This window comes from Rosa rugosa, chromosome 6 (genome assembly GCF_958449725.1).
Source record: "Rosa rugosa chromosome 6, drRosRugo1.1, whole genome shotgun sequence".
Lineage (NCBI taxonomy): Eukaryota > Viridiplantae > Streptophyta > Magnoliopsida > Rosales > Rosaceae > Rosa > Rosa rugosa.
The window spans coordinates 32,048,296-32,311,061 of NC_084825.1; the positions used below are offsets into that span (position 1 = coordinate 32,048,296).

General features: G+C 39.2%; 14 protein-coding genes, 6 long non-coding RNA genes, 2 other non-coding genes and 1 pseudogene across 37 annotated transcripts; 16 read left to right on the forward strand and 7 right to left on the reverse strand.

The window, feature by feature from the left end:
• The first annotated feature begins 29,904 nt into the window (after window positions 1–29,904).
• On the forward strand, window positions 29,905–34,509 carry LOC133715461 (probable tRNA N6-adenosine threonylcarbamoyltransferase, mitochondrial). 2 transcript variants are annotated; one of them, XM_062141968.1, is made up of 13 exons: window positions 29,912–30,421; window positions 30,511–30,555; window positions 31,005–31,079; window positions 31,384–31,480; window positions 31,690–31,780; window positions 31,880–31,929; window positions 32,163–32,353; window positions 32,497–32,582; window positions 32,834–32,909; window positions 33,028–33,111; window positions 33,206–33,320; window positions 33,610–33,698; window positions 34,316–34,509. In XM_062141968.1, the coding sequence occupies exons 1-13, from the start codon at window positions 30,167–30,169 to the stop codon at window positions 34,448–34,450; spliced, it is 1,389 nt and encodes a 462-aa protein (XP_061997952.1). In that variant the 5' UTR covers window positions 29,912–30,166; the 3' UTR covers window positions 34,451–34,509. The 2 variants fall into 2 exon arrangements, with proteins under 2 accessions (XP_061997953.1, XP_061997952.1); XM_062141969.1 differs by lacking the exon at window positions 34,316–34,509 and having other exon boundaries at window positions 29,905–30,421; window positions 33,550–33,683.
• A 439-nt stretch (window positions 34,510–34,948) lies between these two features.
• LOC133715462 (DNA repair protein RAD51 homolog 3) lies at window positions 34,949–38,978 on the forward strand. 3 transcript variants are annotated; one of them, XM_062141971.1, is made up of 10 exons: window positions 34,949–35,355; window positions 36,027–36,125; window positions 36,499–36,621; window positions 36,777–36,810; window positions 36,891–36,961; window positions 37,052–37,278; window positions 37,561–37,692; window positions 38,108–38,174; window positions 38,262–38,463; window positions 38,553–38,978. In XM_062141971.1, the coding sequence occupies exons 1-9, from the start codon at window positions 35,244–35,246 to the stop codon at window positions 38,435–38,437; spliced, it is 1,041 nt and encodes a 346-aa protein (XP_061997955.1). In that variant the 5' UTR covers window positions 34,949–35,243; the 3' UTR covers window positions 38,438–38,463; window positions 38,553–38,978. The 3 variants fall into 3 exon arrangements, with proteins under 3 accessions (XP_061997955.1, XP_061997954.1, XP_061997956.1); XM_062141970.1 differs by having other exon boundaries at window positions 38,262–38,468; window positions 38,563–38,977; XM_062141972.1 differs by lacking the exon at window positions 38,553–38,978 and having other exon boundaries at window positions 37,629–37,692; window positions 38,262–38,401.
• Window positions 38,979–40,771: 1,793 nt separating this feature from the next.
• LOC133715460 (transketolase, chloroplastic) lies at window positions 40,772–44,528 on the forward strand. Its single transcript, XM_062141967.1, has 7 exons — window positions 40,772–41,391; window positions 41,571–41,661; window positions 41,775–41,880; window positions 41,981–42,263; window positions 42,615–42,763; window positions 42,866–43,019; window positions 43,302–44,528. Exons 1-7 carry the CDS (start codon window positions 40,885–40,887, stop codon window positions 44,259–44,261), a joined length of 2,250 nt encoding a protein of 749 aa, XP_061997951.1. The 5' UTR covers window positions 40,772–40,884; the 3' UTR covers window positions 44,262–44,528.
• A 1,309-nt stretch (window positions 44,529–45,837) lies between these two features.
• On the forward strand, window positions 45,838–45,911 carry TRNAV-CAC (transfer RNA valine (anticodon CAC)). Its single transcript has one exon. It is a non-coding gene; the product is annotated as a tRNA-Val (tRNA).
• A 1,203-nt stretch (window positions 45,912–47,114) lies between these two features.
• LOC133715076 (3-phosphoshikimate 1-carboxyvinyltransferase 2) lies at window positions 47,115–51,504 on the forward strand. Its single transcript, XM_062141395.1, has 8 exons — window positions 47,115–47,781; window positions 48,259–48,503; window positions 48,646–48,799; window positions 49,257–49,471; window positions 49,584–49,701; window positions 49,908–50,118; window positions 50,919–50,980; window positions 51,069–51,504. The coding sequence occupies exons 1-8, from the start codon at window positions 47,440–47,442 to the stop codon at window positions 51,285–51,287; spliced, it is 1,566 nt and encodes a 521-aa protein (XP_061997379.1). The 5' UTR covers window positions 47,115–47,439; the 3' UTR covers window positions 51,288–51,504.
• Window positions 51,505–55,180: 3,676 nt separating this feature from the next.
• LOC133714926 (UDP-glucuronate 4-epimerase 3-like) lies at window positions 55,181–57,437 on the forward strand. Its single transcript, XM_062141208.1, has one exon. It carries the CDS (start codon window positions 55,766–55,768, stop codon window positions 57,068–57,070), a length of 1,305 nt encoding a protein of 434 aa, XP_061997192.1. The 5' UTR covers window positions 55,181–55,765; the 3' UTR covers window positions 57,071–57,437.
• Window positions 57,438–61,189: 3,752 nt separating this feature from the next.
• Window positions 61,190–74,744, reverse strand: LOC133714859 (disease resistance-like protein DSC1). 2 transcript variants are annotated; one of them, XM_062141119.1, is made up of 8 exons: window positions 73,927–74,741; window positions 72,050–73,109; window positions 71,597–71,875; window positions 70,470–71,492; window positions 69,594–70,381; window positions 69,359–69,466; window positions 68,798–69,037; window positions 61,190–62,325 (listed from the first exon to the last, which is right to left on the reverse strand). In XM_062141119.1, exons 1-8 carry the CDS (start codon window positions 74,424–74,426, stop codon window positions 61,323–61,325), a joined length of 5,001 nt encoding a protein of 1,666 aa, XP_061997103.1. In that variant the 5' UTR covers window positions 74,427–74,741; the 3' UTR covers window positions 61,190–61,322. The 2 variants fall into 2 exon arrangements, with proteins under 2 accessions (XP_061997103.1, XP_061997104.1); XM_062141120.1 differs by lacking the exon at window positions 61,190–62,325 and adding an exon at window positions 62,766–63,190 and having other exon boundaries at window positions 73,927–74,744.
• LOC133714860 (uncharacterized) lies at window positions 63,242–68,639 on the forward strand. The gene is made up of 2 exons (XM_062141121.1): window positions 63,242–63,466; window positions 63,843–68,639. Exon 2 carries the CDS (start codon window positions 63,844–63,846, stop codon window positions 64,966–64,968), a length of 1,125 nt encoding a protein of 374 aa, XP_061997105.1. The 5' UTR covers window positions 63,242–63,466; window position 63,843; the 3' UTR covers window positions 64,969–68,639.
• An 11,697-nt stretch (window positions 74,745–86,441) lies between the features above and the next one.
• On the forward strand, window positions 86,442–89,633 carry LOC133716595 (uncharacterized). The gene has a single exon (XM_062143285.1). It carries the CDS (start codon window positions 86,442–86,444, stop codon window positions 89,631–89,633), a length of 3,192 nt encoding a protein of 1,063 aa, XP_061999269.1.
• Window positions 89,634–92,242: 2,609 nt separating this feature from the next.
• LOC133718554 (UDP-glucuronate 4-epimerase 3-like) lies at window positions 92,243–93,676 on the forward strand (annotated as a pseudogene).
• Window positions 93,677–97,612: 3,936 nt separating this feature from the next.
• Window positions 97,613–178,505, reverse strand: LOC133718673 (disease resistance-like protein DSC1). 2 transcript variants are annotated; one of them, XM_062145534.1, is made up of 9 exons: window positions 177,846–178,505; window positions 173,786–174,854; window positions 173,314–173,619; window positions 172,192–173,211; window positions 171,383–172,101; window positions 171,155–171,262; window positions 170,536–170,793; window positions 99,269–99,572; window positions 97,613–99,126 (listed from the first exon to the last, which is right to left on the reverse strand). In XM_062145534.1, exons 1-9 carry the CDS (start codon window positions 178,316–178,318, stop codon window positions 97,741–97,743), a joined length of 5,643 nt encoding a protein of 1,880 aa, XP_062001518.1. In that variant the 5' UTR covers window positions 178,319–178,505; the 3' UTR covers window positions 97,613–97,740. The 2 variants fall into 2 exon arrangements, with proteins under 2 accessions (XP_062001518.1, XP_062001517.1); XM_062145533.1 differs by lacking the exons at window positions 170,536–170,793; window positions 171,155–171,262; window positions 171,383–172,101; ... (2 more) ...; window positions 173,786–174,854; window positions 177,846–178,505 and adding exons at window positions 99,810–100,052; window positions 100,320–100,454; window positions 100,570–101,285; ... (2 more) ...; window positions 103,341–104,424; window positions 104,798–105,428.
• Window positions 112,723–114,329, forward strand: LOC133714087 (uncharacterized). Of its 3 annotated transcripts, none has more exons than XR_009848440.1 (6): window positions 112,723–112,848; window positions 113,176–113,262; window positions 113,420–113,493; window positions 113,568–113,798; window positions 113,927–114,006; window positions 114,276–114,329. It is a non-coding gene; the product is annotated as an uncharacterized LOC133714087 (long non-coding RNA). The 3 variants fall into 3 exon arrangements; XR_009848441.1 differs by lacking the exon at window positions 112,723–112,848 and adding an exon at window positions 113,046–113,085; XR_009848439.1 differs by lacking the exon at window positions 112,723–112,848 and having other exon boundaries at window positions 113,065–113,262.
• LOC133718676 (uncharacterized) lies at window positions 128,267–130,642 on the reverse strand. Of its 2 annotated transcripts, XR_009850492.1 has the most exons (4): window positions 130,337–130,641; window positions 130,031–130,118; window positions 129,327–129,381; window positions 128,267–129,184 (listed from the first exon to the last, which is right to left on the reverse strand). It is a non-coding gene; the product is annotated as an uncharacterized LOC133718676 (long non-coding RNA). The 2 variants fall into 2 exon arrangements; XR_009850493.1 differs by lacking the exon at window positions 129,327–129,381 and having other exon boundaries at window positions 130,337–130,642.
• LOC133718675 (uncharacterized) lies at window positions 167,795–170,006 on the reverse strand. Its single transcript, XR_009850491.1, has 3 exons — window positions 169,633–170,006; window positions 167,948–168,017; window positions 167,795–167,864 (listed from the first exon to the last, which is right to left on the reverse strand). It is a non-coding gene; the product is annotated as an uncharacterized LOC133718675 (long non-coding RNA).
• A 14,320-nt stretch (window positions 178,506–192,825) lies between the features above and the next one.
• Window positions 192,826–192,955, forward strand: LOC133719130 (small nucleolar RNA snoR83). The gene has a single exon (XR_009850858.1). It is a non-coding gene; the product is annotated as a small nucleolar RNA snoR83 (small nucleolar RNA).
• A 4,204-nt stretch (window positions 192,956–197,159) lies between these two features.
• On the reverse strand, window positions 197,160–200,118 carry LOC133718674 (uncharacterized). 3 transcript variants are annotated; one of them, XM_062145537.1, is made up of 8 exons: window positions 199,880–200,118; window positions 199,478–199,594; window positions 199,094–199,241; window positions 198,888–198,977; window positions 198,468–198,522; window positions 198,201–198,323; window positions 197,636–197,692; window positions 197,160–197,471 (listed from the first exon to the last, which is right to left on the reverse strand). In XM_062145537.1, exons 1-8 carry the CDS (start codon window positions 200,053–200,055, stop codon window positions 197,347–197,349), a joined length of 891 nt encoding a protein of 296 aa, XP_062001521.1. In that variant the 5' UTR covers window positions 200,056–200,118; the 3' UTR covers window positions 197,160–197,346. The 3 variants fall into 3 exon arrangements, with proteins under 3 accessions (XP_062001521.1, XP_062001519.1, XP_062001520.1); XM_062145535.1 differs by having other exon boundaries at window positions 197,165–197,471; window positions 198,201–198,329; window positions 199,478–199,606; window positions 199,880–200,116; XM_062145536.1 differs by having other exon boundaries at window positions 197,166–197,471; window positions 199,478–199,606; window positions 199,880–200,116.
• A 2,009-nt stretch (window positions 200,119–202,127) lies between these two features.
• On the reverse strand, window positions 202,128–204,317 carry LOC133715436 (small ribosomal subunit protein uS15). The gene is made up of 5 exons (XM_062141926.1): window positions 204,164–204,317; window positions 203,989–204,061; window positions 203,172–203,301; window positions 202,923–203,118; window positions 202,128–202,327 (listed from the first exon to the last, which is right to left on the reverse strand). The coding sequence occupies exons 1-5, from the start codon at window positions 204,184–204,186 to the stop codon at window positions 202,294–202,296; spliced, it is 456 nt and encodes a 151-aa protein (XP_061997910.1). The 5' UTR covers window positions 204,187–204,317; the 3' UTR covers window positions 202,128–202,293.
• A 4,775-nt stretch (window positions 204,318–209,092) lies between these two features.
• LOC133718354 (protein NSP-INTERACTING KINASE 2) lies at window positions 209,093–213,398 on the forward strand. Its single transcript, XM_062145183.1, has 4 exons — window positions 209,093–209,992; window positions 210,991–211,251; window positions 211,347–212,231; window positions 212,538–213,398. The coding sequence occupies exons 1-4, from the start codon at window positions 209,572–209,574 to the stop codon at window positions 213,014–213,016; spliced, it is 2,046 nt and encodes a 681-aa protein (XP_062001167.1). The 5' UTR covers window positions 209,093–209,571; the 3' UTR covers window positions 213,017–213,398.
• An 8,086-nt stretch (window positions 213,399–221,484) lies between these two features.
• On the forward strand, window positions 221,485–222,695 carry LOC133714345 (uncharacterized). The gene is made up of 3 exons (XR_009848616.1): window positions 221,485–221,730; window positions 222,188–222,316; window positions 222,424–222,695. It is a non-coding gene; the product is annotated as an uncharacterized LOC133714345 (long non-coding RNA).
• A 1,134-nt stretch (window positions 222,696–223,829) lies between these two features.
• On the forward strand, window positions 223,830–224,824 carry LOC133714053 (uncharacterized). Its single transcript, XR_009848410.1, has 2 exons — window positions 223,830–224,346; window positions 224,504–224,824. It is a non-coding gene; the product is annotated as an uncharacterized LOC133714053 (long non-coding RNA).
• Window positions 224,825–230,440: 5,616 nt separating this feature from the next.
• On the forward strand, window positions 230,441–231,522 carry LOC133717954 (uncharacterized). Its single transcript, XM_062144730.1, has 2 exons — window positions 230,441–230,673; window positions 230,789–231,522. The coding sequence occupies exons 1-2, from the start codon at window positions 230,614–230,616 to the stop codon at window positions 231,377–231,379; spliced, it is 651 nt and encodes a 216-aa protein (XP_062000714.1). The 5' UTR covers window positions 230,441–230,613; the 3' UTR covers window positions 231,380–231,522.
• A 3,316-nt stretch (window positions 231,523–234,838) lies between these two features.
• LOC133716596 (uncharacterized) lies at window positions 234,839–236,852 on the reverse strand. The gene is made up of 5 exons (XM_062143286.1): window positions 236,704–236,852; window positions 236,155–236,315; window positions 235,563–235,655; window positions 235,432–235,465; window positions 234,839–234,987 (listed from the first exon to the last, which is right to left on the reverse strand). The coding sequence occupies exons 1-5, from the start codon at window positions 236,850–236,852 to the stop codon at window positions 234,936–234,938; spliced, it is 489 nt and encodes a 162-aa protein (XP_061999270.1). The 3' UTR covers window positions 234,839–234,935.
• A 15,027-nt stretch (window positions 236,853–251,879) lies between these two features.
• Window positions 251,880–257,026, forward strand: LOC133717223 (uncharacterized). Of its 6 annotated transcripts, none has more exons than XR_009849470.1 (10): window positions 251,880–251,986; window positions 253,393–253,722; window positions 253,949–254,007; window positions 254,144–254,174; window positions 254,603–254,780; window positions 254,870–254,914; window positions 255,023–255,094; window positions 255,830–256,405; window positions 256,555–256,669; window positions 256,788–257,026. It is a non-coding gene; the product is annotated as an uncharacterized LOC133717223 (long non-coding RNA). The 6 variants fall into 6 exon arrangements; XR_009849471.1 differs by having other exon boundaries at window positions 255,830–255,901; window positions 256,310–256,405; window positions 256,555–257,026; XR_009849469.1 differs by having other exon boundaries at window positions 254,144–254,242; window positions 256,555–257,026.
• The last annotated feature ends 5,740 nt before the right edge of the window (window positions 257,027–262,766 follow it).

Here is a 262,766-nt window from a genome sequence, read left to right on the forward strand (position 1 = left end):
TGCACTTGATCAAGTAATTTTATACTTCCCATGATTCCATTTGAAAATGTTTTTGATAAAATCGAACTGTTTTTCCGAAAACAATTAGTGGAAGTATTTTATTATAGATTAAGTATAACGAACATGCATGTGATTGCATTAGGATCATAGCAAATGCAATGTGATTGTTATTAATGAGATTATAAAAGATGAGACCTTCAAATTCCCTCAAAGTGATATTAAGTTGAAAAGCGAAGAAGGTATTATGAATACTTCTTTGTGGTCTTTTATCATTGTAATCTCCTATTAGATGTTCTTGCATGTGAATATCATTCCGAACGGAGGTATTTCTTGCTAAGAGCTTTGAAGAGAGGTTATTCAACATTTGATGTTGTGAGGTAGGGGACAAATCTTGGTCAATATTCTATTATGATGAGATTTAACTTTTGATCCTTATACTTACATGAGATGATGGGTATTGCTTAACTAGAATGAGTTGTCAATAACCTATTATGGTGAGAGACTTACTTACTTTAGAGGCCAAAGTTATGGATATTCACATTTGATGTGATTGGATAGGAGTATCCTCTCATGAAAATTAAGTTGAATTATAGTTCTATTATGATGCGGTTGGCTTAATGGAAATGAGTCTTCCATACTCACTAAGAGTTTTAATTTAAACTCTCGAATTCCGTGAGGGATTTGGAATTTGACAAAATAGTGAGCGGGTACCATTTGATTCTTAAGACCCGAGTCACTTGGTTTAAAATCAATCGCACTTCTTTTATTTTATGTTATGTAGACTGCAATATGTCAGGACATCCTATCACCAAAATTCTTAACGAGAATCGTCTTGAGGGCCCAAACTTCAATGAGTGGCTCCGCAATTTGAAAATTGTATTGACATTCGATAAGATCGCTTATGTCTTACAAAATGCACCTCCTCACACTCCATTGGCTCAAGATGCAACCGATGAGCAACGTGTTGCTTATCAAAAGCATAAGGATGATGACACGCAAGCTAAATGTGTTATGCTTGCATCCATGAACTCACAACTTCAGAAGCAACATGAGAATATGGATAACACCATTTCTATTCATCTCACTGAATTGTTTGGTGAGAGAAATAGAAATGTGTGATTCACAACTGTCAATGAGCTTGTTAAGACAAAGCATCGGACCGTGATGTGTTGGTCGAATTGGATCTGATTTTGGTCCTTCGGGTTTGGTTGGAGCAATGGATATTGTTGGCTTGAAGGTGCTATCATGGGTGTGGTGGTATTGCAAGCTTCTTTCTTGGAAGTGAAGCTCCTAGATGGTGGCGGCGGTCCTAGGATCATACTATGTTCATGGCATTTCCTTGCTTGGCAAGATGGTGAGTTGGTTATAAGTGGAAGTAAGACGTGGTAGGCGGCTGGTTGGTCGGGACGTGGTAGGCGGCTGGTTGGTCAGGTCGTGGTCCAATAGAGGCAAGCATACAATCAAACCTCCCTTGATTTTGATGATGGGTAGGTGGGGCCTCTTTCTTGGAATAGTGACTGGGTTGATCGTGGGACTGGTTGTTTGGGCTAGGGAGAGTGTTGTACTAACGGTGGTGCAGCTGTGGTCATGGGACCCATTAGTCTTTCGGTTCTTGGTTCGCTATTTCGATTATGATGTGTCTTGGTATTCGATTATAATTTATTTGTGTTTTTTTAATTATTCTTAGTTTTTGGATATGTTCTCAGATCTTAAATAAGTCCATACTCTTTTGAGTTAGGGTAGATGTGTTGGATTCTGGTGGGTGTCTGAAGTTAGGTAGATGGTTCATTGTCCATAAGACCTAATCCCCTGCCAGCTTAAAATACACTGACTTATTATTAGTCTTTTGTCACGCCCCGAATTTCAAAAATAAATAATAATACAATTACATCAAATACAGAGCACCGGGCGTGATGGTTAGGACACCAATACAATTAGCTGAGAAAATTTTCCTTTAAACAAGGCAACCAACGATGTCCCGAACCCACAATGTAAATACAGACTCGATCTTTAGAGTCACATATTACATTAAGCAAAGTTTACAAATTAAACTGAAACATCAATTCAATAAGTAACTGCACACACTACGCTCATTACACAACGGAAGATTAAAAAGTGCATAGCACAATTAGGTAATAAACCTACCGGCCATTGTAACAGCAAGGAAAATCTACGGCTTCAGCCGCGCTCACCCTAACCTGCAGGATAAACCCCTACACAGTGGAATAGTGCACTGGGTTGCAAACACAAACCCGGTAAGCTTATGAAAGCTTGTATGAGTAACTCAAAGACCAACAACAGAAACACATGCTTAAGTTCTCTCAACCTAACAGTTGATAAGCATATATTATAGCATTATCTATCAATTCCACTTATTTCAATAGCATGCATCAACAAGGCTACTCATAAAGGAATCTATATGCTCATGTCTCAATTCAGCATTCAAAATCATGATCATTGTCTAAAACAAAACCCTTCAAGTAATGTTTGAAATCATATTTGACTCTCAAAGGCGGATTTCCAAACCACGATAACCAAAGCCATGGTAATGCAACCCAAGGAAGCAACTCACCCAAATGATAAGGAAAACAACTCACATTTTGATTCCTTAAAACACTAAATAAAGGAGAACAACTCACGCTTTGATTTCGTTTCAAATCGTAATAAAAGAAAGCAACTCACACCTCAATTTCTGTCAAATCACGAAACAAAGAAAGCAACTCACACCTTGATTTCTGTCAAATCACGAAACAAAGAAAGCAACTCACACCTTGATTTCTTTCAAATCACGAAATAAAGAAAGCAACTCACACCTTGATTAATTTCTTTCAAATCGTATATAAGGAAAGCAACTCACTCCTTGATTCCTTAAAACACAAACTCATAAGTTAGATATAACCTCGCTCAGTTACCCCATGAATTACACTGGCAGACAGACTAGAACTCTAACTGAATCATAACCACTCGTCCAACCAAAGACGTTACTCAATATACTGCCAAAAGTCAACTTGTGACATTAAATCCTCGGGCCTCTCGGTCCCTCGGAGTAAAACATTAAAGAAGTTTCACAGGACTCAAAATGTTACACAAATCTCAATGCTTTTCAAAACAATAGAAATCAACATTTCCACAATCATTTGTTTTTTGAAAAGCCACAACCAAAAACAATAAAAAGCACCATTCATGCATATTGTTTTCATCAATCAACAAAATCCACAATTACATATATATTTCACGTAAATATATATACGTAGTCATTCACTCAGGAATGCCTACTAATACCAACTATAGTTTGCAGTTAAATAAATAACTCTCAAAACAATAAAGGTAGTTCCATTCGTAAATGAACATTATGAGATTACTCACCTCTGAATCCCGCTGTGTCTTCACACACAAATCGAGAAAAGCACTAATCGCCGCAATCCACTCAACACACTTTCCACGTACCTAATCACATCAAAGTCACATCTTAATACCACTTGTGGTACGAAAGCATCTAATTTCAAAGCAAGCGATTAAAGTTCGAATCCCCAAATCGAACTACAACCCGAAAGTAACGCCAATTGAGGCGAAACCTCATCCGAGACCACCTAGAGTCTCTGGAATACATCTACGATCGATATGTCAAAACCACAAGTCGATCGGACGCTCGAATCCACACGGATCGAATAATCGAATGGTTCGAAACTGTAAAAATCAAAACATAATCATACGATCTCCAAAAATTATGTATTATATGTCGAAATGCTTGTATCGACGAGTACTAGATGATATATAAAACCAGAATTGTTCCTTACATGGCTGGAACGCCGCCACAGGCGGTGGTGCACCGCCACCGGCCAAACTCAAAATCACAAAAATCAAGCCATCTAGAAATGTTCATCATGAAGAGTATAGCAACTTTCATACCTGGAGCTAAGCCTAGATCGTCCTAGATCAAGCTTGCAAGATAGACCAATCACTGCCGTCTGATCAAGCTCCAGATTCGTTGTGCACCGCTGATCTTCAAACCTTGATCTTTCACTCCACACACAAAATTGTCCTTCAAGGCGGGTATGAGGATGATCAAGAGGAGGAGGAGATTCCAAAACCGAGAAGGATCGGCCGAGATGTCGCCGAAAAAGTGGATTTCCGACCGAGTCCCGATCGCTTCAACTGTTGGAGCTCTGATCTCCACCTTCCGGTGAACCACTGTGCAAACCACCACCACAGGGCGACGCGGAAGGCTGGTTTGAGTCGGTCTTCCCTTGTCCGGTCGCCGAAGGTGGCTGACGGTGAGAGAACCAGTCGGGTCGGGTCACCGGTTTTGCATGCGGGTCTGGGTTGCGCGGAGAAGAGAGAACAGAGAGATGGGGTTTCCAAAAATGGAAATTTGGGAATTATGACCCGATTTCCGGAAAAAAAAACCATATATATACCCAATTTCCGATGGCCATAACTTCTTCATACGAACTTCGATTTCCACATTCCACATGTCCACGAATTGGTATCAACGTGATCTACAACTTTCGTGAAGAAAGTTTTTAGAGAAACCCAACGTATAAAAAGTCAACCTTTGCACCCCCCCCCCTAAAACCATACTTTTCGAATAAAAATTCGTCCGAAACACTTCTGCTCCATCCACGAACCACATACTTGTACCAACAACCACTAAATTAATTCCAGAAAATCCTCGGAAAATAATAACAAATTTCTGGGGTACTACACATTTGTTGATGGTTTCGAGAGATCCTAGGACGACCCACCCAATAGTTCACTATTGTGGCCAACTGCTCTAGTTATTACTGTTATTGATCAATTTGGCTCGGTCAGTTACCCAAGTTTAGCTCTATCGTTGAATCAATTAACATGTCAGTCTCTCCTCTTTCGAGTGAGGGTAGATAGTTTTAGTCTTTTTAGTGTTGGTTTTATGGATGTAATCCCTTAATGAGAGTTGTGGTTGTGGTCGTTTGTAATTGTAGTTTATTAAATGAAAACTAGTTTAATTAAGTATTATAGAATTTTCCGACATTCATGATGGAGTTTACAAATATGCCTAACCAGATGCATAAGCTTAATTGATTTGCTAGGCGTCGTATTTATGAATTGTCTGGCTTCTGAAACAGAACATATACAAGTCAAGCAAATACATTTTGTCTAAAAATTGGGACTGCTATCCAATTATTCAAGTCATATTTCACACAGATTCATAGATCGATTACAATACTTTTGTTCTATCTAGTTTAATGTTTAAACAATTTATTGTATGACATGGATCACACGATGATCGTCATCAATAGGGCTAGATTTGCAATCAAAGAGATTAAACGATCTTTAGTCACCCCAACCGATGTCCCAATACCATCACCGTGTTGAAAAATGCAATGAGCAGTCCGTGCCATATTCAAGGACAGGTTTACAATGATTTTGGTGTAGTAGCTTTGGCACTCTCTTCATTCATTTTCCTCCATGAATAGCAAATTAAGCCCCTTATGTATTCCTCTGCTTCTTCTTCCGATATGCTTTTTTCTTCCATGCAGCACTGAACGGATTTTGCAGGATCTCATCTCTCGTTCTCAGCCTTTGAACAATTTAAAAGACTAAATTAGTACATATGGTCAAGTCTGATAAGACAGTCCAACATATTATGTTGTCAGATACCAACATTACATAAATTTTATTCATTGAATTTGTGAAGTTTGATTCAAGTTTGTGGTTTAGATTCCCAGTCTGACAACATAATATGTCGGATATCACATAATATAATATGTCAGATCCATAGTGCCCAAATCATCGCTGAGTCGAGTCATAAGAGATTCCCAATATATCAGTTGAGAGCCATGGTTATAGGACTCAAGTGAAGCTTTTGTTAGTTGGGATCCTTGTGTTAACAAATAAGCATGGAGCATTGCTCCAGGGCCACCCACTGAAGTCCATGCATTCTCCAAATACTCATCCATAGTAGGTGTGTATCGGCTATAAAACCACCGTGCTTCGACCATATACGACTTACAAAGATTTTCCCACTGCAATACATAAACAAAAGTTGTATTATTTGGATTTGTTTGGCTCCAAAACCAGCTTGGCGACAAACAGTCTCTTTTGAGTGCGCAGGCGTGCCAGCACCGTGGGGTGCAGTCGTCGGGGCATCCCTTGACCTAACTTCTGAATCAAACGCTGTGGACGAGGAGAGCACCAACCTCGTCACCAGGTTCTTTTCTATGCCTTTCGGAAAAGGACTTCTTGCCTTACAGATAAGGGCTTATGGTGTGATCTCTTGCGTCACCGAATCGATACTCAACGTTGTAGGTTGAGCAGAGCAATCACCGGGAAGTAGGAGAAAGCACGAGTTTGCTAAAGTGTGACTTTAGCTTCGCTGGGTTGCGAGGGCGTTACCCTTGCTTCGCTGGGTTTCAACTAGTTTGAAGGTAGGTTTGCTCCGGAGAGACTTTGATAATCGTTGAGATTGATTGGAGAGTTGTGTTCTTTTTGCCGTACTGAACCCCAGTATTTATACCTTAGGGTTTCGACTGTTCCTTGCCATAGAAGGATTATTGGTTGAAGATTCCTAATTGGTCTCCGCTACTTGATTCCTATAAGGTCTCGTTTTCCTTATGGATCACGGAATGGGCGAAGCTATAACCCAAACCCAAGTCGACTTAATTTTGGGCCGCAGGTATCGGCCCGCTACGCCGAATCCCCTTCAGGGATCTTGCCAAAAATACTTTTGGGCTCAAACATTGCCCCCCAAACCTCGAGATCAGGCCTGCGAAAATGTAACTGATCAAAGAAGACTAAAGCGACATGCCTTATGACAGAAACAAGGCCATAAATGAAGGTTTGTGTCTGCCCAACTGTTAAACGTCTTTTCGCCGCATCGTTTCCCTCACAAAATCCTCTATTTAAATCCCGTCACCAAGATCTGTCATATCAGAAACTCTTCCTGTCTCCTAAACCCAGAAAACGTTCTTGTTCCACATTACTTTCTTCAGAAAACCCAAAAATGGCTCCGCCCAAGAAAAGCATCATCAATCAGGAGGAAGTTCCGCCAAATTTTTGGTAGAATTTCTTCTAAAATGGGCCCCGCATGGCCACTTCGGATTTTGGGGTGAAATCCAAGGGCGGGTCCTGTCATGAATACTATCAGTCGAATAATATTATTTAATCATTTAGTCCACTTGATGGTCCAAATGCGCCCTTGTATCCTTAGCCATCAATTCTTTTAACTATGCCTTAGCTATAAATTAAAGCGGTTGAGAACAGATCGATAATTTCGAAACCGAACAGTTACCTCCTTGAAGACCGTTCTGTCCCCCCACGCGTCTTTAATATTCCTTCATTTCTGAGATCACAACATTTAATCTCATTGATGGTGTTGAATACCCTTCAACCACCCATCCAAGGGTCGAGGCCATTCAGGTTTGCCCTATATATACCTCTGTACTCCAGAGAGGAGAAAAATCGGAACATGGCTTACCCAGAGATGACCCTGCAAGCCATACTCCTCTTCCTTCTTTTCCAGAAATCCTCTCCCCACGACATCGCCTCCAGCCTCTCAATCTTAGGCTTTATGGCGAAATCTCAAGCCTGAGATAGGCCTTATGGCTTAATATCAGGCAGCCTCGTGTCTTTGGCTTCTGAAAGCCTGGATGGAACATCCAAGGCTTTGGATAGGTTGAAGAACACGAGGAGCTCCTAGCCTGGGATACCACCTTTTGAGGATTCATCTTCTCAAGGTTCCCTTGTGAGGAGCATGCCGAAGAAGGGTGGGAAACCACCTTCTGGCTCCTACTCTTCTTCGGCGCCCTACCTCCTAGGCTTAACGGACCGAACTTCCGTTTTGTCCTCGAGATGAATAGGGCAACTTGGCTGCGCTCACCTCTGATGTCCATCTTTAATGAGGCCTTCTCCCCGAAGGATGGACAACTGGAAGGGTTGGGATGAACTTCTGCGGCCAGGGTTCAAGAGAGAAGGGTGGAGACAAAGGCCCATCGCTGAGCCCCTCTTAAAAGAAGATCCAGAAGACTTGAAAGTTTGCATTTTTAGAACTTGTAATTCTGCAATTGTAATCTTGCAAATGTACTGTATTGCTTTTGGCCGCAAAGCCACTTTATGAATACCTTATTTTGACACTTTCAAACTTCTACTGTATATCATAAATCCTCTGGTATAGGCCTTGTTACACATATTTTTTAACACTCATTGTCAAAAAGAATAAAAATTAGAAAGAAACTAACATTGAAAAATCTGAAACTGAAATTTTTTTGCAAGTTTAAAGGTTAAAGGCCGCGAAAACAAAGGCCACATGTATATCGTATTGCCCCCCTAGTCTTGCTAGGTGAAGCGAGTACATTAAAGTGGGGCCTCTGAGTAGGCCCAGGCGAAGATGAGGACGCGAACAGAGAAAGACTATGGTTGCCCCCCAGTCGAGGCGGCCGGGGTGTCAGGTGGATCTTCAAATTCCCAAACACTTAGGTAATATTTCTTTAGAAACCGACCATTGATAGGATTTCGGTGAACATCGCCGTCCAAATCTTTGAGATGAAAGGCCAGTTTTTCCAAAATTTTGTGAATGACAAAGGGTCCTTCCCATCGCGGTGTCCATTTGCCACAGCCAATCAACCTTTCACCTAGTGGGAGAACTGCCTTTCAAACGAGTTCCCCCTCCTTGTAGTTGCGGCCGCGCGTCTTCTTATCATAGGCGCGAGCAACACGTTGTTTTTCCATCACCAAACTGTCCAGAGCCGCCAATCGCTTCTCGCTGAGATCTTCATCCTCCTGCCACATGGCCTGAACATAATCTTCGCCAATCATATGGTGTTGGTCCTGAACCCGTAGAGACTGAATGTTGATCTCCAAAGGTAAGACCGCAGCATGACCAAACATGAGAGCATAGGGCGTCGTGGCGGTAGGGCTACGCTTCGAAGTACGATAAGCCCAGAGAGTTTCATACAGCATCTCATGCCACTGGCGGGGGTTTTCTGCCAGCATCTTCTTCAACAAGGTAATGACAATCTTGTTACTGGCCTCTGCTTGGCCGTTAGATTGAGCATAATAGGGAGTGCTATGAATGAACTGTATGCCCAAGTCAGAAACGAGCTGTTCCACTTCACGGCCCATGAATGCTGCCCCCCTGTTTGACACCAACACCTCGGGGATGCCAAACCTGCAAATAATGTGATTAAAGATAAACTGCCGAATAGTGGCACCGGAAGCCTCTTTCAAAGGCTCAGCCTCTACCCACTGAGTAAAGAAGTCGGTGGCAATGAGAATGAACTTGTGCTGAAGAGAACAATGCGGATGAATCATTCCAATCAGGTCCAATGCCCAGCCTTGTGCAGGCCAGAGCTTAATAATATGCTGCATGGGTATATTCAGAATGTGCTGGACTGGCTCATGTGCCTGGCAATCTTGGCAACCTTTCACGAACGTGATGTAGTCCTTTAGTATGATGGGCCAATAATAACCATGTCTCCTTGTTGGTATGCACATACCTCCTAAGCACAAGTATCGGAAGCACAAGACTCGTATAGCCAATGTACCAGCGAGGTAAGCTCCCAGCCGATGGTTCCGATACCCCTCGGGGCGATATCCAGAACCCCGAGCATCCCACACCGAAAGAAATGGAACCAAGCTCCCACAAACCTTCTACATTAAGGTCATCTCCAACAACCTAAAGAGGTGTACATACCTCCAATAATATGGAGTATTTACTACATCACCAAGCATAAGTAACACCTACTTTGGGACATCCACAAGACATGGCAAGGCCCAACCAAGACATGCATCGTGTAGCCCTATGTTCAGGCTACGCGGCGGTATCCGGAAGTCGCAAATCCGCCACCGGGAAGCCACCTTCCCGCCCTTGCCAAGATGCCTCCATAACATAGCTTTCTGCATGTTAAATAGACTAGAAATATGTGGAAACTTGTCCCACATCGAAGAATAAGTAGAGGAAGGACATTCCTTCATCTATAAAAGGAATGCCTCCTCCCACAACTCAACACATTCCACATTCATTACATCTCTTGTAATCTTGTTAGGCCGCAAGGCTCGACACACTAGTATAGCTTTCAAGTGGACGTAGTCTCCCGCTCATGCGAAGGCGAACCACTATACATCTTGTGTCACTCTCTCTCTCTCTCTAAAGCTAACTAGAGATCCCACGGATCACTAACGTTAACATTGGCGCCGTCTGTGGGAAGCCAACACAATGGCTTCGTCACCTACCGTGAGCTAAGTCTGCTTAGCGGAACTCAAAGAAAATTTTCCCTCCTTCTTTGAGCTATTTCAAATTCATTGGTCACCCACTTCTCTTTGGTCATTCATGAATTTTCATTGGTTCCCAGTGAGTTCATGTTTGAAGTTGTGTTTCTTGGCGGCAACTTTTGCCAAGGCATGATCAAACATCACTCCAGCGGTACAACTACTCAACTAGAGCAGAAATGTGCAGAAATTTGCACTTTGAGGGCCGGTCAACACTGGTCAACGCCGGTCAACACGTGGTCAACGCCCAAGGAGTGGTCAAAACTTGCAGAAACTGCTCAAAACACCAACATATGGGGCGGTCAATGCTTGGTCAACGCCCATCGAGGGTCGGTCAACGCCCATTAGGGCAAGTCAACGCTGACCATGGTTGGTCAACGCCAGCCACCAAAAAAAAAAAAATCTCGGTGCCAATTTTCTCTGGACACCCAGAGAATTCCTTTGGCCACCCTCCTTCTTCGCTGCATCAAACCGCCAGCAGCAGCTCGCACAACACCATCACCTCCGCTGAACTGGTCCTCCGCCGACTTGGTCCTCCGCCGGACTCGAGTCTCCGCCAGACTTGAGCATCAGCGGCAAAACCTCCGCTTAGTAAGTAGCGCAGCAACTCCACCTTGAGCATATCCAGTCAAACGAACCGCCGAGCACCGAGCTCCGCTCCGCCGGAATCCATCACTGAGATTCTCCGCCGGACTTCAACACCGGGGCATCACCGCTGAGCAAGTGGGCAGCCTCCGCTGAACTTCTCCGCTAGGCACCGCCAAGGCTTCGCTGCCACCGCCAGCAGGCCTACCGCCGAGCACGCTCCGCTAGACAAGGCTTCACCGCTGGGCACCTTCTTTGGCCAGCCTCCGCTACCGCCGGCCAAGACTCAGCTGGCCAGGGATCAGTTGCTCAACCTCCGCAGCGATGGGCGCCGCTAGCAGTCATCCGCCCAACTCTCAACCCTCCTCCATCAACGAGCTCCGCCGGCGAGCAAAGCTCAGTGCGCTCCGCTCCGCCAGCAACAACCCGGTTCACCAAGAGCTTCCGCTAGCCTCTCCCTCTGACCATTACCGCCAGATTACTTCTCCCCCGCTGGGTTCCTGGACCGCCGCTAGCCACCTCCGCCGGCAGGCCTCCGCTAGACTCCGTCCGCTGAAGACCTCCGCCAACACAAACCGCCGGCCAAAACTCCGATCGGACCCACCGCTGAGTATCACTTCACTGACCCAATGCTCCGCTAGCGCCATCTTCGCAGCTCCCCCCACCACCGGCGGTCACCAGCTCCGCTCACTCCATGCCCCGAGCTTTGATGGCTGTCAAAATCTGCAAAATAAGCTAAGCCTCTCTCCTCTCAATTTGCCTCTGCTACCGAGTTATATTATTAAGTTGTAATAAAGGGTGCACGTGCTATGCTATGCTATGGTCTGTGCAAATATGAGATTGCTTATTTATATGTTCCATGTGCATGACCTGCAGCCACCTGCAGCACACACTTACTTGATAAGTTATTACTTGATAGGATTGGCCGATGGTAGTCATGGTACAAGCTAGTTTTTAACTTATTTGCTTGTTTCCAAATATTCAATTATGGCTGCACATGCATATGTGCTACGTATCCAAGCCTTTAGTTTATAAATTGCAAAGGAATCTAAACATATCTAAACTCTTCCGGCAAGAATAAGTCGAAATTGCTTTCAATTATCTACGACCTCATGCTTGAGTAATTGTGTCATGTTCATCTACTACATTCTAAAATGTACACATGTAATCACTTCGTGCCGTGCATATATGTCACCTAATATATTTACTCACTTTTATTCCTCGGTCGGTTCGTTGATATGGATACAATTGCTAAAACATTTACTTTATCTTATGTTAAGGAGACATAGGTACTTTGCCGGAGCAATGGAGCGTCATGCTCGGATAACTCCGCTAGCCTCCAAATCGGCCCAGGATAAGTCACTGTCTTATCTCTCACGCTCTCGCAATTAGAGCTAATGCCATGTCTATACATGTTTCCATGACCCTTACGCATGCCTACGGCGTGTTATTAATACCTTTACTACATCGTACATGCTTGCTCTGTGTGTTTTGTCATTTTTTCGTGCACATACAAACTTTACGAGTCCACGGTCTACGACCAAAACCGCCAAGCGGTCAGGCAACGCCTCATAATAGTCATTGATCTGGCAGCAAGGGACTAGTTAACACAGCCTACGGCAGCCATTGATCCGGCAGTTAACCCCGACGCTTGGGTACCAAAGATTGGGATCGCTTCCCAACAACCTCTGCTCCGTGCAGCTCCCCCTCAACAAACATGGCTGGGGAGTCGGGGACTCTCTAGCGGGCCTAGCAGGGGCCCAACCCTTGAGCTTCCGCTCACGAGCTTCCCGCTCATGCCTTCCCGGCATCCCCCTTGAGCTTCCCGCTCATGCCTTCCCGGCAACCCTTGAGCTTCCGCTCACGAGCTTCCCGCTCATGCCTTCCCGGCACCCCCTGAGCTTCCGCTCACGAGCTTCCCGCTCATGCCTTCCCGGCACCCCCTGAGCTTCCGCTCACGAGCTTCCCGCTCATGCCTTCCCGGCACCCCCTGAGCTTCAGCTCACGAGCTTCCCGCTCATGCCTTCCCGGCAACCCTTGAGCTTCCGCTCACGAGCTTCCCGCTCATGCCTTCCCGGCATCCCATTGAGCTTCCGCTCATCCCCCTTGAGCTTCCCGCTCACGCCTTCCCGGCATTCTACTCGACACACCACACGTTAATGGAACATTGAATTCTTCTACCATTTGTCGTCCGCGACAAATCAAATTCTTTTCGCGTTCCATTAATACAAGCGACAACCAAACAAACGCTTACCTTCGCAGCGCTCATACAACTTACATTTATCATATGCAATCCATATGCTAACACGGCCATACGCGCTCTCGAGTTTGTACGTTATAAATCGATCGTACTCGACGCCATTCGCGTGTATACATCAACATGTCTCACGCACCTCATACGTTTCTATATGCCAACGCATATCAATGCAACTCACATTTTTTGCCCAATGCAACGAGCATTCTACGTATGCCTGCTTTTTGTTTTTGTTGTGCAGGTTAACGAGTCCCTTCTTGCTTACGGAGTTCGGGGACTTGTGGGCTCCGTACCGCCCGGTTACTTATGCTTGATGACTTCATGATTTGAACTCCCCAACCAAGAAGCTCCTCTTACTTGGGGACTTCGGGGACTTGTACATACCTCCAATAATATGGAGTATTTACTGCATCACCAAGCATAAGTAACACCTACTTTGGGACATCCACAAGACATGGCAAGGCCCAACCAAGACATGCATCGTGTAGCCCTATGTTCAGGCTACGCGGCGGTATCCGGAAGTCGCAAATCCGCCACCGGGAAGCCACCTTCCCGCCCTTGCCAAGATGCCTCCATAACATAGCTTTCTGCATGTTAAATAGACTAGAAATATGTGGAAACTTGTCCCACATCGAAGAATAAGTAGAGGAAGGACATTCCTTCATCTATAAAAGGAATGCCTCCTCCCACAACTCAACACATTCCACATTCATTACATCTCTTGTAATCTTGTTAGGCCGCAAGGCTCGACACACTAGTATAGCTTTCAAGTGGACGTAGTCTCCCGCTCATGCGGAGGCGAACCACTATACATCTTGTGTCACTCTCTCTCTCTCTCTCTCTAAAGCTAACTAGAGATCCCACGGATCACTAACGTTAACAAGAGGTAATTGTTTACTATCACTTTCCATTATCATTATCTTACTTGATACTGACTTAGGCATCAGAGCTTTGAAGGCCGGCACACCCGGTCTTCCTTCTGTCCTTTGTCTGTTTTGCAGATAAGTGAGACTGATAGCGATAGTAACAGACCGATACAACCCGTGTTCAGCTGGACCAGACTCCTTTTGAGACCACTGAAACATTTGGCGCTAGAAGGACTCCCCTCGCTCCTTGCTGGCAGAACAACACATCGATGGCTACCAGCAATCCCGATACAAGCAACAACGACCCGCCTCGCGAGGTCCAACGCACTCTCGAGTTTCAGAGCCCAAACACCGAGGCTCGATCAGTCATGACCACCAACCCATCCACCACGCTAGAGATAGCGATGCGCGACCTCATGGAGATGCGTGCACATGTCGAGGCTGAGCGGGCAGTGGCCATGGCGACCCGCCAGAAGGTCGAAAATATGACCAACCAGAATTGCACCCTACGAGAGGCACTCCAACAGCGAGTTGCGGGTGACGACGCCTTAGACAGGGCCCACCAGTAGGAGACCCCGATACTAACTTTGGCGGTGTCCCCACACCGAGACCAGTCCTCACTGCGGATCCCGCCACAGGACTCGCTGGCACTTTCATGCCCCCGAACCCAACGTCAGGAAGTCCCGCTAGCCCCACGCAGGGCACCACCAGCACAGACCCTCAGGTGGTCTACCTGAACTCCCCCCTCTTTCCAGGCCAACTTGGCGCTGCACCGGCTCCCCAACTGAGTGCCGGCGAGGCGGGAACCTCGGCCGCAAACACAGCCACGACTGCCAACGTACCCCCACCTGACCGCAATGCTCGGCTATTACTTCAAATGAGCGAAGCAATCGCCTCCCTGCAAGCACAGGTTGAAAGCGCCGAGAGCAGAGCCGGCTGGCAGCCAATTAATCACGGCTGGTTTCCAGGGAAAGACGGGACCATTCACCGCCCTCATACATGCCGAGAAGTGCCCACCAGAGGCCAAGCCCTTCAAGATTGAAAAGTATAATGGGACCCGAGACCCATACCACCACCTAGAAGTCTTCCAATCCATACTCCACGGAACCCAATACACAGACGCCATGGCCTGCCACGCGTTCGAGGAGACTTTGACGGACGAGGCCTTGCGCTGGTTCCTCAACCTACCCACCAACTCCATTAATAGTTTCCAGGAGCTCGGGGACAAGTTCCTGCGGCGATTCATCCTGTGCGGCAGTGGATATCGCACAACACCTGACCTCTTTCAGCTCAAGCAATGGCCAAACGAACGATTGTGAGACTTTGTTGGTAGATGGCAAAAGCAGGCCACTCAGTGCCGCTCCCTCGACCCGGTCCTAGCGGTATCGAAATTTAAGCAAGCACTCCAGCCTGGATACTTCTTGTTGCAGATCAACACCAATCCCCCTGCAACATATGACGACCTCCTCGATGCCACTACCGCCTTTTCCCAGGCCGAGTACGATACCTTTGGCCGCGATACCAACGCCAATGCGCACCCAGTCACCATACCTCAAGTGAACAACCCCGATACCAGGAACAAGGACACCAACCGAGACAAACTTGCCCAGCCGAACGACAGGGCCCCACGACAGCGACATGGCTATAGCAATAGGAGGGACAAGCAATACGGCAAGAGCCCCGAGAAGCCAAATTACAATTCCTCAAGCAGTCGACATCGCGATGCACCAAACAGCGACACTCGACACAAGGATGACTAGCGTTTCGCGGCACCTAGATACGAGATTTACACCACACTCACCGCCTCTTATGAGGATATCTGGAATAACCACAAGGACATCATCCCACACCCACCACGGCGCAAACCTGGCCAGGCAAAACCGCGAGATAATGGTAAGTACTGCACATATCATGAGGAGTCCGGCCACCCCACCAATATCTGCTGGGCACTGAAAAATACCATCGAGCACCTCATTCAGAGTGGCCAGCTCTCCCAATATCGCACTCCCGCCACTAGCGCTAATGCCATCGAAGTCTACGGCCAGATCCTAACGATACATTGAAGTGCCCCACGGACACCTGAGACCCACCATGCACAAAAGCGACAATGCCCTTGGGGCCAGGAGATATTGGGACTCAGCCATGGCTATCGCACCCCACAAGTAGAATGGAACTCGATAGCCTTTAATCGTAGCGAGGACACCATACAAAAGCACCACAATGACCCGTTCTTAATCACCGTGATCATCGACCACTATCGATGCCACAGGGTCTTGGTCGATAGCGGCGCGGCAGTAAGTGTCATGTTCGGCAGCTGCTACGAGGGCCTTAATCGAGATAAGAAGAAACTCACCCAAGACCATGAACCCCTAATCAGCTTCGCAGGAGAAATCACACAGCCCTTGGGATCCGATGATTTGCGGATCACACTGGGCGGCGGCAGCACTATCGCCGCCATGACAGCACACTTCATCGACGTCGATTGCCCTTCCTCCTACAATGTCATCCTGGGACGCGACGCCATCTGGGGACTCCAATGCTTTGTGGCAGGGCACATGCTAATGATAAAGATACCCACCCCGGGAGGCATCCTCACCGCCAGAGGCGACCAAGAGCTCGTGAGACAATGCAACTCCTTGACTGTCGCGAGGGGACACGGTAGACAAGAGGTACTTCTAACTTCAGACCTACCCTCCCCATCCGACAAGCCCGATGATTCAAGGGAAGATCCCGAGACCCCAGACGACCGCGATACACGCAGCAAAAAGAAGGACGATAAGCTCAAACTCAAGCATCCGCGACCAGATGCTTTGGAAGACCTGATATCGGTCTCCATTTCCGATACATATCCAGAAAGAAAAGTTAAGATTGGATCCAAAATAGATCCACAGTTCCAAGCGGAGCTAATTGCCTTCCTCAAGACCCGCTAGGAAGTGTTCGCTTGGTCGTACGCCGATATGCCAGGGATATCGCCAGACCTGCTCACCCACAAACTCACCATCTTACCAGACGTTCCGCCAATCCGACAGAAAAGAAGAGCATTCACATAAGAAAAATACAAGGCCATCCAGGCCGAAGTCAAGAAACTCCAAGACATCGGGTTTGTCAGGGAAATCTCTTACCCGACATGGCTCTCCAATGTTGTCATGGTAAAGAAGCCCATGCCAGCGGCAAATGGCGCATATGTGTCGATTACACCAACTTGAACAAGGCTTGCCCAAAGGACAGTTTTCCCCTACCACGAATCGATCAGCTAGTCGACTCCACTGCAGGCCACAAGCTCCTCAGTTTTATGGACGCCTTCTCGGGCTACAACCAAATCGCCATGGAACCCTCAGATCAGGAGCACACATCTTTCACCACCGATAAGGGTTTGTACTGTTACAAGGTAATGCCATTTGGTCTAAAGAACACCGGGGCCACGTACCAGAGACTGGTTAACGCCATGTTCGCAGATCATATCGGTAAGATCATGGAGGTATATGTGGACGACATGCTCGTCAAAAGCGTCACCATTGAAGATCACATCAAGAACCTGGGCATCGTCTTCGAGACTCTGACAAGCACATACTGTGGAGTCTGCCATAAAATGCTCAAAGAACTAGTCTTTTCAGTTCTGCTAGCATGTTTAAGCCTTAGCCTCTTGACAAAGCCAGTAATCACTGATGCTAAAACCGCAATTGCAAGGCCTTAGCCTCTCAACAAAGCCAGTAATCATCAATGCTAAAACCACAATTGCAAGGCCGCAATCAGCAACTCTTTTTGTTATCTTAATGTAAAAAGGAACAATGAGTTTGTCATAGAATCCAATGAAGAGGGTAGTGCTCACGATGTCAGATGCAGTCATGCTGGCTGGAGGGGAATATGAAGACCCTCCGGTCCATTGCAGCTCCTTGCTCAACAAAAAGAGAGCAATATTCGAACACCACGTACAGAGGAGAAGATGGTGCAAAGCCATATAGGCAATATCCTCAGTACGCATTTCACTTCTTCAACCTGTGGGACAGTGCAAAGATACCAGTGGATTTGGAGTTTGGCCTTGTAACATAGTTTTAACTTTTAACATAGTCTCATATCACCCGCCTACCTTTAGAGTATGGTATATGAGAAAATTGGTCTGTCCACCTATTACCAATTGGTTTTGGGTTTGGATTCAATCTAATTTTTGCGTGAAGGTCTTACGTACACTTTTCAACAAATACTCATTTTCAAGTCAAACTGAAAATATACCTACTAGAGGCCACTTGTGTGGAGTATCCTTCTCACACTATTCATCTCAGCCTCGCTCCCAGCAGTCTCATGAAGCCCCTCTCCATTCGAGGGCAGCTCCCTCATCGAAGCCACAATCACTTGGGAGAACCTAGAGATGGGATTTCCAGTAGCCTTGAAATGTCTGTACCGAAACCATCCACCTGAAAACAATACAAAGGCAGCAATACCAGAGGCAGAACATGTACAAAAGGCCAATACCCAATGCCCCATGCTCTCTATGCATACTAATATGGTAATTATTGTAAAGAAAAAAAAAATAGCACTGAAGTGATCAATAGTGTGATAGTAATTTATCTGTAATTTTTGTTTATCAGACGTTTATACCCATTTAAACTTCATTTTTCTGTTCGAACTATAAGTTTGCCAAAAGCCACAGGTAGAGCTTTCGGATTTATTTAGCTAAATAAAACATACCATACATTAATCGGCTTATTTATACAGCTAGCTAGACATGCAACTCCTTATAAATGGTAAACCTGTCATGATGTTGTAGATCACGCCTGGATCGGTTTACTGCATGGAGTTAATCTACTACACGAAAGATTTTTTGAAAAACCTGCATGATATCTATTCATTGGCTAATGATTATTGACTAAATATCCTGCTGGCAAATCCATTATAGTCAACGGGAGAGGATATCTCCTTCTCCAGAATGTACGTCCAACTTGGTTGCGCTGCCACAGTTTCTGAACCAAGCTGCCCCACAAAAGGAAGATGCACACAAGGTACTTCATAGGCTTCCAGTCCGGGGAGGAGTAGTGTGGAAACTAAAGAAGCGAGACAAGAGAAGCAACTAAAACTGAACCGAAGACCACCAAGCCCACGCTGCAGCATTTACGAACATATCCATGATTAGGGTTTACAAACCTGAAGCCGATCAAGGCCAGCGTATATGCAAGTAAGCTGGAGAGGATGAGGACGATGGTGATAGGGTGTCTTTGGAACAATTGATACTCTGCTGGATATCTGAATTGGACGAAGGTGAAGAATATCGGAACAATGAATGCAACAATGTCATGGTCATGATCGTTTTGGAATACGTCGGAGCTCTGTTTGTGATGTGCAGATTATTGTTGTTGATGCAGTAAATGTTAACGTGACTGTAATATAGATTCATCATCCGAAAGTAAAAAAGCCAAAAAAAAAAAAAAACTTATAATAAAATAATAGGTCCTATATATGATTCTAGCCTTCCACACTCGAGACCTATCTCTTGATTCTCTTCCTTTGGTTTTACCTTTTAAATAGAGAGATCGTTCGCTTCCCCCTGAAAGACGAGGCAGTCTCTCCCCCTGAATCTTGCCTCAGTTGTCTCTTTACTCTCTATTGTTTTGTTCGTGGATATTATAATAAAATGAACAATTATTAGGTTAGGTTCACCCCTTGGGTGAATGAGTATATTCACTATCTCTTGCGATTAAGGCATAATAACTTTATAATTTTCTAATTAGATCATTCATGTTATATAACGTAATACAAAGATTAGCTCTGTAAAAAACCAATCAAATTGAAGACCTTTTAGTTATTTATTTCCATGATGAAATACATGGACGGTTCATCATAATAATAGTAAGTGTTGTTAGAACTATTTATTTGTTTGATTCAATTAGATAATTAAACGAATTTTGATTCAATTGATTTTTTACATAGATGATCTTTAAAGGCTTATTTAAGATATGAAACCGTTGAATTATGAATTTATTAAGTAAAAGTATGTTAATCGACAATAGGGGTGAATATGCTCGTTCACTCTAGGAGTGAACTTAAGAATTGTTCTAATGTTAATGCTGACCATGAAATAATGTTAATTAAACTTGGACGTAGTAGCCTAGGACGATACTGTTTCAGGTAACATTACCTTTGCCCCATGCTGTTGCTGAAAACTAAAAGGGTACAGGCTGAAAAACCAACTTTAATGCACGAAGGCTGATAGTTGGGCACCAAAGCTATACTCCACCAAAGCTGCAACGAGTTGAGTATTGGTGGCTTGGATCCGCCCAATGTCATGTACTTTCTTGTTGCTTCTGCAATAACTAGTTGCTCAACTCTTCCATTGGAAGGAGGAATACGGTGAAGTGTTTGGATAGAAGAAGAGATTTTCAAAAGAAATGGAGATATAGAATGAGAATTGTGTGAGTAGATGATGTGAGATATATTTTAATTAACATTAGCCTTCGCGCATTAAAGTTGGTTTTTAAATATAAAATCTATTTTGATAAGAATTTAAATTATTTTTGAATATCACATGTCATTATATATTCAATTAAAAATATATATTATATTTTAAATGAATTGTTGACCTATAACGCATGATACGTGTCAATATTTCAAATCATTATTATTGACAAAATATCTCAAATTTCTAATAAGATCATTCACCAATCTCAATTTGACACATGTGAATTTGATGTGGCATTATCTTTATAACAAAATATCTTTGATTTCGGATAAGATTTCCGGCCAATTTACATCTCTCACATGTTGTTATCTTAACTTTACATGTACCATGATTGACAATAAATATATCTCACATCATCTACTCACACAATTCTCATTCTATATCTCCATTTCTTTTGAAATCTCTTCTTCTACCCAAACACTTCACCGCATTCCTCCTTCCAATGGAAGAGTTGAGCAACTGGTTATTGCAGAAGCAACAAGAAAGTACATGACATTGGGCGGATCCAAGCCACCAATACTCAACTCGTTGCAGCTTTGGTGGAGTATAGATTCTTCTGATCCACAAAAAAAATGTGGTTCACATCGTGCTCCAAGTATCTAAATACATAAGGAATCGCGTGGCTAGTGTCTTATGGAGGATTACTTCATCGAACGTCCAAGTTTTGATGAAGTAGAATTCGGGAGGCGGTACAGAATGCAAAGATTTGTCTTCAATTGCATCATGCTGAGCCTTTGCAACACTACTATTTCTGACAATAAAAACCATATTGCTCTAACAAAATCGGATTCCTAACAAAAAATAATGGGTTCCTTACGAATGCTTGCATATATACGGTGCAACTGCCAATCAATATACAAAAATAACCAGGATGAGAGAATCTACAACGTTGGAATGTTTGAAGAAGTTCTACCAACAAGTCAAAGTTCTTTACTCTGAGTTGTACCTTTGTACTTTGACAAAGTAGACCTCCATAGGCTTCTCTAAAGAGCAGATAAGCATGGTTTTTCAAGCATGATTGAGAGTATTTATTGTATGCACCGGCAGTGAAAAAAATTGTCCAATTGGCTGGGTTGGAGCTTATAATGGTAGTAAAGGTCGCCCAAGTTATCAATAAAGGTATTTTCTAGTATTTTTGGGATTACTTTTAGGCCTTGTTTGGTTTGCGTAATTTGAGTATTAGAAAATGAAGCTCTATTCTTTCTTGTATTTGGGATGCAAGAGTAAATGAAACATTTTTTTGAATGAAGGGAAAATACAGGGGTAAGTGGTTCATTCTATATCCTCAAGGAATTCCCTCATTTTTTTTTTTTGCATTTATTACTCATTTTCCATTATTTTAATCAATTATTCTAAAATTTTAACAATTTTTACGATAACTTTTGTTATATTATCAAGCACCGGATTGAAAATTTAATTTCCAATCTCATGAAAAACATTAAAAAATTATTTTCCTTTTCGCAAACGAAACGAAGTCTTATTGCTACTGATAGTTACAGAAAAAAGGGATGTGATGGCTATGTATGAAATTAATGTACGAATGCATATATCATAACTTCAAGAAAGAAAAAAAAAGAAGTACTTGGGTAGGTAAAACCATATGCTCGAAGTACCATGAAGGCACTACAACTAGGGCTGTCAATGGGTCGTGTCGGGTTGGGTTCGTGTCGGGTCAAGGTATTTGTCGTGTCACAAGAGACAAACCCAAACCCAACTCATTTAATAATCGTGTCGAAAATTTAAACTCAAACCCAACCTATTTATTAAACGGGTTACCCGTTTCCAACCCGCTTAACCCATTTAATAAATAGGGCGTGTCATGTTGGATCAAATGACTCATTTAAGGATACATTGCGACCCATAAACTAAAAAAAAATTGCATAAATTCATTAAATTCACTAAAAAATCCACAAGACGAAAAATATAAATAATTATATATAATTCATAAATAATTAAATCAAATAATGATGAAGTAAAATATTTCAAATTGTCCAATCGTATGATCAAATACTCCCAACGTCCAAAATTTCAAGAAGAAGTATAACATAATCGGGTTATATGGGTTCACTTCGTGTTGGCGGGTTGACCCGTGGCCAACCCGTTTATTAAATGGGTCATGGCGGGTTGACCCGCGGCCGACCCGCTTTTTAATCGTGCGGGTTCAACCCGCTTTATTTAGTGCGGGTTTTGAGTTGTGTTATCGGGTCGTGTCGGAATTGACAGCCCTAACTACAACAAATATTCTTGATGTTTTAAATGTTGATATTATTTTGCGATATAACAAGAGCAAGTGTGTAATTGTAGAATACTAAAAGTTGACTAAATTTATTTGAAAGAGTATATACCACAAACAGTCTCTGAAGTTTGGGTTATTCGCCACTTTGATTCCAAACATTCAAAAACTATCACATCGGTACCTCAAAATTAATTCCCGACATACTTTTAGTACCATCCGTTAATAACACCGTTAACTCCTCTTTTTTGCCAAGGATATGTTCGTCTTGCCCTTTCTCTCTTTCCCCACCACAAAACCCATCACCGTTTTGATCGAGATAATTAGTCAATAATGATTACTACCTAAAATAAGAAAAAAGCAAATCATAAATAGTACTACTATAAGTAAAATAAGAAGTAATTAGGATAACTACTAATTAACTAACCTGAGAGAAGGAAAGATGAAAATGCCCTTGACAAAAAGAAGAAGTTAATGGTGTTATTAATGGAGGGTACTAAAAGTATGTCGGAGATTAATTTTGAGGTACCAATATGATAATTTTAGAATGTTGGGAACCAAAGTGGCGAATTGCGCAAATTTTGGTGACTGTTTGTGATAAAAACTCTATTTAAAATAAAAACAGTTGCGTTGCATGTGACCTAAAATTAAATGCGCATCCAGGTTGATCTCATTGGTCTGAGACTACATTGATTTTGACAAGTGAAACTAAAAAGGGGCCTTGGTGGCACACTAGCACGTATTGGTGTCAATTCCCTCCCAAAAATTTTGACATGCTTTGAGGGATCTTTTTTTTTTTTTAGCTAATTTCATTTTACCTCCCTAATCTTTGCAAGTTAAATCAGTTGTAGCCCTGCACTTTTAATTTCTTCACATATACCAGTATAATACTGTGCTCTCTAATTTAATCAATCATGTCTAATCATTATTGTATAATGAAAGTATGGATCTAATGGGCTTCCATGTATGATGATGATTCACTAATATGACATGCAAAATTATATTATATGTGACTATAATTTCAAAATACATCACACAATAGTTGGCAAGAAAGCCAAGGTTTAGACAACATTGATTGAAATTGGTAAGTACAAGGGCATCCTTGATGAATTAAAAGTGCAAAGGCTCAAATGATTTAGGGTGTAAATATCATGGAGGTAAAATGAAATTTGCTCCCCTATTTTAATGAAAAGACTAACAACTAGATACAAAAGTTTCTAAGGCATTCTGACCCAAAATTATCAATATTAAAATCACTCAAAGCATTAGTATGGAGTCTTCCTTCACAAAAACACATTTATTGGATTGAATGTCCCAAATTCGCAAGAGCATCAGTGAGAAAATTCACCTATCTGAATATGTGGTTGAAATTGATGGAAGAGAAAGTATTTGCAATGCCTCTTCCGATATCTTGAATGTCTGATCTCAATCTTCACAGTATAGTGTGTTGTCTGGTGATGCACTTAATTATCATTGATCGAGTCACCTTCTACCAAAATGTTACAAAAGCTTTTTCTTTTAACTTCAATCAGAGCGTCTTGGAAAGCAGTAAAACTTTTTGAAGGGAGAGTCACGTTCTACTAGAATGTTTTAAGGAATCGAACAATATAATAGTATTAATAGATCAAGCTCTTTAAATCTTTTAGCTATCAAATAAACAATTGGAAGCGTGGAATACGTCTTATTATTGGTTGTAGAATGAGAGCGAGTGGGAAAAAGTTATTACATGATAGCAACAAAACTATATGTAACTGCGCTACACACCTACCCTATAAAGTTTTTACATTTTTTTTTTCTTGATCAGATAAACAACTAAAATACTATAACTAATCTTTCGTGAATTAAACTCACAACCTCTTACTTACAAAGGAGAGACTATGCCACTAGACCAAATGGTACTGGGCTAAAGTGTTTACATTTGAATATGAGAAGAAGATTTTTTTTTTTTTAAGAAAATATCAATTCGAGTCCAAGAAGATGAGAACGGGCCTAAGGCCTTCTCCAACCCATGGAGACTAAGGGCCAAAGGGGTATAATTTAGCCCAAATCATCTCCAACCCATGAGACTAAGGGCTAAAGGTGAGGTTGTAGTGCTAAATATAGCACTTTGGGTAGCCTTTTGCCTCTTTAAAAAAATGGATCAGCTTGGTGGTGGCCCACGGGCTGCAGGTGATGCGGACGGGAGCATGACGTCAGCAACGGCTAGTTGCTGACGTCAGCTAGCCGTTGGGTTTTTTTTGTTTTTTCTTTATAGCCGTTGGTTTGAATTTAAAAAAAAAAAAAAAAAAAACTTTTACATTATAAATACATATGACTTCAACATTCTTTTTCACATCTTCCTTCTACTTCCTCATATATATCTTTCTATTCTAAATCTTTTATTTTCTCCCTATTCTTAATCTCTCATTTATTTTACTTTATTGAAAATGACTAGTTTGTTGAAAAGAAGTGTGAATTGGTCACCGTTGGAAGATGAAGCACTCACCGTTGCTTTCGTGAAAGTATCCCAAAATTCCGTCAATGGTACAAGTCAAACTGAAGATGGTCTTTGGGTCCAAGTCCAACATGTTAGGGTTGCATGGTTGCATGGACGCATTAATGCTGCTAGGGTTTCAATTAAGTTGTTAAAAGTTTGTTTTGTTTGTTGCTGTTAATAAGCCCTAATTATAGGGACGTTAGGTAGGTTTTGACTCATTCCTGTTATCATATACCACCAACGAGAGTTGTGCGTTGAGTGGGCTGTTAGTTTGCTTCAATCTCTTGTAAGGCTATATAAGCCGCAGCTTGGTCAATAATGAATATAGAAGATATTCTCCCATTCTTGGTGTTCAGTTCTTATTGTCTTCATACATAACATTTTGGTATCAGAGCCCCATCAAGGGGCCTGGTTGGGAAACACAAGAAACCGCAGTTTCTTATAAGAGAGGGAGAGTGATCAAGAAAAGGGGGGTGAGAGAAAAGAGAGGGAACAAACATGGCGGAGACAAACTTCGTTCAGCCAGCAATACCCAAGTTCGATGGTCATTACGATCATTGGGCTATGCTCATGGAGAATTTCCTCCGATCGAAGGAGTACTGGCAATTGGTGGAGACTGGCCTTCCTGTAGCTGCAGCAGAAGGTGTTGAGGTGACTGAGGCTCAACGTAGGGCAAGTGACGATGCTAAGCTGAAGGATTTGAAGGTCAAAAACTATTTGTTTCAGGCCATTGACAGAACGATTGTGGAGACCATCCTGAACAAGGAGACTGCAAAAGGCATTTGGGATTCTATGAAGCAAAAATACCAAGGCTCAACAAAGGTGAAGAGGGCTCAACTGCAAGCGTTGAGAAGGGAGTTTGAGATTCTTGGGATGAAAGAAGGCGAGAAGGTTGATGAGTACTTTGCTCGTACACTTACCATAGCCAATAAAATGAAGGCTCATGGGGAGAGAATGGAAGAGCTGGTGATTGTGGAAAAGATCTTGAGGTCAATGACTCCAAGGTTTGACTATGTGGTGTGCTCGATAGAGGAATCCAACAATCTGACAACAATGACCATTGATGAGCTTCAAAGCAGCCTGCTGGTGCATGAACAACGCATGCTTGGACATAGTGGAGAAGAACAGGTCCTGAAAGCTACTCTTGATGAAAACTTGGGAGCAAGAGGAAGAGGTCGTGGAGGTTTCAGAGGAAGGGGAAGAGGTCGTGGAAGACAAGGGTTTAATAAGGCAGTGGTAGAATGCTACAAGTGCCATAAACTAGGGCACTTCCAATATGAGTGCCCTAGTTGGGGTAAAACAGTGAACTATGCGGAGCTTGGAGAAGAGGAGGAGTTGCTGTTGATGTCATATGTGGAGGAAAACAGGTCGAAGCGTGAAGATGTGTGGTTTCTGGATAGTGGTTGCAGCAATCACATGTCTGGCAACAAGAAGTGGTTTTCGGTCCTTGATGAAGAATTCAGACACTCCGTAAAGCTTGGGAACAATGCTAGGATGGCTGTGATGGGGAAAGGTAGCATCAAGCTGAAGGTACATGGCATGACTCAGGTAATCAGTGATGTTTACTATGTTCCTGAGTTGAAAAACAATTTGCTAAGTCTAGGGCAATTGCAAGAGAGAGATTTGACAATTCTAATACAACATGGAGCATGCAAGATATATCATGCAAGAAAGGGGCTGATCATGCAGACTCCAATGTCTGCAAACCGGATGTTTGTGATTCTTGCTAGTGTTGTGCTTACTGATCCTTCAACATGCTTGCAAACAGCCACACAAGATCTATCACACCTATGGCATCGCAGGTATGGTCACTTGAGTTACAAGGGCTTAAGAACTTTGCATTTCAAGAAAATGGTGAGAGGGTTACCTCAGGTCAAGGCTCCTGCAGAAGTATGTTCTGATTGCTTGGTGGGAAAGCAAAGACGAGATTCATTCCCAAAGAAGAGTACGTGGAGAGCTTCGCAAAGGTTACAACTAATTCATGCAGATATTTGCGGACCAATCTCCCCCGAATCCAATAGCCACAAGAGGTATCTTCTCAGTTTCATTGATGATTACAGTAGGAAAATGTGGATATATTTCCTAATAGAAAAGTCTGAGGCCTTCACCATGTTCAAAGCTTACAAGAATCTTGTAGAGAAAGAAACAGGTCTTTTCATTCAATGTCTAAGGACTGACAGGGGAGGAGAGTTTACATCTCATGAATTTAACGAGTTTTGCAAGTCCAATGGCATTAAGAGACAGCTCACTGCTGCCTACACTCCCCAACAGAATGGGGTTGCTGAACGAAGAAATAGAACAATCATGAACTTGGTACGAAGCATTCTATCTGAGAAGAAAGTCCCAAAGAATTATTGGCCGGAAGCGGTGAACTGGATTGCTCATGTTCTCAACAGGAGTCCAACACTGGTGGTGCAAGATGTAACCCCTGAAGAAGCCTGGAGTGGAGCCAAACCAAGTGTTGATTATTTCAGAGTATTTGGCTGTGTGGCATACGTGCATGTTCCTGATGCCAAGAGAATCAAACTTGATGACAAAAGCAGTAAGTGTGTGTTATTAGGTGTGAGTGAAGAGTCCAAGGGCTATCGATTGTACAATCCCACTTCAAGGAAGATTATTGTAAGTCGAGATGTTGTATTTGATGAGGATGCAAGCTGGGATTGGGGGAGGAGTAGTGAGGAAGCAAAACAGGATGTGTTAATTTGGGGTGACAATGAAGGAAATCAAGGTGAACAGGTTCAAAGTGATGAAGAAGGTGAGGCTAGTGAACAGGAACAAAATGAGTCAGGCTCAAGTTCAAGTAGCTCTCGACAAGATGGTTCAGATGGTTTACCAGCCTTGCAAGAAGGAAGGAATAGAAGACAGCCTTTATGGATGCAAGATTATTCTAGTGGGGAGGGTTTGTCAGAGGAAGAGCTTGAGTTCCATAATTTGGCTGTGTTTACTGCAAGTGATGATCCAGTTAGTTTTGAGGAGGCTGTCAAATATTCAAAGTGGAGAGATGCCATGAGGTCTGAGATTGATGCCATTAAGAAAAATGACACCTGGGAACTAACAACCTTACCTAAGGGCATGAAGAAGATCGGAGTAAAGTGGATCTTCAAAACAAAGTACAATGAACATGGCAAGGTAGACAAGTGCAAGGCTCGGTTAGTGGCGAAGGGATATGCACAACAATTTGGTATAGACTACACTGAGGTCTATGCACCTGTGGCTAGATGGGATACCATTCGGATGATTGTAGCATTGGCAGCACAGAAGGATTGGAGCATTTACCAACTCGACGTCAAAAGTGCCTTTCTGCATGGAGAGTTAAGTGAAGATGTTTACGTCGAGCAGCCTCAAGGGTTCGAACAAAAGGGAGATGAAGGGAAAGTGTACAAGCTCAGGAAAGCATTATATGGACTGAAACAGGCACCAAGGGCATGGTACAGCAGGATCGAAAGTTACTTTGCCAAAAGGGGATTTGAAAAATGTGATTTTGAGCACACTTTGTTCGTCAAAGCTGGAGATGGAGGTAAGATCTTAATCGTAAGCTTGTATGTGGATGATTTGATTTATACTGGTAATTGTGAGAGTATGATTGTTGAGTTCAAGGAATCCATGAAGCAAGAATTTGATATGTCTGACCTTGGCAAAATGAGATATTTTCTTGGGGTAGAGGTGCTGCAGTGCTCTGAGGGTATTTATATAAGCCAGAAGAAATTTGCTAAGGAGGTTTTGGAGAGGTTTGGGATGGAAGGCAGCAATAGTGCGTACAATCCCATAGTTCCAGGTGTGAAGTTGTCAAGAGATGAAGGGGGTGTCAGAGTGGATGCTACTAGGTTTAAACAAATGGTGGGAAGCTTGATGTACTTGACGGTGACAAGACCGGACCTGATGTATGTAGTGAGTCTTGTTAGTAGATTCATGGCCAGTCCGACTGAAATGCATTCACAAGTTCTGAAAAGGGTGCTTCGATATGTAAAAGGCACAGTTAACCTGGGAATCTTCTACAAAAGAAGAGGTGATGAAATGCTGCTAGCCTACACCGACAGTGACTACGCGGGTGATGTGAATGATAGGAAGAGTACCTCTGGTTACATTTTCTCACTGAGTGGAGGAGCGGTGTCCTGGACTTCCAAGAAGCAGCCTGTGGTTACCTTATCAACCACGGAAGCAGAATACATAGCAGCAGTCACCTGTGCTACACAAGGAATATGGATGAGGAGGGTGTTGGACAAGCTTGGCCACTTTCAGAACTGTTGCATCACTATCTTGTGTGACAACAGCTCAACTATCAAGCTTTCAAGGAATCCAGTGTTGCACGGTCGTAGTAAACACATCGATGTTCGATTTCATTATCTACGTGACCTTACAAGGGAAGGAAAAGTAAAACTGGTGCACTGTGGTTCTCAAGATCAAATTGCTGATATCATGACCAAACCGCTCAAGCTAGATACGTTTGTGAAGCTGCGTGAGCTGCTTGGGGTTTGTGAGGTTCCAAGTTAAACTGATTGTTCACTACAATTCAGTTTAGGGGAGGAAATGTTAGGGTTGCATGGTTGCATGGACGCATTAATGCTGCTAGGGTTTCAATTAAGTTGTTAAAAGTTTGTTTTGTTTGTTGCTGTTAATAAGCCCTAATTATAGGGACGTTAGGTAGGTTTTGACTCATTCCTGTTATCATATACCACCAACGAGAGTTGTGCGTTGAGTGGGCTGTTAGTTTGCTTCAATCTCTTGTAAGGCTATATAAGCCGCAGCTTGGTCAATAATGAATATAGAAGATATTCTCCCATTCTTGGTGTTCAGTTCTTATTGTCTTCATACATAACACAACAAAAATTCATGAAGATCCAAAATATTATTTTGGTACAAAGGACGTGGGAGAGTTGCAAATCTCGGTGGCAAAAACACATTTTTCCTCAAATGAACAAATGACACTCTTGCATCAAACCCTGACCCGACCTTGTTGGGCTCCCGATAGAACCGTTTCTTTCTTGTCCTAAAGAACCGTTTCGAGGAATAAATAACTGACTCACTCTCTGCGCCATATTGAAGATCTCTGTTCAGAATGGCCCTCTCTTCCGTATTTTGGCGCCTAAATCTCCTCTCAAAACCCTCAGTTTCTCTCAGAGCTCTAAAACCCTTCAAGCCCAAACCAAGGCCCATGTCCTCGCTTCCCATTTCTTCTAAATCAAATTCCTCCAACTTCTCCGCATCAAAGAATCCAACTTTTCTAGACCCAAAACCTCGTACTCCGTATCCCCAACATGATCTTATTGTTCTGGGCATCGAAACCAGCTGCGACGACACCGCCGCCGCCGTCGTATGTTATTGCTTAACTTTGGTTCTGGGTACTTGTCAAATTTGAGTTTTTTTACTGAACTGGGTTTTGGGTTTTTTTTGTGAATGCAGGTGAAAAGCAACGGTGAAATTCTCAGCCAAGTTATTTCTTCTCAGGTATGTATCACAATTAAGGAAGTTCAAGAATTTGGCTATGATTTTTATTTTTTATTTTTTAATCTAGTTGAGGCATATGGTTTTACTTATGTGAAGTGCATTATATATTTTTATTTGGTTTCTGGCCATTTAGAGTATATGTTTGTGCTTCAAAATGTTAGGTAGTAAAGTTTGAGAGGGCGATTAGGCTATCTGGTATTTCGAGAAAATCTGCTATAAAGAAGTTTCTGTGATGCATAAGATATGTTTAAGGATTCTCATTTTCTGAAACTAATTTGGGACTATATGGCGTATACTGTGATAAAATCGTCCTGATATATGATGAACAGGAAAAAGTAATAGACTTTGTGTGTGTTGCTTTCTGGAGAACTACTCGTTAGAATCAAGTGTATAACTTTATGTTTCTACGTGGTTACTTTTATCTAATTTCGAGCCTTCACCATGTCAAGGCAGATTTGCTTGCTCAATATGGAGGTGTTGCTCCCAAAATGGCAGAAGAAGCGCACTTGCAAGTGATTGATCGGGTATTGTTTCTTCATTACAGTCATCTTTCAACTTAGCATGATCATCCGTTACATGATTTGACATCTGTTACTTAAGACATAATTTGATACGTATGTTAGTGTTGGTAGACACCATCCTTATATTTAATTTGTTTTTGCTACGCTTGCTTTGCCAGTCATCATTTATTATTGACGTCAGTTTTGGATGACTTAGTTATTTCATATTATCGCTTGTAATCCAAATGATTCATTACTATATTGTTTTGGTTTTTGGTGAATTGAAAATGTTTAAAGCTCGGCCTGAATTTGTCATTGTTGATTGCAGGTTGTGCAAGAAGCGCTCGACAAAGCTAATTTAACCGAGAGAGATTTGTCTGCAGTTGCTGTTACCATTGGTCCTGGTTTAAGCCTTTGTCTTCGTGGTAAATTAAGTAGTATCACTTCTTTTTTAAAATTTCAGTGGTGTATGTTTGTCTCGAGATTTTATTACCAGTTATGCCATTTGGTTGGGTTTGGTACCCTCCTAATCTGGCCCCTGTTTAACAACCACTGGAAGATTGTGAGGAAGGAGTTGAGTTGTTTGTTATTTCTAAGGACTTTAGGACTAATTTTTCATTCAATTGTTATGCAGTTGGTGTGCGGAAAGCTCGTAAAATTGCTGGTACTTTTAGCTTACCAATTATTGGTGTACATCACATGGAGGCTCATGCTCTTGTAGCCAGGTGCCTTAATGCTAACTCTCTGTCTCTCTCATATATCTGCACTTCGTCATTGTTTTGAGTACTCTTGTACATATGACAATTGTCTATTTCTTGTCCTAGGTTAACTGAACAAGAACTACAATTTCCTTTCATGGCTCTGCTTATTTCAGGTAAGATAATCTACACCATTCCTGCATAAGGTCGTTTTACAGATTTCAATCAACTTCCATGAGTTCCATCCACATTTTTGTACCACATGACAATATTTAATGTTCTAAAAAGAAACGAATGACAATACTCAAGTGAGTCAAGTCCATGGGTAACTTGTCTGATGCATATTTGAACGATTTGTTAGTTACTTTAATACACTAAATGATGTGTCTAAAGCAATGTTTGTCTTCAGGAGGACACAATGTACTCATCCTTGCTCGTGATCTTGGTCATTATGTACAACTTGGGACCACAATAGATGATGCTATTGGTGAGGCATATGATAAGATAGCAAAATGGCTTGGTCTTGACTTGAGGAGAAGTGGTGGGCCAGCTATTGAAGAGCTTGCCCAAGAGGGTGATGCAAAATCAATCAAATTCTCGGTAATCTTTCTTCTTAAAACAGTTTTTGCCAGAAAGTTACCTTAGGCTTCATGTTTGGTTCTACATAAAGTATAACATATGACCAAGATTTCTGCAACATGAAGTTGAATCCTAAATCTGGTACTCATTTTGTTTTTCTCTAGACTCCAATGAAACAACATAAAGATTGCAACTTCTCGTACGCTGGTCTGAAGACTCAAGTGAGGCTGGCAATTGAATCTAAAAATATGTATGTATAACTGTAGATATAGACAATCATATTGGAAATTGAGTTATGCGTCTTTTCCAGTTTGCACCTTCCCAAAGATAATCTAGCTATTTGATCACACACTCACACAGATTGTGTAACTGATAGAGTTCAGTTAAAGCACAACAACTGATTCTCGATTGATGTTACTGCAAACCATGTCTTTTGTCTAGTGATTTATGTCAGTTAGCGTAGTTATCTTCTTATGGCTCCATGTTTCTAATGTTGTGCAGTAATGCTACAATTCCTGTTTCTTCAGCAACTAGCGAAGATAGAAGGTCCCGAGCTGATATTGCTGCCTCTTTTCAGGTTACTAGTGTTTATCTGTGTCTTTCTTCTTGTCAGTTTGATCAAATGTTTGCCTTGTTTAGGCTCCAACTTTATCTATTCTATAACTTCTGTGACTTTGAGGTTGTCCCTTGTGCAGAGAGTTGCAGTATTACATCTGGAAGAAAGGTGTGAACGAGCAATTGAATGGGCTTTGAAGATTGAACCTTCTGTAAAACATATGGTGTGTAAACTGCAATTTTTGATTCTGTATGCTCCAACCCACCTTTACTTCATATAGCTGAGCATGGATGCCTATTTGTATTCTTTGTGTGCAGGTTGTGTCTGGTGGTGTTGCATCAAATCAATATGTTCGGGCTCGACTTGATCAGGTTGTCAAGAAAAACAACTTACAACTTGTATGCCCTCCTCCCAGCCTTTGTACAGACAACGGTAATTCATTGTATCTCGTTTTGGCTCAACTTGTGGTGTTGGTGATGTGAATTCTAAATTGATAAAGAAGGGCCTGAGCATATTAATCATTTGTAGCTGAAATGACTGGATTCTTTGGATTAAAAGAAAATGTTAACCCGTAGTTGGCCATCACCAAAAATATGTGGAAAAATACCTATTGGTGAAGACTAATTCCTACATGTTAACCTGGTTCCCTTTATATACACAGATCCCCATATTTATTGCTTGTCTACAGTGAAGACTAATCCTTAGATTTTAAACTGACTAGGCGTAATGGTGGCATGGACTGGCATTGAGAACTTTTGTATGGGAAGATTTGATCCACCACCACCTGCAGATGAACCTGAAGATATTGAGGTTTGTTAAAAAACTTTGACCCCTATGATTGCTTTTCATCAAGTTTCTATTCAGTTGTTTATCTACTATATCCGGATCTCTTTTTATTTAATTTTTACCTGTGCAACTCTCACTGGTTGAGACTTCCTACTTTCATTTGCTGTAGTGTGGCTTGGTATTTTCAACTTCTTACTTTTGCCACCAAAAAGAAAAAGCCATTGATAGGAAGAAAAGAACTTAATATTTCCTAGTTCCTTGTTATTACCATAAGCCATCACTCCAGTGATATTTTGAAAAATGCGTTAATGCTTCATGTATCAGAAGAAGATATTGGATTCCCTGGTCATAATAATGTAGGTCAGCTGATGTGTGAAATTTAGTGTCGTCGATCCTAAGATTGGAAATAATGGGATGGGTATATATTCGATTTTTGGCCCTCATTAGCACGCATCTGTATGTCCATTATGTCCATTTATATAGCTATGCCAATAAACTCACATACCCAGTGAAGCTCCTTATTTTTGTGTTGGGATAAGATTTTGCCTAAAGCCGCTCGCTGCTTGGTTAGATAGGCATTGTGCATGTACTCTTATATTATTTCACCCGGAGCCTTTATCAGTTTGTTTATTATGCATCAGTTTGATCTGCGGCCAAGGTGGCCATTGGGGGAAGAATACGCTGAGGGAAGGAGTGAAGCTCGGTCAATGAGAACGGCCCGCATTCATCCGTCTCTGACATCTCTCGTCCAAGCATCTTTGCAACAGCAACTATAGTCTCCATCTCCTAAATCTCCAGCCAATTGATGAAGTTTCATTCTCAGTGTAAAGTCAAGTTTTAGATTTGGGAAAATCGTTGGCTTAGATTGGAACTTTCTGGTGATTGATCACCACCAGTATGGCACTGGCTAAACAACACGATTGGGATCAAGCAAATGTTGTAGGAATGTTGTGAGCACTGTAATGCTGCCCTTGATACCTTACAATCTGGTGCTTAAAACCTTGCGAGAACGTACGTAACTTTCTTACTTTCCCATGTAATATATGGAAGATTGTGTCAAATTAATTCTTATTCATTCTGTACATGTAATAAAAAGGGTGTTCGATAATCCTTTCTGTTAATAGAATGGATTGAAGGTCTGTTTAGCAGATGGCTGTCAAACCTATAGGTCCAATACTTTCTTCTTCTTGTTTTTTTTTTTTTTTTTGAATAATAACTTTCATCTTAAATACACAATGATTAGTACAAGCTGCTGATCATGAGCTCTTACGAGCTGAGAATGAAGCCTATACTCCCCCACTAAAAATTGCCGACAGATGATAAATCTGCAAAAATTAAGAAAAATATGGTGAAGTTCATTAAAATTTGAAAAGTCGGGGGTAAATTGAAAAACATGAAACAAAACCAGGAGCAATGAGACTATATTAAAGATATCTGCCTTCGTTATAGAAAATAGTGATGAGTAATTTTTTCCCTCCACTTTTCGGTTACCCTATTGGCATCCATATCTGCACTCAAAATTGAATAGGCAGCAAAGCCACTCTCATCTTGTGTCTCTAGAACACAACAATGGAAGTGGGAAGGTTACCGCTCTCAGCATCACAAAGAGGCAAGCTCATATCAGCGGGATACACTACTCTAGCTTCGCTCTCATCCATCTCTCCCTCCGACCTCGCTCGAGGTAATCATCGCTCTTCTCTCTCATTTTCGATTCTCACTTTTCTCAGCTGGGTTTCCCTCAAATTCATAACTTATGTATCAATCGCCAAATTTCCGATGTAATTACTCTCAGTGCTTTCAAGTTTGCATAGCTTTGTTTTGCTAATTTTTTTTTTTTTATATTTGATTTTGGTTTACGGTTGTATATCATTCTTAGAAAGCTTGCAAGAGTAGTGATGAAATAGAACTGGATTCGTGAGAAATTAAAGGACTTGGTTTGTGGGTAATTGAAGGATTCTTCACATGACTGTCCTAATTGTAACAAATGATAGTTTACCCAATTGGAAAAGATAGGAAATTGGGAGGTATTTTCGATGTTGTTGGAACTCTGATATGATGGCTCGTGTGACCCGAGTTTGCATTTTGCAACATGAAGTATTGTGTTCGAGTCGGCTGTTTCTAGATACCTTTCAATGACAAGATTTTTGAGTGTTACTGCAGCACATGAAATAAATATGTGTTTGTGTAGATTTTGATGTTTCTACAATGGTTTTTATCTCACTGTTGTTACCTTCGTTATGGATCTCGTGTTAAAGTTCTTTTCTCCGTTTTCTCAACTAAATCTGTATTGATTCTGATGAAATTTTGGGATGTGATGATTGAAGTTTTGTAGCATTCTTTATTGTTTAACAGATTTAAAAGTTCCAGAGAGTGAAGCTTTTGAAATGCTCAAGGTTGCAAAACTTGGTTGTGGGTTGGAACAGCCAGATAAACATACGGCCATTGTCAATGGTAATGACATTCTTTGTTTAACCAATATGCATACATATAATATGAATTTTGGTAAATCAAAATCTTTTTGTTCAGAATAATGTAAAATGTGAAATTCTAGTGTCCTCTTTATTGGCCTTGCATGACTTCAGTAGGAAGCTCACTAGAGCGAAAATACATACACTTAAAATGCATAATCAAAAACCCAGCTAAGTAGCTGGCCACACTATTTCTTTCTTTGTACAATGTGTTTGTAAACACAATGCTATGGGCGCAAAAAGAAGATGCGACATTTTTCTACTACTAACCTCACTCTCTGAGGAAGACTTACATAGTAGTTACATTTGAGTTAAAGAGTATCAGAAGTAAGTAACCTTGATCCTGTCTCCTGCAGGTGCACAAACTGCTTGGGATATCCTCAATGAGGAGAAGTTGTTACCACGCATTACTACATCTTGTGCCGATCTAGACAAAATTCTCGGTGGGGGAATTAATTGTAAAGAAGTTACTGAAATTGGTTAGTCTAGCTATTCCTAATCATTTATTGGAGTATGCTGTATGTTAGGGCAATACATTTATGTACATTTTCTTCATTTTTATGAGCACAAAACTGTGGCAAGCTTTTAATTGGTCAGGAGATGATTTTCTTTGTTTTTTCCCCCTGATTTTTAGGTGGAGTTCCAGGCATTGGTAAAACACAGCTTGGGTATGGGTTTTTTTTTCCAATCTATGTGCATACTCCTTTCATTGTTCTCCAGGGCATTGAATACATACTTTGATTTGCAGGATTCAACTTGCAGTGAATGTGCAAATTCCTGTTGATTGTGGTGGACTAGGTGGAAAAGCAGTATATATTGGTCAGTGAGTTAAAACTTTTTACTGTATCATTCTCTGTTCACAAATATTTCCTGTTGCATCCGGTCTTTAACTTTAAATGGTACTTGCAGATACTGAGGGCAGCTTTATGGTGGAGCGGACTCTTCAAATTGCTGAAGCTTCTGTAGTAAACTGGTCATCTTATAGTGAACTTTTGTGGAAGGAATCCCAAGCTTGCCGAGTTGAAATACAGCCTACTGATATCCTGGAAAAGATATATTATTTTCGGATTTGCACTTCCACAGAGCAAATTGCCCTGATAAATTACTTGGACCAATTCATCTCGGAGCATAAAGATGTAGGTAGAGTATTTTGATCTGGAATGTGCCTTAAGCATCTTCAAGAATTCTTTATGCATGATAATTACCAGTTTCATATGAGCATGTGTGTCTGTTCTTTTTGGTGATAAATTGGTCAGACTTCTGGGTACACTTTTTCATGCCTCGCCTTGTTTCTTTGTTTGTCCACTTCCGCTGATTAATTGTCCATTTGTGAACTGGAACTGGATTTCCAATTAGTTTATCGTTGAATGCACTATATGTGATATTCATCCTGGAAGTACTAATGTAACTCATTGCAGGTTAAGATTGTTATCATTGATAGTGTTACTTTTCACTTTCGCCAAGATTTTGAGGACTTTGCTCTCAGGAATCGATTACTTGGTGGAATGGCCTTAAAGTTGATGAACCTTGGAAAAAAGTACAATCTGGCGGTAAGCAATAGTTTCCATTTCTTGAATTGAGTTCTGTAGTGAAGTCATCATATACTTCCAAATACCAGAAAAGTTGTGTGATTTGAATGCAAAAGGAACAGTCAGCAACAAGACAATTTTTTGTCCTTCTGTCATTAATGGCCCTTTGCAACATGCCAATATCAGTTACAATTCTGTTTGCAAGCTCTTGGCCAGATCCGGGCATGTTTAGTATGAGCAACCAGAGCATGGTTGAGATTTTCAAATTAGTTTGGCTTGCATTAGTCCCTTATTTGTCAACACTGTGCACAACAGGCTTCCCCTTAAGCTCATTATTTTCTAAAAGTTTCTTCGTAATGGACCCTTGGTGTTCTTTGTTGTGTCTTATCTTATCTTTCTTTGGTTCCAATATTTTGCCTCTTGTTGTCTTTGGCAGGTTGTCATATTCAATCAAGTAACGACTAAGTGTACAGAAGGTTCATTCCAATTGAGTCTAGCATTGGGTAAGTTTAGTTCTCGATTATTCAAATCTCAATATCTTACTTTATCACTTGGCATCCTTGAGAGTTTTGCTTCATTTTATTTCCTAGGTGATAGCTGGTCACATTGTTGTACAAATCGAGTCATATTGTATTGGAATGGTGATGAACGGAATGCATACATAGACAAGTCACCTTCTTTACGATCCGCATCAGCCTCATTTTCTGTGACCAGTGGAGGGATTAGGAATTCTGCTTCAAAACACAAACGAATCAGAGTGATGTGAGGTCCCCATTATGATAAGCTACAAGATTGAGGTACGAGGTTTGTTTTTACTTTCTTCTCCTGTAGAAGGTATTTACTTCATTTTCTTCCAACACTATCTTTCTATGTACCCACTTTTGTGTACAGATAAAATCATTGAGAATAGAACCTGCAAAGAAAATGGTAGCCAGAATTGCAAATGATTGAGGAACCAATATGTCCTTTCATGGAACATTGAAATGCAGGTTGTATTGTGCATCAGATTGATTGTTATTCCAACTTTAACTGCTATTTAATTAGATACCTAATAGGTTGCAGTGCCTTGACTATTTGGTGCCACATATGTTTTGTAGATCAATGTTTCTTAATCCGCAGCCAACAATCCTTCATTAACAGAAATGAACCACTTAGTACTGGAATTCGGAACTAATTTATTTTTTATTGACAATCTTTTATTTTAGATACAATCGATGTGGCAGGATGCTATAGAATGTTGAGAGAGGAACGCATGTTTGAGAGAACATATAATATTGCTGGAGTGCTGTTCCCCTGCTCCCTGAAATCATTTGGTCACTTGGTCACTCACCGTCCGATTTCAATCGGACGATTGACAGTTAAGTACTGAGATATATGCTGCCTTCTGTCAACCGTCCGATTTCAATCGGACGGTGAGTGACCAAATGACCAAATGAATCTAGTGACCAGGTGATCAGGGCTGATATTGCTGAATGTTATAAAATATCTGATGATCTAAATATCTTTTAGTTCTAGCAATTGGTCTTTGAAATTTGAAACTTGGGTGTGAGTGGTATTATTTTTCTGATGCATGGGGATCTATGTCTATGTATATTGTATCTAACTACTAGTTGGATGATTTGACTTTGTTACTAAGGTTTGCAACATGCCTTTTATTTTCCAAGGGGTAGCTTTTATTACAAGGTATATGCAGAAACATTGCTTAGACCAGGTTGATGCTCCCATCTGGTTATCCTTCTGTATATGTGATCAAGTTTTATATGATATTTTTCTGTTTTTTTTTTTTTTTTTTTTTTTGGGTTTTACTAGAATCACATGAGAAGAGTAGCAGCCAAGTGCTAAAATATTTTGGATTATTCTTTTCTTTTGGATGATATATGCATGTGGAGAGCTTATATAATAATAACAATATGTCAGCAGAAAGAAAAAAAAGCAAGATAATATAGAAAGAGTGCACTTGTCAAACATATGGTGGTGAAAGTAGCAGCAAATTTTGAAGTATGGATGGAGTAGGAGTTTCAAAGTTTTGAAAGACCAGGGGTTAAATCTATAGCTTCCTAACCAACCTTATTTATTGAACAGATCTTCAACTCTAAGGAATCTTATTAATATATTGTTACCTATATGCTCATCAGATCCTCCACCAAACTCTTTCCACCTTTCTCACAATTCAACAACCCACCAAGATTGGTGCATCCTTGGATTCAGACCATGGTTAGATGGCTGCTTATCAAGTTATTTTATTCTTCATCATCAGTTTTTGTTTTTCAAAAAGAAGAAAAGTTTTATTAGGACTGTGTATGTCCTACAGATATCGTAATGGAACTGTCTGTTTTTCAAATGTTCGCTCTATATAAACAAATAAACCAACTTCATTTATTTTACCGTTTTGGTACAACTACACAATTAGCAATTTAATTATTTTCTAATCTATCTATACTATTACTAAGAGAAGAGAAACAGAAAAATTTTACCAAAATATCCCTCAAATATTAAAAAACATTTGAACTGAAATATTTGAGAAAAACAAAATGGTCAATTAGCAAATAAAATAAAAACAAAAGAAATTTAACAAAAAAAATAATAAATCAAAAACAAAATATATGCAGCAAGTTTCTCCACAATCTGTGGAATAACTTCTCACGTAATTAGAGTCTAGTTTGCATTAACGTATCGATGCATAGTAGAGCGATTCATATTTTATAACTTGTGCCGCCCAAAATAGCAAAAAATGTCACTAACACTCCGGCGCCGGCGGACAAACCAAAGGTTACATTCGATGTTTGGAAGCAATCACCAAGAAATTAAAAAACCACTCAGATAAAATCAAAAAGTCAAAAAGAGGAAAACAATAAAAATAAAAACATACCAAAATAATTGGGTTTTTGACACCCCACCGAAATCTTAGAAAAACATTAAAAAAAAAACTCTCTATTTTCGGTCAAGAAAAATATAAGGCAGAGCATTTCCTAACCTCCCTACCCTCAGTCAACGGCCTAGATCGGTTACAACCGCAATCTAACGGTCAGCTCCAAACTCTACCTGTCCTTTTGTGTAGACGAGAAGCTCAATGCCCCCTCCTCTTCTATCCGATAAAATCAAAGAAACACACCCCCTCACAACTCCCAAACGGTCTCTCCTTCACTCTCCTTCTTCTTCTTCTTCTTCTCTGAGAGTCTTGAGACCCAGAGCCACAGTCTCACAAGCCCCATTATGACTTCCTCTTCCTCCGTCACTCTCTCCCAGGCCCTCCTGGCCCGGGCCATTTCCCACCACGGCTCCAACTCCACCTCCGACCGCGTCTCCCTCTCCTCCGCTCTCTCCCTCCCCACCTTCTCCGGCCTCAAATCCACCTCATCGTCGGCGAGTTCTGCATCATCCAAGGTGTCCCGGCTCCCCAGGCGCCGGTTGGGAGCCGCCAGGCCGGTCCGGGCTGCTGCCGTGGAGACTCTCGACAAGACTACCGAGACCTCGCTGGTGGAGAAGTCTGTGAACACGATCCGGTTCTTGGCGATTGATGCTGTCGAGAAGGCTAACTCGGGTCACCCCGGTCTGCCCATGGGTTGTGCTCCGATGGGTCATATTTTGTATGACGAGATCATGAGGTATAACCCCAAGAATCCTTACTGGTTCAACCGTGACAGGTTCGTGTTGTCTGCTGGACACGGGTGTATGTTGCAGTACGCTCTGCTTCACCTTGCGGGTTACGACAGTGTCAAGGTTGGGTTTTCGATGCTACCTTTTATGTGTTGGAGTTCGAAATGAATTTTGGGTTCGTTTTCGCACAAAGTTACTAGATTTGATTCCCTTTTAGTCTGCATTTGGATGAGTATGTTTTGGTTTGGCGGTGATCTAATTGGTTTGTGAACTAATCCTTTGGTTTTTGGATCGATTAACAGGAAGAGGACTTGAAGGGCTTCAGGCAATGGGGAAGCAAGACCCCAGGACACCCTGAGAACTTTGAGACACCTGGTGTTGAAGTCACCACCGGTTAGATTCGCTCCTCGAAACTTTGTAGTTGATTAAGTAGTTACATGCTTGAAGGTTGACTGACTAGTCTTTTTAGAGATTTGTATTTTTAAGATTATTGTTGTTTCATGCAGGTCCTTTGGGGCAAGGTATTGCAAATGCTGTTGGTCTGGCCCTTGCTGAGAAGCACTTGGCTGCACGTTACAACAAGCCAGACAGTGAGATTGTTGACCACTACACGTAAGATAATATCTTAATGCGTGAGCTCGTTTGTTTTCCTTCCTCTGTTTTTGGTGTAATATTTGTAGCCATTGTACTTAGAAGTGTTATTTCTCTGCAGATATTGTATATTGGGTGATGGTTGTCAGATGGAGGGTATTTCTAATGAAGTTGCTTCCCTTGCTGGGCATTGGGGACTTGGAAAGCTGATAGCCTTCTACGACGACAACCACATTTCCATTGATGGAGACACTGAGATTGCATTCACCGAGAGTGTTGATACCCGTTTTGAGGGTCTCGGGTGGCACGTTATCTGGGTGAAGAATGGAAATACCGGGTATGATGAGATTAGAGCTGCCATTAAGGAAGCAAAGGCTGTGACAGACAAGCCCACTTTGATAAAGGTGACATATTCTGCATTATTCGAAGATTTTCTTTGAAAATTTTGAAAATAGTATACTCCGATGTATTGTCATGACAAATCTATTGCCTTGGTCACTTGTTTGTTAGGGAAAACAAAAGGTCAATTATTTTTGTAGTTTTTTAAGTGTTCAACCAACATTGTCATTGACTTTTTAGTATGAGGATATGCTGCATGTTTTGAAGCAATTTTAAAAGCCCAATATAGAGGTCAAAGAGAACTTGATTCACACAGACAGGCATCCCTGCATTGTCTGGTGAAAGCATTTCTCAAACATGGTTCATTTTGATCGGATATCAGCTAATGTCATGTTGAATGTTTGCATCTTCACCAGGTGACAACAACTATTGGTTTTGGATCTCCAAACAAGGCAAACTCATACAGTGTCCATGGTGCTGCACTGGGTGCTAAGGAAGTTGATGCTACCAGACAGAACCTTGGATGGCCATATGAGCCTTTCCACGTGCCAGAGGATGTTAAAAGGTAAGCCTATCTTATTGCATAAAATAAGATAAATTGCTGATCTATCAGTTTAATCAGTCTGATAAAATAAATTACTAATCATCTTGATTGGTTCTATTTTAGTCACTGGAGTCGCCATACTGCAGAAGGTTCAGCTCTCGAAGCTGAATGGAATGCCAAGTTTGCTGAATATGAGAAGAAGTACGCAGAGGAAGCTGCAGAGCTGAAGTCCATCATCACTGGTGAGCTACCGGCTGGTTGGGAAAAGGCACTCCCGGTAAGTGTAGTTCTGTCTTTAATTGGTTCTTCTTCTTACATTTAAGAATCTCTTTGGTTATTTTAACATGATCTTGATTAAGCAAAAGCATATTTGGGCAACCATTTTGAATGGCACTGATAACACGTTAAGCTTCTTTCACTCTCCAAAATTGGTCTAGTGTCTAGTACAGAGTCTCTGACCTCTTTATTGATTCTAGATAAACCATGTTGTAGAATAATGTACTATGTTATGATTGGATATGAAAACAAATTCATAATGTCTCCTGATTTCACTTTGCAGACTTACACTCCAGAAGTCCCAGCTGATGCTACCAGGAATTTATCTCAGGCAAACCTCAATGCCCTTGCAAAAGTTCTTCCTGGTCTTGTTGGTGGCAGTGCAGACCTTGCTTCTTCCAACATGACTTTGATGAAAATGTTTGGAGATTTCCAGAAGGGTACCCCAGAAGAACGCAATATTAGGTTTGGTGTTAGGGAGCATGGGATGGGAGCCATCTGCAATGGAATCGCTCTTCACAGCCCTGGACTTATTCCGTATTGTGCCACTTTCTTTGTTTTCACTGACTACATGAGAGCTGCCATAAGGATCTCTGCATTGGCAGAAGCTCGAGTTATCTATGTTATGACCCACGATTCAATTGGACTTGGAGAAGATGGACCGACCCATCAACCGATTGAACACTTGGCAAGTTTCCGGGCAATGCCTAACATTTTGATGCTCCGACCAGCTGATGGGAATGAGACTGCCGGGTCATACAAGGTTGCAGTTGATAACAAGAAGAGACCATCTATCCTTGCCCTCTCTAGGCAAAAGCTGCCAAACCTTGCTGGAACTTCCATCGAGGGAGTCGAGAAGGGTGGCTACATTGTATCAGACAACTCTACAGGTAACAAGCCCGATGTTATTTTGATTGGTACTGGTTCTGAGTTGGAAATTGCCTACAAAGCTGGTGAGGAACTCAGAAAGGAAGGAAAGGCTGTTAGAGTGGTCTCCTTCGTTTCTTGGGAACTCTTTGACGAACAATCAGATGCCTACAAGGAAAGTGTTTTGCCCGCGGCAGTAACTGCCAGGGTTAGCATTGAGGCTGGATCCACATTTGGGTGGGAGAAGATTATTGGAAGCAAAGGAAAGGCAATTGGAATCGACCGTTTTGGAGCAAGTGCACCAGCCCCAATAATATACAAGGAGTATGGCCTTACTGTCGAGGCCGTTGTTGCAGCAGCAAAAGAAGTTAGCTAGGTAACTTGTATTTAGCCATTTGGTTTTGCTTGGGGATCAGAGAATAGGCCATATGCAAGTGATTTGGTTCATAGTATGGCCTATGGTCTCATTCACCTTAATAAAAATATTATTTTTCGGTTGTTGCTTATAATTCTTCTGTGTAGTAACATAGATCACAAGAGGGAGTAGGGCTTGAGAATGCTCATTGTATTTTGTAACAACTCTTGGACCTTGCTTGAGTTTTGTAATGTTCTGTGGTTAATTAAAGAGTTTCACTTTCCTCCATTTAACATTTGGGAATACTGCTACTGTTATTGTTCTAGTATACAAAGCTCTATCCGTTTCTCATTGCAATCACAGAAGGTTGGCCCGGATCTGTAGAGCCTAGATCTTTGCAGTCTTTGATATTAGTTATTACGTTTTTTATGAGTGCTATCCTACCCTCCAGGAAAAGTTGGTTAGTTATATTGAATGGTGGCTCTCACTTATTGGCGCAAAACAATGATATGGATGACTGAAAAAAATTGATGGGTGGTTGGAAAGAGAAGTTTTGTTCCCCATCAGAAAAGTGGCTTTGTGTGTATTCTGAACTTGGGATTGGATTGGATATTGGTTTCAAGCCATTCAAAGATAACAGAGTAATCCATGTTCTGTTGAGTCATGATTTGAGCAGTTGCCTATAAAACTTTGCATCCCATAGTGTCCACATGAGGTAGATGATGAGAAAAAATGTTTGACATGTAAGTTTGTGGTTGTTGAAGCTCACCTCAGACTTATCCATACAGTTATTGTCTTCTACCATTCTACCACCAAAACTTCATTGTATTCAAGAATGGGTACTTCAACAGAGTTTAGTCCTTTGGTGTTTCCTTCACTCTAAATAATATCTTTCACTGGAATTGACAGTTGAGTTATGTGCTGGCATTGGGACCCTGAATTATGATACAAGAAGTTGTTTATAGAACAATAGCATATTCTGTAGCTTACAGACCCAATTCATGGCATTTATGCCTTATATTCCTATGGAATCAAGCATCTCCTAAGATATTGACTAACGAAAACTACTCTACTTGAGTAATGTAGACAGGCATAAGATTTGTCACCTAATTCTCTTTTATCAATAAAGAAACTTAACTTGATCTCAATTTAATGTCGGTACGAGTTTTAGATATAAACTTGTAGGGAAAAAACCTCCACTTCTATCATTTTAGGTGAGGGACCAGAGAATAGATCCGCATCCATATTTGCTTATGATGGTGGCAAGCATAAATTCATGAAATAAGAATTAAGATCATTCATATAGAATCTATAATATTTACAGAACATATATGAAATGGATTTGATGTTAAAAGCTAAATAGTGAAAAATAAAAGTACTCGCTTTTCTAGTCAAGACTTATGGTGGCAAATATTAGAGCAGAAGTTTGACGAAAGAAGTATACAGACTAACAAGTGATAGTTCGTGTCTTACATTATAGCCCATATCTTCTTCATCGATCCTGAAGGCCCACTCGACTTGTTTCTTTCATTCTCTTCCATCTTTTATTCTTTTTCTTCTGGTTTTGTATCACCATTTAAGGTTGGTAGCAAAAATTGTCTGGGTGGCGTAGTCGGTTATCACGCTAGTCTCACACACTAGAGGTCCCCGGTTCAAACCCGGGCTCAGACAATGTTATATTTAAATTATAGAGTCTTTTTAATGAGAACCACTAAAATGAGGATTAGTTGAGAAATTTTTGTGAGACTCATTTTTCAATCACATTTTCGCAAATCAACCGTTAGACACTTAGACTCACATTTTCGCAATATTTTTGTGTCACCCACGCCACCACCACGGAGATCACCAGTGAAGCACGGAGTATTCATTTATATTTTATTTTTATAGTGTAAGGTTTTTTGGATGAAGTATTTATCGGCAAAATTGTGTTTCTTTTTATTTTATTTTTTATGAGAGATTTTCAGTGACGAATATTTCTACAGCAAATGTATCTCTTCTTATTTTATTGTTTTACGAGAGACTTCGTCTGATGCATCGATTAACAGAGATACATCCTTTTCATGTATTTTTTTTATGGGAGGCCTTTAGACATAAGGTTTTAATTAAATTAATTTTAATTTTGGTTCATGAATTAGAAACCAATACCGATCAGACCTCCCTATTCCAATTCCATATGGTTAGTATTTTCTTAGTTTTTTTTTTCCCTATATAATTTGTCTTAAAATTCATAATTCTCTCATTCTAGATATGTAAACATGCTATTGAAAATATCAATTTCTTTTTCTATAATTCATAAATTCATAATTTTGTTTTTTGGAACACTACAAAAAGAATTATTTCAACTGAAATAATTAGGCCGAGTTGACTTGAGGTTTTGAATTCTTTAAACATAAACCTATAGAGTCATGAACTTGTGCAATAATACACCTTGCAGAGTTCACTTATGATATAAGAATTTCAAACAAACTTCGTATATGTGCAATCATTAAGAGATTAATCATTAACGTTTCATAACAGCTTTTAACTCTTTACACAAGAAAGTAAAATAATATTATTAACACGTGACCCATTCGAGAAATGAATCACAACTCTTTTATTTAAAATTTCTAACCCACACTCGTGACACAAAATATTAACAATGTCGTCTGAATTTTCCTGTTTGTATATGATTGCTCTACTGAACAGCTTCTTCTGTGTTAGCCTTTGTAAGTTATCTCACTAGTCACTAGGGCCAACGGGGGTTGGTGCAAGAGGTTGACACTGCCACAATACCTATTTCTTTCTTTTTTGGCCAGTTTTGCCTTCTGTAGCAAAACGTGTGCAACTCTTACCAACCCACTCGAGCACAAATTCTCCAAACACCCCTACACATCTTGTTCTTCCCAGAAAAGGCAAGAGTACAACCCTTCAAACCACAAAGACAAAACACCTACTCCATTTTCACAATTCAAACAAACCCCCCAAATCTTTTGTATAATTATAAATACCTCCCCCCACTTCATTCCTTTTCTCTGCGCTGTTCAAATTTCTGGTGTCCCCGTTGGTTGGTGACCAAGTGTAAAGAAGCAATCCCCACCTACGACGACCATTGCCACCAAAACCCCAAGTCCCCAGCTTTCCATTCCCCCAACTCCAACCACCATTTATTAAAAGGACCCAAGTGAGCAATCTGTCAGAATTGAGAACCAGAAACACCAAAATGGCCCAAGTGAGCAAAATCTGTGGCAATGGAGCTCAAAGCATCAATCTTTTGCCCAATGTCTCCAAACCCCAGATACCCAAATCGTTAAATTCAATCTCTTTGAAGTCACAGTTTTTGGGTTCTTCGAATTCTGTGAGTTTGAAGATGAAAAATGGGTTTGTGGGTGGTAAAGCCAGGGCTGGTAGGCTTAGAGTTTCGGCTTCAGTTGTTACAGCAGAGAAGCCGTCGACGGTGCCGGAGATTGTGTTGCAACCCATCAAAGAAATTTCGGGTACCATAACTTTGCCGGGTTCCAAGTCCTTGTCCAATCGGATTCTGCTTATTGCTGCTCTTTCTGAGGTACTTAAAGATTGTGGCTTTGCTGTTTATTTGATATGTGAACTTTAGTGTTGTGAAAATGTGATAATTATTGAGTGTTTTGCATTGGTTGGCTTTTGTGTGATTGTTGAAAGGATGTGGGATAGAAATTTAGGAAGATTTTCTAGATTTTGGTTATTGGGTTTTTTTTTTTCTGTGTCTTTCAATGAGGGTTTAGGTTTGAATTGAATTACAGGGTTTAGAGAAGTCTGTCTTGGGGATAAGAAGATTGGCTAGATTGATGGAATGTAGAAGTTCTATTTGTTTCTGTTTGATTGATCATAGATTCTAGGCAGCAAATTGAGTTGTTGGAATGCTATGCATTGTGTGCTTTTAGAGAGAATAGGGTGATTGATGGTACTTCCTTAGACTACAGACAAGTTTTTTCCATATTTCTGTATAAAATAAAGCATTGTGGTACAGTCGTAGAGATAACTGTTTTTTTATGTTATTGTTCAGGGAACAACTGTTGTAGACAATTTACTAGATAGTGATGATATCAATTATATGCTTGGTGCGTTGAAAACGCTTGGGCTAAATGTGGAAGATGACAAGGCAAACAAAAGAGCTGTTGTGGAGGGTTGTGGTGGTCAGTTTCCTATGGGGAATAAATCCGGAGAGGAAGTTCAACTTTTCCTTGGAAATGCTGGAACAGCAATGAGGCCGTTGACTGCGGCAGTAACTGCTGCTGGTGGACATTCTAGGTATGTCTTACTGCTATGAACTAAGATTGTGTTTTCTGCCTTTAAACAGAAACTTATATATACTTGTATATATTTTCATTTATCCAAATACAAACCTATATAATATCCAAATGACCTTCATATACTGTTCAATATGTTTCAGGTATGTACTTGATGGGGTGCCCCGAATGAGGGAGAGACCAATTGGAGATTTGGTCACTGGTCTTAAGCAGCTTGGTGCAGATGTTGACTGTTTTCTTGGAACAGACTGTCCTCCTGTTCGTGTAATTGGAAAGGGAGGCCTTCCAGGAGGCAAGGTGCGGTTTGCCTTATCTCTTACATTTATGGTTGCATGGTTTGATCAATTGCATCTGTGAACTGTAAGAAGCCATGTTAGTCTAATTTTTTTGGGTATTTGAACTTTATTGTGCTATCTAAGAATAGAATATTACTCTTATATGTGTCAAGACATGATTTCTTCTTCCAGCTTAAAAGCAAACTATTGCAAATATGCAGTTTTCCCTTTATCTAGTGGAATTTTTCTATGGGGAAAGATCCATTTTCATTCTTAGAGTTGTTGGTTATCAAAGGGGAGTGATTTTTTACTCTGTTTCATTCTTATTGTTCTTTTATACGTTTCTTTTTGGTTCTTTTTTCAATACATTGCCTCACACCACATTTTTGTTCCCATTTAAAAATGTAAGGATGTAAGGGGAGTGGTAATGTCTGCAGTATTGATTAACTAGATCATTTTACTCCACAATTTGTTTGCAGGTGAAGCTCTCTGGATCAATCAGTAGTCAATATTTGACTTCTTTGCTTATGGCGGCTCCTTTGGCTCTGGGAGATGTTGAAGTTGAGATTATTGATAAGCTGATTTCCATTCCATATGTTGAAATGACTTTGAAATTGATGGAACGCTTTGGGGTCACAGTGGAACATAGTGATAGCTGGGATCGATTTTTGGTCCGAGGAGGTCAAAAATACAAGTATGTTTTGTTTAATATATTACTGCAGCACTTTTCATTGGTAAAGAATTATATATCTGCTGAATTTTGTGAGCATGGCTGCATTGTGTATAACAATGTGAAATAATGTCAGGTCTCCTGGAAAAGCCTTTGTCGAAGGTGATGCTTCAAGTGCTAGTTACTTTCTAGCTGGTGCTGCAGTAACGGGTGGGACTGTAACTGTTGAAGGCTGTGGCACAAGCAGTTTACAGGTATTTTGCACAGACCAACATATGTTTAATTCTGCCCACTTTCCAGTCTATTCCTGTAAACTTTTTAGTTGAATGACAAGTCTATTGTACGTGAAAAAACTATTTTCCAATTAGCAATTGCAATACCTCTTAGATACTTTTAAAAATATGTTGAATTATGTTGAAGTTCAAATAATCTGACATCTGTTGGTGTTTTATCAATCAAGGGAGATGTAAAATTTGCTGAAGTTCTTGAAAAGATGGGCGCTGAAGTTACCTGGACAGAGAATAGTGTCACCGTCACAGGACCTCCACGACATTCTTCTGGAAGAAAGCACTTGAAAGCTGTTGATGTCAACATGAACAAGATGCCAGATGTTGCCATGACTCTTGCTGTAGTTGCTCTTTTTGCTGATGGTCCAACTGCCATAAGAGATGGTAAGTTGCAGTCTTTTATTTGTTGAATGGTTTGTGCTTGATATTTTTGTTTTATGTAGACAGGAAAAGGGAAAGGATAGGTGCATAGATCTGAATGTTTCGAGGCAAATAAGCAATTAAATTTTCAAAAAGAAAGAACATAAAGAAGAATAAATGAATTCAAAGCAAAAACAAAATTATAAGAATTATGCGGCAATACTGGAAGCTTAATTGGAATATAAGGTTCCATCGGCACTGTACTTCAATTGTCATTTGCCATGAAATACAGTGAACTTATGGAGATTCCCATTTGGTGAGTCCTATCAATTGTAAGGCTTAGGATCTTACTGTGTGGAGTAAGACGGGATGGGGTATGACTTGTATGACATTTTGTTGCTGAAAGTGCAAGTGAAATGCAACTGGAGTTTTTGAACCATGCAATTCCTATTTTCTCAGTCCTCCACTTAACAGCTAGTACAAGCACTTAAACTGAAACTATGAGTGGTCACTATTATAGTGGTTTCACATCTTTCTCTCCTTAATTTACAAATCAACCTCTGAGGTTAACAGAAGGCCTGTTGAAAGATTATGGCCCCCTAGAGAGAAGAGTTGAGACAAAGCTTATTTACATAGTTTTCAGAAGATTAAGAAAATTCTTTCAGGTTGAAGCCTTTGTTGATTATGTGTAATTCGAGTACCAATCTTTCTGCTTATCCGAAGGAAGTGCTTATGATCTTAAATTCTGCATGTTTTGAAGAAGTCACTTGGGAAACTATTTCCCCTAAACACGGGCCTTAACTGCTTGAGTTTTTATTCTTCAGTGGCAAGCTGGAGAGTGAAGGAGACAGAAAGGATGATTGCCATTTGCACCGAACTCAGGAAGGTTAGTTTCTAGGGCTTTTCTTCCACCTTGAATGTTCCTACACCCTTTTCTTATTCCTTCTTTAACATGTCTGGACATAATATTTCAGTTGGGAGCAACTGTTGAAGAAGGGCCTGATTACTGTGTAATCACACCACCGGAAAAACTAAATGTAACAGCCATAGACACATACGATGACCACAGAATGGCCATGGCATTCTCCCTTGCTGCCTGTGGAGACGTTCCCGTTACCATCAAGGATCCTGGTTGCACCAGAAAAACATTCCCCAACTACTTCGATGTCCTGGAGAAGTTTACAAAACATTAAACAGCTATTACAAGACACTTATCTGTAGAGCAAGAAAGGGAACAAAGGAGGGATCATTCTTCTGCCTCTACAACCAATGCAGTGCAGATCAAAGCGAGCCTTTTCTATTCTCTTTATGGCATTGTAATATTAGATTGTCATATTTTTAAGCTTTGCTCATTATGTTTCTGAGATTGTGATCTTGTTCTACACAATAATAGTGCTTAATTTTCTTGGATCTGCAGACCCTTTTTCTTTGTACTTTTCCATGGGACCAATTCCTTCACATAATTCTATGAAGCTCTATGAGTCTACCTTAAAGGCTAAAACCACTTCTCTGCACAAGACTTGCAGCAGCACCGCCCTTAATGTACTATATTGCAAGAATAGATGATTGAAACTTACTTTATTTAGCAAACTCCGAACTTTGTGTGGATATAATCACATGTCATTGTCCAGCTTACATTAAATTGCAGGGCATGTTACATGATGCCAGGTGTTTTAATAAAGGACTACCAATGCGTGTTCCCCCGTCTTTTTTTCTATCAGATTCACATGGAGACTGGTGGTACGTACCTAAATTTTAAGTTTAATTTTCCATTTTCCAATATATATTGCAAATTGGGAGTCGATCAATCTTAAGGATCTAGTTTACTTAACTATGTAGTATTCTTGGTATCTGTTTTTGCTACAATTTATAATCACAATCACCTTGACTAAATGATATTTGAGTAGATTGAGATGGGAATGAATTTATGGTTGTATAGGTTTTACTTGACTTTTCCTCCGAACCCAGTCTTACAAATCTTAAGGTTTTATTTGTGGTTGAAGATTGATCCATACAATTCAATAATAAAAGACTTTCATTGAATTAGGGAACTTAATAATGCTTCAATGAATGTAGTACTCTAGATTTTTCAATTGTTAGATCTACTTGTTTATCGGATGCTGTAGACATGACATCAACCTTAGGGATGAACTCCCATTACTGGGGCATGGTTCATGGGCACAATATGCCACTCATTAATGACATAAGCTGCCATATGAACCATCTTGCAAATATCGAATGCCTAAAATTCTCAGACTTTCTCAAGTTGTCTTAATTGTCGATACGATGTCTTTCAACCAAGTTAATGTTAAACAGTGACAAGTGTGGTCCATGGCCCACAATTATACTGATATTGTCCCAACTTAACCACCTATTAGGTGTTGAGTTTTAATCACAAAATGTTTCGGTGCAATTATGTGTGTTCCACCCATTTATAAGTTATATTTTATTTGTTACTTTTCTAATATGAGATCTTTTCTCTCTAACAGTTAATTCTTTATTTTCTTGCACGGATCGCTAGTAAACAATATAATTACTAAAATGTGATCCGAACAGTAATTTTTAACAAGTCATTTGAATGATATTGAAGGTGTTATTTGGATTGTAAATTGCATTGAAGGTAACTCAAAAGATCATATCTCATTTTCTTGAGAATGGAATGTCCTCTTCAAAAGGACTTCCTAACCAAGTCAAATGAAAACAAGTAAACAGAACCCAAATGTACTAATGTAGTATAAAGAAGGATTCTAAACTTCTAAGCTTACTTTGTATTGGTGGTAAAAAAAAAAAAAAAAACTTCTGAGCTTACTTATGAAAAGGGGTAAGGGTTAGAAAGCCAAATGAATGTGGTTTTCATCTTTTTGGTCAATTTGTCTAATGTATGGGCACTATATAAATGGGGTGCACCAGTTGATGCCAGTATCATAAATGATGAACATGTTGTAGGGAACGTGGGGCACAGGTTTAGGTGTTATTTCTTCACCATCACTCTTCCTCTGCTTCTTCTTCTTCTTCTTCTTTCATATATATATTGAGTTTGTATGGCATTGAGCTTTTGGATCAAGTAATGCATGTTTGGCCTTGTGACGCTGCAATAATCTCTACATACACAACCAACCCACATGATATGCTATCCTACCATAAATTGCACTATAAGCTATTAACCACTAAAGAAAAGATGCTTATTTTGCCTTCATTTTAAGCTATATATTTGCACTACAAGTTCTAGTGTACTCTCTCTCTCTCTCTCTCTCTCTCTCTCATAAACAACATTGCCAAGGAAAGAGAGGAAATTTTGATCAAACAAAAAGGTTTTTTCTCAAGGCCATTTTCCCTCAGACCAAAAACAAAACAAAAAAAGGTCACTTTCTCCCCATTGCATGTCCATTTAAGTGCAATGACCAACTTAACAGATCAAGATGGCACAAAAATGTGAAAGATCAAACCCTATGGAAAAGGGTTTCTTGCCAGATCAATGCCATTAAATTTTATGAAATAAAGTGGGACAATCACACATGACCAACACAAATATGCTTGTGATTGAAATGTAAGTTCACCTACCACATAATAAAGAATTTTTTTTTTGAAGAAAATGTAAACAAATACTTTGACATACAAATTACAATCATTATCTAAAATATTGCCCAACATAATTATGATAAACTAATTCAGCTAAAGTAAAAAAGCATTATCCACGATCTTGGACAATTTTGGAGACAAAGTGGTATGTAGAGTTGTCAATTTGATGATGACTTTCACTAATAAAGGTAAAATAAAGATGATACTTGGTAGCACAATTGTAAGCAACATATGACTAATACATAAGATGTGAACTAATCACACAAAGACATGTAATTTTCCGCAAGTAATTAAAAACCAAATAAAATACAGTACTTGAGTTTTACATTTGTAATTGTCACTACATTTTTTTTTTCTGAGTAAAATGTCAACTCATTTTATTGATCAGCGGAATTACACATAACTATCACTACATTGAACGAACGTATCGTTGAATTAAACTATAGTCCAATTGTCTCTCATTTTCGTTTGTTAGGACTTGAGAGATGTCAAAAGTGGTCTTGTGAAATATTTTTTTTTTATATTTTAATTAGTCAATAACAATCTCAAGTATAAATGATAATAAGAATTATAAGTTATAAATTTTCACTTTCTACCATTTCTTTAAAAAAAAATTAAACAGTGAAGTTTATTGTTAAGTAGTTGCTATTCGAACCTCTATGCTTCCACTTGCTTAACGTCAACAGAATCTAGAAGCACCATCAATGCAAGTCATTGACCAAGTAAGCCATCATTAACAATTGATGTGAAACTCTAAGGGCTTCATATGAAAAAATTTGATTCATAGGGGAGAAAATGAAATGATAAAAATCAATGATCTATAAATAGCCAGAAATCAAGGGGCACCACTGCTGGCACTGCATGATCTGTAGTGATTAATGGAAGTAATGTAGTTTATGAAATTAATAGATATTTTAGTGTAATAATTTATACTCTAATCATTACCATCAATACATCATGGATCTCAATTAATAAGAGAAATGCAATTCCCAATCCCCCACCTCTCACATCCTTCAATGGTGAAAAAACTAAAATCCAGTTGCAACAAAAAATTGACCCAAAAAATAGTTATAACAAAGCAAAACGAAAAAGCTGTTATTGACTTATTTCTTTGGTGAATAGAAATGAATTCTAGTTTCTCTCAGAAAAAAGAAGAAGATAGTTATAATTTATAATTGCTTTAGTTTTTAACAAAATATCAGTTATTAATTAGCCTCAAATAGTCAAAATACAATAAAAAGAGTCCAAATCTCAGGTATATGACCCAAAAAAAAAAAAAAACAAAATGAGAAGCAGAAGCAAAGAGTCAAAATCTCATCCACACCATCTCCAACAAACCACATCCCCAAACTCTTAAAATCTCAAACTTAAATAATAACTCCAACCCAAATTTAGAGAACTCCCACACAAAAATATCCAAAAATACATATCCCAAAAATAAATGGTGGCAAAAATTTAGACGTTGCTGCAAACCAATCAAGTTTTAGTCCTTGGCTTAAATTGGATAAGCAAGTTTTACTCTTTTAAATTTTTTTTTTCTTTTCTTTTTTCTTTTTCTTTTTCTGCTTTGTGATTTTTTCTGCTTTCTGATGGCACACTGTCATTGAAATTTTTGTTCATGTTGAACCCCAAATGTGACCAAAAGTTTGCAGAAAATCTCCCCCATTTTCAATTAAACTTAATTAACCTGCCTTGTCTTCTTCATCTCCATGAGTCACTCTCACATTTCCTCCATTATACTAAAAGATTACTCCTTTGTCTTCTTGATCCTCCATTATTCCCCAAAACGGTGATTACTCCGAAAAATCAAAAGCTTTGAACTTTCTCGTTTACTCTTTCCTTCTCCGTGTACCCTATAAACCCAAAACAAGAACACACAAAAGGACCTACAGCTACCCATCTCTCCAAGAAACCCCAAAGATTCCCCATTCCCCATATCTCAGACCTCAAAAAACAACAACACCCACCACTCAAGTCCTCACCTTTCCTCATCTCCACCGCCGCCCACAACAAATCCCACCCCACCCAGTTGCTCAAACCCTAAATCCGACCCGAATTTGACCTGGGTTCTCGCCCACATTCCCACACAAAGATGACCCAGCTCAAGCAAATGTCTCATCTTGACAATGGCCCCCCAACTCCAGGCAAGTTCAAGCCCTACATTCACAGAGTCCGATGGCACAGCTCCCTCGCCAAGCTCACATTGTGGTCCTTCGTCTTCTTGGCCCTGATCTTGCTCTTCTTTTTCCGGTCGCCGTCGTCCAATTCCCTCCCCTCCGATCCATCCCGCCGCTCCCTCAGAACCTACAACTGGGGCGGACCCGCCTGGGAGAAACGGGTCCGGTCCTCCGCCCGGGTCCGGTCAAGAAACGGCATGTCGGTGCTAGTCACCGGCGCCGCCGGGTTCGTCGGCACCCACGTCTCCGCCGCCCTCAAGCGCCGAGGCGACGGCGTTTTGGGGCTGGACAGCTTTAACGACTACTACGACCCGTCGTTGAAGAGAGCGAGGCAGGCGCTTTTGGAGCGCAGTGGGGTGTTCATTGTGGAAGGGGACATAAACGACTCGGCGTTGCTGAGCAAGCTTTTTGAGGTGGTGGCGTTTACTCATGTCATGCATTTGGCTGCTCAAGCTGGTGTGAGGTATGCCATGGAGAACCCTGGTTCATATGTTCATAGTAATATAGCTGGTCTTGTTAACCTGCTTGAAGTTTGTAAGAATGCAAATCCACAACCTGCGATTGTTTGGGCTAGCTCTAGTTCTGTCTATGGACTTAATACTAAGGTACCCTTTTCGGAGAGAGACCGCACTGATCAGCCTGCTAGTTTGTATGCTGCTACTAAGAAAGCCGGTGAAGAGATTGCGCATACTTATAATCATATCTATGGTCTTTCGCTTACCGGGTTGAGGTTCTTTACAGTTTATGGTCCTTGGGGGAGGCCTGACATGGCTTACTTCTTTTTCACGAGGGATATATTGAAGGGGAAGACTATTCCGATTTTTGAAGCCGCTAATCATGGCACGGTTGCTAGGGATTTTACCTACATTGATGATATTGTGAAGGGATGCTTGGCGTCGTTGGACACTGCAGAGAAGAGTACCGGGAGTGGGGGGAAGAAGAAGGGTCCTGCCCAGTTGAGGGTTTTCAATTTGGGGAATACGTCTCCTGTGCCAGTTTCGGATCTTGTTACCATTTTGGAGAGGCTTTTGAAGGTGAAGGCCAAGAGGAACATATTGAAGTTGCCGCGTAATGGGGATGTTCAGTTTACTCACGCAAACATCAGCTCCGCGCAGAGGGAACTTGGGTATAAGCCCACAACCGATCTGCAGACAGGGTTGAAGAAATTCGTTAGGTGGTACCTGACTTACTATTCTGGTGGGAAGAAGGCCGCAGGCTGAAAAATTCTTTTGATTGTGTGGTAGATCCTTTGAATTCTTGTTCATTATAATTCTTATGATTGTTTTAACATTTCTGTCATTGCCCCAAGTATCGTTTTTCCATATATCTTAATGAGTAATGCCATATTGGGAGGAAACCTTGTGAACTACATTGAAGAAGTTTTGTGGTTGGGGGATTGTTTTCTGAGCCCTCCCGTTCTGTATTAAGAGAAAACGAGGATCGTCTCTTTCTTTTCTTGGAATGTAATTGTTGTATCTTCGGCATTGTAGAATTCATGACTGATAGAGCTTATGCTAATTGGTGGACATTTATCATTGCTATGCAATTCAATAAAATAGCACACGATAGTATGGTTATTCGTATTTACTACTATATGATATAAATCCAGCTGATTATGTGTAGTGTGTTATTGATTTTTCATAAATTGCATGTTGTATATATAGTTTATGTCTCAGGAATTAATTGTAGTTTTTTAAGGAAATCTTGCAGCTGACTTTGTTACCCTGCTTGCCAAACCTTTTAAGATCAGCTTGAGGTTGTCATGTTACCATCCTGCATGCCTTTTGTTTTGGTTATGGCTTACAGTTGAGGACAGATAATTCTTCAATGTTAGTTATGCTCGATTCTCTTTAACTTTCTGGTGTATATTGACGTTATTGTGTATATATTCTGTCAGGGTTTGTAATCTATATTTGAATCTCAAGGAATAGCAGAGAATTAATCACAAGAACTTGGTAAGTTTTTGTTGGATAAACCCCTCATTACTGTGGTTCTTCTGGTTACTAAACAGAGTGATATTTTACTGTATTACCCTAAATGACATAGAAAGGCAATGCACTTCTAAAGTTTTACTGTGGTGAATATCTCTCTAGCATTTTGTTTTCTCCCCATTTTGCCTTTATTCAATTTATGCAAGGCAATGACACTGGAAGTAGTTGAAAAGTAAAAACTTTCCAATTAGAGTACCCACAATTCACCACTATTGTAGCAACGTCCAATTCCGAATATAGTTTGTTGTGTGCACTTCCGACACCAAATGATAAGTTTAACAATCCAAACATTTTTTGTATAACTTCCTTTCTATCTCCAATTTCCTTTGTTAAAGTGCAGACTTTACCTTTCTATTTTTGCTCCTTCCTGTGCCTTTGAAAAACCTTTTTGGCAATTATGCATGTTATTACTGCCTCTAGTAATTCTCTTATTCCTTTCTGAGCCACATTTCCTTTTTTGTGTATGGGACAGTTTTGGAAAACTATACGGTGTCTTTGTTTAGTAACTGAAGACTCATAGGCTGCTTAAGTAGTATGTTTAATAGTACCCCCTGCACAGAAACACTTGCTTTGCTTTTAATTGTGATTTTTTATTTATTTCTTATATTCAAATTCGTGCTGCAAGTTAATTCCAGAAGGGAACAATGCACTTTATAATAATTACTAGTTTGTATCTTGATGGAGGGTTAAGTTGCAGGGCAATTGAATCATCGTGATTATTTTAGACAGAACATGATGCCTCAGGAAGTTTAGGCAGAAAATTATGCCAGAGTATACACCATGGCAAGCCTGCTGATTTGTAAAGGCTGTCTTCCTCTCTGTCTCTGGTCTTTTGACAGTGACATGGAGCTGGGAAATTTAAGTGGTAGTTTTCTGCTTGTCTTTTTAGTCTTTAACATGTTTTATGTATGTGGAGTTGCTTCAATTTTTCTATTCGACTTTTATTGCCTGTCATTTTGTTATGTGGAAATGCCACCCGGTTCACCCTTTTGATTATTTGAAGGCCTCAATTTTGGCTTCCCATTTGGATACTTATGAGGTGAGTTAGGTATATGCCTGCTTTAACTTGTGAGCAAGACAGGTTTTCTTAAGAATCAAGTAATTTGGTTCCATATGGATTGCTTGAACTGACCTCCTGGGATTCTACTAAATACATATGAGTGCAGGCAGTTCCTTTTTTACTCTAATGGCAATTGTTAATAACTGATTGATTTGCATCAAAGTCACTCAGCAGTTCACGACAATCGACTGTATTATGAACGACTGATACTAACATTTCTTTTAACATGATATGCATTTCGCCTTTTAGCATGATGCCTCACAGGTTTCCACTTAACCTGGTAGTTATATAGTAACGAATCTAGGAATTTGGCTCGAAGAATTAACATGGGTAAATATATCATTATGAACTGCGAACGTGGCATACATTCTCTATAAGATCCACATCAATCAAGAACCTTTGCAACGTATGTTGTATTGTTGTGTTCTTAAGCATATGAGGAGCATTTACAGGTTGCCCTTTGAGCTAGTTGTATCAGTTTGAAATTCTTTTGCACCCTGTACCAATTTGGTTTATTACCAACTCGCAATCGACGGGCCATTTTCTTTGTTTTTTCGCAACGACTTGTTCATTGTTTCCCCAGCCTTTTTATTCAGTCACAATTAGACGAGTTGATCATTCAGTTGGATTAGCAATAATGTTAAACCTTCAGGAAGATAAGTGAAGGAGAAACTCAGCCTTCTCAAACTGGTAATGTTTTGAAGCGGAACTCTATACAAAAGAAATGCAGATATTTCCAATTTATGGACTACCACCTCTTTAACGCCCCCATTGGGCCTATGCTGTTTCCACCGATCAATAGGCTTGAGATATCTTGAGCTATCCTTTGGTCTCGAGATATGACTATGGCTGCTTCTGCTCTTCACATCAATCAAACGGTATCCAGAGAAGTCTAAATGCTCAACTTTGATAGATCAGTGTGCCAGGATGCAGCTGCTGCGACATGATCTATCATTCGAGATCACAACGATAATCCAGTCTTTGCGGGTGTTAACAAGATCGGAAAAGCTTATGTTCTCACCCATGAGGCTTAGCCCCAGAGATGGGGAATTAAGTCAAGTAACAGGATGTTAAAGTGACATTGTGTGAGAGGGTGATTGATAGTGTCTTTTATACATGCTCTATTATAAATATCGATGTCGTTGTTTCAAACACATTTTCAATAACTTCAGGCATATATAATTCATATGGAATCCCTGTATGGTATGTCTATCTTCATCCCTCTGAGATCACATTTGATCAATTTCGTGTTGTTAATAGATTTGCAGGTTGTATGATATATATATCGGATGAGCATTCTTTGCTTGTATAGTTAAACCTCAGTTAATATAGTGGATAATTAATCATGCATATATAGCTCTAACAGATTCCGAGGATTTGTAGACAATAGGAGAAAAAGTTAAAAGGGGAGTGGAGTCGAAAAATGTAATTCATTTCAGCAATACCAATATCCACATTGGAAAAAAGATGCGGAGTTTGCGCAAGGATTTCTATATATAAGGAAGGATGAGGCTTGCCAAAAACACAGTTGCAAATGTTGTTTGCCTGGTGCTTGGCACAAGCTTTTCTTTGCTTCCTTTTCTTGATGGCTGGAATCTAGGTTGAAAAAGCTATAGACTTTCGATCCCTCTGAAATGTGAAACAAAAAGAAATTAAAAGACAGAATTAACTTCAATGTTGAACTGATTTTATCATGCCCATCCAACAATATGACACTTAAAGGAGAGTGTTTTGTTTTTGTTTATGCGTATAATCCTCTTTCCACTATTTGCCGCTTTATGGAAATGTTCCTGTTGGATATGCAGGAGAAAGGCAAGAGCCTCTGTTAGTCTAGAACTCTAGATTAAAGAATCAAAATGTTGAATAAACCATTAGGATTAATTATTCTTAAACACCAGTTAAGTCGAAGCCCTGGGCACACAAACATAGTTATCAAAAATTCAAAATATAGCTTTGACTGATCCCTTATCAGTAGCTCCAGTATCTTAAATACAACACAAGTCTGGCTCTCCCGAGCACAACCACCGGCATTCCTGGTGAGGATCTTCATGAATTATTGTTCGGAATGGAGTTGGATTCATTTGGTTGATTTCATCAGCTTCCATCATTTCTCGGGTCCTTTTCCTTGATGTTATTGAAGTCCAGAGCCTCTTCCCAAAGAAGCGCTCTTCTGGTCCACAACATCACTTATTCCCTCCCTCACCACACCATCATAATCGGCACAAGCAACCATGCCATAGTAAAAGTTTTTTTTTTTTTTTGTATTGAAAAAGCTAACTCACTACATAAACTAGTTCTGCAGAAAATTGATAAAGAAATTACATATACGAGATATGAAAATCCATAAGTTAGATGGAAAGTTCTCATTAGATGAAAGAAAAGAGAGGCATACACTAAAGACACTACTACTAAACCTTTCATCTATACTTCGTCAGCGTCCGATTTATCCTTTTTCCTCTTCTTCTTCTCACTCTTATCAGCCTCACCATCACCCTTGCCATTATCAGTGGCAGCATCAGCACCATGATCCTCAGGCTCTTTGTTTATCTTCTTTTTCCTCTTTTCAGACTTTTCAGTTTGAGGTGAACCAGCTTCTTCTTTATCTTTGTGCTTCTTCAACTTCACAGTTTTCTCCCCATCTGAAGAATTCAAAACACCATTGTCTTTATTCTTTTTCTTCTTCTTCTTCTTCTTCTTCTTCTGCTTTTCTGTCTTCTCAACTTCAAGCTCAGCCACTTCTTCCGATTTATCCTTTTTCTTCTTCTTCTTCTTTTTCTCACTCTTATCAGCCTCTCCATGACCCTTGCCATTATCAGTGGCAGCATCAGCACCATGATCCTCAGCCTCTTTGTTTTTCTTCTTTTTCTTCTTTTCAGACTTTTCAGTTTGAGGTGAACCAGCTTCTTCTTTATCTTTGTGCTTCTTCACCTTCACAGATTTCTCCCCATCTAAAGAATCCAAAACACCATTTTCTTTATTCTTCTTCTTCCTCTTCTTCTTTTCTGTCTTCTCAACTTCAAGCTCAGCCACTTCTTCACCTTTGCTTTTCTTTGCGGGAACTAGAACAGGACTGTCAGTTATTTCCTCTTGTTTGCGCTTCTTCTTCTCCTTCTTCTCCGAAACATAAGTCTCAGTGGCAACAGCAGGTGCAGCAGCAAGCCCAGCAGCAATTGCAATTACATTTCCTCCATGACCATTGGCTCCTGGTGAGCTTGGTGATTGGACAACTTGGTCATGAATACTCGATGCACCACTGCCCACGAAGGTCTTGCTATCACCCCTTCTTCCATTGTTGGTGGAGGCTAGTGTACATGTGTGCCTTCCTCTGTAAGTAATTTTAAGGATTTTTTTATCATTGGAGCTTTGGACTTCCTTTACGGCCATGCAGCCTCCGATATTTTGAGGAGTGCATACGTAATAGACTCTGCTAAATACAAAGAATCTAATGTTATGAAGTGAAATGCATCAAGCTTCTAAATGTGTGACTTTAGTTCAGATGAGAGCCTAAGCAACATCGAAAAGTAAAAAATCAAGAAGTGTTGAAGGATATCGACATAATGTGTGCCTCTACAAACTAGGGTTTGTTGTAGAGTTGTAATAGGAGTAGTTATAGATTCCCTAATTATGTTTGGACTCTATTACCTTTACGGTACTTTGTAATTCCCTATATATAGGGCTCCTATTATCAATAATACACACAACTATTTCTACACAATTCTATTATCCTACAACACGTTATCAGCACGAGTTCTAACCCTAGCTTCAGAAAAGAAAAGAAAAAAACCTAGAACTTCCTCTGTGCCGCCAACCCAAAACAAAACAAAAAAAAAAAAAAATCTCCATTCCGGCCTGCCTCAGCCTCACCTCATCTCATCTCACCTCACCGGCCGAACCTGCAAACCCAGCAGCCCAGCCCGGCCGGCCTCCTCCCCAGCGCCCCCGCGCCCAGACGCCTGCGGCTCAGCACACCAGCCTCACCCCAGCAGCCCACTGCAGCCCCTGCTGCCTGCACTGCTTCCTGCGCGCTGCTGCCTCCCTGCCAGCACACCACAGCCTCCCTGCCACTGCGCTGCTCCTGCTGCACGTCCCTGCCAGCCTACCGCGACCCCGCAGCCCGCTCAGCAGCCCTGCAGTACGCTGCGACCCCGAGCACCGCTAAGCAGCCCCGCAACCCCGAGCACCAGTACGCTGCTTCCCTGCACCCATACCACCAGCGAACTGCAGCAGCGACCCACTAGCAGCACCGCCTCCGATTTGCACCACCAGCAGCAGCCCAGTCCGCCTGCAGCCTAGGAGGAAGAAGAACGAACGAAAGAAAGAAGAAGAAGACCGAAAAAAAAAAATAATAAAAAAAAGAGAAGGGCTGGGCCCGAAAAAAAAAAAAGAAAAAAAGGGAAAGGGTTGGGCCCGGAAAGAAAAAAAAAGGAGAAAGAAGAAAAAAAAAAAAAAAAGGGGAAGGGAGAAGGGCAGCCCACCAACTGCCATTTCCGACCAGATTCCAGCGATCTTATTTTAGCTACACGCCTGCATCAACACGCGCGTGTCTTCAAGCCAAGAACAATCACGTAAGTTTTTATAATTAAGGTTGCTGCTTTCTTGTATTTAAATTCCTTTTATTTTCTGCAAATATTGGAATATATGTTGCCAAATGAGTTTGATATTTAACAAAGCGGAATTGTGGGGATTCACGCTTAACGAACTAAGAGTGTTCATAATTAAACGAACTAAGAGTGTTCGTGTGAACTAAGAGCGTTCACAATGCTTGGACTAAGAGCGTCCGTAAGCATCAAATTGTGACCATATTAAAACATCATTGTTTGGTCTAATCCAAAAGAGATTCTTGGAAATTGATTTCTTGGTAGCATAGCTCGGAAATCTTATTATTTAGTTTTCGTGGAAGTTTAGCTCCGAAACTAATATATTTTCTCTTCTTATTTTCAGGATGTCGAATGAACCTAGACTCGACTTTCCCATGCTTGACTCAACAGGCTCAGATTACCACAGTTGGGTAACCGATGTTGAGAACCATCTCACTTCAAAGGGAATATTACCCATAATCCAGGCACCTAACCCGGATCTTGTGTTCATCAGAACATCTGCAAAGAATGCTCAAGCAGTTATCTTGATGCGACGTCATATGGACAAAGCACTCAGATTGGAGTATATGTCGATCAAGGATGCAAGAGAGCTATGGGTAGCGCTAGAAGAGCGTTTTGGCAATGTCCAAGATTCCCTCCTCCCTGACTTGAAAGTTCAATGGAACAATCTGCGCTTTGCTGACTTCAAGTCTGTTGCTGAATATAATTCAGAGGCTCTTCGCTTACAATCCATGTTGCGATTCTGTGGACAACCTGTCACAGAGCAAGAGCTAATTGAGAAAACTCTCTCCACCTTCCCCGTCTCAGCCATTGTGGTATCAAAGCAATACCGTACTGAGGTTAATGCTGGACGGATCACGAGGTTTCATCAGCTTATCAATATCATATCTGTAGCTGAGAAACATGATAACATACTCGTGAGAAATTATAATTCAAGGCCCATTGGAACTAAGAGCGTTCATGAGGCGAATTATAATGCACCCAAAAGAGGGCGCAAGGAGCGAAACCCTAATGAGGGACATGAAGGACGTATGGGTCCATATAACCGCCCTAATAAGGAAGGAAACCGCAAGTTTGGTGCGGATACACGTGGTGGCAATGTCACACGTGGGGGAGATGGTCGTGGTCGTGGTCATGGTGGTTGCGCCATGGCTCGTGGTGGAGGTACCATGGGTCGTGGTGGTGGCACCAACCCTCCTAGGGAACGCCCACAACGTGCACAACGTGCACCTCAATTAAAGGGAGGCAACCGCAATGATGAGTGTCATCGATGTGGATCAATTGAGCATTGGTTCAAGCAATGCAAGGCAAGTGAGGAACTAGCTGCAAGATACAGGGCATATAGGGACCTGAGAGAGCAAGAAGTGTACCTTGCAGAAGAAGAAGAAGATGGTGGAGATGTCAATCTCACCATAGAGGACTTCAAAGCTGAAGATGAAGTGCACATGGATGCAACAGACTTTGATTAGATTAGTCCTTTTTATTTTTCCAAGAACTTTTGTAATGGCAATTTGCCTTAGTCAATAAATGACAATTGTATTAACTCTTTCTTATGTGGCGGACCCAATAAAATGTGATGTCTAGGAAAGTCATTGAGATTATTGGTACTTAAGAGAGCCTCGCTCCACCAACATCTCTCTCTACTTCCCTGGTCATATTTGATTGGAGTTACCAAACGGATAGAGTGACTACAATGTGTCTTACTTTGATTTTATTTTGGATTAGACTTTGGAAACTTTGATGTAATCATTGGCTATTAATAAAGTGTCAATTCTTTTACTTAATGTCTTGGACATACATTAATTCGAACTTTATTATATAAGAGCCAATGTTTTTCATGTGGAAACACATTATGAGAATGGACAGAGTTCCTTTGCATCACCTCTAATGACTACGAACGTAAACGAGTATTAGAGAAACTTATGTGTCGCTCTAGTGGGTTGTATGCAACCACTATTTGAGTTATTGAATCCAACTATGTCATGAGAGACGACTTATGGGATTTTGGCACATATAGGCTTTGACATGATGATCCGTGTATTAAAGACTTTACACAGACATCCATTTTCAGAACGAAGAAAAGTAAGAACCAAGAATTGGTTCGAGGAGCTGCACATGCGCCTCATGGCGTCATGATTGTGCAAAGACAGGCCATACATGGCCAGTGCCGCCTACCCCCTGCGGCAAATACATGGCATTGACGCCATAAACTCCTCTCTCTACTTCTCAAGTCTATTGTGACATTATGGCTTAACCAAAACCTTCATTGGTTGATTATAAAGCCCATGTTTCGTTCTGTAAAGCCTGTTATTTAGGATTGAGACCATCCTATGCAAAGGAGATTGAGGAAATAATTCCATTCTTACAAAGAATCCAAGGGAATTCTATGGATTTGATCAACCAACTTGCGGACCATATAGATGTTTTATGGTGTTGGTTGATACGCAAACACGCTGGTCACGTGTTGTGCCATTATCCACTCGTAATGCTGCTTATACTACACTCCTAGCACATAACATATGGCTACGGGCTCACTACCCAGATCATCCCATTCAGTCAATTTGACCTGATAATGTTAGAGAGTTTACATCGACAGTTTTCGATGACTATTGCATATCATTGGGTATTGATATCAAGTATCATATTCCCATGTACACACCCAATTGATCTCGCGGAAAAGCCACCATTAAACGACTACAATGGTAGCCCGGACATTGGTAATGCGCACCAATATTTCCGCTTGGGTTATGCAATATCGCATGCAGCTATGCTAATTCGTCTACGACTCATAGCAGCCACTCAACTTTTATTTGCGTTACAGCTAGTGACTAGGTTCGAGTCTAATATCTCGTATTTATGCATATTTGAGTGTGCGATTCATGTGCCAATTGCGCCGCCACAGCGCATCAACATGAGTCATTGCAACGAATGCATATATATATATATATATATTTGTTGGACATGAGTCTCCAACTGTAAGTCCGCTATGTAGAACCCTTGACAGGCGATCTCTATTTCGCTGGATTTGCGAATTGTCACTTTGATGAGACAGTCTTCCCGTCGTTAGGGGGAGATTAGAACGTCAATGTTCAACAGGAACGACAGGAATTGTCGTGGTCTGTCCCCACTATGTCTCATCTTGATCCCCTAAAAGTGACGAGATCACATATACTTGCTGCAAACATGCCTGCAAGGATTGATGTCCCCACAAGAGGACATGGTGCCACCCAGAGAAGATGGGTACTGCACCACTACCATGGATGGTAATATGGTGACGCCACAAGGTGGCATAATGGCGTCATAGGCCATGGGTTCCGCTAGAGAGCGTAGGAGACCCATAGGTTCGATGGATTCTCTTCCTAAGAAGAGAGCGAGTTTGGCACAACTTGATCCATTGATCATTGATACTCAAAATCCATCTCATGAGAATATTTTGGATTGTGGTTATGTCCAAGAGACATCGTTGGGGGACGCCTCAATGTTAGAACCAATTCCTGAGAATATAGAGATCTCTACGAACTACACTAGTGTACATGAGGACGTGGAATTATTGAGACCAATGACATCGAACCTTACTCCGTTGAAGAATGCCAACGTAGAGAAAATTGGCCTAAATGGAAAGATGCGATCCAGGTTGAATTGGATTCACTAACGAAGAGGAAGGATTTCGGGCCTGAGATGCCAACACCTCCTAACATAAAACCTGTTGACATTAATAGGTCTTCGTTAGATAGCGTGATGAGAGAAAGAGATGGCAATCTCGCCTTATGGCGCAAGGTTTCTCACAACGCCCTGGAATCGACTACGAGAAGACATATTCTCTCGTAATGGATGTCATTGCACTCCACTACCTTGTCAGTTTGGTAGTTTCCAAATAACTGAACATGCAGCTTACGAATGTGGTCACTACGTATTTCTATGGGGATCTAGATACGGAATATAATGAAGGTTCTTGTGGACTTTGTTTACCCAAGTCAAGTGGCTCTAGACCACGGAGCGCATTTGCAACGAGGTTGAAATGCTCACTAAAATGACTACTTGATTGGGAAGGGATATGATGAACTATGCCCACGCGTTTCCATGACAAGTTCCGGATTTGCAATTGTCGCGGTTTATGTTGATAAACATAATTGGAACCCTTGTGAGTTAAGGAAAACCGCTGAACACCTGAAATCCGAGTTTGAGGGGAAGGACCTTGGGAGAACACGGTTTTGTATACCGTGTCAATAGATGCTTAGACATTTTTGATAAAGTCAAAGATGCACCATGGTCGTCCGTAGTCTTGGCCCTAAAATGGATCCGTTTCGTCCCAGGGATGATGACGAAGACGTGTTAATAGCAGGAATGCTTACTCATGTACAATAGGCGCATTATTGTACTTAGCACAATACAAGACCGGACACCTCAATTGTTATGAACTTGTTGGCTAGATGTAGCCATGCGCCAACGCAACGCCATTGGACTGGTATAAAAACAATCTTTCAATACTTGAGATGTACGATTGATATGGGCTTGTTCTATCCCTACAGAGAAAAGAGATGACGGAAGTGTGGGATCGGACCCCACAAGGCAAAATGCCACCTTCCGTGCTCCTCATCCCCTCCATCAAAATGACAACAAGCACTTCTAAATATTGAAGTGAACCATATCCAATCAGAGGATAATGTAGCGGACTTATTTACTAAGTCGTTACCAAAATCCACCTTCGAGAAACATGTGAAGAGCATCGGATTGAGAAAGTTATCCGAACTCCCATGATTGTAGCAATCAGGGGGAGATATTGACATCAGGGGGAGGCATGATGTCTACATGTTCGATCTCGAAGAGTGAAGGACGTGTTGTGCTCTTTTTGTCCTTCGACCAGGGTTATTTTTGTCCCACAGGGTTTTTGTTACCTGGCAAGGTTTTTAACGAGGCAACAATCAAAGCGTCATCACCAAGTTTGAGCGGCACAAGGGGGAGTGTTGAAGGATATCGACATAATGTGTGCCTCTACAAACTAGGGTTTGTTGTAGAGTTGTAATAGGAGTAGTTATAGATTCCCTAATTATGTTTGGACTCTATTACCTTTACGGTACTTTGTAATTCCCTATATATAGGGCTCCTATTATCAATAATACACACAACTATTTCTACACAATTCTATTATCCTACAACAAGAAGGAATTATATTGTTTGTACATTACTACATTAATGAGAAACCGTTACAATAATACCGAATAAGTATTTTAAGTATTTATATCGTAGTTTCAAGGAATGTAACCAGATTTTACAGGATGAAATCTCCGAAATACGTACCTTGGGTATCTAGCTCCTGGCATGTCCTTTTGGTCATACTTCCTCCATGTAAAGCCATCAAAAGGACCTTCAATCTTCATAGCCGGTGTAACTCTTACCTGGTGTGTCAACATTGGTTGAAATTTCCAACAAGTGTGCCTCCCAACGAAAGTAACTTTAAGGATTGTTGGGTCAGTGTGAGCTGGCACTATAGCTTTGGCCCAACAGACACGTCCACGATGTGTACATATATACTCGTGTCTGCCAACATAATAATTTAATGTTATAGGAGAAAAGCAACAGACCTGGTTTGTAAGTGCTCGCCTTTTGTAACATTATTTTTAACGTGGGACATTAAGCTAAATGAAGAATTGTCAAGTCATAAAGCGTTACGAGCTCAATGTTGAGAAGAGACATTCATCCAAATGAGAAAAACCAGTAAGTTACGAGTTCAAGTGGGTCATGTTATGATGTTTGATAAAAAAATAAAAAAATCAAAGAGTTCATTTTCTGATTCAGTATTTAATTTGTGGACTAACAAATCAAATAGATTTAATTGATATGGTGAAAAAGTCCTAATACCCGTCAATCCCAAAGCTGCAGCAGAACCAGACAAAACCATCATCCAGAGGCCCTTGGCTCAGACCCGATGTAACTCTGACTTCTTGCGTCCAACTTTCCAGGGTTTTCCTGCAATTAACGTCAAAATTCTTATAAATAGCTACTCAATTCATACAAATGAAGCAGTACTAAACCAAAAGTTATCATGAAATAAGTAGTCAATCTTATAATCTGCTTATAGACATAGAGATTTAACCTCTTCCCAGATGAATCATTGTCCTGAATTTTGAAGTAACTCGGTGCTCTGTTTGCGCCTTTAAAAGCTTGTGATGATTTAAGGTATTGCTCATCCTCATCGGAGGTGTCACCTGTGATGTCACTACCCTCAGATGAATCACTGTCCTCAATTTTGATGTAACTCGGTGGTCTGTTTGCGCCTTTAAAAACTTTTGATAATAATTTAAGGTATTGCTCATCGTCATCGGAAGTGTCACTTGTGATGCCACTACCACTGGGTTCAACCGAGCACCCCTCAAGGCGCCTCTCAGAATTATCAACTTCTACCATTGGTTCCCCAAAATCTTCCTCCTTGTTGGCAAAAACGAATCGAACTCCGCACCTTTTGATGAATGGGTCACTCGACTCGTATTTGTAGAGTTCAAAACCCGCTTTATAGTGCCATTGTATCTCAAATTTGGCCTCTGTGTAACGGCGTTCATTGACTTCCTCTCTCTTAATCATGCCAGATTCAGACCATGGCATATATCCCACTAACATGTGATTTGATTCACGGCAGTTGGCAGCCAAATAGAAACTGAAACGGTACTTGCAATGATCTCCTTTGAAGGTACAGATACATCGAACAATCCGTCCCTTATCCTGGGGCTTTTTAGTAACCGCGCATATAGTAAAGCCCAAAAGCTTGTTGTCAAACCAATTTGGTGGTAGCTTGGCAGTTACGGAAGACCCCCTACACCGATGGGTGAACCACTTTGGAATTTTCCTTCCAGGAAAAGAGACATAAAAGGGTCGGAAACAATTACGCTACAACAACAAAGAAAAAACAGATTAACTTCTTTCGCAGAGGCGGAAATAACAAAAGAAAAGAAAGTTGTAAGCTTTATGTTTATACCTGAGGAGGGAGATGAGTTTCCACAATATCTCTGAAAACATCTTTCTGTACCAGCTGACTGCAATTAGAAAATATGAAGCACCGACTGATATCGTAGGGAGACTGTGGTGTCGAAACAGATTCCAAAGCTGTGCAATCATGTGCATTTATGTATCTTATTGTTGGTGAAAGCTCTGGTATTGATCTCAGTCTCTTGCAACCGTCCAATTTAAGCTCTTCTAAGAAATCAAGTCGTTTCATGCTTGCAGGCAAGCTCTCCAAATTTTCGTTTCCGGACAAGCATAATACTTTTAATGAAGAAAAATAAGCAATAGCATCTGATAATTCCAGCAGATTGCAACCTCTGAAATCAAGATGTACCACAGCAGTACAACAATCTTCAATTGATGATGGCCATGATGAAAGGGGAGCCGCCATTTTTTGGCAATAAGAAAACAATAATCTAGCGAGCTTCAAACGTAAGATAGAGACTGGCAGTTGTTCTAAACCAGTTCCGTATACTCGAAGTTCCATCAAAGATTCTAAATTGCCAATGTTCTCAGGCAACTTACAAAGTTTTGAGCAGTCTCTCAAGCTGAGATCTCTAAGTTCTGCTAAATTACAGATACTGTCTGGAAGACGGATAAGGCTTCCACAGAATGTCATGTCTAATGATTTAAGCCCCCGAAGCCGTTCAATTGACGATGGTAACTCCTTAATTGGAGTGTGAGTTAATTTAAGCGTTGATAGTGCCTCCATACCTTCCAAAATCTCTGGAAACATCTCAAACTTTAAGCAGTAACCAAGATGAAGAGTTTTGAGAGACTTCATATGACCAATGCTCGGAAGACTCCTAAGTTCCTCGCAATTAAGGAAATTAAGAAAAACAAGGTTTTTAAGAGCTGAAATGGATGGGTCAACCTCCGTTAAACTTGAACAACCTTGAAAGTCGAGTTCCTTAAGATTTGTCGCAAGAGTCAAGTTAGGGATTCTTTTAAGATATGGAGAGCCACTCAAATTGATGCTAATCAAGTTTTCCGCCGGCTGCGTGCATGCGAGAAAAACCAGAAAACATGCATTAAATATATAATATATTAGACATCTGATACAAAAATACATGAATTAGTATATAAACGTGATTCTCTTACCTTGGTTCCTTCCCAAAGTTGTTCAAAGTTACTGTAACGCACGTCAAGCAGAACAAGATTCTTGGGGTCAAAGTTGGATGGCAAACACTTTTGGGGATATCCATGCCAGACGAGAACCTTCAACTCACGAGAAAGAAACTTGAAGTCCCCAGTCAAGTGATTTTGACCGTCATCTCCAGCATAGCTTTGCCCGTAAGTGAATATGCGCATTGAAGTATTGAAGGATCCGCCTTCCTTTTTCGGCAAGTCAATCATCAAGCGTCCAGCATTTTCCGTAGCCTAAGTAACCAAAAGTGGAATTGAGTGAGTGTCTAGGAGCCTTATTTAAGAATATTATAAGCTGAATACATGTTTCCCATGAATTTGATTTTGGTCAAAATTGAAAATCTTTGTAAAGCATTATGTATCTATGACATAAAAAATTGAGAAATCATGCATGATTCATGGTCATACCGTATTTTCAGTAAGCACATGCTCAGCTTCTTCACCCCAAAATCTACTCCGCTTCCTGCCTTTTTCAATTTTTCTACCCATTTCTCGTAGTAAATCGTGCATCTCAAGCGTTTTGCAGTATGAGATAGTTACAAGAGCTCTTTCAACTAGAACATCTAAGTCCAAGCCGGGACTGATGCAGTCACAATTGTCAAGAACTTTTGTTACATAGTCTTTCTTCATTCCTTTAAAGAAACATGCAATATCTAGAAATATGACCTTCTGACAAGGCTCTAGTCCATCATAGCTTATTTTAAGCACGTTCTCAATATCTGCGTGCGGACATTCCTTCAATTTCTTGAGCTGACCTTCCCAGTGATCTACACTTCTCTTACGAAGAAACTTTCCCAATACTATAAGTGCTAAGGGCAAACCGCGTGCATATTCTACTATGAGCTTTGAGCGATGTTCATACTCTCCAGGGGGTTTGCATGTGTCGAAGGCCTTCTGGCTGAAGAGGTTCAGAGCATCTTCATCACTTAATGGCTCGGGCTTGTATATCTCAAATCCACGCACCACATGTTCATCTCTAGTTGTTACAATAATTATACTTCCACCACCAAATGAACGTCTCTCTCCGAGCAAGGTATCAATCTGGCTTGAATCGAGTACATCGTCAAGAACAACTAGGATTTTTTTGTCACCTAGCCTTTTCAGCATCTTCATGTACCCTCCATCAAAATTGCTGACTTTTTCGTTCAAGATTCCAGATAGAAATTTAAGTTGCATTTTCACTTCACCTTTCCTCGTGAAGCCTTCCCTCACATTTTGAAGAAAGCAATGGTGGTCAAATTTATGACAAATTCTGTCATAAACAGCCCTGGCAATGGTGGTTTTACCCAAGCCGCCCATTCCCCAGATTCCGACACAGACAACATCATCCGGCGCATCATTTAATAGTCGTCCCACTTGATGCAGATGGGAATCCATTGCAACCAAGCCATCCTCTATGTGTGGCGAGATCCGATTCACTTTATCAAAGACTTCCTTTACAATATCATCAATAAGACGAGCATCATCCCTTCAAAAATAAAAAAACAAATGCAGTCAAGTCTCAAGAGAAGGACGCCCTTGATGTCATATGGTTGCTAAGAAAATATACACAATATCACCGACACCATACCAAAAGAAGGTATTCATTTAATATGTTAGATCAGACCAATAAAATTAAGGATGTTATAAATGTTGCAGATACTATTGAGTTCAGTGTGTGCACTTTGTTATGATTTGCACGATTCATATGCAAGCCACCAACCAAAAAAAAAGTCCAACAGCAGCAAAAATAAGAATACTCGATTTAAGACCATTTACTCCTAATTAATTTTTTTATTGCAAAATTATTCCTAATTAATTAAGAGGAGGAAGAGTAAGTTACTCAAAATCTTTGGAATCCCAGGGGCGAGATCCAATTCACTTTATCAAAGACATCATTTACAATATCATCAATGAGCTTGGCATCATCCCTTCAAAAATTAAAAAACAAATGCAGTCAAGTCTCAGAGAAGGACATCCATGATGCCATACGGTTGCTAAGAAAATATACACAATATCACCGACACCATACCACAAGAGGGGTATTCATCATAATTAAAATTAAGGATGTTATAGATGTTACAGATACTATTGACCTGAGTGTGTGCACTTTGTTATGATTCGCAGGATTCATGCAACCCACAAAAAGCAACTGAATTTTAGTTTATTAAAAAAAAAAAATCTAACAACAACAACAATAATAATATAAGCAACTCAAGAGTCAAGACCATTTACTCCTAGTTAATTTCTTTGTTTGGCAAAAAAAAAAAACTCATAATTAATCAAGAGGAGGAAGAGTAAGTTACTCATAATTTTTGGAATCCCAGCCACTTAAGTCGGCGGCTTTCCTTAAAGCGGATCTCCATGTCTGCACTTCTTGCAGCAACTCCTCGTCCCTTTCGCGGTCGCGTTCATGCTTGGCAAAAGCTTCACCAAAACTTCCCGTCTGTTTACGAATGTGGGAAGGATCTACTTTGTAGAAAACGGGCATCACAATCTGGTTCTGCTTCTCCTTGCATTTCATAATCTGCACCAGTTCTTTCAAGCACCATGTGGAATTCCCGTAGTTCTCAGAGAAAACTACAATCAAAAGCTTTGATTCGGCAATGGCTTCCAGTAGATCCGAAAGGCGGTCGCCTTTTTTAAGATCTTCTTTATCAATGTAGACTTTGAGTGCCTTCAGTTCCAGAGCTTTGTGAAGATGGCAGACAAAGCTCTGTCGGGTGTCTTCGCCTCTAAAACTGAGGAAGCCATCATAGGTCAATGAAGATGAAGAAGAAGAAGCAGAGGAGGAAGGATCGTCCATTAGATTAACAAGCACAAGATTGATTCAAGCTTGGAAGAAATCGACTGGATCTAGAGTAGTGAGAAAATGATAAAAAGGCAGCTGGGTAGACATGAGTAAAGTAAGAGGATATTATTCCTTGACCTCAGTGGCTCAGTCTATATAAGATGAGGCCGCTTCCAAGATATTACTAGGCAAATTAACCAAAGCATTGATTTATGAGTGACAATTTCCACGAAGATGCCTCACAATGCACCGAAAGCTGAAGCCTGAAGGGATGTTCCCCATGAAAATTCCATGAAACACCAGCCCGTAAGAAAAAGAAAAAGAAATAGTACGAAACTACAGTGAAATAAATACTCCTCCTGGCCTACCAAAGTGATCATATTCATAATTCATTGTAAACAAAGCTTTATCTATGGTATTAGCACTTCCAAAGGATGCATTTAGGAATAATAATATCACTAAAACTAGTGAAGATCTAAGGTTAGACATATATATTGACACTCGAATGATTTCATCAGTATGTAAACATCACTCAATTAACTCCAAATTCCCTCAATAATTTTTTTTTTTTGAAATTGTAATAGAATAATATATCACTATCTTGAAACCAAATTCAACTATGGAATTTTGATAGAACACAGTGTGTTAGTGCTGAGTTTAATTAGGCAGAATGTCACAGTAACTTAGGCCTTGGAAAGTGTTGATCTTAATTAACGCATCTTCCATAATACACCAAAAGCTTCAAAAATATTCCACGAAAGAGCAGCACGTGAACTTAAGGGTCAAAAAGAAGAGAAAACGTGAAACATGAAATGATGATTGCTAGGGTGATGTCCCCATCTCCCATGTGCTGTGCTTCCCTGAACTTTTTTTCTTTTGGAATTGCCTTCAGTAAAAACAAATCTCACCAGGTTTTCTTACTTGGTTATAATTTATTTTTGGTGGTAAAACTTATGTCCCTTTTTTCACCTTTTCTGAAACGATCAATTGAAAAGCAGTAGACCAAAAGGAACCCCTGAGCCCGGCAGCTAGATACAGTTAATTCCCAACACATTATGTTTTCACTTACAGTAACTCTAACAGTTTCTTCATATTTTATTTATTTTTTATTTTTTAAAAAAATAAGCCTCCTTTGCTCTAACAGATTCCCTATGACCATCTTGTCTTTATAGGTACAAGTTTTCTGTCTATGGTCACACTTATATTACTTGACTCATGCATTTGTCAGTGCATTAAAGATGTAATGACAAACTCGAATAAACCTGCCTAGCTTTATTACCGGCCTCGTTTGGTTTACGGAAAGGAAATGAATTCCTTTGTCTTTCATATGGGAAGGGAAATGAAATTTCCCAACAACTTTCCGTTCCAATGTTTGGTAACGTAAGGAAAATTATCAGGAAAGTTGTTAAAAAGTTTGTAAATAATGTAATAAAATAATATGTTATGAGTAATAAATGCAAGGAAATAAGGGAAGAAAGTGATTCCTTTGAGATTTGGAAGGAACCACTTTCCCCCTTATTTTCTCTTCCTTCAGGAAACGATTTCCTTTCCTTTTGCATCCCAAACGCAGGAAAGGAGCAAGTTTTATTTCCTTATGCTTACTTTTCGCGAACCAAACGTGGCCTTAAATGGTAAAGCGGGAAATTTTTGTTGAGTGTAAATGTTGTAGCGAGCAGCCAACTTGACCAGCATCCATGCGTCAATTTTACGGACTTCCAAAACAAATCAATGGGTGTCAAAATACTTCTCAATTTATTTGAAAACCTTACTTTCCTCAAACAATTAGGAATCAAAAATTGCACCAAATTGTTGGTTTTGTCTCAAGCGATGCATCGAGCAAAAGATAGCACATTTTATTGAGTGTCCTGAATTGAGCAAACGGTTTAGTAACGAGAAAGATGAGGGATCAGGGATGACCCGAAATAGCACATGTTACAGAGGCTAAATTTTTTGAACGTATTGCTTTTACTAATACAATGTGGTATTTTTGTTTTTGGTATAAACTGCAGAGTTCAAGAGCTTCACCAAAAAGAGTGCGACAATTGGAGGTGCTATTTTGGAATGAAATAAACCAGATGTTATGCGCTAGTAGAACTCAAAAGTGATATTGTATACGAATGTGATTGTAGAAGTGACTTTTGTATTTTCTTCTTTATCGATATTGATTTTCTTGTATTTAGCACGCTTCAATAACTTCATCAAACATGTATTATTCAATAGTATGCTCCTTAGTAACAAAGTTAATCACATTGATCAATTTTCCATAGTTAAAAGAATGAGAGTCGTTTATGATATCTGACGAGCATTTAGTCCCTGTATGTATAGTTAATGTAATGGACAATCAAGAATGACTCTAATAAAATTTCCAAATCGAGAATGGGGGTGTAGATATTAGATAATGAGAGAGAGAAAGTTAAAAAGGAGAGTGGAGCTGAAGAATCTGAGTTATTTCAGCGAAACAAATATTCACATCTAAAAATGACACAAAGTCAGTAGATTCTAAAGGTCATCACCCATTTTAAGATCTTGATCATCAATGTAGACTTTGAGTGCCTTCCATTCCAGAGCTTTGTGAAGAATATGAAAAAAGGCAACTGATAGATATGAGTAAAGCAAGAGAGAGTATTAAGTGCACTAACATGCACTTGTGCCCACATGAATGGACGGTTGACTAACATCATGTACATTTTTTTGTTATAAAAAAAAATTATCTATAAATATCAACGACTGAGATTTATTGAATATGTAGAAAGGAAAAAGGGCGGAAGATCGCTGCAAAATGTGCAAATATCTCATCATCTCAAGGACCCCAGCAATTTATTAACACTTGCAGAAATTATCTATAAATATCAACGACCGAGATTTATTGAATATGTAGAATGAAAAGAGGGCGGAAGATCGCTGCAGAAGGTGCAAATATCTCATCATCTCAAGGACCCCAACAATTTATTAACACTTGCTTCCACCAGTTCTCATAGAAAACGGATATTATTACTTACCTCAGGTCCTCAGTCTATAAGATGAGGCCCCTTCCAAAAAATTTCAAGGCAAATCACCAACCAAAGCCTCTATATATGAGTTATGATTTCCATGAAGATACCTTGCAATGCACCGAAAGCTTATGGGATGTTTCGTCAATGTCCCCATGAAATTTCCATGAAAGACCAGCCGGTTGTTTGGACCCAAAATAAGCATTTTGGCCTGACAAGACACGTCTTGGAGAAATTGAGCCAATGTCAGTGGCTCAAGCTATATATTGTCGACAAGTTCGAAATATATATTTAGAGGCTAAATAAAGCCTACTATGGAAGCATGGAAGCATGGAAAGTCAACTTTAGCACATTTTCCTACTTCGGCTAGGAGAAACCGAGCTAAACAAGGAAGGAGGGGCGGCAGACTAACCAAATGAAATTGAAATGAGCTAAAACTGTCCAGATCAAATCAGAGATATTTTTGAGTGGAAGGCCTTCAAACAATCAGCCCAATCTTTTGCAGAAGCAAAACTGGAAAACTGGACCTGTAAGAGGTCCAGCAGCGTTTCCGGCCCAACCACTATATGAAAAATTCTGAAATTTTACCAGGGTGATCTACACTCATAATGGAACATTTGTTATGAAGAGGTCACGGTCAAAATAGGAATGCTTGATGGAGATAAAATTCAAGGAATAAAGGAGCCGAAAGTGCTTCCTTATCTTCAAAATTCATCATTCCTTATCTTCAATTATGTCTCCTTATCTCCGAAATTCATCATTCTTTATCTTCAATTATGCTTCCTTATCTCCAAAATTCATCATTTCTATCTCCAATTAATGCTCCACTATCATTTGTTTAATGCTAAACACTTTGGCATGGTAGCCTATAAATAGAGGTTACAATGAAACACAAAACACAACACAATTCACAACAACAATCTCTAAGATTATCCAAGCCTCTCTAGAGCAAACCTCTCTAAGAGCAGCTCCTCTCCTTCTCTTTCTCTTACCGGTGATCACACTCCTAGTCCTAGTCTTCTCAAAAGCCGACTTTCAGTGCCACCAAACCCTCTGTCAACGTACTTCGGTCCTAGTCTCCTCGGGAGCCGATTGTAGTACCACGACCACAACGTTACGGAACCATCCAAGCAAGGGTAACACCCTCGCAAACCAGCCAAGCTAAAGTCACGCTTTAGCAAGTACTTCTCTCTACTTCCCGGTGATTTCGCTCTGCTTAACCTACAACGTTGAGTATCGACTTGGTGACACAAGACAAAGTCCTCCAGCACGAGGCACAAAGAATCCTGCGACGAGGTTGGTGCTCTCCTCGTCTACAGTCGCTCAAAAGAAGTCAGGTCAAGGGACACCCCCAACAACCGCACCCGAACGATGCTGGCACGCCCGCGCAGAAAAGAGACTGTTGACCAGCTGCAGCAAAATTGGAGCCAAACATTTTGGCACACCCAGTGGGACATATTGTGAGCTGTAAATCACACCACTATTAAGAAGTTGAGGTTAGTAAGAGGTTGTGAATCATAACGGAATAGGTGAAGTCTCTTTTGTTAATATTAACCTAAACTCCTTATTGGTGCCTAGTTCAGGTCCCTTAAGGTTAAGGGCGGTTTTTATTAACACTTGTTGAACTGTCTTCACACTTATGATCTTTTTCATCTTAGTAAGTATAGCCTATGTGAAATGGTGTCTAGGAAGGGGACAACGTTCATAACAGGTTATTAAATCCAGAAGTGCGTACAAATGGGCCTAAACCACTATGTGGGAGTAGTTCATGCCAAAATGGATTCTGCCTCTTTTGTTCGCCCTCCCCCACCTGGCCATTTCAGTAAGGTTGCCCAAAGGATTTGAAAGAAAGTTTGTGTCTAGGCGACTATACTTGGGCCGCACGTCTAAACCTTGATTCACAGTGTCTTATTGAATTCAGCTACTTTCAATTCAGATTTCCAGAAGCCATTGGGAAGTCAAGCGCAAACCCTTATCAAAAGGTTTACGTTAACTGCCCGAAACATAAGACCTCCAGTTACAGACCGCACTCGCGTGCAGACTGTCGTGGTCTTTCCAAAGAACAAGTAATCCAAAGATTTTCTCCCAACCCTCCATCGACAGAGATGTCAACTGAACGAGGAGGAAATCAACATCCTACTACTGAAGGAGAGAAAGTTCCCACCGCCCAGCCTAATCAGGCTGGCGATACATCTAGCATCACCCAGGTAGCCGCGAGCGCAGTTACAACTATTGACTTTGTGCCTATTCTCGTTCCAGAAAATGCGACCATAGAAGAGCGGCTTAACATCCTTCAACAAAATTCTGCTGCATACCATGAGAAGATGGAAAAAGCCCTTGCGGAGGACCGTCGACGGCTTGATGAGTTCACGATCTCGGTCAAGAGGCTTGAGCTAGGGGCACAACAAACACAAGGTCAATTGGATGGCATGAACCAAAAAATGCAGAAGAACCATGAAGAGCTGTTGGTCGCAAGCAAACACATCGCTTCAGAAGTCGCGACGATTCGCAAAGAAGGATCCAACGTCGCGACCCAGGTGGCCATGCAGAAGGCTGACCTCGATCAGGCCAAAGAGGTTCTACATAAAACACTGGGAGATCCTAGCGACATTTTAGGCTCTCTAGGTCAGTCCCCCATATCTGGCAAGTACATACCACCAAATGCTCGAGAAAAAGCAAGCGGCGGCAGTACAGCCACATACGCTACTGCCGCATCAGTCAGAGGTAAAGAGACTACTCTAGCAACGGGTGGGAAGAACAACGCCGCGTCATCAGTCATGCAAGGGACCAGGACTTTGAAAATTAATGAAGGGGCCTTTGTTGATCATAGCCTGTTTCCCCAATATGACAGCGACGGAGTTGAATACGTGTACCACGATCCACCTCCAGCAAATCATTATGGTACCGACCGGGTTGAAAGTCCAGCGAAGGTCATCGCAACCACAAAGGGTCAGCCAGCAGTGGGTTTTACGTCGCAGACGTTAACCCAACACAAAATGACCCATGGAGGTGGCATATCTTTGGTTAATCAGGCCTCACAGGCGCCACCGCTGATCTGGCTAGTTGATGATACAGTGGTTCACCCACCTCTTCCTGATCCAAGATATATAAGGAGAGAGGAGGTAGAAGCAATGATCAGGGCCGCGAACCAGAGGCCTAACCTAGAGGAGGCCTACCAGGGGCCCTTCCCACCGCATATTACACAGACACCTTATCCTAGGGGATATAAGAACATTACGTTCTCTACTTTCTCGGGAGAGGAAGTCGAAAATGTCGTGGCCCATTTGGTTAGGTTTTAAGTACAGTGTGGCCAGTACCAGAACGACGACAATCTGAAGTGTAACATCTTCGCTACTTCTTTATCGGGGTCTGCCTTCACCTGGTTCACTAAGCTGCAACCGGGATCAGTTGCGAGTTGGCCCGCGATGGAGAAGCTGTTCAAGGAAACCTTCGGGACTATCGAGCCGGAAGTAGATCTGGCTTCACTCACTCATTCAAAAAGTTGAAGACCGCGAGGGAAGAAGGGCAAGCAGATAAGTGGCAAGGGGTTTTTACCAGACCTTACATTCCGCCAGTGTCGACGTCCTCCATCAAAGAAGGGAGATGGTATACACAGAAGAAGGGCAAGGCGGTGGAGATGAGCTCTTCAAGGAAGAGAAAACTCCAACGGAGGTTTGGAGAAGCAAAGCGAACCTTGGAAGCACTAGATCAAGGACTGATCAAACCATCGCAATTACTGAAACCTCCAGAAGAGTATCAGAGACAATTGGAGGCACTGGCCTCCAAGAGATTAGTTTCCCCACAAGTTCAGAAACAGCAGCCCAAATAGCAAAAGCCACGTGCCCCCAAGAGCAGCGCTCAGGAGAAGTCCCTAGTTCTCGCAAGGCAAGAACCGTCGCCAGCTCGTAAAGTCAATGTTTGGCGGAGAGTATCTCGTGAAGGAAGAAATAGCGAGCCTTCCATCTTTGACAGGCTGGGGGGCAAAGACAATCGGTCCGCAATTGTGCAGAAAGTTCAAAGCTTGGTGGTCGCTCTCCCAGAGGAAGTGCCAGCGGAAAAAAAAAATTTAGAGTCACTGAACCAGGTTCCCATGGTACAGGAGCACGAAAAAGCCAAGGCGGTGATCCCCGCAGAGGAATCATTGGTTGCTTTCATGGTTAAACGGTTCAACGCCGATATCCCAGCAGATGAACCCAAGCTCAATCTTGATGATGACATGGACGAAACAGAAATGGTGGATACCTCTTGCAATATGGTTTATGTGCTCCCTGCTAAGTATGCCTTACCAGTCGCTGCGCAGGAATGCGTAGAAGCTGACGCGATTGGAGAACAGCAGTTGCAGATCACTTCAGCCGCAACAACGCAGGTGAAAGAAGCAGTATTCCTTGAGACTGAAGATGCTAACAGCAAGGGTTTCTTCATGAGCTTCACAAGACCCACACCCGCCATGGTGCAACACATGCGACCTTTGTATATCACAGCAGAAATTAATGGGACTAAGGTCAGCAAGATAATGGTTGATACCGGCGCGGCTGTGAATGTCATTACTACCAGAACCAAGCAGCTGCTAGGGATCAAGAAAGAAAAGATCCAATCCACGTCCCTTACGCTAAAGAACTTCGCGGGGACTGTGACCAAAACATTGGGTTTGATTTTCCTACGAGTCAAGGTGGGTCCAGCAGAAGAGGTTTACGCTTTCTTTGTTACAGATTGCTATGCGGCATATAGTGCAATTCTGGGCCGCGACTGGATCCACAGGAGTTATTGTGTCACATCCACCCTTCATCAGGTGCTGATCATATGGGACAGAGTCGCAAACAAGGCGGAAATTGTTAAAGCAGACCCGCGACCTTTTTCGGTGTCCGCCAGCTACGTGGACGCAAGGTATTACCTAGAACCAATCTCTCCTTTACAAGTCATTGGTATTGATGATAAGGGCCGCCCCGCAGGGGTGACGACCTCTGAATTGGCACAATGGGGGCTCGCGGTCGCAAAAAACGACCTCGAAAGGCCTGGATATGCGGTGCCATCTCTAAGTGTTAATTAATGGATCACGAACTCATGGAGGAAGAAGTAGAGGCCTTCCATTCCTTGTACGAGAGGCTATCCTCATACATGGTGGAAAAAGAGGCCTATGATCGAGTCGCGACCTTAGAAATTGTTAATGAAGAGTTCACGGACCAAGAAGAGGAGGAAGAAGAGATTCAGCTTGCTCCAGCGGCATTGGATGACACACCTCCGAAGGTGTTACACCCCATATTCGATTTACCCCTTTTACTGTGTTACAAGAATTATTGTATGTTTTACCATTCGCGGTTATAGTTGTATCTTTTAGGGGGGTGGCTAGAAGTTGACTTTTTATGGGTTAACAATTTGAGAAAATTTCCTTCATGAAAGTTGTAGAGGACGTTAAACCGAGCGCGTGCATATGTGGTACGTAAAAATTGGAGTTCGTATGTGAAAGTTATAGCTTAAAATGTGGAAGTTACTGTTCACAGTAATAAATATATATATATGGAAAGTTACCACTATAGGTTTCCATTTTCGGAAACCCACGGTAACTCTCTCTCTCCTTCCCCCCCGACTCCTTCCTCTTCGGCCCGAGTTCGTTCTCTTTCGATTTCTTCCCCCTCCGGCCGACCCACGACGAAATCCGGCTATCCCCAAGCTCGTCTCCTTCCCCTTGACGCATCTGTGGTGGTATTTTGTGGAGATTTGGCCGGAGGAGCTCGATTTTGAGCTGGGAAGGTAACAGTAGCAGTTCGCGATTTTTGCCGATTTCCGACGATTCCGGCCATCTCCGGTCACCAAACCGGCGTCGAAGGTCGGGTTTTTGCTGGAGATCATTTCCCCTAAGGTCTTGCATTCCAATTTGCAGTGTGGAGGTCGAATCGATCAAACCCGATCCTAGGGTTCTTGAATTTTTCTGGAAATTTTTCACCGGCTAAATTGGAGCTCTTCCAGGTAAAATTGGAACTTGTTGTAGTTGAGAAAGAGGTTGGGTCTGTTGAGTAGGTGGTGCTGCCAAAATTTGGTGGCCATTGGTGGTGGTTGTCGGTGGCGCGTGGGCCCCACGCGCTAGGGCTGGATTCGGTAGTAAACCGATCCATTTTTCCCCAAACCGATGCCGAACCGACCTCCGTCGGTATCGAGATTTTCAAACCGCCGCCGATCCGACATAGTCGGTATACCGACTGTCGGCAAGCCGAGATTTCGGTTGGCATAGTTCGGTTTTGAGTTTGCAGCTGGAGATTCAATGATGTTGGAGATGAGGATGATCTGATGATGGAATCTGTGTTGATTTGATGGGGATTGGGGAGGAAGAAAAACGAAAAAAAGATGAGAAGAGAATAGATGAAGCAGAACTGCAGAAACTGCAGAAGAAGAAGAAGAAGAAAGGTCGAAGACCAGGTGAGAGAGAGAGATTCTGTTTTGTCACTTTGTGTTTAATGAGATTTCAAACTTTAATCTCACCTAAGAAGTGTATAAATATAAACTTTGAGGACATTTGACCATGAGCAGCTCGTGCTCTAGCGGTGAGGGGTTGAGTTCTTGTGAAAGAGGTTGAGGGTTCGAATCATCTCTTCCACAATTTTATATGTTTTGTATAATTGTTCGGTATCACCTAAAACGAGTATAAATATAAAGTTTGTTGGTATTATATTGAGAGCAGGTTGTGCTCCAGCGGTGGGGAAGTGAGCCGTTGTGGAAGGGGTTGAGGGTTCGAACCTCACCTCTTGCGTGGTTTTGTGTATTTTGTATAATTCGGTATGAGGTATTGTATACGGTCGGTACGGTATACCGACGGTATGCAATATCTCATACCGAAGCCGAGCCGAAGGGAGCCATACGGTACGGCTCAGCCGAGCCGAAAGTCGGCAGGCCGAATTTTCGGCCCAAATCGGTTCAGGCCGGTTCGAAAATCGGCCGGTTCGGTTGCTTCGGCCCATTTTGCCAGCCCTACCACGCGCAGCCACTGTGGGTGGCGCGTGGTGGCACGTAGAGCTGAGTTTTAATTACTGTTTTGGCTCCATAAATCCTTTATTGATTGTAGAATTTTATACATGAAGTTTGGACGAAATTGGAGGAATTACGAATTCAGTATAAATGGTTAATTATCGATTTATGTGAATTCGATCGCCGAATTTCTTTCGAATTCACCTTAGAATTTATATAGCGATGAATGAATATTATTGGAGAATTACGGATGGATTCGATGTGAATTAAGGAGTTGGTTTTTGAAGGGGGACGTTATGAATCTCAATTTCTAATTATCGTAAAGTTAATTTCCGTCCTGTAAATACATTTTTACGAGTGCTATTCGTACAGGACGAGAGGAGTCTTCGTACGAGGAAGATACCGAGCGACGTCAGGATTGACCATATACTGTGAGTGGACTTTTATTTTTCAAAGAATGATGCATGCATTTATTTAATTGGTTCCGAGGTTATAATTTGTTTATCGTATTACTTGCCCGAGCATATGGTTATTTTCAAAAATGGTTTTGGATATTTGATTATTTGAAGGTTTTATGGCGTGCGGGGTCACGTCATTGGATTATGCTTATTTTCTCTTATTTATTTATTTCTGATGTGATTTCCGGATTTATACTATTTATATTATATTTATATTCGGCGATTTGAGATTTTTATGAGATTTTCGAAATGAGATTTCGATGGAGTAAATCTCTATATTTATTTATCTCCTATTTATTTTTGAACGTGAGATTATCTTGGCGTGTGGGACACGTCATTGGAAATTCTTTTACGAGAGATGGGGAAGCCTTATGTATTTATGGATTTACTTGGTTTTCGGATTCTCTGTTGCCATACTTTGGGTGACTATTATCATTGCTAGCATTGATCTTCCGCCTTTGTGGCGAGGTGATGGGATCACCGAAGCCCTCCGCCTTTGTGGCGCTGGTTACTGTCTCTGTGACAGTAATTCTCAAGCCCAGTATCCTATCGCTACACATAGTGGCGTAAGAGTATATTACGAGAGTAATGGGAGTACTTTAGCCTGGGAGGCTATCACCCGAGCCTGGGAGGCTCACTCGTATGGCTATCGTCTTCCCCTACTCATTATACTATTTTCGACTAGCGGGGCTAGTTTTATTTCCTTGAGTATCAGAGTTTCAACCTTTTCTTTTAATTGTTTGTGACTAGCGGGGCTAGTCGGTTTTCTTGGGCAGAACTTCTCTCGTTTTGGTTTCCTTAATCATTGCATGCATCGGGAGTTTTTAAAGAAATAAATGTGGGAAAGTATAAAATCCCTTTTGGTTTAAAATTGTTTATTTTTGTCCACTCACGCTAACGTTTTTATGTACTTTCCCCTGGGCCCTTCGGTTTCAAATGCCCAGTTTACAGTGTTGCTGCTCGGCGTTCAGGAGTGAGCCATAGTGACCGCATCCGCTTCCGTCATCATATTTTGTAGGTTACCTATTTAGCCTACTGTACTCTATGTTAATTTACGTTCCTAGAATTGCTCTGATTACTATGGGATTTGTAACCCAGACTTGTATGGAATTATATTTGAGGTCTACGACCTAACTTTGTGAATTGTAGTATCTTAAATCTTGGAGTTTCTTAGACTTGAAGTACTTGATACACTATTATTATTTTTGGGCTTGAGTTGGTTGAATGATGGGAGCAGGGTGGCTCCAGGAGTTTGTGGTTGGATTATTAGAAGTGAAATTTGTTTTCCACAGGTTTTGGGTTGTCCATTTTTAAGGGAGGTTATGCCGAAATTTTTGGTAAACCTTCTTTAAAAGTGGGTCCCGCAGGGCCACTTCGGATTCCAAGGTGGAATCCGGGGTGGGTCTTGTCTGTTGGTATCAGAGCACTAGGTTTCTAGATTCTGTAGACTGCCTTACTTCCTTGCTACTCTATATGCCTAATGACGCCTAGTACCTCCCGAGTGATGGCCCGACCGCGGCGGATCCCCATCGTGTGCTCTTCGGTGCTAGTGTGTTATTATGCATGTAAAGTAGATACTTTGTTGTACTGATCCTTGAACTTCTTAATCCTTTTCTTCAGGCACTATGGCTCGAAATCGCCGAGCACGTAGGGGAACTCCTCCTGTTGAGGATGATGAGCAGATACCTAGGAGGTTTGCGGATACTTTTGGGCAGTTCTTTCGGCAGATTGCTGCAGCGCTCCCCGGGTCACGTACCGACTATACTGTGGAGCGTGCTAGGAGGCATGGGGCTCAGACTTTTGCTTCTGCCGCCTCACCTGTAGAGGCTCAGCGGTGGCTTGACAGGATGGAGAGAGTTTTCTCCCAGATGGACCTTCCAGAGGACAGGAAAGTGAATTTGGCAGTACAGTTCCTTGAGGATACCGCCTGGCATTGGTGGACTGGTGTTGTCAATGACCCTGCAAATGCTGGCCCGATGACATGGGATATGTTCAAGACCCATTTCTATGGACGGTACTTTAGTGATGCCCACCTTAATCGGATGCAGGACCAGTTCTTGAGTCTAGAGAAGAGAGATGATCAGTCAGTGTTGGAGTTTGAGCAGGAGTTTCTCTCCTTGGCTCACCACGTGCCGGATTTGGTTCGTACTGAGCAAAGCAAGATTCGTAGATTTGTCTTGGGACTGGGAGGAAAGTTTAAGGATAAGATGTTAGGCACACCGTACCGAAGTTTTGCTGAGGCAGTATCTTATGCCATGGACATTGAGTCGAACTCACCTGCCGGATTTCACCCTAGGGATCCTGGTGGCCCTAGCCAGGGCCCATCTAAGAGGGCTACTTCCACATCCGGTTCTGGTTCTTCAGTTGGTAGTGGAAAGAGCAGTGGTTCCAGTTCGAGGTCCCGTACTAGATTCAGGGGACGTGTCAGGAGATTCTCTCGGGGTCAGTTTAGTGGACAACAGTCTGGGCAGCTTGAGAGGTCCAAGAGTTATCATGGTGGTTCGAGTGGGGCTTCGACTAGCCAGTCAGCTCAGTTTGGGCAGTATCAGACAGTGGGATGTTTTATGTGTGGTCAGCAGGACCACTTCAGGAGAGACTGCCCTCTTTTGACTCAGGGAGCCAGATCTACCCCTACTCAGACTGTTGGTCAGTCCTCTGCTGGCAGGTCGACTAGCGGTGCCCGCACTAGCTCGGTAGGCCGAGCTAGTTCTCAGCAGGGCAGGGCTCAGCGAGGTCGTCCTGTGACACATGCTAGACTGCACGCCATGACCCAGCAGGAGGGCCGTGATTCACCGAAAGTTATCGTTGGTACGTTGTTTATTTTTAATCAACCTGCTTTAACCTTAATTGATCCCAGTGCGACGCACTCTTTTATGTCAAGTAGATTCCCATGTTTTGCAAATGTGCCGTCATCACTCCTTATAGGCGAGTGGTATGTTTCTTTACTTGCGGGAGAAGCACTTAAGATAGAATGGGTTTTTAATAATTGTGGGGTAATGGTTGATGGTTTTTGCTTGGAGGCCAACCTAATTCCTCTAGATCTTGTTGAGTTTGATGTAATTCTGGGGATGGACTTTCTGGAGACACATGGTGCATTGGTTGATTGTTTCCGTAAAGAAGTAGTGTTTCAAAGTCTTGGAAAACCGGAAATCACTTTCCGTGGTGAGCGGAACATTCTCTCCTCTTGCCTGATTTCGGCCATTACAGCTAAAAAGCTTTTGAATAAAGGTTGTCAGGCTTATTTGGCACACATTGTGGATACAAAGAGGGAGGTGTTGAATATTGAGGATATTCTTGTGGTCAGGAAGTTTCCGGATGTGTTTCCTGATGAACTACCTGGTTTACCTCCAGTAAGAGAAATAGACTTTACCATTGAATTGCTCCCTGGTACTACACCTATATATCAGGCACCTTATAGAATGGCCCCAGCTGAGTTAAAAGAGTTGAAGACCCAGTTACAGGAGTTGTTGGATAAAGGTTTCATTCGGCCAAGTGTGTCCCCTTGGGGTGCTCCGGTGCTTTTTGTTAAGAAGAAGGATGACACTTTGAGATTGTGTATTGATTATAGAAAATTGAATAAGGTCACAGTGAAGAACAAGTATCCATTACCACGGATTGATGATTTATTTGATCAATTGCGGGGTGCCAAAGTCTTTTCTAAGATTGATTTGAGGACGGGTTATCACCAGTTACGGATAAGAGAGTCCGATGTACCCAAGACCGCTTTCCGATCACGTTATGGTCACTACGAGTTTGTGGTGATGCCTTTTGGATTAACCAATGCTCCTGCAGCCTTTATGGATCTCATGAATCGAGTATTCCGCCCATACTTGGACCGTTTTGTGATTGTGTTTATTGATGACATTCTGGTTTACTCCAAGAGTGATGAGCTTCATATTAAGCATTTGAAGCTAGTTCTTCGGACTTTGAGGGAGGCTAGACTATATGCCAAGTTGAGTAAGTGTGAATTCTGGCTTAACAGTATAGGATTCTTGGGCCATGTGGTGTCAGCTGAAGGTGTTAGTGTGGATCCTCAAAAGGTGGAAGCGGTTTTGAATTGGGGAAGACCCACCACCGTGACGGAAATTCGTAGTTTCTTGGGTTTGGCCGGTTATTATCGGCGGTTCGTTCAGGATTTCTCTAGACTTGCGGCCCCCTTCACTAAATTGACCAGGAAGGGTGCTAAATTTGTTTGGTCGGAGGAGTGTGGACAAAGTTTCCAAGAACTCAAAGGACGTTTAACTCGTGCCCCAGTTCTGGCATTGCCTGATGATAGCGGGGAGTATGTGATTTACAGTGATGCCTCAAGACAAGGCTTAGGTTGTGTGTTGATGCAGCATGGAAATGTGATTGCCTATGCATCTAGGCAGCTGAAACCTCACGAAATGAACTACCCAACTCATGACCTTGAGCTTGCTGCTGTAGTACTTGCACTTAAATTATGGAGACACTATCTTTATGGGGCACGATGCCAGATTTTCACGGACCATAAAAGTCTCCAGCATCTACTTAACCAAAGGGACTTAAATTTGAGGCAAAGGAGGTGGTTAGAGTTGATTAAGGACTATGATTGCACTATTGAGTACCATCCAGGAAGGGCCAATGTGGTAGCTGATGCACTTAGCCGAAAGCCCTTTAGCTCTTTAGCCCATTTGAAGGCAGTTCGAGTTCCTTTACTTTATGAATTGCGATCTACAGGGGTTAATTTGACGATTGAAAAAGAGTCTGGAGCATTGATAGCTAGCTTCCATGTGAGGCCGATTCTCATTGATAAAGTGCGGGAGGTGTTTGGACCCAAAATAAGCATTTTGGCATGACAAGACACATCTTGGAGAAATTGAGACAATGTCAGTGGCTCAAGCTATATATTGTCGACAAGTTCGAAATATATATTTAGAGGCTAAGTAAAGCCTACTATGGAAGCATGGAAGCATGGAAACATGAAAAGTCAACTTTAACACATTTTCCTACTTCGGCTAGGAGAAACTGAGCTAAACAAGGAAGGAGGGGCGGCAGACTAACCAAATGAAATCGAAATGAGCTAAAACTGTCCAGATTAAATATAGACATCCCAAGGATCATTTCTTATGAAGAGTGCCAGAGATATTTTTGAGTGGAAGGCCTTCAAACAATCAGTCCAATTTTCTGCAGAAGCAAAACTGGAAAACTGGACCTGTAAGAGGTCCATCAGCGTTTTCGGCCCAACCACTATACCAAAAATTCTGAAATTTGACCAGGGTGATCTACACTCATAGTGGAACATTTCTTATGAAGAGTGCCAGAGATATTTTTGAGTGGAAGGCCTTCAAACAATCAGTCCAATCTTTTGCAGAAGCAAAACTGGAAAACTGGACCTGTAAGAGGTCCAGCAGCGTTTCCGGCCCAACCACTTTATGAAAAGCTCTGAAACTTTACCAGAGTGATCTACACTCATAGTGGAACATTTGTTATGAAAAGGTCACGGTCAAAATCGGAATGCTTGATGGAGATAAAATTCAAGGAATAAAGGAGCCGAAAGTGCTTCCTTATCTTCAAAATTCATCATTCCTTATCTTCAATTATGTCTCCTTATCTCCGAAATTCATCATTCTTTATCTTCAATTATGCTTCCTTATCTCCAAAATTCATCATTTCTATCTCCAATTAATGCTCCACTATCATTTGTTTAATGCTAAACACTTTGGCATGGTAGCCTATAAATAGAGGTTACAATGAAACACAATTAACAACACAATTCACAACAACAATCTCTAAGATTATCAAAGTCTCTCTAGAGCAAACCTCTCTAAAAGCAGCTCCTCTCCTTCTCTTTCTCTTACCGGTGATCACACTCCTAGTCCTAGTCTTCTCAGAAGCCGACTTTCAGTGCCACCAAACCCTCTGTCAACGTACTTCGGTCCTAGTCTCCTCGGGAGCCGATTGTAATACCGCTACCACAACGGTTACGGAACCAGCCAAGCAAGGGTAACGCCCTCGCAAACCAGCCTTGCTAAAGTCACGCTTTAGCAAGTTCTCTCTACTTCCTGGTGATTTCGCTCTGCTTAACCTACAACGTTGAGTATCGACTTGGTGACACAAGACAAAGTCCTCCAGCACGAGGCACAAAGAATCCTGCGACGAGGTTGGTGCTCTCCTCGTCTACAGTCGCTCAAAAGAAGTCAGGTCAAGGGACACCCCCAACGACCGCACCCGAACGATGCTGGCACGCCCGCGCAGAAAAGAGACTGTTGACCAGCTGCAGCAAAATTGGAGCCAAACACCGGTAAACGAGGTTAAAAAGAAAAAGAACTTGTGAAAGTAATAATGACTCTTTCTCACAGAGACATAAGCTAGCCTTTTAATCTCTCCCATGTGATGTGCTTCATAGTACATTAGTACGTACAGATCTTTGTTGGTTTAGCTGGTAATCTCAGATTACAGTCATAACACTCTCGAATTTTGATTTACTGAAAATTCAAAGACTAGCCTAATAATTACCCACCTAACAAAGTTGGTACTCACTTGAAAGTTTAAAGTGAATTATAACATCTACTTCTGCAGCCTGACAGTATGCATGTGACTCGGTGACAGTGTTGAAAAAGAAGGACATGGTCTTTCACATTTAAGGCAAAACATAGAATCCCACCTACCCTGCTATAAGGACGCATCTTTTTCACGAAGATGCCTTACGATGCAACGCGTGAAACGATTCGCTAGATGATGGGACGAAGCCTAGCCTTTCTCTTTCTCCAAGACATAACCTACAGCATTTTGCCCTTTCCCATGTACTGTGCTGTGCTAGAATTGGTGGGTCAGGAAGTGCTCCTCCAGTCGTCCTCCCGGCCTACTGAAGTATTCATATTTATTGTAAACAAAGAAAGATCTCTGGTATTAGGATTTCCAGTAGGATGCATTTAGGAATAATATCACTAAATCAGTGAAGATCCAAGGTTACACATATATATTGACACTCAAATGATTTCATGAGGATGTAAACATCACTCAATTAAGTAACTCCAAATTCCCACAATAATTTTTTTTTATTGAAATTATAATAAAATAATATATAACTATCTTGAAAGCAATTTCAAGTTTTGAACTATGGAATTTTGATTGAATCCGATGCGTTAGTGTTAGAGTTTAATTAGAAAGAATGTCATGGTAACTTGGAGCATGTTCAGGGGTTTGCAATTGACCGGCCTCCAACTATGATTGCTGAGGTGGTGACCATGATTTCCCCAAAATTTGTTTCCACTTTCCACCAGTGGTATATTGACTGGCTTCGTAGACCTTTCCTGACCCCGGGCCAAGAAAAAGGCGAAACTCTTGACCCAATTCCTGACCCAGGCAAGCTGGTTGCCTGCTCGGCCCAACAGAAGACGTGGGTAACGTGAGGCCTCAATGCGTAGAGAGTGACGAGAGCAGCCTTGATGGTCAGACTGAAATTGTATCAAGCAACCTGATAGTCAGATTGTACTGGTCCGCTCCAGAAACGGCATGTCGGTGCTCGTCTCCGGCGCCGCCGGGTTCGTCGGCACCCACGTCTCCGCCACCCTCAAGCGCCGAGGCGACGGCGTTTAGGGCCTGGACAGCTTCAACGACTACTACGACCCGTCGTTGAAGAGAGCAAGGCAGGCGCTTTTGGAGCGCAGTGGGGTGTTCATTGTGGAAGGGGACATAAACGACTCGGCGTTGCTGAGCAAGCTTTTTGAGGTGGTGGCGTTTACCCATGTCATGCATTTGGCTGCTCAAGCTGGTGTCAGGTAGGCCATGGAGAACCCTGGTTCATATGTTCGTAGTAATATAGCTGGTCTTGTTAATCTGCTTGAAGTTTGTAAGAATGCGAATCCACAACCTGCAATTGTTTGGGCTAGCTCTAGTTCTGTCTATGGACTTAACACTAAGGTACCCTTTTCGGAGAGAGACCGGACTGATCAGCCTGCTAGTTTGTATGCTGCTACTAAGAAAGCCGGTGAAGAGATTGCGCATACTTATAATCATATATATGGTCTTTCGCTTACCGGGTTGAGGTTCTTTACAGTTTATGGTCCTTGGGGGAGGCCTGATATGGCTTACTTCTTTTTCACAAGGGGAAGAGTATTCCCATTTTTGAAGCGGCTAATCATGGCACGGTTGCTAGGGATTTTACCTACATTGATGATATTGTGAAGGGCTGCTTGGCGTCGTTGGACACTGCGGAGAAGAGTACCGGGAGTGGGGGGAAGAAGAAGGGTCCTGCCCAGTTGAGGGTTTTCAATTTGGGGAATACGTCTCCTGTGCCAGTTTCGGATCTTGTTACCATTTTGGAGAGGCTTTTGAAGGTCAAGGCCAAGAGGAACATATTGAAGTTGCCGCGTAATGGGGATGTTCAGTTTACTCACGCAAACATCAGCTCCGCGCAGAGGGAACTTGGGTATAAGCCCACAACCGATCTGCAGACAGGGTTGAAGAAATTTGTTAGGTGGTACCTGACTTACTATTCTGGTGGGAAGAAGGCCGCAGGCTGAAAAATTCTTTTGATTGTGTGGTAGATCCTTTGAATTCTTGTTCATTATAATTCTTATGATTGTTTTAACATTTCTGTCATTGCCCCAAGTATCGTTTTTCCATATATCTTAATGAGTAATGCCATATTGGGAGGAAACCTTGTGAACTACATTGAAGAAGTTTTGTGGTTGGGGGACATTGTTTTCTGAGCACTCCCGTTCTGTATTAAGAGAAAACGAGGATCGTCTCTTTCTTTTCTTGGAATGTAATTGTTGTATCTTCGGCATTGTAGAATTCATGACTGATAGAGCTATGCTAATTGGTGGACATTTATCATTGCTATGCAATTCAATAAAATAGCACACGATAGTATGGTTATTCGTATTTACTACTATATGATATAAATCCAGCTGATTATGTGTAGTGTGTTATTGATTTTTCATACATTGCATGTTGTATATATAGTTTATGTCTCAGGAATTAATTGTGGTTTTTTAAGGAAATCTTGCAGCTGACTTTGTTACCCTGCACGCCAAACCTTTTAAGATCAGCTTGAGGTTGTCATGTTACCATCCTGCATGCCTTTTGTTTTGGTTATGGCTTACAGTTGAGGACAGATGATTCTTCAATGTTAGTTATGCTCGATTCTCTTTAACTTTCTGGTGTATATTGACGTTATTGTGTATATACTCTGTCAGGGTTTGTAATCTATATTTGAATCTCAAGGAATAGCAGAGAATTAATCACAAGAACTTGGTAAGTTTTTGTTGGATAAACCCCTCATTACTGTGGTTTTTCTAGTTACTAAACAGAGTGATATTTTACTGTATTACCCTAAATGACATAGAAAGGCAAAGCACTTCTAAAGTTTTACTGGTGAATATCTCTAGCATTTTGTTTTCTCCCCATTTTGCCTTTATTCAATTTATGCAAGGCAATGACACTGGAAGTAGTTGAAAAGTAAAAACTTTCCAATTAGAGTACCCACAATTCACCACTATTGTAGCAACGTCCAATTCCGAATATAGTTTGTTGTGTGCAGTTCCGACACCAAATGATAAGTTTAACAATCCAAACATTTTTTGTATAACTTCCTTTCTATCTCCAATTTCCTTTGTTAAAGTGCAGACTTTACCTTTCTATTTTTGCTCCTTCCTGTGCCTTTGAAAAACCTTTTTGGCAATTATGCATGTTATTACTGCCTCTAGTAATTCTCTTATTCCTTTCTGAGCCACATTTCCTTTTTTGTGTATGGGACAGTTTTGGAAAACTATACGGTGTCTTTGTTTAGTAACTGAAGACTCATAGGCTGCTTAAGTAGTATGTTTAATAGTACCCCCTGCACAGAAACACTTGCTTTGCTTTTAATTCGATTTTTTAATTTATTTCTTATATTCAAATTCGTGCTGCAAGTTAATTCCAGAAGGGAACAATGCACTTGATAATAATTACTATTTGTATCTTGATGGAGGGTTAAGTTGCAGGGCAATTGAATCATCGTGATTATTTTAGACAGGACATGATGCCTCAGGAAGTTTAGGCAGAAAATTATGCCAGAGTATACACCATGGCCAGCCTGCTGATTTGTAAAGGCTGTCTTCCTCTTTGTCTCTGGTCTTTTGACAGTGACATGGAGCTGGGAAATTTAAGGGAAGTCCAAATTTAAGTAGTAGTTTTCTGCTTGTCTTTTTAGTCTTTAACATGTTTTATGTATGTGGAGTTGCTTCAATTTTTCTATTCGACTTTTATTGCCTGTCATTTTGTTATGTGGAAATGCCACCCGGTTTGAAGGCCTCAATTTTGGCTTCCCATTTGGATACTTATGAGGTGAGTTAGGTATATGCCTGCTTTAACTTGTCAGCAAGACTGGTTTTCTTAAGAATCAAGTAATTTGGTTCCATATGGATTGCTTGAACTGACCTCCTGGGATTCTGCTAAATACATATGAGTGCAGGCGGTTCCTTTTTTACTCTAATGGCAATTGTTAATAACTGATTGATTTGCATCAAAGTCACTCAGCAGTTCACGACAATCCACTGTATCATGAACGAATGATACTAACATTTCTTTTAACGTGATATGCATTTCGCCTTTTAGCATGATGCCTTTCAGGTTTCCACTTAACCTGGTAGTGTCGGTTTGAATTCATTTTACATACCAAATTCCAAATTTGTATACTACATAACATGATAGTGTTTGTATGTAGTAACGAATCTAGGAATTTGGCTCGAAGAATTAACATGGTAAATCTATCATTATGAACTGCGAACGTGGCATACATTCTCTATAAGATCCACATCAATCAAGAAGAACCTTTGCAAACGAGTAAACCAGTGATGCTAACGTATGTTGTATTGTTTGTGTTCTTAAGCATATGAGGAGCATTTACAGGTTGCCCTTTGAGCTAGTTGTATCAGTTTGAAATTCTTTTGCACCCTGTACCAATTTGGTTTATTACCAACTCGCAATCGACGGGCCATTTTCTTTGTTTTTTCGCAACGACTTGTTCATTGTTTCACCAGCCTTTTTATTCAGTCACAATTAGACGAGTTGATCATTCAGTGGGATTAGCAATAATGTTAAAACCTTCGGGAAGATAAGTGAAGGAGAAACTCAGCCTTCTCAAACTGGTAATGTTTTGAAGCAATGTTTTGAAGCGGAACTCTATACAAAAGAAATGCAGATATTTCCAATTTATGGACTACCACCTCTATAACGCCCCCATTGGGCCTATGCTGTTTCCACCGATCAATAGGCTAGAGATATCTTGGGCTTTCCTTTGGTCTACTATGGCTGCTTCTGCTCTTCACATCAATCAAACGGTATCCAGAGAAGTCTACAAGCTCAACTTTGATGGATCAGTGTGCCAGGATGCAGCTGCTGCGACATGATCTGTCATTCGAGATCACAACGATAATCCAGTCTTTGCGGGTGTTAACAAGATCGGAAAAGCTTATGTTCTCACCCATGAGGCTTAGCCCCAGAGATGGGGAATTAAGTCAAGTAACAGGATGTTAAAGTGACACTGTGTGAGAGGGTGATTGATAGTGTCTTTTATACATGCTCTATTATAAATATCGATGTCGTTGTTTCAAACACATTTTCAATAACTTCAGGCATATATAATTCATATGGAATCCCTGTATGGTATCATGGTATGTCCATCTTCATCCCTCTGAGATCACATTTGATCAATTTCGTGTTGTTAATAGATTTGCAGGTTGTATGATATATATCGGATGAGCACTCTTTGCTTGTATAGTTAAACCTCAGTTAATATAGTGGATAATTAATCATGCATATATAGCTCTAACAGATTCCGAGGATTTGTAGACAATAGGAGAAAAAGTTAAAAGGGGAGTGGAGTCGAAAAATGTAATTCATTTCAGCAATACCAATATCCACATTGGAAAAAAGATGCGGAGTTTGCGCAAGGATTTCTATATATAAGGAAGGATGAGGCTTGCCAAAAACACAGTTGCAAATGTTGTTTGCCTGGTGCTTGGCACAAGCTTTTCTTTGCTTCCTTTTCTTGATGGCTGGAATCTAGGTTGAAAAAGCTATAGACTTTCGATCCCTCTGAAATGTGAAACAAAAAGAAATTAAAAGACAGAATTAACTTCAATGTTGAACTGATTTTATCATGCCCACCCAACAACTTAAAAGGAGATATTGTGTGTTTTTGTTTTTGTTTATGCGTATAATCCTCTGTCCACTATTTGCCGCTTTCTGGCAATGTTCCTGTTGGACATGCAGGAGAAAGGCAAGAGCCTCTGTTAGTCTAGAACTCTAGATTAAAGAATCAAAATGTTGAATAAAACATTAGGATTAATTATTCTTAAACACCAGTTAAGTCGAAGCCCACCACATTGCCACACTCTGGGCACACAAACATAGTTATCAAAATATAGCTCAAGACTGATCCTTAACAGTAGCTCCAGTATCTTAAATACCACACAAGTCTAGGCTCTCCCGAGCACAACCACCGGCAGTCCTGGTGAGGATCGTCATGGATTAATGTTTGGAATGGAGTTGGATTCATTTGGTTGATTATCAGCAGCTTCCATCATTTCTCATGTCCTTTGCCTTGATGTTATTGAAGTCCAGAGCCTCTTCAAAGTCCTTAGGCTCCTCTTCCCCAAAGAAGCGCTCTTCTGGTTTACCACAACATCGCTTATTCCCTCACTCACGACACCATCATAATCAGCAGAAGCAACCATGTCGTCATTTGCTTTATCTTTGGCATCGTGAAAGTGTTGTTGTTTTTTTTTTTTTTTTTGGAAGAAAAACAGACCAGTACAAAGCTAAACTACATAAACTAGTTCTGCAGAAAAATGAGAAAATTGATAAAATTACATAAGCGAGATATGAAAATCCACAAGTTAGATGGAAAATTTCTCATTGTAAACGAAAGAAAAGAGAGGCATACACCAAAGACACTACTACTAAACCTTTCATCTATTCTTCGTCAGCATCCGATTTATCCTTCTTCTTCTTCTTCTTTTTCTCACTCTTATCAGCCTCACCATCACCCTTGCCATTATTAGTGGCAGCATCAGCACCATGATCTTCAGCCTCTTTGTTTCTCTTCTTTTTCTTCTTTTCAGACTTTTCAGTTTGTGGTGAACCAGCTTCTTCTTTATCTTTGTGCTTCTTCACCTTCACAGATATCTCCCCATCTGAAGAATCCAAAACACCATTGTCTTTATCCTTTTTCTTCTTCTTCATCTTCTTCTTCTTTTCTGTCTTCTCAACTTCAAGCTCAGCGACTTCTTCACTTTTGCTTTTCTTTGCAGGAACTGTAACAGCACTGTCAGTTATTTCCTCTTGTTTGCGCTTCTTCTTCTCATTCTTCTTTTTCTCACTCTTATAAGCCTCACAATCACCCTTGCCATTATCAGTGGCAGCGTCAGCACCATGATCCTCAGCCTCTTTGTTTTTCTTCTTTTCAGACTTTTCAGATTGAGGTGAACCAGCTTCTTCTTTATCTTTGTGCTTCTTCACCTTCACAGATTTCTCCCCATCTGAAGAATCCAAAACACCATTGTGTTTATCCTTTTTCTTCTTCTTCTTCTTCTTTTCTGTCTTCTCAACTTCAAGCTCAGCGACTTCTTCACCTTTGCTTTTCTTTGCAGGAACTGTAACAGCACTGTCAGTTATTTCCTCTTCTTTGCGCTTCTTCTTCTCATTCTTCTTTTTCTCACTCTTATCAGCCTCACCATCACCCTTGCCATTATCAGTGGCAGCATCAGCACCATGATACTCAGCCTCTTTGTTTCTCTTCTTTTTCTTCTTTTCAGACTTTTCAGTTTGAGGTGAACCAGCTTCTTCATTATCTTTGTGCTTCTTCACCTTCAAAGATTTCTCCCCATCTGAAAAATCCAAAACACCAACGTCTTTATCCTTTTTCTTCTTCTTCTTCTTCTTTTCTGTCTTCTCAACTTCAAGCTCAGCCACTTCTTCACCTTTGCTTTTCTTTGCAGGAACTGGAACAGGACTGTCAGTTATTTCCTGTTGTTTGTGCTTCTTCTTCTCATTCTTCTTTCTCTCACTCTTATCAGCCTCACCATCACCCTTGCCATTATCAGTGGCAGCATCAGCACCATGATCTTCAGCCTCTTTGTTTCTCTTCTTTTTCTTCTTTTCAGACTTTTTAGTTTGTGGTGAACCAGCTTCTTCTTTATCTCTGTGCTTCTTCACCTTCACAGATTTCTCCCCATCTGAAGAATCCAAAACATCATTGTCTTTATCCTTTTTCTTCTTCTTCTTTTCTGTCATCTCAACTTCAAGCTCAGCCACTTCTTCACCTTTGCTTTTCTTTGCAGCAACTTCCTTTCTATTTGACTGTGAAGTTCAATTGAAATTAACAATTCAAGACCATAAAAGAATTCATTCAGAATAAAGGTTGTGAATTTCAACTTATTTAGGATCATATATAATAGGAAGGTTGGCTGAACTTATCAAAATTGGGTAATGAAAAACGTACCATATCCTGTGGGCTTGCATCTCGTGACACAATCACATTATCCTCATCCACTGGATTGTCGGCTACTCTGATTTCATTTCCTCCATGATCATTGGCTCCTGGTGAGCTTGATGATTGGACAACTTGTTCATGAATACTTGATGCATCACTGCCCGCGGAGATACTACTGCTGTCGGAGGCTTCTATACATGTGTGCCTTCCTCTGTAAGTAATTTTCAGGATTTTTTTATCACTGGAGTGTTGCACTTCCTTTATGGCCATGCAGCCTTTGACATTTTGAGGAGTGCACACGTAATAATAGACTCTGCTAAATATAAACAATCTGTTATAGAATGAAATGGTTCAAACTTGTAACTATGCACTTTGTAGGACATTAGTTTCATACGAGACCTTAAGAAACATCATAAAGTGCTGACACAACTAAAAAGAGATTATATTGTTCGTACATTACTACATTTACTGAAAAATCGTTACAATACTAACATTATAATTTCATGAAGCGTAGCCAAATTTGATACAAGGAAATGTCCGAAATACGTACCTTGGGTATTCAGCTCCTGGTATGTTCGTTTGGGTGTACTCCCCCCATGTAAAGCCATCAAAAGGACCTTCAATCCCCATACGTGGTGTAACTCTTACTTGGTGTGTCAACATTGGAAGAGTTTTCCAACAAGTGTGCCTCCCAATGTAAGTAATTTCAAGGATTGTTTTGTTGTCACTGAAAGATCGCATTTCAGCTCGGGCCCGACAGCCAGGTTCATGTGTACAAGCATACCGGCCACAGCTAATATAGTAATTTAATGTTATAAATGGATCTGATTTGTAAGTGATCGGCTTCTGTGAACTAGTTTTTCATGTGGGACCTTAAGCTACATGAAGAACTGTTAAGTCATAAAGCGTTAACTTACGAGCTCCAGTGATGAAAAGAGACGCTTCATCCAAATAGGTTACAGGTTAAAACTTCTTTGTATGGGTAAGCTCAAGTCAAGTTCTGGTGTTTGATAAAAAGAAAAAATCAGATGGATTTGATATGATGAAAAAGTTCTGGTACCTTAATCCGCCATGGTTTTCAATATACCCATCGCAGTCCCAGCTAAAACCATCATACAGATGCCCACGGATCAGACCCGATGTAACCACTTCGATCAGAGGTCTGACTTCTTGTGTCCAACGTTCCAGAGTTTTCCTGCAACGTACGTCAAAATTCTTATAAATAGCCATTGAATTCATTCATATATATGAAGTTATCATGCAAAAAAGTGGTCAATCTTATAATCAGCTTATAGACATGGAGATTAAACCTCTTCCGAGATGAATCATTGTCCTCATTTATGATGTAACTTGGTTTTCTGTTTGCACCTTCAAAAACTTCCGATAATTTAAGGTATTGCTCCTCCTCATCAGAGGTGTCACTTGTGATGTCACTACCACTGCGTTCAGCCAAGCACCCGTCAAGGCTCCTGATCTCAGAATTATGTACTATTGGTTCCCCAAAATCTTGATGGGCAACTTCCTCATCCTCGTTGTTGGCAAAAAAGAATCGAACTCCGCACCTTTCGATGCTCGGGTTGAATGCTACCTCCTCCGATTCTTCCGATTCTTCGAATTCATAGTGCAATTCTATCTCAAATTTGGCCTCAGTGTAAGAGCGTTCGTTCACTTCCTCTCCATTAATGCCAAATTCAGACCATGGCACATATCCCAGTAACATGTGATTTGACACAAGCCAATTCTCGCGATATCGAAAATGAGTATTGAACAAATAGAAACTGAAACGGTACTCGCAATGTTCTCCTTTGAAGGTACAGAAACATCGATCAGTCAAACTCCAAAAACATCGATAATCAACACTTTGGGGCTCGTTAGTAACCGCGCATATAGCAAACCCCAAAAACTTCTTGTCAAACCAATTTTGTGGTAGCGGGACAGTTACGGAAGTCCCTCTCCACTGATGGTTGAACTGCTCTGGAATTTTACTTCCAGGAAGAGAGAAATAAAAGGGTCGGGAACAATTACCCTACAACAACAAAGAAAAAACATATTAACTTCTTTCGCAAAGGCGAAAATATCAAAAGAAAAAAAAGTGGTCAGCTTTATGTTTATACCTGAGGAGGAGAATGTCTTTCTACAATATCTCTGAAAATATCTTCCTGTACCAGCTTATGGCAGTTACCGAATTTGAAGCACCGAACGATATCGTAGGGAGACTGTGGTGTTGAAACAGCTTCCAAAGCTACGCAATTATGCGCATTTATGTAACTTATTCTTGATGAAAGCTCTGGTATTGATCTCAGACTCTCGCAACCTTCCAATTCAAGCTGTTCTAAGCAACCCAGTTGATTCATGGCTGCAGGCAGGCTCGTCAGATTCTTATTACTTGACAAGTTCAATTCCCTTAATGAACGAAAATAAGCAATGGAATCCGATAAATCCTTCAGATTGCAATAACTAAAATCAAGATGCACCACATCAGTACAACGAACTTCAATTGATGATGGCCATGATGAAAGGGGGGCCTCCATTTGTTTGCAATGAAGAAACGATAATCTTCCAATCTTCAAATGTAAGATAGAGACCGGGAGTCGTTTTAAACCAGTTCCCATAACGTCAAGTTTAAACAGAGATTTTAAGTACCCCAAATTCTCAGGCAAGTTGCAAAGTTTTGAGCACAAGCCGAGGTCGAGATGTTTAAGGTCTGCCAAATCACAGATACTGTCCGGAAGACAGACAAGGCTTCTGCAGTAATTCATATTTAATGATTTAAGTCCACGAAGCCGTTCAATTGAGGATGGTAGTTCCTTAATTGCACTGCCAACTAATATAAGCTCCGTTAGTGCCTCCATATCTTCAAAAATCTCGGGAAACATCTCAAGATTTTTGCAGTAGGAAAGATCAAGGGATTTAAGACCCCGAAGCCGTACAATTGAGGATGGTAGTTCCTTAATCGCAGTGCGATCTAACTCGAGCTTCGATAATGCTTCCATATCTTCTGAAATTTCGGGAAACATCTCAAGATTTCTGCAGCCAGAAAGATTAAGGGATTTAAGTCCCCGAAGCCGTACAATTGAGGATGGTAGTTCCTTAATCGCAGTGCAATCTAACTTGAGCTCCGATAGTGCTTCCACATCTTCTGAAATCTCGGGAAACATCTCAAGATTTGAGCAGTCGGAAAGAACAAGGGTCTTGAGAGATTTCATCATATGAATGCTGCTTGGAAGAATCTTAAGTTCTGTGCAACCATATAAACTCAAGAAAACAAGGCCTGTAAGATCTGAAATGGATGGGGAAACCTCCACTAAACTTGTACAACGGTAAAGAATTAGTTTCTGAAGCTTCGGCGCCTCGGTGAAGAGGGGGATTTCCTTAAGATTTTTACAGGAACTTAAATCGATGCTTATCAATTCTTTCGCAGCCTGGATGTCACAACAACCGGCAAGACATGCATTAATATCATAGGCGCGCATCTGAAATTCATAAATTAGCATTTAAAAGAAACTACAATATAATTTCAGAACGGAAGTATTGTTCATATGTACCTTGGGTTCTGGCCAAAGTTGTTCGATGTGGCTCCCACGCATGTCAAGGTCAACAAGATGCTTGGGGTTAAACTTGGACGGCAAAGACTTTAGAGGGCAACCATGCCAAGCGAGAACCCTCAACTTCTGAGAAAGACAGTTTAGGTCCCCATTCAAGTGTAATTTACAGCGAGAATATATTCGGTACATGTGCTCCATTCGGTACATGTGCCCCGGCCATAATTCCCCTTCAAATTCTTTTCTGAAGGACCCATGATGATAGTTCACATCTGGGGGGTAAGTGATTCTGAGCAATCTCAGGTTCACCATACTAACAAAAGCTTCAGCATCTACATGTATATCTTCTGAGTCGGCCAATTCAATCATTACGCCTTCAACTTTCATAGCCTGAATAACCAATAAATAAATTTAAGTGAGAGTTTATGTCCAGGAGCCTTATTTAAGAAATTTGTTAAGTTAAAGTTGAAGATGTATGCTAAGATTAGTATATATGAGAAAGATGAAGATAAGATATCATGCAGGATGGTACATCTCACCTTATTTTGTGCTATGGTCTCCTGAACATCTTCATAACTCCATAATCTACTATGCTTCCAAGGTTTTTTCCGGACGATATCCCTACCAATTTCATGTAGGAGATCATGGATCTTGAGCCCATCAAACTCTGAGAAACTTACAAGATCCTTGTTAATTAGAACTCTTAAACCACTGCTGGCATAGAAGCCACAACTGTTCAGAATAAATTCTACATACTCTATGTGCATTCCTTTGAAAAAGCATGCAATATCTAGAAATATGTTCTTTTCGGTGGCATCTAGTCCATCAAAGCTTATTTTAAGCACATTGTGAATGTGTGGGTTTGGGACATTCTTTATTTTCTCCAACACATGTTCCCACTCAGATGCACGTTTGCCACGAAGATGAGCTCCCAAGATTTGAAGTGCTAAAGGCAGACCGTGAGCATATTCGATTGCACGTTTTGAAACATCATCATACTCTTTTGAGGGTGGCATTGTTGTGAAGGCATTCTGGTTGAAGAGTTCAAGAGAGTCAGGATCACTTAATGGGTTGGGCTTGTATATCCTGCTAAATCCACCTAGTACTTGTTCATCTCTAGTTGTTACAATGACTATACTACCACAACCAAATGAACGTTCCTTTAGGCTTCCGAGTAAGGCGTCAATTTCCCAGGAACGGGATACATCGTCAAGAACAACTATAATTTTTTTCTCACGTAGCCTTTCCAACCACACGATCATGTAATCCCCATCGAAATTGTTGGGGTTTACCTTCAAGATTCCAGATAGAAATTGATGTTGCATCCGTACCTCACCACCTTTCTTCATGAAGCCTTCCCTCACATCTCTAATAAGGAAGTAACGGTGTTCAAATTGATGAGAAATTTTGTCATAAACAGCCCTGGCAATGGTTGTTTTACCCAAGCCGCCCATTCCCCAGATTCCAACATAGACAACATCATCAGGCGCAGCATATAATAGTCGTTCCACTTGATGCAGGTGGGAATCCATTGCAACCAAGCCATACTCTCTACGTGGCGAGATCCAATTCACTTTATCAAAGACAGTATTTACAATATCATCAATGAGCTTGGCATCATCCCTTCAAAAATTAAAAAAACAAATGCAGTCAAGACTCAGAGAAGGACGTCCATGATGCCATACGGTTGCTAAGAAAATATACACAATATCACCCGCACCATACCAAAAGAGGGGTGGGTATTCATCATAATTAAAATTTAAGGATGCATGTTATAGATGTTGCAGATACTTCTGAGCTGAGTGTGTGCCCTTTGTTATGATTTGCAGGATTATCACGCAACCCACAAAAATCAACTCAATTTTAGTTACAAAAAAAAAAAAAGTCCAATAATAATATAAGCAACTCGTGTTAAGACCATTTACTCCTAATTAATTTTTTTGTTTGGGAAAAAAAAAAAACTCATAATTAATGAAGAGGAGGAGGAGTAGGTTACTCATAATTTTTGGAATCCGAGCCAGCTAAGTTGGTGGCTTCCTTTAAAGCAAATCTCCATGTCTGCACTTCTTGCAGCAACTCCTTGTCTCTTTTGCGGTCGCGTTCATGCTTGGCAAAAGCTTCGCCAAGACTTCCCGTCTGTTTACGAATGTGGGAAGGATCTACTCGGTAGAAAATGGGCATCACAATCTGCTTCTGCTCCCCCTTCTTGCATTCCAGGATCTTGACCAGTTCTTTCAAGCACCATGTGGAAGTCGCGTAGTTTTCAGAGAAAACTACAATTGAAATCTTTGATTCGGCAATGGCTTTCAGTAGATCCGAAAGGTCGTCGCCTTTTCTAAGATCTTCATTATCAAGGTAAACATTGACTGCTCGCCGTTTCAGAGCTTCGTAAAGATGGCAGACAAAGTTTTTTCGAGTGTCCTCGCCTCTAAAATTGAGGAAGACATCTCTGGTAGGCAAAGAGGAAGAAGAAGAAGAGGAAGAGGAAGCAAGGTCCATTAGATGAACAAGCACAAGATTGATCCAAGCTTGTAAGAAATCGAGTGGATATATATAGGCCTGTAACTCGGTGCACCGTGTTGAAAAAGAAGGACATGATTAGTCTCTTCCACGAAGATGCCTTACGACGCAACTAAAGCCACAAAGAAGTTCAATGAAAGTTCCATGAAATTAAGAGCATCTGGATATATAATTTTATACCACAATCAGTTTTATTAGTTCATAGGTTTGAATTGGTTATAGTCTTGTCGGCTCAATGAAAGTTCCACGCAAGAGCAGCTGGATATATAATTTTTGTTTTGATTACATCGGTTTCTATTACTATATAATCGATTTACCAAATATGAAATATCATTTGGTATTTAGTCTGGTAAATGTCTAACTGACCCCAGCTACGCATCTCCATGAAACGATTTGCTAGATGATGGTACGAAACCTAGCCTTTCTCTTTCTCCAAGACATAACCTGCAGCCTTTTGCCCTTTCCCATGTGCTGTGCTGGAATTGATGGGTCAACAAATACTTCTCCCGGCCTAGTAAAGTGTTCAGATTCATTGTAAACAAAGAAAGATCTATGGTATTAGCACTTTCAAAGGATGTATTTAGGAATAATATCACTGAAATCAGTGAAGATCCAAGGTTACACAAATATATGACACTCGAATGATTTCATAAGGGCAACTCCAACCATGGGCACCATTTGGGGGTGTTATTCTCATTTTAGCACCCCCTTGTTGCACTATTCATATAGGACTCAATTCTCATCTCCAACCATGGGGGTGCTATTTTCACTATTCTTGATTAAAATATAATATGAGTATAATTTTGATGAATATTATATTAAAAATATGTTAATTTAATTAAATAAGGTAAAAAAAATAATTTAGCATTTTATCTTAATATTTAAAAATTATTTTTATTATTTAATGAATTTAAAAAAAAAGTTTTTTTTTTTGTCGGCATATACAATAAAAGTGTCGGCACATACGACAAAGAATCTAACTATTTAGAAGAATCCCAAGAATCCCCTCTTGGAGCCATTTTTTCCAAGACAAAAAAGAAAGATATATTTAACCATTTTTTCCAAGACAAAAAAGAAAGATATATTTAACAAGAAGAAGATGGGTTAATGAATGGAAAATTGAGAAGGAGATGGAGGATATTTGGGTGAGGAAATAGAAAAGAATGGGTAGGTATTTATAGAATTTCCCCTCAATTTTCTAGTAATTTTTTTATTTTTTTTTGAACAAAAAGGAAATAATAACCCTTCAATTAATAAGAGCCGTTGATAAGTTTTTTTTCCCTCAAATCTGAGCCATCAGATCGAAATAGATCCGTTCAGTAAAAAAAAAAAAAAAAAGGCAACATCCGACCGTCCCATTTTAAACCTGATCAATCATGAACGTTGGATTTCCTGACCGTTGGGGGTTCCAACGGTCACCAGGGGACAGAACAACAGGCGGGCCCCACGTCTGCAGAAGGAAAAGCAGGCCTTCTTCTCTCTCCAGCGTCTGGCGCGCACGTCTCCTTCAGTTTCCCTCCCTGGCGCGCGCGTCTCCTTCAGTTTCCCTCCCTGGCGCGTTTCTTCATCCTTTGGGCTGAGACAGCAAGTGGGCTGGCCCCCATGTACAGTGATCAGTCCTGGTCTTGGAAAAGTCTCAAATATGAGACTTCAAATGGCCCCAAGTCTTATATTTATAAGACCAGATCATGGGTTTTTGGTGGGTTGGAGAAGAAAAGTCCTATATTTGGCAAAATTTGAGTTTGGCACCCCTTGGTTGGAGTTGCCCTAAGGGCAACTCCAACCATGGGCACCATTTGGGGGTGCTATTCTCATTTTAGCACCCCCTTGTTGCACTATTCATATAGGACTCAATTCTCATCTCCAACCATGGGGGTGCTATTTTCACTATTCTTGATTAAAATATAATATGAGTATAATTTTGATGAATATTATATTAAAAATATGTTAATTTAATTAAATAAGGTAAAAAAAATAATTTAGCATTTTATCTTAATATTTAAAATTTATTTTTATTATTTAATGAATTTAAAAAAAAAGTTTTTTTTTTTTGTCGGCATATACAATAAAAGTGTCGGCACATACGACAAAGAATCTAACTATTTAGAAGAATCCCAAGAATCCCCTCTTGGAGCCATTTTTTCCAAGACAAAAAAGAAAGATATATTTAACCATTTTTTCCAAGACAAAAAAGAAAGATATATTTAACAAGAAGAAGATGGGTTAATGAATGGAAAATTGAGAAGGAGATGGAGGATATTTGGGTGAGGAAATAGAAAAGAATGGGTAGGTATTTATAGAATTTCCCCTCAATTTTCTGGTAATTTTTTTATTTTTTTTGGAACAAAAAGGAAATAATAACCCTTCAATTAATAAGAGCCGTTGATAAGTTTTTTTTCCCTCAAATCTGAGCCATCAGATCGAAATAGATCCGTTCAGTAAAAAAAAAAAAAAAAGGCAACATCCGACCGTCCCATTTTAAACCTGATCAATCATGAACGTTGGATTTCCTGACCGTTGGGGGTTCCAACGGTCACCAGGGGACAGAACAACAGGCGGGCCCCACGTCTGCAGAAGGAAAAGCAGGCCTTCTTCTCTCTCCAGCGTCTGGCGCGCGCGTCTCCTTCAGTTTCCCTCCCTGGCGCGTTTCTTCATCCTTTGGGCTGAGACAGCAAGTGGGCTGGCCCCCATGTACAGTGATCAGTCCTGGTCTTGGAAAAGTCTCAAATATGAGACTTCAAATGGCCCCAAGTCTTATATTTATAAGACCAGATCATGGGTTTTTGGTGGGTTGGAGAAGAAAAGTCCTATATTTGGCAAAATTTGAGTTTGGCACCCCTTGGTTGGAGTTGCCCTAAGAATGTAAACATCACTCAATTAAGTAACTCCAAATTCCTTCAATAATTTTCTTTTTTTTTGAAATAAAAGTAAAATAATATATCACGATCTTGAAAGCAATTTCTACTATGGAATTTTGATAGAATCCGGTGCGTTAGTGTTGAGTTTAATTAGAAAGAATGTCACGGTAACTTAGGCCTTTGGAATGTGTTGAGCTTAAATGCTTAATTAACACATCTTCCACAGAACACCAAAAGCTTCAAAGATATTCCACGAAAGAGCACTAGAGCAGCACGTGAACTTAAGGGTCAAAAAGAAAGAAGAGAAAATGTGAAACGATGACATGCATGCAATGATTGCTAGATGATGTCCCACCTCCCATGTGCTGTGCTTCTCTGAACTTTTTTTCTTTTGGAATGCCTTCAGTAAAAACAAATCTCACCAGATTATGCCCCTTTTTTTCTCCTTTTCTCAAACGATCAAATTGAAAAGCAGAAAAAAATAAATCGGACTCCCTGAGCCAGGCAGCTAGATGCAGTTAATTCTCACACGTTATGTTTTCACTTACAGAAGCATGGCGAGACAGAAGATCCGCTACCATATTGACGGATTGACCTCTCATGGACACTGAACATACGCCGTTTTCTATTACCTATAAAGAATCAATTCAAACTTAACAATTACTCTTAATCCCCTGCTGCTTTTTTTTTTTCGCTCTCATTATTTATCCTCCACTTCATCAAACATATATTGTTTTGGGTTAAATTTCACAGGGGGTGGTGCTGGGTTTTGGTTGTGAGACTCCGCAGGTCTACATTGTGTTCTGTATACACCTACAAGATTTAAGAAAGGATCGGTACTCTAATGCCATGATAAAATATGAGAAAGAATATCCATAATTCCTCTTTATCTTATCGTTTGATAATGGGATGATTGAAACATATACACAACATATATATGGCCGGTTGGTTTTAATCTTGTTTTTTAATCTTTTATAGGCACATTACAAGAATTTTTTTTTTTTTTGCCAAGCATTACAATAGAAAAAATTGAACAAAGTGGTTCTGTCTATGGTCAAACTTATACTACTTGTTGCTCGTCTTGCTTCAAGGCTGGAGTGCCCTCTGAATTGGATTCAGAACCCACCTCCAACCCTCTATCACATCCTCCAATAGCTGATGCAGTTTCTGAAAGCCACCCCCCCCCGGGAGTGTTCCTTGGGGTTTATGTTCTGTCTTTTCATTTGTTTCTGTTTCTTTCTTTGTGTGTCTGTAATGTTACTTTCATTGCCACAAAAACAAAAACAAAAAAACAAAAAAAGAGAGCCTTATACTACTTGACTTATGCATATGTTAATGCATTAAAGATGTAATGAGAAACTCAAAGAATTCTAACTAGCTATATTTATAGCTCATAATACCTAAATGGTAAAACAGGAAAATCTTGTTGAGTATAAATGTTGCAGTGAGCAGCCAACTTGACCGCCATCTATGCCTCAATTTTACAGACTTCCATTGATTTCACAATATTTCCCAACTTATTTGAAATCCTTACTTTCCTCAAACAACTAGGAATCAGAAATTGCACCAAATTGTTGGCTTTGCCACAAGCGATGCATCGAGCAACTTAAAAGATAGCACATGTGAGTGATTGTCCTAATTGAGCAAATGGTTCAGTAAGGGAGAAAGGAGAGGGATCAAGAATGGCCCGAGATAGCACATATTACAAAGGTTAAACTTTTGGAACGTATTGCTTTTACTAATGTGGTTTTTTATTTTTGCTATAAACTGCAGAGTTCAAGAGCTTCACCAAAAGAGTGTGACAACTGGAGGTGCTATTTTGGAATGAAATAAGCCGAACATTATGTATTAATAGAATTCAAAGTGATATTGTGTATGAGTGTGATTGTAGTGGATTTTGTATTTCTTCTTTATCGATATTGATTTTCTTGTATTTAGCACATTTCAATAACTTCATCAAACGTGCATTAATTATTCAATAGTGGTTATCTTCATTTCTTTATGCCCGCGAGTATTGAATTTAATCACATTTGATCAATTTTCGTAGTTAAAAGATTGGGAGTCGTATGATATCTGACGATCATTTAGTCCATGTATGTATATTTAATGTAATGGACAATAAAGAATGGCTCTAATAAAATTTCAAAATCGAGAATGGGGTGTAGATATTAGATAATGGGAGAGAGAGTTAAAAAGGAGAGTGGAGCCGAAGAATCTAATTCATTTCAGGAAAAAAAAATCCACATTTAAAAAAGACACAAAGTCAGTAGATTCGAAAGGTCGTCGCCTTTTTTAAGATCTTGTTTATCAATGTAGACTTCGACTGTCTTCCGGTCTAGAGCTTTGTGGAGATGGCAAACAAAGCTCCCTCAAGTGTCTTGGCCTCTAAAACTGAGGAAGACATTTGTGGGTAAAGAAGCACAAGATTGATTCAAGGTTTGGAAGAAATCGACTGGATTTAAGGCTAGTCTAAGATTGTTGCAACTTTTATAAAAAGACTGTTGTTGCTGTTGTGATGTAAAAATAATCAGTTGTGAATTAAAACAGTTTCGTATTTGGTAGACAATACTTTTAAAAGTGCTGTCAACTTCAAAACGTATGTGTTTTGATCGAAATCAGCTTTTAAAACTAACATTTGGGTTGCTTATAAAATCTGCTGCCAATGACCTATAATTTTCAATTAAAGTTGTTTTTTATTTTATTTACCAAACACAATAAAATTTAAAATTTTAGACAGTAACTGATTTTTTTTTAAGTGAATAAATCCCAAGTCTAGTGAGAAAATAAAAAAGGCAGCTTGGCAGACATGAGTAAAGTAAAGAGATATTATTATTTGACCTCAGTCTATAAGATGAGGCCCCTTCCCAGATATTACAAGGCAAAACATCAACCAAAGCATTTATGAGTGACAATTTCCATGAAGATACCTGGCAATGCACCGAAAGCTTAAGGGATGTTCCATCAATGTCCCCATGAAAGACCAGCCGGTAAACAAGGGGGTAAAAAGAAAAAGAAATAGTGAAAGTGAAATAATGAGTCTCACAGAGACATAAGCTAGCCTTTCAACCTTTCCCCTGTGATGTGCTTCCTTGTCCTTGTTTAGATTTTTTTTTTCTTTTCGAGACATTGTGTGCGAATGTAAGGGGGTTATCAACTTATCATATGTTAATAGAGCTCAAAAATGATTATCTGCGACTCTGCGAGTGTGATTGAAAAAGTGGCTTTTGTATTTTTTTTTTATTGATATTGATTTTCTTGTATTCAACACATTTCAATAACTTCATCATTCATGCATTATTCAATAGTGGCTATCTTCATTCTTTGTGCCCCCAAGTATTAAAGTTAATCACATTTGATCAAATTTCTGTAGTTAAAAGATTCGGAGTCATATGATTTCTGACGAGTATTTAGTCCTTGTATGTATAGTTAATGTAATGGACAATTAGAAATGGCTCTAATAAAATTTCAAAATCGATGAAGGAGTGTAGATATTAGATAATGGGAGAGAAAGTTACAAAGAAGAGAGGAGCTGAAGAATCTAAGAATCTAATTTGTTTTAGCGAAACAAATATCTACATAAAAAATAGACACAGTTCGTGCAAGGATTTCAATATGTAAGGAAAGATATGAGGGTTGCCAAACACAGTTGCAAATGTTATTTTGCCTGGTGGTCGGCCCAAGCTTTTCTTTGCTTCCTTTTTTTTTTTTATGGCTGAAATCCAGTAAAAATTATATATTTTGGTCTATCACTTACTAGTTCCACACTTCCACCCATCAAAGAAAAAAGAAAAATTATATATAAACACGCCTCTTTTCTTAATACACATCCAAATTTATTTATTTTTACCCTTTTTCTGTTCATTCTATTTCTCTCTTCCCGACTGCAGCCCCGCCCTCTCTCTTGAGTCTCTTCGCCCTTGCATGATTTTTTATTTTTTTATTTTTTTATTTTTTTTATATGTAAGCATAGGCTAGGAACTTAGTATTATGTTCACCGACCCTGCGGGACATGCTCAGCTGATCAGGACTGGAGTACATGCTAGCCACAACAATATTGGCAGAGAAGCAGTGCGCAATTTTTACAACAATAAGACTAAGGCTTAGTTTGGGATTGATTCCTGAGGTGCTTTTGGGGCTGCTTCTGCTTTTGGACTAAGAACATGGTGTTTGGTAAAATCTCTAAAAGCTGCTTTTCGGTGAAATTGCTTCTCTGTAAAACTAAATTTAGGAAGCTACAATTTGTAGCTTTTGAAGACCTGCTTTGGGAAAACACGGAGCATGAACAGTAGAGTTTAATGAAAATTTGGAGAACTGTCAATTCTGTCCTCCTCCTTTTCTGAAAATTACATCGAAACAGCAAATCCCATCACGGCAGACGTCTCATTCCACATCTCCTCCTTCCACTTCTTGGTGTCTGGTTCTCCCTAGTCTTCTCTCAGATCGCCTTCTTCTTCTGCTCGTCGCTGGTGACCTCATTCAATTGGTGGATTGTCGCCGCCTTCCTCCGCGCCGATTCCACCTTCCTACTACGCTATTCCTTAATTTTGTCCTCCATGTTCTCAACTGTGTTCCTCTGATTAGCCGCTCGCTGAGAACTGCACAACCGCTGTTTTACCCGTATCTGAGGACTCTTGGCAACATCAGCTCCTCTGGTGCAACCGATTTGCGGGTAATTCCTTTTATGCTGGGATTTATTCTTTGCCAAATTTTTGTTCTTCGTCCTCAATTTTTATTATGAATTTGGATGATGGGTTTTGTTGGATTTTGGTTGTTCTTATGGGTTTTGTTGTTCCCCCGACAAAGAGGAGGCGAGAGTAAAAAAGAAAGAGAGAGAAGAGAACAGGAAATAAGAGAAAGAAGAATAAGAAGGAGATGAAAAGCTCTCTGGGTCTTCTTTGATCTGTTGGTATTTATGGGAATCTGATGTTGTTTTTGTCTCAATTTTCTGATTGAACTTCTTTCTGGGATTTCTTATGGTTCCTGTATTTGTCTTCAGCTGACCAAAGGAAGATTCGTCTTCAGCTGACCAAGCCTGTTACTTAGCCTCCATTGGTATGGGGAGTTTGCGGAGCTACTGCCTCTGGTATACTCCTTGCTTCTTCCTGATGGTGCCGTCTTTGCATGTTTATAATTACTATATCCCAATCTTGAGGTGATAGGAGGCTAGGGTTTGTGCTTATTGAATTTGCGCTTATTTGTTCTTTTGGATTGGGATTGATTGCAATTATGTTTGAATTCAGTACATTACATCGGGACGGGACACAGTTCGATTCGAGCGGCAATAGGGGGACATCGTTCAATTCAGTCGGACAAGGTGAGGGAATTTTTGGCCTTTCACTTGTATTCTAATCGATGACTTGATTGATTCAGATGCAAAATTGTGTGTAGTTAAGAAGAAGGGAAAGAGATGAAGAAGAAAGCTCTGGAATGGAAGAGGTTGGCAATGGAACCAGATGCTTCTTTCTCCCAGAAAATAACTAGTAAAACTTTAAAAGAACAAAATTGTTTGTTTTGTTAATTGCTTTAGTTGCATTTGGACTGTATCAGCTAGTTGCTTTAAGTTGTATAGTTTTGACCTCTCTTCCATCTGTTTTAGGTTTTCTTCCCCTCTAGTTAACAGTATGAGATTTTTCGTATGTTCTGAATTTCTGATTGATCTTTGCAGCTTTTAAATTTTTTCTGATTTAACTCTTGGCTGCCCTAACCATAGCTTCCTCTTTCATGGTTTTAGTTGGTTTACATTGTAGGTTCTGTTACATGACTGCCTATTGGTTGATCCTAAAGAGCTTGCAGACCTATCTTTTAACTCCCAGCAACAGAGGGAAAGGTGATCTTTTAACATTAGCTTACAATTGTGAATACCAATTTGATTCAAAAACCTCATTTAAATTACTTTTGTGACAAAACTGAATTAGGACCTGATGGACTACATAAATTAAAAACTGAATTAGTGTACTCTTGGACTTTGAAGAATGTTGTATGCCCCTTGTTCTTCTCATCCCCTTGATTCCAACTTGTAGAACATAAATTACTTGCACAATCTGTTATTTTTCTTGCCTTTGCGATTGCTAGTGACTGGAATGTTCATGATGCCAGGTTCTCACATCTTTTGCATCTGGCTGTGCTACCTCATTAGTAGTTGATAGGTGAGAGATTTCAAATTGTGACTATTATTAATGATCCATTCTCTTCCTACATATACTGTAATACCCCGAAAAATCCAAATTAATTTCCGTGGATTTTTAGAAATGATTTCACAATAGTGGGAGCGAGTACGAGGCTCGGAGAAGTTGTGGAATTAGTTCGAACGATGTTATTTTGAAAACGTACGTTATTTAGGGGCACGTGAAAATCGACTTTTTATACGTACGGAATTTGGGAAGACTTCCTTCATGAAAGTTGTAGAGCTCGTCGATACGATCGCGTGCATATATGGAACACAAAAATCGGAGCTCGTATGAATTAGTTATGATTTTCTGAAAAAGTTTTCAAATTAGTATAAATAGGTTATTTTCGGAGATTTCCAAAAATAAAAACATATTTTCCAAAAATAGGAACTGCAGCTGCAGTTCGTCCTCCCGAGCCGGAAATTGCTTCAAATTTTCTTCTATGGATTTCTCCCTCATCCGGCAAGCTTTTGAGGTGAAACAAAGTCCAGACTAGGTCACCACTTCCCCACGAGCAGCCTGGTGGCCTCCTTTCCTCCCCTCACGGCGGCTACACGGCGGTGGAGCTCGAAACCGATTTAAGCTCGATTTTGGTCAACGCCGGTTTTCTCCTAGCTCCGGCCACCAAAACTTCCGATCCTTGGCTCCATGAACTCCCCTCAACCTGCTGATCATCATACTAGGAGGATTGCACCTAGAGTGACCGGTTTCACGTTCGTCGGAGCTCGATATTTTCTTGATCGGAAAACCACATTCGAATCCGATTTTCTCGAGTTATAGACCACCTTTTCTTGTGATTCTTGGCCTGGTGAGTTCACCTTGAGATTATTAACAACTCTCAAGAAGGGATCGAGGCCTGAGGTTGAATTTTTTACGTCGGAATTCAAGCTCGCCGGATTCTGGAAAATTTCCGACCACGAAGACTTTCGATCAAGATATCTCGAGTTGTAGAGCTTCGATTTGAGTGATTCTTGATCCAGTGAGTTCGGCTTGATGTTATTAACAACTCTCCAGAAGGGATCGAAGCCTGAAATGGAAGTTTTTACGTCGAATTCAAGCTTGGACGGTTTCTGGAAATTCTCGCCGGTTTCTGGAAAATTCCGGCCACCTTCATACTGTTCAAGGTAATTTTCGACCCCTTCCGGTCGTTTTCAGACTTCGTGCTAGTTATGAAAGTTATTCAGCTTGATGAGAGGAAGAGGAGCAGCCAGGCCCCGACACCATTGGCGGTGGTCGGCGGCGGCTCTGCCACTAACTCCGGCGGCCTTTTCCGGCCACCTCCGGGGGACAAAAATATGGTTTCTATACATTTTTAGATTCTATATTTCAATACGATCATTTCGATATATAATGCGCAATTTTTGGATATCGTATGATGAAGTTATGAATTTTTAAGTTTCGATCGATTTCGATCGTTAGATTTGTGATATGTGAAGTTAGGACCGTCAGATGGACTTGTAGTTTTGATATGATGATCTTATGACTGTCCCAGTGGCTTTGTGTGGTCATGGGCGAAGATCCGACCGTTGGATCTTCGTATAAATGCAAAACGGTGATTAGGGAGGCGATTCGTGAGAATCCGTCCGTCGGATTTTTGTATAAATTTGTGAAGATGTTAGTAAGGACGATTCAGGAAGATCCGACCGTTGGATCTTCGTGATGATTTTTGGAGGGTGATCCTAAAGGCGATCCGTGAGGATCCGACCGTTGGATCATCATTTAATTTCGATCCGACCGTTGGATTGTCGTTTGAGTATGTTTTTGAGTTATTGGCTAAAATAAGGTCATGTGTGATTAGGTGATTGACGGTCTCCCTTGGGTGAAAGATTTCGGTGTGTATTGTGTTGAATTGAAGACGCAGCGGGAATATCGAGGTGAGTAAACCTCACGTGGTTCATATTACGAACCCAATACATTTAATTACGTTATTTTATTGCAATCATATGGACTATAGTTGGTATTAATAGGCATTCCTGTGTGAATGTCTATATATATATTATTTACGTGAAATAATATGTATTGTTGGAGTTGTGTTGAGTTATTGTTGAGAAACAATATATTGTGAGAGGTGTTGAGTTTTATTGTTGAGGAACAATAAATTGTTGTGATCTGTGGAGATCACTAGGTCACGAGGTGACCATGGCATCTATTAGTGAATCACGCTCTCGTACCGGGCTGGTGGTTATTAATAGTATTAAATCGTAATCACGTCTGTGGCCGGACGAGTGGTTACGTTCAGTTAGAGCTCTAGTCTGTCTGCCAAATGTGGAGTGACCTTATGAGTGAATTTGAGAGTAACTCATAAGTGTCTATATATATGTGGTAACCTTATGAGGGAAATTGAGAGTAACTCATAAGGGTCTATATATATATATGAGTCTGTCTGTTAAATGTTGGGAAATCTTATGAGCTAAATTGAGAGTAACTCATAAGTGTCTATATATATATATATGAGAGTGAGAAAGTAACGTGGGTTTGTGGTGGTCTTGTAATTTAATAAATCAACAGTTCTTTCTTGTTTACTCATACTAGCTGTCAAAAGCTTACCGGGTTTTGTGTTGTTGCAACTCCCGGTACACTATTCAAATTGTGTAGCGGGTAATCCTACAGGACAGGAGAACCAGGACGGTGATCGTGCGGTTAGAGCAATTGTTAGAGTTTTACAGCAATTGTAAGTTGTGAGGTGTGTTATGCTCATTTAGAGCTTTACAATATTGCTTGTGAGAGTGAATTGTAATAATGAACTCGAGGTTTCGAGATTTGGAGTTTGTGTACCGTGTGGTGAGGTTATATTGAGAAAAAAATTCAGAACGTTTATTTGATTAAGTGGTTTAATTCATGTTTCGGATTTGAATTTATCATTCAAAATTCGGGGCGTGACATATACTGCATCATTCTTACAAGTTCTCTTTTGCTCAGACAAGTCATTTATATATAATTGGCATATTCATTCTATGGTTGCTTTTTCTTTCTTATACAATCCATTTGTAGTCTGTTCTCATGTCCCCCGTATTGTAACTATCATCTCTTTTTTATGTGGGCAGTAAGTGAGCTTTTTTTCACGATCAAAACGATGTTCCTTATCTTCCTCATCATTTCTTGTTCTGTCATTCCTATGTCTGCATCTATCCAAGCTTCCTAATGACAACTATGGTCCCAGGTGAATCGAAGCAATGGATATAGTCAAGGCAATTACCAGCTCCTTTGAGAAAGGATGTTGGGGCACAAAGGCTCCAAAGAGTTTGAAGCAAGTTCATTCTGGAGCAGCTCATTTGTGCATGAAATTCATGGAGGACTGTTATACACCACTTTTTATGATTTTAAGTTCTTTCTTGTATTGGTTTGGCCATAAATTTCAAATGCGATGCTTTTAAAGCAATGTATGTAATTGAATATCTTTTTTTAAATATATATAGGTGTTAAGAAATGCAATTGCACAAAGTCTAATGAATGCATCTACTAGTTCCATTTAGTTGCAAATTTCCAGTGACTTTAATTTATTTTGTGTAATGGTTCCCGTTGAACTATGGTCGGGAAATTAATCCAAATATTCTATATTTATTTTGTGTAATAGTGTTGCGTCCCGAACCTAAATTTATCGGTTTACTAGTCATTTGGACGGTAAACGACAATTACTTTCACTTTTTACTCTGTTTCGATACTCTTAGTGGCCCTAAAAGTTAACTTTTTGTTTGGGTCAAAATTTGAGAAAATGTTCTTCATGAAAGTTGTAGAGGACGTTAAACCGAGCGCGTGCATATGTGGTACGTAAAAATCGGAGTTCGTATGTGAAAGTTATAAGCGAAATACTAAAGTTACTGTTCATGTGGTAAGTTTCTATAAATAGCCAAGTTACTGTGGTAAGTTTCCATTTTTGGAAAACTTACCCAGCTTTTCTCTCTCCTCTCCCCCGATCCTTTCTCTTCTTCGGCTCGATTTCTTCTTCCTCCGATTTCTTCCTCCTCCAGCCACCCCACGATGGAATCCGGGCACCGGCAAGCTCGCCTCTTCATCCTTATCACACCTGTGGTGGTGTTTTGCGGTGACTCGATCGGTGGAGCTTGGAATTGAGCCGTGAAGTTCACTGTAGCAGTTTGGGAGTTATGTCGATTTCCGGCGATTCCGGCCGCCTCCGGCCACCAAACCGGCGTCGAAGGTGGGGTTTTCGTCAAGGATCATTTTCCCCCTAGCCTCGAGCCACGAGTCGCAGTGGAGAGGGAGAATTGATCAAAACTCGATCCTAGAGCTATCCCTAAGGTGGGCCCCACAGGGCCACCCCGAATTTCAATGATATCAAATTGACAGGACCCGCCCCGAATTTCACCTTGAAATCCGAGGTGGCCTTGTGGGGCCCACCTTAGGGATAGCTCTACCAAAAATTCGGCAGAGTCACCCCTAAAATGGACTACCCAAAAACCTGTAAAACACACAAAAACACTTCAAGCAAACCAATCTCATACTCCTGGAGCCACCCTGCTCCCAATTACCAACAACTCCACTTTCACAAAACACAAAACTCAACAATACTAATCTCAAAGGTTATCAGAACAATACTACTATACACAGGGATATAAAAAGAAGAGTAAAGGATCAAGGGATCCTACACTGCGGAAGTAGTGACAACTATGCCTCAAATGTTATGTACGCCCGACCTCCACTAATTCGCCTGCAAACTGGGCATTAGAAACCGAAAGGCCCAGGGGAAAGTAGATGAAAAACGTTAGCGTGAGTGGACAAAAATAAACAATTTAAAAAGAAAAAGATTTCATACTTTCCCACATTTATCTCTTTAAAAACCCGATGCATGCAACAATTTAAAGAAACACAACAATTTTAGTTCAGCTCAAGAAAACCGACTAGCCCCGCTAGCCACAACAAAGCAAAGAGGAAAGAACTCTGATACTCATGAAAATAAGACCAGCCCCGCTGGTTAAGGGAATCGGACTAGACCCCGCTAGCCCAACAATAATATAATGAGTAGGGGAAGATGATAGCCATACGAATAAGCCACTCAGGCTCGGGTGATAGCCTCCCAGGCTAAAGTACTCCCATATACTCCCGTTATATACCCACACGCCACTATGTGTAGCGATTAGGATACTGGGCTTCAGCATTACTGTCACAAAGACAGTAACCAGCGCCACAAAGGCGGACGGGCTTCGGTGATCCCATCACCTTGCCACAAAGGCGGAAGATCAATGCTAGCAATGATAATAGTCACCCACAGTATGGCAAAAGGGAAATCCGATAACCAAAAATCCATAAATACATAAGGCTTCCCCAACTCTCGCAAATGAATTTCCAATGACGTGTCCCACACGCCAAGAGTATCACCATAATTCGAAACAAAACCAATTCCAACATCATCATCGAGGCATTCCCAATGCCAAAACCGAAAGTCGATAAATAAACAAGAAATAATTCCATCGAAATCCCATTTCGAAAATCTTTCAGAAATCTCAAATCGACGAATAGAAACATAATATAAATAGTATAATTCCGGAAATCACCTCAGAAATAAATAATTCATCAAATAGGATTATAAATCATAACCAACTTCGGAAACAAATCATTATCAAAAGAAATTATATGAGATAAAGTGAAATCAATCTCCGAAATTAAATCATATGCTCGAAATGTAATATGATAATTAAATGGAGCAAACTTTAAGAAATAAATGCATGCATCATTATTTAAAAACAAAAGTCCACTCACAGTACTATTGGGCGACCACGCAAACGAGTTCCTTTATTTAGCCGTAGCTCGCAACATTGCCCTGTACACAATTATATTTCCGTAAACGACAATCCGATAAAATAATTACGAACCTAAACGAAACCCGAAAATCCCTATCTCCATTACTTCTCAAATTCAACCCAAATCTCTTCCACAACACCAATTCCTCAATTTACATATTCCACAACGAAAACGAGGGAAATCCGACGGCCGGATTTCCCACAATTCAATCACAAAACTTCAAACTTCGGAAATTCACAAATAATTCAAAACTCCTCCAAAATTCACCAAACTTCACATACAATCTCTATGATAATTATAGAATTTAACTAGCTAGAAATTGAAATTAAAAAGCTACCCTCGCCGCCGCTACAGCCGCCCACAGTGGCGGCGCCGCCGCCACTGCCGCCAACTCCAATGGACACCAAAATTTGATAGCAGCACCTACTCAACACACTGATCATTTTTCTCAACTACAACACATCCCAATTTTACCTTTAAACAGTCGAAACCGGCCGGTGCAAAAATTTCCAGAAATTCCAAGAACCCTAGGATCGGGTTTTGATCAATTCTCCCTCTCCACTGCAACTCGTGGCTCGAGGTTAGGGGGAAAATGATCCTTGACGAAAACCCCACCTTCGACGCCGGTTTGGTGGCTGGAGGCTGCCAGAATCGCCGGAAATCGACAGAACTCCCAAACTGCTACAGTGAACTTCACGGCTCAATTCCAAACTCCACCGGTCGAGTCACCGCAAAACACCACCACAGGTGTGACAAGGATGAAGAGGCGAGCTTGCCGGTGCCCGGATTCCATCGTGGGGTGGCTGGAGGAGGAAGAAATCGGAGGAAGAAGAAATCGAGCCGAAGAAGAGAAAGGATCGGGGGAGAGGAGAGAGAAAAGCTGGGTAAGTTTTCCAAAAATGGAAACTTACCACAGTAACTTGGCTATTTATTGAAACTTACCACATGAACAGTAACTTTAGTATTTCGCTTATAACTTTCACATACGAACTCCGATTTTTACGTACCACATATGCACGCGCTCGGTTTAACGTCCTCTACAACTTTCATTAAGAACATTTTCTCAAATTTTGACCCGAACAAAAAGTTAACTTTTAGGGCCACTAAAAGTATCGAAATAGAGTAAAAAGTGAAAGTAATTGTCGTTTACCGTCCAAATGACTAGTAAACCGATAAATTTAGGTTCGGGACGCAACAATCTCCCCTCCTTAAAAAAATTTCGTCCCCGAAATTTACATACTGTAGAAGTAGAAGTGGGCGCACACACTGATCATTCAACAATGGTATAGCTAAGATCCATAAAAGATGTGCAAATCCGATCAAGACGTGTAGAAATTAGCTTCAAAACTGATCCAAGAGCTGGCTAAGTAAAACTGAGAGGTCTACACTTAGGAAGAACAATTCTTAAGGTGAAACATGTCGTGTCGCTAAATTGATCAGTTTTCATGGCGTTCCTAATAAATTCACCATCTTACTTCCAAACATTACCAAAAATTCTTATCAAATAAAGGAGAAAAATTGTCAAAACATTATGTTCGAAGCAACCCGTATTTGGTTCGAACATGCAAGCAGAAACACATGGTAGAATTTCGAGTATAAGACTCCAGGTTAATTTAAAGTCGGTTACTAGAACAAATTACACTTCAAGTACCACATAACGGAAAATCGACTCTTCCCTTGATTAAGTTTTCGTTTACAACCTCAAGTCAATTACTGGCTCAGATGCAAGGTATCGACATCACAAACCATTCGGTCGAAATAGTAGCATTCGTAACCTCTTCAAATACATCGCACGGTGAAGTTCCACCCCGTTCTTCAACAACATTGTGATAATATATCAATCCATACTTAATACATTTCCCTTCGTACGTGCGCCCATAGGGGTAACCCAACCGCTACTAATATGCCACAAGATAGTTACTGTTAACCCACAAGTCCAAAACAAGTAACTTAGCTACCCCAAAACAACACTTCCTCTTTTGCCTGTTGTGCACAGATTATTGATCAAATATCATTCACATAAAGGTTCCACAATTGTCAAGTATAACAAAGGTAACTCCGAACAACCTATAAGTTCTTAATCATGTAAATTATGGGGCCACTACACTTCGGCTGCGCTACACTGATACCTGACTAAAAATCATTGGTCCAGCCTTGAAATGATGTTCCGAGTCGACTACGAAAACTCATTTGATAGTTGCCCTGCTGGCCACACTTATAGTATCTTAAACTGGTTAACTAGCATTGTCCCTAAAAAACTTCCTATAATTATAATGGGGTGGAAAACTCTTCTAAATCAAATATGTTTCAAGGAATCTACTAATTACCAACGTCCCCAATCGAAACTTCTATGATAGTGTTTACTTAACGGTACGCAACGAGTACCCTGTCGTTCGAAACCCGGTGCAAAGCAAGAACCGTAACTTCTCACTCTACTCCAGCCCAAAAACTCAAATCCAGGAGGAGATGCATCACACTAAAACTGTTCTTAACTGAGGCTACACTTCTTTAATAATCATAAGTCAGAAATCTGGTTAAATCCATGTCATTCTCGCTGTCCTCTAATGCCACAATTGATAATTCTACTTCATATGCCAATGTAATTCTCACAACCGAAAACACCATTATCCGTATTATTAAATACTTGATTGGAATTCTGATCAAACTCAAATAAAATAGCTTCCTTAGATAATTAGAAAAACTCTCTCTCATAACTGCTCCACCAGTCCCAAGTAGAACATTTCCAACCATCTGTCCGACATCACCTCATAACAATTCTACTACAGGTATGACATTATAGAAAAGTTCTAAATTCTGTATGTGTCAAATCCTCTAATGGACACATACCTCTAATGGACTATGATGCCTCTAACAACACTAGAAATTGTTCCAAATCTGATCCAAAATCTGACCAACAGGAAAGAAATTCAACATTTGAAAAGAAAAATCCTCAAGCTGGAATCTGGTCAGAGGCAACAATCCCAACAAAATTCACAGCATCCCTTGTTGACTCAACAGTTCTAAAGTATAAATATGCCCTCAAGCATTACCAAAAAGTCTTATCCACTACTAAGCAAAAATTTGCAAAAACTCTTTTGCTCAAAACAGCCTGGAGAGAAAGTCGAATAAGAGCCCAAATGGAAAAGCTCAAAGTCAATTAATTAAACAAATAACACTTTGCGTACCACAGAAACGAAAATCTAATTCCCAAGACAAGAAAATGAGATATCGAAGAAGTTCATTATCTGATGTTACAAGAATCACTAGAAATTAATCATGTCAAACAACGTTGAACTTGCAAGTACTAGAATATAGTCAACTCTTCTTATTTAACTTAAGGCCAATGCTGATAGAGGACGACTGTCCTTACCGAAAAGTGGATAAGATGGCCACAAATCCGCTCCTCGATCGAGGCTTAACTTATAAAATTTCAGCTACAACAAGAATCCCTATGACTTTCCTGTGCTAACCAAAATTGTACCAAAAACTTTCCAAATCTTCTCACCAAGAATTAATCCAATAACATAACTCAATCATAGTAGCTCAACAATTAGTACTTAAATATCTGTTGAACCCTTGATAGAACATAAGCCCAATCAATTTATTCCAACTCGACTCCTACTTCCTGTTCAAGTCGTCGTACCTTTAGATAAGTAGTGACCGGATTTCACTCATACCAACAACTTCCTATACATTTCTAATTAAGGGTCACCAGGGTGACAAAGTTCGCTCAATTCCTCCAAAGAAATCCATTACATATATTCGAATCAAGCAATAATCAATTCCCCAAGGTAGCTAACACAATTCACAAAATCTTTCCTGAACAATCCTTTATATAAATCATAGGACACCCGTCCAACATCTTGTAGCACACCAAGCGATATCCAGATCCAAACGTGGTCCCACCACAATAATGATCCAATTTCCTCAAAGTAATCATTACTGAAGTAGATCACTTAAAAACATGCTACAATACCTTCCGCCCAAAATAACAAGAGTCCTGGTCAAACCTTGACTTGAAATATTTCCGGAGCTAACTGAAAACTTATTTCCTTAAAGTTATTCTACCAACCGCTAATATCATATCACAACCCATCCATCAGGCAAAACTTCCACCAAGAGCCTATCACAATTCAACCTTCAAGGCTCCATGATTCAAAACTCGAATCAGATTCTGTATCACATAGTAATTCCGTTCGAACTTCTATGGACACCCAACAAGGTCATTACTGCTATTCCCCAAACTTATGTGTAACTGTTTCACTCAAAAGCGGATAACCAAGGACACCCATTTGCATAATATCACATACGAAGAGTTGATTCCAACTCTCCCAATTATTTACCGACCAAAACAGTAACTCTATTATAAAACCTTAAGCATTCTACCGATTTCTAGAACTTCAAACACATAACTATAAAAACCCACTCATGTTCATCTCCCTACTCGATACCATCCAAGACTCAAGTAGACAAAACTATAAGTTGTGGTATCTAAAATCAATTTCTTTTATTCCGAGCAAAACTATGCTCATACACCCTGGTTAGGTCAACGACCCAAATCGACAATTTTTAAAAATCTCATTCTACTTACAATTCTTATTTACTGTTATCACTTCCCACTTACCAACATCAGTGACCATAGCCACTTGAAAACACAGCCTCTAGACATAACAACCGAGGACATCTCTTCAATTTTCTCTGTTGTCTATCGGAGAGTGATGCGTACATGACGCCGACATAAGGTGTCCAGTTGAGATACATTCCAATGTGGATTCTCTATAAATGATTTCCAACAATGAGATTCACAAAGAATCTCCATCGAATTCCAGTAATATTCCTCATGCCGCTTACAGGGCCGATCGTATCAAGTAACACATTCTCCAAAACTCAATTCAAGGTTAGAACCATCATTATTACTAATTTCAATTCTCCAAAACCGGATTCTAAAACAGTTATAATACTCAGAGACAGCCCAAAACAATGGTCGTTCATCTCTACCAATAAAGTACAAAATAAAACTCCGGTCTCGCACCTTAACCATGCCCCAACAACTTGTCGGCATCGAGGAAGGGATAACCATAACATTTCCTCGAATCATATTTCATAGCACAACTCGAATCTGTAGAGTAGCCTTACTCTACCAATCCCAGGGAAATGTTCATATGTAAGGAGACCAATACGCAGCGGAATCCCTAAGAGGTCGGCGTACAAGAGGCATAGCACCAGAAGAAAACCAACTAGCTTTGTACCTTACACACTTGATGAATACCACAGTACCGAAGAGTACACGATGGGGAACCGCTGCAGTTGGGCCATCACTCGAGAGGTACTGGGCAACACCAAGCATATAAGGTAACAGAATAGAAACGAGTCTACAGAACCTAACAACCTAATGCTCTGATACCAAATTGACAGGACCCACCCCGAATTTCACCTTGAAATCCAAGGTGAAATTCGGGGCGGGTCCTGTCAAATAGTAAAACATAATATGCATATTGAAGGGTTTAATTTATTCGGTCCAACCAAGGGTAGAAGAATAATACCTCATAAATGTTTTCATTTGGTATGGTTACATAATCAAAAAACAAAATTATGTATTTTAGTAGCATATCTTACTATGTATGCCCATTTTGGTAATTATACACAATCAAAGCACTTTTGCCTTGCAACTTACCAAACACCTAGAAATTGTTTTTCGTTCTCACAGCACTTTTCAAAACAATTTACCAAACACCTCAGTTGCTTCCTCTCACAGCAAGTTCGGAAGTGTTTCCTCTCACAGCAAGTTCGAAAGTGTTTCCTCTCACAGCACAGCAATCCCAAACTAAGCCTAAATGAGACCCACATAGAGCAAAGGTCGTGGAGCATCGATCCATGGATTGTTCAGGTCCTTGTTAATATACTCCATTAGCTCGTACGTGCATTTCCTCAATTACACAGAGATGTCTCATCATGATTATATATGAAAGATAGCTTGCAGAAGCATTTCATAAGCTGGAGTGGAAGTATGATATACACCACCGGCTGGTTTACAATGTTCCCATGAATGGTCGTGGAAGCAAGAGCTATAACAACATAGAGAACATAGATTTATTATCTTCTTGCAATCTTCAATAATTTAATATATAGACTTTAGATTAAAGAATTGTGATTGGAAAAGGAGGTTAAGAGCTGCAACCACCCTCCCATTTCTTGCCCCTCGCTCTTTACTCATGTAAGGCATGTTAAACCAGCAAGATAGATAACTGATTGCCATCCGGCAACCTCGATTAGGCTCCTCCTCACAGCCATCCTTACCAACAAAGTTTTTTTTTTTTTTGAAAAAAGGGTAAAATAGGAATTTGAATTTCTACAAAATAAAAAAAGGGTGTGTATTTAACAAATGGGGATGTGTAAATATAACTACTCAAGAAAAAAAGCAAAGAATTTTGGATTTGACCGGAAAAGAGGGAAACTTCACTCCCTTGAGGCCAGTTTAAAGTTTTATCACAATAACTCAAAACCAACAATTGATGGATAGTTAACTAAGTAGTCGAGAATGACATTGGAATATAGGAAGAACAAGAGTTTTGAAGCAGCCATTCAAATTTTGAACATCAAAAGTTTATGCAAGGAGGGAATTGCTAACAACCACCGGCTTACGCAGCAAGTGTTACAAATTTACGAAAAAAAGGAAAAGAAAAGGAAATTGCAACATGTTATCAAGGTAAAAAACCCTCCAAAAATGAAAATGGCTCTTGACCATTTACCCAATTTAGGCCCACTTACTCCACTCAAAGATTTGTATGCCCACTTACCCAATTTAAATGTAAAAAAACAAGTTTGCCCTTTAAATAATTAAAAAGTCATTCAAGACCTCGCTTGACTCCGGTCACCGGCCGTCAGAATCAGGTGACCGGTCGCCGGAGACTTTTATTACCCCCCAATAAATTTTTATAAAGTTTATTGGGGGGCAATAAAATGCTTATTGGGTATTATTGGTGGCAATAAAAAGTTTATCAAGGAGCCATAAAATAGGACGCCGGACTCCGGTCTAGAGGTTGTCGGAAGTTCGCAAAGAGGTCGCCGAAGACTTTTATTAACCCTCAATAAATTTGTATTGGGGGCCAATACAATTTTTATTAAGGGGCAATAAAGTTTACTGGGGGGCAATAAAACCGAACGCCGGATTCCCGTGGCCAGCGAGCGGAGTCCCGTGAAGGCTCTCTCTCTCTAAGTGACGAAGGGAAAGAGGGCAAAATTGTCCCAAAAATTAATTAAAAAAATAACTTAATTGGGTATTAGGGCAAAAAATATGTAATTTGTTTGGTAAGTGAGGAATCTTATAAGATGTTTGGGTAAATGGAGTTAGTGTAGCTCAATTTTGAGTAAATTGATATTTTCCCAAAAGAAAACCCAAAGGGAAGATAGAATAGAAATGAATGACCCCGCCACAGTCCAAGTACAAAAAACTGTAGGCTTTCTACCAGGCCACGATTCTATTTTCTCTAAGTACTTGACTGGAAACAACACCATCAAAACCTTCAGTCAAGATCACCTTGTTGTCTGAAATGTATAACTGTAAGGTTTTGTGAACTAATCAATCCAACTAAAGTCACAGTAACTTATTACTTTTCATACAGAACATGTAATTCAACCAAGTTATGTTGTTCTGATTACATTCCTATTACAATAAGAATATATAAATCGTATTCCATGGCCATGCCTTATTACATTAGGTAAAATTGTTCCGTATACACTTCAGGAATATAGTTCCTATTGCTATCAGGTTTAGGAAATCTTTATGGGAAGAAACCTAAAAACTAGAAGCCTATATAAAGAACATAAAGAACTACTTGGTCCCTGCTCTAGCTGTCACAACCATCAACTGAGAATTCATAATCTCTGCCCATTGGAGACTCACTAAAGGATAGCTCAGAGGAGAACCAACCAAGTGCGTCAGCTCTCAAGTTTAACTTGTAATCTTCAACAATGGCTGCAGCTCCAAGTTAGTCTGTGTTCTTACATTGAGTACAATGACAATATGCATACATTCAGTCTTACAACTTATAAGAACTTCATTCCTTCTTAAATGTAAAATAAAAGAACATAGGAATGAGAAGCCCCGGGCATTTGTTAGTTGTTAGTTGTTACTCAATGCATAGACAGAAGAAAAAAAAAACATAGAAAAAAAAGAGTGACGACGAACTTAAATAACTCTTTCAAATTAATAGTTACATCAAAGTTATATCAGCTAAAGCTTTTCTGATATCAAGAAAGATCAAATTGTTAACATCTCGTCTCATGCCTGAAAGACCACAAATCAATTATCAGAATTCTCCAAAAATATAAAAATCAAATAAATAAATGGTTATTGGCATAAGCCGAATAATACTATTGTCTAGGACTCAAATGAAAAACCCAATGGGTAAACCTTAGAATGCGAAGTTTCTTCCCGAGCATAGGACTTATCACATATATACAAGTTCAATGACTTCAATCACAAACTCCAATACATTCAGCTGGATAAGTTATATTTCCCTTGTTAATTTGTCTGAGAATTCCTAAAGTGCTTTACACCCATGATAGAAATGTGAGTTCAATCCGCCTTTCAAATTGGCACCACATATGCAAAGGCCAAAGAGTAAAAGCAGATCGATGCAAAGAAAATTCATGTCACTTCCACTAGAAAATATGGACCATCGATCTTCTTTTGAACTGACCAGTGTGCACATGGTGACACAAATGCCTCCCAACATCTGTTTTCATATTCATGTGTGCATGGAAATATAAACAGTTCATCGTCAACATACAATAATCTCCAATTGTTGTTCAAATTTTCCCATACGCCTTTTCTAGCAATTTTAGAGGGAGCAGGTATAGAAGAAAATTATGGACTCCAGAAGCATCTCTGAGTTACCAGAAGCAAGTTAATAAATACAAAAATGCATGCGATTAGATATAAAATTCTAGCCAACATTGCCACTGACCCCCATGTGTTGGCAAGCCACTTGCAAAGTGTACCTGCAGTCTTGTCATGCACTTCAGACCAAAGCCCTAATATTGAATCCAAATTCTTCCTATAAGTTCCATGCATTCACTCTGCAGATTTAGGGAAAAGAAAATAGTAAAGCAAACTAAAATGTATTCCATATGAAGCATTAGAATTCTTTTTATTGAGACAGAAAAGATCAAGACTAAGAATACAAGAAAGTTGGGGACTGAAAGACTCGCAAGAAAGAACCTGGAACTTCTTCAAATGAAAGGATTTGCTTAAATAATCTTTCAGTTTCAACTATCTGCCAATATGCAAAGATGTGACAAATTAATATACAATGTCAAAGCCATATGGTTGAGGCTAAATCCGACAATGCGCATAAAAGCTAAATCCGACAAATTAGAGAAGAAGAAAATGAAAAGACGGAAAGAAATTTTTAGGCTCGCAATTTATGAACTCAGAACAAACATTAATGATATTCATGTTGAACAAAAGGTTTAAAAGACAGAATATATCAATATTACACAATAGTAAAATAAAGCTCTGGCACAAAGAAGCTTTTGGAATGAAATGAATCAGAATTATACCTCCATATTAGTATATTATATTGCATAATGCTCTAAAATTCTAGCTTCAAAAATGCAGTATACTATACTGCATAGATCGTCAGAAACAATAATTAAGGAAACCACCTCATAGCATAATATTATGGCAGAACCTAGCTTTGAAACTTAACAAGGCTTATATAAGAATGAACAATAGCGTCTCTGACCTGACCATGATTTCACAAGATTACACAGAATAACTACTTTCATATACAATGTAATAACAAAAATACAAGAAAACAGTTCAAAATTGAAGCATACATTAAAAGGTTTGCATCTCTATAAAAGGAGCTAATTAAATATATCAAACTTCAGAAACTATGCAAGACAAACGAGGATAGTTACCGTGGCTCAGTAGATTCAGAGAAAGTTGAGACCCCTTGATCTCTCTTCTTCATCCTTCACCTCCCAACCTCCTCCTCTACCACCACCACTGCCAACAAAGAACACAACAATCACAATAGTCACAGTATACATATGACACAATCCCTTACCCTCTGGCCAAAATAAAAATATCAGAAATTCTGCATTTGCTTGCGGGGAAGGGCTGAAATTGACCCCAGAACCAGCAAATTGAACAGTGACGATGAGAAAATTGAACAGCTTAGAAATTAGAATTCTGTTCTAGATTGTTTAAATTGAAAAGCATACGTTCTGTTATTACGAGCTGAAGGTGCGAAAAATTGCTGCTGCTGCTTGTGTTGTCCATGAAAGATAAGCTGGGGAGGAAGAGAAGAGAAAGAGATTTAGGGCTACGTGGAAGGAAAGCACAAGTGTTTCGTAGAATTTGAAGGTGACTGTGGGTGACAGACGCCAAGAGGAGGATTACGAGCAGGGGAGAAGGGCCGAGTGTTGCCGAATGCAACCGAAAAATCCGTTCACGACCTGACTCACTGACGAAAAATTATGGATCGGGTCTTGTCGATGGGCCTTCAAATTTATGGGTAGGTTGATGTATTTACCCAATTAACCAATTTATGGAAGGGTGAGGCTTGCTAAAAGCACAGCTGGAAATACTATCGTGCCAGGTGCTTGGCACAAGTTTTTCTTTGCGTTCTTTTTTTTGATGGCTGGAATTTAGTAAGAGTTCAATCATTTTGATTTATCCCTTCACTAATTCCACCATCAAAGAAAAAAAAACAATGAATTTAGAATATGGCCAGAAAAGAGGCCAACTTCACTCCCTTGAGACCTCAATTTAGTTTTAAATTATGTTGAAATTTAAACTATAGAACTCAAAACCAATAAGTAATGATAAGACTGTGAAACTATGTAATAGGATTGTTCAAAAAAAAAAAAAATTATGTACATAGCTAGGGCATGAGACTTGTGTCCATCATTATTCGATGTGCACCAGAAAGAAGATGCGAACGAATATAATAAGCTGTGACTCCTTAATTTTTTTAAATGGTCGGGAGTTAAATTTTTGTGGCTCTTTAAGATCTTTTAGCGATTGTTTCAACAAGTTTGTTGAAAAAAATAAGATATACTATTGTGGAAACTCTAAGATATTATCAGCTTCGATCAATTTTTGCCCGTCAAAAAGAAATTTCTTTACACATGGAAAATAAGGCAATTTCAATCAAATTCTATGCCAAATCTTATCTATAACACCATAATCGATTCTATATCAAAGGTAAGCAAAAACTTCTTACCGCGTCTATAATAAAGATAGCTGCGAATTGAATAAGTTAAGTTAGTAAGATCTAAAAACGAACTAAGAATGGAGAAGCCACACAAAAAATATTGATATAATAGAAAAAGAAATAAACAAAGAATGAGAAGTATGTGTTGGAAAGAAGATATGCATGGAAGAAGGAGAGGGAAAAAAAAAGATTCGGCAGAAAAAAGGGAGGAAGAGGAGGAGACAATACGTAGTAGGCAAGATCAATGTCTTAACTATATATAATAATAGAACAGAAAAAAAAAACTAGAGAGTTTTTCTCTCCCTAGCGGCAGCGCACGGGGCAAACCTCTGTCAGCCGAGACTAGAGGGCACTGGTCTCAGTTCCGATTTCTTGTTAGGAAGTTGTTGACTTGTTGGTAATCGAGCTAGTGTATGCAGATCTAGATTTTGTTTCAACAAGTTAGGGAGAGCGTGTTGAAGGAATTGTGTCCTAAAACAATCATTTTGATGTAATGATCATTGTAATTATTATTAATCAAAAGGGCAAGTTTATTGTTAATTGCTTATATTTAATATTTGATTGAACAAGGTCCAAGGAATATGAGTTAAAGAGAAAGTAATCTAAAGAGTTAGATGTGTGAGACCTTTACTCTTTCACACTCTTATCCTAAAAGGTTCCTAGTCATAGGATTATCACTTGGACATTGATAATCCGGAAAGACTAGCACATACTATGTATGCTCAATATGGAGGATGATATGTCTCTTGTCATTTGTGTGGAGACACTAATACAAGTATGTGGGTGCTCTTAACTTAAAGAGTACACTGAACGCGATCATTAGAGTTCTTGTATGGAGTCTTACTTACATGTCAAACTTGAACTCTAAATTGCAATAATACAAATTAGTCCTTTGACCTGAGACACCATAGTTGTCTTATGAGTGAATGGATTATCTCTTGATGATGCAATAATATTGTGTCCCTTAATGGATATAATAGATGCATTCATTGGTATAATCAATTCGGTCATGGAGACATGTGAGTGTACAATAAGGAATCTCTATCCTTAAGTAAATAAGGTGTATGTTCAAAGATGTGATTCAATGAGTCTTTGGCCAAAGCATTGAATGAGATTAAAAAGGAGTTTCTAATCACATTATAAGAATCACATAAGAATGAAAATCACATTAGGGGATTGACATATCAATTCCATACCCCGATGATGTGATTTAGAACATAGTGTTAGAGAAGGACCGTATTGTATTGTAATTCCAATTGAATAGGTTCTTTGTCATTCTACATTAACTAGGGTAGTCATGATATGTTGCAAGACGTCACTCATGACTTGTGAAGTCCCCGAGGATTAATAAACATTTATAATCCTAATAACAAGGGAGAATCAAAAATGGAGTTTTTGATTCGTAAACAAAATAGAATGGTTTCTATAAACTTCACTGCCTTGTTAATTAGAACCTAAGAGATCGCACACCATATAAGTGGATCCTTGAGATTGTATATGAAGAAGATTAAACAAGAGTTGGTTATGACCAAATAATTAATTAGATTTATTATTTGAACATAATTAGGAGTTTCGGGTAAAACCGAACCTATTGGGCCTAAACGATTGTCGGGTTTTTTGGTGTGGACTTGGGCTTCACTAAATGAGATTTAAATGAAAGCCCAAGACACATTTTTAGTGCCCAATAGAATGTATGGACCAGCCAATATATTGGCTTTATGAAAGTCAATATTTTTCTTTTAGTAATTGGATTTATTTCCTATTATATAAAAGTGAAAGCATGGACATAATAATATGTGTGTCTCCACACTATTATTTTCAGATTTGAGAGAGAGAGAGAGAGTTCTCCCTTGGTCCATAACAAAATTAAAGGAAAGAAGAACACTTGCATAATTTCTTCTTTTCTTTCATCTTTCTTCATCTCTTGATTCACTTGGTGAAGATCCTTAGAGGCCATATCTTTTTGTGGCTCTACTTGTTACATCAAGGAGAATACTACAAGCACAAGAAGGAGTTCTTAATTCAAGGTGCTTCAAGGTGGAGGAAACACACACAAGGAGAGATCAAGGAGAGGAACTTTGGTGGTTCACTTGGATCGGATTAAAATCACGCTCCAAGGGTGAGTAGAACATAAACTACCTCTTTGTTCTTCCTTACTATGCATGCTATGTTTATATACATATCACAATAAGCCAAGATCATGGGTTAAAGAAATGGATTTTATGTTTAGTTAGTAGTTTAATGGTTAAACTAATTCCGCACTAATTAAAAAGTTTTTTGAAATCCATCCATTCCTTCACGTGTATGGTAGTAAAGCAGTGGTGTTGCTTTTGGAGCGTCTGCATTGGCTGAAGGGTTTTCTTGACGGAACAGTAGTGATCGTGTTCGGATTGGATCCCAGTCCAAGAGGTGATGGTATTTGATCCATTGCTTCTGGGTTGTTTGAATCCGAGGTCGGGCCCCTGATTTCAGATGCCAAAGTGAGCAAACCGGCTTTGGTGCTTCCTTGGTTGGTGGGCAGAGACTGAGCCAGTGGTGATGGGTTAGAAATATTGACCAGCCGGAGACAGCAGCGGTAAGGAATCAGCAAGTGGCGCGCTATCGTCCTTCTGCTAGTGCTATCTTTGACCGGTCTTGGGCCTTTGGACTTGGTCTCAGGTTTGAGTTGTTTGGGTGTATCAAGAGCTCTGACCTTTTTGAAGGGAATAAGCCCATAGTTGTTTAGTTGTGTAGTTAGACTTATTGTCTATGCAAGTAAGAATGTCTCTATGAGTCTTATGGAAGTGTTTAGGTTTAACGTACCACAATTGTGTGCTCGGCGTTTAAGGTTAAGTAGAATAGATTGTCTGTAAGGCGATGTGTTTTTATATGGCATAGACTACTCTGAGCAGAAATATGTTATGAGAGTAGTCTTATGTACTATTTTTAATCTATGAACCGAGACGTACTAGTGATATGTTCTATGTAATAACCTCAATTTCCGAATTAATTTCATGTATTATTTGTGGGATTAATGAACGTATCATTTGATCGAATTGTAGTGTTAATGCCTTGTTCAATTTGAGTTTCTGAAAAATCGAAATTGTTCCTACGTTTTAAAAGCTAGAAATGTCGATTCAAAAGTTGACCTTTTGACATTTGTAATTTGGGAAAACATCCTTCATAAAAATCGTTTCATAAAAATCGTACAGCGCGTAGATACAAATTTTTGCATATGCGGAACATGAAAATCGGAGTTCATATGATTAAGTTATGAATTTTTGAAAAAGTTTCCATTTTAGTACATATTTGGGTTTTTCCGGAAATTGGTTCATAATTCCAAATTTCCATTTTTGGAAACCTCATCTCTCCGTTCTCTCTCCTTCTACCGCGCCAGACCTGACGCGGAGCAGCCGACCAGACCCGATTCAAACTCCCAGCTTCGACGTCCTCCAGCCGAGTTACCACCGGCATCAGACTCAGACTCCCTTTGCCAACGTCCCAGTGCCCTCACCTTCCTCTAGCAGCCACCGTACGCGGCGGATCGAAGCCACAAAGCTTCTAGCTTCGGGACCCGATCGGAAATCCTTTTTTCGGCAACATCTCAACCGATCCTTTCTGTGGTTCTGGATTTCTCCCCTCCTCTAGATCATCCCCATGCCAGCCTTCCTTTTTTCGGCGACATCTCAACCGATCCTTTCTGTGGTTCTGGATTTCTCCCCTCCTCTAGATCATCCCCATGCCAGCCTTGAGGTACGATTTGAAATGTGGAGCTAAAGCAAGGTTTGAAGTTCAACAGTCCACAACGAATCTGAAAACGCAATCAACGACCCGATTGCTCGATCTTTCGAGCTTGATCTAGGACGATCTAGGCCAATCTAGACTTAGCTCCAGGTATGAAAGTTGCTTAACTCCTCGTGATGAGCATTTTTGGCTGGTTTGATTTTTGAGATTTCGAATTTGGGCGGGCGCCGCCGCCGCCACTGTGACAGCATTTTCCGGTAGGTTCCGGCTAGGTTATGGACAGTTTATGTTCATATTTTTGTTCTACTCGTCGATACGATTATTTGCATATATAATACGTAATTTTTGGAGATCGTATGAATTTGTTACAAATTTTACTGTTTTCAATCATCTCGGTTTCAATCCGTGAGGATCCGGCCGTCCAATCGAGCTGTAGTTTTGATATATTGACCGTAGAAGTGTCCTAGAGACTTTGGGTGATCTCGGATGAAGTTTCGCCTCGACTGGCGTTAATTTCAAAATTTTGGATTAATTCAGGAGTGTCGGAATTTAATTATTGTTGTGATTCGTGTATTGAATCGAGACTATATTTTCCATAGGTGCTTGATAAAGTATGTTCTGCAATTACCTAATTTTTATGAAGACGCAGAAGGAATTTAGAGGTGAGTAAATTTCACATGGTTCATTTACGAACCGAATTTCTTTATTTTACATTTATTCGATAAATTATAAAATTATTTTATTAAAATAAATATTTGTTTTAACTAATATGGACTTGATCGTCTACGGTCCATGAGTAAGTGAAAACAAGATTTTAATTATAAAAAATGAATTTCTCGGTTTTTGGTACATGTGAACTATAGTTGGCATTAGTAATCATTCCTGAGTGAATGACTACGTATGTGTGTGTGTGTGTGTGTGTGTGTGTGTGTGTGTATATACGTGAAATATATATTGGGATGGTGTGGCATTGAGTGAAGAATTAATGTTTATTTTATTTGAAATATTATTTTGAGCAATTAAATATCTGCGGAAATAGAATATGTATTGGTGATTTTATTTAGATTATTGAAAAGTAAATATGTAGGAAATATATATGTATTGGGGAAATGGTTGTGGTGCAATTAATGTGTGTAAATCAACTTATAGATTGTTTTGGGGTTATGACTTTTCGGGAAACAATAAGTTGTGGGGAATGATGTTTCTATTGTTTTGAAAAATGTTTGATGATGTGGGAGTCACAGATTGTGATTTCTTCTGTTTGTGACTCATTTAAATGTTTTGGGTCTAATGTGACTCGTTTAAATGTTTTGATCTAAGAGTCAGGTTGACCTAAGGATCGGGGATCGCAGGTTGTGACTTTAGGCAATAAATCGGGAATCACGCCTTTAGTCGAGTTAGTGGTTACGATCAGTTAGAGCTCTAGTCTGTCTGCCAACGTGTCTAGGTTGGATCGGATTTTTATATTGATTTGTTAGGTTAACATTTCCTATGATTTTGTCACGGTGTGACTTGTAAGTGTCCTTTTGGGTAAAAGGTGTTGAGTTTTGGATGGATTTATTAGTACGAGTTGATAATGTCTTTAATTTTTTTGATGGAAATAGGTTTGTCCTTTCATTAAAATTCAGCAAGCAGTACAAAAACGAAACACCCTTATGGGTCGACAGAAAGAATCGTTCCTTAGAACCTCATGAAACCCTATTCTAGAAGAATAACATCCCAAAAAATCTCGAGTACACCCACCTTTTAGGAAATTCACGCACCATTATTCTAACAAAAACCTAGAAACCTCGAAGCTTAATTAAAAGAGTTCCAACTAAGGCTCTGGTTTTTGAGACCCAAACAGAAAATTAAACAATACTATGGGCCATAGCGACCCAATTCATAGGTGGAACGGAAAGGAAACAATTGCCCTCAACCCTCATGCCAAAGACAAACCAGACCCTAAAAAGTCGTAGGACCCAATTGTAAGATCAAATATGGACATAACACATATCATCATAAAGTAATTGATGATTAGCTTAATATCAATCCTAGTTTAACATGGATACAAACAGTAAATCAATACTAGTGACTTAATGAAGTAGTGTATCAATTCATTAAGGATAGTAATCCATTGCTTAGTCTACAAGAAAGGCTACAAGTTGTGATACATTAGGAATCTAACAGTGAAACCTAAACCGACAAGGAATGCTTTAATGGGAAGCTTCTTGAGGTTTAAGTCTCATATATATACAGATGAATTGGTCCCTGATTACTACCACGACTATTGCATAAGTTCTGTCCATTGAGAAGCAAGTTGGTAAGTAACAGAAGACCATATTCAGTGATCGAGCTAAGCTGCTGCATAAGATGGAATCCATGACAGTAATTGCAGAAGGTAAGCCTTGATCTTTTTATGATTGTTGTGCATATGTTGTGAGCATGTAATTATGGTTTTACAATTGGTATCAGAGCATAGGCTCACAAATATGAAAAATCGTTTTAGGGTTTTGCAAAACAAACATAAATTTTTTTAAGGGTTTTTGCTTTACGGGTCAAGTAACTGATCAGGTTACTGACCAAGTCACTGGTCATGTAACTGATCAGGTACCTGACCAAGTAAGTAACTGACCAGGTAACTGACCAAGTAACTGGTCAGGTACCTGATCAAGGTAAGTTACTTAAGTCGACTGCTGCATCTGGTTAATTATAAAATTCACGCTTCCGCTATGATTTTTTTTAGCAGCAAATTGGGGAAAAAGCAAAAACAGGTTTTTCTGTGAAATTGATTTCAATTCATAGCATGATAATTGAGTTTTTGATTGTGCTCAAGAACCCTAGTTGCATTCCCGGCGTGCGTTAGGCTAGAGTAGATGGTGACCGGATGAAATTTACAATTTCTTGATTGTTCTGTGGTTTCTTGGAATCGAATCAATTTTGGTTATGCTTGAATATGCATGTTGAATTGATTGATGATATGGTATTGTATCTGTGATTGTGTAAAATTGTATGAAGAACAAAAATCTCCCAGATTTTGTTTACACGTTGTTAAAGTTGACAGATACAAGAGCTTAATTTTCTTACAAGGATGAATCTGGATAGAATGTAAAGTAAAAGAGCTCATATGTTTTGTGGTTTTCTGTTGACATAAGTGATTATGATGCACAAAGCATCCTTCATTGATGTTGGCAGAAAACATTGATCAGGTACGTGTAACTGGTCAAGTAACTGACCAAGTGTTGAGAGAAAATTGCACACAGTGAGCGAAAATGTCACCCAATATAATTTCACTCGTATTCATTTAGTGAATAGAGTTTTTATTATTTCGGGTTTGACCCATTCAAGACAGAATGTGTCTCTTAATTACAATCCCTTGTTACAGGGAAATACCCTTTGATTCCATTTATGAAGAAACCAATTGATGAGATGTGTGTTTGTTTGTTTTTGTGGCTGCACCCGGATATTTGAATTGGTTGCCTACGTACCCTTGGAGAGGGATCAAGCCACTCGTAGTTCAAGAGTTCCAATGAGTGGATGACTCATTGGAGGGCTTTGATTTTGGAATTAGAGTAGTATTTGGGACGAATTTGGTTTAAGTGGACCAGGGATTCGATTTTGTGTATAAGACGCGGTTGTATCTAGATTAGTTTGTTTCTAGATTGCCTACATACCTTTGCAGGATCAAACCACATGTAGTTCCGGCATTTGAGATTTAAATGGGTAGATGACCCATTTATTTTGGATTTATGTTTGGGAAAGTGTCTAAAGCCCTTGAATTTGGTTTGGACTTTATTTGTCTGATTTGGGAATGAATTTGATTTTTCTAGTGTTGGGAGAATTTGACTGGAGTCAGTGATTCATTTGGGACTGGTTGAATTTGACTGGTGGAGTCAGGGATTCTGTTTGGAGTTGTGGTTGCATCTAGTGGGTCGCTAGACTGCCTACATACCCCGTGAAGGGATCAAACCACTGTAGTTCAACAGAATTAAATTTTCGGTTTTGTACCGACTTTTGTGTTCGACGGATGTGTATATTTTTGAACCCGTCAAATGTATTTCTTTTGGACACCCAATTTGGTAGAGTGTCTGCTGATTTGATCCGGGGACCCAATGTACTGAGATTTGTAGTGGGCCTTGATTTGGAATGGGCTTTGAGCTGCAAATTAATCGGGCCCGAGTTTTGAGGTAGACAGGCTCAAGTAAACAAAGTGATTTGGACACCTACTGCGAAGAGTTGAGCTTTATGCCGAGTCGTTGCTTTGTTTTTGTCGAGCCGAACTTTTGATTTTGGACTCAGAATTTGAAGTAGACCTTTGCAGGTGGGCTTGCTTCCATTTCTGTAAGAGGCCCAATAAACCGACTCTGTCAAATGCAATCTTCTTTGAACCGTATGTGATTCTTCAAGTTAAATTAATTAATGAAAAGTTATTATCCATTAACTAATTAACCAATTGTTTTTTGTCATTAGTCTTTGACGTGATAAGCATGACTTCATGACAAAGTGGGGAGACCAATTTTGATAGCACCATCTTGATTTATGTTGTGTACGAAGCAGTGGGTTTTATCTCCACATTGCACTGTGAGTGTGAATTATTATCGAAAGCAGAGACCACCATTTCCAATCTTTGGTCCCTTCATTTTTGTCTCCGGTTAATTAGCTTCATAATTAGCCAAGGCTTTCTTTGAGCTTCTTTTGAACGCTAACAAAAATTACTGCCACTTTGACTAGCGAGTTCTGGTCAAGGAAGGCACCATGTTTGTTTGGTGCGTACGAGCAGCGACAATATTAACACTTGTGTGATTATTCTTTGGCTTAGGAATCATGTTTTTTTCCTTTAGTGATGGCTGTGGGTGGCTTCTCAAGAATAATCATGCATGGAGATGAATCATGGCTCAAGCTTGGTTAGGACAAAAATTGCCGCTCCAAACTTATCATCTTGCAAAAGCTTACTACAACGACAATTTGGCTTCATAACAAGAGTACAACTTGACCGCTTCGTTCTTGTCCATCACGTGGCTTTCAGGTGGTCTCAGGATTGATTGTACGAGAACAATCCTCAATGCATGCTGGAGTAGCCCACAAGAAGGTAGCACAGCCTTCTGCATTGGTGTGCTTGCCGCAATTATCGGACAATTCCCATAACTACTCCACCTTGTTTTCTGCAGTTTAGTGCTCATAAGTGAGTCAAGTATAACACGCTGCAGTCTTTGTGATTGAAGGTGAGTTAAGTCGAACACCCTGCAGTCTTGTGGTTGAAGGTAAACACCCTTCTGTAGAAAGGTAGCCACTTTGCTTTCAGGGGCACGATTCTGATGATGAATTTGATGCAGGTGGAGTAATGTTTTGGCTGTGGCGCTGCATGATCCCTCCGGAGCAGTTTCTTCACTTTGTGAGCCCAAGAACTTCGTAGATTTGTACTTGGTGTGAACTGGCAGCCCGAGGCTTTCACTTGACACTCATCTTTGCCACCCATATGCAAGACGCATCACGATACAGGCATCAAAGACAAGTGTAGTGAAACTCGGGAACTTCGCAGAACCGTACTTGGTGTGAACTGGCAGCCCCCCTGGCGTTCACCTGACATACTCATTTTTGCCACCCATATGCAGGACGCACCGCGATACAGGCATCAAAAACAAGTGTGGTGAACCCCCTTGAGTTTGAACCTCGCTTCCGCCACCTATACGCAGGACGCACCGCAGTATAGGCATCGAAAGCAAGTGCAGCATGAAGTGACACTGCGGCTGTGAATGAGGGCTTGATGTCGACTTTGTGTCTTGCCCGGAAGCCGTTGGTGAGATTTGTGAGGACGAAAGTAGCGGAAGACATGATCGCTAAAGAGAGCAGAATATAGGAGAAACACCTCTTTCTTTTGTCTGTACCATAAAAGAAAAGATCAGCGATTTCAGGTGACAATTAATCAATTGTTCATATACCTGTGATTTATTCGGAGCTTCTTTTTCTACTGCAAGTTTGCAGCACCTCGGCTCCGATGCGTTTCTATTGCTCTCTCGCTCTCTCCTATGTCTCGCTACCACTGACCTTGAGCTTTTGCCTCTCTATCCTTCTTTTTTTTTTTCTTCTTTCGTTGCCTCTCTGCCCTCTCTTTTTGTTTTGCTGCTCTCCAGTCTTTCTCCTCCTCTCCGTCCCCCTCATTTTATAGGGACTTGGGATCAGCTAGAGATAAGCTTCGAGGATATCCAAAATTTGAATTCGAATGGATTCCATAAACTTCGAATTTCAAATATGCGATCCTGAGCTCTGTTGAGGTTGTTAGTTTCTTTCATTTCAACGTGGCTAATTTGTGAGCTGCCATAATTGCATTTTGAATCTCCAAGCGGTGCAGTCAATCCCATTTTGTGGATAAGTCAATCTGATTTTGCCTTTGAATTGTTTGAATGCATGACCAGACTTGCTTTTGAAACACCATCCTCTTTCTTTCCAACGTGGGGTTGACTCCATGTTTATCCCTTAGAGATTATTTCCTTGGAATGTCTAACAAACCTAGAGTCCATTTATGATGAACCCACTAGGAGTTAAAACTCTTCAGATAAGAAGAGTTGAACACTTTTGTTTTAAAAGCTTCATGCTTCCGCTCAACACGTGAGCTACAAACTGCTGATCATCCTCCCTTTTTTTTTTTTTTTTTTTTTTAAAATTTGAATTTTGTTTGCAATAAACTCCATCAACTGCAACTACCATTTGAATTCCCAAGATAGCGTGATAATATCATCACAAGAAATGTGGAGTAAATCCAGCTCTCTCAAACTTGGACGTCACTCTCATGCTTTGTGTTTGCCTCTTTTTTTTTGTTTCAACACCAAGTAACTGTACCTGATCGAGTAACAAAACTGAAATTGTGTTTTGTGTTTTAAAACTATGCTTCAGTTTTATCTTCCAAAGAAGTGGTTAAGTATGGTTTTAGAATACAAAACAGCAGTATGCATGCTTGATGAAAATAAATACGGATACTTAGAAATTTTTCTTCTGTCTAAAGATGTGGATAAATTTCTTTGGATAACTTGTTTTCATTGAACATGGCATATTGATAAAGAACTCCAGGATGTTATGCTTCTGCTCAAAAGTGTTGCTTAACATTGTTTTTTTTTTTTTTTTGTTATGGACTGACATGAATGCAAGTATGGTTTGTTTAGGTTTTCTGTGTGTTCTTGTTTTGATTGCTTAAAGCTAAATAAAACACAGAAAACTTAAAGTTATTTTCTTTACAAAATTGAGAACTCACATGAATTTTGTTTTGCTCCTTAGGTAACTCTTACATGAACTTGAACAGTGTCTTGATGTTAACTGGAACAAATTATAGAGCTTGGCTAGACTCCGTAGAAAACTACATGGGAATGCATGAAAACATAGACTATTGCTTCACTGAGGACAAACCTGAAGAGTTAACTGAAAAGAGCACTAAGAAGGAAACTGATCTTTACAAGAAGTGGCATAGATCCAATAGAATGGCTAAGAACCTCATTCGAACCTCTATGTCTAAGACTGTCAGGGGAAGTATTGAAGAGCCTGAGCTAGCATCAGATTTTCTGGAACACATAGGTGCTAAGTTTAAAGAAAGTGAAAAAGCAAAAGCAGCTAGGCTGACTAAAGAGTTTCATGATTTGAAGTACATGGGTTCAGGGGGATTTAGAGAGCATATTATGAAGATGATCAATATAAATGGCAGACTCAGAGAGCTCTTGATGGGGGTTAGGGATGAGCAGGTAGTGCATTATGCACTACATTCCTTGCCTAACAGTTTTAGTCATCTTAGGACCAGTTACAACTCTCAAAAGGGAAACTGGACTCTAGATGAACTTATATCCATCTGTGTGGATGAGGAATCTAGGATCAAGGAAGAAAAGGAACCTGCTACAACCATTAACCTCATTGAGAAGCCTAAAAGGAAAAAGCCCCAGAATAAGCTCAAGCCTACCAAAGCCATAACTAAGAGTTCAACAGCTGCAGTGGCCAAGGAAAACAGGCCATTCAGGTTCAAGTGCTACTTTTGCAAAAGAGTAGGACACATGAAAAAGGACTGCACTAGCTATAAGAACTGGTTAGCCAAAAATGGTAAGATTTTTTCTAATACAGTTTTTTCCTTAGAAATTAATCTTATAAATGTTGAATCACAGTTTTGGTGGATAGATTCAGGCTCACCTATTCATATTACTAATTCTTTGCAGGGATTCATAAGGAGGAGAATCCCAAAAAGTGATGAAGTGAACCTGTGTGTAGGCAATGGCATGAGAGTGGCAGTCAAGGCTATTGGAACCTTAAAGCTCGATTTAGGATTAGGAAAATTATTAGTTCTGGACAATGTTTTTTATGTACCTTCCATGAGAAGGAATTTGGTTTCAGTTTCTCTTTTAGTAAAATCTGGTTGTAGACTTGTTATGGATAGTAATGGAATTCTTATTTCTAAAAATTCTGTTCAAATTGGTTCTGGTGTTATTATGAATGATTATTTACAGTTAAATTGTTCAATGGCTCAACAAAAAATTTTACTTGTTGAAAATAACACCAACATTGCTAGCACTTTAACAGGTGTTAAAAGAACCAAACTAAATGAAAAGTCTGCATTTTTATGGCATAGAAGACTCGGCCATATTTCAAAAGAGAGACTGAAAATTTTGGTGAAAAACAACATCCTAAATGAACTTGATTTTTCTGATCTAACAGACTGTGTTGAATGCTTTAAGGGAAAAATAACTAATACTAGAAAGAAGACTGCATATAGAAGCCAAAATTTATTAGAACTCATACACACTGATATATGTGGACCATTTAGGCATCAAACTATCTGTGGGAATGTGTATTTTATCACATTCATTGATGACTTTTCTAGATACAGTTATGTTTATCTACTTTCAGAAAAGGCACAAGCATTGAAAGCTTTTCAAATCTTTAAGTCTGAGGTAGAAAATCAACTAGAAAAGAAAATCAAAACAGTAAGATCAGATAGAGAGGGTGAGTTCTATGGCAAGTACACTGAATCCGGCCAACAAAAGGGTCCATTTGCCTTGTTTTTGCAAGACAATGGAATTAAAGCTCAATATACAACATCCTATAACCCACAACAGAATAGTGTTGCAGAGAGAAAGAATAGGACTCTTTTGAACATGGTTAGATGTATGATGTGTACAACAGGTTTGCCTAAATTTCTGTGGGGTGAGGCTTTAAAAACTGCAAATTATATTTGCAACAGAACACCTAGCAAAGCCATAGAAAATACTGCTTTTGAGCTTTGGTGTGGCAGGAAACCTAGTCTTCATCACTGCCATGTTTGGGGATGCCATGCAGAAGCTAGGATTTATAATCCAAGCTTGAATAAACTTGATCCTAAGACAGTTAGTTGCTATTTTATAGGTTATCCAAATAAATCTAAAGGCTATAAATTATATTCTGCTTATCATTCACCTAGAATTTTTGAAACACATCAAGTAAAGTTTCTAAGTGAAAAAGTTCACAATACAAACCTTGAGGATTTATCCTCAGATTTTGAGGAAATTGTGTCGGATGAGAATATAAGTGTAGCATTGCCTTTAGAACAAGAAGTAACTGATCAAGTCACTGGTCGAGTAACTGACCAAGTAATTGATCACGTACCTATAACTAGTCAAGCTACTGACCATGTCACTGACCAAGTAACTGTCACTGGACAAGTCACTGACCATGTAACTGGTCAAGTATCTGACCAAGTCACTGATCGAGTACATGTAGACCACGTAACTGGTCAAGTACCTGTAACTGGTCATGTCACTGACCAAGTAACTGGTCAAGTACCTGTCACTGGTCATCTCATTGACCAAGTAACTGACCACGTAACTGACAATCCTCAGCCTAGAAGATCACAGAGAGCAAGAAAACCAACTTATGGGGGGGGGGGGGGGGAGATAGTGACTACATTGTTTATCTGCAAGAAGCAGAAATTGAAATGAACTGTGCAGAGGACAATGATCAAACTACTTTTAACCAGGCCATTGAAAGTAGTGAATCTCATCGATGGCAGCTAGCAATGGAAGCAGAAATTAATTCCATGAGTCAAAATGCGGTTTGGGAATTAGTTGAACCTGATCCCAACCAGAAGCCTATAGGTTGTAAATGGGTTTTCAAAACCAAAAGAGATGCAAATGGCAATGTAGAGAGACATAAAGCAAGATTAGTTGCCAAGGGTTTTACACAGAAGGAGGGCATTGACTTTACTGAGACTTTTTCTCCAGTTTCTACAAAAGACTCGTTTAGAATAATCATGGCTTTAGTTGCTCACTTTGATATGGAGCTACACCAAATGGATGTTAAGACAGCTTTTTTGAATGGTGAACTAGATGAAGTGATTTATATGAAGCAGCCAGAAGGTTTTGTGCAAGCTGGAAGTGAAAACTTAGTATGCAGGTTAAGAAAATCAATTTATGGCCTTAAATAAGCTTCTAGACAGTGGTACAAGAAATTTGATTCTGTGATTTCTACTTTTGGATTTACAGAGAATCTTGTTGATGAGTGTGTTTACTTGAAGACAGTTGGGAACAATTTTATTTTCCTAGTACTCTATGTCGATGATATACTTTTGGCTAGCAGTAACATTAAACTGCTTAAAGACACCAAGAGTTTTCTGTCAAAGAATTTTGACATGAAAGACTTAGGAGAAGCATCCTATGTACTAGGCATTGAGATTAAAAGAGATAGAGCACAGAGACTACTTGGTTTGTCTCAACAGAATTATATTACCAAAGTTTTGAAGAGATTTGGTATGGAGAAGTGTGCAGCTGGAGAAGTCCCCATGTCCAAAGGAGATAAACTAACGAAGAAGCAAAGTTCCAAAAGTGATGTTGAGAAAGAAAATATCGAGTCAAAGCCTTATGCTAGACTTGTAGGAAGTCTCATGTATGCACAAGTCTGCACTAGGCCAGACTTGTCTTTTGCAGTAGGGATTTTTATCAAGATTTCAATCTAATCCAGGCCATGAACATTGGGTAGCTGGGAAGAAAGTGTTGAGGTACCTGCAGAAAACAAAGAATTACATGCTAGTTTATAGGCAAGTGGAGGATCTGAAACTCGTTGGATTTTCAGATTCTGATTTCGCAGGGAACTATCCAGACTCCAAGAAGTCAACTTGTGGATATGTGTACATGCTAGCAGGAGGTGCAGTTGCTTGGAAAACCATGAAGCAAACTCTAGTTTCAACCTCCACCATGCAAGCTGAATTTATTGCATTATATGAAACTGTGTGTGAAGGACTTTGGATTAGAAATTTCTTGATGCAGACCAAAGTGTTAAGTCACATTGTAGCAGACACACTTGTGATTTATTGCGATAATGAAGCAGCAGTTTTCTTTAGCAAGAATAGTAAAAGATCAAATAATTCTAAACACATTGATTTAAAGTATTACAGTGTTAGAGAAAGGGTTAAGCATGGTGAGATAGCTGTTTTGAGCATTGACACGAATTCACAGCTAGCAGACCCCTTCACCAAGGCATTGTCAGTAGCAGCATTCCAGAAGCATACAGCCAGCATTGGAGTTTTAGCTAATCTAGATGCTTAGGTTCAGTAGAGAGTTAATCCAGTTGGAGCAATTTAAAATTCTAAGGCTTTTTGAGTTCTTGTGTATTAGTTGTGATCTTTTGTTTTTGTTTATCACAACTTGTTTGTAATGACAGATTTTATTATTATCAATAAAATTTTGAGGTATTTCCAAATATGTTTTTGTTGCAGATTTGTTGCTTTATTTTGGAAATTATCATCTTGTTTTGAATATCATACTTGCTATCAGATGGCTTAAATCATGTGAAGCATGATGTTAAGGTTCAAGCAATATTTTTAAGCCATCAGTGTTCAGTGAATTTGCTTGAGTTTCTGGTTTTAGAAACATAAAGTAGGACCTAATATATGTTTACTTGTTGATACACATTAACATATATTGTATCACTTCTGGTTGAACATATGTGGATTGCAGAAGCTTGTGTTAGTGGTTTTGAAACTCTGCATTTTTGTTAAAATGTATACTGTTTCTTGCTCTGCATAAGTAACTGTGATCTGACCATGTTGGAATGGATTTTCGATTTGAGTTTGTTATTTGGCGCGCACTTCAGTAAGTTAAGTAGGTTTTGATGTTCTCTGGTGCAAATCATCGAGCATGATATGTGTGAGTCCAAGGGGGAGATTGTAAGATCAAATATGGACATAACACATATCATAATAAAGTAATTGATGATTAGCTTAATATCAATCCTAGTTTAACATGGATACAAACAGTAAATCAATACTAGTGACTTAATGAAGTAGTGTATCAATTCATTAAGGATAGTAATCCATTGCTTAGTCTACAAGAAAGGCTACAAGTTGTGATACATTAGGAATCTAACAGTGAAACCTAAACCGACAAGGAATGCTTTAATGGGAAGCTTCTTGAGGTTTAAGTCTCATATATATACAGATGAATTGGTCCCTGATTACTACCACGACTATTGCATAAGTTCTGTCCATTGAGAAGCAAGTTGGTAAGTAACAGAAGACCATATTCAATGATCGAGCTAAGCTGCTGCATAAGATGGAATCCATGACAGTAATTGCAGAAGGTAAGCCTTGATCTTTTTATGATTGTTGTGCATATGTTGTGAGCATGTAATTATGGTTTTACACCAATCCATCCACCTCTATTCTTGTGTCAGGCCCTCTAGTCCATTCCAGGCCCAGCTGGCCCAGTAGGGCAAAATAGCTAAGGCCACCCCACATATTCCTCCACAGCCCAGCAAGCCACCGCCGCTGTCACCGTGGGACGCAGCAGACGAGACTGCACTATCTCCAGGGTCAAAATGCACCCAAGTCAGCGCCAAAACCTGATCACCTCGTATCAAGTTCAGATCAATTCCGGTACCTTCGCAAGCAATGAAAAAACCAGTTCCTAAATCGGGACGAAGCTTATCAGAGCCGCCGAGCACGACCTGAAAATCACCCAAGCTTTGATCGAACCCCTGATATGGTCAGATCAACCCAACTCCGACAATACTTCGACGCTGCAGCGAGCCACTAGTGCTGACGTTGCGATCTCTGAGAGACCAACCATTTCTAATACACCCAGCCATCTCTGAGAAACCAACTGGACAAGTCCGATCCGTGACCCAGTCGTTTCGATCCGATACAGAGCAACTCAGAACTACACTGTCAAAGCACGGCCCCATAAATACCAACAGAATAGCAGACGTGCCATCCCAGACAACCACCGGGAACCAAATCCAAGGCGGCGCTCCCAACAACCAGACGAACGCAATAAGAAGAAAGAAACAATTAGCCACAAGGCTATCAGTGGCCATGGCCATCAAAGTTTGAAAATTTTGGAAATTTTGTCGAAGGTGAGAGGCCGACGATAACCCTAGCAGAGCGCTAGGTCTAGACTACTATTGATACCAAGTAACCATGAAAACACTTGGTAAAAGGTGATAATGTCTTTAATTAATTTCCTTGTTATTCTTTTGTTTACATTTCTATTTATTTTCTCTTTTCATTTATATTGTTTAATATCGCTATTTATTTTCCTTGTTCATTTCTAATGTTTGATTCCCATTTATTGCTCTTTTTCATTTTATTTTTTTGATTTTAATGTAATCTCCTGAATTAAACTATATGCAGGAATTACTATGTTTGTTTTTGGATTGTATGCTTTATGGTTATTTCTTGAATTATTCTTGAAGTTAATTAATGGGTTGATTTAGTTTAACTAGTGAGTGCTGTGGTGATTGAGACTCGTAGTAAGTTGAGAGATATTATCACGTATTTGTGGTGATAAATGTGTCTTACTGAGAGGAAGGATGAGCGATTCATTTGATTTAATGTTGAGAATTTTTAAATGATTTGAGTGGTCGTGGGGGGGGGGGGGGGGGGGTGATTTGTTTATCCTTAAACGAAAAGGATCTTGATTTTAGAGATACTCATTGTGTTGTTTCTCTGTCTTGAGTCGGAAAAGTGTTTATGGTTATTTGGTTTACTCATACGAGCTTGCAAAAGCTTACGGGTTGTTGTTTAAACTCAGTGCACTATTCCACGGTGTATGGGTTATTGTGCAGGTTAGAGTAATTGTCGTCAAAGCTGTGGTGCACTTCTAGTAGTGTGATCGTTGAAGAGTACTTTGAGTTTAGTCTTCCGTTGTGTAGTGAGTGTATTTACATATTGAATTGTTATTTAGTTTAATTTGTAAATTCTCTGTAATATAATTTGTGGCTCCAAAGATTGAGTCAGTGTTACCATTGAGTTCGGTTTGTTTAGTTGCTTATTGTAATTAAAAAAAAATATCTAAGTGTTTTCGCGTTTCGATTTGAATTTATTTATTCAAAATTCAGGGCGTGACATTCTATTTTCTCAAAAAAAAAAAAAAAGTCATAACTATATATTCTCTTTTGAATTCAATCAAGAACTTAATAACATAAATTAAAGTCAACATATTAAATTTGCTAAACAAGATTGCAATAATTTAGGATTACAATTAATATATTATTTTTTACTATTTATTGTGCATATATTAAATAAGAGTATGTTATCAATGAAAAATTTAGGTGTTGAGTCAGCAAGATAGAAATAAATCAAATGTGGCAGCTGAGTCATAGGACCGCTATTAACAAAAAAAATTCATTTAGACTACGTCTAATACAGGACGTGAGTTTGGGCTTAGATCAAATTAACTCTTAAGTATAAGTCTAGTCTTCAAAAAAAAAAAATTTAAAAAAAAAACTAGAGGCATCATCACAATTAAAGAAGAACGATGCTATTTTCTTTTCTTTTTTAGTTGAAAAGGTCAATCCTTGTATAAATTTCATCAAGCAGTACAATAACGGCTTGCCCATAGAGCCGTCAAAAGAAGCCATTACATAGAGCACACTACAGTAGCACACTCCTCACACAAGCATACTACTCAGTACTCCTAGCACACCCACTCTTTTTAATTAGGCGGAAACAAAGAAAAGTCAGAGCTCCGAAGAAAAATAAAAAAGACAATAGAGCCCAAAACTACCTTTGCGATCTTTTCCACTCAAACCAAGAAAAAAAATAGACCCATCCTCTTTTTAAACAAAAAGAGAAAGGCCCACTAAATTAAACAACGAAAACATAGGCCTGAGGACCCATAGCCCAGCCAAATTTGACAATAGCCCTAGAGCCCAGCAAACCCATTTAGGAGAAACCCTAGCCTCCCGCATTATTCCGCCTCCCCGCCCTCTTGGAAGACGGCACAGTCACCATAGAAACTGCCACCCCCAACAAGACCACCACTGCCACCATAGCGAACACTGCCGCATAGACAAAAGCCTTCGAAGCCTTGACCACCAACTTCATACCCACCGTTATGGATAAACCGCATAATCTGATCAGATCCACCGTAACTCAGATCCGCTGACGAGCAAGACCGATCCACCATCACAACCATGGGAGCCATGAGATCCCAGGAGAGCGAACCTAAAGAATCAACGTGACGACCACCATAGATGCGATCACCACCATAATCCACAGGTCGTACATGGATACCCACCCTAGCATCCATCTTCCCTAGAGAATCCACATCACTAGCTTACCAATCCAAACTTAGATTGGCTCCAGACCCACCATTACCACAACTAGTGTCGGCGACGAAAAGAATTAGGCAGTAGCCTAGGAGCAAGGAGCCCCATTGACCAGTCCCGCTGACACCACCAAGAATTAGACTAGAGAAAGGTAAAAGGACACCCGTCACAGTCAATAGCACATGACCGCCACCACCTGAAAATAGCCACCGTCGAGAAACCTCCTTACGGGAGTCAGAGATGAAAGCATCACCAAGTTTTTTGAGTGTATATATAGCTATTAAGGAAAATGATTGTTGGCCTTAATAAGATAGCTCTGAGGGTAAAAAAAAAAAAAGTACGGCGCCTTGATATTGCTTTGTTCTTTTAAAGAGAAGTTTAACTAAAAATATAGCATGCATGTATCATGTAGATACCTCTACTAGCAAGGCTAGTTTGCTACCTCACCAAGCATAAACAACACCCTCGTGGGATCCAACCGCTACTTGCATCTTGTAGCCCTATGTTCAAGCTACGCTACGGTATCCAGAAGTGGCAAATACGTCGCCGGGAAGCCACCTTTCCGGCCTTGCCAAGTTGCCCTCACAACATAGCTTTTCTATAGTAGAATAGTGATATTTGAGTCCCACATCAGAAACCATGTAAATGAGATGACTTCCTTCACCTATAAAAGGAACCCTTCCTCCTCCCACTTAAGGACACTCCATTAGATACTTATGTAATCCTCTTGGGCCGCAAGGCCCAACACACAAACTACAACATTTAAGTGGACGTAGTTTCCCGCTAAGGCGGGAAACGAACCACTATATTTCGCTTGTGTCGTTTTCTCTCTCTCTAAAGCTAACTAGAGATCGCACGGATCACTAACGTTAACATTGGCGCCGTCTGTGGGAAGCCGATACAATGACTTCGTCACTTACCATGCGTTAAGTCAGCTTAACGGTTTTAAGAAAAAAAAAAATTTTCTTCTGAGTTGCTCCCTAAGCACTCATTTCTTTGATCATCACTCAAGCTTGGATGATCATTACCTCCCAGTCCAAACTTCAACTTCAATCAAAGTTCTTAGCGGCAACATTGCCCAACTTTTGATCAAAATTCTTAGCGGCAACTTATGCCAAAACTTGTCTACAAGGTCAAAAGAAAAGATACATATCAGTGCCAACATTACCCCATCCTTGGCGCTAAACAACACAAAAAAAAAAAATGTGTTTGCCCAAGGAAATCAGCATCAACCCATCCCTGGCGGTAAACAAAGAAAAAAACAGAAAAAAAAAAGAGAGTTTGGTGATGAGTCACTCTGGACACCCAGAACACTTCTCTAGGCACCCATGGCCATTCTTCAATGATCATCAGCGGCAAAACCTCCGCCGGCCAAAGACAGCACCGCTGGCCATGCTCCACAGCTTCACCATCGAGCTTCACCGCTGCAAGTTCACCACTGAACTTCTCTGCCGAGCTGCACCGCTGGAAATTCACCGCCAAACTCCAGTAAGCGGCACTATTGCCGCTCATATCCGTCAGCGGAAAAGCCTCCAGTCAGCGGCACTTTTTCCGCTCATCTCCGTCAGCGGAAAAGCCAGGCTCCGTCAGCGGCAGAGCAAGCTTCTGGGTTGCTGTCAGCGGCAGCGTCGAACTCCAGTCAGCGGCAAAGCAAGATTCTGAGCTTAAGTCGGCGGAGCTCCAGTCGGCGGCACATTCTTCCGCCAATCTCGGTCAGCTGCAAAGCTCCAGTCAGCGGCAAAGCAAGCTTCTGAGCTTTAGTCGGCGGCACATTCTTCTGCCAATATCCATCAGCGGCAAAGCTCCAGTCGGCGGCACATTCTTCCTCCAATATCCGTCAGCGGCAGAGCTCCAGTCGGCTGCACATTCTTCCCCCAATATCCGCCAACAACAAACCATTAAACCTGCAGCGGATCTGGGCATGGGATCAGCGGTCACCTCCTTTTTCGACACCCAGCCATTAAGCAAATTTGGTCTCTACACCCAGAGCTCGCTTTCTTCTCTTTTTGCGCACAAATCAAACGCTAGCCAAGCCTCACCGCCGACCACAACCAGCGGCTAAACCTCCGCTGTCCATACTCGACAAACCTGGCACCTCCGCTAAACACCACTAGCGCCAACCGCCAGACAGCACTCCACCACCGCTGACCGAGCTTCACTCTTCACCGCTGGGGCATCACCAAGCACCATCGCTAGCATGGCTCCGTCGGATAATCTCCGCTAGCCTGCCTCCACCGGACAACCGCTGCTAGCAAACCCGCTAGACCGGCCTCTGCTTTCCATGCTCCGCCGGCCATAACTCCGCCGACCTGTTCCGTTGGCCATAACTCCGTCGACCCGTTCCGCCGGACATAGCTCCACCACCGCTGGCCGAACTTCCGCTGGCCAAGGCTGCAGCTCCGCTAGCCAGTCCTCCGCCAACCCGCTAGACAAAGGTCCAAGTTAGGCGCACACCCACGGCTCTCTTCATTGAGTCTCCACTCTCCACTATCATACTGGCGTACAAGGCCCTGCCGCCGTTCCAGTTTTGTACTCAACCTGAGCATAATTGGTGGTCGTCGACCCACTCAAAAACTGGGATACAATTCAGCTCTCCGTGGTGCAGCTCCTTCAAACATCGAGTGCCTTTGAGCCACACACAGATAAGCTCTCTTACCTATTTATTCACGTGCCGCGGATTATATCAACCACACGTCTATATATATATACGCACATGACCTGCTATTCTGCTAAGAGCATCAGCAGTGGAGACTCATTTTTTGGACTCAAATTTGGGTCCAAATAAGCTGGAATAGTAATTTGAATCCATCTGAATAGTGTACAAAAGGACTTACTTTTATTGGGTGCTGCAGTGGTGCAGGACTTATTTTAGGACCCATATTTTTGACCTATATATATAATTGATGGAATCTATTTCTGGCCGTTAGATTGAATTAAACATTCAATCTTGGCCTTTAATTTTAAACAGAAAGAGACGTTGGGTTAAAAGTGACTGTGGGTCCCAGAATTTTCTGATCCCTTCCTACACGTGCATGCAGCTTTTCTGATCCCATAGGCCACTTGCATAGTTGCATGTCATTGCATGCATCAGCCACAACACATGGCGGGTCCCACTAATTTGGGTCTAATTTTTTTTGGGTCCAAGACTGGAGCAGATTTGCTCTCACATTTGGGTCTCAGGTGAATATAGGTCCAATTTTTTCCGACCCATTGCAGCTCAATTCCTACACTTTGGACTCAAATTTTGACTTTGGACCCAAATATAGGTCCCCATTGCTGATGCTCTAAGAGCATCAGCAGTGGAGACTCATTTTTTGGACTCAAATTTGGGTCCAAATAAGCTGGAATAGTAATTTGAGTCCATCTGAATAGTGTACAAAAGGACTTACTTTTATTGGATGCTGCAGTGGTGCAGGACTTATTTTTGGACCCATATTTTGGAATCTATTTCTGGCCGTTAGATTGAATTAAACATTCAATCTTGCCCTTTAATTTTAAACAGAAAGAGACGTTGGGTTAAAAGTGACTGTGGGTCCCAGAATTTTCTGATCCCTTCCTACACGTGCATGCAGCTTTTCAGCCTTTTCTGATCTCATAGGCCACTTGCATGTCATTGCATGCATCAGCCACAACACATGGCGGGTCCCACTAATTTGGGTCCAATTTTTTTTGGGTCCAAGACTGGAGCAGATTTGCTCTCACATTTGGGTCTCAGGTGAATATAGGTCCAATTTTTTCCGACCCATTGCAGCTCAATTCCTACACTTTGGACTCAAATTTTGACTTTGGACCCAAATATAGGTCCCCATTGCTGATGCTCTAAGCATGCTCTGCCATATCTCATTTTTTTCAACTCATTACACTCCACAAACAAAGTGCCCCGCACTAAACAGCATGGGCACTTGTCTGCCTATATGCTGGAACGTACACCTACTCAGTTGCTTGTCACATGCATCACGATTTTATATAATTCATTATCATGCCTACAACATATCAACGGATAATTAGCCATGTATAAGAATATCTCCTATCATGCATGTTTGTTGATTAGCCACGTGCCCGCCCATCAACATTATCCATCAACATTATCATGCATGTTAATTATGCTGAACACAGTGGCGTAGCCAGAAATGTTAGGTAGGAGGGTCAGAATTAAATAGTAATGATTATATAAAAATGAACTTCATCAAATAACATAAAATTGTATATATTAATTGTTAAAAAAAAAATTACATATATTCGTCTATATGTCATCCTTTTGATAGAAAAAAAAAATCATAAGTCATAAAATACTCAAAAATAACAATTTTTTTATAAAACAATTACAATTAAGATTTGATGAATTACCTTATATATTGATTAATGTTGACTTGATTCATAAATCTACTAAAAATCAAAGAAAGAGTAGCAGACTTCGACTTGCGTTTCGTAGGAGAAGAAGTGGAAGGATGAGAGAAGACAGAACAGAGAATGAGCAGGAGAGAAGAAGATAAGTGTATAAACCTAAATATATATGTAAAGAAATTGTCATTAATTAATTGATCAATGAAGAGCATATGAATAAAAATAATAAAAAAAAATTAAAAGATGGTGGAGTACGTCCAAACTGTGGAGTTATGGGTGAATGGGACATGTCAGACGGGTCAAACTAATATATTAAATATAAGTATGTATATAAGTATCAAATGTTTCAACCAATGGCAGCTTAATGAGAAGGGTCAATTGACCCTTCTTGCCTTAGTGTCCCTACGCCCCTGGCTGAACACTTTCAACATAAGAGTGTATCCTGCCAATCATCATTGCATTATACAGTGAGTCATGTGCCAATTATCATACATAAAACAATTATAACGGCATGATATATTGGTGGTCCTAAAACATATTTGCCATTTATGTTTTCAGTAACAAAGGACTCATGCTTCTGACAAATGGTTTATGGGCAGGAACTCACACACATATATAGGCTATTACATGAATACATCAAAGTGATTTTCTCACTTGTGCCATGTGACTAATGCATTTACATATAAATGATGCCGTCACGGCTATGTTAATCATGGCACATAAGGAGTTCCGTTCCCCACATATTTGACACTTAAAAAAAAAAAAACCAAAATGGATATATATGCAACTTATTTGTCATCAACCACTACATTTGCTTCTACACTTTGCTTACAACTTTATCAAAGTACATATGCAAATTATTGATGTTGATTTTACAAATCTACATATTAATCATCTATTTTGTTTCAAGGAAATTCAACTATTTCTATTGAGCATGCAACCGCAACTACGAGTTGACGGACATTATCGGAGTACTTTATCTGCCACAAGCAATGGACCGTCATGCTCGGCCAACTCCGCTAACCTCCAAATCGGCATTAGATAAGTCAATATATCTTATCTCTTACGTTCTTACAATTAGAGCCTTTGCCATGACTATACATGTCTCCATGACCCTTAAGCATGCCTACACAATGTTATTAGCAACTTTACTACAAGTACATGCTACACACATACATGCTTAAATTCACTTTCATGTGACGTTCATCTAGAAGCTTGTGACACTTACGACTTAATTAAACATGCTCGGATAAACGACTTGCTCGGGTTACGACTCGCTTGGGTATCGAGTATGGCCACGACTTGCGCTTGGGCCACGCCCCGCATGCTCGCACAGCGCCTATACACTCAACTACACCCAACTTGCTCAACTACACCCAACTTGCTCGATCATGTCCAACATGCTTTACTTAAGCCCCAAGTTCACAAACGCTTCATACGATGTCACCGGGACTACTCCCACAATTTTATATGGACACCCATTACACTTGCCACTATCTATTGTGTGTGTTATATGGCCATAAGATCCACACATACAACTACCAATATTTTACATGTTCATACACATTAATGGAATATTGAATTCTTCTACCATTTGTCGCTTGCAACAAATCTAATTCTTTTCGCATTCCATTAATACGAACGGTAACCAATACAACAAAGCATTCTACATATGCGCGTTTTGTTGTCTTTGTTGTGCAGGTTAACGAGTCCCTTCTTGCTTAAGGAGTTCGGGGACTTGTAGGGGCTAGGCGCCTCTCGGACATTGTTTATGCTTGATGACTTCATGATTATAACTCCCCAACCAAGAAGCTCCTCTTACTCGGGAACTTCGGGGACTTGTAGATACCTCTACTGGCAAGGCTAGTTTGCTACCTCACCAAGCATAAACAACACCCTCGTGGGATCCAACCGCTACTTGCATCTTGTAGCCCTATGTTCAAGCTACGCTACGGTATCCGGAAGTGGCAAATACGTCGCCGGAAAGCCACCTTTCCGGCCTTGCCAAGTTACCCTCACAACATAGCTTTTCCATAGTAGAATAGTGATATTTGAGTCCCACATCGGAAACCATGTAAAGGAGATGACTTCCTTCACCTATAAAAGGAACCCTTCCTCCTCCCACTTAAGGACACTCCATTACATACTCATGTAATCCTCTTGGGCCGCAAGGCCCAACACACATACTACAACATTTAAGTAGACGTAGTTTCCCGCTAAGGCGAGAAACGAACCACTATACTTCGCTTGTGTCGTTCTCTCTCTCTCTCTCTCTCTAAAGCTAACTAGAGATCCCACGGATCACTAACGTTAACATATCATTTTCAGGAGTTTTTAATGGCACAACACTAGTTGGCTCCAAAATTCAAAAATGTTATATGAGTTGGTTACAGCTGTTATCCCAAAATAAGAATTTGATACCACATGAGCTCTTCTGGAATGGAAGGCTAGGACTACCTGACTAATTAAGATTACCTAGTGCAACAGTTCTTCTTAGGCTGAGGATGTTAATTAATTAATTTGATATCTGATTAACCTAAAGGCTGAGGATGCATATATAAGTTAGTCCCTTAATGATGATGAAGATGTTCAATCCAGTGACTATGAAGAAACAATTAATTTACTATGTTATTGATATGGGCTTTCTCTAGTAAAGAGTTTTAAATTGAGTAGTTAGTGAAGACTTCCACATCAACGGTTCATAACTTCACCAAAAATGCAACCCCCGAAGATGTTGTTTTGGAATGAAAAAGGTAGGTCAGCTCCATTAATTGCAATCATCATATTGGAGTTTAAAATATGTTACAGAATGTTAACTGACATTGTATATGGGAGTATGAATATTTGAGTGGTGTATTTTAGACATCCCCAACTATCAGCGTTAGCACCAGTAGCAGGGGTTCTGTACTACTGGAGCTTGCCATTTTGAATCAGATGCTTGATAGCGTTCTTAAGGGCATAGCACAAGTTGGTGTTGTGGCCAGTGTTCTTGTGGTACGTGCAATACTTGCCTGTCTAGTCGCTGGTGGGTCTATTCTTGGAGAATTTCTTCTTAGGGGCAGTGGTATGATGTCCCTGTGATTTTTCCAGATTTCCTCGTAGGAGGCAGTCAGAGTGGTGAATTCTTCATATTGGGTGGTGGTGGTGGCTTGGTGTATGGTGTGTCCCCATTTCGATTACATCGGTATATTGTTGCTACCCTTGTCTGTGCTCCTATCATAATTGGAGTTGCGCCTATCACTATTATAACTGCGTTTTTATCACTATCAATCCTTGCCTTTGCCCACCTGGATCGCTTGATTATGAGAATGTCTAGTACTCGGCCTGGGCGTGTCTTGTTACCATCTCCATTAACTTGACATAGTCACCTGGTTTGTGTGTGTTGATTCATACAGAAATAACCCAGGTATAAGTGCATGTCGAAATGCCATTTCGGTCAACCCTCGATCCAAGGTGTGACACTTACTACTAGCAGACTGCCACAGAGTGACAAAACCCCGTAGGTTCTTATCCTCACGCTGCTTGATCTTGAACAACTATTATGCGGTGTGGTAACCACTTGTGCGCAACATGAAGCAGTTCACGAACTTGTCTACGAGTTGCTTGAAACTATCAACCGAGTTTGCGGTTGAGGAACCAGCTTAGAGCCTCCTCACATAGGGTTTCCTCAAAGGAGTGACATGCCATGGCATCGCTACAGTATGTACGATGGAGATGAGAGAGAAACACCTCTGAGTGATGGTATGGGTCGGTGGTGCCGTTATAACGGTTTATTTTCAATGGATTGGAGTCGCGGCAGCGCTTCTCTGCCTGGACTCTCGATGTAAAGGGCTCTTGCTTGTCCTCAAATGCCATCGAGAGTGATCCCCATTGTTCCTTGCTCTCGACCATCTTGATCCAAGACTGCAACCTTGCTTTGGTCTGGCATAGCTGGAGCAGTACCTGTGTATTCACGTCTGGGTTGCTTTGTGTGGTACCTCCAATAGGGATGCCAGTAGTCTGTTCCAATAATGTGGGCATTAATGACGGGGCATGTGGCGCAGCGAATTGGGGAATAATTTTGTGCTGATGTAAATTATGTCCAGGGTTGTAGTAGAGGGGATGTGGCCGAAAGCGCTGGTGAGGTTGGACAGTAATGGTTGGAGACCGACCCTGGTACTAGTCGTTGGTGTTGTTGTCACTACACCTCTTAAGGACGACACCCCTGGCCTGCGTGGAAAGTCCCTGGTCTATGGACACTAAATATCGATACACCAGGTGTGACGACCACACGATCTAGTGTCGTATTGTTGTTGATGAGGCATTGTAGTTGTTGTGGGAAGCAAGTTGTTTTCCGTCTCTAGCTCCTTGCATCGACTGTGGGAGGCAAGAGCAGCCTCATGGCTTTTACGGGCTTCCTCTAGGAATTGATTAATGTCTTTGCGCATGAGATTGAGTGCGGTGTCCACTTCTGTAAGAATACGTCCACCCGAATTGGTAATGATAGTGGAGTCGACAGGGGCATTGAGGGTCTTTATTTCTGGGGCGGAGAAGTTGAGAGCCTGGTTCGGTAAGTCTCCAGGTGGGTTGACATTGCCGATGACATCAACCATCGCTGTGAGGGCAAGTAAGGTGTTCCACTAAGTACCCTCCTTCTAACGCCAATTGTTTCTATGTGACGCCGATAGTTAGGGATATCCAAAATACACCAAGTCCCTAATATCTTTGATATGTTGCTACCAGTCAAGAAAGGTCAGAGGTAGACCAGGGTTACCGTTCTATAACCCTCCGATGCCTAAGTCAGTATCGGTGAAGATGTTGACAAATAAATGTACAAAAAAAGGAACAGAATGTTCTTACCAGATTTGGTAGCATGTGAGCCTTTTTATAGTGCTTACTAGGACTTTTTAGTCCACTGTTTTTGATGTGGGAGGTTTTGCCTCCACTTACTGGTGTTGAACCAACTTGTCATTCGGGTCACTGTGTGCCTAACTTCCGATCTGGAAGACTTTCCAAGGTGGTGTCGGTGACTATGTATCATTTGTACAAGATATGAACAAGGCAGTGAATAAAAAAGTCTAGATTAAAGAATCAATATGTTGAACAAGGTGGTGAAAGAAAAAGTCATGACTAGATAAAACTTTAAGATTAATTATTCTTAAACACCATCAAAGTTGAAGACCACCACATTGCCATATAGCTTAGACTGATCCTTATGATAGCTCGAGTATTTTAATACGACACAAGTGTAGGCTTTTCCTAGCACATAACTAGCATTCTTGGTGAGGATCTTCATGGCTTGAAATGGAGTTTGATTCATTTGGTTGATCAGAATCCATCATTAATTTCTCGGGTCCTTTTCTTAAGGGTGTTGAAGTTCAAAGCCTCTAACACCACATAATTGACATAAACAACTAGCCATGTCTTTATCTTCCATATCATTGACCTCCTGAAATTGTATAGAACCAAAATTAGCAACTCCCTTTCTGATAATTGTATAATTCTATTGAAATAATTAGAAGCAAGACCGTAAAAGAATTCATTCAAAGTAAAGGGTTAGCATTTCAACTTGTCAGTTTTGGGATCATATATAATAGGAAAAAAATCCAGGAATGGTAACTAAGTTACGACATGTTTGATATTTAACTCACTGCATTTTCAACAATATCACTTGTTAGATCATAATTCACACACACACACATATATATACTTGTGCCATAAAACATGGAAATTACTTGTTCTAAAGTCCAACTATATGTTGACTAATCCAATTCCATGTTTTGTAGAAAATCTTGACAAGAGGAAAAAAAGTGATATTCCAGCGAATTTTGCATGTACCACTACTTTTGGCGGCATAAGTGGTGGCAGACAACCACTCACGGTGGTACCATGTATTTTCTGGCCATATTCTGGAGGTGCAAAGAGGAAGAATAACATAGCATCTGTTCCATTACATCCATTCACCATCATTCTATCTTAACCAAACTCCCAACTTTTTGGTTCCAATTCAACCATACACTCCTTATTATCCAAAAGTCCACCATCATCATCACTTCAAAATCTATCATTAGGTTTGATCACCATCTCTCATTCATCATTACCGACTCTAATGTACATCGTCGCTTACATACTCTTTTTCCTTGGTTTTGAGATCTATTACCACTCTCATACTCCACCTTCATGCTTCTTACAAGAAGCTAGCTGCTTTCTTTGGCTTCTAATCACCATTTCACATCTTTCTCTCCATCTATTTAAGCACTCATTCTCATAAGGAAGAAGAAATCACCCACACTTAGCCATTACATCTCTCTCTCTCTCTCTCTCTCTCTCTCTCTCTCTCTCTCTCTCTCTCTCTCTCTCTCTCTCTCTCTCTCTCTCTCTCTCTCTATTTTCTACACAATCCACTACTATCTTCTCCACAAAACCTCCATCTCCACCATTCCATCTTCCAACTACATCCCTACCTATAACATCTTATATATACCGAGCATCATCATCATCTCAAGTCTTGAAGAATGAGCTCAAGGAATAAGCTAGAACACAAGGGAGAGCCACTACATCATCTCCATGACAAAGTTTCCATAATCAACCACTTCATCATCCTTCACTTGTGATTATCCTTTCCCTAGTCATTTCTAAACTCTATTCTTTGATAGCTTAGTGTTTTCCATTATGTTGATGCTAGTTTATGTAGATATATGTGACTAGTCTATTGTTGGGGCTAGAGTTGAAAGCCCGAGCCAAACTTGTAATGAATTGATGTTTGAGTCTTATTTGATACAATTTCCATAATCAACTTCACATGCCAAATCAAAAAGTGAATGCTTGTATTTGAATCTAGCTAATTTGAATTCTTTGCATTTATCATTACATGAACAATATTTAGAGAACAGCTAGCTTTGGACATTGAAAGCATGATAGCACACTAAGTGTGTATGTGAGGATAGTGAGCTAAAATTATCTAGATCTAGGATTGGTTTGCTTGCTTGATTTTCTAAACTCAAACCTTTATGCATCTAGGAGCAAGGAATTGATACTTATCCTGTAATATAACTTGTTCTTAGGTAGTTAGTTTCAGTACTTATCCGTTGGAAATTGATAAAATCAAATGAGTTTAAGCTTTAACAGTCTTATCCGGATGCTAAGAGGGTAATTGGATACTTGGGATTGCATAACTTATAGTTTGAACATCAATGCATGCAAGGGAGGTTATGATGAATAACCTAAAGCTCTAACTTCTGTCCATTTTATCACATCTAGTTTAACATAGCTTAGTTTACATTTCAAATTTTCATTTTGTGTTAGTTTGAGTTGAAACCATCTCCAAAGCAAAAATCAAACCGGTATACCATCTTGCATATATTCACCATGAAATTTGGTTCACTTGTGAACCCTTGTTTGTGATTTGTACATTTGAATATTCATCTAGCAACCTCTACGTTTTCCCTAGCTATAGTGGGATTTTCCAATCCTTTGGATACGATATCCCCTACTCAAAACCCCTACACTATAACTTAATCGTTATACTTGAGGGTGACTATTTGGCTAACATCGCCTAACTCTCTCAGTTTTAAACTCGTCTTTCACATAACTCACTACCGTCTACTTGGTCGTTAAATAATTGATCAAGTGCAATATCTTGAGGGCTATTTTGTCCAATCAAGTTATTCCCACCATTTTGCTGAACCCCTCTAGATAATACTTCATATTTCATGTAAAAGGAATAGTCTTCCTGCCAATCTTGTTTCCCTCCTTCCCTTCGATATATAGATTCCCACATGTTTCTCCTTAAATCATAAAGGGACAATTGTCCGTACAGTACTTGACATTTCACCCATTTTGAACTATCATACCTCAAGTTTGAAAAACTTCATAACAATACCTGAGAGTCTGATCCCAACCGAAAATTAATACTTGGAGACGTTAGCTCCGTTACAATGGTTTTCAAAATTCAAAATGGGAAGGGTATTTGCTTCCATTCCAACGTTGACTTGGAACCTATCCCTCTTCTACCCGATTTGGATCACTCTCAAACTCTCTCTACAACAAATCTCAACTTCTCTCTAAAACCCAATTCTCTCTGTCTTTGACTCAGACACACATAAAAGAAGATTCACTGATAGAACAGAGAAAAGGAGATTTGATTCTCCAGATTGAAGATTCTATGGCCACATTATGGAGATACTTTCGAGTGGATGAGGACCCTCCAATATATTCAAGTATAATGAAATAGTCCCCCTTTTACCGGTTTCGGATATAATCGATTGGAATTTTGTGAAGAAGGTATCTTTTGTTTATGGGTTTCAATGGGTTTGTCTATGGTTTGTCTCTGTTATGGTCTGTTTCATGGCTTTCTTTTTGTCTCCTTCTGCATTTATTTAATTCTGTGTCGTTTGATGTCGGGAATGAGTGGGCAAATTGGAGTTAAATAAGTTAGAGTTAGGGTTTGGGGCTGGGTTGGTGAGAGCATCTCCCATGGTAGGCTAAAAACCTATTTATGGCCTTCACCCCCCTCCCACCGTAGGCTATATCCCAAATGCCAAGAAAAAAATTTGGCATTCTCAAATATGCTAGGCCAAATTTGGGCTGAGAATTGGTAAGCCAAATGTGGGACCCGCTGCCTTTTTGTTTGTTTGTTTCATTAATAACATGAATTTTACATTTAAGAAAATTCATTTTTCCTATATACATGGATTATTTTTTTTTTTTTTTTTTTGATTGAAATAGAATTTTATTAACTCACCAGATTACATCAATATGGGATAACATTCTCAATGCGAGAACTCCCATTGAACTAACAACTTAAACTGACAGAAATTAACTCATGGAGCCAAGGAGGTCCAACATCCTTGCAAAACATAGCTTGAGTCAAGGACAAGGCCGATCTCGCCAACTTATGAGCCACCTCATTGTAGCGTTTTTTCACATGTTTCCAAGAGACCATTTCAAAATCGTGCATCATCAAACGAACTGCATTTAATACTCCCCCTATGTCACTTAAATCCCACAGAGGACGATGTAGGCCTCTAAGCACATTGAGTGCATCACCTCGTATTGCCACTCTATTCAACCCCAACTCTTGGCAGTACCTTAAACCATGCCACAAAGCCAAGGCCTCGGTGGCCGCAGGTTTAATAGGGACTTGCAATGGAATAGATAAAGCCCCAACCAGGGTACCTGTGTTATTCACCAAGACAGCACCAAGCCCAACACAACCTCTCTTCACATCCACGGCACCGTCAAAAAACAATCTGGCCTCTATCATACTTGTGTCCTGGTGATTAGTAATAACCTCCTCCCCCTGCCTCTCCCCAGATAAAGGGCTACTGCCATGCTGCACTTGTGCAAATTCAAAATGCCATTCCTCACACCGTAAAACAACCAGTTTTGCATCCATCTCTGCCTTCCCATGCATTACATCATTCCTAGTTTTCCAAATCCACCAACTGATTAAACAAAACATCTCCAAATCACACCTACTGCCCACAGCAGCCACATGCAATAGTAAATCAATGAAGGAAAGCTCTTTCCAATACTTAACAAAACCCCTTAACCAGGAACACTTCCATACCTCCTGTGCCTTCGGGCACTCCCAAAGACTATGTAAAACAGTTTCACATGACCGTCCACATCTACCACAACCATCATAAGAGCAAATCTTGCGCTTAAACAAACGCTCAACACAAGGCAGGAATGAATGGCAAGCTCTCCACAAGAAAAGCTTGACTTTGTTAGGGATTCCGAGACCCCAAATGAGACTCCATACATTTTTGGAGTTTGAATCATCACTCCCACCACTATACTCTGCTCTCGCCCCAACCTGCGGCAATTCCATCCCAAGCCAGTAACCCGACTTTACCGTATAATATCCGTCCTCCGTATAATGCCAAATAGCGACATCCCCACCACTATTTACACAAAGAGGGATAGAGAGAATCTTTTCCACATCAACAGGAAGAAAATTTTCTTTAATAAAGCTAATATTCCACGAACCTGGATGTTCCATTAGCTGATTAACAGCCACATTCTCAGCCATAAATCTTGGAGTCACTACCCGGAACGTCAAAGGTGATGGTAGCCACTTGTCTTCCCAGATTCTTGTTGTCTCACCATTACCGATCCTCCACCGAATCCCCGAGCACAGCAACTCCTTACCCCAGACAAGACTTCGCCAAATGAAAGAAGGTTTAGATCCCACTTGAGCATCAGCCCAGTTGCCCCCAACTCCATACTTCAATTGCAGAACTTGATTAACCAATGAAAAAGGTTGAAGCACAATTCGCCATACAGTCTTCGCTAGCAGGGCCTGATTAAAACACTCAATATCTCTAAATCCCAAGCCCCCTGCCAATTTATTCTTGCAAAGAACCTCCCACTTACACCAATGTATCCCTTTCTTCTTACCACCACTTCCCCACCAGTACTTACTAACTTTTGATTGATAGGTACGACAAATCCCTTTCGATAATCTGAACACCGACATAGTATATGACGGAATAGCCTGAGCTACCGCCTTAATTAACACCGATTTACCGGCCTTCGATAATAATTTAGTCTGCCAACCTTGTAGGTGATGATCAAGGCGCTCATGGATCTTTTTAAACATCTCCTTACGACTTCTCCCCGCCACTGTTGGTAAACCCAAATACCTCATTGTAAATACCTCATTGTAATTTTAATATTTAGTAACATTATAAATAACCCATGTATATTAAAATATACATCATTGTAAATATTAAAATTACATCATTGTAAATATCTTATTGAGATCTTCAATATGAGCCCAATATTTGATATGTTTAGAATTTTTAAAATAAATGTGTAACCATTAATTTTTATGATATACTTATTTTCATTTAACTAAATCGACTAGTTTTATTGATAGCCTCGTCAAAACCATACTCGGAAATATATTCTGAGCTGAGAAAAAGAGTACTAGAATGTGAAATATATTGATAGCCTTTTTTTTTGTCATTTTCAAATTATAGCCGTTTATTACCGTTATTTACAACTATCATTATATCATTGATTAGAAAAATAGCCGTTTTTTTGTCATTATCAAATTAAATTATAGCCGTTAGATGTGATGATATTTGATTTTGGCCTACAGAATTTGGCCTACGGTGGCAGCACTGTTTTTTGTTGGTAGGCTAAAAAAGCATATTAGAGGGAATATTCTGTTTTTGGTAGGCTAAAACCATTTGGCTTTTAGCCTACCATATATGGGAGATGCTCTGAGAACCTTAAATTCCCAGAATCTGTTGATGTTTAGGGACTTAAATGCATTCTACAAGGTTGTTATCGCGAGGTTGGTGACACCCATAAAAATCACTTCAAGTTTTGGTCGGGATGAAATCACTTGTCCCCATTATTTTATCCTTATTCTGTCCCGTCAACATAATTGGTTCACAGAGATTAAAAAAATATTTTCTTAATATTTTGTTCCATTTTTTAATCTCTGTGGACTAATCATGTTGAAGGGACATAATTGGGACACAGGAATCTGGGACAGATGATTTCAACCTGCTTATGAGCCTGTTTATTGGAGCACTACCTGCCTGTTATAAATGATAAAAAGGCTTTAGAAATGTGTAATTTTGTCTACTAGGACCAAGATTTTGGATTTATACATAGCCTGTTTATTTGAAAGAAGGTAATTTACAGAAGAGGAAGGTGGAGGTTGTGAATGTGCAAAAGAAAGGTCATAATGTGCAAGAGGCTAAAGCTCAGAATGTGCAGCAGCAAGAAGCTTAAAGGGTCCAGCTACATCCTCAGCCTAATCAGCCCACTCGAAATGTGGAAGAGTCCCAACCTGCTTATGAGCCCACTCAGCAATCACAGACCACTAGTGCTCCAGAAAGCTCATCCATCCCCCAATTCAGACATAGAAGGTTCAAGACCATAGCTCACAGAAAGTTTAAGTCACAAAATGCCTCTCCATCACCAGCTGGTTCATCTGAATAGAGCTTGCTAACCTATGCTTTTGTGTTAGGAACTGCCTTGTTAAACACTTGTGGTTTTTGTTGTTGAATTTGCCTTCATTTAAGGCTTTTGAAACATATGCATTGGAAGCTGAGTGTAGTTTGATTTGTGCCAGAATTGTTTCGTACTTGTGCCACATTTGTGCCAGATTTTAAGGGTTTGTATGAGAATGAATATAAATCATTAAGTACTAATTTTTAGTCGGATTGAAAACATCAGTACCGAAGTTATATATATTTTGTACATCTGATAGCGGGAATAACCGCTATCTTCAAATTTGGTGGTAAATGGGTGGTCATTAGGTCCAAGAATAACATTTAGGGCCAAAGTATAAAGACTCAAATGGCGAGAATAACTGAAGGGACGAAAATTCCCTTCACAATATGCCAACTGACAACCTCCAGAACAGAGCTAATGTCTCCGGGTACTTCGGTCAGGATCAGGACCTCAAGTACAGTTCTAAAGTTTTTCAAACTTGAGGTACAAAAATTTAGAATGAGTAAAACATCATATATTGTACGGACGATTTTCCCAATCATAAAAATAAAAACAAACTCATCAATCTATAGATTCTCACATGTTTCTCCTTAAATCATGAAAATAAAACAAACTCAATATATAGAATCTCACCCATTTATCCCTAAATCATAAAAATAAAAACGAACATGCATTTAAGTTGGCAGATTCAATCTAGTATTTGAAGCTGTATCAAAATAAATTAAGTACATGCTAACAGAGTCATGGTTAACAAAAAAGATATATCACAATACCAGCTGCATTGTTGCTAAGACAAGTTTCAATTGACAAAAACTGAACAAAAGAAGTCCAGAATAGTAGTTTAGTTCAGGGCTTCCACATTTTCTTGTTGGAACCCTCCTTTGGTCCTTGCTGGGTTCTTGCTCTTGCGCTAGTTCTTGTCACAGGTTTAGGCATGGGTTTACCCTTATGTGCTACTGACTTGGTCTTCATTAACTTCCCTGTGTTAGACATACAATTGTTCTGGAATTAGAATATGATCTTATAACAGTGGGCTGCGAACAAGACTGAGGTTGAAGGTTACCTTGAGTCAGAGATGGTGAAGAGATCACCGGTTGAGATGAAGCACTTGCAACATTTGACGGTGTTCTTTCCTGCACAAACCACACTAACATTTTCAGTTTACTGCGGTCTTCATATCTATTTCAGTCCCATTTACTGTCTGGTTCAAATGTACTACATGCTTCATCTATGCAGTATCCTGGCTTGTAATAATACATTGTAACTACTTCCATGCTTGATGAAGGAAAAAATAATTTTGAAAACCATCCACAAGCAAAGGAGACCAAATAAAGAAAGTAATGATGAATTATGAGAATAAAGTGTAGAGTACAATAATGTTGGCTCTTTGGATTCTACTCAGAACCTCATATCCTGTGTAAGACTCCCTTTTGTTGATTGCTATTTCTACTGATGTGGAATTTTCGACTAAATATGTCAGGCAAAGACCAATTTTCTATGTGATTCTATTGAATTTAAGTCACAGTTAAACAACAGAGCAAAAGAGTGATCAGAACTAAGCAGTAACAAAAAGTAGGTAGTGTAGTATGTTTGTATTTGCTGCGGAACTAAATCAACATGATCAAAAAGAACAGTAATGATCAAGTGCAATAGTTTTGAGGAGATAACAGAAAAATAGTTTAAGCAAGCAACATATCCAGAATGCATATCAACATGAACTACTATCAACATCAACATGATCATGTGCAGTAGCGTAGCATGCTTCTATTTGCTGCAGAACTTAATCAATATGAACTACTTGCATTTTGCTGCACATTTAGAGGGAAGCGCTAACTAACTTGTTAAGTAAAGTTCCTGACATCTTATGTCCTGCACAAAAAACAAATAAATAACTCCTTTTTGTATGGAAAAGGAGCTGGTCCAAGAATATGAGATATTATATGCTACCAACATGTTGCTGTGGACAGTAACACCCAAAGTAGAACCCCACTTAATATAATGAGCTTCATGTTTACATTGGTGCCTATATGCAAACAAATCATTAGCTACAGAAAATTTGTAAATATCTTCCACCAAAAGTTCAAGTTACCATAGTTGGTTCTAATAATATATCTTTGTTAGTTGGCTATGCATATAAATAGCTATAAATAATATAAGTATAAATTGGAGGATCATAAGTCAACAGAGAAATAAATCCTTCTTACGACAAGCTATATACACTAGCAAATTCTGTGCCAGTGGGCTAGTAGTATCCGTAGTTATGAATTTGACTTTGCACAAAGTATAGAATTTGAATTTTCATAGATATGAACATCTTCTCAAGTAATACTGTTTGAAAAGCTCCATGAACGGCCAGAAAATTTAACTTGATCTAAAACATAGAATAAACACCTCGTGTGCTTAATAAGAGTTAAAGAAACCCAGTTGGAAACACAAAAGAACAAAGCAAAGGCAAGCAATTCTCAGAACACCATTGACCGATTCCTTGATCCTAAAAAAAAAAAAAAAAAAAAAAAATTCAAAAACCCAATTTAGGAACTCTTAGGTGTGTTCACGATCTCGTCAACGGCGTCCATTCGAACCCATCACCGAGAACTATTACAGCGACAAAAACCCTAACCCCAATTTCTTGATTCAATTAACACGAAACCCTAACCCCAGCCCCAAATTCCATCCTTTTAAGATACTACCCAATCACAATTTCAATTTCCAACATTTTAAAACCCCGACTCACGAGGATTCACTTACCATGCATGCTTTGTTGGTGGCCCTCCATCAATTCTCAAATATCTCCACATCTTCGGCGAATCTGACATCGCTGCTCGATCAAAGTTTTTAGATTTTCTCCTCCTCCCCTCGCTCTCGCTCTCACTCTCACTCTCACTCTCACTCTCACTCCCTTTCTAGCTCAACAAAACTATACTTTCAGTCTTTCACAATTTTATTGGACGAAAATGACCCTCCCGGTTCAAAATTTTTAACGGCACGATAGACATAGTGAGTTATGTGGAAAACGAGTTCAACACTGAATATTGTTGAAAATAGTGTGAGTTAAGTGTCAAATATGTCATAACACAGTGATCATTCCTAACTGTTTCTCTAATAAGAAAGTCGGCTGAATTTATCAAAATTGGGTAATGATAAACGTACCATATCATGTGTGCTTACATTTCCTCCATCGCCATTGGCTCCTGGTGAGCTTGGTAATTTGACAACTTGGTCATGAACACTTGATGCACCACTGGCCACAGAGGTACTGCTATCGGTCCTCCCTCCAATGTCGGGGGAGGGTAGTGTACATGTGTGCCTTCCTCTGTAAGTAATTTTAAGGATTTTCTGATCATTTGAGCGCTGCACTTCCTTTATGGCCATGCAACCTCCATATTGTTGAGGAGTGCATACGTAATAAACTCTCCTAAATAAAAAAAATCTAATGTTACGAAATGAAATAGATTAAGCTTGTAAATGAACAGTTTATGTGACATTAGTTTTATACGAGATCTTAGCGACATTAACAAATACAAAATTAAAAAAGGGATTATATTGTTTGTACGTTGCTACATTTACTGAGAAACTTTTACAATACTACTTACATTATAGTTACATGAAGCGTAGCCCGATTTTATATAATGAAATGTCTGAAATACGTACCTTGGGTATTTAGCTCCTGGTATGTCCGTCTGGTCATACTCCCCCCATGTAAAGCCATCCAAAGGAGGTTCAGTCCCCATACCCGGTGTAACACTTACTTGGTGTGTCAACATTGGTTGAAATTTCCAACAAGTGTGTCTCCCATCATAAGTAATTTCAAGGATTGTTGGGTCAATGGGAGTTGGCACTATAGCTTGCGCCAAACAGCCGTCAACCTGACGATGCATCCAATTATCATGACGACAATTGTACTCTTCCCTGCCAACATAATAATTTAATGTTATAAAAGAAACAGATCTGGTTGGTAAGTCCGTAAGTGCGTGGCTTTTGTGACATTATCTTTCATGTGGGACGTTACGCTACATGAAGAACTGTCGAGTCGTAAAGCGTTACGAGCTAAATGTGGAAAAGAGCCGCTTCATCCAAATGTGAAAAAGGAACCAGTTGATAGTTGAAGATTCATATGTACGGATAAAAATGAAGAATCAAAGAGCTCATCCAAATGCTACGATCGAGCTCAAGTCGATCATGTTATGATGTATTACTGATTGCAGTATTATAATTTGTGGACTACAAAATCAAAAGGATTTAATTGATACCCATGAAAAATTCCTTATACCTCTCGGAATTAATGTACCCGCGGTACCAGTTAAAACCATCATCTAGATGCCCTTGCCTCAGACCCGATGTAACTCTGACTTTTTGCGTCCAACTTTTCAGAGTTATCCTGCAATTAACGTCAAAATTCTTATAAATAGCTACTCAATTCATTCATACATATAAAGAACAAAATTTATCATGAAAAGTAGTCAATCTTATAATCAGCTTATAAACATGGAGGTTTAACCTCTTCTTAGATGAATCATTGTCCTCAATTTCAATGTAACTCGGTGATCTGTTTGCGCCTTTAAAAACTTCTGATAATAATTTAAGGGATTGCTCATCCTCATCGGAGGTGTCACATGTGATGTCACTGCCACAGGATTCAGCCAAGCACTCCTCAAGGCGCCTCTCAGAATTATCAACTTCTACCATTGGTTCCCTAGAATCTTCCTCATTGTTGGCAAACGCGAATCGAACTCCGCACCTTTCGATGGATGGGTAGAATTCGCCGATACAGTGACCGAGCCTATTCGAGGAATACTGCAATTGTATCTCAAATTTGGCCTCTTTGTAACGGCGTTCATTGACTTCCTCTCTCTTAATCATGCCAAATTCAGACCATGGCACATATCCCATTAACATGTGATTTGACTCGAACCATTCACTTCCCCCAGAATGAACCTCAAACAAATAGAAACTGAAACGGTACTCGCAAAGATCTCCTTTGAAGGTACAGAAACATCGAGCTGTCAGTGTAAAAGAACGATGTGGATCTGAAACGTTACTCGCAATCATCTCCTCGGGCTTATTCGTAACCGCGCATATAGTAAAGCCCAAAAACTTGTTGTCAAACCAATTTGGTGGTAGCTTGGCAGTTACAGAAGACCCCCTACACTGATGGGTGAACCACTCTGGAATTTCACTTCCAGGCAAAGAGACATAAAAGGGTCGGGAACAATTACCCTACAACAACAAAGAAAAAAAACAGATTAACTTCTTTCACAAAGTAGAAAATATCAAAAGAAAAGAAAGTGGTCAGCTTTATGTTTATACCTGAGGAGGGAAATGAGTTTCTACCATATCTCTGAAAACATCTTTCTGTACCAGCTGAATGCAATTAGAAAATTTGAAGCACCGACCGATATCGTAGGGAGACTGTGGTGTCGAAACAGATTCCAAAGCTGTGCAATCATGTGCATTTATGTAACTTATTGTTGATGAAAGCTCTGGTATTGATCTAAGTCTCTTGCAACCTTCCAATTCAAGCTGTTCTAAGGAAGCAAGTCCATTCATGACTGCAGGTAAGCTCTCCAAATTGTTTCTTGACAACCATAATACTTTCAATGAAGGAAAATAGGCAATAGCATCTGATAATTCCATCATATTGCAATCTCTTAAATCAAGATGTACCACAACAGTACAACGATCTTCAATTGATGATGGCCATGATGAAAGGGGAGCCGCCATTTGTCTGCAAAAAGCAAACGATAATTGACAGTGTTTCAAACGTAATATAGAGACAGGTAGTTGTTCTAAACCACTATCGTCTACATTAAGTTCCAACAAAGATTCTAAATTCCCAATTTTGTCAGGCAAATTACGAAGTTCTGAGCACGAAAACAGGCAGAGAGATTCAAGTTTTGCTAAATTACAAATACTGTCTGGAAGACGGGTAAGGCTACGACAGTTACTCATGTTTAATTTTTTAAGCCCCCGAAGCCGTTCAATTGACCGTGGTAGTTCCTTAATTGCAGTGGCATTTAAATTAAGCTCTGATAGTGCTCCCATATCCTCCGAAATCTCTGGAAACATCTCAAGATTTGTGCAGCTGTAAAGACTAAGGGTTTTGAGAGACTTCATATGAATGCTGCTAGGAAGACTCTTAAGTTCATGGCACGAACATAAACTCAAGGAAACAAGGTTTGGAAGAGCTAAAATGGATGGGTGAACGTCCGTTAAACTTGAACAACCGTCAAGATGTAATTCCTCAAGATTTGTTGCCTGGGTCAAGTCAGGGGTTCTTTTAAGATTTGGAGAGCGACTCAAGTTGATCCTTATCAACTTTCTCGCAGGCTGCATGCCAGAACAACCAGCAAAACATGCATTAAATATATAATATATGACATCTGATCCAAAAATTCATGAATTATTAGTATGTAAAAGTGACTCTAGTACCTTGGATGCTTCCCAAAGTTGTTCAATGTTACTGCAACCCATGTCAAGGTGAACAAGATTCTTCGGGTCAAAGTTGGATGGCAACCACTTTAGGGGATATCTATGCCAGACGAGAACCCTCAACTCACTAGAAAGAAACTTCAAGTCCTCATCCAGGTGATTTTCACCGTCATCTCCAGCATACCATTGCCAGTAAGTGAATATGAGCAACCTTAGTTTCTTCATACGGACAAAAGCTTCAGACCTGAAGAATTTGTGTTCCTTGTTCGACAAGTCAATCATTAAGCCCTCCACATTTTCCGTAGCCTAAGTAACCAAAAGTGGAATTAAGTGAGTGTCCAGGAGCCATATTTAAGAAAATTATTAGCTTAATAAATGTTTCCCATGAATTTGATTTTGGTCAAAGTTGAAAATCTGAATAAAGGACTGTATCTATTACATAAATGAGAAATCATGCATGAATCATTCATACCGTATTTTCAGTTAGCAGACGCTCAGCATCTTCACCCCAAAATCTACTTCGCTTCACATCTTCTTTAGCAATCTCCCTACCCATTTCCAGTAGTAAATCATGCATCTCAAGCCCATCGGACTTTGAGATTGTTACAAGAGCTCTACGTACTAGAACCTGTATCCCACTCTCGGGAAAGAAGACACAACTGTCAAAAACTTTTGTAACATAGTCTCTGGCCATTCCTCTAAAGAAACATGCAATATCTAGAAATATCTTCTTCTGAAACTTATCTAGTCCATCAAAGCTTGTTCTAAGCACATTTTGAATGTTGGTGTTCGGCATTTCCTTTAGTTTGTCCAACTCCTCTTTCCACTCAGATGCACCCTTGTTATGAAGAAGAGATCCTAAGATTTCAAGTGCTAGGGGCAGACCTTGAGCATATTCTACAGCACGCCCTGATAGATCATCATACTCTTTCAAGGGTGTGTTTGTTTCGAAGGCATTCAGGCTGAAGAGTTTTAGAGCATCGGCATCACTTAATAACTCAGCCTTGTATATCTCAAATCCACTTAGTATGTCCTTTTGCCTGGTTGTAACAATGATTCTGCTACCAACACCAAATGAAGGTCGACCATCTAGACCTAGTAAGGGGTTAATTTGGGATCGTTTGTCTACGTCATCAAGAACAACCAGAACCTTACTTTCACTCAGCCCTTCCATTATGTTGTACCCTTCATTCAAAGTGTCTACTCGCACTTCCCTCTCCAACAAACTACATAGAATATCTTTGAGCATACTTACCCCACCGTTCTGGAACCTCTCCTTGACACGATCAAGAAGGCAACAGTGGTCAAATTGAGAACGATATCGGTCATAAACTTCCGTAGCAATGGTTGTTTTACCGATACCGCCCATTCCCCAGATTCCAACTTTGCGAACTTCATCCATCTGAAGAGGTAATCCTAGTCTCATATTTTCTATACGGGAATCCATTCCAACCAAGTGATTGTTTTTACTACTTGACCGCATGGGTCTCAACGCGTTAAACACACGTTCTACAATAGCATCAATAAGCTTGGCATCATCCCTGCAAAATTTAAAAAAAAACAACATTGTAAAAGTCCAAGCAATTAAGACCAATAAATTAAGGTGCTATAGATGTTTCAAATTAATTATATACTAGCTTCTTAACACACGCTCACGCGTGTGTCAATTGACATTTTTACTTTTTTTTTATACTTTATTTGTGTCTATAATATTTTATTTCTAAAAAAATAGTTTGTTTTAGTAATTTCTCTAAAAAAATGTTTATTTTTTAGGGAAAATCGTCCAAACAGTGTCTGAACTTTTCCAGACTATTAATTTTCATACCTATACTTTGAAAAATATCAAAATGGTACCTGAAGATTTTACCCCGACCCAATTTCAATACCTAGCAACAGTGAAGTCGTCAACTCCGTTAAATTTTGAGGGGTAAATTTGGTAGTTCATGTATTCCGGAAGGGAAAATAGTCCAAACAGTGTCTGAACTTTTTCAGACTATTAATTTTCATACCTATATTTTGAAAAATATCAAAATGGTACCTAAAGATTTTACCCCGACCCAATTTCCGTACCTAGACAGTAAAGTCATCAATTCCGTCTGGAATTGCTTCTTTCTTCTTCAAATTGCTGCTTCGTCAAACCATTTTGTGGAAAGAGGTAGCTACTGATTGGTCTGCTTATGAAGCTGGTCCAAGTATTGTCCACCATGTAAAGGGTTGCTCCGCATCTGATCAAAACCACATGAAGTGCCAGATTTACCCCTCAAAATTTAACAGAGTTGACGACTTTACTGTTGCTAGGTACGGAAATTGAGTTGGGGTATTAGCTGCCTCTTTCCACAAAATGGTTTGACTAAGCAGCAATTCGAAGAAGAAGAGGAAGAAGCAATTCCAGACTGATTCATTCATTCTTTCTTTCTTCTTCTTCTTCTTTGAATTGATGCTTCGTCAAACCAAGGACGAAGCGCTCTCTTGACTTAGTGCATGGAATTTTGAGGGGTAAATCTGGCACTTCATGTGCACTAAGTCGAGAGAGCGCTTCGTCCTTGGTTTGACGAAGCATCAATTCAAAGAAGAAGAAGAAGAAGAAGAAGAAGAAGAAAGAAAGAAAGAATGAATGAATCAGTCTGGAATTGCTTCTTCCTCTTCTTCTTCGAAATTGCTGCTTGGTCAAACCATTTTGTGGAAAGAGGCAGCTAATACCCCAACTCAATTTCCGTACCTAGCAACAGTAAAGTCGTCAACTCTGTTAAATTTTAAGGGGTAAATCTGGCACTTCATGTGGTTTTGATCAGATGCGGAGCAACCCTTTACATGGTGGACAATACTTGGACCAGCTTCATAAGCAGACCAATCAGTAGCTACCTCTTTCCATAAAATGGTTTGACGAAGCAGCAATTTGAAGAAGAAAGAAGCAATTCGAGACGGAATTGACAACTTTACTGTCTAGGTACGGAAATTGGGTCAGGGTAAAATCTTCAGGTACCATTTTGATATTTTTCAAAGTATAGGTATGAAAATTAATAGTCTGAAAAAGTTCAGACACTGTTTGGACGATTTTCCCTTCCGGAATACATGAACTACCAAATTTACCCCTAAAAATTTAACGGAGTTGACGACTTTACTGTTGCTAGGTATTGAAATTGGGTCGGGGTAAAATCTTCAGGTACCATTTTGATATTTTTCAAAGTATAGGTATGAAAATTAATAGTCTGGAAAAGTTCAGACACTGTTTGGACGATTTTCCCTATTTTTTATGAAATTATGAATAACTTTTTTTTTCTTCAAAAAAAAAAAGTTAACTTTTTGTTTAATAAGCAATTTTTTTATTTAAACTGCCAACTCCAAAAAAAAAAAAAAATAGAAACTGCCATTGCAGTTAACAAAACGTCTAAGATTTTTTTTTTTGTAATTTCTTCAATTCAATTTGCTATTATATTTACTATTTTATCCTTCATGTGTTAAATTATAGATTTTTAGACTATTATCAAAGAAGGGTAAATTGTGAGTTTTTAAAAATTTAACCATAAGCCTTATTGGCTTAATTAATACTGATATGTATGTGTGTGTATATTACGATTTATTTGTGTGCCCTGTGTTATGATTTGCAGAATTGTCTGCATATATACCGAAGTGTGTATGTACTTAAGAAAAATTTGACACGTGAGCGACACGTGCATAATAATAATTAACCCGGACAACTGATAAAAACGGTTCAATTATGTCGTTTATCACATTTAACGGTCAGCAAACGTCCATTCCGAGTAAATTTATTACATTAGGATAGAAACCCAGTTCTTCTACTGTTCTCTATATTTGGACACACTCTCTGATGTCTATTAGCAAAGGCGAAACCCATTCGATCCCTAAAACCCAGATCGAAGAAGAAGTGAATGTTTTCTTCTTCTGCTTGACGATAACACCACAGATCCATGCTTCTTCAATCCAAATTGAAACCAAGATCCAGTAATCGGAGATAGAGGCATTAAAATTGAGTTGATGAAAGGAAATATTAACCGAGATCCCATATGCATACCATTTATTGAAGTGAATGGATGATCAACCGGATTGGACGATCAATCGGATGCGAATTCAAATGGGGTAATTGATGATTATACAAGCTCGGCCTATGGCGCCGGGTATCAATCCACTATCGGAATTGAAATATATCTGGTAATTTTGAAGATGGAGCTTACGCGGAAGTGTTTCTGCAATGGTTGAAATAGCTGAGAAGGGATAGGTTTTTTCTGGTCTGATGAGAAATCTGGATTTGCTTGCCATCTAATTTTAATCTTTGACTAACCGATGACCAACATAGGCTAACCAGACGTAGGCGCGTCTCCCTAAATACCCTCCGCAATTATACAGAAAAAGGATCCAACAATTATTTGCAGGTGTCTTTCGAGTTTTGATCGATCTATAGAAAATAAAATCTAGAAAACAAAAGAAATTTATGTATAGTAGAGTAGAGTAGAAGCAATTAAGACCATTTACTTCTAATTAATTAACAGGAGTTAGGAGGAAGAGTAAGTTACTCATAAATTTTGGAATCCCAGCCAGCTATCTCGCCGGCTTCCTTTAAAGCGGACCTCCATCTCTTCACCTTGCTGCAAGAATTCTCGCCCTCTTTGCGGTCGCGTTCATGGTTGGAAAAAGCTGCGGCGAAACTTCCCGTCTGTTCACAAATGTCGGAAGGATCTACTCGGTAGAAAACGGGCATCACAATATGCTTCTGCTTTTTCCTGCATTCCAGGATCTCCACTAGTTCTTCCAAGCACCATGTGGAAGTCGCGTAGTTTTGAGAGAAAACTACAATCGAAATCTTTGATTCGGCAATGGCATTCAATATCTTCGAAAGGTCTTCGCCTTTTTTAAGATCTAAATTATCAAGGTATGCTTTGACTGCTTGCCCTTTAAGAGCCTTGTGAAGATGGCAGACAAAGTGGTCTCGAGTGTCATCGCCTCTAAAGTTGAGGAAGACATCTCTGGGCGAAGAGGAGGAAGACATCTCTGTGCAAAGAGGAGGAAGACGAAGATGAAGATGAAGAGGAGGAGGAGGAGGAGGAGGAAGCAACGTTCATTAGATTAACAAGCACAATTGATCCAAGCTTGTAACAAATCGAGTGAATATAGAATGGTGAGAAGATGAAAAGGAAATTACTCGACCTCAGTCTGAGCAGGGCAAGAACGAGGTGGTGGGACGCTATGTATCCCTTATATACTCTCAGATTACTTTTCTCTCCCTTAATTATCGTAAATCATAAATGCTCATTACTCATAGTACGTACACATCTTCGTTAGTTTAGTTGCTAATTTCAGATTACAGTCATAACACTCTCTCTTGATTTTTGATTTGTGATTTGTTTTTTCAAAGACAAGCCTAATAATTACCCACCAAACAAAGTTGGTACCCACTTCAAAAGTTCAAAGTGAATTATAACATTTATTTCTGCAGTTTAACAGTATGCATGTGACTCAGTCACTGTATTGAAAAAAAAAAGAAAAAAAAAAGGAAGAAAATATGATTAGTCTCTTCTTTAATAGGAAGTTCAATGAAAGTTCCATGAAAGAGCATCTGGAATTCTGGATATATAATTTTATACCACAGTCAGGGTTGTTAGTTCATACTTCATAGGTTCGAATTGGTTATAATCTTATGGTTCAATGAAAGTTCCACGCGAAAGCAGCTGGAAATTTTTATTTTGACTACATCGGTTTCTATTACTATATAATCGATTTATCAAATATGAAATATCAGTTGCTATTTAGTTGGTATTTAGTCTGCTAATTATCTAACTGAACCCAGCTACCCATCTCCATGAAACGATTTGCTAGATGATGGTACGAAACCTAGCGTCCTAGCCTTTCTCTTTCTCCAAGACATAACCTGCAGCCTTTTGCCCTATCCCATGTGCTATGCTGTGCTAGAATTGACGGGTCAACAAATACTTCTCCCGGCCCAAGGTTTTTAATATCGGTATCTTCATATATATACTAAAAAGGGTTTTTTACTTCAACAGTGTCTGTTTTTAATATCGGTATCTTCATATATATACTAAAAAGGGTTTTTTACTTCAACAGTGTCTGAACTCTTCGAGGACTTTTAAAATGATACCTGAACTTTCAAAGTGATCAAAGTGATACCTGGACTCTAATTTTCTTATCAACGAAATACCTACCGTCAATTTCCATCACGGAACTGTTAACTATGACCACGTGAGGCGGCACGTGAGGCACAAATAAGGGTAAAAGACTAATTTACCCTCAAAAGTTTTTTTTTAATTATTTTTTATTCTTTATTTTTTTGCTTTATTTCTTTCTTGTTTTTCTTTTTCAGCTTCTTCTCCCCTCTTCAGACCAAAAAAAAAAAAAAGCTTCTTCTTCCCTCTACTTTCTTTCAGCTTCTTCGTCAGCGACCCGAAGGTCCGCCAAGTCGGGTTCTTCGCCGCCCCGGAGCCCATCGCTTCCTCCCCTCCAGTCTCCGACATTTCCCCCTCCGGCAACTCTCTCTCCCCCGTCATGATCCCCCCGCCACGTCACTCCTCCGACGCCGCCCGTCCCGTTCTCTTCTCTCCCGTTCCCCCCGCCTCCTCCGGCTGCCACGACTCCCTCGCCTCCTCTGACCTCTTCCCCGCCTCCTCCCCCACAGCCTCCACTTCCTACGCCGACGCCGACTAATGTGCAGGAACTAAACGCAGAAGAAAAAAGAAGATTAATCTGATGTTGATATGTGTTGATTTGATGGGGATTAATCTGATGTTGATTTGATGGGGATTGGGGAGGAAGAAAAAAGAAAAAAAGATGAAGCAGAATTGCAGGAACTAAACGCAGAAGAAGAAGAAGAAAGGTCGAAGACCATGACAGAGAGAGAGAGAGAGAAGATTCTGTTTGTGTTTAATCTATCAACTAAGAACAGTATAAATAAAAAGTTTGTAGAGATTATAACACTGGCAGCTCGTGCTCCAGTGGTGTGGAGTTGAACTCTTGTGAAAGAGGTTGTGGGTTCGAATCTCATGTCTTCCAAGGTTATATATTTTTTTTAATTATTGGGTATCGCCTAAAAAGAGTATAAATATAAAGTTTGGGCCCATTATGATGAGGACTGTTCGTGCTCTAGTGGTGGGGAGTTGAGTTGTTGTGAGAGAGGTTGGGGGTTCGAATCTCATGTCTTCCGAAGGTTAATATATTTTGTTTAATTATTCTGTATCGCCTAAAAAGAGTATAAATATAAAGTTTGGAGATATTATATCGAGGACAGTTCGTGCTCCAGTGGTGGGGAGTTGAGTTGTTGTGAGAGAAGTTGGAGGTTCGAAACTCATGTCTACAAGGTTTGTATATTTTGTATAATTATTCGGTATCGGCTAAAAAGAGTATAAATATAAAGTTTGGGCCTAATATGATGAGGACTGTTCGTGCTCCAGTGGTGGGGAGTTGAGTTGTTGTGAGAGAGGTTGGGGGTTCGAACCTCATGTCCTCCAAACTTTGGAAGGAATTAAGTTTTTGATCGATTTTAGGGGGAATTGGGAGAAAAAGTCTGTTTTGCCCTCACTTTTTTGATCACGTGCACCTCACGTGCCCCCGGATAACGGTTCCGTGATGGAAATTGACGGTAGGTATTCCGTTGATAAGAAAATTAGAGTCCAGGTATCACTTTAATCACTTTGAAAGTTCAGGTATCATTTTAAAAGTCCTCGAAGAGTTCAGACACTATTGAAGTAAAAAACCCTACTAAAAATGGAGATATCAGAAATACCGGGGATATATCGGGGATACAGGATAATAAAATGTCATTTTTGAAAAAAGTCAATTTATTAGAAATTTAGAATTACTCAATTACATATAAACACATAAGAATGTCAACTTCATCTACATCCAAAAAGAGACTCTAGGCTGTTGAAAAGTCGCTCGCTGGTCTACGAAAATGTAATAATCAGACCAAAACATATGACCCATATAGTGCGAATTGTAGTGATGAACATGATAGTTATAGATCTCTTTAAAGCTGACGACTTCCTTCTACAATGTCATTTGGCCTCATTTGAATAATTGAACCTTTATGGCTTTATCTTCTTTTTATTATTCAACTACATAGTTACAAACTACATACAGAGTTACAGACATAGTCACAGACTACACAGTACCAAATCTTTCCTCACACATATTTGCATTTAGAGAATTACTTCTCATCCAAAATCGCCTTGAGGGGATTTTCTACTCACCTAGATTCACCTTGAGGGGATTTCTCCTCACTCAGATTTGTCTTTAGGAGATCTCTCTTCACACATATTTTCATTTAGAGAATTACTGAGTTTTTTTTTTACCTCAAATTTTACAGATATTTCTTCACTTTATCGGGGATATATCGCAAATATCTAATATATCGGGGATATTTGACGATGTCGGAGAAATTTCGCAGAAATGGTAGAAGATAAGATATTTACCCCCCAAGATATATCGGTCCGTCAAAAAAAGGAGATATCTGGGGATATATCGGAAATATCACAGATATTTAAAACCTTGTCCTGACCTAGTAAAGTGTTCATATTCAGTGTAAACAAAGAAAGATCTCTGGTATTAGCACCTTTGAGGGAGCGTGATTATCACACCTCAAAATTCCTCTCCAATCGGTCAAAAACTAAGCAGCGTGATTATCACACCTCAAAATTCACGACCAAAACGCAAAAAAGAAAAAACCCACCCTTAGTAGTAAGATCAAGAACAAAAGCCCAGCTAGGAATTTTAGCAGGGGAAGCTAAATATGTGATCTGGGTTGCGTTCAAAACTCGAGGGCTCCAATGCAGCAATTGGGGAAGAACAACATGCACCTCAAAATGAATCCTACCAGTTAATTCTCTTAGATTGATGGAATCGGCCACAACCTGCTATCGATTTTTGGCCTTAATTCAATAATTGAATGATCGACAGTGAAGGAAAAGAAGAGGAAATCAAACTGATTTGTCATGTTCAGATCTAAGAATTTAATTCTGATAAACCAGAATCAAGTCATGAAAATTTTCTCTCCAATTTTGGGTTGTTTTCTGTGATAGTGAAAAATATCTGATTTTGTATTAGGGAAGGAAAAGAACAGAAGAAAATGAAGAGAACGAACGAGAGAAAACACAAGTAAGAAAAGAAAAGGAGAAGGGGTGCAGAGAAAGATTGGGGAAAAGACAAAACCTAAAAGAGAGAGGAACATTTCAATTAAGCTGTAGACCATTAGATCTCATAGTGCTACGTGTCTTAATCTCCTTCATAGCTCAGGTAGCTCAGGTAAAAACAATGCTGAGGAGAGGATCCTCTCCCTCCTAATTTCCCACCTAACAAAGTTGGTACCTACTTCAAAGTTCAAAGTTCAAAGTGAATTATAACATTTATTTCTGCAGTTTAACAGCATGCATGTGACTCAGTCACTGTATTGAAAAAAAAAAAAAAAAAAAAAGGAAGAAAATATGATTAGTCTCTTCTTTAATATTGAAGCCTTGAAGGCAAAACATCAACTGAACTGCTATGTATCCCTCGTATACTCTCAGATTACTTTTCTCTCCCTCAATTATGGTAAATCATAATTTGCTCATTTCTCATTGTACGTACAGATCTTCGTTAGTTTAGCACTTTAGCTGGTAATCTCAGATTACAGTCATAACACTCTTGATTTGTGATTTGCTAAAATTTCAAAGACAAGCCTAATAATTACCCACCAAACAAAGTTGGTACCCACTTCAAAGTTCAAAAGTGAATTATAACATCTATTTCTGCAGTTTGACAGTATGCATGTGACTCAGTCACTGTATTGAAAAAAAGAAAAAGGAAAATAAAGAAAATATGATTAGTCTCTTCTTTAATATTGAAGGCAAAACATCAACTGAACGTCTGAACTGCTATAAAGACTCATCTTCCACGAAGATGCCTCACGATGCAACTACAGCTTCAAGGAAGTTCAATGAAACTTCCATGAAAGAGCATCTGGAGATATAATTTTATACCACAATCAAGGTTGTTAGTCCATACTTCACAGGTTCGAATTGGTTATAATCTAATCGGTTCAATGAAAGTTCCACGCAAGAGCAGCTGGATATATAATTTTTATTTTGATTACATTGGTTTTTATTACTATATAATCGATTTATAAAATATGAAATATCAGTTGGTATTTAGTCTGCTAATTATCTAACTAACCCTAGCTGCCCATCTCCATGAAACGATTTGCTAGATGATGGAACGAAGCCTAGCCTCTCTCTCTCCAGGACATAACCTGCAGCCTTTTGCTCTTTCCCATGTGCTGTGCTGTGCTGTGCTGTGCTAGAATTGATGGGTCAACAAATACTTCTCCCAGCGGAGTAAAGTGTTCATATTCATTGTAAACAAAGTTAGATCTATGGTACTTGCACTTCAAAAGGATGCATTTAGGAATAATATCACTAAAACCAGTGAAGATCCAAGTTACACATATATATTGACACTCGAATGATTTCATAAGGATGTAAACATCACTCAATTAAGTAACTCCAAATTCCCTCAATAATTTTTTTTTTTAAATAATAGTAAAATAATATATCACGATCTTGAAAACCATGTCAACCATGAAATCTTTGTCCGAAAAAACACAACCAGTGGAGATGCTCAGAAGAACACATGGTCACCACCTCCCTTAATGAGCATTTATGATTTGCCATAATTAAGGGAGAGAAAAGTAGGCACACTTGCTCAGAAACTGAGGTCAAGGACTCAAGGTTCAAATTTGGCCAGGTGGAGGAGTGTTTTTGGGTGTGGTCGGTCACCACCTCACTACTCCCATGTGGAGGCCGGTCAAAACACAACCGGTGGAAATGCTCAGAAGAACACATGGTCACCACCTCCCTTAATGAGCATTTATGATTTGCCATAATTAAGGGAGAGAAAAGTAGGCACACTTGCTCAGAAATTGAGGTCAAGATTCAAATTTGGCCCGGAGGAGTGTTTTTGGGTGTGGTCGGTCACCACCTCACTACTCCCAGGTAGAGGCCGGTCAAAACACACCGGTGGAAATGCTCAGAAGAACACATGGTGGTGAGATGTGGATATGCGACCGAAAAGTGACAAAAAACTCAAACTTCACACATTAATTTTCAAAGAAGATCTCTGCTCTAGATAGAATCTGTATATATATATATATATATATATATATATATATATATATATATATATATATATATATGTGTGTGTGTGTGTGTGTGTGTGTGTCATTTATTAACATCGAACTTCTTGTTTCCAACATGTTTCATTAAGGGTCTTTTATCGTATACTCAAAAAGCGCCTGTATTTCTTATATTAGTTGAAGAAGTGGGTGAGCAACCATCTGAATTTATTTATTCAAATATACATACATGCTAAACATTCAGAGCCTCATTCTCAGGTAAACAGTAAAAGACTGTTTAGCTATCCATAAGAATGAGAACAGGTACTTACTTGTAATGGATGTACCCTACTTCACACTTAAATAGGAAAGGAAGCACACTGCTACTACTACTTGAGAGAAGACTCTTCTGCTCAATTTTTATGGCTATTTTCGAATCTCGGACTGATTTCCCAAATTTCGAATGCCTTCTAAGAGAAGCTAAAGCTCCTTATATAGGGAGCGGAACTCAAACTAGAATTCAAAACATAAAAATGTACAGAACAACTGCGTGAACTTCTGCTTTTCTGAGTGTTTGGACCCAAAATGAGCATTTTGGCCTGACAAGGCACGTCTTGGAGAAATTGAGCCAATGTCAGTGGCTCAAGCTATATATTGTCGACAAGTTCGAAATATATATTTAGAGGCTAAATAAAGCCTACTATGGAAGCATGGAAGTATGGAAACATGGAAGTATGGAAACATGAAAAGTCAACTTTAGCACATTTTCCTACTTCGGCTAGGAGAAACCGAGCTAAACAAGGAAGGAGGGGCGGCAGACTAACCAAATGAAATTGAAATGAGCTAAAACTGTCCAGATCAAATCTAGACATCCCAAGGATCATTTCTTATGAAGAGTGCCAGAGATTTTTTTGAGTGGAAGGCCTTCAAACAATCAGTCCAATCTTTTGCAGAAGCAAAACTGGACCTGTAAGAGGTCCAGCAGCGTTTTCGGCCCAACCACTATACCAAAAATTCTGAAATTTTGTCAGGGTGATCTACACTCATAATGGAACATTTGTTATAAAGAGGTCACAGTCAAAATCGGAATGCTTGATGGAGATAAAATTGAAGGAATAAAGGAGCCGAAAGTGCTTCCTTATCTCCAAAATTCATCATTTCTATCTCCAATTAATGCTCCACTATCATTTGTTTAATGCTAAACACTTTGGTATGGTAGCCTATAAATAGAGGTTACAATGAAACACAATTCACAACAACACAATTCACAACAACAATCTCTAAGATTATCCAAGCCTCTCCAGAGCAAACCTCTCTAAGAGCAGCTCCTCTCCTTCTCTTTCTCTTACCGGTGATCACACTCCTAGTCCTAGTCTTCTCAGAAGCCGACTTTCAGTGCCACCAAACCCTCTGTCAACGTACTTCGGTCCTAGTCTCCTCGGGAGCCGATTGTAGTACCACGACCACAACGGTTACGGAACCAGCCAAGCAAGGGTAACGCCCTCGCAAACCAGCCAAGCTAAAGTCATGCTTTAGCAAGTACTTCTCTCTACTTCCCGGTGATTTCGCTCTGCTTAACCTACAACGTTGAGTATCGACTTGGTGACACAAGACAAAGTCCTCCAGCACGAGGCATAAAGAATCCTGCGACGAGGTTGGTGCTCTCCTCGTCTACAGTCGCTCAAAAGAAGTCAGGTCAAGGGACACCCCCAACGACCGCACCCGAACGGTGCTGGCACGCCCGCGCAGAAAAGAAACTGTTGACCAGCTGCAGCAAAATTGGAGCCAAACACTGAGTGCTCCTGCTGGTGGAGGTCGGATGGGAAAAGCAAAAGGTAGATTGTGAAACGTCCTTTTCTTGACTTTAAGCAAAAGCAAAAGTAGCTTTAGAAAAGTCTAAAGGTCTACAGTTGCAAGTTTGGTGCTGATTCTTCACCTGTAGCTTCACATGTTCTCGTCTGTTTCAGAATTGTGGCCAAAGACAAAGGAGTTGTTGTCTGCCTGGGCCATTCTAACAGTGGTAACATTATCTTCGACGTCTGTATCAACATACATCTTGTAGTGGTTGTCAGCTTCAAGCTTTTCTATCCAGTGTATGCATGCCAGTGTCGAGTCTATCTCTTTTCTGGTGAGAGATAGGAACAGGTCACTGCTGACTACGTCAGGGTGATCGTAAGCAGTGATAATAATTTTTTCTCCAGCTGCCAGGAACGTATTACTGATATCTTCAGAGATGATCTTCTTGATGTATTCCAGAGCCATGGCCTTCATCCAGGGAATGCTTGAGTTTGGTTAGCCATTGTACCCTACACAGGCTGGTTGAAGATATTTCCTTTGAATAATTCTCACATAGTGATATGGAGGACTATATTCAACTTCACCGTTTGCCTTCTGGATCCATTCTGGAGGAGTGGATCTGAACTTTAGACGAAGCATACAGTCATTTTTTCTAATGTTTTTGACTGTGTTGACAATGATAGGTGGCAAACCTTTCAAATCATCGTTTGTTTTGGTCCACAGATTATGGACAAAACCATTTTCAACAAGCCAGAGCTTGTGTTCCTGAGGATGTTCACTCTGAACATTGACTAAGTATCTTCCAACGTATGGTCCTGAAACAATAAAGAGAGTTGGAGGAAGTAGGTCTTCTAGATTATGTCTTCCTATCAGATAGTGGAATTCATGCCAATCTGATTCATTGAGTGCTATGATAGGGATTCTAGCACTTTCTGGACTTTCGAGGAAGTGAATTTTTTCTTTTCTTACAGCACTCTGCTGTGTATGACTTTCTTCAAACTATGGCCTACCATTTTCGTAGAGTTCTTCAGCTAATGCAAAGAGAGCTGGGAACATTAAACCACTGCTTCTTTCTTGAAAGGCGAATAACAGATTATCCAAGATTGCCTTCTGGTGATAAGCTAGTCTCCTGCCAGTTCTGAACACAGGAGTATCAAAAGTTCTTAATTCATAATTGAAAACATTTATAACTCCAGTTGGAGTTGGTCTGCTTTTTGGCAAAGCAGCAGCCATCAACGGTCTTGATGAGCCTTTACCGTCTGCCGTTTGAGACGGGCTAGCCAATCCTTTACCCTGGGATTGATCAGTTGAGGCCAAGCCTTTCGGACTTAGCAGAAACCTTTTGAGGATTTTTTCTTTGGTTTCTTTGGGATCTTCTTCAGGTTCATGTTCTTTCCCAGTTCTTCTGCTTCTGGGATTGCGACCTTCGTCGTCTTCTCTTTGGCTAAACATTGCCATTTCTCTGGTCAATGCGTCTGGAAGATAGTTCTTGTTTCCTGCAATTAACTCAACATTATAATCATATTGGTTAAGAAATAATTGCCAGTTTGCTAATCTTCCTCTATCAGCAGCTTTATCAAGTTTGAAATTTTTGAAATTCTTTACTCTAGCACAATCGGTGCGAACAGTAAAGGGTTTTCCAAGAAAAGCTGGAGAATTTAAAATCGTTTTCTTGATAGCCAAAATCTCCTTTTCCCCTATGGGATAATTTAGTTCTGCAGGGCTGAACTTGCCACTACAAAATTTGCAAATCTTTTCGATGTTAGTTCCAGGCGTTTTTTGCCAAGACTACACCGGACCAGTAATTATCACTCGCATCTGATTGGAGGATAATTTCATCATTTTCTTCTGGTTGTTGAAGATGAGGGAGGTTTTTGCAGAGATTTTTTATCTGCTTCACAATTTTTTCATCATCTTCTGTGAAGTTCCATTTTCTTTTGGAACTTGTCTTAGGAGATAACATTGCTGTTAACCCTGATATTTTGGGAATGAAATCTCTCCCATAATTTATGACACCAAGAAATCTCTCTAGACTCTTAGCATCTGGAATTCTATCTAGAAACTTCCAGATCTTCTCAAGGATGTGAGGTTGGAGTTTTATCACTCCATTCTTGATGTTTATTCCTAGGAAATCTACTTCATCGAGGATAAAGAAGATTTTGTTTTCTCCTAGGATAATTCCATGCTGAACTATCAGCTTTACTACCTCATGGAGGTGTTTCATGTGTTCTTCTCTGTTTTTGGAGAAGACTAGGATGTCATCTATGTAGACGACGCAGAACTCCGCCACATGCTTGAAGATGTTGTCCATCTTTCTTTGGAAGATTGAGGGAGCTTGCTTGAGACCAAAAGGCATTACTAACCATTCGTAATGGCCTTGTGGTGTTCCAAATGCAGTGAGAGGAATACTCTCAGGATGCATCTTGACTTGCCAGAAACGCGACTTTGCATCGAATTTCGAAAAGACTTTGGCTCCTCTGAGCTGGTTAATCAATACTCTTACTTGAGCAATTTGATAACCGTCTTTGACAGTCTTCTTATTGACATCTCTGTAGTCAATAACCATTCTAGCTTTTCCTCGTAGATTTTCTGCATGATTTCTCACGTAGAATGCTGGAGCATGATGAGGGATAGTGGAAGGTTGACTTAATCTCTTTTTCAGGAGATCTTCAACATCTTTTCTGAATTCCTTCTGATCTTCCTCTTTGTACTGAGGAATGGCTTTGACATGGCAGATAGCGTTCATGTCATGCAATCTCAATTCACAGACCACTGGGTCTTTTTCCCAAAACTTTTGAGGATCTACGTCGATATTCTGTTTGAGTAGATTCTTGATTTCTTCAAGAGTGGGAATTCTCTGAGACTCAAGCTTATTCTGAAAGTGCTTGAGGTTATTCTCATGGATGAAACTAGCTTCTTCTTCTTCACTAGTTTCTTCTTCTTCTTCAGAAGATTCGTCAACAAGCAGTTCTTCTTGTTGCTTGATTTGGAGTATAGGCTCAAATTTGGGTTTGTAGGGGGTAAGATCACCACTATTCTGTTGCGATCTCTGATACTGTGTAGTAAAACCAGGACCTACCACACTTTTTGCTTGTGTGAGTCGGTCTGCCCAAAACACCCGTTCTCATTTTCTGAAGCCTATTGCTTCTTCATCCTGAATGAATCTCTGTTGGAGAATAAAATCATTTCCCAACAGGAAATCAGATCCTTGGCCTTCAGATTGCCAAACATTCTGGATGATAAATGTTCCTCCACCAATGGTGATATGAACATTTTTTGCTACTTTTTTCATGGTGAGATGGCTTCCATCAAATGTAACACCAGTAGCAGATTTTTTCTTATCTTCTTTCCAGAGTTCATCTGGAATTGCAAATCTTTTTGCAACAGTGAATCCTGATCCATTATCTACAAAAGCATGTAGATGATATTTTTTGTGATCAGGGAATTTCAGTCCAATCTCTATGTAGTTGCTGTATCTACTAGTAGAGACGACTTTCGATTGTTGAAGCTCATTTTCCTGAGCTTGTTCCTTTGGAATGAATGGTTTACATTCTTCTAGAACAATTTCTGGTGGTTCAACCAGTTCAAAATTTTCCTTTTCATCGATTTTTTCTTCATTGATGATTTCTTCCTTTTTCAGGGAAGATGGAGGAGAAGGAGGAGAAGGTTCCATAATTTTTTGGAACAGAGTTTCTACCTCTTTTTCTTCTTCTTTGTCTTTTTGTTCAGAGAAATATTCTTCATATTCTTGTTCAACCAATTGGCTAACCTTGCCATTCTTGGTTTTTCTTCTTGCTTCAGCTATGAAGCATTCTTTGTGATAAGTTTTCTTAGACTCTTCACAAAACATAGGGAGACCATTCTTTTCGTGACATAAGCAGTAGTCACAAACGAATGTACCAGGGTTCACCTGATAAGAAGACATTAAAGCTTCTGTCTTGCTTTCTTCCCAATTCTTGATTCTCAAGACATTTATTTGTCTGGATTCGAAGTACTCTACTTCAGAATCTGTCTCAGACTCAGATGAAGTTTCTTCTTCAGACCAGGTAGAGTAAACTGACCTGTCGTCATCTTCATCATCAGAATAGGCTATTTCGTAGCCTTTCATATTCGCCACTTCTACTATTTGCTCATATTCTTCAAAGAGAGCTTTAGTAGAACTTTTACCCTTTTCCGGGCATTCATTGGCATAGTGCCATTCAGCTTTACATAACCAACATCTGCAAGCTTTCTTGCTTGGTTGTTTATGCTGATGAGTATTCTTCTTTTTCTTGAAGAATTTATTTTTAGGATCTTCATCCTACTACTTCTTGTAATTGGAACTTCTCTTGAATTTCCAATTCTTCTTCTGATTACTCTTTTTGAATTTTTTAGAGTAATATTTTTCTTTTCTTTTTCTGTGGAACTTGGATTCATGACATCCCCAGTTTGTGGGCATATCCAATATTCCGTAGCAGAAATTTTCAACTCCTCTGAGTTGCTTCTTGGCCATCTTAGCTCTAAGATTGGCTTTGCATTGCTCCTTCAGTAATTGCCGGATTCTGTCGGCAATTCCTCCAACTGAAAATCTTTCAATTGGTTTCTCAGCTATGCTTTCTCTCACAGCTGTTCTCCATGGTTCAGGGAGCTTTCTGTGCAACAGATTAACTAGATCAGTATTTTCTAGTTCACCAATTGTACAGTAATATTCCTGAAACTCATTCAGGTATTCTTCGAAATATCTCATGTCACAGATTTTGAGAGCATAGATATTCGATTTTGCCGTTTCTTTGGCTTTCTCACTCAAATTTGAGAGATCTCCACAGAACTGATCGTACAGGGGTACTGCAAAATCATACGGAGACTTTGAAGTCTTGATTTCTTCCAGCCATTCTTTTCCTCTGGCTGTTTCCTTGAAAGAGAAGTAATACTTTTTTTCCACTCCGGTGAGAGTAGTTTCAAAGTACATCTGAAGATCAGGAGCTTCAAATTTTCCAAGGGTAAGAGCAGAGGCCATTATCAGGCTGTCTACCCATTGGTCAAGAGTTTTTCTTTTGTCTAGAGCTTTATCCAGATCTAGCCAAATTCCATAGTTGGAAATTGGTACTCTAGGTATCTTGTCCTCTGGGACAAATCTTTGAGAATTTCTTTCTCCATTTTTGCCCGTAGGGGCCTTCTGTATAGGGAGTTTGATCTTTCCCTTTTCTCGACTGATGGAAGTTATGGAGCTTTCTCCTTCTTCCATTTCAATATCTTTTCTCGTCTTTCTGATTTTGAACTCTTTCATTTCTTCGATTAGTTTTTCTAATCAATCAGGATTTTCGCAATTCTCAGATTCTTCGTAAAGCTCATAGAGCCTCTCAGCTCTGAACATCTGGACTGGTCTGTTTAGATCAGCTTCCAGTTCTTTTTCAGTAATAGGATCTTTAATAGTGGGTTTTGTACCACTGACACTAGCTTCTCTAGTGCTGTAGCTTCTTCTGAGAAGATTCCTGTTTATCCTGAGATTCTCAGGACCGACATCACTTTTTCTGTGATTGTCAAAATTTAGACTGATTTCTCCAGTCTTTCTACTTTCATAAATTTTTGCTTTTGCACTCTCTGCTGGTAGCTTCAGACCAGATAATTTCCATTCAATAGAAAAAGTTACTTCATTCCAAGTAACCTTGTGAATCTGTTGTGAATGGTTCTTCTGGCTGGTGAGGAATCCAGTAGTAAGACCAGGGATGTTGGAGATCCGTGTCTTTGGCTCTACTGTGGTACTCATCAGTTTATAGTATATTCTGTATACTATCGCCAATTCTTGCATATCATTTTTCATTGATATGCCATCTGTCTTGACTCTCAGTCGGAGACAGTGGGCTGCATCCTTCAAGCTGGTTGAGAAGTTGGGGAAGCAGTTGAAATATGCCATTTGATTGCACAGAGATGCTTCTAGAGTTCCCAGCAAACTAGCTTGAAAATCTGTCAGTCTGTTGTCTTGTAGGACACATAGGACTGAGCAGTTGATGTCTTCTCTTGCCAAAAGCTTTATGCCGACTTGGACTGCTCCAATGTGCATAAATTGATACTTCTTTGCTTGTGCTCTGGCAACTTCAGCTGGAGTGATCATCAAGAGATATGTCTCTCCTGTTGTTGAGGGGGTAGTAAATTCAAGTAATTTGAAGTGATGGTTGTCCATCATGTCAAATGTTCCCCTTTTGTAAATCTGTTTGAAATCTAGCTTTGGAATTGAGGCATTTTTTACCTCATGCTCGATTTCATTGTATTCGAATTCTTCAGCATTTAGGAGTTGAACTCCTTTCTTCTTCCCGAAGATGCTCATCATTTTGACATCTCAAGTTTCTTTCGGATTTTCATACCGAATACTAGTAGAACTAGTTGAAGGATCCAGAAAAATCATGTTTGAAACAGGATTCTTGTCTGGCCTTTCTAATGGTTTGAATCTATTAGCTTTCTTTTTTACTGTAGGCACTTTCTTGTCCTTCAGTATATTCTTCATAGAATCCAGCGTTTTTTGCTGTTCATTGATTTTTCTACTAACACTCGTTAGTTTTTCTTCTTCCGTTTTTGGAAGTTCTTTGATATAATCCAGTTTGTTTTCCAATCTTTCCAATTGGTGGATTATCGCAGGTAATTTTTCTAGATGATTTTGACATCTAGATAATTCTAGTAACAGCTTCTGGAAGTTTCGCTGATAAATGCCTTATTTTCTTATTTTACAAAGGCGTTTACTAGTAACTCTGCCATACATTGTTTTTAATTCTATTATATGGGTGTGTGTGTTTGGTGGGGTGGTAAGGCTTTGGTCTCATATATAAGAGGTCAGGAGTTCGAGCCCCATCAAGGGTGGGAATGGGGTGGGGTTTTTTTTTTTTTTAAAAAAAAAAAAAAAAAAAAAAAAAAAAAAAAAAATAACAGCTTCTGATATTTCTCATCAGAAGATTTCAGTAGAGAATTTATTTTCTCTAATAACAATTCTAACATTGTCCCTATTAAGGAGGGCTTCTCCTTTAAGCTATTTTACAAGCTCTGATACCAGTGGAGTGCGGATCTAACCAATGCTCAAATAATCAAGAGGTTTTTGTTCCTCTTCCAGAACATATAAGAGATTATCAATCTCTTCTTCTATTTTATAGATTCTAGTCTGAAGTCTATAAATGATATTCCAATAGTTGGGAGATTCTCTATTAAGACTATCTCTATAGGTTTTCAGTTTCCTCAATTTTTCTCTTTCTTTTTGCAATTCTTTGCCAGTATTTTTACAGATAGCAACTAGCTCAAGTCTGTTAATGATCGAAATTATGAATAGTAAATCGTACTGTTTACCTTTGAATTTAGAGGATGACTGTCAACTTCATATATATTCAAATAATAAAACTCTGATGGGCCCACCACGTTTCTAAAACCTTTATATAACAATAAACTAGATAGTAAAAACTGTATGAAAGAGACGGATGCATATGCAGACTCTGTACTAATGGAAAATGAGAAGTATTTTCCCAGATTTGGAGTGTATGAGCATTAACCCTTTCATTAACTTTAGGTATCATACAGTCCCCGTAAAGTTTGTCTATCTTTGTCCTCTAAGTATTGAAGTTGATCATATCTCATCAATTTTGTGTTGTTAATAGATTGGCAGGTTGTATTTTATATATTTGATGAGGAATAAGCATTAGAGCATATTTAACAAACTCTCTATTTTTGCTCCTCAGCTATTTTGGAGAGCATGTTTAACTTTTTATATATTTTAGCTGCTGCAGCAGACTCCTAAGTGGCTCTCTATTATAACTTTTAGCTATCTCACTCCTAAATATAGAGAGCGAGATGAGGCTCTCTATAATTTAAAACATTCATATTGAGTTATTTTATATAAAATATAAATATATTTAAACTATTTAATCTTCATTTAAAAAATAATATAAATTCAGAACTAGCTAGAATAGAGAGCACTGATGCAGACGTATTTCTAAAATGGAAAATGATTTGTGGCCTCAATCATAGGTGTCATGCCATGTCACCTACACACATCACCTATTTGCCAAACCATGTCATGTAATTCTTGAGTAAAAAGACTATCTTATCATTCCAAAATCTAATAGCTCTAAATTATTTTGATTTTCATCTAAAAATAAAATATATTATTTTGATTTTTTTTCTTTTTTTCGTTATATATATAATTATATATATATATATATATATGTTTGTGAATATATATATATATATATATATATATATATATATATATAATTCATCAAAAAAAAATTATATACAAATATGTGTTTGTGTGTATAAATATAAATATATATATATTCACAAACATATATATATATATATATATATATATATATATATAATTATATTATATATATATAATTCGTACAGAAATTTATATATGTATATTCGATGTAGAATTAATATCGTATAAATATATATATATATATATATATATATATATATATATATATATTAATGTCATAATTCTAACCCACAATTTAAAAAAAAAAATTGATTAAAAAAAAGTCAAATTTAAAATTGATTCCACAAAATGGAAAGAAAATATATTAATATCTTAATTATAACCCATCAAATTTGGTAAATTGAAGTAATATTCAACTCTTTTAATAAATGAATTTAATAAAATTAATGGAAGATTAGTTTACCTTACACTAACAAGTTAATTAGAAAAGTCAAAAATTAAATTGGATCTACAAAAATGAAAAGAAAATGTATTGAAATCGTAATTAAAACCTATGAAATCTGGTAATTGAAGAGGTAAGAAAATATCAGTAATAAATTGAATTGATAATATTCTAGATTCCATCATATTTCAAAATTTCTCGATAATTTAATATTGTTGCATCCAAACTCAACATTAGGAAGTGTTCCTTAAAGGTCAAGTGAGACTTCATTAATACAACTGTTCGTTTATTTTTACATGAAAAAACAATCATAATGTTATTAATACGATGTAGAAATTTAATGAACAATAGGTGTATAACACAGCAATAATTAAATAAAAAGTGCAATTAAGGAAGGTGTAAAATAGTGGAAATTATTCTATGCACCGACGGTGCAAGTGACCCAACCCTTATAAAATAATCTCAACCCTTGATATTTATTATTAACTTTATTTTTAATAAACAAAAAGTGTATTTAATGCAATCTAACCATTTATTTGTGTTGGTGCAAGTGCACGGCGGTGCTCTGAATACTCCCCTGTAAAATAGAAGTCATCGTCCACATTAACATTAAAGTCAGCTAACCTGTCTTACACAAACAAACAAGTAATAAGTAGCTAATAATGAGCCAGTAAAATTTACTGGGAACTTTTCCCTAATGACATATTTACACTGAAATAGAAATCATCATCCACACTGAAATTTAAAGTCAGCTACCATGTCTTACAGTAACAAATAAGTACTAAGTATCCAATGACGAGCCAGTAGAGTTCACTGGAGACAGAAATAAGAGAAAAGATGGAAACATTAATAAAAGGGGAACTTATCTGAGAAAAAACAAGAGGAAGAAAGGCAAAAAACAGAGGGTGTGAAAAAAATGGAAGCAGGACAAAAAAAAGGGAACTTATTCAGAAAAATGGGGAAGAAAGGCAAAACACGGAGGTGCAACTGAGTTTTGAACTCGACAGGAGTAAGGATGAGTAGCAATGAGAATTAGCTCTAATATATATATATATATATATATATATATATATATATATATATATATATTGTTTCGAGTAGCAATGAGAATTAGCTCTAATATATATATATTATTTCGCTGAGGTGTCACAAAATCGGAGGCCGCCCTTGTGCTGCGGCACCACCCACACACCCCAAGGCCGCCCCTGCCAACACAAATCACTGTGGTCACAATCTCACAATACTTCACAACTTATTTGAAAACCTTACTTTCCTCGAACAACTAGGAATCAGAAACTACACCAAATTGTTGGCTTTGCTGCAAGCGATGTATCACAAGCAAAAGATAGCACATGTGAGTCAGTGTTCTAAATTGAGCAAATGGTTCAGTAAGAAAAAAAAATATGAAGGATTAGGGATGGCCCAATATAGCACATGTTACAGAGGTTAAACGTTAGAATGTATTGCTTTTATCAATTAGGCTTTTTGTTTATGGCATAAACTCTAGAGCTCAAGAGCTTCACCAAAAGAGTGCGGCAAAGGGAGGTGCTACTTTGGAATGAAATAAACCGGCCATCATATGTTAATAGAACTCAAAGTGATTTTGTGTATGAGTGTGATTGTAGAAGTGGCTTTTGTATTTTCTTCTTTATTGATATTGATTTTCTTATATTCAACAAGTTTCAATAACTTCATCAAACATGCATTATTCAATAGTGGTTATCTTCATCTCTATATGCCCTCGACTATTGAAGTTAATCACATATGATCACGAGCATTTAGTTATTGTATGTATAGTTAAACCTCAGTCAATGTAGTGGCCAATCAGGCATGGCTCTTATAAAATTTCAAAATCGAGGATGAGGCGTAGATATTAGATAATGAGAGAGAGTTAAAAAGTGGAGTGGAACCGAAGAATCTAATTCATTTCAATAAAACGAATATCCACATCGAAAAAAGACACAAAGTCCACGCAAGGACTTCAATATATAAGGAAAGACGAGGGTTGCCAAACACAGTTGCAAATGTTATTGTGCCTAGTGCTTGGTACAAGCTTTTCTTTGCTTTCTTTTTTTTGATGGCTGAAATCCAGTAAGAATTCAACTATATTGGTCTATCCCTTCACTGGTTCCACCCATCAAAGAAAAAAAGCAACGAATTTTAGATTTGGCCCAGAAAGAGGGAACTTCACTCCCTCGAGGCCGCAACTCAGTTTAAAGTTTTATTCCAATAACTCGAAATCAACAATTGATGGGCAGTTAACTGAAGTAGTCAAGAATGATATTGGAATATAGGAAGAACAAGACCATTGAAGATCCATTCAAATCTTGAACATCAGAAGCAGTAATTTCATTTCCACCAGCTTATGCGGCAAGTGTTACAACCAAAAAAAAAAAAAAAGGAAAAAGGCAAAAAGAAATGAGAACTACACCATGTTATGAAGGTAAACAACCTTCCAAAAAAGAAAAGGCAAAGGGAAGATGGAATATAAATGAATGACCAAGTTCAAAAAGCTATGGGCTTTCTACCAGGCCACGATTCTATTTTCTCGAAGTACTTGACTGAAACAACACCATCAAAGCCTTCAGTCAAGATCACCTTGTTGTCTGAAATGTAGAACTTCATTCCCTCTGAAATGTAAAATAAAATGAACATAGACATGAGACGCCTGTGTATTTGTTACCCAATGTATATACACAATAAATATATATATATATATATATAAATAATAATAAAAACAAAGTGATGATGAATCTATATGACTTTCAATTTAATTTTTATATCAAAGTTATACCAGCTAAAGCTTTTCTGACATCAAGAAAGATCAAAATGTTAACATCCCGTCTCATACCTGAAAGACCACATCAAATCAATTATCAGCATTCTCACAAAATATAAAAAAATTAAATAAACAAATAAATATCGGCATAAGCTCAAGGACACTATTGTCTAGGACTCAACTGAATAACCCAACGGATAAACCTTAGAACACAAAGTTTCTTCCCGAGCATAGAACTTATAACAGATAAACAATTTCAATCACAAACTGTAATACATTCCCGAACTGGAGAAGTTATTATTTCCCTTGATAATTTGTCTGACATTTCTTAAAGAGTTTACACCCTTTCACAAAATTTTGGGTTCACCATGTGCACGCTCTAATACATTCCAGTTGCTGTTCAAATTTTCCCACACTTTCGAAATCCATTTCCTTGTATATCATTTTTTGGCTGTTTTAAAGGGGACAGGTGTGGAATAGACAATATATGAGGGACTCCAGAAGCAATTCTGACTTACCAGAAGCAAGTTAATGAACCACAAAACACATACGAGTAGATAAAAATTCTAGCAAACATTACCGCTGATCACTTCCCCATCTGTTGGCAAGCCACTTGCAAAGTGTACATGCAATCTCGTCATGCACTTCAGACCAGATTCTAATATTGAATCCAAATTCTTCCTATAAGTTCCATGCACGCATACTGCAGCTTTAGGGGAAAAGAAAAAGATAAAGCAAGCCAAAATGTAATCCATATAAAGCACTAATAGTTCTTTTTATTGAGACAGAGAAGATAAAGACTAAGAATACAAGAAAGTTGGGGACTAAAAGACTCGCAAGAAAGAACCTGGAACTTCTTCAGATGAAAGGATTGGCTTTAATAACCTTTCGGTTTCAACTACCTGCCAATATGCAAAGATGTGACAAATTGATATATAATATCAAAGCAAACATGTATGGTTGAGGCTAATTCCGAGAATGCACATAAAAATTAAATGGTTTATTAAGCTGCTGGCATAATAATAAGTACAATATAATGTTAGTGGAAACAAGTATCAATGCAGAATCCTAAAACTGAACATCACAAGCAAATTAGAGAAATAGAAGATGAAAAGACGAAAAGAAATTCTTAGGGCTCGCAATTTATGAGTTCAGAACAAACATCAACAATATTCATGTTGAATAAAGGTTTAAAAGAAAATACTGTATCAATATTATGCAATAGCAAATTAAAGCTCTGCAATGCAAGATAAATAAGGATAGTTACCGTTGTTGAGTGGCCTTGGTTTGCACGTATCAAAAGTTCCCCATTTTCTTCCAAGAGGCTGAAACGCTGCTTATTATCCCTTCTGACAGCCTGCAAAGAAGATTCCAATAATAAAATCTCCACTTTAGGCAGTTCATCTAAACAACATATGACTACTAAAAACTACTGGCTTCCAATCATTAAGTTTAGAGAAAGTTGAGACTAACCTCCTTGATCTCATCAACAGTATGTGAGCTCAATGGAATATTAGCAAATGTCTTCAAGTTCAGCTTTAAAATATCATTAACCCTCACAAATCCATCACTCCACATATCCAAATTCAACTCAGAAGCCATATGCCGCAATATACGTGTCCTAATACAAAGAACAGTCCAAAATATAAAACAAATCTATGCCAATCAGCTGGATTACCACTTCCAATACACATTATATATGCATCTACACCGTAACACATGTCCAAATGAATATTCCTATACTCCCATGGTTTTTTCCAATACCACATAAAGAATTGAATTCGCAGAGTTAATACATCAGTTCATAATTAAAAGTACAAAACAAAGGAAGGAACATGAGAATGTCAAAGTGCTCACAATAATCTACCGAGTGCATCAACTCTATCTTTGCCAGAGCCACCACCACGGCCCCTTGCTCCTCCGCCGCGACCTCTCGACCTCTCTCCCTCATCTTTCACCTCCCAGCCTCCTCCTCTACCATCACCACTGCCAAACAAAGCACACAACAATCACAAAGTCAATTATATATAAGCACACAATCCCTTACCAAAAAACAAAGAAAGAGTAAAACTTTGCATTTGCTTGCACAAAAGCGTTGAAATTGAACCCAGAAACCAGAAAATTGAACAGTGACGAAGAGAAACCAAAACCGCAATCCAAAATTTGATTTTATCTCAACATAGAAACTAGAATTCTGAACTACATTTGACAGTTGGGGTCTAATTATTGTTCCCGCGAGATTAGGAGAAGCATACATACCTTCTGTTATTACGGGCAAAAGGAGCGAAGGAATTGGTGGTGGTGGTGGTGGTTCTGTTGTCCATGAACGTTAGGCTGGGAAGGAAAAGAAGAGGGAGAGGTTTAGGGCTACGTGGAAGGAAAGCACGACAGTAGCGTAGAATTTGAAGGTGGCTATGGGTGACAGACGCCCACATGAATCAGAAACCGAGAGGAGGATTACGAGTAAAGGAGAGAAGCCGAGTCTTGCCGAATGCAACCCGAATAATCCGGGAGGTTTTTATGGGCTTGGGTTTATCGATGGGCCTAAAAAATTTATCGGGTCGAGAGGTGAACCGACCCATTATTCTATTACCCAATGAACCAATTACAAAGCTTCATACTTTTATCATTTGCCTGAAGAAAACAAATAAACAAAGAATTGAAGAAAAATTACCTTGTCCTCCCATATTCTGATGTGAGGTCGTGTTTGGCACACACGATTAGACTGGAATGGAATATGGATTCCGAGTTCTTCTTTTGCTTTCCCCGGACTCAAAACCAATGATTTTCACATAGGGTCTTTCTATATGTATCCAGCAAAGTTCTAAGTGTACCCAGCAAAATATTTTTTTTTAATTATCTTTAATTTATGTTAAATGCAATCAACTAATTTTCCCAAAATATCCTAAAAAACAATGTACCCAGCAGAACAAAACATTCTACCCAGATATTTATGCTCGTTCATCCCCATCATACCCTACCCGGTTGAGATCAGGAGATTTATTTGTTTTGTGCTTCTGAGCACTATGAAAACCATGATCGGATGATGCTTGCAGCAACAAAACGTATATATATGGAAATGTAGAACAATAAGAGATCTCATTCATTATTGTCGAACTAGTTCATACATTAATAATTGATTAATTAAAAGGAAAAAAAAAACGGATTTTCCCATTGAAACATGAAAACAAAAAAATGTAACAACGCCATATAATTAAGAGCATGCAGCTGGTGCTATTTATGTTCAAATTCTTGATTTTTTTTTTTTTTTTGGTCAAAACTTCTTGCTTATGAGTTACGCTTGTTCTTTCTATGTTTAACAATGATTTTTTTTTCCCCCAGATTGACACAGGTGTTCCTCAAAGTGGTCCTCGTCCATTGAACTTCTATCATGGGGAGACAAGCAAACTATATTGAGCAATCTGGGGACTTAGTTGAAGATGCTGCAAAGACTGCAGTAGGCGCTGGGGAAAACTCTAGAATATTGTGAAGAGCATAAGTACTTTGACTTACCAGAGCAGTATGAGATGGAAGCAAAGATAATGATCAAATATCTTCTGATTGATCGATGTGGAGGGACTTCAAGTTGGGCACACAACCTGTTCTTGGGGAATGCACGTATTAATTCGGTGATAATTTTGGCAGAAACAAGTGTTTTGCAATTGAACAAAGATTCAAAATGCAATGGCCTATTCCATTTTGCTACATGAATTGTTGTCCACCGTTGAGCCTGGGCAGAAATCTGGGTAGGGCATGATGAGGATGAACAAGCATAAAGATCTGGGTAGAGACGTGTCGAGTCGTAGAGTATGTTTTGTTTTGCTAGGTACATTATTTTTCAGGGCATTTTGGGCAAATCAGTTGGTTAAATTTAACATAAATTAAAGGTAATAAAAATAAAATATTTTGCTGGGTATACTTAGAACTTTGCGCACATATTTGCTTGCATTGACCATTTTCTTCTTTTTTTTGGCAAAAGTGCAATTTAGATGACCAATTCTACCAATCTTCCTCTGATTATAATTTGAGTTGGATGGTAGAGAGGACGTTACTGATTCAATCTATTTCCTTGGAGGGAAACTTGCAAACAAAGTAACAACGCAGGCTATGAATATACCGTCCGATGATCAAACTGATATGTATAAGAAATTAAGAATCCGATTACAAATCATTGTTTCCCATTGACTTGTCAAAACCGATGTGCATCAGAACCCAATTATGAATCATTGTTTCTTGTTGATTGGTCAAACATTTGAATATGAGTCCGAAATACATAGAGCACTTGTGATCCACAGTGAGCTTAGCAGAGAAAAATGGAGGTCAAGTACTACCATGAGGACCTTTTCTAGGATAGAAGGGTATAGAATTGCAGAGCAAGTGACCGTGAGGGTAGAACATTGAAGTTCAGAAGACTTCAAGGATCATGACAAAGACATCGTTAAGGTAAATTTAAAAGTTCATTAAACAAACGTGATCCAGAAAAGCCATCCATGCAAAACAAATCCCCTTAAATAAATGGTGTTAATACTTGATGTAAATATTCAAACGTACACAAACTACCGAGGACCGTTCTGCAATAAAGATTCTCATGTAGTTCAGGAAACCAAAAGAAATTAAAAACAAGCCCTGCTCATTTAGAAGTACACCCAAAACTGTTCCCAATCATATCAGGCCTAAGCCACAAGAGTGCTGGCGGTGGTAGATTCACTGCAAAAATAAGTAAAATAAGTGAGCACTTCAGTTACTACTACAACCTTGAAAAAAAAAAAATCATTTGACCAAGAAGCAAAGCAATGCCTCCTTGTTATGCAGATTCAAACACTCAATGGAAAAATAGAAGAAATCACAACCAGGACCACACTCAAGTATTAAAAATTATACCAAATGCTGCAACCCTTTTGAAGGGGCAAACCAAACACAATTACTTGAAGAAGTTGCATTGGTTTCAAATTGAACTCAAATTCTGCCTGATATAATTTTTATATATACAATCAGTTCTTCAGATTTTCAAAGTTGGGGGAAAGGCAGCATCAACCACTATATGCAATACACACTACCAGCCATGTTTCTTAATGGAAGTATTTTCATAAAGCATCCATTTTTACACTCGAGACGAAACTATTTGATCACCGTTTGGGCATCACCATATTAGTAGCATCTAAGCTCCTCACAACTAAATCCCACAGAATCAGACATGCCATCAAATTTAGCAATAAAATTCATTTACAGGTCTTCAGCTAATAAAAGCAATGTCTGTTATTTTAGAAAGGAAAGAAGTATCCTCAGAGAAAAGAAAACTTACTATTTCCAAACTGGTGGAAGCTTCTTAGTCTTCTTGTAATATCGGGCAAGGCGATGGATTCTGCTCTCAACCAGGATCAGCCTGAATTTGGAGTCCTTATCCTTCCTGTTCCTCTCCAAATGCTTCCTGATGGAGACTGCCTTCTTGATGAGGTGGTACAAGTCCTCTGGAATTTCGGGGGCAAGACCTAACAAAGCACAGGAAAAGACATCATTCACTCATGTCTCCAAAAGAAAACATAGCAAGGAAATAAAATACGCAATATCTTGCTGCCAGTAACACTCTTCACCTGAGCAATTCCATGAGAATCACGAAGGATGACACCAATTTGTGATGGTGTCAAGCCCTTCTTGGCAAACTTGCAAATGTTCTCCTCAACCTGAAAACCAAGCCCAATTAATCAACTAAATGCAGAAATATGAATTTCAGGTCTAATAAAAGTGGTAACTATGTAGATATGGAATTGCTAAAGACATAGGAAACTCCCCAACCTAAAATTTCCAACCAAGATATAATTTAAACCCCATTTCCCAGTCCAGAGTTGACAACTTAAAAGCTATGTAACCTCAAAAGCAGTAAAGCTTTTCATACACAATAGATTAATCAGTATCATGAGTGTAAGCATCATAGCGAGCCAAGAACAGATTGAGACAATGGACTGGCTTTCTGAGATGCTAGAATTTATTATCAGGTCCTATCTTGAACAATAAAATCAAGACACCCTTCCGAAGTCTGCATTAGAAGACACAGCACTTGTTGTCTCATGAGGACCTTTTTACTCAACACACAGGAAAACTAAACCAAAAACAGAGTCTTATTAGATCCTCTACACTTAATTCTTTTATCGAAACACGATTACCAACAGTTACTTCTCTCCCCCAAACTACATTTCCAATTCAATCTATCAACTTCGGATTAAAAATACAAAGAGACTGTTTCAGCTTCTAAACGAGTAGACACCATAAACATCTTTTTCTATTCCAATAATTACAAAACTGAGCTAAATATTCAAACTTTAATTCACAATCCGATCACACACTGAAGATCAAGAGTTGAAATTTCTTACATCCTGAGTGGAGATCTTCAACCAGCTCGGAGGAGTCCTCTTGTAGGGCAGAGCCGAAGCCGACATACCCTTACTGAAAATCAAAAAAATCACAAAAATGGTTAGGCCGGAGAAATCAACCGCGCCGGAAAAGGCTTCGCCGGAGCTAATTACAGAGAATAGGAGAAGAACGAACCCTTTGCTGTGCATTCTCCCCATGGTGAAAGGCTTGTTGTGGTCTCTGTGCCGCCGCCGCTACTGGTTAGTCTGAGCTCCTCTCTCTCACTCTGACGAGAAAACCCTAGTTGCCTACAGCAAGAGCAAATATAAATATGGGGGGTGGCTAGGGTTCTTATGAGTTTGGTTTATTGCAATTTAGTCCTTTGGTTTGTTCAATTTTACTGTTAGGGGTTTATCTAAGGGTTTATTGGATTTGGGCTGCAGGGGTTTATCTATGTTTCCGATTGGAGTTAGGCCCTTTGGTGGCTGGGCCAATCAAAATTAAATTCCAAATGACACATTGCAAATGCACTCAACGCAATCATAGGGGCCCAAAATCAAAACAAACTTCGGAATTACATCGGTGAATTTGACTCGAAATTAGGGTCCGTCTAATAATGTATCGATATATGAAATACACTAACTTGATATATTGATGGACTAGCTTCGTGTATTTGTAGACTAGCTAAGGTTGATCTTAAACTCATCTACCGGTGTAGAAGTCGATCTACTACTGGAGAGAGTTGGTTTACCATTAATATATCGATATGTTAATGTATTGTACATTAAATAGAGTTGAATATGAAATAGAGTTGACACAAGTTTGATATTTTTCGTTGTTTGGTTCACTCCTCCTCATTCTATTCATGCAAGTCTTGTTTGTTGTCAAGAATTTTACATCTTTCATTGTCAATTCCTCTATGTTCAATTCTTGCAAATCTTGTTGTTGTCACGGATTTAATATCTTCCATTGTTTGAGTCAGTCGTCCCATTCAATTCCTCCCATTCAATTCCTCCACATAAAAGTCTTAAAGCCTTTGTTTTATGAGTTTATAAGTTGTTTTGCACTCAACATACATATTCTACATATAATGCAATGTGTTTCTGTCAATGTTGCCGACTGATTTTAGAAACTCTAGTTTCATGCATCATATCAAAGACATGCAACTTCTATGTTTTAGTCCAAATAGATACTAGGTGGGTTCACATCACTCTCAAATGTGATTTATTCAATGTCGGAAAATAATGTAAGATCTCAAACTTCTCCACCTGCCTTCAAATAATTCTGGAAGGATGATCCAAGTTTTTATGAACTTTTTGTTGCATGAATTGCAATATTCTATTCCTTCAAATCATGTACAAGTCACATTCAAGCGAGGATGAGTCACGAATCACGATATATATTTTAACTTGTGGGATTGTGAAAACATTGATCAAGAACTACTGGTTAAGCAAGAACAGGCTCATCCAAAAATCCAGAAAGGAAAAGTGTGAGTTCTATTCACTCATGCTTATACAGTATGAAAAGGAGAATAAGTGAATGACAATAAGGCATATATAAAAGGCCTATAAAGACAAGTATTTGCCAACGAAAAGTGAAGTTAGATTACATTAACCCAAGCAGTTGAAGTGAACTTTGTCTAGCTCATGCAATTATTTCGTCCAGCCATTTCTTGAGGGAAGAGATCAAATCAAAAATTGAAAACCCTTTTCTACGATACGTCTAACATGGCCTTAGAGAAATTTATTTTTCAAACAATTTGACGTGTCGATCTAAATCATTCATCATCATCAGATGAACTTACACAATCTACTTAACATATGTCAATCGATCAATGATTATCCAATTGAAAGTACAAAAAAGTTTGAGTACCCATAAATTGACATAAGTTTTCCCAATTATAAGACTCGCTAAGCAATCACCATCGAATCGTTTCATAGCATTGGGAGTTTAATTTAGGTGAGGCTAGATGTGGCCCTATACTAACTAGTCACGAGCAAGTTTAAGTTGGATTATATGACCAACATGTCATCTTATCTTGCATATTACTTACCTATCTGTGGTGCAGAGCTAGCTAGAGCTTGTTTGCAAATGAGAGTACGTAGTACCCAAAAACCCATATGTGACTACTCTTAGCATATTGATTGATACCTTTGTGACGCCCCCCCGACCCCACAAACCCTGTCTTATTGTAATTTCCTTGACCCTGTGATTCACAGGCTCTCTGCAAAAATAGCCTTTACCTTCATAACTCAATGTGATCTATGGAGGTAGATGACAATGAATCATAATGTTTATTGTTTCCAAGTTCACATGTGGAAAAGTTTTCTACCAAATTTCATTTCCAGTTCACATGCATGATCAAGCTGGAGAAGAATGGGTCCATATGTATATGCAATGCTTGCTCTTCATGAATAAATCAGGAAAAAGATGATCTCTCTTTCTTTTTTTTCTTTTCTTTTTTTTTTTCGTTTTGGTGGTTTCTTACTTAAAAACAAGCATCTTCTCAATCATTGACTCGTATCAATTTTGATACTGTATGATGCAACTATACGTAAACATTAGTCTCTTGTTTGTATTGTGCTCAGATATTCAGTCGTCAATTCAGGAATCGTTAACGTAATTACTTACTGCCATGTTTAATGAAATCATCGAACATATTCCTTATTCAACACTTTTATAGAACAAATCATATAAACATAACAAATAAAATGTAGTGAAACATAAATATGAGCAACTTTATGTATTGGCACTCTTGATTATGGCCAATGGCTCGTGGCCGTGTGAATAATATTGCTAAACAACGTTTTAAAACGACGACTCAAACTTTAGTTATTTGAGTCAATCACGTATGTCGAATGTTCCCACAATTTGACTAGAAGAAGGATGCGTATGAACATACAGTGATTAACATAGTAACAGATGTTGATAATTAGTGTATGAGCGGTTTTCTTCACTGACACTATTAAATCCGCCCGTGACTACACTTAATATTCGTAAGTAATGTTAAATCGCCAAAAGCATATGATTAATTAATCAAAATCTTTACTTTAGTTGAGACGAGACATCCTTGCAAAAGACTCATTAAAGTTCTAATCAAGACACATTACCGAAAGAACACTTTAAAGTGAAGAGTGTACTATATGAGAGAAGCATTATATGATATAATCCTTCACATACGTCTGGACTTAATAACAGAGACAGTAGAGCATGGGGCATCAGCAACAGAGAAGCAGCACGTCATTTCTTCTTCATCTCATTCTCATTCACAGACTCACCAACTCACTCTGTTCTGTTCTTCCCCATTTGAAAGAGACACCATGAAATCCAAGTACTGTCATCCATGTTTGTGCCATTTCTCTTTTACCTTTCTGGCTTTTCATTCTACCCCATCCCCTGCAATAAAGTGGTCTCGCTAAAGCGCCTTTATCTGTGACTCTATGGTCCATTTCAAAGCATCATGAATTTGAAAAATGAAATTTTAGTTCTGTTTTTATTTCACTGCAGAATGATTTTCTTGTTCCTAATTATTATGTCCGCTTACAGTTGTTTTCATAATGTAAATTTGTGGATTAAGCTTCCATAATACCATCCATGGTAATACAAACAAATTTCTGATCCTCAAGACCTCAAGGATCATTTTGTTGGTTATGAATTTCAAGGGAACACTTAATCATGCACGATGAATTCAAGGAGGGATAATTTTATGCAATCTTGTTGGGGGTTGAGAAGTCCAATCTATACTCTTTGCCTTTCCAATAATAATTTATCCATCCCCGATAATTCTGTCTGATCGATTATACCGTAGCATTTTCTAAGTAGGATCGATTTAGACGATATTAAGTAACCTGACATGAAATGAAGAAACACTCTCATGTAATCATCATTGAAAGACAATTTGGACGAAAAAATGTGAGAATTGACATAAATGATGCAAATTTACACCCGAACTTTTCTATGTAGAAGTACGAGTGCTATACTGCCAGACGGCATACTGCGCATGTACCACAAGCTACTACTACTGCTACTTAGCATCCTCCTGCTGTGGGCTGCCTGAAATTAAACTTTGATGGTAAGTGTGATGCAAAACGTGGAGTCTGTGGGCTAGGAGTTATTTTCAGGGATGATCAAGGTGGTTTGAAGGGCGTCGTGACTGTGCCTCAAGTTGGGAGTCTCTCTCCAAGATCTATAGAAGCTTTAGCACTTCTTCATGGGCTCAGATTTGCTATTCATGTTGGCTTCAAGAAATTAGAGATTGAAGGTGATGCTTTAACTATGATTAATGCTTTGCGTGAAGAAAGTGATGATTTGAGTTCAGAAGGTCATATATTAGATGAATCTAAATTGTTAGTAAAGTCTTTTTAAGTTTGTAGTTGGCACTTTGTGAGGCGAGATGGTATTAAAGTTACTCATCGCCTTACAAAGGAAGCCTTGAATCTTAGTCAACATTTTCTTTGTTTAGAGTCGGGGGTCTCTTTGGCTTGATCAGTGTGTCAGTATAAACTTTGAGTTTGAAGTCTAAAGTGGGCAATGTTATTTCTTTATTCTTTCTTGTTGAAAGTTGGAGCATAACTTTTGTATCATTCGCGTTGTAATCTTTCATTATGAATTAAGTTATCTTATGATAAAAAATAAAAAGAACTTTTCTGTATAGAATTTACAAGGTATCAAGTCATACTCTTACTTAAAATTATGAAAATATTCATCTCATAGTCATTGCATGAGGGGAACCGGGACGAAAAGCATTAGCATTGTAATTTTTATGCAGGAGTTACATGATATTAAGTAAGACTTACTTAAAATGACGAAAAATATTTATCGCACGATAACACACAAAAATAACTTGACCGAAAAGTGTTAGAATTGATGAAAATGGTGCAAAATCGACATTTTTAACTAACCATTTGACGAAATCAGAATGCAAATTAAAATTTTCAGTCAAAATCAGGATAAAAGCTGGCATTTAACCCCCTGATGAAATTCTGTCTATGGCCTTTGGCCAAGAACAATGTAGGACCAGAATTTTGATTAAAAATTTTGATGGGAGAAGGGTCCCATAAGCAGCTTGGCAAAGAACTATTTAAACCACTCAAGAGTCAGAAACCTATGCATGCAGGAAGAAAATCATTCATACTAATACTGAAAGGGAGTGTATGACAGTAGGACTCTGTTTCCACCTGCAGAGTCCACTCAGACAGTCAGATTCTCGAATCATCTCCCTTTCAAACAAAACCTCACCCTCTGTCTTCATCCAAAATTAAAAAACCTCATTCACTCTCACCTCGAATCCGCAACTTCCCATATTTTCCCACGCACTTCAAAACAAAAAGGCAGAAAAAAATTTCTACTTACCCATTTTCTTGTAGTTTCCCTCAGACCCCCAAACACCCCCTGTTATCTTCACAGACTCAATGCAGAGCCTAGACCACCCATTTCAATTCAAAACCTCAAAAACCCAATAAAACCCAGAAAGCAAAAGGTAAATAACACCCCAAACTCCCACACTTTTCTACCCATTTGGGCATTTTACTTCAAAACCTCAAAACCCAGAGCCAAAGACTTAAAAAGATCAAAACTTTCTCACATTTCTCTCAAACCAAAACATGCATTCCCTTCTCGCTGTTCTCCTTCTCCTTCTTCTCTTAACCCCTCTTTGTCTCTCCTCAGTGTCTGAGCTCCAGGCTCTCATGGCCATGAAGGCCTCTCTGGACCCACAAAACCAGTTCTTGACTTCATGGACTCCTCATTCTGATCCATGTGGTGATGATTTTGAAGGTGTGGCTTGCAATGAGCAAGGCCTTGTGACCAATATCTCTTTGCAAGGGAAGGGACTCTGGGGACAGATACCCTCATCTGTGGGTGACCTGAAGAGCCTCACAGGCCTGTACCTCCACTTCAATGCCTTGAGTGGGAAAATCCCAAAGGAGATTGCTAATTTGGACCAGCTTAGTGACTTGTATCTAAATGTGAATAATCTCTCTGGAACAATTCCTAGGCAGATTGGTAACATGTCTAATCTTCAAGGTGAGTGTTTGATTTTTGTTCAAATTTTGCAGTGTTATGTTTATGTCACTTTAATTTGGCCTTGATTTCTTGTTCTAACTTTTTAGAAGAAAAGTTTAACTTTATGTGAGTGTAGACCCAGCGAAAAGCTTCTTTCTTTGAATCTCACATGGGAAGTGGCTGCATTCAAAGCTTTTGCTCATTGAATTATTGTATTTGGTTCTGGGTTTTTTTCAGCTTCTTAAAATTTAGAGGTTGAACTGGGTGCATTGAAAATTGAAAGCTTTGTCTTGTTGTGTTGTATTGATCTCATTTGGTTTTCCCCAGTCATATTTCTTGTTTTCTCTACTGGTTTAGGTTGATCTTTTTTGACATTTCTTGTTTTCTCTGAGCTCAGCTTTCTAAATTCTAAACACTAAATTAAAATAAGAACTGGATTGGATGCAGCAAAAGCGTTAGTTTAATCTCTTCCTAAGTGATTTCATGTGGAGCTTTTCATTTGAAAGTTAGATAGCACAATTTCTTTTAACTTTATATACTCTTGTTGGTTTATTTAAGTCCTTGATAATCTCAATCCTTTTATTAATCTCTAAATGTTGTAAACTTGTAGCTGACCAAAAATATTGTTAGAATCTATGTCTCATTTGTCTTGGAGCCAAGCCTATTTAAATATCTTTATTTTGGCAACAATAATTATGTGTAGTTTAATACAGAACAGCAAGAATATACACACTGTAATTTCGCTTAAGACCTCTATGAATATATATATTGATTTGTCATAAGTAATTTCTGTAGTGTAGTGTGAATAACATCAACTTTTCAGTTAGTGACTCTTTTGACAGCCCTACCGGGTGGGTCGTTATGTATAATTTCGCTGATCAATGCAATGAGTTAACATTTCTCTTACTCTCTCAAAAAAAAAAAAAAAAACAAACACTTTTCAGGGAGTAATGTACAAGTCCATGATTAAATGTATGATTATAGCTTCAATTCAATTTTCTTTGTTTTTCACTTTGCAGTTCTGCAGCTGTGTTATAACAAGTTGACTGGTGGCATACCTACAGAACTGGGACATCTTAGGAGCCTAACTGTCCTTGCATTGCAATCCAATCAGTTAACGGGGGCGATTCCTGCTAGTTTGGGAGAGCTGGATACATTAACAAGGTTGGATTTGAGCTTTAATAACTTTTTTGGTCCTATTCCTGCAAGGTTAGCTGATGCCCCTATGCTACAAGTACTTGACATCCGAAACAATATCCTCTCTGGCAATGTACCTCCAGGTAGCCACAATTGTGATTTACACAATTATTATCTTTTCTTGTTTTAATATTTAAGAATTTTAATATGATTGTCGTGGTTGTTGATGAATATACAGCTCTGAGGAGACTTAATGGAGGATTCCAATACGAAAACAACCCTAGGTTATGTGGTGTTGGGTTTTCTGACTTAAAAGTTTGCAATGCTAATGCTCAGAACCCAAACATGCCACAACCTTATGAACCTAATAACCTTTCTGCAAAAGATCTTCCAAACTCACCTCCTGCAAAAGATATCCCCGAGTCGGCTAATGTACAGTCCAATTGCAGCCAATCCCGCTGTTCAGGAGCATCAAAATCTACCCAAGTTGGTATAGTTCTTGGGGTGATCGGAGTTGTTGTTGCTTTAACTGTAGCTGGACTCTTCATGTTCTCATGGTATCGACGGAGGAAACAGAAGATTGGGAATTCTTTTGACACATTTGATAGCAGGCTTAGCACTGATCAGGCAAAGGAGGTTTACAAGAAGACCGTGTCTCCTCTTATCAGTCTGGAGTATTCGAATGGATGGGACCCGTTGGCTAAAGGTAACGGCGGGTACTCTCAAGAAGTTCTTGAGAGCTTTATGTTCAATTTGGAAGAAGTGGAGCGTGCAACTCAGAGCTTTTCGGAACTGAATCTGCTGCGCAAGAGCAATTTTTGTTCCATGTACAAAGGGATCCTAAGAGATGGATCAGTTGTTGCTGTAAACTGCATTGGCAAGACGAGCTGCAAGTCTGATGAAGCTGAATTTTTGAAGGGACTGAAGATTTTGACCTCCTTAAAACACGAAAATCTTGTTAGGTTGAGAGGATTTTGCTGTTCAAAAGGAAGGGGAGAGTGGTTTCTTATCTATGACTTCGTCCCAAATGAAAGTCTATTACAGTATCTTGACATTAAAGATGGTAGTGGGGAGGTTCTTGAATGGTCAACCAGAGTATCTATAATCAATGGCATTGCTAAAGGTCAGTTCATTTCCTCTTGCTCATTGAATTTACTGTCATTTTTATGTTTTTCTTTTGCTTGCTTGCTTCAGAAAACTCCTATACAGTTAATGAGTTTGATGTACATAATGATCTATCATATATGTCGGAGCAACCACTGGAAAATTTGTACAGTCTTTAGCATTGTGTAGTACCATACAATTTGTTTGCATTGCTTGCTCTGGTTGATATTATTTACTTTTGAACTGGCTACCTGTCGCTGAAATATCATTTACTTCTATTACTTGGTGTATGCTGAATATTAATTTGAGATACCTTGTGGTGCAGGTATTGGGTATTTGCATGGTAATATAGGCAACAAACCAGCTATAGTTCACCAGAGTATATCAGCTGAGAAGGTGCTTATTGATTCCCACTATAACCCTTTACTCTCAGATTCGGGTTTGCACAAACTCCTGGCAGCTGATATTATCTACTCGATGCTCAAACCCAGTGCTGCCATGGGATACTTGGCTCCAGAGTATGTGACCACTGGTCGCTTCACCGGAAAGAGCGATGTCTATGCCTTTGGTATGATTATATTTCAAATCCTCTCTGGGAAACGCAAAATCACTAATGTTACTCGTCAAGGGGCTGAGGTAGGCAGGTTTGAAGATTTCATTGACGCGAACCTTGAGGAGAGGTTTTCAGAATCTGAGGCAACTAAACTCGGAAGAATTGCTCTTCATTGCACCCAGGAGTCTCCCAATCACAGGCCATCCATAGAATATGTGGTCAAAGAACTAAGTGAGTTTATCTGGACTTGATGATCTTATGAAGTTACTGTCTCAATTTCCGAATGACTGGATCAGGGCTTTATATGAAGCAATTAACTGTTGACTGATGCTGAAGTTTTGTTCTTCCAACTCTTGTGTCCTTTTCTTGAAGACCCAAGTTGTCTTAAAATGGTAATGTATGTATGTACTAGTTATTGTAATTTATGAAAGGATATATTCATCCTTATTAGTCTTTGTTGAACTTAAGTCATTAGAGAGTTCAATTAGCAACACTAATTATTTGTAGCTTTACATAATAACTGGTAGAAGCTATTGTGTTTCAACTTTCATTAGCATGGTATTCCTTGTAAACTAAGAATTTGTGTGAAATTGTAAGTGGAGGCAAGTTTAACTTCCTGGATTTGCAAGCTACCTTTGATCTTTATAAACTGCCATTTCTGGAATCTATATCAATTAGGGGAAAGCAGTCATCAGTCCACATAACAATTAATTATACCATGTTGCAATCCAATTTGTGAAAGGTCAAGGATCTGAAATGGCTGTATAGAAATGGACAAAATGATTCCTGGAAAGGAAGGATCCTCAGGTTTTAAATGCGTGCATGTAAATTTTAGGTTCAAACAAAACAGAATTCTGGCTTCACTGGTTGTGCCAACTTGTCGTTTTTTACTTGCATGTTTCTGTTTTATTATTTTCCACTGTAGAGAGAATAGAGAGAGAGAGAGAGAGAGAGAGAGGGGCAAAGAAACGAAGCAGACAGATTAGAGAAGCATTGCACAGACATTGGGCTGCAGCAAAATTTTCAGGACAGCTCCAGCCATATCATATTCTCTATTAATCCAGATTATGATTGGAGCGGTTTAGGGATTTAATTAAGATTATCGGTTAAAATTTCTTGTGTAGACTGGTTAAAGATTTGAGTTAGAAGTGAAGAAAACTAAAGAGTGCTGTTCAGGTGATCAATTGTTCATTACTCAGATGTCTTCAACTGTATTTGGAAATAGGTCCAAGGATGGATAATAATTAAGGAAGATAAAATTGGTTTATTGTCTCAGTATTTTCCACATTTGAATTTAAATTCAAGAATAATTCGATCAGCACAATTGATTGAGTACGGAATGGATTGACTATCAGAAATGACTCAACAAATAATTTTCAACGACTTCTTGCAATTTGGTTATTCAAATGTACATGTTGCACAGTCATATCAAGTACATGCATTTTATGTCATGTCCTGTAGCTTTTTAAATAAAACTGTCAAATACATATGTTGGTTTTCGAAATTACTCCATCCAAGTTATACTGTTATAGACAAAGTTAAGAGACCAATATCAAATACGAGCAATTTCTTTTTTCTCGTTACATGTATTAGAAGGATCAAACTTATGATATAATATAAGGGGAAAATGCACGAACAGTGTCTAAAGACTCTGAGGACTGTCAAAATGATACCTGAACTTTCAAACGTATCAATGTGATACCTGGACTTATATTTTCTTGTTAACGTAGTACCTACATCAACTTTCTGTCACGGCACCATTAAATTTACCACGTGACATACAAAATGAAGGTAAAAAGACTGATTTGCCCTATAACTGACATTTAAAATGCACGAACAGTGTCTGGAGACTCTTAGGACTGTCAAAATGATACCTGAACTTTCAAACGTATCAATGTGATACCTGGACTTATATTTTCTTGTCAATGTAGTACCTACATCAACTTTCCATCACGGCACCGTTAAATTTACCACGTGTGACTATGTGAGGCACGTGAGGTACAAAATGAAGATAAAAAGACTGATTTGCCCTATAACTGAAATTTTAAATATTTTTTTTGGTAAAAACATTTTAAATATTTTTTTTTTGGTAAAAAGACTGATTTACCTTTAATTTTTTTAATTAATTTTTTTCACCCCTCCACCTCTCGTCTTCTTCCTCTCCCCTCGATCAACCACTCTCTAAAAAGACTGGTTGTCCTCGCCAATTCCTCCCGCAACAACACCTCAGTACTCCTCGATTTCAAGCACACGGCGCTGACGCTGTTGACCTTGACGAAAGGATCGGCGGCGCACTTCATCGCCGATTTCAGATCTTTGACAAGCGAGGCTTCAAGAAGACTATGTCCTTCATTTTGGAGGACGAAATTGAAATTGAAATTGGGATTGAGATTGGGATTGGGATTTGGATTTGGATTGGGTTCTCTGGAAACTTCGACGGTACTCAAAGCGGGACTTGAGATCAAGGAAGGAGGAGGGCGGAGAGATCATCTATTTCATTACTTGCTGGTGTTTTTGTTGTAGTTAATAACTTGATATTAATGGATTTTGAGTTTGAGTTCGAGTTTTGGTGGAGGTGTGGGTGTGGGTGGTGACGAAAAATGAAATTCAGGGTTTCTGCAACGTCTTCTTGGTTCTTCTTCTTCATTGCCCATTTCACAACAGGTCTGCATTGATGTTGTTGAGGCGATTTCAAAGGAGGAATTAAATTTTGTGTTAATTCGATCTGATACATTTGTGATTGTTTTGGTTGTTTTGCAATCCAAGTCTTCGTGCTTTTTCTGTTGGACTTGGAGGTGTTGAAGAGGCCATCGACCTCGCGGAGGAAGCTGATAAGGCAGCGAGTCTTCTCCTAGATCCAATGCTCGGCCCGCTTCTTCGGGGCGCGGACCTTGTGGTCCTCGCCGCAGCTGCTGGTGATGCCACCAATTAAGGCAGACTTGGGAGTTGAATAGGGTTGAATGATTTTGCAGAAACAAGTTGGACTTGGTTTTGTGTTTTAGAAGTGAATCGAACAAGGGAGAAGCTTTGCTAAAAAAAAATATTTCTCATTCTTTTTTTTTCTTGGAGTTCCTAGATCTTTCATTTCTCTTTCAAAATGGGTTTGTCGAGTTTAAGAAGATGAACAAGAATGGGTTCAAGAACATGAACAATTGAGATTTCTTTTGTTTTTTTTTTTTTTTTGCCTTTTTGCTGGGTTTGAGAAGATGAACATGAAGAAATGTTAGGATCATACTTATCGGATTGGGCTTTTTTTTTTTTTTTTTTGAGAATATATTGGATTGATCTTGGTTAATAGAAAAAGCAAAAAAAATTAGGGGCTGTGACCAGTTACCCATTTTTAGCCCAAAAAATGCCCACTTACTCCACCAAGAGTTTTTTAACCCCATTTACCCAATCTTACATCTATTGACATTTTAGCCCCTGTTAATTAAATTAAAACTCATCCATCTCTTATCAGTCTCTCTCTCCTTCCCAAACTCTCTCTCTCTCCCCCCGATCTCCACCTCCACTCTCTCTCTCTCTCTCTCTCTCTCTCTCTCTCTCTCTCTCTCTCTCTCTCTCTCTCTCTCTCCTCCCCATGATCTCCACCTCCGGTCTGTCTCTCTCTCTCTGATCGCCGCGCCGGAGATGCAGTCCAAATCTGAACACGACGATGAAGCTCCAGTCGGCGATCCAACGTTCTCGTCGCCGTTCGATTGATCGGCGATCCAGCCACTTCAACGTCCTCGTCGCAGTTCATCGGCAATGTGTCTACTGCCCCTAACGCTGCCCCTAAACCCTAAACTTAACACGAAGACATTATTTGGGGGCAGTAATGTGTCTACTGCCCCCCACTAAACTATTATTACTGCCCCCCACTAAACCATTAAAACTTGCCCCAGTTTTGTGAAGGGTTCTGACTTCGTATGAAGACATTATTTGGGGGCAGTAATGTGTCTACTGCCCCCCACTAAACCATTAAAACTTGCACCAATTAAGTGAAGGGTTCTGACTTCGTATGAAGACATTATTTGAAGGCAGTAATGTGTCTACTGCCCCCCACTAAACCATTAAAACTTGCACCAGTTTCAAGGATTCACAGTGTATTGCACTTTATCACAAACAAATCAACAAGAGATGATTACTGTCTCCTAAGAAAGACATTATTGGGTGGCACTAATGTGTCTACTGCCCCCCAATAGACCATCAAACATTACACCGCTTCCTATGTTTCGCAGATTATACAAGTTATTCACACTCAAAACAACAGATAATGTCTAAAAACCCACATTATGAGGGTCAATATTCTGTCTACTGCCCCCCACTAGACTGACACAAACAACACAATTTTTTTCATTTATCAACTACTGCAATTTAACACTACATTTACTTTGGAATAGCAGTTTTCAGTCCGTCAATAAATAAAGCAGTCATCATTGGCCCCCAATACAAAGTCTACTGGGGGGCACTAATGTTACAACTTTTATGGTTATGACTGCACAATAGCAGATAGCCATTTTCAGTCCGTCGTCGATTCCTTCAGAAGGTCAACCCCGGCCTCGCCGAGCTTCTCAGCGACGAGGACCGTCGGCTTGGCGTCGAGCCTGGCAGCGGAGAGCACGACGACGAGTTTCGGCGCGGCGATGGCTAGAGCAGGCGTCGTGGGCGACCTGCCGGAGGGATGGAGGGAGGGAGAGAGAGATCTGACGTCTTCTGGAGAGAGAGAGAGAGAGAGAGAGAGAGAGAGAGATAGAGAAATCGGTGAGGGGGGAGGAGAGAGAAATCGGTGAGGGGGAGAGAGAGAGAGAGAGAAACTGAGAGTAGAGAGATTGAAGGAGAGGGCAAAAAAGTCCCAAAAATTAATAAAAAGAATTAATTGGGTAAAGGGGAAATAATCCCTTAGAGTGTTTTGGGTAAATGGGGTTTAAAAACTCTTAGTCGGGCAAGTGGACACATTTTAAGCTAAAATTGGGTAAATGAGCATTTTCCCAAAAAATTAATCATCTTTTATTTTCAATATAATAAATTATTATGTTTTTATTTTAAATTTTAAATTTATTCATTTAGGATTTGATGGAGTGGAAAAGTTTTTTTTGCCCTCATTTTCGGCCTCACATGCTTCAGACGTGACTCGAACTGACGGAGCCGTGACGGAAAGTTGATGTAGGTACTACGTTGACAAGAAAATATAAGTCTAGGTATCACATTGATACGTTTGAAAGTTCAGGTATCATTTTGACAATCCTCAGAGTCTCCAGACACTGTTCGTGCATTTTTCCCTTTAAGATTTGATGGAGTGGAAAAGTCTTTTTTGCCCTCATTTTCGGCCTCACATGCGTCACACGTGACTCGAACTGACGGAGCCGTAACGGAAAGTTGATGTAGGTACTATGTTGACAAGAAAATATAAGTCCAGGTATCACATTGATACGTTTGAAAGTTCAGGTATCATTTTGACAGTCCTCAGAGTCTCCCGACACTGTTCGTGCATTTTTCCCATAATATAATCCTAACTCAATTCTTCACAATTTCTCACTACTTGAGTTAACCCCAATAACTTCTGACAAACAAACAGTGAGGAGAGAGAGAGAGAGACTACATATTAGAAGTTGTCTCTTTAAACAATCGAAAATCAAACAACCCAAAGAACCATAAAAATTATGCATACTTCAGCCTCTAAACCCTGGCCAGAGCCAAACTTATCCAGACTCGAGCACAATCTAACCAAGCAGTTGGATTCAAATTTAGTATCCTTGATTGTCATTGACCTGGTCAATTAATCTAGAACACATTTCTCAACAAGAATTAGATGCCCTTAATTAGGTATTTAGCTGCTCAGGTGAGTCCATGGAACCAAAAATAGAAAAAAGGGATTTGATCCTTTTAGGGTTGTTGTCACGTCCTTCTGCTTCCAAGCATGAGGTAAGCGACCTCAACAGCTTATCTTAAATGACAAATTTAATTAACTTATATATTCATTTTATTGTTGCCAATCTGCCATGTCCAAAGTCTTTGTCTTTGCATCACTGATTCTCTTATCAAATATTTATTTGAGATATTTCATCAAGTAACCATCGTTTACTTGTGCAGAAGAAGAAGCTAAGAGATAAGAAACGATGTCAACCTCGAAGTGAGACCCCGTACGCTTTGGCTTAGATTTTACTTCTGTTGTACGTACCCAGAACCAAGGCATTGTGGACCGTACATTGGTTAGAAATGGAGGCATGTCAACTTGACTTAAAATTCAAAACGATATATCTTATCATTTACATCACCAATTTGTAGTATCATAAAGAAAGTACCAATCTCACGCTCTCTTTGAAACTATTCCATTGAAATTAAATATGATCATGGTCATCATCTCTATTCTCTACTGTTCCCTTCGAATTTACTATGGTGCAAGTTGCCTTGTTAATATAATTAAGGCTTAGGCATGCCAGGATTATACTAATTAACTATAGTAGCTAGTGATAATATATATCTCTCATGTCGATGTTGGGTGCGAGTTTAATTAGGGGCTGCTGGTTTATTTTCTTCAACTTTTAATCTTAATTTACTCGACTGAGTATATATATTGAGAATTAAATTTCTTAGAGTACTAATGTTAGGTGAACAAATTTTTTAAGTAGCACATGCATTTTACCTTATGTGGCAATTGATGTAGCATAAAAATCAACCTATCAGAGAATCTCATTAAATAATATATGTGACTATGATACGTGTATCAAGCACCACATAAGGTGGTATGGATGTGGTATATGAGCATTATTCATTTTCTAAACGCATAACGAGATGCTTCGGATCAAAATACTACTAGTGCTTGGGAAACTACATGAGCATGATGAAGTGGCTTCTTTGCTAGGATGAAAAAATTTCATATCAACGAAGACGATTATGTATCCTAGGCCCCGTTTGGATGGCAGGAAATCATGGTATGGAATGGGAATTAATTTCATTTTCCATTCAGATGTGCTGTTTGGTTGTAATTAAAGATTGGAAAGGAAATAAAAAATAAGATTTGACTGGAAATTGACTCCCTCATAAAGCCTGAATAGAATTACCTAGTCATGGGTGGTATTCTATTTCCATTTCCCATTGTCAAAGACAAAATTACATTAATTATCCCTCTAAAAATTTATATTCCCCACCAATATTCCTTATAAATTGATGTACTTTAATTAGTAAAAGGGCGTTATTGAAAATTATAATTCTATACACTACTAGAAATCTGTTCATAGACATCGCATGTTTTAAATCGGTCAGACTTGCCCACGATGTAAAAAAGTAATCTAACATCGTTTTACGAAAATACCGATTTAAATGTATGTCATTAACACCAGTTCTTAAAATGACCGGTGTTAAAAGTTTAGTTCGAAAATTTGCGGGAACCTATTTTTGCAAAAAATGCTAAGTTTTTAAGTGAAATGAAGAAGCGGGGACTAAAACTCAAAACTTTCACACTTAGAAAAAAAATTGCGCCCAAATAGAAACAGATGGAAAACCCTAATGTTACTCTCCCTCGACTCCTTCATTCTGAACTCCTCCCAAACTCGACCTCCATTCTGGACCCTAAGCTCACTCGAACTCGCCGCCATTCTGGAGCTCCTCATTGCTTCCTTCATCTCCCTCTCTCTCCCTCCCTAGTTTCACAAGTAGCTAGCTCACACAAATCGAGCCATGGCTCCTCCCAGTATTCTCGGTCCTCCCGAGTTCCACAAACCCTCACCCACCACCACCGCTCCGCGCGCCACCCCAACCCAAATCCAAACCCGACTCCAAACCCACCACCGGCGAATCCTTCGTGGACCTGATGGTGGCGAATTTCAACGACGTCGGAACCAAGCACGACCTCCCAATGGGCCTAACGGAGAACGGCTCTGCCACGTTTCTCTCCACCGGCAACCCCTGCCTCGATCTCTTCTTCCACGTCATCCCAAACACTCCAGGCGACTACCTCACGTCCTCACCGATGGGACTCCAATGGTGGCCAGTGTCGTGTCACTGGATTCTTCCTTTATCGCAATCACTTCATCTTCTTCACCTTCATATTCTTCTTCGTTTTTAACGAAACTAAGGCACGCGCCGAGTCTGTGACTTTGTTTTGCAGTCACGCCCTTGAGTGGGAAGAAGCACATGGCTCACACAATTGCTCACATCACTCTCGGCCTCACTCAGATTTCTTCTGTCTTTGAAGCCCCAAAGGTTTTGCTCTGCTCCGTTTCGCTGAAATATTTGGAATTTTAAAATTGCTTGGCATGTATGTGTTATTTGTATAGAGATTTTGTTATCTGGATTAGTTTTTGGTGTTAATTTTAGGAAAATAAAAATCTGATCTAGAACTACTTTGTAGTTGTTCATGATTGCTCTTATTAGTTGTTTGATTGATCTTGAGCTTTATACATGTAAAGGATCGATCTATTTTGATGTGGTGATTCGATTTTTGTGTTTATGTGATTGACTTTTGTGGAATTGAAGCTATACATAATATGTGAGCAATTTGATTTGATTGTAACTGGATTTCGTTGTGTGATGTATTGATTTGATTGTGATTTATGAAGCTCACTAGCAGAAGAGGCCTCAAACATTGCTTCCTTATATAGTGATGTTCTACAGGTAGAGGTTCTGGGCTGTTGGTTGGGCTGATTGGGAAAAGGTGAAGTTTTCAAAGGTTGAATTGCTCCCAAAAGGCTTGGAAATCCGGACTGAAGTTTTCAAATGTGAACTTTTTTATTTTTTGCGTATCTTGAACGAGGTTGAGTATGTTATACTGTTTCCACTCAATATTTGGAGTGCGAAATCTTGCCAATGTTCTCACACCTGGTTCATTTTAGCTTTACTATTGCCATTTTGGTGGGCCATACTTGTAATTTTTATGTTGATTGAGTTATATCTAGTATTGCTATGTGCTTGCTTCCTCGAAGGCTTGGAAATCCGGTTTCAATTGCTCGCAATAGGATTGGAAATCTGGTTTCTTTCACAGAAGGTATGGCCTTCAGCAATATTAGTTGCTCTGTTTTTTATTTTCCTCCAGTTCAATATTGCATGTAAAATCCTTTTCTGAACTCAACCATGCTTTGTTCTTTATTTATTCAACTCTTAAACTAAGGAGATATATCATTTGTGTTTATCTACTGGATGTGTGGTTGTAAATAGCATCATGGTCTCAGAGTTTACTGCATGATTATTTTTATTTGTTGTAAATAGGATCATGGTCTGAAAGTTACACATTTTGTTGAAAGAAGTTATTGTGCGTTTGTACTATTCTAACTTGCATCAGTTAGGATTACGAGGTTTAGGGAAATTGATATCAAAGAGGTGCCAACTTTTGCAAAAGGATCAAATTTCTCATTTTTCATTGCACATGCTGAGATTAGTATAAACCTTGTGAGTGTGCTATTTCACTTTGTTCTCTATGATTGATGATATGTTTAAACTTACAGATTTTCCTCTGCTGAACTTGCTACGAGGACTGGTATAATCTAGGTGGTTTTCAGGTAGGAGGTGGGATCAATTCAGATAATTCTTTGCAATACATAGAAGAAGGGGCTACCCACGTCATTGTCACTTCTGTGAGTTCTGTTTTTCTCCTCTTCTAAAATTGAAAAACCATGTATATTTCTTAGAACAATTGATATCAGGAAAACATTTTCTAAAACTTGTCATGGTTTTCTTGCAGTATGTATTTAATAATGGGCAAAACCTTGAAAGGCTTAAAGATCTTGTTCGTGTTGTTGGAAAAGAAAGGCTTGTTTTAGACCTTAGCTGTAGAAAGAGGGTATGAAGTTATCCAGAATTATACGTCTTATGTCCTTCATTTGTTCACTTTCTTTACGAGGCTAAGCAGTCTCATTAGACTACGTATTCTTGAGCAGTTTTAATTATTGCCTTTGAAATATCAGTTTATTAAAACTCAGATCATATTATGAATGCTAGAACACAGTGGACGAGTTTTGCAGCAAGCTACTGGAACTATTGTATTTTTTTTTTCTTTAAGCATTTTCAAGTACCATGTTTAATATATAATAGGCTTTTGTGCTTTAGCCTAATAAGCAACTGTCACACATTCGCCATCTCATTAATTTAGATTTGGCTTACCAAGAGTCGAAGTAGTTTAGATTGAAAAGATTTGGCTTATTGCTGCTTTTTCCGTTAGTTTTAGGCAGTGTTTGGTGAGACTTCTTCTGATAATCAACTAGCAGAAGAACATATGTATAGCTGGTTTGACTTTTGAAGATGATCCAGTCGATAAAAGTGAAAAGCTGGAACGAGATGGGAAACAATGGGTTGATATGTGCTCTTCAAGGTGTTATGTACCCAGAGTGCATGATAATGTCCTGCTGCAAAAGTGGCTATGTGAGAATAATACAAAACGTTTTCTTTAGCATAATTTACCCCAACCTAACACTGGCTGACCTGAATAAAGAACTGTTCAGTAATTGGTGCTAGGGTAGGTATTCACAATCTGGTCAGTTCAAGTGTGTTTATTATACAAATAAATAAAAGCACATTTATGTAGATTATGTTAAATTTCTACTTGTTTCTGACTATATCAGGAGCTCAGTTAAGGCCCTGGAAGTCTCTCATTTTGCTAGTTACTGATGTCACTGAAAACATGTGCATATAAGTATACCATTTTTCTTGTGCTCCTTGAATCCTGTTTTCTTTTTCTTTTTCTTTTTATGGAGAAGAGTGCTCCTTGAATCCTTAAGCCTGATACTCTTAACTTTCATTTTATCTTGTGCTTTACAGATTATGAAAATAATGTTTCTGAATACAGGGTTTGTGCATCTGGCTTCTGTTATCCTTATTCTTATCTTTTCCCATCAAGTTCTTTATATGGGCAGTTTTATTATACTGTTTTCCTATGATACATCATAACTGCTTCTTGGAGTTGTTGTGATAGTGTTTTTTTTTTTTTTTTTCTTTTTCTCTTTTTTTCTTTTCTCTGTGATAGCTTCTCTGAGCGTTTATATAATTCGCTAGTATGTGATTTTCATTGTTATATCAAGAATCAGTTCAAATTGGAGCTAGTCTTATGGTTGCTCAGAATTATACTGAAATGTTCAACCAATGATACTTAAATTCAAATAATAAGTGATGCATTTTGAAATCCACAATCAGAAATTACGCAAGCATATATATTTGGCTGATTGTAAAGTTGCTCAAATGACATGGCATGTTAGCATTCTTCTTGTAGTTTGTCCCCTAAGTAGTGGTAAAATTAACAATAGCATTCTGCTGCCTATCAATGTTACTGCAGATCACTATCTTCTCTTTGATTTTCCAACACCAGGAATATTATCATGAAACTCATAAAGAAGTTAAACCTCAGGTTATGATTATATTCTTCTTTTGTGATATTGTTGCTTTGACCATTCACCATGACCATGAATGATTGATGTGCCTTCTGCTCTTCATTTGGTTGGCTTCCTGATTTTCTGCAGTTGGCTGCAACGCATTTAGTTGATGCCCATATATGCAGTGACGTTGCAAATTATGTTACTGCATTTCTTCTTTTTTATCAACCATGATACATATGGAGCTCCCACACATAAATGTCTTCTCTAAGATTGATTTGATACATAACTATGGAAGCTAGGTAATGGCTGCAGCTGTCTTCCCTTTTTTTTCTTTTTCCCTTTGCTTACACATGACTTGCAATGTAACTGTGTGGAAAGGTGATATGGGATTATGGGGTTTTGCTGCATTTGGAAAACGAGTTTGCTTGCAATTTCATGTCTTTGCTTTTGACACAGGTACTTGCATGAACTTCTTACTCAAAGAGATGAATTTGACACCATTGCTTTGTTGATCCGGCATCTACATATAATTGTCAAAGAGACGACTTTGTACGTATTGAAGTGGCTGATTATATACAGAGTTTGGCTACCAACATGATTTTGAGTAAGACTAGTTTTTGCTTTGAAGCAAAGTTTGGTGTTGAACTTTTGTAGTTGGTTGCTAATATGTTTATAGGCTAGCCTTTGTAGGTTTTGGGGTTTTATTTTGTGAATTATGTAGAATCATGAATGAAGATGAGAAAATTAATGGAAAGCCCCAATTTTTGAATGATGAGAATGTATTTCAAAATATTTTCCCACCAGCAGCAGCTAGATGATTATTTGCACATCATTCTTATATATATGAACTGATGTATATAAATGGGGAACAAAACAATAATGACAGAAAATGATGTCAATTCAGAGATTAGAAATCAGTACCTAAAACTGGACTGATGTCTCATGAATATCAACATATCGAAATGTCACCCCAAAATCGATGTACACAAAATCAATGCACATCGATATCTAAACACCAGACCGTTATCTAGTGTCAACGTACAAATCAGCTGTTATAAAGTAAACCGATTTACCATGAAATACAGGACATCGGTTTTGAAAAATAGAAATGATGTCTACAAAACTACTAGACATCGTTTCAACTAACGAAAAGCGATGTTCCTAGTAACATAAAACATCATTCTTAATAGATTAACTGATGTTGCCTAAAGGTACATACATCGTTCTCTGGAGAATAAGACAGCAAGATGCACGTAAAAATGGACACGAACAAACAAATTTTTTTAGAGACTGATGTCTACGAGTGTATTAGACATCATTTCTGAAATTGTAATCGATTTAAATGTTCACTTAGGTATTGTTTGAGATATACTTTATTAAGCATAAAATGTGAAAATATGAAGAATTAGACATACCTAACATACAAAAATATGATGATTATAACGATTATACATCGATTTGTTTTTTAGAATCGATGTTGGTTGTTGTCTGGGACATCGGTTAAAAACGCGCTTATACTGATGTCTATATCTTTCTCTACACTCACTAAGACATCGGTCGAAAATTAGTTTAACATCGGTTCTGGGCTGATGTCTATGAACAAAATTCTAGTAGTGATATTTCATTCTTATGACTTACCAAACACTACAATAGAAATGAAAAATTAATTCCAAAATTTAATTTCTAGTAATATGTTTGGACACATGGAAATACCAAATCATATTCCATTTCATATCCGTCTGGAAAGGAAAATAAATCCTTTTCCAATTTTGACATTCCAGCTATCCAAACGGGGCCCTAGTGTTTTAACACAAGATTTGCATGCATTAAGTAGAATTATCAACTAAAGGGCTAGTTTAACCAAATATTGAAATATGTGTACTGTTTTGGAAGATTAACAACGCTAGCTAGTATGCTTCTAACACTAGCTAGCACCATTTGAAGTCTGGATGTCTCCCATATTTTGAGCATAAAAGAGATCATACGTAATACTTCCATATTGATTACGCGGTACATATTCTCATTTCTCTTGATGATCTTCTATATATCAAATTCTAATTTGGATATCTTGTATCTTTTATTATTGGTACATACTCTCGTTTACACTTTTACTGTCACTAGCTTCCGTCAACACATATAAATGTTGTGTAGATTATGCAAAGAAACAACGACCTTAAATGAGATCAAGTATGTTTTAAAACAGGGTGCAAAACATTTCAACTAGCAGAAGCTGTCGACATGTCCACATTCAAGTTTGCTGATTGAACTTGTTTATTGGGTTGGTTAATTAACTAGCTATATAGCTTAGCTAATGTGCTTATCAGCTTATGCATAAACTAATGACTAACTCCATGGTTGACCAAAAAAAAAAATACAAAAAACAAAACCTATATATATATATATATATATGCTACACTAAGGATGTCCTTAGTTTTTCTTAGGTACGAATTTCCGGTTTTCACCCACTTTCCGATCAAATTTTCACATCTTAACCTTTCAGTTTTTAGGTCCTAATGTATAGATCACCTCTGCAAAATTTCAGCCAAATTAGTGATCGTTAAGGCATCCAAAACTGCAAATTACAACAATGTAAACGAACGGTTCCGGTTCGACAGATTCGGTTCGTTCGTGTAAATTGCAGTTTTGGACGCCTTAACGATCACCAAATTGGCTGAAATTTTGCAGAGGTGATCCATACATTAGGACCTAAAAACTGAACGGTTAAGATGTGAAAATGTGATCGGAAAGTGGGTGAAAACAGTAAATCCGTTCCATAAGAAAAACTAAGGACATTCTTACCTGAGAAAAATCCTATATATATATATATATATATATATATATATATATATATATATATATACACAGATCTTATCCAGAGTGAGGCCTCGCTCTGAAATTAAAGTGCGAGGTTAGAGTTTAGGGTCACTTTTCAGTCGCATATCCACATCTCGACCGTTCAGTTTTTAGGTATTAATGTATAGATCATCTCTGCAAACTTTCAGCTAAATTGATAGTCACTAAGGCATTGGTAACTGCCTTAAAACTAGTACGGTCCAGGTTTGACAGATTCAGTTCGTCCATTGGTTTATGATTATCAATTTGGCTGAAATTTTGTAGAGATGATCTATACATTAGTACCTAAAAACTGAACGGTCGAGATGTGGATGTGCGACCGAAAAGTGACCATAAACTCCAACCTCGCACTTTAATTTCAAAGCGAGGTCTCGCTCTGGATAGGGACTGATATATATATATATATATATATATATATATATATATATATATATATATATATATATATATATATATATATACACACATACCTATATATATATAATTGTAAATATCTACATGGTCACCTACTTTAATGACGTTGGTGGACGAAATCTAACAATATTTTGTTTTTGGTCAGAAATCTAACAAAATTAATAGTGTAAGTTGTTGCAACTTGCTTGGCTGAATATGTAATATTTTATGCCGCCTAAAGCAATCTAGCGGTAGTTAACTTCGTGTTTCTTAATCTGTTTCATAATTAATTAGCAGTACAATGTGTTTATGTATTTCTTTTTTGACTAATAATCACTAACATGCCAAAGTTATAGGTTCTCATAAATAAATTAACTAATTTGAATAAACTAATTATATAGTAGCCATTAAACTTAATAACCACAATTTATTTCATTAAAAGCGAAGATTACAAATAATGACTATTAAATACCGATAAAAAAGAATGTAACTATCAAAGTAACTACCTTTTCAATAAATAAAAAATAAAAGAGATTTTGTCCATTTACCCAATTTCTAGGGATTTTTTCCCTCTTACCCCATTAAGTTTTTTTAATTCCCTCTTACACAATACACTCTAAGGGAGTCTTCCCTAATACCCCATTAAGATTTTTTTTTTTTGTTTTTAATTTTTTTAATACCATTTTACCCCTCACCCCTTTGTTACTTAGAGAGAGAGAGAGAAAATGGAAGAGAGAGAAACTATAGGAGACTTCGCCGGAGCCCGTCACCGGCCGCCGGAATCTGGTCACCGGTCGCCAGAATCCGGCCAACTTTCGCCGGAATCCGGTCGCCGGCTGCCGCCCAACGGAATTTGCTGAAAATCTCACCGGAAAGTTTTTTTGCCCCCAATAGACATCTATTGCCCCCTAATAGAGGGGCAATAGACGTCTATTACCCCCCAATAGATGTCTATTGCCCCCCAATAGAACTTTCGTTTGCCGGAATGAAAATTAATCTTCCTAAAATTAGACAAATAAAACTTTAATTAACGAAAAAAAAAAGAGATTACATCAATTTAAAACATCTATTGCCCCGCAATAGACGTCTATTGCCCCGCAATAGACGTCTATTGCCCCCCAATAGTCGTCTATTGACCCTCAATAAAACCTTTTTTTCTTTCTTTCTGGGCTTCTGCCACATTTTACCACAAAAAAAAAACAAAAAAAAACTCATCTTGGGCACCCAGAGAAAAGCTTTGGGCACCCAATCACCAATCTCACCTGCAGAGATGCTCGACTCAGGCCACAACCCATTTTCACTGTCGTCTAAACCCGGACGGCGTTGTCAAGCGCGTCACCTACGAGCAGACCTGTGGCCACGCGTCGCCCTACCTCATCTACGTCGACCACGACCACCGCGACATAGTCCTCGCCATCCGGGGGCTCAATCTGGTGAAGGAGAGCGACTACAAGTTGCTGCTGGATAACAAGCTCGGAATGCAGATGTTCGACGGCGGCTACGTCCACCATGACCTCTTGAAGTCCGCCATTTGGTTGCTTAACGACGGCGGCGAGACTCTGAAGAGACTTTGATTTTGATCTTTGGCTGTCGAAGGCGAAACCATCTGAAACCGGAATCGGAATCGGAATCTTCCAATGAGAGTTGCTGTGCTTCTGCCCGTGTTTCGATGACAACCACTAGTCCACCACCAGACTTCCGACGACGTGGACCGGTCCTGCTCATCTCCTCGACCTAAATCCTGTTTCGACGCGGCGCTGGAGTTAGAGATCAGAGAGAGAGAGGGAGACCGAAGGTGGAGATTGGGGAAAGAGAGAGGAGAGAGAGAGATCTGAGGCAGAGATCGGGGAAGAGAGAGGAGAGGAGAGAGAGGCATAAAATGTAATTCATTAATTAGATTGAGGGCAGAATAGTCATTTTTCTTTAAATTGGGTTAGTGGGAATAAAAATCTGTTGCTGGGGTAAGTAGGATAATTTTTGCTCATTTTTGAGCTTTTGGTCAATGACCCAAAATAAAAAAATAACTGCAGATACTCATTTGGTGATAACACACAAATGAATGAATATGGCTAAATTACACTACCGACGCCAATCACCTATTTACGAGTCACAGAGACCACACTCTTTGAAGCACTATAAACAGTTGTCACGAAAAACCATCAAGGATATCCACCGTGCCAATTTGATCACAAACCAACAAAGACGACGGATATCACACACAAATAGAGTTTACAAAGAAGTACCCACCCTAGAGTTTACTTGAAGAAAGTGTTGAAGAACAAGTTGAGGAGAACACCAAAGAAGGTGCTTGAAAAACGTCGAAGACGTTGAGATTGAAAACAAAGAGCCTCTTTGCAAGGATGACTAGAGTTTGGCAAAGCCATAAATGATACGGAGATCCCATGAGATGCCATAGAGATCGAGTAGAAAACCTAGCAGAGCAAACTCTAATTTTTTTATTATTATTTGTTTAGCCATTAATAGAGAGTCACATGGTGCATAATCATGTAATGTTATATTAGGTTTAAAACTTTTAATTTGAGATTCACTATTCTAGACCCTAACTAGTGAATATGTGTAAATATCTATCAATTGATTACGAATTTCAATGACATAGAATCATATCCCAAAACTTTTTTTTTTTTTTTTCAATTATATATGTCCCTCGAATCTTGATTTTGCGAGTGGTTTTCTAGTGTCACCATACATTGCACCTCGAATCTTTGTTTCCCATCCCATGAAAAAGGCATGGAATTGATGTTTCAATCACTCGATCCACTCCATGCATGATCACCAAACTAAAGCCTCAATTTCCTCACAGGCCATTCTTCCTATTTATAATTTTGAGCAGCTTTTCGTACACGTACCATCTTAATTAGATATTGTAATCTGACTTTATTCAGGAAGAGTAAGTCAGTAACCGATCTCGAATACCGTACAGTTGTCAACTGGATACGTAGTCAGTTAGATAAGCACAGCAGCTACCAAGTTGCCAAAATGATCGATATCAGCGAACATTTCAATTCAATCCCAACTCCTATTTCACTTTTGGCACGTACATTGATTCTGCATTTCACATTCAATACACAAACCACACGTTCTAACTGAAATGTGTGCCCAAATGTCAACGCTAAACCTCGCTAGCGACAACTCTCTCTTCCTCTCATAACCCATTTATAAATAATCTCAGCACACAGATAGTTAGCATCAGTACTCTCTCCATCTCTCTCTCCTTCTCCTTCTCTTTGTCTTTGTCTTTGTCTTTCTCTCTCTGTCTCTCCCAATTCTCAAATCACCCAGAGAGAGAGGCGGCAGAGATTATGAAGCTCATTTGGTCCCCAGAAACAGCTTCTAAAGCTTACCTAGACACTGTCAAATCAGTAAGTATTGTCTATCTAGTTGAAGTTCGAGCTTATTTACAGGTTCTGTACTATTTAAGTTTGAGCTTATATATCGATCTCACAACTAATTGATTCTTCTGTTATTCTGTTGCAGTGTGAGAAATTTAGAGAATCTGGTGTTGCCGAGCTGCTCTCTGCGATGGCGGCCGGCTGGAACGCGAAGCTGATCGTCGAGGCGTGGTCCTACGGCGATCCGATCGCCACCAGCCTAGGCCTGGCCACGGCCGCCCGCCACACGTGCGGACGGCACGTCTGCATAGTCCCGGACGAACGTTCGAGGATGGAGTACTTAAAGGCCATGCGTAACGCACCAATACAGCCCGAGGTGGTGGTCGGGGAGGCCGAGGCGGCGACGACAGGAGTTGATTTCTTGGTGGTTGACTGCAGCCGGAGGGAGTTCGCTAGGGTTTTAAGGAGAGCCAAGGTGAGCCCTAGAGGGGCGGTTTTCGCATGCAAGAATGCTTGGCAGAGAAACGTTTCGGGGTTCAGATGGCATGGTGTGGTGGAGAGGGGGACGCGTGTGGTGAGGTCGGTGTTTTTGCCGGTGGGAAAAGGGTTGGATATTGCCCATATAGGGTACGGCGGCGGAACTGTGGGGTCGATAGGTACAATTAGGAAGGGTCCTGGCCGTTGGATCAAGCATATTGACCACCGGTCCGGCGAGGAGCACTTGTTCCGAGAGTGAGTAGTTTCCGATCAGTGATCTCATGACTTATCAGAGGGTCTGAATTAGATGTGTAATATAGGGGTGAAGTAATGCAAAAGTGAATTGATTGGTGCTTGAAAAATAAATAAATCTACAAGCAGCTAACAGTTCACTTTTTCTGTTATCCTGTGTCACAACAGTTCTTACTTCGTTTTTATTGTTATAAACTGATTTGTAGTTATAATTAGAGAAAAATGCACCAACAGTATCCAAACACTTTGAAGACTGTCAAAGTGATACATGAACGTTAAAACTTATCAATGTGATACCTGGACTTATATTTTCTTGTCAACATAGTACCTAGCTACGTTAACTTTCTGTCACGGTGCCGTCATTTATGACCACGTGTGATACACGTGAGGCCGAAAATGAGGACAAAAAAGACTTTTACTTCATCAAATCCTAATTGAATAAATTAAAAATTAAAAATTAAAACTGAATAAATTATTATATTGAAAATAAAAGTTGAATAATTTTTTTTGCTTTGTTCTATTAACCAAGATCCCAATCTAATACAATTCAAAAAAAAAAAAAATCCGAATCCAATCATCATGATTGGATATTATCCCCATCAACACGAGCAATTCTTCAGTGACAGCAACAAAGATAAGTAGTTGAACTAGATATTGTTCATGTTCATCTTCTCAAACCCAGCAAAAAAAAAAAAGGAATCCTAGCAATTGTTCATTTTCTTAACCTGTTCATGTTCATCTTCACAAACTCGACAAACCCATTTTCCCATTTTAGAAGAGAAATTGGAAGATCTGGGAATTACCAAGAACCAAAAAGATCGAAAAGTCGAAAACCCATTGCTGCTCGAGATCGTTATGCTTCTCATGCTCGGCGAGAAGTGAAGTTGCACCGTCACTACTATAAAAAGGTCATCAGACGACGATGGATTTGTGTTGTGTGATGACCAAGCTCACCGTGGTCTAAGTGAGTGTTGTGTGATTGAAAAATCAGACAACGGTGATTTCACCGTTGTGTGATAGTACTTTGCTCAACAGAATACTTGTTTCCGTTGTGTGAATTCTACGCAGGCATGTGTCTGGCATGGCATGAGCGAGGATGCCGCGGCACAGTCAGACAACAGAAAATGAAATTTGCCGTTGTCTGAGATTCATAACACACAACAGATATAACTCATTCTTTGTTGTCTGAGATTCATAACACACAACAAATATAACTCATTCTTTGTTGTCTGAGATTCATAACACACAACAGATATAACTCATTCTTTGTTGTCTGAGAATAATAACACACAACAGTTATAATTCTTTCTTTGTTGTCTGAGATAAGTAACACACAACCGAAGTGAAATTATCTCCCTTGTCTGTTGATCAGTCAGACAACAGAGATGATTTGATTTCTGTTGTGTGATATTAATCTCAAACAACAGAATTTGTTTTCACACAACAAAATCTTTGTATCAACCATTGTGTGAGCAATGTAAGGTTTTTTGTTTGAGCTTGGTTCTCACAACATTATTTGGAGTTGTTGTTTGTTCATTATGTAATTCATACTTGGAATCTCTTTCCAAAAATAATGCTCCATATTACCATATAAAACCACACTAATCCATATCATTCAAGTAGCATTTTTCAAACATCCAAACATTCATGTTACTTGATAATATACCAAACAAGAAAGCATTCCTAGCTGCTACCTACACATGAATCAAAAGCATCCCTAGCTATTCCTAGCTGCTGGCTAGACCCATGAATCAAACTTGGTAGCTCACATGCTGAAAGGAGGTAATCCACAGTACTTGCTTCTTAAGCTCTAAGATCCCACTCCAACTCATTTATGTTGCTTCTTGAGCTTTGGATTATTACAGCAGAGGAGGTATCCTTGGTTATGCTTCTGATGTCTTCCTTCCCAGTCCTCACTCTCATATACCGGCATAGTCTTTGTGTCATATGAAAAAGGACTAGGAATAACCCTGCAAGTTGGACAACTCAAATGAGTTATCGAATCAGTATGTGCTATAAAAAACAAAAAAACAAAAAAACAAAAACAAATCAGAGAGAACACAAAGACATAATCAAAGAGAACACAAAGAACCAATAAGTAAATAGAGGTATACAAACTCTCTGTTTTCCCCCAGAAAGATTTAATCTTTGAAATCTTAAACTGAAGCAAGTAAGCAACTTGTTAATTAGGTGCGAATGAGAGATTTAGGGGTGGGTGCAGTCCTTAAATTCATAAAGCAGCCCATATCGTTTGTTCCTCCACAATTCTTGATTTATTCTCCCTACAGAACCACCAAGATCGACCACCGTATTAGCTTATAACTCCTTATCAAAGAGAAAATTTATGATTTCTTATCACTATTGAAAATGCACATATGGAATTAAAAAAACAAAAGCAACTGTGATGTGAACTAATCAAGGAATCTAGTAGTTTCAATATAATCTCAAGAAAACTGCAGCAAGAAAATTCGATTCGGATAGGCAAGCAAGAAAACTCATCCCTGCTCAACTCATTGCCTAAGCAGCTACTCACAATACTGTGATGAATTTTTTTTAAGATTTTACTTCTACACAAGTTTGATTAACTTGAATGATTGATAAGCCAAAAGCAACAGGGAGCCACAGTTTTCAAATAAACAACAATTGGGGCACTTGATATTTAATTCAAAAGCAGTATATAAACAATCAATGAAAAAAACAAAAACAAAAACAAAAAACAGAAGGATAAATAAATCAGAAAATGAGTGATTTATACAAAAACCTGTTTCATAATTTTTAACTAACATTTATCAGATTAAGGTGGACTTTAGGATTTTAAGCCCTAAATTGATATGTTTCATTACAAAGATACAAAACCTGCAGCGAGAATGCCTTCTACATTTATCAGAAATTCTAAACTGTATCAGAATTCTACAGTTTTATGATTTTGAATCCTAAAGTCCACCTTAATCTGATAAATATCAACGTGAAAGATACATTTATCAGATTATTGTGCACTGAAAAATTAAGGCAACTCCACCACAGTTTCCAAGCGGCTCTACTTGTGTTTTTGGATCATATATTATACATTAATTCATATATAAAACAACTAACTTGAATCCTACCTAACTTAGGAAAATATTGATGATCAACTACTTAATAAACTATGACATTGAGTAATTTGAACATTAAAGAGTTGCATATAAATAATACAACAAGCTAATACACCCATTGATGCATTGCTTTAGAAGAATTAGAACCAAAATGATTGTTGATTCATAATTAAAAAAAAAAACAACATACCAACAACCATTATAAAGAAAAAGATTTGAAACAGCAGCTATAATATAAAGTATAGTGACTAGTCTGTACAGAAAGTACAATCAGTAAGCACGACATCTACATGAATGATGAAAGTTATATCTTCAATAATGTAAAAACTGGGTAGTCATCATGCATATAAACTATTTTCTGATGTACTCTTCAAAATATTGACAACTAATGGAATAAAATATCTCAAAATCCACAATCAACTAGATATAAACAAAGTGAAATTTACCATACCGCCTCTTTGGAAATTACTGCTAGTTCGCCTGGCTTAACCCCCTACTTGGCAAACTCCCGAGCTGCATATCCCTATAGTATTTGGAAATCAAACAATAAATCATTCCACAGTGATCAAGGCTTTCACAACACTAACTATCCAAAGTGAAAACAACTTTCTGGTACGTGCTCGTATCATCAACTCTCACAATTAACCTAATTTCTGAACTAGAACAACCATAGCAGAGCACACATTGACCTCAAGAACGATAAGTGCTAAAAATTTCATTGCTGAAATACATAGATCTATATATAGTTATCTAGGAAGATAACTATACTTATTGAACTTGCCTAAACTTTATTGCTCGCAACATGGAGGAGTGCGATGAGTACCACATGCTGCTTACACAGAAATATTTTTTGAAATAGACAATTTGGACCTAAGAAAGTATTGACAGAAAACTAGAACTTTCAGCAACAGAAAATAAAACCAGACCTTTTGACACAAATAACTAAATAAGAAGAGAGTATATATACCGTGCGATATAAGTGACAATGTTACTTGTTGTTCCTGCATGAAGTCAACAAACAAAAAAAATTAATTTCAGAGAGAAAGATGATGAAGTGAAGCATATAAATACAAACGTCTATATCATACGAACACATACCACCGCGCAGCACGCAACCAATATCAAACCAGCTGCATAATGCGATGGCAGATTCAAAAGCTTGCTCACAGAATACCCAGATAAAAGCATCACCTGAAACAAGTTGAAGATGATAATAAGTTGAAGATGACAAGAGTCATTTGAGCCAAAAATTCAGATATAAACTATTAAACTAATAAACTGAATAATCATTCTGATTATATACAATAAGTTATCCAATTAAAAAAAAAAAAAAGAATCACACTTGCAATTCTGATACTCATTTAAGCTAGACAATGCAAATTAGGTAGCGCCATGGCAACAACAGCTCACATATCTGATTTGAAACAAGGCATACCTGCTCAATTCGAAAGAATAATTCTTAACATTTACAATCATTGCAATCTTTGATACCCATCGAATAATTGTTTATCAAACTTTGATATATCAAAAGCTTCGAGTAAATGTTAAAATTGGAATCTTTGCAATCTTAACACATGTTAATATTACAATACCCACCTACAAATCTTAAAACTTTGATAAACAATTATTCAATTTCTACACTAAAAAGCACCATATAATCACTTAACCTTGACAGAGAGTTAAAGCTTACATCGATGGTTTGCTATTTGAGATGGGCGGCAAGGAGCTATTCCTGGGTTTGAGCAGTCATGGCCATATATGCACAATTGTAGAGTTAAAAAGAGAGAGCTAGTGAGAGATTGCGTCGTCTTGCTGAAAACCCCAAAATCCCAAAAGTCTACTTTGTAGGGCCTAGATCAAAATGGAATGAACATAAATCTAAGCTCAACAACAACAATATCACATCGCAAAACATCATATCAAAACATAAAAACCACAAATCAAATAGAATCGATCGACTCTGGTAATAGATCCACTGCCAAATTGAAATAAGGATTGATAATCGCATAGGGTTGGATTAAAGCCATGATAAAGTGGAATCTAAAGAACAAGTTGTGAGATAGCTATAGATTCTCCTGAAGCTACCATTTATGCATTTCAGGTGAAAAATTAAGAGCCCTAATTTGAAAATTTGGGAAATTCAAAAAATCGAAACCCTAGGTTTTGGGAGCGGTGGAAATTGGAATGGTTTTAGGCGGGGGCTAGGCGTTGTGTTCTTTCGCCGCTCTCTCTCACTTACCCACATCGACAAGGATCAGCATCTCTGGTAACAGCTTGCGGGGATTTGACACGGCAGCGAGGAATGAGGTGCGTGTTAGCAAGGAAGTTAGGGTAGGCAGACCTAGGAGTGGAGGAGGCGGTGAGAGAAGGCTTGGCTAGCGACGACATCTTCCTGAAGAGGAAGGTGGCGAAGGTGTGAGGGAAAGGATAGAGTGAGAGATGAGTATTGAGAGAGAGGGCAAGAGAGAGAGAGTCGGGGAAGACAGAGAAGTTTATTGAAACGTGGTCGTGGGTAAGCTAGTGATTTTTTTTTTTTAAGTCTGTTAGACAACGTATAGTTAAGAATCTGTTGTGTGAATGTATACAGGTAAAAATTTGGACAAACAAGGGGAGGGAAAATTTCCGCCTATGCCTACATATGTTTCATTTGAGTGAAACTTTGCCGCGCGCTCTGCAACCAAGTTCCATGATCAGACAACAGATCTTTAACAATCTGTTGTACAAATTTGTGCATCTTGCACAAGGTACACCTAGTAGGATTTTTCGAACTTCATACATCATTCATTCACACAACGAATAAGAAAAAACTGTTGTGTGTCGAGTTCAAATTCCATATTGGTGAGCTTGTTCTGAGAGGGAATTATGAGCTCAGAATGGAGGGAAATCAGCTTCCCATTTACACAACAGAAACGTCTTAACTCAGTTGTGTGATATTTTCCTAACTTTTTTTTTTTCTTTTTTCAATTTGCTTACATTCACATAACAGAAACAGAATTGTACCGTTGTCTGACAGAGTTTGTGTTAACACACAACAGCGGATTTCTGTTCTGTTGTGTGATGAGTGTTTGTGTGTTTCGATTTTTGTAGTAGTGTCATCCACTACTAGAAATATGGCCAAAGGCAACCGATGACTAGCCACTGTTGCCAAGTGGTGCTGTTTTGAAATAGCGTTCCACCATTACATTCTTCAGTGACAAGCTTTTACAATGCCACTGATGATCAGTGGGAATTAACTGTAGTTTGAATGCATTTTGATATTATATTATTTAGAAGGTTTTGCTAGTGGGAATTGACCGAAGTTAGAAGGTTTTGCTGGTACTGTATCCACACTAAACAGAGCTAAATGCATTATAATAACATTTAACAATAATACAAGTGGGGTCTGGGCTTCTTATGTTTGGGCAGAAACGTGGCTTCTTCTGGTGTGGTGCCTAGACAGCAAAGAAATACAAAGATATTCATTTGCTTCGACTAAAACCCTAGCTTGCTCTTTGCCACTTCCTCCTGTCCACAATTTCTGTGTGCGGCGCTTTCCATCAGGTTGGAAACCCTAATCTCACTCACACTCTCTCTCTCTCTCTCTATGGTTATCGTTTTCGTCTACTCCATAATTTTGTGAGTGTTTACTCCAGAATCGCTCAATTTTCCGGATCAAACACTACCAAAAAAAATTGCAATGGCCATGGTGCAATGCCGTAGCTAAAACTTCATTTGCCATCGCAAATGACTTTTGGCGACGGTAAAGCTTCTGTCGCCGTTGATGGCGTCGCCAATGCTATTTGCTACGGCAAATGCACCGTTGTAAGAGTATTAGCGACGGCAAAAGGTTTACCGTCGCAAGAATCATGCGACTGAAAAATACCGTCGCCAATACCAATAGCGACGCCAAAAGTCATTTGCGATGGCAAAAACACCGTCGCAAAAGTGTTATTTATGAATAAAAAAAATTTGGCATGCAAATATGCATGCCAATTTTTTTTTTTTTTTGGATAAAAGCTATACAAAAAAAAAATAATAAAGCTTATACAAAAAGGAACTTCAAAGGGATACATTTTAATTTTTCTCATGAATGTTACAAAAGGAATGAAGCTTCTACGAAAGTTTACAAGATGATTAAGCTTTACAAGGAAACAGACACTTTTGTTTTAATCTTCCTCGACTTCAAGATTAAAACAAAAGCTGCTCACCAAGCCTGACTGGGAAGAAACATGAGCTTACCAAGCTGCTCACCAAGCTTGAATTGATGCTTTAAAGCCCTACCTATATGACAAATTTTACGCAGTCAAAATGTTAAATATATACAACCTTGAAGAAATATATAACAATTAAAGCAGTAGCTAACAATCTTCAATTATATAACAAAGCAACAACTAGTTAGAAGCTAATGCTACCAAAAGCTTGAACTAGATAAACAAAAGCATAAATGCATCTAGGTATATTTCCAGATGGTGTTACAGTTACTCGGTCAGTTACATGGTTAGTTACTTGGTCAGTGACCGTGTAACTGACCATGTAACTGACCAAGTTACATGGTCAGTTACTTGACCAGTTACAGTTACTTGGTCAGTTACTTGACCAGTTACAGTTACTTGGTCAGTTACATGGTCAGTTACTTGGTCAGTTACTTGGTCAGTTACATGTAACTGACCATGCATGTAACTGACCACGATATTACATCAAGAACAGTATTCATGAATTACAGAATTTCAGATCTTTTGGTCTAAAAGGAAAAAGCAACCCAACATGAAACAGAGAAACCACTCACCAATATTGTAATAGCATCTGCAGTGCTTTCACTCTTAAGTTCTTCTTCAATGGAACTCTCCGATGAGAAAGATAGTGTTAAGTTTTTAGATTGCACCATTTGCAACAGCTCATCCTATCACAAATGCAATACAAATCTTAGACTTCAAAACAATAAATTATCTATTTTCATACTGAACAACCAGGAAAAAACAATTACATAAAGCTAAACTATAACTGAATTACAGAGAGGTAAACCTTTGCCAGCTCAATGAAGGCCTTCTCCCATGCCACTGCTCTTTCAATTTCATTCCCCTCTTTATTAATAGCATTGTTTACAGGATAAGTTATTATAAATGCTGATGCCTGTTTTGGAAATATCAAAACGTTTATCAAAGGCTCCAAGACTCAATCTTGCTTTCAACTTGAAATGATTTAAAATACACTCAAGTTCAGGGAAAAAAAAAATAGGAAAAAAGAAAGGATAAAAACCACCTAAAGCAGTGCTGGGATCAAGAGGAGCTTTATCTGTGCTTTCTTATTTTTTTGAAAATTTATGAGAAACTAGACAGTACAGGTCAAGCATACAACTGATAGCAAAAAACATATTCTAGATCAAACAGTAAGAGCAGTAACAAATGTGCAGATGGACAAAATATTTGAAATTAGACAAGCCAAGTGAAAATCAAATGAATCATGCCAAACCAGATTCATAAAGCCTTTAAATCAAATTTGGAATCCGAACAGCTGAACTCATCAAACAATTATCATACAACCCTAAATCAGAAAAAATACGAACAAGAAGGTTGTTGATTCCATCCCTGTAAGAACGTTGCTGCATGGGCTAAAGTATCCCTTTCTATATTTCATATTGCCCAAATTGTTGATCTCTTCCGCACTTTCAGGGTTTTGGGGTTTTGTTACGCTATTTAACCCCTTTATGATATTTCCATGGCCGTAATTCTGACATCTGGTAGAACTTAAACACTGCTTCGCAGCTTGATTTGCATCAGATGCCCATCTCGGGACTAAATTATTTTGAGGGGTTTCATAACAATTACCTTGTGAAAAACTTCTTTGGTGATGAAACTTACAAAATATCCCACTGGTCATTGAATGACCTAGAATTAAGCCCAGAACCAATTAAGCTCCAACTATAATACAAACACAGAAGGAAGCTATCAATCACTAATTATAGTAACCAACAATAGCCCCAGGGCATAAACAGAGAGAGAGGGAGAAGAGAACGAACCCTATCGGAGGCATCTCCAATAGAAGAAGGAGGCTTTTTATCTTTCTTGGCACTGACACCGGTATCGATAGTGAGAGAGATCCCGAGACCGGCGACGATAGTGAGAGAGATCTTGGTGGTGGCGATGGCTTGTCAAGATTATTGAAATCGACGTCGAGATTGAGAAAGAGAATGAGAGGGCTCACAAGAGTTAAGTAAATTGATCGATGTCTCTGTTTTTTCCTTGTCAAATATCAAATATAATATCTAGGGTTGGTGCTTAAGGCTACGGAAACTATAGGTAGTTGCCAATTATTGCGACGGTGTTCTGTTGCTGAAGCAATTTTGGGTGACCGCACATTTTTCCGAAGCAAATATCTGATCATTGACGACGACATGCTTTGCCGTAGTAATTTTGGCCACCGCATGATTTGCCGAAGCAAAAATTGAACCAATAGCGACGACAAATCAGTGCCGACGCTAACTAGGGGTAGCCATTGCAATTCTTTTTTGTAGTGAAAGTTTCAAAAGCCATGTTATTTTTCGGCCTAAGCCAACCTCGAGGCTTTGTTGGTTCGAGGTTGGCGTAGGGTGGAGTGGCGGATCTATTGTAGCAATCTCGGACAACGACGACGACGGTGGTTTGGATCGACGAGGCATCGAAGGCGTTCTCGCGGTAACGTTCTCGCATGTTTCTCTTCTCTTATGTTTTTAAAGTTTCAATCTTTAGGCTTGCATGTTGCAGATCTTGAATGTTAATGTCTGACCCACATAAACAAAATTCCATTTTTTTCACGGTACACTGCTAGTCCAAAACTGCATTTCATGCCTATTGTAAACATTCTAGGTCCAACATGAAGCCAATCCATACTAGTAATTTGATCACTTAGCTTAAACCTACCAGGTTCAATTTTGGTGCTCTATGCTCCAAAGGAAACTGGGGCAATCACCACTGTCATGTATTTGGTGGTTGCATAGTGGCTAATGGAGACTTTGGTGGCCTTTGTGAACATTAAACACCCTTATTGGAGGGTGTCCTATAAGCAAAATTGTAGTAGACGTGTCTATGCAGCCCCAACAACTCCTTTTTGTTCTTCTCCTCCCCCTTCTTCAAATCCCTATCACAACCACCCTAGCTTTCTATCCATGCCACCCATGCCCTCACCATTAGATCCAAACCCACCAACCCCATTATTCCAGCCATACACCTTCATACTTTGCTCCCTCCCTCCTTCCGCTCACCCCACTAACCTCCTCTACACATGCACACGCGCCGTCCATGGCTTCTCGATCACGTTCTCCGCCTCCCAGGCCCACGCTCTCCAATGCCCCCCCGCCATCCTCTCCGTCGGCCTCTGGCCCAGCCCCAACTTAGGCCTCGCCTCTGGCCCTTCTGCTATATAGCATATATCATCATTTCCCAGACACCAGCCCCAATTCAATTTCAAAGAAACAAGCTTTCAAAATCCTCGTTCTATCTCCTGATGATGAATCAGGGAGAAGAAGAACTGGTGATGAATGAGGGAAAAAAAGAATTTTTTTTATTTCTTTCTTTATTTCTCTCTTTTTTATTATAAAATTTATTTTTTTGAGGGCACATCAGTCATTTAGCTCTCTTTTTCGGTCTCACGTGCGTCACACATTCAACTTGACGGCACCGTGACGGAAAGTTAACGTTTGACAATAAAATATAAGTCCAGGTATCACATTGATAAGTTTTAAAGTCTATGTATCACTTTGATAGTCCTCAAAGTGTCTGGACACTGTTGGTGCATTTTTTCCTTATAATTAAACTGATTTGTAACTGCTACTAGGATATTCAATCCACATTTCTCAAAATAAGATGATTCCAGAGTAATTGGGGCGTTGCATTAATTTACACTTTGATCATGATCCTTATAATTTACACCTAAAATGAAAAAATGGTCAGAAAGCTAGAGGAACAAATCTATAATGCTTTTTTTTTTCTTTTTTTTTTTTGAGAATGAATGATTTATTTATTCAAAGGAAACCAGATTACAAAATATGGGAGTAACCGGTGGTGGATATAAAATCTTCACTCACCTTCCTACTACCTAAACCAGTTATGGGTCCGTCACCAACGATGACTTCCATGAGTCAAGAGGGCCCAACCCCTAACCAAACATATCGCCCACTATTACGAGCTACAAAACCTGCCACTATATGAGCTGCCATATTAAGCCTTCTAGGAACAAAGTGAATACCTTGAATACCCATAGAACCCATTAAGAACCGAATTCTATCTACCACCAATTAACAACGATTCTCCTCTCTTCCCATTTTACTGAACTATATATCATCATTTTACAGAGAAAAATGTAGGCAACCAGGAAAACACAGTACATTCAGCAAACTCAAGACCTCAATCATTTCAATATGTCTAGCAGAACACTACTGTTTCTGTTGGCTTTCTCTGGGTACCTCACACAGAATGCTATACCACCTGGGGTACCGATCAAACTCCTAAATCTTATATCAAGAACACAACGTTAGAGGGGTAAACAGTGTCAGACGGTTTACACCTCTCCGATGCCTGAGTGAGATACTAATATATAATTGAATCGAGTAATAGTAGAAAAAGGAGTTATTACCCGTAAAAAGTGGTTGTGCTGATGCCTAAATACTCGAGCAAAGGAAAGGGGTTTCCCCTTATCTTCGATGTGGGACGCATGTTGTCCCCTTGCAGCTATATCAGCTTTCTGGTGTATATTTAGATGGACTGTGCTTATCAGGTCTGGACCCCTCTGTACCCAGGGTACCGTCCCTGACGCGAACCATCATGGTGGGATGTGAACCCGGCCCATGGTCTGGTACCTGGGTCTTTATACGGGCCCCAGTTGACTGCCAAACCTAGTGAACTACCTAGTAGTATGAACAACTACCATATCCACAAGAAATTAGAGCACTAACTACCTCAACACCGGTATTGGCTTGAAACGCAACGAATGAACTCTGGTCTTCCACAATGCAATCGCTAGCAGTAGATCTGAACAGTTTATGAACCTCCTCTGTCTCCTGATTCGTATCATCCACTCTAAAAAAAAAAAAAAAACCAAATCAATCTTGTTTGGCTAGCAAACAGTCTCTTTTCTCATGCGTGAGCATGCCAACATTGAGGGTGTAGTCGTCGGGGCGTCCATTGACCTGATCGACTTCTTTACAAACGCTGTTGACAATAGGAGAGCATCAACCTCTTCACAGGGGGTTCTTTTTTCTGCCTTACGGATAAGGACTTTTGATGTGATCTTCTGTGTCACCGAGTCGATACTTAGTTTTATAGACTAAACAGAGCAATTACCGGGAAGTAGGAGAAAGTACAAGGTTCGCTAAAGCGTGATTTTAGCTTCGCTGGGTTGCTGAGGAGTGACCCTGGCTTCGCTGGTTTCAACCAGGTTGAAGATAGGTTGCTCATGAGAGACTTTGGATAATCTGAGAGAATAGTTGATTGAGAGGTTGTGTCTTTGCATTTTGCTTTAGCCTCTATATGTATAGGCCACTCACTGCATATTCACCTTTCTAATAGGAGTAGTGAAATACCTTCAAGGGATATACTATATTTTAGACCACAGTTAATGGCCTTGAATACAATCAAAACACTTAATAGTCTTGATAACTATCATAGGCAATAATTATATAGTTATTTGCCTCGTAGCAATATTCTAGGCAATGTAATTGCCTCAATGACTGATTCTTGGATATGCATATATATCTTCGCGATCATTCTATAGCTTAGTGGCACACTTAATTGATCTACCGTAACTCGGTAAGCATGCAATCATGTATAATAAGATCATATATACATATCCTTTGTTTAATGCAATTAAGGATGATTATATCCTTCCATATCTCGCTCCACGTCTAGCAATCCTTAATTGCATGGGAACCTTGATTATTTGCGTGGCCCACATCCAATATTCCTTGTGTGACTAAAGGTGCAGTTTGCTTCTTAATATCTTGGGTTAATGCTCATACACCCCAGATTCCTGAGAATACTTCTCATACACCCCAGTGTCTTATTTTTATTCCTCTTTACACAACTCTTTCTCGTTTCCTTTCTCACCAACCCATCTTATCAAAGTCCCTTCCAGTAGTACCCTTTTTCTAAATTGTCTTTATCAATTTGGTTGTTTGGTTTCTTTGCTATCTGTTTTTCTTATTTGTTTAAAAGTTTTGATGAAACGTGGTGGGCCCATCAGAGTTTTATTCGTTTAAATATATATACAGATGTTGCAATCATCCTCTATTTCAAAGGTAAACAGTGCACTTTATTATCCAGAATTTCGATAGTTGACAGACTTGAGTTAAATGCTATCTGCAAAAACACTAGCCAGGAATTGAATCAGGAAAGAGAAAAATTGAGAAAATTGAAAGACTATAGAGAACGTCTTCCTAGGGAAACTCCCAATTATTGGGATATCCTCTATAGACTTCAGACAAGAATTTATAAACTAGAACAAGATATTGATAATCTTTTATATGTTCTAGAAGAGGAACAAAAACCTCTTGATTATTTGAGCATTGGTTAGATCCGCAAATCAATGGTATCAGAGCTTGTAAAATAGCTCAGCAGGGGAATCCCCGATGGGGACAATGTCTGATTTAATAATAGAGAGACTGAATTCTCTATTAAAATCTTCTGATGAAAAATATCAGATCCTGCAGCAAGAAATATCTAGATATCAAGAACATCTAGAAAAAATTCCTGTTATAATCCACCAGTTAGAAAAACTGGAAAACAAACTGGATTATATCAAAGGGCTTCCAAAAACGGAAGAAGAAAAGCTAACAAGTGTTAGTAGAAAAATCAATGAACAGCAAAAAACGCTGGATTCTATGAAAAATATACTGAAGGACAAGAAAGTGCCTACAGTAAAAAAGAAAGCTAATGGATTCAAACCGTTAGAAAGACCAGAGAATCCTGTTCCAAACTTGATTCTTCTGGATCCCTCAACTAGTTCTACTAGTATTCGGTATGAAAACCCGAAAGAAACTCGGGATGTCAATATGATGAGCATCTTCGGGAAAAAGAAAGGAGTACAACTCCTAAATTCTGAAGAATTTGAATACAATGAAATCGAGCATGAGGTAAAAAATGCCTCAATTCCAAAGCTAGATTTCAAGCAAATATACAAAAGGGGAACATTTGACCTGATGGATAGCCATCATTTCAAATTGCTGGAATTTACAACCCCCTCTACAACAGGAGAAACAGATCTACTACTGATCACTCCTGCAGAAGTCGCCAGAGCAAAAGCAAAAAATTATCAATTTATGCATATTGGAGCAGTCCAAGTAGGCATAAAACTTTTAACTCGAGAAGGCATAAACTGTTCAGTTCTATGTGTCTTACAAGACAATAGACTGGAAGATTTTCAAGCTAGTCTTTTAGGAACCCTTGAAGCATCTCTGTGCAACCAAGTAGCATATTTCAACTGCTTCCCCAACTTCTCTACCAGCTTGAAAGATGCAGCTCACTCTCTCCGACTGAGAGTCAAGACAGATGGCATATCTATGAAAAATGATATGCAAGAATTGGCAATAGTATACAGAATATATTATAAACTGATGAGTACCACAGTAGAGCCAAAGACAAGGATATCAAACATCCCTGGTCTTACTACTGGATTCCTCACCAGTCAGAAGAACCATTCACAACAGATCCACAAGGTTACTTGGAATGAAGTAACGTTTCCTATTGAATGGAAATTATCTGGTCCGAAGCTACCAGCAGAAAGTGCAAAAGCTAAAATTTATGAAAGCAGAAAGACTGGAGAAATCAGTCTAAATTTTGACAATCATAGAAAAAGTGATGTCTGTCCTGAGAATATCAGGATAAACAAAAATCTTCTCAGAAGAAGCTACAGCACTAGAGAAGCTAGTACTAGTAGCACAAAATCCACTATTGAAGATCCAATTACTGAAAAAGACCTTGAAGCTGATCTAAACAGACCAGTCAATATGCTTAGAGCACAAAAGCTCTATGATCTCTATGAAGAAGCAGAATTCTGTGAAAATCCAGAAAGATTAGAAAAACTAATCGAAGAAATGAAAAATTTCAATCCAGGAAAGGAAAGAAAACTCCTTCCCTACCAAGATGTTGAAATGGAAGAAGGAGAAAGCTCCAAAACTTCCATCACCAGAAAAAAAAAAAAAGGAAAGGTGAAACTCCCTATACAGAAGGCCCCTACGGGCAGAGATGGAGAAAGAAATTCTCAAAGATTTGTCCCAGAGGACAAGATACCCAGAGTACCAATTACCAATTTTGGTATCTGGTTAGATCTGGATAAAACTCTAGACAAGAGAAAAACTCTTGACCAATGGGTAGACAGCCTGATGATGGCATCTGCTCTCACCTTTGGAAAATTCGAAGCTCCTGATCTTCAGATGTACTTTGAAACTACTCTCACAGGAGTAGCAAAGAAATATTATTTCTCTTTTAAAGAAACGGCCAGAGGAAAAGAATGGCTTGAAGATATCAAAGCTTCAAAATCTCCGTATGATTTTGCAGTACCCCTGTACGATCAGTTCTGTGGAGATTCTGCAAATATGAGTGAAAAGGCCAGAGAAACGGCCAAATCAAATATCTATGCTCTCAAAATTTGTGACATGAGATATTTTGAAGAATACTTGAATGAATTTCAAGAATATTACTGTACAATTGGTGAACTAGAAAGCACTGATCTAGTCAACCTGTTGCACAGGAAACTCCCTGAACCATGGAGAACAGCTGTGCGAGAAAGCATAGCAGAAAAACCAATTGAAAGATTTTCAGTTGGAGGAATTGCCGACAGAATCCGGCAATTATTAAAAGAACAATGCAAAGCCAATCTTAGAGCTAAGATGGCCAAGAAACAACTCAAAGGAGTTGAAAATTTCTGTTACGGAATACTGGATATGCCAACCAACTGGGGATGTCATGAATCCAAGTTCCACAGAAAGAAGAAAGGAAAATATTACTCTAAAAAGTTCAAGAGGAGTAATCAAAGAAAGAATTGGAAATTCAAGAAAAGTTCCAATTACAAGAAACAACAGGATGAAGATCCAAAAAAGAAATTCTTCAAGAAAAAGAAGAATACTCATCAACATAAACAACCAAGCAAGAAAGCTTGCAGATGTTGGTTATGTAAAGCTGAAGGGCACTATGCCAATGAATGCCCGAAAAAGGGTAAAAGATCTTCTACTAAGGCTCTCTTTGAAGAATATGAGCATATAGTAGAATCAGCAAATATGAAAGGCTACGAAATAGCCTATTCTGATGATGAAGAAGACGACAGGTCAGTTTACTCTGCCTGGTCTGAAGAAGAAGATTCATCTGAGTCTGAGACAGATTCTGAAGTAGAGTACTTCGAATCCAGACAAATGAATGTTTTGAGAATCAAAAACTGGGAAGAAAGCAAGACAGAATCCTTAATGTCTTCTTATCAGGTGAACCCTGGTACATTCGTTTGTGACTACTGTTTATGTCATGAAAAGAATGGTCTCCCTATGTTTTGTGAAGAGTCAAAAAAAACTTATCACAAAGAATGCTTCATAGCTGAAGCAAGAAGAAAAACCAAGAATGGCCTTGTCAGCCAATTGGTTGATCAAGAATATGAAGAAGATTTCTCTGAGAAAAAAGAGAAAGAAGTAGAAAATTTGTTCCAAGAAATTATAGAACCATCTTCCTCAAAAATAAAGGAAGAAATCATCGAAGAAGAAAAAACCGATGAAAATTTAAATTATGAACTGGTTGAACCACCAGAAATTGTTCCAGAAGAATGTAAACCGTTCATTCCAAAGGGACAAGCTCAAGAAAATGAGCTTCAACAATCGAAAGTCGTCTCTACGAGTAGATACAGCAACTACATAGAGATTGGGCTAAAATTCCCTGATCACAAAAAATATCAACTACATGCCTTTGTAGATAATGGATCAGGATTTACAGTTGCAAAGAGATTTGCAATTCCAGAAAAACTCTGGAAAGAAGAAAAGAAAACAGCTACTGGTGTTACTTTCGATGGAAGCCATCTCACCATGAATAAAGTAGCAAAAAATGTTCACATCACCATTGGTGGAGGAACATTTATCATCCATAACGTCTGGCAATCTGAAGGCCAAGGCGCAGATTTCTTGTTGGGTAATGATTTCATTCTCCAACAGAGATTTATTCAGGATGAAGAAGCAATCGGCTTCAGAAAAGGAGAACGGGTGTTCTGGGCTGATAGGCTTACTCAGGCCAAAAGTATTGTAGGTCCAAACTTTACTACCCAATATCAGAGATCGCAACAGAATAGTGGTGATCTTACCCCCTACAAACCCAAATTTGAACCCATACTCCAAATCAAACAACAAGAAGAATTATTTGTTGAAGAATCTTCTGAAGAAGAAGAAGAAGCAGAAACTAGTGAAGAAGAAGAAGCTAGTTTCATCCATGAGCATAACCTCAAGCACTTTCAGAATAAGCTTGAGTCTCAGAAAATTCCCACTCTTGAAAAAATCAAGAAACTACTCGAGCAGAACATCGATGTAGACCCTCAGAAGTTTTGGGAAAAAGACCCAGTGGTCTGTGAATTAAGATTACATGACATGAATGCTATTTGTCATGTCAAAGCCATTCCTCAGTACAAAGAGGAAGACCAAAAAGAATTCAGAAAAGATATTGAAGATCTCCTGAACAAGAGATTGATTCAACCTTCCACTAGCCCTCATCATGCTCCAGCATTCTACGTGAGAAATCATGCAGAAACCCTTCGAGGAAAAGCTAGAATGGTTATTGACTATCGAGATGTCAATAAGAAGACTGTCAAAGACGGCTATCAAATTGCTCAAGTAAGAGTATTGATCAACCAGCTCAGAGGAGCTAAAGTCTTTTCAAAATTTGATGCAAAGTCAGGATTTTGGCAAGTCAAAATGCATCCTGAGAGTGTACCTCTCACTGCATTTGGAACACCACAAGGACATTACGAATGGTTAGTAATGCCTTTTGGTTTAAAGCAAGCTCCCTCAATATTCCAGAGAAAAATGGATAATATCTTCAAGCACGTTGTGGAGTTTTGCGTCGTCTACATAGATGACATTCTGGTCTTCTCCAAAAATAGAGAAGAACATATGAAACACCTCCATGAGGTTGTAAAGCTGATAGTTCAGCATGGAATTATCCTAGGAGAAAAGAAAATCTTCTTTATCCTTGATGAAGTTGATTTCCTAGGTATAAATATCAAAAATGGAGTGATAAAACTCCAACCTCATATCCTTGAGAAAATCTGGAAGTTCCCAGATAGAATTCCTGATGCTAAGAGTCTAGAGAGATTCCTTGGTGTCATAAATTATGGGAGAGATTTCATCCCCAAGATCTCAGGGTTAACAGCAATGTTATCCCCAAAGACAAGTTCCAAAAGAAAATGGAACTTCACAGAAGATGATGAAAAAACTGTGAAGCAGATAAAGAATCTCTGCAAAGACCTCCCTCCTCTTCAACAACCAGAAGAGAATGATGAAATTATCCTCCAAACAGATGCGAGTGATAATTACTGGTCCGGTGTTGTTCTGGCAAAAACGCCCGGAACTAACATTGAAAAAATCTGTAAATTTTGTAGTGGCAAGTTCAGCCCTGCAGAACTGAATTATCCCACAGGGGAAAAAAGAGATTTTGGCTGTAAAGAAAACAATTTTAAATTCTCCAGCTTTTCTTGGAAAACCCTTTACTGTTCGCACCGACTGTGCCAGAGTAAAGAATTTCAAAAATTTCAAACTTGATAAAGCTGCTGATAGAGGAAGATTAGCTAACTGGCAATTATTTCTTAACCAATACGATTATGTTGTTGAATTAATTGCAGGAAACAAGAACTATCTTCCAGACGCCTTGACAAGAGAATTAGCCATGTTCAATAGAAGAGATGATGACGAAGGTCGCAATCCCAGAAGCAGAAGACTTGGGAAAGAACATGAGGATATCGAGGATCCCAAAGAAGAAATCCTCAAAAAATTCCTGCTAGGTCCAAAAAGACCAGCCATAACTGATCAATCCCAGGGTAAAGGATTGGCTAGCCCGTCTCAAACGGCAGACGGTAAAGGCTCATCAAGACCGTTGACGGCTGTTGCTTTGCCAAAAAGCAAACCTACTCCAACTGGAGTAATTAATGTTTTTAATTATGAACTTCGAACTTTTGATACTCCTGTGTTTAGAACTGGCAGGAGACTCGCCTACCACCAGAAGGCAATTCTGGACAATCTTTTATTCGCCTTCCAAGAAAGAAGCAGTGGTCTAATGTTCCCAGCTCTTTTCGCTTTAGCTGAGGAACTCTATGAAAATGGCAGGCCACAGTTCGAAGAACTACAGCAGAGTGCTGTCAAGAAAGAAAAAATTAATTTCCTTGAAAATCCAGAAAGTGCTAGGATCCCTATCATGGCACTCACTGAAACAGATTGGCATGACTTCCACAATCTGATAGGAAGACACAATTCAGAAGACCTAGTTCCTCCAACCCTCTTCATCATAGCGGGACCATATGTTGGAAGATACCTGGTAAATGTTCAGAGTGAACATCTCCAAGAACACAAGCTTTGGCTTGTTGAAAATGGTTTTGTCCATAATCTGTGGACTAAAACAAATGATGATCTAAAAGGTTTGCCGCCCATCATCGTCAATACTGTCAAGAATGTCAGAAATGCTGACAGCACACTTCGACTAAAGTTTAGATCCACTCCCCCAGAATGGATCCGAAAGGCAAACGGTGAGGTTGAATATATTTCTCCATATCATTATGTGAGAATTATTCAAAGAAAATATCTACAACCTGCCTGCGTTGGGTACAATGGTCAGCCAAACTCAAGCATCCCATGGATGAAGGCCATGGCCCTGGAGTACATTAAAAAGATCATCTCTGAAGACATCAGCAATACTTTCCTGGCAGCAGGAGAGAAAACTATTATCACTGCCTATGATCATCCTGACGTAGTCAGCAGTGATCTATTCCTATCTCTCACCAGAAAAGAGATAGACTCGACAATGGCATGCATGCAGTGGGTGGAAAAGCTTGAAAATGACAACCACTATAAGCTGTATGTCGATACAGATGTCGAAGACAACGTTACAACCACTCGCATGGCCCAGACAGACAACAACTCCTTTGTCTTTGGCCACCATTCTGAAACAGATGAGAACATGTGAAGCCACAGGTGAAGAATAAAGCACCAACTTTGCAACTGTAGAACTTTAGACTTTTTCTAAAGGCTACTTTTGCTTTTTCAAAAGGAAGAAAGTGACGCTTCATCCACTCCTTTTCTGCTTTCTCCATCCGACCTCCATTATCAGGAGCACTCAGAAAGCTGAAAAGTCACGGAGTTGTTCTGTACATTGTTATGTTTTGAATTCTAGTTTGAGTTCCGCTCTCTATATAAAGAGCTTTAGTTTCGTTTGTAAGGCATTCGAAAATTTCCATATCAGTTCTAGATTCGAAAAACGGAAACATCAGTCCGATATTCGAAAAGAGCCATAGTAGTGTGCTTCCATTTATATCTAGAAGTGAAGTAGTGTGCTTCAGTACAAGTAAGTACCTGTTCTCATTCTTATGGATAGCTAAACAGCTTTTGCTGTTTACCTGAGAATGAGGCTCTGAATGTTTAACATGTATGTATATTTGAATAAATAAATTCGTATGGTTGCTCACCCATTTCTTCAAACATTTATAATTGTCATTAAATTTCCTTAATTATAGTTGTCCTTATCTTGTCACTATCTAAGTGTCTGCATCTTGTAGAATTCTTAGGTTCTGGTTATACTGTTCAACTGAAAAAATCAGTTTTAAATCCAAAACTAAGACAAGCAGCAGTGATTCCGCCTGTTAAGTATCCGTTAGGCGAGAGGCCGTTAGGAGAAATTAGGCATGTTGAAGGCTAGTTTTGTCCTACTTTTGATGTTTAAAATAAAGTTTGTTTGGTCAAACAGTATTAGCAAAACTACAGAATAATATAGGATACAATTGGCATTTAGATAAAAGACTTATCCCTGTTAGTCTTTTCTTAAACGAAACAGTGTAATACAAAAGTGTTGGGTAGTTGGGAAAAATACTGGTGCTTTTTGGGTATACGGGAAAAACCCCTAATATCTTCCCATTTTGCACAACTTCGGTAATCAAGCAATCACCATTGATTATCAAATATCTTGATTATTAATAATAATCCGATAAATACCGAGATTTGTCCATAAATTGCTTGGTCTCCAAGTAGGCTTTATTCAACCTCTAAATAATATAGTTCGAGCTAGTCGAAAATATATAGTTTGGGCTACCGATATTGGCCCGGATTCTTTCGAGACATACCTTGTCAAGAAAAATGATAATTTGGGTTCAAACAAATCTATTTGAGAATGAACTTAGATTATCATCAATTCATGATTTAAGTCCCAAACTTTTTCATTATGAAGGTTTATGTACAAAAGTATAAGAGGGTTACCCAAGGTGGTTGAGCTGCTTCCACAGAAGACTAACAAAAATCTTGGGCCTGCTGGCAGTAGGTTTTGCCTTGGGGTCGACAATGGGAAACATCTTCTCTGATTCTCTTGCTTTCAAATCCTGGAAACCAAATTACAATACAAAAACCAGCATTCTCATAAATGGGTTTCAATTATGGAATACAAAATCTGAAACCAGTTAATGCAAATCCATGCATAGAATAAAATATGGAGCTTCAAAGACAATTGAGATTTTCATACTTCAATTTCAATAACCAACTTTAAGCTGATCTTAAAAATTTCAGGCTAAGACTACAAATTCGAATCAAATTGATAGAACTACCCATTTACTATATACGAAAGTTGAGTTCTACTGTGCCACTGTTCCTAAGGCAACAGTAAGGAACAGTTAGCGGGGCTTAGGAACAGTTCGTGAGGCAGGAAAAGACAGTTCTGCCCTCTCATTTGAGATTGTTTTTTTTGTTCTGTTGTGTATTGATCAGATTCTCCTCTCTTCTGGAGCCGGCTACTCTAATCCCTCACACCCGAGCCAAAATCCACCTCAAAACCCAAAAATCACTACATAAAAGAGCAACAGAGAAAGAGAGTTGTGAGCAGCAAGAACAGTGTTGACGACCATAGCTTTCAAAACAGAGCTGACCCAGAAGCTGGTTTTTTCAGATGAGCACAAAGCCACCATCTTTGCTTTTCTCTTTGTTTAATTGATCAGTTGAAAATTGTGTCTGTTCTAATAGGGTTCTAGCTTCAGGCCACAAATAGAAGAGCTCCAGTTAGTTAATTGAAAATGATTGGAAGAAGCCACCGTGACTGAGGTAAAGGATAGCTAGATAGCAAGTGACTATGAAAATCGATGAACTTTACCAGTTTTGTAGCTTACAATAATCAAAAGCTTTGCTGTTTGTGATTTCCTATTGGTTCGGTTCTCAAATTATAGGTTGTGAGGGACATGATTGCTGTTTTGTGATTGACTTTTGCCGTTTCCTTCTTTCTTCTTTAATCATTTTTAGTATCGTTATTAACTCTCCTCTTCGTCTCCAGACTGATCTGACGAATCTCGGTGATTGGATTTTGATTTGAGGAAGCTGGAAACTTATCTGGTTAGTTGGTTTTCCATTCCTGTTTCTTTTTTTTTTCCTTTTTTTTTTTGGATTTCTTCTTATCAATTTTTTGGTTTAATTAGTATTTTTTTTTCACGTCTTCAAATGCTCTGATCGATTTTCCAATTTTGTGCAGCGAATTCGGATTTGAGTTTCTACATGTGGATGTAAGGGCTATTCTTTGAAAATCAAGTTGTTTGACATTATTAGGGAGAGGTTTGGACTGGAAACAATGGTTGCTACTTGCCCATCTTTCTTGCTTTCTTTGATATTATTGTTGAATTTCTTCGTTTGAGTATTGCTGAATAATGAATTGGATTGTTTTAGGTATATATACTTTTAAAACATGCTGAAGCTAATTTTGATTTAGAGCTAATGTCTCTACATTTTTTGGGCTATTATTATGATAAAGAAGCTAGCTTTTTGAATCCCATAAGCAAATAGTATATTGCTTTATTTCACCAACCTTGATTGAAGCTGTAGGTTTAGGCTGATCTTTATTTCAGCAAGGGTTTATATGTAACTAAATGAATCACTTTCTTCAAATGCTAGGCATGGATTTCAAAATATTTAAATTATGGTGGTTCTGTGGCAGGTTGAAACTCAATTTGAACAACAATGGGCGGATGGTAAGGTGGAAGAATGGAAAATGCAATTCACGATGGTGAACATGTTCAGGATTAGCAGACTGTACTGCAAATATTACTGAGTTTTGAGTTGGGATTATTGGAATTTGATAATCGAAAGCCTCTGTATGCACCGCGCTGAAAAATGTACTCCCTCTTTCTCAATCACTCTTCTCCTTTTCTCCCCCCTCTAATTTTATTTATAAAAATTGTAATTTTTAATGTTTATTTTACAGGGCACAACTAGGTTTTTGTTAAGTGTAATTCCAAACTTCACAAGGGTAATTCCTTTATTTGTTTATCACTCTTTTGCAACTTCTGCTTATTGTAGTTATGTCTGGTTATAAGTGTTCTTTGTTAATTGCTTTGATTGGTTTAATTTACTGCAGTGAAGACATAGGAACAATGAAGTTCAGTTTGCTGGTGAGCTTAAACTCAAGGGTTATAGCTACCGGTTGAAGGTACCTTCTGTGAATCCTTTTTGCACACATTCGTAATCAATATTCAAATTGTATCACTCATGAGCAGTGACTTTCCTCAACATTCATATATAGTAACTAGCTCCATATGATAAGAAAGATTGGTATATATATGTAGTACTTCACATATCTATCTATTTTGGTGGAAGAACAAAAAAAAAAAAAAACAACAACAACAACTAGGATGAGAAATTGCAAAAAAATGGAGCAAAGAAGTAATATTAACATTAACTATTTCCTATTTCTGATCTAAATTTCTGAAGATTTTGGGTATGGTTGTTGAGTATATAAGTCCAAACTGTAGCTTAAATACAATTGTGCATAGACTTTTTGATCTGAGTTTTGCCCCATTATGAAGCTCGCAATGAGTAATGTATGACTCACCCTGTATCCTGAGATATGCCTATTGAAACAAACGAGAGAGTTGGCCAGGGTATACTATACTATGAGCATTCAGTATTTGTGTTTCAGGAAAAGGCATATATAGATCAAGTATGAGCATGAGAGGTCATGGTTTTGGCATCAAAGGAGGTTTAATGCTATGAGAGGCTTCATTATGAAAATTATCTGAGATGGATAAGATCGAATGATACGAAGTTTGGTTTTGGTGTAATTGTGAAGTATCAGGAATTAAGTACTTCCAATTTTTTTTTGTACGCTTATTCTCATCTATGAAGCTTTTGGTTTCTGAATACTAACACTATTACCTAAATTCAGGTGTTGGAAAGAGTAGCCTGCTTTTACGATTCTCTGATGGCTCCTTCACAACCAGCTTCATACCACTATTGGGTTTGTATTCTTAGAAACTTTGGATATTTTGTATTCAGAAACTCTTTATCAGATAAATATTGATTTATCACATTAAGTCAATTGGATGATGATCTAGGCTTATAGAATATAGAAATATGGCATTATAAAGTGAAGTGTTTTTTTATTTTAATGTACTGGAGTCATTACATGAATATATCTTATAATGCAAGCAGGCTTTTAATGTATTAATGAAAAGTGTAAGGGCTGCAATGAGTGTATATTATAATGCAAGTAGTCAAAATTCAAGAAGCTAGGTATTTAATAATCCTCTAAAGTTTCAGCATGCATTTTGATAATTAGATGTAGGTGTCAATTTCTAATTATGTTTGCTGTTTTGACCCTTTTTGAATTGAACCTCTATGAGAACGTCAAATTTGATTGTCACAGAAGATTTTGGAGTTCCATTGGTTCTGCAGCACTTGCAAATGGCTCATCTGCAAGGTTGAATTTTGATACCTGTTATACAAAGAAAGTTAATTTCAGGTATTCAACCTATTCAGTTACTAAATCATTAGGGCACATATATGTTTCCCAAATTCAGGAAAAAGAAACCCATTTGTTTATGTAAATGACATATTAATTCCTTACAATTTGATGGTATAGTGAAAGCTTTGAATTTAATCTTTGGGCAGTGGAGTATTGAGGCCAATATGAAGCAATGGAATATAACTCGAGATCCATGTAGTGGAGCTGCCAGTGACTCCACCGCATTCGACAATGGCGATTACAACCCCTTCATCAAATAATGTGATTGTTCTGTCATTTAGCCTCTTACTGTCAATGTTTTTACTTCAATGCCACGCTGAAGAACCATACTTTACCTTCAATATCAAACCCATGCAATGATCATGATTTGCATTTGCAGGAAAGTTTATGCCTGGGATGTTGTAGGTGTACTTCCAGAACTATGAAAATTAAGCTACCTATTCAATCTCTGTGCTGATCTAAATTATTGTGCTCTAGTTTTACTCACATTAGTTAGCCAAATTTAGTACCAAATTTGTAATTTTCGACTATTTTGAAATTTGTAAGTACACAAGTCTAGTTAGAACACCAGTTTTTGCAATCTGTAAAATAAAAACGGCTTCAGTTACATTACATAACTAGCATGAAAATAAATCGATATTTTGTGAATTATATTTGCTACTTTATCACTCACAGAATTTAAGAAGAAAACAAACCCGCAGCAAAGCGCAGGCAACTTTTCTAGTGATCATACTATTTCCCACAATCAATATATTAAACAAAACCTCTCTCCAATTTTCTTGCACATAACTTCTTTGACTTGATTTCTCTAGTTTTTGAAAGCCCAAATCTTCACACCCAATTTGCACTTCTCTTCCTGTTCTCTCACTTTATGAGTAATCAGACAAAAAGCTCAAAAAGAGCATTCTCTCTGTTTCCTATGACCCAAATCAGAACCCAATTTTGAATTATGTGAACATGCCTGAGCCAAAGCCCAATTGTAAATCATCTTCAATCTCACTTGACTCCTACGTAAGCAAACAGAAACTTAAAAAGGGTACATTCTTAGTCATACCTCTTAAGACTGTTGAGTGCAGTTTAGGAGGGACGATGCATCATCGATGGATGATTGGCGCACCTACATTGATCAGAAAATGGTCATTCGTTTGACGAAAATTCTGCTCTAAGACTCGCACCAGACCACATGATAAAGATACAAAGTCACTGAAGTACCATCAATGTTGGTGGAGAGTCTGGTATCCACCAGGTGACCCTTATCTGCTGTATGTTAACATCGGGCGTGGGCTACACGCGCTGACAGTACAGTGTCGAAACCAAAAAAACGTCTTTCACTCGGTAAAATTTGAGATAACAAAGTGTAGTTTATTAAAATAAAGGACTAATTTCAGTTTACCCCCCCTGAGGTTTAGGGTCGTCATCATATTAGTCCCTCTAGTTTCAATTTAATCAGTAACACCCTTGTACTCTCCAAATTCATCAACCGTGTCCAATTTTTTAACCTCCGTCCAAATTGGACGTTAAATCCATTATGTGGGCTTCCTTTAGGGGGCAAAATGGTAATTTTTGCACATTCTAGCTCTAAAATTAAAAAAAAAATTCCTTTTTTTTTTTTTTTTTTTTTTTTTTTTAAATTGTGCCTTCAACCTATATACCACAAGTTATAATAGGTTTATAAAAACAAAAAAATACTCTAGGTGGTTGAAAAGTCGATCACTGGTCTACGATATTTGTGATATATCTCCGATAAAATGAAGAATTTTAGGATATATCCCCAATAAAATGAAGAAATATCTGTAAAATATGATTAAAAAAAAAAAAAAATAGAAAAGACTCAGTAATTCTCTAAATGCAAATTTGTATGAAGAGAAATCTCCTCAAGGGAAATCTGGGTGAGGAGAAATCTCCTCATGGTGAATCTAGGTGAGGAGAAATACTCTCGAGGCAAATCTAAATTTTGGGATATATATATTGTTGAGAGAAAATTGCACACAGCGAGCGTAAATGTCACCCAACATAATTTCACTCATATTCATTTAGTGAATAGAGTTTTTATTATTTTGGGTTCGACCCATTCAAGACAGAATGTGTCTCTTAATTACAATCCCTTGTTACAGGGAAACACCATTTGATTCCATTTATGAAGAAACCAATTGATGGATGTGTGTTTGTTTGTTTTTGCAGCTGCACCCGGATATTTGAATGGGTTGCCTACGTACCCTTGGAGAGGGATCAAGCCACTCGTAGTTCAAGAGTTCCAATGAGTGAATGACTCATTGGAGGGCTTTGATTTTGGAATTAGAGTAGTGTTTGGGACGAATTTGGTTTAAGTGGACCAGGGATTCGATTTTGTTTTTAGGACGCGGTTGCATCTAGATAAATTTGGTTCTAGATTGCCTACATACCCTTTGCGGGATCAAACCACATGTAGTTCCGGCTTTTGAGATTTAAATGGGTAGATGACCCATTTATTTTGAATTTGTGTTTGAGAAAGTGTTTAAAGCCCTTGAATTTGGTTTGGACTTTATTTGTGTGATTTGGGAATGAATTTGATTTTTCTGGTGTTGGGAGAATTTGACTGGAGTCAGTGATTCATTTGAGACTGATTGAATTTGACTGGTGGAGTCAAGGATTCTGTTTGGAGTTGCGGTTGCATCTAGTGGGTCGCTAGACTGCCTACATACCCTGTGAAGCGATCAACTCACTGTAGTTCGTTGGATTTGGTATTTCTGGTGTTTGGAGAATTTGACTGGAGTCAGTGATTCAATTTAGGATTGGCTGAATTTGACTGGTGGAGTCAGGGATTCTGTTTGGACTTGTGGTTGCATCTAGTGGGTTGCTAGATTGCCTACGTACCCATTATGGGATCAAACCGACCGTAGTTCATAAGTTTGTAGATTTGAGCTTTTCTTGGTTTTGTACCAAAAACAATTTCATTTTGGGTTTGAAGCATTTTTCCATGAAACCAAAGTCCGGATATTTTGATATAGGCACCCATGTCGCCAGGTGAACTCCGGGTCGCATTTTGCAGTGTTCATATTGAAACCGGTGACACCCTGTTTCCTTTTCAAGCACCCCTGAGAAGCTTATCGGAGACCCAAATTTGATAAGGGCACCCAGCTGCTATTTTTGCTCGTCCACTTTTCCTTTTCTTCTTATTTTTCCTTTTCTCCTCGACCATTCTGCTTCTCTCTTTTCACCGCCTCGCATTGCCGTATCAGAACACTGTGAGCTTGGCGCTAAGCTTTTGTCAAGTGAAATTGGATATGGATTTGAAGAGGTAACTTGATCTGGAGATGGAAGCACGCATGGGTCTTCCACCAGAAGGAATTTCTCAACTCTTGAAGCTCGAAATTTGCTGTATTGCTTCTTCCTGTGAGAAATTGGGTAAGTACCTTCTCTTCCTGATGCTACACTTCAACTAATTGTGGATGCATACTGGGTGATAACTCCTTCTTGTTGAGCTTCTTTGATTTGAAGAAAAATTGATTTTGCTTGTTTTCACTTGCCTGTTTTCTTCAAAATTTCGAGGCATTTCTTCTGGTGTTTGCATATTCTTCCCTTACTTTGCTGGGATTGCATTTTGGGCTTCACTCCTGAACACCTGGTAAGCTGGGATTGCAGTTTGTGCTTCTCTCCCGAACACTTGGTGAGCATTATAATGGGCAATTGCCACCTCATTGCGATTTACGGTCTTGTAGCTACCACATGAGTCTCGAGTGCTTATTAAATTTCTGTTCTTTGTGTGCAGGTATATCCAGCTGAACGTGGCTCCTCCAAAGGTGAGTCGAAATTCAACTCATTATGCTTGTCTGCAGCTCCATCGCTTCGAGGCATATGCAGAGTTTTATTGCTCTTGCCTCTCAATATTTTGTCCAAAGTTTGGTTTCATTGCAAATGAGATTTTTGTCTTCATATGTATTTGACTAATTTTCCACCGCCCAAAACAAAATATATGATCACAAGGAGGTGAGCTTGCTGCCACAAAGCCACCGCTTTGGTCTTGTTTACTTTATATCAAGGCTCAAAGTTCAAATGCTTTTCGAACACCACTGCTTGTCTTTTTTTATTTGTTGCTTCATGATTAATTATTGTATGGCTTAATATGCAGGTGACAACTCAAGCCACACATTAATCATCAAGGTAAATTAGTAGCCTTGCATTATGCTTTGAATATTGCTTTTGTTTTCTTTTGATTGAGAAGAGTCCACGTAGTAGGCATCTTAGTCTTTCATTGTTTGACCTCCATGCCATATGAACTTGCAGCAACTTTAGCATCTCTTGCACAGCTTCATTATATGTATTTTGTGATTCTTCAAAGCACCTGGAAGCAACACATATTCTGACAATTATTGTTTCAAGGAGTTTAAAGCCTTTGACTTTATCATTTTTAAGAATGTCATCTTCTTCTTTTTTAGACTAGGAACAATAATCAAAAGTCCATGGTCAATTGTTCTTTCCGCCATTCTTTACAAGTTTTTGACAGAGCCTTTGTATATGCACATGCTGCAGGTGTGAGTGGAGGCAGGAACTTTGACAGCGTGATTTCACCGCTGGGATTTGATGGACAAAGTGAGTCCATATTTCTCACATAGAAGTGAAAGGCTTCTGCTTCACAACTTGGTCTTAGGTTTCTGATTTCTTTCCTCCTTGCTTGCAGGTTGTTGGAAATACTCCAAGAGAACATCAAGGGTGAGCTTTCCTCTCCAGACACCAATTTTCATGATTTGTGGTTTGTCTTGCTTGGTCAATTCCTTGTGTGGCTTGTTTGCAGTGGTGCAAGGCCATTTGTTGTGTTGCGGTGGAAGGGAAGGCAGGAGGTAGAAGGCTTCTTGGCGGTGACCTTGCTGATTCTTGGAACCAATGAGAGTCTTTGTGGAAGAAAAGAGGCATTGGAGCCCTGTTTTCACATGGTTCGGAGGTTTGCTGACACTTTGGAGTGTGCCATCTCAAGGTTCTGAACACAACCTTGATGGAGGTGTATTGGATTCGCTGCTGCAACGTATTCCACCGGATTGGTCATACTCTCGTTGATACATAAAGCATACCGTGCACGAGATTGCGACCGCTCCGGGGACCTCCACAGCTCCATAGCTCCATGGTGACACGAATAAAAGAGATTCCTGCATGAAAAACAAAGGAAGTAGCACTGGTAGATCAGAGAGATCTCAACCTTTGTATCTGCTTGTTGGCTCCTCGGTGTTTGTTGGCTCCTCGAAGCACGATCAAAATCTTTGAACACTTCTTTTTGTTCTGCAGCAGGGCTTCGCCGCTTCGCCTCTTTCTTGATGTACTTCCTTGTTCCTTCTCTCTAGCCTTTTCTGCTTCTGCTCCGCTTTAGCCTTTTCTGCTCCTACTCTCTAGCATTTTCTGCTCCTCCTCTGCTTTTGCTCCGCTGCCCCCCGTTTGTTGTAGAGAACGTGTCTTTATATAGGCAGCTCCGGTCAGCTCGAGATAAGGATATCCCAATTTTTGAATGTGAATTGAAACTGTATGTTTCAAATTTGAAACTTGAGAAACCGTCCCCATATCTCCGCGTGAAGATTGAGCTTGCTGACTTCTTTCTTTTCAACGTGGCTGACTTATGAATTGCCACAATTCTTATCTTGAATTTCCAAGAGGTGGAGCTAATCTCATTCGGTGGATAAGCCAAAATGTATTTGAAATATTTGAATGATCAGGCTTGCTTTCAAATGCAAGATTTGTAGTTTACCCACCTTAAACTTTCAACGGGGTTTAATTGACTCTCAAAGCTGGAGTCCTTTGAGACCCACTAGAAGTTGAACTCTTGATTATGATCAAAAGAAGACCACTTGAAGTTATTCACTGAATATTCAAACATATATAGATATGTGCATATGATTTTCACCCTCTTTTTTCGTTGTCAACATATATATATATATATATATATATATATATATATATATATATATATATTTAGTAAGTAATGATTTCATTCATAGCAAACACAGGCTAGAATGGCCCAATACATAGTTCCCATTTGGGGGATAGATGTCATTACATTAATTTGAAATAATTCTGCTCCTTTTGCAGGAGCCTAGCAGAATAAACATAATTCTAAACTAAGAATAATAGCAGACAAAGGTCCCGGTGTCAATGCGCTCAATTGCGGTACACCAAAGAACTTTGCACCTAGATGTGTAGAATCACCAAACATTCTGTAGGCGAAGTACATAGATTGTTCCTAATACAAGGAACATATTTGTAATTAGACTAACTAAAAAACATAGCAATGGGCTGAGAGCAAAACCCTAGCCCAATAGAAAACCCAAAGAAAAGTCACAGCCCAAAGCCCAACAAGTTGATGAGCACCCAGTCCACCTCTCCCCCTCCTGAATTT

Excerpts from the sequence above, each read along its gene's own strand:
- LOC133714926 (XM_062141208.1), top strand. The coding sequence starts at position 55,766 with ATGACCCAGCTCAAGCAAATGTCTCATCTTGACAATGGCCCCCCAACT.
- LOC133717954 (XM_062144730.1), top strand. The coding sequence starts at position 230,614 with ATGAAGCTCATTTGGTCCCCAGAAACAGCTTCTAAAGCTTACCTAGAC. Across the intron at positions 230,674-230,788 it reads ACCTAGACACTGTCAAATCA|TGTGAGAAATTTAGAGAATC; the intron begins GTAAGTATTGTC and ends ATTCTGTTGCAG.
- LOC133718354 (XM_062145183.1), top strand. The coding sequence starts at position 209,572 with ATGCATTCCCTTCTCGCTGTTCTCCTTCTCCTTCTTCTCTTAACCCCT. Across the intron at positions 209,993-210,990 it reads TAACATGTCTAATCTTCAAG|TTCTGCAGCTGTGTTATAAC; the intron begins GTGAGTGTTTGA and ends TTCACTTTGCAG. Across the intron at positions 212,232-212,537 it reads AATCAATGGCATTGCTAAAG|GTATTGGGTATTTGCATGGT; the intron begins GTCAGTTCATTT and ends CTTGTGGTGCAG.
- LOC133715462 (XM_062141971.1), top strand. The coding sequence starts at position 35,244 with ATGGAAGTGGGAAGGTTACCGCTCTCAGCATCACAAAGAGGCAAGCTC. Across the intron at positions 36,962-37,051 it reads TGGAAAAGCAGTATATATTG|ATACTGAGGGCAGCTTTATG; the intron begins GTCAGTGAGTTA and ends TGGTACTTGCAG. Across the intron at positions 38,175-38,261 it reads CCAATTGAGTCTAGCATTGG|GTGATAGCTGGTCACATTGT; the intron begins GTAAGTTTAGTT and ends TTTATTTCCTAG.
- LOC133715461 (XM_062141968.1), top strand. The coding sequence starts at position 30,167 with ATGGCCCTCTCTTCCGTATTTTGGCGCCTAAATCTCCTCTCAAAACCC. Across the intron at positions 30,556-31,004 it reads GCCAAGTTATTTCTTCTCAG|GCAGATTTGCTTGCTCAATA; the intron begins GTATGTATCACA and ends CACCATGTCAAG. Across the intron at positions 33,112-33,205 it reads AACCTTCTGTAAAACATATG|GTTGTGTCTGGTGGTGTTGC; the intron begins GTGTGTAAACTG and ends CTTTGTGTGCAG.
- LOC133715076 (XM_062141395.1), top strand. The coding sequence starts at position 47,440 with ATGGCCCAAGTGAGCAAAATCTGTGGCAATGGAGCTCAAAGCATCAAT. Across the intron at positions 50,119-50,918 it reads TCCAACTGCCATAAGAGATG|TGGCAAGCTGGAGAGTGAAG; the intron begins GTAAGTTGCAGT and ends TTTATTCTTCAG. Across the intron at positions 50,981-51,068 it reads TTTGCACCGAACTCAGGAAG|TTGGGAGCAACTGTTGAAGA; the intron begins GTTAGTTTCTAG and ends ATAATATTTCAG.
- LOC133718674 (XM_062145535.1), bottom strand. The coding sequence starts at position 200,055 with ATGTGGGCGTCTGTCACCCATAGCCACCTTCAAATTCTACGCTACTGT. Across the intron at positions 199,607-199,879 it reads TTTGCCCGTAATAACAGAAG|TGGTGATGGTAGAGGAGGAG; the intron begins GTATGTATGCTT and ends TTTGTTTGGCAG. Across the intron at positions 198,330-198,467 it reads TTCATCTGAAGAAGTTCCAG|CTGCAGTATGCGTGCATGGA; the intron begins GTTCTTTCTTGC and ends TTTCCCCTAAAG.
- LOC133714860 (XM_062141121.1), top strand. The coding sequence starts at position 63,844 with ATGTCGAATGAACCTAGACTCGACTTTCCCATGCTTGACTCAACAGGC.
- LOC133714859 (XM_062141119.1), bottom strand. The coding sequence starts at position 74,426 with ATGGACGATCCTTCCTCCTCTGCTTCTTCTTCTTCATCTTCATTGACC. Across the intron at positions 73,110-73,926 it reads TGGGATTCCAAAAATTATGA|GGATGATGCTCGTCTTATTG; the intron begins GTAACTTACTCT and ends TTATTTTTGAAG. Across the intron at positions 69,467-69,593 it reads AATGATTCATCTGGGAAGAG|GAAAACCCTGGAAAGTTGGA; the intron begins GTTAAATCTCTA and ends CGTTAATTGCAG.
- LOC133715460 (XM_062141967.1), top strand. The coding sequence starts at position 40,885 with ATGACTTCCTCTTCCTCCGTCACTCTCTCCCAGGCCCTCCTGGCCCGG. Across the intron at positions 41,881-41,980 it reads GAGATTGTTGACCACTACAC|ATATTGTATATTGGGTGATG; the intron begins GTAAGATAATAT and ends ATTTCTCTGCAG. Across the intron at positions 43,020-43,301 it reads GTTGGGAAAAGGCACTCCCG|ACTTACACTCCAGAAGTCCC; the intron begins GTAAGTGTAGTT and ends TTCACTTTGCAG.
- LOC133715436 (XM_062141926.1), bottom strand. The coding sequence starts at position 204,186 with ATGGGGAGAATGCACAGCAAAGG. Across the intron at positions 203,302-203,988 it reads TGAAGATCTCCACTCAGGAT|GTTGAGGAGAACATTTGCAA; the intron begins GTAAGAAATTTC and ends CTTGGTTTTCAG. Across the intron at positions 202,328-202,922 it reads CTTCCACCAGTTTGGAAATA|TGAATCTACCACCGCCAGCA; the intron begins GTAAGTTTTCTT and ends TTATTTTTGCAG.
- LOC133718673 (XM_062145533.1), bottom strand. The coding sequence starts at position 105,300 with ATGGACCTTGCTTCCTCTTCCTCTTCTTCTTCTTCCTCTTTGCCTACC. Across the intron at positions 102,682-102,804 it reads AACTTTGGCCAGAACCCAAG|GCTGCGAAAGAATTGATAAG; the intron begins GTACATATGAAC and ends TGTGACATCCAG. Across the intron at positions 99,127-99,268 it reads ATGCAAGCCCACAGGATATG|TCAAATAGAAAGGAAGTTGC; the intron begins GTACGTTTTTCA and ends TGAACTTCACAG.
- LOC133716595 (XM_062143285.1), top strand. The coding sequence starts at position 86,442 with ATGGCTCGAAATCGCCGAGCACGTAGGGGAACTCCTCCTGTTGAGGAT.
- LOC133716596 (XM_062143286.1), bottom strand. The coding sequence starts at position 236,852 with ATGTCGTCGCTAGCCAAGCCTTCTCTCACCGCCTCCTCCACTCCTAGG. Across the intron at positions 236,316-236,703 it reads GCTGATCCTTGTCGATGTGG|GCCCTACAAAGTAGACTTTT; the intron begins GTAAGTGAGAGA and ends ATTTTGATCTAG. Across the intron at positions 235,656-236,154 it reads TCAAATAGCAAACCATCGAT|GTGATGCTTTTATCTGGGTA; the intron begins GTAAGCTTTAAC and ends AACTTGTTTCAG.